Source organism: Oryzias latipes, chromosome 9 (genome assembly GCF_053564925.1).
Source record: "Oryzias latipes strain Hd-rR chromosome 9, Olatipes_Hd-rR_3.1".
In the NCBI taxonomy this organism is placed as follows: Eukaryota; Metazoa; Chordata; class Actinopteri; order Beloniformes; family Adrianichthyidae; genus Oryzias; species Oryzias latipes.
In genome coordinates, this window is record NC_136245.1 from 27,782,655 (window position 1) to 28,042,712 (window position 260,058).

Below are 260,058 nucleotides of genomic sequence, written 5' to 3' on the forward strand. Positions count from 1 at the left end.
TGACGGAAACCCATCTGGCTCTATTTACATAGTCACACCATTAATTTTTCTTTTAGGTGACATCAAATTCATATCCCACTGGGTTTGGAACCCAACTCCTCAGTCAGAGAGTGCTTTCTACCATGTTATGAGTGTGTTTGTGGGAATATTTGGTCATTTTCCCAGAAGTTCAACTCTGATGTTGGACAAAAAAAAATCCCCCTTGTAGTTTTTGTAGTAGATCATCCCGGAAGAGTTCCTTTAGGTTTAAGCTAGGACTTGTTGCAGGGCCAGTCATGTTCTTTCATACCAAAGTAATGATCTCCGTCTTTGTGGACCTGCTTGGAGCTCTGGTGCAGTCATGTTGGAACAGGAAGATACCATCGGAAAAAGTTTCCTACAAAGTTGTAAGGATGAAATTGCCCAAGATCTCAATATCAAGATCCCAAAGTATTCAGAGTTTCTCTCACTGAAACTAAAAATGATTCTTGTGAAAAACAACACCACACCACAATTCTCCCTCCACCAAACCTCTCACTTGACACAAAGCATTCAGTCATACATGGCTCTATCTGAATTTGTTTGTATGTAAAGTCTATTTCAAGTGTACAGCCACTATTTTTTCCAGATTTGCATGTTTCTAAATGAGCTATAACATATTTTGAATTAATTTTATAAATGTGGGAAGGAGGGTTTGCTGCCTCTCCATTTACCGCAATGGATGCGATATTTGCCATTTCATAAAATAATATCATTTGAGAATGAATCATCAAAATTACTCATAAATGTTAATACATCTGAAGCAAAAAAGGGGGAATGTAAAGTTTAAGATTAATCCAATTTCTAATGGGATATTGGCAGCAGAAAAACAAATGTCTCAAGGTTTCATCATTCAAATTACAAACAATGCAGGGCTCAATATTAAACGTAAATCTCCTTTTAGCCACCAGAGCTTTGGGTTACAGTGAAAGAGAAAAAAAAAGCATTACTTCGATTTTCCGAGGTGCACGTGAAGGCAGCACGCCTTATGCAGAGTGGAGGGTGGAGGAAGAAATGTCGGCTCACGCACAACTGCCCCTCCCTCCTCATTGTACGCAGTCAGAGAACCTCAACGGTGCATGTTTTCACTGGTAGGAAATACTTTCTAGGACTCTGACATCACGAGGCATCTCACGTTGGTTTTTATAAGAACAGATTTAATCAGGAAATAACACTGACAATGTAGAATGTGCTTATAGCAAATGGAAAAGTTTTGGATTTGTTGTTTTTTGGGGTTTTACATGATAGAAGAGACTAAATGGTAAATGGCGTATACTTGGCTCCACTGCCCAACACTATGCCAACCTGTGCATCAAGAGCAATACGGGGTTCAGAGTCTCGCCCAAATACCCTTTAAACATAGGCTGGGTGGGAACCAAACCAGTGATTTCTGATCAGAGGTCGACCGCTCTACTCTGCACCACGGCTGTCTATCAAGACAGAAAATGCGCTTTAGAGGAAACATTGTTTTCTAGTTTGACTTCCAGGAAGGGTTTTCCCCAAACCTGCCTATTTATTTTAAATTATAAGTTTCACTACATAATTAAAACACCAGTCATTTTGGAGTACAGCAGGTCACTCCAATCCTCAGTTCACTTCACTGGCGCCCTGTCAGTTTCAGACTTCAGTTTGAATGTTTACTGCTTGTTTTTAAAGGTCTTCATGGTTTTGCCTCAGTTAACTAGACAAAGCTTTGAACTTTTCACAGCCGTTCTAGAGTTTTAGGGTCTGCCAACCAGCATCTGCTTCATGTGGCCATGCAGGTCCCGACAGAAACACTGGGGTGACGGTGCTTTTCCCGTTGTCCGCCCTCAGTTATTGGATAACATTTCTGCAGAAGTGCAGATGACATCAGACCTGAACCGTTTTAAATGGCAACTAAAATAAGAGTTTATACTTAGTCATTTGATTTTATAATAAAGTTTTATAAAATGTTTTAGGAAGCATGTTAGATATTTATTATTCATTTTATTTTAAATTTTAAGAGATGTATGTGTGATGAGTACAGGACAACTGCATTTCTCCTAATGGGGATAAATAAAGTATTTTCTATTCTATTCTATTCTATTGTAACACCTTTTTAAAAATGATTTTTAATACTCTGTTGTTGGTGGCATCTTATTTTCTTTTAGTCATTTTATTGAATTCTCATCTGTCTTTTGTGTATTTTATTGTCTTTTGTAATTTTATGCTATTGTTAAATTTCTGTCCCTAATCTGTTCTATTTTAAATATCTTTTTATTGTGATGTACTTTGGTACCCTGATGGCGTTGTAAAGTACAACATAAATATGCATCTATTCATAAAGATTAAAGAGCACAACACTACTCGTGTTTTCATTTTTCTAATAATTTCTTTAATCTTTTTCTGATGACAAAAAGCAATCGGCCTATGGAGAAACAGAAAAAATATTGAGTTAGGTCAGAAGTTCTTTAGTAACTCTTTGTGTTGTGACAGCTTTCTGCATTCACGACTCGTCAGCATTGTTTTTAATTTAAGAAAAATGAGTTTTTAAGTTCAATACTCCTTTTTTAAATATCAAATAATAACAGTCATGATATTTTGCATAGAATACATGTATTGTCTCTACTCTCTTCCTAAATCTAATCTCAAAATCATCTGTTTCGATGGGGTCCTTTCTCCCGTCTGAAGTAGAGCTCTCCCAGCTGGCCGTGCGAAGCTTCATTCATGGCTTTCGTCTGCATGCACATCTTGAACTTGTCTGGAGGAAGCTCGTCCGCACAGCTCTTCTCATGCCACAAGTGGAAAAGGCTGCGGCTTGGCGAGCGGATCACCATCAGCTTGCTATGAAGGTATTTCCTGTAGAGGTGCACATCCTCCAGCCCCCAGCCTTTGATGCTGCGATCAAACCCCCCTGTGGGGAGACGTAAAGGAAAAATGGAGTCATACTATGTGTTTTCATACTTTTTTTGACCAGAGGAGTCAGATGATCCAAGATTCTGGATGAATCCACCTTTACCTATGTTGATGAAGTCCGACCTGTATTGGCATGTCATGCCAAACCCAAAGTCTCGCCAGAATCCAGTTTCCTGACTGATCACCTGAGATACAAACATAGAAATAAAAAAATCTTCTCCCAAGAAGACACAGGGATCATCAGATCCTTGTCTTGTTTTTGACCAACCAGTTGTTGTTGAAGGGGAGGTGAGTGTGTGCTGTTCCTGTAGATGACTGCCGGGTTGTACTGACTGAAAAGCACTGGGTAGAAGACTTTTTTCCCTGTGAGACACAGCAGTCCAGACACATAAACACCAAACATGTTGTGACATTACGGTTAATAAAAAGGCTTCACATTCTCTCTAAGCAGTTACTGACTATGAGATGACTGAAAACAACTTTATAAGTTTGTTATCTTTTTTAGAGCGACATCTAGTGGTCATTAGCGATGCTATTGAGAAACAAGAAAACCTGAGACAAAAAACCTGTTAATAAAATCTCTATAATTAATTTTCAAGCAATAAAACGACTATTATTTAAAAAAATTACCTTAATACATTAAATCTTTAAACCTCTCAACTGTTTTAATAAAAAAGCATGACATTTCCTAATGTGTAGCTCTTACGCCAAACATATATTAATAAAATGTTTTATACGGTACTTCCAGATCATGGTAGATTTTGTTTTTTTCCTCTTTAGCCAATACTTTTATATTATTTAGTTGTATTTTGTCTTATTGCATTTTATTTTGGTTTTTTACTGTTTGTATTTAATATTATTTTGTTTTAATTTTTTTATGTTTTGTTTTGTGGTTTGGTGGGGTTTGGGTTGGGGTTAGTTTTGTTTTAATTTTGTTATGCTTTGTTTTGTGTCTGGTTGGTGTGGTGGGGTGTGGTGTGGTGTGGTGTGGTTTGGTTTGGTTTGGTTTGGTTTGGTTTGGTTTGATTTGGTATGGTGTGGTGTGGTTTGGGTTGGCTTGGTGTGGTGTGGTTTGGGTTGGCTTGGTGTGGTGTGGTTTGGTGTGGGTTGGTGTGGGTTGGTGTGGTTTGGTGTGGTTTGGTTTGGTGTGGTTTGTTGTGGTTGGTGTGGTGTGGTTTGGTGTGGGTTGGTGTGGTTTAGTGTGGTTTGGTGTGGGTTGGTGTGGTGTAGTTTGGTGTGGTGTGGTTTGTTGTGCTTGGTGTGGTGTGGTGTGGTGTGGGTGAGTGTGGTGTGGGTTGGTGTCGTTTGGTGTGGTGTGGTTTGGGTTTTTTTGTTTTGTTTTGTCGAAATACATCAGGATATTACATAAAGGGTGTTTCTTCTGGGCCTATGAACAGTTTTTTTTCTGCTATACCTCTTTTAATCTAAATACTTTACTAGATAAATGAGTTTTTTTCTTCTTGGTTACTAAAAGTGAGGATCTCCAGAGAGAAGAGGCGATGTGACAAACCTGAACAGTTTGCTGGGCTTATTAAATAAGGACTTAAATGGCCAACAAATTGTGACCCATTTGTGAAGCTGTGACATTATTTCAAATTTCCTTCCAGACTTTTAAAAGATTTTGCATAATTTGAACAGTTTCTGTGCAAACTGTTATTTTAAAGTCATGCAATTGCTCCTACACTATTATTAAGTACAGTGAAATAGTACATTAACCTATAACAATAACATAAAGTTGGTCTTTCCTCCAATTTGTTTAGTGAAGGAAGACTGGATATGAAGTAGGTTAAAATCTTTCACAGAGCCTGCAGTAAAGCAGTTTTTCCTCACCAGGCTCGGCGTTTATCCGACAGGATGTTAAAAAATCAGCAGTGAAGACGATGTCCACATCACAGAAGAAGAGGAGAACGTTCTGCCGCCGCCTCCAAGCCCTGACTCCGACCTCAAGGCCTCGGCCACGAGAAAAGACCTCATTCAGCTGAATCAGAGTGAAGCTCCTGAACTGGGTTTCTCTGAGGTAACAGAAGGAGGAAAAAACATCTAAATCTAACATTCATAAAGTCTTAGTAGCATTTTTGCTTATGGAGGAGCAAAATTTGTGTTTATTTATAGCCTCTAAAAACCAACAGGTATTTTTTTCAGTCTCAAAGCAGCAAAGACAAACACATGAGAGCAGAAAGTTACAGATAGACTACATTTTGTCCCTCCACGTTTATAGAAGATGGAATTCATGGTGAAATCAGAACAAGGCAGGAAGCAATGCTTGGCAAATCAGAGTGATCATTATTTCATTAAAATACTGATTGCAAAGGTTAGTTAGTCCCAATAAAATCAAAAGAAGACCTTTCTGATTGTTCTCGCATGCAAAGACGTGTGTTTTTTATGAGGATTTGGGTGTTTAAGGTCAATGAAAGACACTGAAATTAATGACCTGGTGGTCTGATCCAGCACAGTTTTCACCTGGTCCACCTCATCTTTACCAAAATAGACGACGGTGAGATGAACTTTGCTGTTCTGCTGGATGCACACTTGTCTGAATCAAAACACAAAGACACAAACGTGAAGGAACCCGTGTGAAGACTCAGGACATCAGCCTCTATTTGTGGCCAAGCAGTACCGGAAGTTGCTCATGAACCGACTGAACGCCTCCATCCTTTTCGAGAGCGGGATGATGATGTTGATGACGGTGCTACGCGTGTTCACACTCTCACTCTTCACCTTCATGGGTGGGCCGAACGGCCGGAAGAGAAAGAGCTGCGTGAAGTCCTGTGGGCTGTCGCCTTTGAACACCAGCTCATAGGTGCTGCCCCGGGTTCGCTCTGTGCGGGTCAGCCCTGCAACCCAGAGACAACAGCTCTGCTATCACAGCAGATATAAAGGGAATAGAATAGAATAGAATAGAAGTACTTCCTGGTCCATGCAACAATACCTTAAACAACCAATGGACAAACCTTAAGAAATAATAATAAATAATACATAATAAATAAAAAGTGCATTATCCAGTAACAAAAAACAGCACATTCAAATAAATTTGTTGCTAAATAAAAGTACATTTGTAAAAAAACAAGATACCAAATGAATATGTGTTAAAATTGTTCAAACCAGAAAAATATGAAGGCACAATTTAAGCAGACTGATAGAAGTGTCCCAGGTTTAATGTTTCCTAGACATGCTTAAAATGTTAATTGTAGTTGGATAAAAATTGTTCTGGAGTCCATTCTTTGAATAGGTCAGTTAACCCTGTAAAGCCTATTCGTTAAAGAATTGAGAGAAAATTCAAAATTTCCAGAATCAAGATGTTTTTTAAAACCCTTTGACAAAATCCACAATAAATTGCTATATTATTGATCAATTATGAAATTTGGGGTTATTTGGTATGTTTTTGCTAACAACAATGTTAGTTTATGTTGCAAATTAACAATTAACAAGTGTTCAAGAAAAAAAAACACCTTATTAATCCACTATCTCAAATTTAATTAAAGCATTTTTGACATGGTGTAAGTGCATTATAAAAAATTAAGTATCAACATTTTTCATTTTTTCACTACACTACGTAGTCATTTAAAAAAGGGAATAACAACAGGTGAGTTATTCTCACCATAAAACGTTTTACAATTGGCTAAACCTTTCCTGCCAAAACTGTTAATGAGATTTCACGGTGGCAGCCTTTCTAAAATAAGTAGGAAAAGCCCTTTTACTGCCCCTAGTGGAATAGTGATGAACTACAGCCACATGGACTACGTTCTAAACAATGCGTTTTAAAGGAAGGTTTGGACCACACTAATGTGATGGGGGTCTCAGAAATGCGTGTATCAAATATGATACAACTATAGGGTTAATTTTGCTACAAAGACAAATTTAGTCTTTGCTTTGGTACTAAATGATACAACAATCCCTTTTTAAATGAAAACAAAAAAATAACAACATGGACACAAAAATATGTCTGGATAAGTTAGGAACCTTGTATGAAATCTGACGGGGAGTATGTGTGCTTTCTCCTGGTGTCTTCCTGATGTTGCTGGGGTCCATTCAGGATGTGCAGAGCTGTTTCCACAGTGCTGATCAGCTCATCCTTGCGGTCTTTCCTCACCGGCCTCTCGGCCGGGTGCTTCGACAGGCCTGTTTCCAGCTGGTAAACCCTATGAGACAAGCAAATATCTCGTTTACAAAGAATTGCAGGAGGCAAAACACACACCAGCTCTTCCTGACAGAGTGGGGCATCTTTGTCCCCCTTACGTCTGCAGGGTGAACATGTCAAAGGGTATCACTGCGTATTCACTGGGCAGACTCACACCTACAGTAACCTCCGCCTGGTTCAACTGTAAGCGGAAGAACTCCTGAAGAACACAAAACAACGTTCACTTCAGCATCTTTTATACCATATAAGATTTATCCAACATCTATAAAGAAGGTTTTCTCTTCTACCTTCAAATCGGACTGCATGGTTGCTTTGTGCAGACTCTCCAGACCCTGAGGCAGAATTCCCTTGGCTTTAGCTTTATCCAGGGACTCCTGGAGCTGCTGCGTCCTCTCCTGAAGAGCTTCCTTCAGCTCGGCGATCTGCTTCGTCAAACTGTTGATGTAATGCCTATGAGAATCCTCCCTTTCCTGCAGAAGAGCCATGTATCCCTCCTTACTGGTGGTCCCTTCAGGCCAAGGCAGACTCGGCTTCTTACTGTTAGAAGCAGGTTTACAGGCCAGTAGATACAAGAGCAGCAGGCAGCAGCAGAAGCCCACACCAATGAGGCCAAAGCGAGCTATCAGTGCCAGGAGCCAGCGTCGGAACATGACGAACTGTCTTCGAAGGGGCCTTTGTACACCTGAAGAGTATAACTAGCTCTTGTAGAAAACGTTCAAACACATCTATGATGACGTTCTTCTTAGCAAAAGTAAAAAAAAGAGTTGCTTTTCTCCTCTTTAATGAAATCTTCTGGCAACATATTTATAGCATCTCCACATAAAAACTCCAGGGGCAACTGTGTCAGGGCTGAGTTGAACTCCAGTGATCTCCCTAAAACAAGAAAAAGTAAGCTTTTGTTCATTTAGACCAACAGGTCTCAGCAGTATCCCATAGTTCTTTGGTAAAAAAAAGAAAAAAAACAAGTTTTAAGTTCTTTGCATGTTTTGACATGTTAAATGCCTCAAACATGATCACATTTGATTTCATCATATCCTTCCATAAGTGAGATAATACTAAAGACCCACCTTGATAAAAATGGCGTTTTTGGTGTTTTCAACATGTTCTTGTGGGATTTTTCTGGTGATGGAGGACATATATGGAAAATTAAGCTCAAAATCCCCTTTTAATGTTTTTTTAATTCAAAATGATGTGAATCAGGTGCAAACAAAAAATGCCGTTTGAAAAAGATGATCAAAACACACTGGGAGGGCCACAAGCTCCCTGCTCTGCTCCATTCTGATGCATCCACTAGTAGATGACTAGATCCATGTTGGTTTCCTGGTCTGAGCTGGCATCTGGCACTAAACTGTACAAAGTAGCCTCCAACATTGGTCGCCTTTTCTTGCTATGTTTGTTGCGGCGTTAATAATAGGTTGGGGGCGTGAGGGGCTGTTAGCTAGCGCCAGAGTGAGTAAACGGAGAGCTTTACGATTTAAGAACGATTTGGAATTACTGCTGCTCTTCAGTAACTGTCCCAGAAAACTACACAGGTTTTTTGATTTGGGCCGAAAAACAGCATCATCCAAATTTTTAGACAGTAGATCAAAAGATAATTGGAGTGGGACTTTAACCATTTTGTGTAAATTCACATTTTTCCAGGTAGTTTTCATCAAAGTGTCATATGTGTATGTTTATATGTATGTTCATATATTTGTGTATATGCACGTGTACATATGAACGTGAATTTGGTTAAATATTGTGATGTTAAGTCTTTTTTCTGTGTAAATTGTATCTTAAGCTTAAATTAAAACCCAGTCCCTTTTGGTTAATGTTGATAATCATTTAAAGGTAGTCACATGTGACGTTTGAAGAGCCAAACACACTTTAAAAACTTCTGGTTCTGTCCCAATCCAGCTGCTGATCCATCATGGCTGCTACGGCTGGGTTTGGCTGCACCTCACCTGACATTGAGGGAGTTTGTCCACCACAAAATGGAAAGTGCTGGGAAGTGACAGAAACAAGCATTTCTCTGTGTGTGTCTCCACCCTCGGAGCAAGCATGCGTTTCCACAACCAGTTTATTCACCGGACAGTCGACTCTACACAGCTCAGGTACAGGCTGAGTTCATGAAAGACCTGTTTATGCTTCACACAAGCAGAGTGTGTGTGTGAATAAAATGCACTTCTACAAACCTGTAAAATCAGGAAAATGTTGACAGGAGAGATTTTAATGGATACTATATGGTACTTTTGAAGGTTTTTATTTTATTTAAAAATGTAATTGTGGTTGGATCGTCTCTCCTGTAAGTCTTGTATACCTTTAAATTTGCTGTGATGCTTTGACCACAACGGAACAGCCCACAACTAGTAAATCTTACAGGATCAGTCGCTCACATGAGTGAAGCATGCAAACACAAACAGCAATGAAGGAGAAAGGGACACTCACCAGCTGATGCTCAACTCAGAGGAAATCCCTTTTCAGGGAGGAAACAATGCAGAACATAACCTTGTAACAGCGGAAAGCTGATGAAACTAAAGCACACCATCTCCGCTCGGTCACCACCTTCTCCCAGCACCTCCCTTCTCACCCCCCCTCCTTCCATCTCCTCACCACAAATCACTTCTCCATCCTTACAACACCTCACACCATCTGGAGTTATTTCTAATTACTTGACAAGTTGGGGCTCCTCTCTGTCCTTGAGCCAAATTAGAGGGTAAACCCAGTAAAGAACGTCCTTTAGGCTTCATTACCCCCAAACTGGCAACCTGTTTTGAGCTTTAAGGTCAATTAAAAAAAAAGGTAAATGGGACTAGTTTAAAAGTAAGAAAAACTTGTGGAAAATTACTAAAAATATGCTCAGGATAGAGATAGACAGCTTTGTTTGTCTATCACTCAAAAAAGTTACCTTAAAGTGCAACACAGATGAAAAAGAACAGTAAAGAGTAGATGTTTACAATTTTACTCATTAATAATACATTGACTGTAAGAATTTAAAATATTATTTGGTTGAATGTAATTTAAAAATAAAATTCTGTTATTTCTTTGCCTATTTAAGGCTTAAAGGTTGTGTCGAATGGATACAAAACTTCAAATTAAAAGCTTAAATGGTCTTTTTCAATGAAAATCATCTCATTTTTTTCTTATCTGGGATAAATCAGAGATTAAAAGTTAAAAATTAAATCTGTATTTTTTGTTTCATTCTCACTTTAGAAAAACTCAAAATTCAACATCAGATTAAAAACAATCCCTTTTTTTTTATCAACTCAAGGTCCCTAAATTTGACATTTGTTCAAAAAGGCTAACAGCTGGATGCAAAAAAAAAAAAAACTTTGGATTTTTGACAACTTCTTAAAACGCATTTATCAAAAGCAAATCGTTATATTACATTTTTTGTGTTAGGCTCTAAACTTCATTGATTTTAAATGAAATTCTCCCAGGTTAGAGTGGTTGAGTCATTTGCTTCATTCCGCCTGATGGTGGCGCTGCATACACGCTGTCAAAAATCAAGTGAGATGCTGAGCAAACAGAGAACTTTATTACCGTTTCAAGTTATGTACATCTGTTGGCTTACAAAACGTGGAATGTGGTCGGAGTCCGAGTAACACTTGTCTTTCCCGCGTGCAGGAAACGCGACAATATTGACCTTTTTTTCGTGGCTCATGAACATTTTTCTTTGTACAGTGCTCTGTCTGTCTGGACAATGTGCTCTGTGAGTTTTTGTGCTCAATTTAGGCAGTGTTTTGCTTCAAGAAAAATCCACCCCACGACTGAAAAAAAAAGGGAATTACATGCAATAATGCCACAAAAATGCTGCTCTGCTTCCAAAAACGAAGCCTTCAAGGCCTGCGAAGGGTTGCACGGGGGCCGTCTTTATCTCCCAGTTACTTCACTTCGCTGAATTGAAAACAGATGATCTGCTGTTCTGTGGTCTACCATTCAAAATTGACAACATCTCTCTTTTTTTCTCCTTTCAAAGTGCAACATTTAGGAAATAATGTTTTGCCAACAGAAAAGTTATGTTTCGATTAAGACAATAGCCTTTCTGCGTAAAAATAGATAACAAGAAACGTGAATTCACATAAAGTCAGAAGAAATTAGTTGATTTGACTTAATAACGACATTTGCTACATATGGAAAGAGGTCTAGCAATGGAAATAAGACATGATAAAAATGTCAAAAAGGCAAAAATCTACATTATTTTCATTTTTTTTTTGTTGTTTTTAAAAAGGTTTTAGGTCAAACCTGTAAATACTCTCACTGCAGTGTTATTTGCTTAGCTCTCTACGTTTACTTTTAAAAGTCTGAAAATCCGTCTTGGGCTTCTCACAGGAGCAAAGGAGGCTACATTTGTCCGTATGTAGTGTTTCCCAAATCCCCTCATCTGAAGGGTTTGTCAGAGTGTCTGCTGGTGTTTCCGCTGATATGGGCATCATTTCATGCCTGTGCCAACCGTGACATGCAAGACCCACGGTGCCTCTCGCTGACGCCTTTCATCCATCGCAGTGAAAGAACCTCCCCCGGCGGTGCCGCTAACCTCACAGACGGCAGCAACGGAGGGAGAAGAACGGGTGCAAAAGAGGGGGAACTTGAATGAAGATGTGGAGTAACGAGTGGGCGGCTGAAGATAATCTCTCAGACATTTGAAGGTGTTGTGTTGCGTTCACAGAGGTTGTTGCTAGGCAACTGCATCTCTTAAGAGTCTTTCTCCGGGTGGTAACTAGGTTACCCCAAATTGTGATCACAATGTTGGTGCTTTTTTTTTAACGGCAAAGAGGTGTTCCCTTCTCCTGGCGGGTGAGGCTGACCGCTGGCCTTAGGATCACACCAGTTCATCTAGTAGAGTCCCTATGCTGTGATGCTGCTCTGGAGGTCCAGCTATTGGCTTGTTGCACATGGGACAGACACAGCGCACCTCTAACCATTTTACCAGGCACCTGCAAAGAAACAAGAGACACGAACGCACTGAAATAGACCATTTTGAAACATACTGCAACCCATTGATGATCTCTGGGATCTGAGGCACAGTGATGAGGAAAACGTTTGTGTTTGTCTACTAATACATTTATCCAGACTTCATCCAACTGACACTGCACTTGTGATTCAATAGGGAGTTAAAATGACACCAAAAAAATGGATCACAGGAAAATTTAAAAAATAACTTGTTTCAAGAAAAAATGTCTTATTTTCAGTCTTTTCAATAAAAATTAAAACAATCTTTAGTTGAAGAACCAGAAGTGTTATAAATCAGACCCCTTTTTTAGTATTCTTTTTGGAAGGAATGAAACAATCATCCTTTATTTTGCCCCATTTTAGGCACATCTAGCACACTAAACCATGTATTTAAATAGAAAAGTTTTAATAAAAGGTGCTACCCTTCTGAAATCTTTTTGGCTTTCTGCTTCTGCCTAATGATGTCTGGGCGCCATAGTGTCTGCAGCCAGGACCCCCTCCATGTTTTTGCTTATTTAAAGAAATGTTTTCAAGTTTTAGGAATTTTTGACTGCATTCTAGGGGTGGTGGGGGCTGTTTTTGCAGCACTACTTTTAAAGGGTAACACAATAGGACAGTTGAAGGTGGACTCCACTCAGCCCAGATTTGAAAAATGAAAAAAAAGGGGGGGCCAGAGCTAGGGGAGGGAAGCAGAGCGGGGGAGGTGTGGTCTGGATCTGTGATTGACGGTGGGGTTAGCTTGAGGTAACTAGAGGATCTTATTATTATTATTGACCGATGAAAATAAAATCATAGGGTTCAGGAGGCCCGAGCAGTCTGGCTCCCCATTCCGCAGCGACTCTCTGTCCCAGGGGCTGGTTTAGCGAGCGGGAGAGCTCCCCGGCCCTCACGAGCGCTCAAAAATGGGAGCTTGCTCAATCACGAAATTCAACCACTTTCACTTTAACCGCTAGGGGGCAGCACACAGACCGTTTTAGACTGTAATTTCAGGAATTAAACTAGTTTATTTTATACCGTCAAACATTTGCTAATGACCAACAGACAGCAATTTGAAAGTGCCATTTGTACAAGTTAACAGCCAAAAAAAGGTTGATTTACTGTTAAGTTTCATTTTAATTTAAATATAGAAATATTTGTTGGTCATAAATAGGAAAAAACATGTACCTCAGTGGCCCAGCTGGGATAAAATCTGTATCATGATGTGTGATTTAAACACCCAATTATAATGTTAGTGATCTACAAAATCAGATTTTGTTTCATGTTTGTTTTCCACAGTAAAAATAAATTGTTTTAGGAGTTTCTAGATCAAATGTCTGCTGGCTTAAAGACCCACGCTGATGACAATAGTGTTTTTAGAGTTTTTAACACAATCTTGTGGCTTTTTTCTGATGATAGAGGACATATATCACAAAAATCAAGCTTAAAATTGCATTTCTGAGTATTTATTTATTCAAACTGTTCATCAGGAGCAGATTAAAAAAATGCTGTTTGGAAAAAAAACCTATTTGTGACGTAGAAAATACGCTGGGCGGACCACAAGCTCACCGCTCTGCTCTATTCTGATCATCAACTTGCAGACAAATAGATCTATGCACGTCTTTGTCTACCTCATCCGAGCTGGCATCTGGCTCAAACCTGTATGGCTACATAGTTCCAACATTGCTCAATATTTTTGTTGTACCGGTAATGTTAGGTTGAGGTGTGAGTGGCTGTAAGCTAGCAGGAGAGAATGTAAACAGTCTCAGTTTTGGGTGATGGGAAGGCAGGGGGTTGCTCCACAGGCTTTCGATTTTTGATTTTTTCATAAATGAAAGACCGTTGGGAAGATATGTTAAATTAGATTAAAAGAGTGGGACTTTAAATAAAGCTTTAAATACAACTTAACACACTGCAGAAAGCACTCTTGTTTCCAAATTGAGTCCATAGAAGTGGAGCTTCTATAAAAAACAGTGAGGCTCTGAGGAGTGTGGTAAGGACTGCAGAGAGGATTACTGGGCTTACACAGCCCTCTATTGAGGATCTGGCTCACAGATAAATAATCACGAGGGTGACCACTATTCTTGACCCAGTCAGACTCCGGAACTCGTCTGCAGCTCTATTAAGCTTTAAAAAGTTCTCATTCAGAAGCCCAAAAAGTTACATTTAGCTTCTTTTGAAACCATCTTGCAACAGTCTGTAAATCAGCAAACATTTGATTTAGTACATGTTCACATTTACATGAATTTATACGCATACATTAAAGTGACACAGTCTAATTAACAACCAAAATGTTTGATTTTAGACATTAAAAGACTTCAGGCTGACTTTTCTATCACTGATGAGAGATTGGCCCCGCCCTCGACCCTGAAAGCGGAAGCCAGAGGATGCGACTGAAAGATGAAGTTTAACCGACTTTGTGATCTCAGCTCCTCATTTTTAAAAAGTCTTGGCAGCTGTGAAGTGGCCAACAAGCACCAGGGAAGACTTCAGTACTCACTTCCTGTGAAAAGCATGTTGGCATGGTAACACTCCCAGCTCGTCTTTCACTTTAAAGTCCTCCAGACAGACGGCGCATGTTTGCTGTGCGAATGACAGACAGTCAGAAATGACATATGCTGGCAGGAAAGTCAGTTTAAAACCAAAACAGATTAAATGAATTAAAAAAGAACTCAAACATACCCCATGAAGACTTAATTTTTTGGGATCTCCTTTTAAAATTACCTGCAAAACAGTGATTTAAAAAAATTGGATGAAACAACCTGAAAGCAAAAAACTGGAATTTTAAAACCTATGTAGAATATAAATGAAAACAAGTAGTTGAGAAAGACAAATAAATTAAAATGCTGCTGAAACCTAGTTTTATGATTGTAATTATTTTAACAATTTAATGATTATCTTGTGTTATTGCTGTTTTATCCTTAATATTTCTGTCTATGTGTCTCCTGTAACTCATTTTATTCTCATCTTTTGCCAGGCCACAGTTAAAAAAAATGTTTTCCTAATCTGTCTTGCCTGAATAAATAAAGGTTAAATCAATAAGTTAAATAAAACATTTACAATTCATAATAAAAAACAATAAAATAAGCGAGTAATGATGCATTTTGATGAAAGTCCACTGGACAGTTGATGGAGTTATTATGTGCACTTTACCCAACAACCAAAACCTCTCTGAGGAAAAATATATAGAATAAAATAAAAATAAAAATTGTGTTATTCTTACTTTATTTTTAGGTTTTATGGTTCATGTAAAATGTTAGCAGTGGGTAGTTTAGCTGCACCACAAAGCCTCACTCCAGTTCAACATTTTTATAACTTTAAATTGGCTTGAATAATTTACCTTAATCTTTTCAGCACAATCCCAGATTTGTGGTTTTCCAAAAATGTTTTTATTATTTCACTAAATAATTCCAAAATGAACACCAAAACTTAACAAAAATTTCAATTCCGAGTAAATTCTTTTACTGCAAATATCACAAAACTTGTGATCAAACGTTTTTTTAATGAAAATATGTCTAAAGTATGTTTTTTAATCCAAAAATAAAGCACAGACAAGGTCAAAGCAATGTGAAGGATGTTTTAAAAACACAGACGGACCTTCAAGGAACCAAGACGCTCCAAGGGTTTATTCCAAAGGGTCTCACAATGTTATAACTGTTGTCATGTTTGTTTTAAAGCAAACATTTCAAAGTTTATAACTTTTTTTTAAAACCTTTACATTAAAATTAACGAAACTTTAAAACCTGCATGTTCCGTTAATATAGAATTATTTTTACATTTAATTTTTTTTTTACAAGTTCTAACGCATTTCAATAAAATTTAGATTAATCCCTTTTTGTCTTATTTTAAAATTTAAAGCATGAAGTCACATTACAGCTTTTTCATTTGCTTTGGTCTTTTTCAAATGAGAATTTGTGTCATAGAAATAAGCTGTTTCTGGATTTTTTTTTAGATTTCAACCTTTATTTAAACAGGATAATCCCATTGAGATTAGTAAGAACTTTTGTAAAGGGAGTCAAGACGCAGCCACAGTCAGTTTACAACTCACAGACACTTTAAAACATTAGAACATAAAAAAACAATAAGGTAACAATGAATACATTAAAAGATAACGTTAAAAAAATGTAAACACTGAACCATAAAATGGTGAATCATATAAATAGTTAAAGTATTCTATGAAATTCTTTGACTTACCTTGAAAAAACATTTTATGTTCAGTTATAACTTAATTTCATGACTAAAACCTGCATTTTTCTGCAGCCATTACAGGATGATGTTTGTTTTTCTAGTGGCAGAGCTGCCTGTGGCCACAAATATCTTGACTCTTAGCTTCCCAGTGTATTCAGAAGTTTCTAAAGATCCCTTAAGGATGTCATTGATGTCAATTACAGTAATTTGACAAATCTCTCGCTGACATGATTTTGCAATTTGCAACGGTGTTGCTAGATAACCTAATAAGAAGTAAAACAGTCCTTTTATTCTTAGTTTTGGCACTACTTTCTTCCGGAAATCGGATTTTTCTGAGATGCGTTTCTGCCATGAGCTTTAAAAAGAGCAATAAAAATAATAAAAAGTCATGTTCTGTTTATTCCAAATCCATGTCCAGTCATACGGTCAAACATGCAGGAAAGCATTCTTTGCAGTCTTACCTCTCTGTATCCAAAGCGTTCACTTTGAGCTTGGTGTCGTAGTTTGCTGTTAAAGAAGAGAAAAACAGATGTATTAACAAATTAAGCATTCATTTACAGCAAATTTGCAGCAAAAGGAATCTTTTTATTAAACGATTTCCTGTCAATTGCACTAAGATTTTCACATATTTTATGTTTGAAGTCGAACTGTGAGGAAAAGCAGCTTTTTGAACAAAACATGTATCAGCTTTAAAACTTTATTTTGTGCGCATTAAAAGTTTGCAGGGTGACCAAGTCTAAATCCTGTAATGAAAATAATTGAACTGAATTGCCAGATATTTAAATAAAAAAAATATATATATTTTTCTTAAGAAATCACATTAAACAAAGATCACTCGGTGGGTTTATCCCAAAAGAAAAATCAATCCTAGACAATCACAATCATTAAAATAAAATAAGTTTGAATAAGTTACAATAGATTTTTTGGTTTTCATAAAAGTAAGATACAAGTCATCCTTTTAAAACCATTTTATTTTAGTTTTGATCATGTAGTTTACTGACTTTAAATCTTAATTCTGCATGACTTACCGGTAATTAATTTATATATCAGTTTACCAGGAAACTGACATGTTGCTAAAGGGAGTGAATGATTGAAACAGAAAGGGCAGCTTTATTTGTTTTACACCTTTAATAAAAAAAAAAAAAAAGAATAAAGTTTAAAAAGTAAGCCTTCAAAAAATTGGGTAACGTTGTCTGATTTACTGTTCTTACTATAAAAATCTGTTTGAAAAAAGATACCGATAGTTTAGAAAATCCAGTTTGTCAAAAAACGGAAGAAAAAATAAAAATAACAATAATAATGCAATAAATTCCCAGGTGCCCAGATTACATTCTGTGTTGGTGTGTTCATGTTGACCTCAATCAGTCAATCAATCTTTATTTATATAACACTTTTCTGACAGAATGTAATGCAAAGTGTTGTCCCCAAAAATTAATAAAAGAAGTACAAAAAATTACAATAATATTCTCTATCTTCTACATAAAATCCGTTATTTGAAATAACTACTCACAGCCAGAATGGCCTGTAAAAGAGGAGAAAAGAAATGGAAGTACTAGAAGGTTTACTTTTTCCAGATGTTCCTTTTTTTTGCAGATTAAATCCAAAAACCAAGAACAAAAGAACAATTTGATGAAGCAGACAAAACAGGAAATCTCCTGGGTTTATTCTGTTTTTATGGAATTACCTTAAATTAAAAATAAGGACTGTGTGCACCATCAGTAAATCACAACTTTTTCAGACAGACTTATGTTGAATTGTACATAAACATCATTTAAAGTAAGAGTTCGATTTGAGCAGTTAAACTGTGAGGATTCTGTGCGACTAAATGTGCATAACGGAAGGGTTTTTCCAGGTTAATGACTGTCATCTGAACACGTACAGACAATAAGATGCTTGTCTACAGACACACACACACTTTGTTGCACACAAACACAGCTAATGAGTATGTTGGGTCTCCGTACCACCCCTGCAAGGCCAACAATGGAAAGGAGATCTTTATCAGTTGGCGAGCTTCGTCCGTTCAGGCGGTTATTTTTGGCTCTCTGTTTTCACACAACTAAACTTAGACTTAAATGTCCGCCGCTGTCTATGAATTAACCCTGAAGCTAAACACAACGGCAAAAGTGGCATGGGATGACACCCTATGAGCTAAAGACGTTTATCAAGAAGAAAAAGAGGAATGTTTTTGTACGGATTTAGCAGTTTCTCTCTGTTTTTGTCATTGAGTTGATTGTTTACAGGAGTTGTTGCAAACATTGCTTCGGTGAACAATGTGAGGATGCACGGTTTGCATGTGGCGAGCTTTTCCAAAGCTGGAAAATGAGGTTAAATGTTTAGAGGGTGGAGAATGTGACAAAGAATTCCGTGTTTGACTTCAATTAGTAAGTACGAAACGATCTGCAAAAACAAAAGAGATTCTCATCAAAGTTTGAAGCTTTTTACGAAATCTTCATTTGTACTTCTACTGGTTTTGAGATGACTTTGGAAGCTAGAATAAAATATATTGTGTTGATATTAAAACACAAAAAAGCCATAAATTGTGTAACTTTAAAATAGTAATTGGCTTTTCTGTAGATTTTTCTACAATCGCACTTGGATTTTGCCTGCAGTGTGCTTTATTTACCAGGATTAGGCAATAAAAAAGCTGATACATCCAAAATTGACAACAGAAAACTGACCTGTAAATTTCCTTTTACTTTAGCTCATTTCATCTTAAACTGGATGCATGGAAGAGATTTATTAACCTGAAAAAGGATCACAAACCAGCTTTTGCTTATAAGTCTGTCAACTGTCTGACATCCTCACATCTATATTAAAGTCAAAACTCACCAATTCAAACACAAAAAGGTCATCACTGATAATCTCCACTGATTGCACAGTTCTGATTTAAAATTAAATCACAATCAGAAACCTTTGCCTCTCTCAATTAAATAATTGTATTTATTAAAGTCAAAGGTCACTAACTTTTGTCTTATTCCTAAATGAAGGACACACAAATAAAACTTGGTAACCTTCATAAGCACCATTTAGTCTTTTCTTCCATCTAGTTTTTAAAATAAAGGTTTTGATAAAATTTCAATTATAAATTTAAATTTGAGCTTTGAGATAAGACTTTGTGTGCTGTAAAAGTAGACTCACAAATGATGACATCTAGCTAAGATGGTGCCGTTTAAGTTAGCCATCATCCAGACAGGAACCCAAATGGGTGAAAGTTTACCAAAAAGCTGTTCTGATACAGAAATCAGAGTTAAACCAGATTGAAACCACTTTAACAAGAACATTGCAAACTTATTCAAATATCCTTCCTGTTTATTATCTACAAATTTTAAATAATATATACATTTTTATAGCACCATTCTACAAATTTCAATAAGAAGAACAAAATGTGGTCATGTGACCCTCTGGCTTCTTTTGAAACAAACAGAAGTTCACAGTTTGATTTAGTTTCCCATTTGACAACATTCAATGAAATACCAATTTATTTCTGTTCCAATATAAATTTGGTTTGGCCATAAAATTCTTTCTTTCCATAACCTAAAAGGGAGCGACTTTCAAAAATAAAATTACCGGTACAAATGTTTTCAGTATGTAAAGTGACATAAAAGCAAATTTTGCTACCTCAAAAAATGATTTAAAAATGTTTTATAAGGAAAAATATAATAGATTTATTAACCGAGATGGCATTAAAGATTATTTCAATTTTGAATCAAATCAGCAGTAAAATGTGGTCGTTTCTGGAATTTCACTCCCAGCTGAACGTTACCTGTCAATCAAAGCACCACATCCTAACTTGAGTCCTAGTCTGGGATAAAATTCAAAACCATATGAGGATATATTTCATGCAAAATCAACTTTTGAGCTTATTGGTGTTATATAATTTTCATTCCTCACAAAAAACAACCCCAAAGCGGTATTTTGATCCATTAACGCATTTCTGAGTATTCCTCTAAAAACCTGCGCTCCAAGCACCAGCCCCTCCCAATCCACGAAAACGAGTGGGTTCTCACATTGTGACATCCCAAAGTGGGGAACAGCCCCTTCCAGGAAGAGTCTGCGATGCACACTATGCACATCCATCTTTGCAAAAGTTTGGATGTTGTTTGTTTTTGTGGGCGAAACAGACACACTGCAGAGGCCGGCTGTAGGCTGACGTCATGAAATGGGCGGCACCCATACTGAGCGAAAGGCGGAGCCTCAGAGATCGAGTCGTCTTACTTCCAGGTAGCAAAATGAACTGTGAAAATAACTAATATTTCATTTAAAAAATCCTTACTTAATGCACCAAAGGTAATGTGAAATTATATAGTTTACTCTGAAAGGCTTAGGCAAAGCATTAGAAAGGCCTCGGCTCTTTATAATTTTGACATCACGATTGTGTGTTAAAGTATGCTTTCTGGTTTGCTGTACAGTTTATTACAGTGAAACTAACTTACCGTGTCCCAAATCCCCAGTTTTAGTGGGTGAACTCTGGCTGGCTACTTAAGTTTGCAAATCTAGAGGCCAAATGGTTGCCAAATTATAAAAAAAATATGTTTAGATCATTTAGCAAAAAGGGTTTTTTAGTTTAAAAAATCATCTTTACTAAAAATTTATATTTCTCACAGCTTATTTGTCATTGTCTTTCCCCATCAGTTAGGGGGTGGGAGGTGTGAAAGGAGTGAGGGGCTAGGTATGGGGAGGGGGGCCCTATTTTTTATTTTTTGTGCTTGTTTATTTTAATCGTCATGTTTGTTTTTATATTTTGTTGTGTTTTAATGTAAAGCACTTTGTGTTATATTTTTATATGAAAAGTGCTTTATAAATAAAGTTTTGATTTGATTTGATTTGAAAAATAGATAAAAGAAGAAAATGATGAAGATGGAGCAACATTAAGCTCTTGAAAATCTTATTTTGTCTTTCTCCCCACATGAATAGCACATTGATATGACTTATATGTCAAAGTGTCAAAAGTCCTTGCTTTGCACCTTGAGTGAATATTAGTCTTCTTCTCTGCCGTGAAATCTGCACTCCTCAGCCCTGCAGCTCCTGCTGATTTGATTCAAAATTAAAATGATCTTTAATGCAATCTCAGTTAATCAAATCTATATTTTTCCTTCGAATAAAACATTTTTTATGATTTTTTTCAGGCCAAAAATGTCTTTTATGTCAGTTTTGACATGTAAACATGCAAGTTGCAGCCTTTTAACACGTGTGTGCATCAATAAATGGCATGTCAGTCACAATAAATGTGTTTGGATGCCTTATTTGTGTTTTTTTTTTTTTTACTATCCTAACATCACTTCAGTGGCACAAGCTTTCCAACTGAAGGTTTGAATCCACAATAATAAACGAACAGCTGACTGTGTTTATACGTTCACATGCGTCAGCCAGTGACCTCAACCATGCCCTTTCTGCTGAAGTATTTCTGATTTAACTGTCACTGCAGCTCTGAGGAATCTCGCAGCTGTCTCTCAGCATTCAAAGGACGCCAAAGAACGCTGCATTGTAGCGCCCAGTCAGTCTTCCTGTTTTTAAAAGCGGCTGCTGTTGTTGTTTGGAGCCTCTGGAGAATTTGCAGGTTTCTGTGAGAATGAGTGACTGGATAAAAGTACATGGAGGAGTCAAAATAAGATGCATGTCTCCATTTCAGCAGCATAAAATCAAAGCATCACATTGTTAGAACAAAATTCGTCAATAACCTACAGTGGACCTGAGGTTTAAATAAACACTAAGTGCAAACACACATTTAAGATCACAACTGCAATTAAAAAAGCAAAAACAAATCAAAAGGAAAAAATAGAAAAGGTAAGTTCTATGATCGCTGACTGTATGATGACATTTGAGTTTTGATGTTTGACTTTCTTCAAATGCCTTTTCAATGTCTGCATACTAAAAAAGCGTTATGATTAATATGGAGCACATCCAGTATGCTTCATGCCAAATAACTTTTGGTTGAAATGACGCACAAACATCCTCAGCAATGCCCCACAATACCCGACTTTTCTGGAGGTTTTTGTTTGTTTTTTCATTTTTCAACCTTTCATTTTAATTTTCGACAATTACTTTTGTTTTCTGAAAGGTTTTTCTTAACGTTTTGGTTTCTAGATTTATTTATTTTTTCATTTCTAAAATGTACTGTCTTTTTTTTTTTAATTCTTGCTTTTTTAACTGCCATCCTGCTGTTTAATTTTTTTCATGTGATTTGCACTTTCAGGTCCACCGTACTAAGCTGATCGGGATGACCTGAATCTTTACAGACACTTACTACAGATCCCAAAAACTGTCATCTACTTTTTTCTTCGCTTTGTGTGAGATTATTAAATTATTAAATAGAAACTGACATGTGAACTGTTTCCACCAAAAAATATCCTCTATAAGTTGTCCTACAGCTAATAAGAAATAAGTATAAAATCCAAACGATTTTGATTAACTTTATTTCTTTTGTGTATTTTTATTCAATTTGTGAATTCATAACTTCAAAAGATTTGATATACCTCTTTATTTCTGTGTTTTCCTTGTTTTTTTCTATTACTTGATTTGAAGGAATCAATTAATTAATGATGTGGCCTTTTCAGGACGTTAAAACTTGGTGATGAAAAGTCCAAAAGAATATACAGTGTATGGACAAATCTGTATATAAAAATGTATTATAAAATATGAGTGTTATCTTTGGAAGGGCCAACACATTGACTACAGGAAGAGTATATTTCAATAAAAGCATAAAATTAAGCTTGAGCAGCATGTTTACATGTGATGCAACCACAGAAATATTTCGGTTTCTGAGCTCTTTATGATTCAAAGTGGAAGACGATGTTTTTTCTCTTTCCTGCATGACACAACTGACATCCCAACAGGTAAAATAACCATTGTCTGGATCCCGCTGTGTATTTTTAGATAAACTGCATTCATGTACTAACAACAGTCACTCAAAAGCAGTTTATGTCCAGAAACACCAAAAGTGCTTTGGGAAAATAACATAAAATTATTATAAGGTATGGCTCGTGTTCCAGTTCAATAACTTGATTTTTTTAAAATGAGCTCTAAAAAAGCTTTTCCTATGTGTTTTATGGCCTTAAATGATTTATTCTTAATGTGACCTGATTTTAGAAAAGGCTAATTAGAAATTTTATTGAGATTTGGGGATTTTTGGGGGATGAAATTCAAATCTGGACATGAACATCAATGTATTCACTTCAATCCCCTTTCAGAATATCAGGAAACCCAGTCAGAACAATTATTATATCTTATTTATTTTCATCTTCAGATTTAAACTGTCCTCTACAGGTTCAATCCTTTCCTATTTTTTATTCAGATACATTTAAATTAAACGAAGTCACCGCATCCTTCCTCTAATCAACAAAAAGAACAAGATATTTTTTGCCTACCTCACAAAAACAGTTTTTTTCTAAAAAGGTTTAAAAAAAAGTCGACTTTCTAAAAGTGCCAACATTTTCCCCTTGAATTAATTAAAAACTCCATTAAATCAAAGAAAGGTTTTAGTATTTGTAAAGAATTAGGAGGGGAAAAAAAGATCTCATCAGTCTTTTACCAAGTTAAAAATAGCACAATTTTATGAATTCATAAAGATAAAATATTATGAGAGCATGTTTCAAGTCTAAAAATGCTAAATAACGAATTTTAGCATGGAAATGGATTTTTTGGGATCTCATCCCAAGGTTTAGACAGAGCTGTACTCCTCCACAAATTGCCAGAGCCAGACAAAGGGAAACCTGCCACCAACAGGGATTCATCACTCACTGTTTTGTCTAATGAAACACCCTTTCTATAAATGAATTCACCACCACACTCCTACCCAAAAGCCGCATTCAGTCTGTTAATGCAGCCAAAGGAAGTGACTCAGGTTGTGATTCAGAGGAAAGCACTTGGATAGAAGCAGGAGGGCTGTGATCCGTCCCTGAAAACCCGCTTGACACATCCTTGTCTTCTTTTTGTCCCTTTACTTGCTGTTAAATACTGTCGTTTTTAACACTGAACTCACTTTTTTTTTTATTTGTGACAAATCAATCCCAGCACAAATTTATCAAAAGGGTTTCTGTTTAGTTTGATGATATAGGAAGTCAAGTAAATGTCTGTCACTCAAGAAAAGGTACCATCAGAAATACGACACCTCTGGATGTTTGTCATATTTGGAAAACAACAGGCTCTTTCAGCATCTCTGACTCTCAAACATGATTAAAATTAGCTTCTTTCAGCGCTGAGCTTATGAGATTGTGTTGCAGTGCGCAGCGGAGTAACGCTCCTTCATCAGAACAAGTTTGTGCTCGCAAATGACACACTGCAACGTATTCCCAGAGATTTGATCTTTTAGAAATTCAAGATATTTGACCAGATTTAAAGTTGTTTTAGTTTCTCTACACTTTTCCAAGCTTCTCTCAAAATCAGCACAGTCAAGATTTTTTGTTTCATCAAAAGCAAGTATCTATAAAGAAGGAAATGAGTCCAAATCTTTTTTGCTCTATGCTCAGTAGAAAAACTTGATTTGAGACTGAAAAAACCTCAAACTGCAGTGTTATTTTGAAGTTTAATCAGAATAGAGGGAGACACTATTTACAATATCCAATCAAGTGCAAATTTCCACTGTTTTTAATGTGTAACAAGAAGTATATATTTATGAGGTTAAGAGGCCAAATTTCTTAAAACTGTGTTTTAATAACATGCTGTTTAAGAACACTTTTTAATTAAATTGCAAATATAAAACCAGCTTCTGAAATTCTGGGTAATTTGCCAAATATAGGTGCTGATTCATGAGCACAAAACCACAAATACTCCTCCTTCTCCAGGTGCTCATGTTTCCTGGACGAGTTTTTCTTTTTTTTCTTTTAATGCAGCCTTTTGTGTAAGACGGCTTTGCAGGCTCTTGCTGTGCAGTATTCAGGCTGGGTTTATTCTGAGCTCACTGCTGTCCACACGCATTGTGGTGAGCAGCTTCCTGTTGCCTCACATCCTGTCCTGCAGACACATGCTCCCTCAGCTCATCAGGGACTTCATGGTCTACAGTAGAAGAGGTCACCGTGTTTCCTCCTCTTTTGTCAGCCTCATTCTGTCTGCCGCCTGTCCGCATGTTAACTGTTGTTTAGATAATAATGGGCCACATTTAAAGACACTGCTGCCATAGTCTGTCTTTTGATTTCATCTTTTTTACCCTCACTGAAGTGTCAACTTCAGCGTTTTGAAATTGTTTGTCAAGAGATAAAACCAAAAAAATGTTTGAAATTCTTTTATATTCACAGCAAATTGCTTAGGGGACTTATAACACGTATATTCTACAGTGAAAAATCAAAAACTCTAAAACTATCCAAACGCAAAAAGGCTCTTCCTAGTCCAGTTTCGTCGACATGTGCACAGTGCAGAATGCTAAATATATTCAATAGTGTTTACAAGCTAAAGCCTAATATGCAGATTTTATCACTAAGTTTTGAAAAATTACAAAGACTTAAACACAATAAATGTTATTGTCCATCCTGAGTGATTGTCTTTTGCAAAAGAAAATAACTGCTGTTTTTGTAAATGTATTCATTATTAACACAGATTTTTTTTAAATTAGCAAAATAAAAAGTAAAAGATAATTCTGGAAAAGCTTAATCTATTGGACCTGGTTTTCCATTTGTTATTTAATGGGATGTTTTACCGGTACTTGCATTTGGTCATTTGGTACATTTCAGTAGAATTTTTTATTTATTTTTTTTTTAATGGAAGATTCTCCAACAACTGTTTTTTTAACGAGTACCAGGATGTTCAAAAAGTATTTTTTTAAATGTTCTTTTTAATTTTCATTCCTCCCTTTTCACCTAGACGCTTAAATCTTTTTATATACATTTATACCTTAAGTGGGTTCCCCTTTTTCTAATTTATTTTTCCTAAAGATTGTCTTTTATGACCAATCATATTTCAATCTCTTTTCATTTATGATATATATTTTTTAGATTATTTTCTAATCACTCTGAAAGTAGAGAGTGATCCACTAAAAAGGCCAAGGATGGAACAACATCTGTTATCTACAATGTGATAATACAGCAAAGGAGGAAATGTGCAAATCAAAAGAGTTAAAAATATTTGCAAATGTTCTCTAACAAAATTTAATTCCCAAACAAAACCAAAACAATCATTTTAGGAAACAAATCTATGTGTCTGCATTAGATATTTTACACTAATGAGTCTTGTGGGAAATTTGCCTTCATTAGAAAAGCTAAACCGGTCTCTTTAAGAATTTGCAGCAGTTTCCTAAATAATATAAAAATTCACTGATCTTTATCTTTGCATGTACAGATCATCTACCAAGCATCATCACACGTTATGCCAAAACATCACAAAGTGACAGAATACTCCTTTGCATTGCATGAAATACTGCTTATGAATACAAACGAAAGTTTGCAAACATGAAATGCAGAGAAGCACATCTGTAGAATGCCTTATTCTATAGGAAAAAAGCAGAAGTGACCGTCACTGGGGCTGCTTCATGTTGCAGTGGAAAATGCTGCAAAAACTGTGACTTGGATCAAAATGCAAGTACAAAATCATAGCTCAAAAACGAATTAAAAAACTGTTTCTGCTTCTGTGTGTGGATTCACATGTGCATGTTTTGACATGAGTAACAATAGAAAGATACATCTTTACAAATACCGGCTTAAATGTGCTGCAGGTAATGTTTTTCACAGTTTTTTAAAAGCACAAAAGTGTGTGTAAGAATCATTATATAGGAAGGTGGGCAACTTATGAAACTGTTTTTTAAACTGTTTTTTCAAGTCAGAACTGCCAGAAATCTTTATAAACTTAGAAAAGTTTGTTGGGGAATCTTTTAGAACCGCTTTATTGTTGCAGATCTGTTTGTTAAAGTCTAGATCGAGCTCCAAAACAAGAGCAAATGAACTACTAACTCGTACAATTTTATTAAATCAAACCCTCACCTGATGAAGTAACAGCAGAAGATGAGGCTCAGGATGAAGACAAAGATGCCTGTTCCAAATATGACCATGTAGATGTTGAGGGGCAGGTCCTGGAAGGTGATGGGCGGCATGGTGCACGACTTGTTGGAGTAAACCAATCCCAAACCACAGAAGCACCCTGAAGAATGAAAGACACCACAAGTAAATGTAGAGCCTCTTTCAAACTTTCGTCCTGTTTCCAATTGTTGTCAAATAAATCCAGGTCTAGAGGAGGTGGGACTTGTGTGATGAAATTTAGGATTGAGGTAAAGAACTGTCACCCTAAACACAGCCAAACTAATACCAACCCTCCCCAATTCATCTTCAGAAATGCTCAGATTTTAAACTTAACTGGTGAAGTTGGTGAAGATCAAACCAAAACGGCATTTTGAGACAGTAATCCAAGCCTTCATTAAAACTCAACTGGAGTATTGTAAGTCTCTTTATTTTGAAGTACCCCAGTCATCGAGGTTGGAGCTCGAATGTGGTCCCACATCACCCCAATCCTGGCTTCAACTCACTGGCCGCCTGTAAATTTTAGAGCTCATTTTAGATTCTATTACCAGGTTTTGGTGTGTTTTATTTTGCTCTTGTGCAATCGGAGGTATTATTTTAGTATGCAAGTTATTTTACATTTCACTGTTTAATTTTTTCCATTATTTTAACCTTTTAATTGTTGATTTACTGTTTTTTGAGCTTTATTAAATGGTGCCTTGTTCAACGGCTGCCATGTTAAGGCACCACATTAATAAAGGGATTTGATTTGGTTTGATTTCCCTTTCCGAGCCCTAATAAAGCAACATTTGCCGGATGTTTCCAACCCAAGCTGGAATCAGAGAAAGGTCTCAGCCCTGTGGACATCTTGCATCCTTACAGCACTTATTAATTAGTCACCTCTTGGTCCTAAAATGCTCCAGATCTGATGTCCCACATCACAATCATGAGTATACGAGAGACATATTTACTATCGCATCTTATTATACAACTAAGCTCTTTTAGATTCCATGTCCTGCTGTACAAAAAGCCCCAAGCATACAGTTGGATGCTTACACAAATGTTCATCTTATTGACCTCCTGATGAACAGATCACATACACCCTTCCCAGCAGACCATAGTTTGTGAGCATGAAAGCAAAATAAGCCTGATTTGGCTGCACAGGAGGCTGTTCTGTCATCGTCAGAAATGCTCTGACGAATCTGCAATTCCTGAGTGTATCCATGACGGTGAAGCTGAGAGCAAAGTAAAGGCAGACTATCTAATCTTTGATGCGAAGGGGGGAAGAAAAAACACATAGAGAAGAGAAGAGGTAGAGGTGATGGAGAACTACAGATACATGAATGTGAGCGTGCAGCTTAACAATAATGCAACACAGAGGGATTGAGCAAAAAAAAAAAGTACTTCTTGGGGAACCTTACAGGTCCTTTAGAGTTGACGAGTTTTTTCTTTGCAATCATCTGTTCGTGTGATGCTACATTCACACCGGGCTTGGAATCCCTCATTTGAGCGACCGCTTTCACTAAGACGTCTGTGTAGACACGTATATGCATGTTTTGGGCTCTGTATTCAAAACTCTCATGTTTTCGCGTCGCTTCGCACATTTTTAAGTTCATTTTCGGGCTTTACATTCAAAACGCACAGCCAAAGAAGGTGCGCTGAAACTAGCAGAACTTTGACCATCGGGAACTTGGATTCAGGGGTGACCTAGCATCTATTTCAAAACACGGAAGCATAAACCATTTGGAATTTTGATTTAATTGATTTGATTGATTGATTGATTGATTGATTTCAAGCACTGTTGTCAAAGCAATAAAGAATTTACATATATTAATCAAACTCATTACAGAAATGTTGAAATGCATAGTTTAAAAAGACATAAAAATAAAACAAACAAAAAAGTCACTTAAATCACATTTTGCTTAATTAAATATTAACTAAAGTCAAGTAGAGTTTGATTTCTTGCTTGAAAAGGAGTGGGAAGAAGCAAATTTATATAATCCTACCCCTACCGAGTTAATTCTTTTTATAGTTTTACAGTTTTTGTAATCTGGTTCTGATCCGATAGATTCTTTTCAAGTAACAAAATGATTGATTATCATCGGAAAACATTCATTCATGATTTCAGTAAACAGTATTGGTAACCAATATGTAATAATCATTGATTAATTTCAGAACACATTATCACAACAAACCAGTAATTACTGCTACACATTGCAGATCAAGTGAAGAAAATCAATAGCTTATTGATCTTCTTCTTCTGCCGTTTTATCCCTTTCGGGGTCACGGGGCTGCTGGAGCCTATCCCAGCCACTTGTGGGCGAAGGCAGGGGGCACTCTGGACAGTTCGCCAGTCCGTCGCAGGGCCACAATCACACACCTTACAAATTACAATGTAATACTCATTGATTGTAATTAAAAGAGCTTTGATTATTTCACCACAATCATGTTTTTACATTTTTGGCAATATTTTGTTATTATTCAAACACCTATTGATTCTTAACTCCTCTTATCTTCATATTGCAAAATCAGAGTTTCTTTATACCTTTTCTTGAATATTTAAACGTTTTTTGGAGCTCATTACTTAACCCTTTCCAAAGTTTAGTGCCACACACCGACACACAGAAACTTTTCTTTGTGGTTCTTATCAGTTTGATCTTGAAGTTTCTACATCCCCTCAGTTTGTAGCCTCCTTCATATCTAAGAACTGTTTTCGGATGTTGAATGGTAACGATTTCCCACAGACTCTGTATAAAAGTTGTGCAGTGTAAAAATCCACAAGGTCATACAGTTTTAAAAGTCTAGATTGATAAAATAGATTGTTTGTTTGATCAAGATATCCGGCTTTATGTACAATTCTGATGGCTCGTTTTTGAAGTAAAAAGAGAGGATGTAGTGAGCTCTTCTAATTATTCCCCCAAATTTCTATACAGTAGGTCAAATATGGTAATATTAAAGGAGCAGTACAATAAATATATACTGTTGTATTCTAATATATGTTTAGATTTATTTATGATTTAAATACTTTTTGAGACTTTAGTTTGTATGTGTCTGATGTGTTGCTTCTAATTTAGTTTGTCATCGATAATAACCCCTAAGAATTTGATTTCTGTAACACTTTCAATTAGAACATTATTTATTTCAATGGAGAGCTCGGTATTGGCTTTGTAGTTACCAAAAAAAACATCACTTTAGTTTTATCAAGGTTCAAAGATAATTGAAAATAAAGTGATCTCTCCAGCGATTCTCTTTTTCCCATATCCGTGAAGGTGGAGTTTGCTGCTCGCCGTTTTCCATCAACTACAGCCCGTCTTTCCAGGTCCGTTTGTCAGACATTATGTCAAAAATTAATCATGAAAGAGAAATTAATAATTGCGGTTTGTGCGTGGTTGGAATTCTATGACACCAAGTCTTTCATATATCAGAATAGAGCTGTGAAAGAAAGAGCCTGCAGCAAAATTCATGAGACTTGAACCGCTTCAACAATTGGCACTAAGGCTTTTCCAACTGTGAGTACACGCGCTAGTATCAGGTAGCAACAGTCCAGTGTGAACACCATATGCTAAAAGCGTGTTCACGTTTTCAGCAGGTTCGGTGTGTTCTTAAAAGCCACACACATGTACGTAGCTTTAACAGCATCAGGCCCTTGGATTCTGGCTTGAACCAGTGGATGAAAGAAGTTGATTCTGGATATTATGCAAAAAATGAAATCCTTTCTTGTCAGGATACTCTTGTGCTTAAAGAAACAAAACGGAATAGACACAAGCAGCCAAATCTAAATGTTTTTCTACAAATCTGTGAATGAAACAGATCCTTTTTTTGGAGCAGAATGATGATACACACATGCACAGAGGGTGTCCCTCCTGTCCATGTGTTTGCTCTACCATGAAATCAATCAGCACTGTAGTGTTTCTGTCTGCAGCCAAGGTCAGATGCAGACAGGCGGAAGAACAAATGCTGCATGGAGCTGGATAGGTACCATTAAAATAAAAATACAGTCTGCAGTGTTTCCGTACCACTTTTTGGCTTATCTTTAAAGCTCCAACTACAAGGATATTCAGTAAAGAATGTTGTAACTGAAGAAAGCTGGACCTTTGGATGTCAATTTGAGACAAATTACTATTTAGGATTTATCATAAATCTTCTACGAAACAATTTCCACTGTTATGCGAGTCCTTGACTTCTTCAATCTAATCACAGAATGTGCTGCAAATCAGACATTTATCCCCAAAAAAAGCATTTAAACGATTGTAATACATTATGCACCACTGTGAAAATAAGCATGACCAAGATAACAGAAAAAGGGCCCTGCTTGTGTTTTGAGTGTCTGTGGTGGTAATAATAAGTCAGTGTCTGCGTGGGAGAAAGGGGCTTTGTCAGATCAGGCTCACAAATTCAGAGAATCCGATGTGCCAATTCAAGACACAGTTCGCTGATAACCTTTTTAGCAGATTTTCATGGGAACAAAAATGTTGGGACAACCTGTACTTGTTTTTTTCTACCAAACACTAAAGCAGCACATCCTTTAATTAGAACACCTCCACCTCAATGCGTGATACTAATTAGCAGACAAACCAGCTGAATAGTTAAAGATCAATATCTTTAAAACCCAACAGAAACTTGCAGAATATCGTTCAATTTTTAAATGTTAAAGTGACTAACAAATAGAAAGACGGATGATGACGTATCGGTTTTCTTGCAGAGCCCCACTTCAATCAATTCTGCTATTTTCAGTCCCTCTCCCAAACTAAGTAACATTTCTACTTGACACTTCTCTTCACTTATGTGAGACGTTCTCAGTGGCTTCTCTGAAATGGTCCTGCTGGATTTAAACAAAAATTCATTTTGGAAATGTGAGGATGATGTTGATTAGTAGTTCATCAGCTAATAGAGAGTGTGTTTGTGATCATGATACAAGATAATAAAAGATTTTCATCTTTAGCATTAAGTATAAGCAGTACTTTGTGGTAATAAAAGTATTTCCTAGTCAGTTTAATCCACTTGGACCCCTGTTTTCTAACCTGAAAAAAATGTATTGGACTCTATCAGTTCAGTGATTTAGGACAGAATATTTGATGTTTGTGTCTTTTTACAAGATAGTTTTAATAAACAAACGTCCTATTGAGCATAGAGGTCTGAACATATGCTTTACAGCCTTCCCCAATACTTGGAGTTCAGCTCCAACATGATGCTGCTCCTTAACCTGCAATACAATATATAAAACTCAATCAGAGCATGTGTGCAAGATCTGGAACCAATAGCATAACATCACTTCTTCACATTTCATCACACCTGGATTATTGTAACAGTCTTTTTACTTGTCTAAACCAAAAGGAGCTTTACAGCTTGCAGCCTGTTCATCTTTAAACCCACACCACCAGAAAACCTCTCATCACTGCACTTTCAGCAGCACTCCACTGGCTCCCAGTTCATTTTAGAATCCATTTGGAAATTTTAGCTCTTACTTTTAGAGCTCAACATTATATATCTGAGCTTCTTAGATTCCACAAACCATCTGGTGCTCTTGGGTCCTTCGGTTTTATTGATTATATCTCATACAAACCTGGGGATTGAGCGTTCATTTTAGTCAAATGTGGGGTTTTATGTTGGTGTAATTTAGTACGTTCATGCTTTTTATCTTTAATCTGTTTTTTACTTCTGGTCTTTTTTGACCTGCATTGTAAAGCACTTTGTGATTATTACTGAGAAAACGGCAAAATAAATAAACTATATTAGCTAATTAAACTTACAAGATAAAAAAAGAGTATTGTATTGTTTCTAATAAAGTCTTAATACGCTTTGAACTTTAAAAGGGGTACATTAAACCACAAATTTGTATTCATAAAAAAGGTAAATAAATATAAAGGAGTCTAGCAGTTTTTATTGGTTACCACATAATTTTGAACCAGAAGCGAGACAATCCATCTTTTCGTCAACTGGAAAATGTTGAATGTTTTAATTAGCGTTTATTTAAAGGGACTATATCATGCAAAATTAACTTTTTTGAGCTTTTAAGTGCATTAAATTATTACTTTCTCACAATAAACAACCCCAGAGCTGTATTTTGATCCGTTCCTTTTCTGAGTACCGTATTCCTCTAAAACAAGTAGAGCACCAGCCCCTCCTAATCCACAAAAACGAGTGGGTTCTCACATTCACACTATGACAGTGAGAACAGCCCCTTCCAAGAAGAGTTCTGTGCTGCCAGCACTACCCCAAGGCTAACACACACACGCAATTTTCAGCGGAGCACATCCATCTTTGCCAAGTTGACGGCGTGAAGTGGGCGGCACCCACACTGGGGGGAAAGCCGGTGCCTCAGAAATCGAGATGACTTACTTAAAAATTGAGCTATCAAAAATAACTCCTATTTCATAAAACGTTCTTTCTTTACTGTGCCAAAGCATATAGTATACTCTGAAAGGCTTACGAATAGTGTGATATAGGCCCTTTGAAAGTGAAACTGGAGCCGGGTCAGTACCCGAAGTCACCACTAAGGGTCCCATTTCACAAAATTTTAAATTAAAATAATCCAACAACAATATTTAAAAAGACCATTTTTATTTGTTTGTATATTGGTTTCTAGATTTTATATATATTTTATATATATATTTATATATATATTTTTATATATATCTTCATTTAAAATGTTCACAAACACCATCACTTTAAATTCTACAATAAAAGGGCTGAATCCTTAATTAAAATCTTGCCAAAATGTTAACAACTAAAACACTGCCTTAACTCCTTCATGTCTGACATAATTTTCAGTTATATAAAACAATTATCTTCAGTGGGTTTTTTTTGTTTTGTTCAAGGTGATGCTAAATTGAGTGAAGTCTCAGATTAAATAGTTCATTGCGAGTTAACGACATGAAGGGGTTATATTGTTGCACCACAAAACCAAAGGATCACATGACTTCTTGGCCATCTTTATGTACAGATATTGAAACTGAGTGTTCCTATTGGGTCTGTTTAGCCAAACATAAAGCTAAACAGTCCGCATTTTTACAGCACGTTTCCAGTTCGTATTGTTTCCTCTTATTTTTGAACAAATTTGACCAAAAAGTAACAGATTTTAAGGTGAAAAAAATGCTTTCCACATTTTATTGTTATTTATCTGCTGCTACAAACTAATATAAGCAAACAGGAGTATTTTGAGAGCTTCTGTAAACTACCAAGCTTCAGGAATTTGTCCTAAAATTTAAAGTTAACAATGTTTATTTAACTGCTTTCTGACATTTGTCAAAAGATTGAAGCAGGTCATATTTGTTTTCTGTTTCTTTAAAAAGGCAAAAACATGAACAAGCTGATCAAGAAGGTGGGTTCTGTCATTGGCTGCAAACAGGAAACATTTGAAGCAGTGATGGAGAGGAGGTCACTGAACAAACTCCTTTCAATCATGGACAACCCAGACCATCCTCTCCACCCTGTTCTGGACAAACAGCGGAGCTCCTTCTCTAGGAGGCTCAGACAGCTCCGCTCCAAAACTGCCCGGTACCGGAAATCCTTCATACTCAATACAATAACCCTGAACAATAACTCACAATGCAACAGATAACCTTTGCACATTTTTTTTTCTTTTTTTCGCACATTTCTTTTGCACATCTTTTTACCTGAACTGTTCTGTAAATAGCTTTTTAAATTATACCACCTTGTTGTTTGCATTTATGCTACATTTTTTTATTCTTGTTTTTATATTATTCTTATTCTTTTTTTTTCTCTGCTGTCAGTTGGTAACAAACACATTTCCCACGTGTGGGATCAATAAAGTAATTCTCATTCTGATTCTGAAATATGTGTATTTTTGTTTTATTTCCCAGAATATCTATGAGGACATGACCTTAACCTCTGCAGTCACAGCTGGACACATGTGAGGATGTCAACCTGCAAACAAATAGACATCCTGACCTCCTTTACTCCATAATCGCTCCCTGACTCAAACAATCTGCCACACATCGGAAGACAGAGAGACACTCACAGGAAGTGATGAGGTTCTTTCTACCTTTCTGTAATCACATCAGTGCACAGCTGATGGCACAAATCACCTGCTGTAAGACTCACAAACCAAATCTGGGTCAGTTTGCTGCAACTGTCCGTACGGTCGGACAGACTTGTTTTCATTCCAGCACCTTTGCATGATTGAAAACCAGACAGTTAGAAGTGATGAGTTTTGCTTTGGGTGGGGCCTTGCATGACCACTGACCTACATATTGGCTTTCTCGTGAGACGCCGCGTTGCAATGCCTGCCAAAGGTAGCTCATGCGCAGAAGCGATAAAGAGGAACTTTTCAGATCCGTGTCAGATGGATTCTCGTGTTGTCAGAGGAGTCCCTCTGTGGTTTGAAGGAGCTGTGAAACACCTCGACTGTGAATGTTTTCTCTGAGACGGGATGCCAGGTGGAGGGGGGGGGGGGGTTGTCCTATATATGCCGATTTCACACAAAGCTGCTCCTGCTGCACCAAAGACAGAGCTTTTCCATCAAATATTCAGGAGTTCGGATGGGAGGAAACGCTCAAGAATGCCTGCATGGCGGCGGTAGTAAGAAAATAGGTTGAACCCAAACCCTTGCAGAAGCAAGATACGCTAACATGCAGGAGAGACACGAGCTGTGCCTGCTTGATACCCGCTTCATTTTCTAACCCAGGCTAACTGTGTGTGCCTTTTTGTGTGCGTATCCTATGAATAGAAGTGGAGTTGAGCTGCACAAAGGGGGTAATTGTTCTGGTCTGAACACCACCACAGAGGAGGCTGCTGCATTCAAACATCCAAAGTCAGAGGAAAAAAACAAAAAAGACCACCAATCCATCATCTTCACCAGGCCTCCCCGTCACGGCGAGGTACTGACACCATTCCACCGCCATGAAGAGGCCGCACTTGTCTGACCATTACAGGGGCTGGTGTGACAAAAAAGCTGCTGAAACGATAAACTGTGTAAAACAAGAGGGGGAAGTAATACATGAAGTAAACAAACACCCTAAACCTTCCACGGTTAGCCCAACGACAGGAGCTATGTGGCTCCACAGGCAAAAATAAAGAAACAATGGACTCATCAGAATCTCATTATCAATTTAAGTCCCACTCTGATCGTCATTTGATCTATTTTAAAAGCGTTCCCAGTGGTCTTTTAATAATGATTATGCTGTTTTTTAGCCTAAAATCTAAAACCTGTCATTTTCTAGGACATAGTTTCTGCAGAGCGGTTCATTAGAAATTCACCTCTGAGTTGTAGGTGGAACCCATCCCCTTGTTTGCAAGCTCTCCCGGTAGCTTATAGCCCCTCACAATGCCAACCTAACATTACCGGTGCAACAAAAATGGCGAGCAATATTGAAGCTATCTAACCGTAAAGTTTTGAGCCAGATGCCAGCTCAGACGAAGACGTACATGGATCTATTTGTTTGTAAGTGGATGCATCAGAATGGAGCGGAACAGGGAGCTTTAGGCCCTACCTTTTTTTTTCTCTGTTCCTGATTCACTACGATTTAAATAAAGAAAAACTCAGAAATGCAATTTTTAGCTGTCTGTATATATGTCCTCCATCAGGAGAAAAACGCTATTAGAACATGTAAAAAAACAATTTTTATCAGAGTAGGTCTTAAAAATAAAGCCTTTCAGCGATATTTTGTTTAAATTAAGTTGCAAAAGCCTCTATTGTTTCAGGAAAGCACACTTAACAGATCACTAACATTCAATAAAGAGCAGAACCTAAAATATTTCAGACATGCTTATGCTTTTATGGTAATGACATAATCACTGCCTCATAAAGTGTCCTGTTGAATGTCACAGTTTTTTTTTTTTTAAACAGCAGCAGGGCTGAGGACTTAAATTGTGCAATTCACTATTCTGGAAGCAACAGCTTTAAAAATTAATGAAGGAGATGGAGAAATAGGGAAGTTAGTTAGGCTCAGGATCTTTAAGCTCCTCATTTTTTGTGTTTGTATCAAAGCCGGATACAGACAAATAGATAGACATAGATAGAAAAATGAAGGATAAATGCAAGCGTTGTGCTTGTGCCCGTCCCAAGCCCGGTAAATGCAGGGGGCAGTGTCAGGAACATTGAACTTTCAGGACATATAAATTAGATCAAAGGAGAAGATAGGTAGACAATAAATGTAATGATGTCATGATATGCATTTTAGGGGCTATGACAAACTTGCCCCCCTGATACCTGCACCACCTAGTGGGGCTGGCTAAATCCAGGCCTGGTTCATTCATATATAGACTTGCAGCAATTTAAGGGAAGGTTGTTATGTTGTGTGTCTGAATAAACAAATGTGTGAATCATTTTCACATTATGATTCAATTGAGAGCGTTTCCGTTTAGTCAAAGGTAATTGGAAGTTGATTTTTTATTTTTTGGGGGGGGGACTTGTGAGATGAATAAAAACAGAATCAGCCCAGCTGATGACTGAATCGGTGGCCTCACAGATGTTAGAAAACAAATTCTCACCGTTACACCACTGGAACGGGTGCATCAATGCGCCAGGGAGTCCTCGCCGCCGGGATCCGTGTGTTTACCAACAAGCTCGGTCGCCTGCGCGGATGGATGACCGCAAACACGCGCGCCAGCCGAGGCAGAGCTCCGGCAGCCGAGCGGGGTAAAAGGTGAAGGAGACAAAAGCAGCCCGGAGGAGGCGGATGAACGCGTGGATGAGGGGCGTCTGGGTCTATCGGAAGTTGCGGCTTTGTTGTTCGGCGTGACGTGCGCGCGGGATCATCCTCGCAGCGGACTGGCGGATGCGGATTCCCTCGTTTCTTCTTCCTGCGTCTCCCCCTTTATTAATAGATGCCATGACAGTCACCCACTAGCGGCGGTGGCATCAGTGTTCGGCTCGAAAACTGGAGCACAGGGCTCGGCTTTCCTTGCCCCCGCCCCCGCAGACGCTACTGACACGCGCAGAGACCAATCCACGCGCTGCGTAACGGTGCGTGTTGTGACGCCCTCACGGTCACGGGCGATTCACCAAACAAAGGGCGCCGGGGCACAGATGTGGACCCCAACATGCCAAGGACACAGAAATGATGGAAGAGTCTGATATTTTGTTTATTCTGTTTATTTTTTCTGCATCATCATAGAAGTTTGTCTTTAATTTGTTTTCCCCCCCACTTTTGTTACTTTCCATTGGCTAAAAGTATTTCACCATCTTTTTTTTAATTTCACTTTCATATAAAACTGAATTTATTTCACGTATTTTAGCAGATTTGTGGCTCATTTTGTTTAATTTTGGTTCCTTTGACATCAAAGCAATTCAGCATTTTTTTCTGAATATTTGTTATTCTTAAATGGTCTTATCAAAATGTTTTGGATTTTCTATGGCAACATTTGATCCTAAAACGTCTTATTATTTTTCAAAATTATGAATACAATACTGCCAATTATTATTATTCAGGGTCACATGTGAAGCTATGTAAAGCTCCAAGTATTTTTGTTTGATCAAAATCCCCTTTGTGATGCTTGAAATCACTTATTTTGAGTCACCAAAGTTACTAAAGCAGTAGCAAAGACTTCCTGATTAAGAAAAGAGCACCTAGAAACAACAGGGGTGAGTCAGGCCTCCGTTCCAAGGCTTCTCTGTAATCAACACTAACATATTTGGATGTGGAGAGCAGCAGACATGGATCCAGTCAGCCCCTAATCTTAGAAGAAATAAACCTGCTCATACGCTGTGAAGTTTCCAGTGTAGAGGGGGGTGTTGGTGTAAATCAGCGATGACTCCTCTTCCTCCAGATTGTCAAAATGATGTGAACTTCTCCTTCCTAAACAGATCAGACGGGATTAAAGAGAGGCATAAAAAAATACAGTTCAGGCTATAATAAGACACAGTGAAGCTTTGGCAGTAGTCATTTTAAAATCTGTTCATGCTGAGGCCAAATCTACTATTGTGATCTAGTATCCTAAAAACCCATTAAATCAAAACAAAAGTCACAAAAATAAATATTTTTTCCACATGATGACAAATTTCAAAAGAACTATTGTTTCCACTAAAGCAAAACAACCTATTAACAGTAAAAAGTGATACTCAACAGCACTTATGGATAACTTGTAAATGTGCGGCACTTTTTTTGGCTTAGTATTCAAAAGCTAACACTTGGAGAAATAGAAATGGCAGAGGAAAAGAGTGGAATTTTTGGAGAATAATTTCTGCCTTTAAACATCAATATGAAAAAGTTAAGATTTGATTCTATATTTGCGGTTAATCAAAGGAAGTCATATCTCCCCATCGTACCTCGTCCATCAGTTTCAATACTGGTGGCGTTACCTTCATTGATGAAAAACTCAGCCAGCAGAGATGATAAATGAACAGCATGGGAGGAGTGAGGGAAATTCAGATTCCTGTTCCACTGAAAACGGTTGACCTCTGGATGCCACTGAACGCCGTAGATGGGATACCTTTTACCTGGGCAGACAGAAACGGTGATCCACAACAACGGCAAGTCATTCCTCATTTACATTCATGATCAGGTTACCTTCAAAGGTGGAGACGAAGTGAGCTCCGTTCTCTGCAATGTTGGTGGAAAGGAGGGAGAAGAAACTGCGCAGCTTCTCGTTTTCCTGAAAGCTCTGAAACATTTATGACAGTTAAGCAGTGATTTATTTTTTAAGGTTAACTATTGTTTGAGTCCAAAGTTGTGCTTTTGTTTGTGTCATTTTGATTCAGCTTCAGTTCTTATTTGTGATTATGCATTCTTACAGCAACGGTTTGATCAAAAGACATGGACAAAATAGAGTTAAATATCACGTAAAAAAAAAGACAAAAGACACATATAGAGGTCTTTAAAAAGAAAATGGAAATAACCTGTAAACTGAAGGCCCCTAAATCACTCTAGAAAAAAAAGAATAAAAAGAATTCTAAAATAAAACATGAATTTAAAAAAACACCTGCACTGAAAGGCCATAATGATGAAAATTGCCAGTTAGAGGTTCTTGTGTTATTGCTTTGACAAGATCTTCAGGGAAATCCTTGAGCATCCTGCTGGACTGAGCTTCTGCAGGAAGAAAGACAATATATCAAAAGGATTATTTTTCATAAGTTGTTTAGTGTTATTATGGTAAGCTGAACATCTAGAAATAACTAGGTGAAAGTTAAAAAAAAAAGACTTCTCTTTGTCTATACTGACACCAAGTGTTTAGATGAGGTTTGTACAGTTCCTCATAAACACTCACAGCCCTTCAAAGCCTTTTAACTGTTCTCGCATTTGGACAACAAATCCTAAATGTGCTTCAAATAAATCAAGCCTATCACAGACAGCTGTTACCTGTGCTAACCTGCTGGTTACCTGTGGTGAGGTTGAGCGGCAAAGCCACATTCTCTGCTGTTGTCCTTGACAGCAGGTTTTCGCCAGCCACCAGGACCGTGAGCAGCTGCATGCCCAAACACGTGCCCCAGATAGGAAAATAGTCCCCAGCATCATTGGCCTGGAGCCACAAACACACAAAAGACTGGTTAGGCAAATATTCCACGTACAAGTAGAAGAATAGAAATGCACATGATAAAGACCAAAACGCAACAGAACCATTTAAATGAGATGAAAATATACATTAAAATATCAGCCATTGTAGAAATATTTACACTAGAAGGCAAAGTAATGTACAAAGAAATTAAATATGTGACAAAAATAGTTGAAGAATTTTCAACAAACTGATTAAAATAATACAAAATTAAGCAAATTGAGCAAAACAATGAGATAATGTGTGTGCACATTTTTTGTTTCACTTTAAAAGTGTTTATGTCAATTTTATGAAAGTTTTTTCCCCAACATTTAAATAACGTTTCATTCTGTAATTTAGTAATGCAGTCCAATTCATTAATGTGATACCTGAGAGTTTGGGAAACTTTTTTTTCTTTCCTAAAATCTGCATTACTTTTTCAAAATGTATCATTACATAATGCAGAAAATGCTCCTGTTTTTGTTTAGTCTCTATAGGAGAGGTGTCAAACTCCAGGCCTCAAGGGCTGGCCTCCTGTTGGTTTTCCAGAAATCCTGCCTTATCTGCTGTTGATTACCTGACTCAGGCGTGTTTTAAGCCAATAAGGACATTGCCAGTTTGGTTGTTAAACATGTTTGACAATCTGTCACCCATGCTCTATAGGATCATGAACAGGGTAAACACCTGACACATACTGTAGCTCAGTCACTACCTTAAGGGTGTTTCCATGAACAGGGTGAACTTTCAGTAAGAGCACATCCAAATCTTGAAAAGAAGACCCAATGTGCTGTACAAACCTCCAGTGCTAGTTTATAGAAAATCCTGGCCACCCTGGCAAAATCGGAGGTTTCCAAATCCGTAGCTCCACCAATGAAAAGCAAGCTGGACAGGCAAACAGGAAAAACAGTTGGTGCATCTAAACCAAACCTTCTAATTTTCCCAAAGCCGGCTGTACCCACCCATTTATACTTTTGAAGATCTTTTCATATTCGGTGGTAGTAAGAGTTAATCTGTGTGGAAAAATGGTGTCAAATTGTTTGCTCAAACCATCCATAAAAAGTAATATTTGCAGAATAAATGGTTAAAATCATTTAAAGAATGTCATCAGATTTATATAACTTGAAAAATGCTTTTCTTTTCACAAGAACCCTTATTGTAAGTCGACGTCACACAGCCAGTATGTACATTTTGCACAAATGGCACTGATAAAAATTGGTCATACGTAAATATACTTGGAAAAAGTGAGAAAGTTGTGGTTTTTACGTGAAATTCTCACAGATGTATCACAAATAAAACATGTTAAAACGACGGAAGAAGTACTACTAAACCATGCAAAGAACACGTAAATCAACGGAGAACATGAACCGTGTATGATTATTGCGTTGTTTATAAGCAATTCATTAGGGATTTGTGCGACTTTGACGTAATTTAAATGTGATATGTGAATCTATACACAATATAAAAGTTATTCCAAAATTTTGAAGAGTTCAAAACCGAATTCACATCAAGACCCTTCGGTCAAAACCGTTGAAGGCCATCTGCTCACATCCATCACCGCAAGAAACACTTGTGAATTACATATATCACTAATGTATCATGAAAAAGGGAAATTTCCTCCATGGAAAATGCGCTAATGTACTTAGTGGCTGTGTGACAAAGCCTTTATGCTGAGATCAATTTAAACCAGGGCTCTGCAGCCTTTTATACTTGAAAAGCAATTTGGGGCTGTTTTGCATTGATAAAAAAAATGCGTTTTTCACCCTCTCGAAAATTCTAAAACTGCTTTGCATTGTCGTCACTTTGAAGTACATACAAATAAATAACAGAAACAGAAATATACAGAGAACAAGCATTTTCTCCAATTATAAAATTGTGTACTACTTTTGACAGGCGCTCATTTGGCTCCAGAGCCTCAGGTCACAGACCTCTGCACTAAACTCATAGTTCCAGGTTAATGTTATGCTAATACGGCTGGAATAAGCAATTTAACCAACCTGATTGGCATCACTCTGCCACCCGCAGACTCTATGTATTTCACATAGGAGGCAGGAATGTAAGTTTTTCCAAAAGGTTTCATGGTCTCATCTGAAACGATCATAGTCAAGATGCCTGTTGGGAGGGAAAAAATAATGACAAGACCTCAGAGAAAGTCGTCATTTACACATTAATTTCTCATTAAAACACCCTGGTGAAACTCCTGAGGAGAGACTGTACTCACCGATCACAGGTCTGTCATTCACAGCCTCCTGGTTGGGTTTTAGTGGCACAGCTCTGCTGCAGCCGAACCAACAGAGGAAAACTAAAAACATCTCAACTTTAAATCCCTTTTTGGACATTTTCTGGTTGCAAATCAGCCAGTCCGTCCTGAAAAGCTATCAGACGTGTCTGTTGAACAACGACAGACGTGCAGACTAAAATATGCTGTACAAGAAGAGGATATTAAAACTTTACAGAGGGAAGTGAGAATTTCCCAGATGTGCTGCACTGCTCCTACCGGTCAGGCAAGTTGGTTGCTGAGGTAAACTGTTTTTTTGGTGGATTTTTTGTAAAAAGTTTGGGCATCTGTGGTGGTGAAATACTGCAGGGCTTAGCAACAATGGCCACAAAGATTGCATGAGAACAATAAAAGAAAAGGCAATAGTGGCTGATATTTACACGGCTGTGAGACGAGTTTCTGTCAAATTGAAAGCAGCCGCGGCGAGCAAGCTCACTGCTGAGGCATGCAAAGACTGTCTCTACGCCTGCGCAACCCAGACATTTCATGTTAACTAAAACTTCTTTCATCACACACAACTTTGAATAAAACTGTTTTGGAAAAGGTAAAAAAAAAAATCAAATTAGAAGGTAACGTTAACTTATACATTTCCTTTTTGTGCAATGGAAGGAGAACAGAAGCTGACATTATTTTAGGAAAACAAATTAGGTTTAGTAACAAAAAATATACACAGTACAGGAAGATTTACAGTCACAGTAACACCAACAACAATTTGTGTTTCACAAAATATGGAACACCACTTTATTTACTGTATTAGACTCAGATTTAAACTAAATCCCTTTCAGACTGCAACTACAGGCTGTTTACTTTTGCAAGTTTATTTTTTATTGAGGTACTTCAAATAAATTTGGATGCTTTTCGAATTTAAAAAAGGGTCCAGAGTCCCCGTCTTTGCCCCACAGTAGCCAGGACAGGCTTTGGCGACCCCCGTGACCCCCAGAGGCATATATTTTGATTTTGACTGGATTTGAAATGGTTTATTTGAAGCAATCATATAAGAATAATGCACAAAACAATACAATCAGCATTCATACATTCATACAAAGATGCATAAAACTTTGGATAATTAGACATTAAATTAAAGATTCTTTGAAAGGGAGTGGAAGGAATAGAATTTATATAATCCCACCCCTGGTCTACCGTAACCATTTTCATTACATGATTTATCATTATCCAGTTCCTAACTTCTATCAGACAGAATTAAGAATACTGAAGTATCAATGAATCACATGACAAAGATGAATTACTTAATTCTTATGTAAAAATATACATAACTATTTTAGAACTCAACATAGGAAATGCAGATCAGTTATCTAAAATACGTGCAGAAAATATTCATTAGAAAAATCAAGACTATGTTTAAAATTAAATATTAAAATATTGGCTTTAAAAAATGGATGGATGGTCAAAGGGTTCTTACATTTCATTTTTTTCCAGTATCAGATGCACCATTTCTATTTTTTTGGATTCTCGGGCCTTTGCTCCTGCCATAATTCACATTTTCTACAAGTTTTATCCACTCCACATGACTAAGGACGAGGTGATCAGGAGGATCATGCCAGAGTTTACTAAAAATCTGTGGCTTCTCAACGTTGAAGTTTCCTGGTTTTCCTTCACTGACTGCAGAAATTTCATCAAGAATTACAAACATATACTATTTAAATCCCCTTTTTGGGTATACAAGTTGACTAATAAAAAAATTAGAGATGCAGAAGAAATACATCAAAGAGAAAATATGATATACACACACACAGGGTACTTAAGACTTAAAATAAGATTTCATTTTTTATAACCTTTATGATCTGCAACTAATGAAAATCTGATATAATCCTTGTAACCAAACTAAAAGCCTAACCTAATTAAAGATAAAGGGAAAACATAAGGATAATTCATGCAACATTTTTTTTTTTTAGTATTAAGGGATATTTTTTTCAAACAACACAGCCTCATTATTATCTATTTGAGCAATAGAAAGCAGTTTGTAAAGGTTGATGGTGCTTGTTCCCAATGTTTGGACATTGTTTGTGGTGTCCCTCAGGGGTCGGTTCTGGGACCAATATTGTTTATTATATATATAAATGATTTATTTCAGGTTTCTAACAAATTACGGCTAGTTCTATTTGCTGATGATACTAATGTGTTTTGTGATGGGGATGATTTGCAGCAACTCATTGAAATTGTTAAGAAGGAGATGGAAAAACTGAAGCTGTGGTTTGATGTAAATAAGCTTTCACTAAATTTAAGTAAAACAAAAATGATGTTATTTGGTCACCATAAGGGTAAAAATATTGACATTGACATGCACATAAATGGGGTGAAACTTGAAAGAATTTATGAAAATAAATTTCTTGGGGTCATAATTGATGACAAACTAACCTGGAAAGCACATATTAGCTACATACAAGCTAAACTATCCAGAAGTATTTCTGTCTTAAATAAAGCTAAACTGGTTCTGGACCACAAATCACTCCACATGTTATACTGTACATTAGTTTTACCATATTTTTCTTATTGTGTAGAGGTTTGGGGGAACAACTATAAAACAACGTTACATTCACTTTCAATACTTCAGAAGAGAGCAATACGAATCATACACAAAGTCAGTTACCTTGAGCACACAAATAAATTATTCATAGAATCAAAATTACTCAAATTTTACGATCTAGTAGAGTATTGTACCGCTCAAATAATATTCAAGGCCAAAAACAACTTATTACCCACAAATATCCAAAGGTTATTTATTACAAAAGAGGAAAAATACAATTTTAGGGAAAAAGATACATTTGTCATACATAAAGCACGTACAAATAAAAAGAGATTCTGTGTTTCAATTTGTGGAGTGAAGTTGTGGAACAGAACCAGTAAATGCTTGAAACAATGTCCAAACATAAAAGAATTTAAATATAGATACAGGAAGATGATCATGGATAAATATGTGCAAATACAAAAAAATACAGAATGTCAGCATTTATAAATCTGCATACTTTGACAATACGTTTTGTTATTCATTTGTATGTTGTTTGGAAATGAAAATTACATGTATATATGTACATATACACTTGGGTAGGGCACTGGACTCTGATGGTGGGAAAGTAAGGGCTTAGGGTAAAGGGGGGTGAGAGTTTATAAGATTTTTCTTCTTCTCACTCCCTTTTGGACTGGTGTTTATATCATTTTGTTTTGTTTTGTTTTGTATAATTTACTTGTCTTTTTCTTGTTTTTGTAAGTTTTGTCTCGTTCTTGTCTTATTCTGTTATTTTACATTTGTTTCACTAGTCCAAAATAAAAAAAGAAAAAAAAAAAAAAAAAAAAAAAAAAAAAAAAATTATCTATCAAAGTCTGCCGAGGCAAATATTGGTAAGCTTTAATCTCACTAAGTATTTGAGTCTCTAAAGTCTGGAAAGATTTTCTTTTAGAAAAAGAGTCTTTTAAAAGCCCTTAATTATAAAAAGGCTTGTTAAATATGGAAAATATCCTCACATTTGAGCTTTTTTCCTTGATGGGACCTTTCGTTTTGGATGTATCTTTTTATGTCAGGGAGGTAAAGAGCATTTTCTAACTTAGTAAACAAAATGATTTTTTTCTAATCTATTCAATTTAATGTGTGCAGTTCTATTCAACAGATGTGCAGTTTTCACAGACAGATTATATCTTTTTCACTTTTTTGTAATACTAATTCAGAGTCATACTTTTGTAAATTGTTGGCAAATGGATAATTCTTTGTATTGCTCCAGTTGGAGAACATATTTTAATTTGAAAGGCCATTGTTAATGGCTTCCTTTAAAAATCCAACCAATCACAGTAAACCAAGACACAGACCAACACAAAGGCTGTCTGGAATGTCAAATGCAAGTAACATAAACTTCAACCAAAGAAATGTACACAGAAAAATACTTTTTAGTGACAAAATGGTAGAAAATGAACTTTTTCAATCCAGCTTCTGTCTTCAGATACACATCCGACCCATCGTAGTCTTCCTCTGCAAACAAAACAAACATAAAATATTTAAATCTGAAGCCCCCCCCCCCCCCCCCCCCCCCAACACATTTAATGTTTGATATCTGCTGGAATCGACTTCATTATTTGTTTCCGTAAAAGTTTCTATTTTATTAATGCAGCAGCCTCAGTCTATAGTTAATCCATTAACATAGATATGAAACAAACATCCCACCATACCATCAAGACTTCCTGTCCTTCTTTGGATCACATGTAAGCAGCTGTGCATTGAAAAATAAAAAGATATGATTTGTAAGATTTAATGTAGAAAAAACATACTGCAATGTTTTAAACTGGAAACTTTCAATAAAGAGACCAGACACTATAAATATATCCAACATGCATATTAAAGCCTTACCTTTAAGTCTAGTTATTTCTTTACTAACTTCTTCAAACACAGTTGCCAGGAGTTCTTCTTTTGGCTTCAAACCATCCAAAAACACTAACGAAGATATTTTTTATTTAAAAAAAAAAGTTCATTTATTTTATATTTATATTCACTTTATTTTCTGCTTCAACTTTTGACTGGACCCTTACCGATTTCTGATGTAAGGGCTTCCATGTCTTGCCGATTTTTGAGGTACATTGGCCACACATATCCGTCGAAATAGCCAGGAGGATCAGGAGGTGTGTAGACCCTGAAACTAACAATCACAAGTTGTTTTTACATTTTTGTTTCCAGAGGAACATGCAAATCAATGGGAAAGACAAAAAAAGGTAGTGTAGTACCTTCTTCTCTTCTTACACACATCATAAGGTATTTCCAAAAAGTATTTTTTGTCAAACAGATCATTTAGAGGCCTGGAAGAAAGAAGATTTATATAAAAAATAAAATAAATGATCTGTTGAGTAAAAGTTATTCTTTTATATTACTGATTTGTTTAAGTAGGTTTGAAATCGTTGACTGTATATACAGAACTGGACAAAGCCGTCCCTCCCTCCTTCCTAACGTTCCAAACAGAAAGTATCCGCTAGCTCCGAGAATCCAATATCCCATAGACTTCTATAGAGAAATAAACAGCTATTACTCAGTCATTATTTTTGTCAGAATAACAAATCTTGCTCTGATACCTTATTATAACACGCTCTTGCTAATCCAAAAAAAAAAAATTCGAATGATATTTTTTTTTATCGCAAAATACTCAAGTTATAAAGTGACCAATCAGATGCCTCAATAAAAGCATGTGGTGCCCATCATTGACAGATTCTCCTGACCCCACTTTCAGTGGAAGGTCTGTGGACTTCGAACATGCTCACTCCTGATTGGCGATAGTAGTTGCCGTAGAAACGTCAACTTAAACTACTCCAACCAATCACTGCAGTCCAGCTCCAACACGACAACGCCCGTATTGGTAAAAAAATTGCAACTGACTTGGCTTCATGTTGCTGGAGCCAGAAGTGACGTCACACCCGCTCAGCCCAGTTTCCTCTAATACAGTCAATGAACAGAATTCCTGTCAAAAAGTTTTATAGATAAAAATCAATAAATAAGAAGATCTTTGTTTTGAATTCAAACTATTTAATATTAAAATATTTAAAGTCACAGAAAAGAGATTTTCTTTCAATGAAGGTAGGTGTAAAGCTTGCATAAACCTGTGTAATAACCTTTGCACAATAAACAGCTACTCATAAATATTTAAATGATTTCTTATTCATATTTCAAAGCCTTTCTCGCGGTAATAACGGTATTTCTAAAAAAATTAAAATAAAATAAATAATAATAATAAATAATAATAAACATCCAGGAAGTTGAATTTGACATCATAAATGTAATGAGGAAATTTTAAGATCAGGTCAGAGACTAGGACAAATGCATACCTGTAGTTAAAAATGAGGAAACCTTCCACTATCAAAACGAAGACCCCAGTATTAGCTGATGAAAGATTAAGGTCCAGGCCGGTTTTCTCTTTCTGGATGGAGACAGGATCTCTTCTCCACGAATTGACCTCGCTCATCATCTTGTCCATGTGGAGAGCATCAAGCGCTTCAACAAAACACACGGATGTGATTCTTCTGCACCCTTTGAATCCAACGATCAAAGTTTACACAAACTTTTAATAATTGCACTTCCAGAATTTCCTTGAAAATTGTCACCAAAATATATTTATCCAGATGATCAAAACTATAACAAGCTCTGGTTAAAATGACATTTCCAGCCTTTTTGAAAATAGTTACTAAACTATTAAACTAAACTAAACTAAACTAAGTAAATATAATGAACATTTTATTTTATGTAGATAGAGTGAACTACATTTATGACCGGTTTAGTCTTTAGTAAATTTAATTTACATCCACAGCACTTCTCTTAGACATTTATCACACAATCTCAAATAAAGAACAATCATAACAACACATTAGCTTATATTTTCTTGTGATTTTACTCAATAAGATTTGAAGCTGCTCTTAAAAAATAAATTCTGTGAAGAAGTTATCTTTTGTATGACATCTTTTGGATAGTTGGTGAATTTTGGCACATCAATCATTAGGGTTTGAGGTTCGCATTTATGTACAGCTTTTATGGCAACGCTGACTCTTTCCTTCTTTTTTTTTCTTCTACTCATTCAGTTATGGATTTGCTGCAATGCTTCTGATCGCCATGACATATGACATAGATTTAGTTTCAGCTGACATAGAAATTTTTTTGGAAAAGTTACTTCACCTTTAACCATAGAGTCTTGTAATAGACACAGGGACTCATAGCTGACTGGATGGTTGCAAAATATGAGGTGTTTGTGCTTATGGGATTTTTGGTTTCCGTTTAACTTAAAGCAAAGTATTTGGGAAAAAAGAAAAACTCCAGTCTTATCAGATTGGTACAGAACATCATGTTCCAGATGTGGTTTTATTCAAAAGCCACGTTTGAAACAGCCTGTACTCTTGTCTTGGTCATACATAGAACTAACAATCCCACTGTCAGCTTGAAAAAATGTTAGGTTCCACCAACTGTGGATAGAGAAATGCACTAATCCCTTGCGGCATTTAAAGGCCTTGTCTGCGTCTTCTCTATAAGATACTTCCAAAAGGTACTTTTTGTAAAACGGTCTATTATTGAAGATGATTTCTTAAATTATCTTAAAATTGAAATTATCTTAAATGTTAAACTTCTGTTGTTAGAATGTTGCCTTTCCTCAAATATAACATGAATGTTACTCAGGTACCAAATGAGGTTTCAGTCACTTGTTGTTGTTTTTTCTTCATTAATCCGGTCAAGAACCATCTGCAGGAGTTTATCGCAGCCATCATCAGCCAAAAGTGAGACTACTCCCTGAACAGGTTTATCACAGGGCTGCACACATCAGAACACACTGATAGGCTATTTAGACTGTGTGATAAACCCCACAAGCATGTTCTTACACAGGAAAAAAACTGTGTGTATAGGGGGAACATGCAACATCCAAATTCAACACATATTTTTAGGGAAAAATACGTAACAATTAAAAAAAATTAAAAATAATTTATTAACAGAACATTTAAAGATAAGCTGCCTATTTTGCAATAAAAAAACAAAGTTTAAAAATGTAAATTTTGCATCAACAGTTAGTTAGTTTACATTAACGTTTGTATAAAAATGTCTCTGCTGTAGTAAAGACTGATACAATTGAATAAAAAGCTCCAAGTTTAGTCTAAATGTTCAATTTGAAGACCAAAAATAACTGCACTTACTGTCAAATTGCTTAAAGCCATTCTGGTCCACCGGAACTATAGATTCATCCTAAAGTAAAAAGGACATAAAGGTCTGCTGAAACTGTCAATCACAGAATATATGATAGCGATAAGGTAAAACGTAGTACACTTTTTACACTATTTTATTAAGTATACTTCATTCTAAGCATACTATAGACCACATTTATGTGGGGTAGGAAATACTAACTGAAGACCTCTTCAGACTGAACTGGAAGATTTTAAGTTTCCAATTTATATAAAAGGTAAACTTTAGTATACTGCCTCACTTTTGATATAGACTATCAAAAGGCTACTTTTTGAAATTTGGGCCTTATTGCTAAATAAAAAAAAAAAACTTTTGGCTTACTTTAAAATATGAATCCTGTGCAATTAAACAGCTGTTTGGGATCCTCTGATGAAGACTTTTAGAAAGAGTAGTTTTTCCTCCATTGGTCATCCTGAAATAAGAAAACAAAAAGGTGCAAATGAGACCAATTAACACAGAGCGGATGCTTATGTTTAAAGAAAACTAGAAATTTTCTTTTGAAATTTTTATTTTTTTAATTGTACATCCTGAAAAAAGGTTGTTTTTTTCCTTTGTAAAGTCTAGTATATCTGGTTTTTGCGCTTATAATGCTTTATGATGCACCCAATGGTGTCTTTCTTAGAAATTGTGTTTTGTTGACCTGCACGTCTAAACAAAAGTATAGGTCAGAAAAGGTCTAAACTTTATCTAAAGTCCGTCCCCTGTATATGTGTCCAACAGACTGTGGAATCACAGCGCGTAAAGGTTGACACACATGGAACCACTTTACTGCCCTCCACGCTCACTCACCCACTTACCCACCAATTCCAACAATTAGTCTCTTCATTTCAACCCGTTCCTGCTGAATACTGCACAGCTAGTTCTCTACACACATCTGGCGAACACGAATAATTATTCCTAATTCGAGATTAAGAGAGAAACGTGGGCATTGTTCTCTCGCAGTTAAACTACCCCTCCTCTTGTTTTTCCGCAAAAGGTCGCTCCTGATTCGCTGAGACACTTGTTACGTCACCAACGACCTGCCCATTCGTTCAAAAAGTGTAAACATCCCCCCTAGAAGTGTAAGAACTTTTTACTTTATTTTATTCCTTTAAAAAATACACAAAAAAGCAAACCAAACCAATTAAAAAAGGCTTTAAAACCTATATTTTTCCGTATTGATTTTTTTATTTACTGTTTACGATTTGAAATAACTGAAAAAATTACCACACAATGACGTCCGTCAATTATATTAAAACTTTAAATGTTTTTATTTTCAAGTATTAAGAGGGAAGCTTTTATTTATTCATTATCAAATCATGCACCTTAACGTCATGTTTTACAGTTGAATAGTTTTAAGATAGCAAAGATTTATAAAAAATAAAAAAAACATTAAGAGAAAATGCATAAAGGAATATTTAATTAGCTAAAAAAGTGGTTATTGGATATCTATCTATCTATCTATCTATCTATCTATCTATCTATCTATCTATCTATCTATCTATCTATCTATCTATCTATCTATCTATCTATCTATCTATCTATCTATCTATCTATCTATCAGTTCATTTTCAGTCGCAGGTGCCACGCATGCGCAGAGTCACTTTTCCGCCTCAGGACTTCCTCATTGGGAGCTCTTGGTGCAAACTGTCTCACAGTTTGACGTTTCGGCTCAAGCCTCGTTCTTCTTTTCTTCTTCCTTTTTCGTTGAGCCCCACAGATGTCCAAGCCTCCTCCCAAGCCGGCCAAGCCAGGTAAAAACCGAACTTTTCACGAGGTTGATGTTAAACTTTGGTCTACACTTCTGCTCACTCACTCACTCACACTGGGCTCGTGGCCGGTTCGCTAGTATAAATGACGGGAAATGAAAGGTTACGTTATCGGTTTGCAAAGAGCAGCGAAATGACGGGCTATAAAAGTTGCTACTCATCCCCGTAGTCGTGGTCCAGGCCCGCGGCAGGAATGTGGTTTCTTTGAGGGATTTTTTTTTTGAAGTTTCCGTGCTGATTGACGGGGGGCGGCCACTAACTAAGGTTGCAGGCCTCGGCCACTTCCCTATTTCCATCACAGGACTGGAGATGCGAGTCAGCGCGTTTTTAGAGGTGAAAGGGGGATGATCCGGTTACCCACTCCCACTCTGTTTGTTTCCACCAGTCCCACGGACACGTGTCTGTTCATTGACACAAGCTCTTTTTTTCATGGTTTTGTTGTGTGCAAATCAAACAAAATACTGAGTTTTGTACAAAAGAACATGTTTCATTCAAATGTAAAGCACATGCATCCCTGGATTACTGTGTTTGAATTCCATCCTGACCATCCTATCAGTCTGTCCTAATAATGCTCCTTCAACAGCTCATGACCACACACGGCCAGGATTGCAGTCATTTTTAACAAGACCAGGCGTGTGGCTTCAATGTGCTCGATTGTCTTTTCATGTAACATGGATTTAAATTCCATGTTTAAAGACCCACTCCAATGAAAATGTGTTTTTGAGCAATGTTCTTGTGGCATTTTTTGCCTCATAATGGAGGACATACCGTATTTTTCAGACTATAAATCGCTGTGGAGTTTGAATTTCAGCAGCAAAAAAAATGAATAATAAAAAGAATGAATTTTATATGAATAAGTCCACTGGCACTTTTGAGAGGAATTTATTTAACTAAATACGAGATCAAAAGCGAACATTTCATCGGGAGAGGCAAATCATAATAATGGAGTAGATTACAATAAAAGGATGAATATCTGCACGCTTTACTATCCTAACACGTTGGTGCTTATTTAGCTTCATGAAACAGGGAGAATCTTGTATAAAGCACAACATAAAAAAATGTCATTAGATAACCTATAGCATAAAGAACATGCTAACAAGTCAACTAAACTCTTTACATCACTTCAAATGACTAAATCTGAATTCATCATCATTTGGGTCACTTTAGAACAGTTCTGCCACATCGGGGTTAATACTACGTTCACACTGGGCCTCGGAAACCTATGTTTGAGCAGCTACTTCCAACTTAAAGTGTATGTATTCGTGGACTTCAAAGGCCTGACGTTCGTGTGTCGCTACACACATTTTAAGTTTTACACATGTATAAAACGTGCAGCCGCTGAACGTGCATCGAAAGTTAAACCAGTTCAACTTTGACCAATCAGGGACTCGAATTTGGTAGTGACGGATGGCTGGAGTTCTTTTCAAAACGCAGAGGTAACTACTGCTTGAAAACTGCCCATGAAGAAGAAATTAATAGTTGTAGTTTGTGTCATATATCAGAAAAGAGCTGGGAAGGGAAAGGCGCCGACCAAGATTCGTGAGATTTGCACCGCCTCGACTATTTCTACTAAGCCTCTTGTGGTATAGGGTAGCGACAGTCCAGTGTGTTCAAAAACCTGCGTTCAGTATGTTCTTGAACGCACCACACATACCGGGTGTGTGCGTAGCATAAGACTGAGCGGTGCATCTTCCTCTGCGTTGCAGTTGGTAGCAAATAGTGATTCACACACCTGCAGTGCCCTCTAGTGGTTGTAAATTATTAAAAAAAAATCACATACAGTAAGTCGCACCCAAGCAAACTATGCAATTATTGACAATTTATACTCCAAAAAATACAGTAGATATGGAAAACGGAGCTGAATTTAGCTTTCATTTCTCACTATTTCTATATACAAATCCATATGGGGTAAGGAATTGTCAATAGACTAAGTTGTGTACAAATTAAATGCACTTCGCAAAAATATATTGATACAAAATTGAGTTTTACATTGAACATATGTTTTTAAATACGATTTGACCACTTTTGCAAGTCTTAAAAATGAAATTTCCCCTGTTAACAAGCTGTCAAAAATACGTTACGGGGTCTCAGGCATAAACATCCAGTCCCGAAACATCGATTCAACTGTGATGAGCATGCATTATTTATTAAACTATGATAGAATTAAACTTTTTAGAATGTTTTTGATCCCCTGGCAGAAAATTTATCTTGATACCAGAGCTCTGCTAAAACAATATCAGCGGCCATGTCCTGCTCTTGTTGCAGCTCTCAGCATTGGGGAGGGGAAGGGGGACGGGCTTGCTCCGTGCCAACAGTCAACAACTCCAAAGTTTATTGCTCCCGCCCTTCTGCAGAAACTGTCCTTGAAAACAGGTTTTTAAAAATGACTTGATTGTAATTAAAAGACCACTATTCAATTCAATTCAATTCAATTTTATTTGTATAGCCCAAAATCACAACAACAGTCGTCTCGATGGGCTTCGAAGTAAAACATGAAATCAAAAGGATCACGAATACAAAGAGTTCAATAGGAAAATACTAAAATGAAATAACAAACTGACTAAGCTATACTGGCATCCCTGCCCTTAGACCCCCCTTCGCGGTAAGGAAAAACTCCCAAAAAAACCGGATTCCGGAAAAAACGAAGAAACCTCAGGGGTGCCCATATGAAGGAGGGATCCTCCCCCAGGACGGACAGGCGATTTACCAGAAATCTTAGAGAAGAATTAACTTATCTAAATCTACAACTACATATATAAAAGTCCAGCAGACGAGCTTCATCCAGCCGTGGTTATCGGGACAGTCAAAGGCGCGAGTCGAGCCGGAGACAGGAACCACAGCCAGGTGTAGGAGCAGGAGCAGAGACGAGGTACTCGGTCAGGTACAGAGCAGAGACGAGCCAGAGATGAGCCAGAGGCAGGATCCACAGCCAGGTGTAGGAGCAGGAGCAAAGGCGAGGTAAACGGTCAGGAACTGGAGCACGGATGAGCCAACTGGAGTCTGGAAGCACTCCCACTCCCCAGGAGGGGAGAGGAAAAGAGGGACAATACATGAATCGCACTGCACCAAACAGAGGCATGGAGAACTAAATGATAAATTATGATCAAGAATAGAGGAGAGGAAGGGTAGAAGTAAAAAAGGAAAGAGGACAGAACCCCAGTGTACCATAGTTACCCCAGCTTCAACTTCTAGCAGCCTTTTAAGAGAAATAGTTATTATTAAGTTTAATTTAAACAAACTAACATTAAGTTAAATAATCTCTGAATAAGAGTGATGCTGAAAAACTCATCCATGCATTTGTTACGTCGAGGCTGGATTACTGTAACTCCTTGTTAGCAGCGTGTCCTAAGAGTTCCTTAAGAAGTCTCCAGCTTGTTCAGAACGCAGCTGCTAGATTGTTAGCTGGAACCAGCAGAAGAGATCACATCACTCCTGTGTTAGTTTCGCTCCATTGGCTCCCAGTTGATTCTAGAATTAAGTTCAAGATCCTCCTGTTAACCTATAAGGCCTTACATGGAATGGCCCCGTCCTATATTAAGGACCTCATAGTCCCTTACCATCCAATCAGAACACTTCGCTCGCAAAATGCAGGACTGCTTGTGGTTCCTAGAATTAGTAAAAGTACGGTTGGAGGTAGAGCGTTTAGCCACCAAGCCCCTGTCTTATGGAATAAACTCCCAGCTCATATAAGAGAGGCCGACTCAGTTTCTACATTCAAAGCTAGACTGAAAACATTCCTCTTTGGACAGGCTTATTGTCAGACTAGACTATGAGGTCCTTAATATAGGAACGATTTTACAATAGATCACAAGATGATCGGAGTGGGTCTTTAAGGTACCACAAATCCATCATGGATTCATCATGGAAGTGCATTTTTGTGTAAAGATCAGCTCCAGCAACATCTGACAGTTAAACACAATCATAGCTTTTTTTTTCTATCATTGGAGATGATGAATTCTTTTGTCTTTTAACTGTCTTGGTTTTGAACTGCTGCAGGAACCTGGGGGGTATTCCAGAAAGTGGAGAAAAAAAGAGTGCTATACTTCAGTGAGACAGAGTCGGAGATTTTAATGACAGCATATGAAGATTATACGTCCATCAAAAAAGTAATACGGCTGCATCATCAGCAAAAGAAATTGTTTCTGCTTGGAGAAAAAAAATGGAAGGGTTTCTGTCTCATTTCTATTTTCATTGTGACGCATATATATATATATATATCTTCTTCCACTTTCGGCTTCTCCCATCAGGGGTCGCCACAGCGAACAAGTCGCATGGTAAATTTGGCAATGTTTTACGCCGGATGCCCTTCCTGACGCAACCTTCTCAAACCGGGCTTTGAACCGGCAGAGGTAGAGAAGGGAACAGGGAGCAGCCCGGAGTCGAACCCTGGTTTCACGGACGGAAGGCGCCGCAAACCAGCACGAGCTAAACTGGCTCCATATATATATATATATATATATATATATATATATATATATATATATATATATATATATATATATATATATATATATATATATATATATATATATATATATATATATATATATATATATATATATATATATATATATATATATATATATATATATATATATATATATATATATATATATATATATATATATAACTTATCCAACTTAAATGAATTAATTCAATTGGTAACAAGTAATTGAGTTAAATTTATTCAACCTAATTTCTTTTATCTATCCAACAACTCAAATGTACATATTTATCTAAATAAATATCATATGACTCCAATTCAATTAAATGTTTTCCCATCTTAATTGTACTTCTTGAATTCTCATGTCTAAGTTTTAGCCTGTAGATATTCTCACTTTTATAACAATAAAATAAATGAAACAAAATGGATTCACAACATGAAACATGTCATGTAACATTTCTCTGACATTAGCATTACATCACTAAGCAGTAGGAGTTGCTAAATAAACTCATTATTCTCCCACTCACTCATGGTGCAGAAATAATTAAATATAACAAGACAAATAACTGGGCAAAACACAGTTAAACAACTAAACACATTTGGTCAAAAAGCCACACTTAAATCCAAATCCGTCCATACAGGCAAAGGGAATGGTATCCCACAATTCCTTTCGGTGCCGATCTAACAGCAGCATTAATTTGAATGAAAGTTCAAACTGTCTGAAACTGTCTGAAAACTACGTGTTATTTTTAAGCTGATTTAACTAAAAAATAAAAAAATGATCTTAACTGAAGCAAATAATTAAGTTAGATCAAAGTAAAAGGTTTATCTTTCCAATATCCATACATGGACTTATTACTCTCTCACGGTGGAAAAAGTATTATCTGAGCTTCTTCATCCACTAAATCATTTTCAAATGGACACGCCATGCTGCTTCACCTCTCTGAAACCAAACTAACCTTCAACTAAACCTGCTCCTGACCAGGTTATGTTCAGAGCATGAGTTGCTATGGCAACTTGACATACCCTGAAACGTACCTCCATTTTTGGAACCGAAAGCTGAGGTTATCCGCTTCCTTAGCCACAAACTTACCATGGTAACTCGCATAACCTGCTTTCTGGAATACCCTCCTGGTGCTGTTAGCACAGGCATGTGTGTGTTTTGAATGGCATGACCAGGCCTGTAGAGCCGACATGCTTGCTGCACAGACCAGACTTTGTGCAGCACCAAACCCCTCTGCCTCAGAGACAGTGATGCAGTGTTTGACTCAAAAAGAGAGCCTGTGCAGCAGCAGAAGGCAGACACAGCCTCAGGTCATGTGATTTGCTTTTATTTAAGCTTCAATTTAAAAAAAACAAAAAACCTCAACATTGCTCATTTTGAATTATCAGGATTCATGACTTCTAACATAGTTGGCCAGTCAAGGGTATAAATCTCAATTTGAATTTAGCATTTGTTATTTTAAAAAAAGTGGCATTAAAAGGTTCTGTTATCCTCTGATGCAAAGCGATGGTTCAAACATAGACTCGTGTGTAACCAGCTAGTTACTCTGTTTTGTAAAAACTGCACATATATGTTACAAATATGGCACCCTGCAAGAAGCAAATGGCGTGTTAAGCTTTTGTAGGGTCGCCAGGATAAAAGCCACAACCACTCCGGTAGCATTCAGGCAGCAGCTTCACAGACCCAGAGGGCAGCTGGTGTCCGACAGTGACTACACATCATATGTGCACTGGTGTATGCTGTCCTAGCCACAAAAGGAGCCACACCTCTGTCAGTGGACCACACTCGCTGCTGCAGAGCAGCTGCATTCAGATCCAATCTGACTGAAACTAAGCTGTTGGTATGTGATGCTGTGAAGGGGTAGCAGGGCTTATTTTTATGCTCAAATGTCATTTAATGCGTCTCTGCAAGCAGCAACACAAAAAAAGTATCATAACCAGCATTGGTCATGTTTTTGTTTTGTTTTTCTTTTGTTTAGGCCAAGTCAAGGTTTTCAGAGCCTTGTACAACTTTGATCCCAGAACAGTAAGAATATTTTCGTTTTAATTATGAATCAATGATTTAAAGTTGATTTATATTTGTATAAATAAAATCATGAAAACATCTGATGGTCATAAATGTTTGTTATATATTTTCCCAATACTTTATTCAGCCTAAAATGTTCATAAAAATATTTAAAATATTCTCAAAAATACTGTATAAATGACATATTTAGCTGCTAAAAGGAAATATTAAATCCGATGTCAAGTCAGTTTTAATAAATCACAGAAATGCAGATAAAAATAAAAAATAAAGATGACATTTACTCTGTAAATGGATTAACTGTGTTTCCCCTTTTCAGCCAGATGAGTTGTACTTTGAAGAAGGTGACATTTTGTACATCTCTGACACAGTGAGTAAAATATCTAAGTGAGCTGCAGTAATGTGTTATTTTTTTTCCAGTTTTCTGTGCCTCTTTAAACTCCTTTTCTCTCAGTTTGTCTCTTTTTCTTTTGTGTTAAATGTTTCGTCCTCAGTCATGTATTCTTTTTTCCTGAATTTTCCACATTTACTCTTCGGCATTGATGCACAGAACAAATCCCTGACTTTAGTTTTTAACTGCAGAGTGACAGTAATTGGTGGAAGGGGACATGCAGAGGAAGGACGGGGCTAATTCCAAGTAACTATGGTGAGTAAAAACGTTCATGAATGGAGGTCATGAAGTTTGCCTGTAGCATTTATTGATGCTCTGTATCTTTAGTGGCTGAGCAGGCAGAGTCCATCGACAATCCAATGCACGAAGCAGCTAAAAGAGGTAAGATGATCTAAATGTCAATCACTTTTCCAACACCTGTCACACCATTCAAATGATGTGAAAACCGTTTCCATGCTCATTTTTTGTTTTGCTTTTAGGTAATCTCAGCTGGCTGAGAGAATGTGTTGACAACAAGGTTGGAATTAACGGACTGGACAAGGCTGGAAACACTGCTCTCTACTGGGGATGCCACGGAGGACATAAAGGTAACACTGAAGACACCTGGAAGCTCCGTCTGGTACCTTCCTGTGCATTAGTGACTGCAGTTTAACTCACCATGACCACCTCGATTTGTATGAGAAGTGAGGCACTGGAAAGCAGGAAGTTTGTGTCTGGCTTTCATTGTTCCTGCCTGGTTGTTTTTCTAACATGTGCCATCATTATGTTTGTTTGTTTTTTGGTCAGATGTGGTGGAGTTGTTGTTAAGCCAGTCCAACGTGGAGCTCAACCAGCAGGTCAGACGCCCCTTCATTCCTCCCCAGTCATTTATCATGAATCTGTGCAGAATTTGCAGCAACAGCATAGCTGGGGTTTGTTCTAGTCACAGTCGTGGTTCATATGAAGACCGTTCATAAGAATCAAAATCATCCAAGCCATTAGCCCTCTACACACCGGAAGCATGTCTGGTAGAGACCAATGACAGAGAATATATCAATTCACAAAATTCAATTTAGTCGCCATTTTTTCCCGATATGGATGCCGCCGCCATGTTAGGAATCAGAAATCGTCAATAAGCAGTAATTGGTCGAGTCCATGGCAACCACTCTCACCAATCAGGAGGGAGCTTGTTGGAAGTCCACACCTCCACTACCTGAAAGCGGACTCTGGAGAATCTGTCAAACGTTTCAAACTTTCCACCTCCTATTATTATTGAGGCCTCTGATTGGTCAGTTTATAACTTGAATAAAAAATGATCAAGAACATTTTAAAAACAAAAGGTAACAGACAAAGAATGGGCATTCTGACAAGCATGAGGACTGAGTAACAGCCGTTTATGTCTCTATAGAAGTCTGTAGGATTTCAGATTCTTGGAACCAGCAAGTACTTCCTGTTTGGAATGTGAGGGGGGGAGGGGGTCGCTCAGTCCAGTTCGAAGACGTGACTAAAACACTAGTTCATTAAGATTGAGCATATCCGCATGACTGTTGGGGTCAAAAAGGAAGTTATGGTGTTTAAGACAAATGTACAAGTGTCTGGGGAAAAAAATAAATTTTGCCTAGACTAGACACACTTGATGAACCTGGAACACATAAAACCAACTTTTAAAATTCAGTTAAGATTAAAGAATATATTAGTGACACCCCCCCTATACATGTGATATTAACCTCCATTGCTCAGAATTGTTTAATTTTGATAGTGAAAAATTATTTTTACACCAATTTTATGTCACATTTATTAAAACATACTAGGGTTTACAATGCAAAGCTTTTGAAATTAATAGGTAGTAAACTAAAAAATGATTATGATTATGAAATGGTTTAAAGGTTCTGGAAAAACTAGCTGTTTTCCCAGCAAATCTATGTGTCCCTTTTGTAAGGAGAGCAGGTCTGTCAACCTGGAAAAGGGAAGATGGGGGGGAACCCTTCCTAATAAGTGATGTGGCATGCAAAAAGAAATTTAAAAACAAATGTTACCGTTTGTTTTGATCTAGACTGAGCAGATCTGTCATGTGTTGTATGTGACCTCATGGCTGTCAGAGAGCATGTCAGCTGCAGTTTGATGACAGTATTTGGAAGGGGAACCCCGTTGGACTTCATCAGCAGTTTTTTCTTCTCACTAGAAAATTGTTTTTAAATAGAAATCCTTAAAAATAAGAGAGCCTGATGGACTTTTTTTTTCCATCATTGTCAGCAGTTTGGTTAGCCAAGCCGTAGTCTTAAAGCTGGGGCACCGAAAAGTAGGGGGCCCAGACTGAGGGGAGGCCCACGTTGATGAATTGATAAAACTGAAAAAAGGTTATTAATATATAATCATAAATATTTTATTTATTATGTCATGGTAACCTTTCTTTTTGTTATGGAAACACTTTGGAGACGCCTGCAGGACCTCCACTCCACAACGCCATCTTTATTTTGGAAATGGTTCAGTCCAAAAACCGTGTCTGCACGGTTTTAAGGCGTGTGCTGCTGTGTAGGAAATCTAGAATTAGGAAGTTCTTACTTTGTGGAAGTATTTAATGCTATTGCCTTGTTTAAAGAGTACAAATGAGAAGACCTTTATTTGTTCCATTAAGGGGGAAAAGTTCACTTTACTAAATGTCCTGTGGAATCCGATAAGAGCTCTTTCAGGAAGCAGAAGTATCACAAGCTGACGTCAGATTTTCTGTCTGACTCATAAAACAAACTGTTTTTCTTGCAGTGAAGCCTGGCATTGGACAGTTTCACGCAAAATCGTAAAGAAATGAAGTGAAGTGAGTGTAATGAACACATCTTAAAGCAGCATTGTTATGTTGCAGAATAAACTTGGGGACACTCCGCTGCATGCTGCAGCTTGGAAGGGTTACTCTGACATTGTGGAAATGCTGCTCAACAAAGGTGAGGTTTTTTTGTTTTTTTATGTCTTCATGTTGATAGAAATCAAATAAAAGAATGACCAGGGAATCCCTCAAACTCTTAAAGCTTTGTAGTCGTAGTTCTGCATCTCCTTGTTTCAGATGCACGGACGGACATCAGGAACAATGAGAATAAACTGGCTCTGGACATGGCCACCAACGCCCAGTCTGCGTCACTCCTCAAAAGGAAGCAGGCCAGCAGTAAGTGAAGCCGACTGCGGGGTGGAGCCTTTTACACCCACAACCCTTTGATGAACACATTTTCTGTTTACTGTTAGTTTAAAAGGGGGATCGCTTTTTCTGTGTAATAACTACAAAATTAGATTTCTGATTATATAGAAATAATCAAATTACATCAGTCCGTGTCAAGTCAGTATTTTTACTTCAAAAAAGAGAGAATCACTGGCTGTGTTTCCATTACACAAATGCGCATAACTTTAGCGAAATTCTAGAAATGTTTAAAAAAAAACTCAATTTCGCATTTACACTGTTTCCGTTAAATCGTAATTATGCGAATAGATATAAACCAACTCGCGTGATAAGTCGTTCAAAAACATGTCGACGGATGTAAACAATGCTTTGATTGACAGAAGATACAGTCCTATCTCTGCCACGGCACTAGTGCTCATCATCATCTATCAAAGGAGACTTCAGCGTCTTATTAAGGCCATGGGGCGGCGAGCTCCGCACACGTGGGGGAAGCCAGTTTAGGAAATTTTGTTTGGCAATTTTACAGATCCAACAATTCCACACAACACCGTGCAGCGCTCAAAGCAGCGAGTGGTATCCGGTTGTTGGTCACGTGACTCATGTAATTTGAAAAAGGTGTTTCCGTTGTAGTTTTGAGAAATGACAATTTCGATACGCCTCAAAAACCACCTCCTCCGAGCGCGAAAACTTTTTTTTTCTCATTGTCGTGTTTCAGTTAAGCAAAATTGTTATCGCAAATCCAATTTGCACAATTTCCTAGTAAATGGAAATGCAGCTGTTGACAAAAAATGTTGTAGTCTTTCAGCTTTTTTCAGATTATTCAAGAAAGTCATCAAGGCTGCACACAGAGCCTGTAGGTTTAAGACCCACTCCAATCAAAATCACGTTTTTTATGTTCATGAGGCATTTTTCTGACTATGGAGGACTTATCAGGAAAAATACTCAAAATTGCATTTGAGTATGAGTATTTGAGTATTTATTCAAATCATTGTGAATCAGGGGCAGATGAAAAATTGCTGATTTAAAAAATAAAGGGCAGAAAGTATGCTGGGCCGCTGGGATGCTCTAATCCAAGAGTCCTGCCCACCATTCAGAGGCAAATTTCTGATGAACTACTGCCGCTCTGTAGAAACTATGTCCTTAAAAAAAAAAAGGTATTTTGATTTTGGCTAAAAACAGCATAATCATAATGGAAAGATGGATCAAAAGATCACCAGAGAGGGTCACCACCTTTTCAATTTCTCTCATTTCAGATGTTACCCGCACACTCAGCAACGCTGAAGAGTATTTGGACGATGAAGACTCGGACTGAGCCGGCGCCGTTGAAACCTTTTCAAGTGCCTTCCATTAATTCTGCAGGGAGGGTTGTGGACATTTGAGGGCTCTATTTAAGACCACAAACGGTTGTTTCTGTTGCTTTAACTCCATTGTAGTTCGGTAACTTTGTTCAAACACGCCCGTGTCTCTGAGTGGGAATTGCAAAGCCCCGAATTAATCATTTACAGTTATCCTGCTTTGCCAAGACCTCCTTCTGATGTGGAGAAGGTTCTTGGAGTATTGGGAGAAACCCGCTGTGAACAGAAATGTGACCAAAAGCTCTCAAGAGGACCAATTGTCAACATGCAGTTGGGAATAAACGTGTCCTTAAAGTTTAAAAATGGATCTGGTCTGTCAAGCTTTAAAGCTTTACTTCCTGAAGTGGAGGCTTGAGGCTTGTAATTGGGTTAACTTCCTGTCATAAATATAAGGGGGGCCACTGATGTGCATAGATTACTTTTGTGTGGTAAAGTGTACATAAACTGTTTTGTGGTTTATAACTTTTCCACCTGCAAAAAAAACAACCTACTTTAATATCACTGTTGCTACAGACCTCATGAAAATAACTTTATATTGATCGGCTTCACAAAGTTTGATTTTTGCGTCTGATTTCCACCTAATTAAAAAATGCTTTAAAATATCTGAAGTCTTTTTTTTTCCTTTTAAGGTGAGTTTCTATCTTTAGTCTGCAATAAAGAAAGTACTAGATATGACAAACAGCTGCATTCCTATTCATTTTATTTAAAATTGTGTAAAATTAAACTTCCACTTTTGGCCAATGTAAAAAAATAAAAAGACCCCCATTAATCAGACGTTTTTACAATGCTGAAATTTTATTGTATTTTATTACAAAGTCAGCATGTTGAAGACATTCTGAGAAGGCAAACGGGGCACAAATGCATGTGGAAACGGAAAATACAGCCACTCAGAAAATGAATTTGTCAACATTCCCCCAATTTGAAATGGACATGTCATTGCAGTTACAACAGCAGGAGTTTGTTCATTCTCAGAGTGCAAGTTCCCAAAGGAAATCAAAAGCTACTGTTTCTATCATTTCAATGAGATGCTAAAAAAAAGGGGCAGGTTAACATCTGAAATTAGGATTGCTACTAATAAAAACCTCCAAGAAGATGCTACTAATTAAAAAAAAATCTGTAGTAGCTCCTTAAGATAAATCTGTTCAAATATGCAATTGTATTAGAAATGTGGAGCAGAAAACAGCTGATGAACAGTGCAGAACATGCTTATTCTCAATACTTTCGTACTTTAATTTGTAGTTTGATCAATTTTATGGGTAAATAAAAAATATAAAGAAGCTTTAAATGAGCTTCTGGCTATAACAAGTTTGCAAAATGGTTGTCCACACATTTGTATTCAAGTATTCATTAACCTCTTATTTTGTAGAAGGAAAAAAAACAGCCTTTTGTGGATTAAAAACAATAAAAATGTCAGATCTATAAAGAGTTCAGGCAGTTTACCCTGCTGCTGTAGATGTTGGCCATAACCACAGGCAGAAATAACATTCGCTTTTAATTGAAATAGGCTTTAAACATTGCAGTTAGATCTGCAAACTGCATATTCTTAGTGTTTCAGCTGAGATAAACGGGGGAAAAAAACTGTTGAACAAGGGCAAATGATGTCTCATCAAACATGGCATTAGTGTGAACGTACTTCAACTCTGTGACGAGTTGTGGAATGAGAAAAGGACCACTGTCCATCTTTCCCCTCTTCTGATTGACCTCTCTGTGATCCATTTCTGTAAGTAAGAACAATAAACGCTGCCCTTTGCACAAGGCACATTAGCGTGCAAGAGTTCACCAAAATAAAGGTCCATCAAACACAAGCTGTGGTCGTCTTTGAGCTTTCAGGACTGAAAACGCTCTCTCCGAGCTACATTTGTACTTCAACTTTTGTCACTTTTACACCAAACTGGAAAGATCAGCACACAAAGGAAGACTTTTTCTGCAGGCCTGTTGAAAGTAAAGATATCAACGATCCCAATCAGAGAGATTTCACTGGACAGCGGAGACGTTTGGCCAATGTTTGCAGCACTTCGCCTCGCAAAAGGTCACAATATGCAAGCGGAACATTTCCTGTTATAAAAGAGAGATGCAGCGTTTCATAAAGGGAAGAAAGACATGTAAAGCATCAGAGCTGCAGATGAAAAAGAGTAAACCTGAAGTCATCCATTCAGTAAACTCAACCTTCAGTCAAGTCAACATTTACAGAAACAAACTCGGATATGAATAAAATGAAAGGTCTGATTTCAGTGGGGAAAAGCCCACTGAAATGAAGCAGGGAATGTCCTTCAACAGTAACACTGGCAGATAGGCTAGGCTGCACTCATTCTGAGCGCATCTCCAAAAAGTTCACGTCAAGTCGGACTGCAAGTCTTCAAGATGGAAATCCAGACCCTTTTCTGATCTTTTACGAGAACAAACCCAACATCTGATTTTTTGTTTTGTTTTATCCTCTGAACTCAAGTATTTGACATGAAAACATCATTTCTGATCTGAATTCCAGCAACTTTATGCAAAAAGCAGCTCCGACGGTGCAAGCTTGACGGGACTGAATTTGAGGCGTTTCAAACTCGTGGAAGGAATTTAAAAAGACATTAACAAAAAATTCAGTTGATTTTTATTTGCTAGGCACGAACCTCATATGCTTTGAGAATCAAGTTTTCTTTAGATCTTTAACCACATCCTGCAACACCCTCAAAAGAAGGCAGAGACAACTGGAAGCTCTGAAAAGGAGATTGTCAGCCTTCTTTTTTTGCCAAACATAGACACTAAATAAGCCGTATAAAGTTCATACTTGGCTTTGATATGTTCGTATAGGTCTTTTACAAGCTTTAACCCATTAAAATGACCAGATGCGACAGACGCATGCATCTTTTTTTTCCCATAAAGGGAGACACATTTGCATGCTTTTATCTTTCTAGCCTGGTAAAAATACAACAATTTTTTTTCCTTTGTATACTTAAAAAAACAACTTTTCATAGAAGATTTGCGTGTTTTTTTTTTTAGTGGGGCTGTTTCAGAAGATTAAAACAAGTGATTGAAACAAGATGACACTTTTATGCGTCTGCTCCTCCTCGTCATCTCGTTAAAAAACAAAAACAAAGAAAAAACAACCGATATGAGGACCAAATGTGCGGAAGAACAGTCACATTATAGACAGCTTCTCTAAACTGTAGAGCACACTACCAACTACATGACATGTATAAAAGATTGGAATTTTGTTTCAATAAATAAAACTAGTAGGATGATTAAAATAAAATAACATCATGAAATATTACCATCAAATGAATGACATTGAATATGAGCAGCTAATAAAAATTCCCTCCCCAAAAATAATTTCTTTCACAGATTTCCGTAGGGTTTTTTTTCTTCAGTTTTTTTTCTTTGAAAAAAGTAAAATATATACTATTTTCATTGTTCTTTGCAATTGTCCTTTTAAAAAAATCAAAGTACCAACAAGTTCTCTGAAATGTATCTACAGCTGTACAATAGCTCTTGCGATAGATCGACGTTGTCTTGCAAGTGAGTTTATGAAAGAGGAAAAAAAAGGAATAGCGCATCATTTTGACATTAAAAAAAAGCCTTTGTACAGATATGAGTTTAAAAAAAAAAGGATAATAAACAATATAAAAGGAGAAGGGGGGTAGAAAGACAGCTTCTTTTTTTTTTAGTGAGATTCTTGAAGGTTTGTCTTCTCTTCAATGGCCAGCTTGACGATTTCTGCCAACTTCAAACGATCAACTTTATCAGAAAAGGCCCGTCCTGCAATGAAAACACTGGTGGTCAAAGACTTGCTCAGTCCTTTGCTCTGATCTCCCTCAGTTTGGAAAAATATGGAGGAATTGGCTTTAAGGAAGACATTACAGAGTCTGCATTGAAAGAACCACTCAGATTACATTTTTTGGGGTTTTTTAACATGTTTTTGTGGCATTTGTCTCACGATAGACAACACATATCAAGAAAATGAAGCTTTAAATGGCATTTTTGAGTATTTATTTATTCAAATGTTGTGAATCAGAAGCAAAGGAAAAATGCTGTTGACATTCAAAAGAGCTAATTTCGAAAGAACTACTGCCGCTCTGTAGAAACTATGTCCTAGAAAACGACACAGATTTTTTATTTTTATTTTAGCTAAAATCGCAAAAAAAGATGATCGGAGTGGGTCTTTAAATCTTTATTTTGATATAAAAGTCTTCTGGAGATAAATGTGCAGAAACCCACAACATGGACGGCTGAGAAAACCTTTGAGTTTCTTTTAGGATTTCGTTTGGAGATCTCTCCCAGAGTCTCTGAACTAAAAGCACATAAAAAAACGAGGAATAAAATGTATTTTTAGGATGAACTACAACTACTGACCGTTCCAGCTGAGCCCCTGCAGGCTGTCTCTCAACAGCTTGCAGTCTCTGTTGAATCTCCAGGCTTCAAACATCACCTCATTCAGCTTTTCATCCTTGTTCTCTCCTGGAAAAGCAGAAGCTCTCACTTGCAACTGACTCACACTTGTATTTCATCATCTTTATTTGGGATTTTCTTCTGATACACAGCTTTGTTGTCTTTTAAATTCAGAAAAGTCTTCCTGCTTTTTCTTTTATTAAATAAAAACTAACTACCAAAAACTACTTAAACCAGCAGCACGTGATAGAAGGTGCAGAGGGTAAGACTGACCGGCTTGTGGTAGAATGCACTGTGCGATGACGTCTCGTAATTTTTCCAGCGCTACGTTGGAGTCTTCGCCTTCGATCTCTGGGTCGTGAATGAAAAAGGTGTCGCTGGGTTTGGGTCTGTAACACAGTCAATAAAACTAATTACAGATTCTAGTGTAAAACAACACATTTCCCATTACCAGCAGAGTAAAAACATCATCATTGCTAATATATTAAGACTCTCAGAAGAATTATGAAAGTAAGGGAGGTGGCGGCACCCGAGCAGTTTCCGCTTCCTGAGGATTGGATTGTTGACAGAATTCAGCGGCTTTAGGCTGACGTTCAGATCCTGGATTCTCATGTTGGCCAGCTGCTCAGCGTGGGCTTGCTGGATTCCTGCAACCACGGCCTGGAAACCAGAGAGCCAGAGAGCGTGACAACCGTTGCATGCAGAGGAACAAAACAGCCGGTCCTGCAGGATGTCTGTATTTTTCCTGATAGGTTTGTGATGTCAATATTAGGAAAAAGTCCTACAATCAAAATCTAAGAAAGATTATTCGGCTGATGCACTTTTCTCCTCTTCTTTTTCCAATTTATTTGTTTGAAAAAACAAATAAATGGAGGTTCTTTGTAAAGGTGAAGGAAAGAAAGCTTACCTTGTCCATCATCATCTGAGCAGACGGCAGCACATTGTCCAAGGCTTCGGTGCAGTTGAGCCACGGATGAGCTAAGACCTCCTCAATAGTGAGCCTCTCCTCTGGCTTCACCTTCAGCAGCCTAATGGGAGCATAAAAGCAGAAAAAAAAATGAGAAACGTGTTCTGGTTGAAGAACATCTGTTTGGGAACACAGGAAAATAACAACTCACTTGCGTACAATATCCTTAGCCATCTCAGAGATCTGGCTCCACTCATCTTCAGGAAAGTCAAAGCTGCCCGTCATTATCTTCTTCCTCATGTCTTTTGGGATGGTTCGACTGTGATGCTTGGAGTAGAACGGTGGATAGCCGCACAGCATTATGTAGATAATCACACCCAGAGACCACAAGTCACAGCTCTGCAGGGAGCCAATAAATATAGATTTAAACATCAGTTGAGCGCACAGCACTTTCTATCAATTTGCTCACTGAGAATGACTCATTTCTGGCTCGAGCCTCACTTTGTTATATGTATAGGGAGTTGGCGAGGTAGGTATAATTCCAGACTTTTCTTTCTGGTGTCTTCTTTGAGCCTCGAGTACCTGAAAGACAATAAAATGTGAGCTGATCCCCTGAAATAAAAAAAAAACAAGTCTGAGATTGACATGTCTGGATTTTGTACCTGAGGTGCTACGTAGTAAGGGGTAAACTGAGGAGTCATCAAGTCTCCTTGATCAATTTTGGCAAAGCCAAAGTCACACAACTTGACAGGAGCATCCTACAGAAAGAGACCAAAACAACTGCATGACAGAGAGAAAAATGTCAAAGTAAAACGAGCACAGAAACGTTATTTAACAAAATGAGAGGTCTACACAGATCCCTGCAGCTGGTGCTTCAAACTGTTTTTTAGCTTATGGCAGTAATTTCTGAATTTCTGTTACTTCTACCAGATGAACCCTCTATTATGGTAAACAAACACGGAGGGTGTGTGTCAATTCCCTCAATGCTCGCTACTTAGGGCGCTGTGGCATTTTGTCGGGCTGTCCGAATCTACAATTCCAAAATCAAGTGCCACCGAAATTTCCCCGAAGTCTCAGCAAAAAACTAGTGTGGATTAATGCTCATTCGATTAACTAATACAGACCACAATGCATTGTGTTTGAATGGTTTGTCATTTAAGAAAATGTCTGCACATTTATTTTTTTATAAAATCGTAAAAGTTGAAACGCTTTTTTGACGTAGAAAAGACACTGGACGGGCCACAAGCTCCGCGCTCTGCTTCATTCCGATGCATCCACTCGTAGACACCTAGATCCAAGTACGTCTTTGTTTTCTGGAATCTGGCTCTAAACTGAACGGCTGAATAGCTCCAACATTGCTCGCAATTTCTGCTGCACAGCTAATGTTAGGTTGGGGGTCTGAGGGACTGTAAGCTAGCGGGATAGAATGTAAACAGAGATCTCTCAGCAATGGGAAGGGGTGGGTGGGGGGCGGAGTGTGCTCCACGTCAGCTCACAACTCAGAGGTGAATTTCTAATGAACTCCTGCCGCTCTGCAGAAACTATGTCCTAGAAAACAACAGGTTTTGTTTTGAGCGAAAAGCACCACAATCATAATTACATAAAAATCCACTGGGAACATTTTTGGCTCAAAAGATGATCGGAGTGAGTCTTCAAAGTTTTAGTGCTGGCTTTCCTGGTGTGCTTGGAAAAATACACGTATATCAGTGTAAATCCGGGAACTTACTAAAGAGTTATCCTTGAAGAGCAGGTTTTCTGGCTTCAGATCACGATGTGCAATATTTAGGGAGTGACAGTGTGCTAATGCTTGACTAATCTGTAGGGGGGTAAAAAACAAAAAACAAGGTCAAACTGGAACAATTCTTTGTGTGTTTTATTGCTCACCTGATCAAAGTTTCTGTATGCAGAAGCAACCTGGAATGTTGGTGCCTTAAAACTGTTTTACTACAAACCCTAACAACTATGATGCATGTGTCTTCAGGTACCTGTTTGGTGACCTGACTCGCCATCTTCTCAGTAAAGTGCCTGTGTTGACTGATTCTGTGGAAGAGCTCACCCCCTTCCATCATTTCCATGACAATCAGGAGCCTTGCTCTTAAAGAAAAGAGAGGAAAATAAAATAATGGGTGAGTCAACATCAGTAAACGTAAAAACGAAATGCACTGATATGGAAATCTTTTGACTTCCAGAATGAAGCTCACCTAAAAAGCAAAGTAAGTGCAGTTCACCAAGTAACCACTAGGGGTGGGTTCCTATTGCAACTGAGCGCACATTCACTTCAATGCAAATGGTTCAACTTCACAAATGAAATGAGAAACACAATTTGGCCGTTGTGGCTACATTTAATATTCAAACCACTTTACAGGACAGTTTTATATTTATAACAAAATGTTGCCAATAAAAGTTATTTTTTCGATTGACTAAAAACTTTCAGATTCTCAGATCTATGGCCTTACTGGGCATGTTCCAACAAGTTGATTCTCCCACCCTTGAGCTTCTTGTCAGTCAAATTTGGGTTCAGTTATGAAATACTTTGAATAAATATAGACATCTACAGAGTTAAAAAACATAAATAAAAGAATGCATTCCTGCGAGTCATGTAATCACTCCAGCCGTCATCTCTTTTACTGGTACATGTGTGTATTGCATAGTGAGGTCTGGATTGTTTTTAACAGCGAGTGTTTTACATTGGCACATTAGGATCGTCGGAGGCAATTCTTCGCCTTCTATGGTTTTTCTAATCAATCAAAAGCAACCAGAACCACAAAGATCAACAGGAAAAGCAGTGACACATGAACTCCACAGGACACACAGTTGACGGCTTAAACTCTTGAAATAAATGATCTGGGTGGCTAGCTTCTGCATTTGCACAGTCATGCTGACTGATCTTTCAAAGATTTATTAAAAGTTGCATAAAAACCTCCACAAGATATCAAGAGATTGTCCCCAAAGCGAGTTTCTTACCTGGGGCTGGATTCATGAGGGAACTGGACACTGTTGGCATAAACATCCAAGATCTGCACTATGTTTGGGTGGTTGGCACACATCATATGGAGACGTACCTGTTTGGAAAGCAGTTCCATAAGTGTGGACAGGCCAGCACAGTTACTATGACCAACAGGTGGATCTGAAAATGACTATTTGACCATAAATAATAAATGAACTCGCACCATATTAGCTCGTTTGCAGTTTAAGGGGCAGCATATTTTCCAAATATAGCAATTTAGCACTGCAAGTTTATGAATTCTCAATTAAAATTGTTTATTATAAAAAACAAACAATTGTCAATAATGACAAATAATTGTGTTGAATGAAGACTGAAAGCAGAAGAAAGAAGAAGAACCAAAAACTATCAAACATGAGGATTCATTGAACCAAGACACGTCTAACCTCATTTCTGGCTTTGGGCCGATCAATGAGGATTTTCAGCGCCAGGCGTTCCTGAGATGACTTCTTCACACAAACTCTAGACGAGAAGAACACAAGGGGCAACAATGCGTTAAGCAACGCAACAACCCAAATGTTTATCAGCCACAAAGGTGGGTAAAGACTCTGAAAGGTCGTTTTTGGAGTCTAATCATCTGATCTAAATCCTGATCTGCAAAATGAATTCAAGGTCTGTTTATAAAATACAAAACCCAAAACAAAGTTGGACTGCCACAATATTCAGAGCTCAAAAGCTCAAATTTATCCTTAATAAGAAATATGCTAAAATATGAAGAGCAAACACATATGAAAAAAATAAAGCTTTACTTGGGGGCACATATCATTACAGTCCCAGTCAGAACAGACCTTGTGCAAGATGAGCGACAGTCCTGCATTGCTTTAACACTCCCTACAGAGTTTTATATCTATAATAATGGTGTTCCAAAAGTCAAAATTACCCGAGTTCACTGAGATTTTCAGCATTGATGTGGCAACATTTACTCCCCCTCCACTAAGCTAGAGGGGTCTTTTAAGGAAGCACCGGTATGCAAGTAGGTTTCCTCAGGAGGAGAAACTCTCACTCTCTGATGAGGCAAGAAAGCAACAAGGGGCGGGGACAGCACATCAAGGTTGGTTGCCTCATCATTCCACCTGATGAAATTCCTAAGTCTCTGCTGTGCTGTAAAGGAGTCACACAAATCCTTGGTTTTTCCCAGATATTTAGTTTTTGTACGTCGTTTCTGACTGTCAGAATGGTTACAGAAAGCAGCAGTGGATGCAGTTTATTTTGCTCAGACAAAAACACGGCAAACAGTTTTGCTGAGGAGCAATTTATGCAAGTTTCTGAACAAAACTCATTAAACAGCCTGATTTGGTGTCAAACGCTTCTTTAACCAGGTATTGTTTGACTGACAATGAGTCCTCTGTTTGTTGCAGTGCGATTCATGTACTGTCCCTCTTTTCCTCTCCCCTCCTGGGGAGTGGGAGTGCTTCCAGATCCCATTTGGCTGATCCGTGCTCCTGTACCTGACCGTGTATCTCATCTCTGGCTCGCCCCTACTACTCCTCCTACACCTGGCTGTGGATCCTGTCTCCAACTCGACTCGCGCCCCCGGCCGTCCCCCCAACTATGTCTGGATGAAGCTCGTCTGCTGGACTTTAAATATGTAGTTGTAGAGTTAGATAAGTTCATTCTTCTCTATGAGTTCTGGTAAATCGCCTTTCCGTCCTGGGGGAGGATCCCTCCTTTATGTGGGCACCAATGAGGTTTCTTTGTTTTTTTCCGGAATCCGTTTTTTTATGAGTTTTTCCTTACCGCGAAGGGGGGTCTAAGGGCAGGGATGTCCAGTTTAGTTTAGTCTGTTTAGTTAGCTCAAGTTAGTATTTTCCTATTGAACTCTATGTATTTATGATCCTTTTGATTTTATGTTTTATTTTTTCAATTACTGACATGAAGCCCATCGAGTCGACTGTTGTTGTGAATTTGGGCTACACAAATAAAATTGAATTGAATCTAAATTTGCAGGATTTGCTCCCTACAGTGCGTGCGTGGTTCTGTGTTTGTAATGAAAGCAGTTTGACATTCTATGACATGATGCTTGACTGACTTTAGACCGAAGATACAGGCATTACTACATAAGAATGTTGGATAGAAGATGCTTATTCTTAGAAAAAGTTCACTTTTCTTGTGTTACACACTTATTTGTTCACAGATTATTCTAACCGTACCTCACCACTGCTAACGTCTGATTAATAGTTTGTGTAGTTGGCTGAATAATTTTTATTTGAAATATGAAAACTGGATATAGTTTCATCTGAAGCTCCAGCTTTTCTTTCTGTTAATAAATCTGGTTCCAGTGTGTATTTATTTGCATTGAACGGATGATTAGTTCAACTAAATCAATAAAGTCAGCGAAGACAAACGTTTTGATAATCAGTCAGAACTTATCTGGATTCAATGCAAGAAAAAGTCTTTTACTATAAGCATTATCTATTTTTTTCTTTAAAAACAAAATAAATCATAAAAGTTCCCCTTAAACTTTAAGCAGAAGTACAGATTTATGAGCAGGTTCTGCTAAAATAATAATAATTTACCACCTAATTCTGTACTAAACACAGGCGCAGAGGGTTGGTGGGGCCGCTGTGGACCCAAAGTCCAATTTTGTGAAAATAATCAACCATAAAAGGCTGATCCACCTCCTGACTTAAGGAGGGAGTGTTTATTTTTTTTGTCATTTTCCTGGAAAGTGGAAGTTAAAACTTAAAAACATGGACACGAACACTTCCAAACTTTTACTTGCAAACAAACTTTGACAAAATACCAGACTAGGCTTTCCATGACAGGGTTCACAACTATTTCATTTTGTGCTTTAAAGAAACTTTTTATTCTCAAATTAAACCGTCTAAACATGCAGCCCCCTTAAACTCAAACTATTCCATTGAAGTCTCACCAACAGAAACATTCTGCTTTGGTGAAAGGTCCCTGGACTGTGTAGAAAGAAATGAGAATGAAATTTCCACTAAAAGCTGACTCAGATTGAGTTAGAGCATTATAAAAAATAAAAAAAAACATTAATCATAGGTTTTGTGACGAGGATGAAGGATTTCTCTGTCTTGCTGCCTGAAACCGACATCTGAAATCCGTTCTTGCCTCTTTCTGACAGGCTCAAAGATGCTGAACGAGCAGAAGTGAAGTGGTGGCAGCTATTGATATATGAGAGGCTTTATCTGGCTGAAATCAGCAGGTCGGTGGTTTAAAATGGACGGCAGCAAAGCAGTTTCCTTCTGTTTGAGACTCAGCTTTAACATGTCAGAAGTCTTTTAGGATATTTCGGACATCAACACACAATTTGGCATAAAAGAAATATCAAACACTGGGGGTTAAGGCGATTCCTGTTTTAGTTTATTTCCTTGTAGTCTCCACTCTGTTAGAATTGCAATAACAAAAAAGACTAAAAATGAGTTAAGCAGCAGATAAACAGGTTCAGCATTCCCGGAAAAGCATACCAGTAAAGCATACGCTCTACTGCAGTAATATGTTTAGATACAGTACCTTTTTTTTAATTATTATTTCTTTTCGCTCATTTTCATTCATTCATCTTTTAGACCCGTTTTGTCCCTTTCGGGGTGGGCGAAGGCAGGGGGGGGGGCATCCTGGACAGGTCGGCAGTCTGTCTGCAGGGCCACAAATCACACACCCATGCACACTCGCATACAAACCTAGGGATTCCACTGATTCAGCAAAGTCAGTTTTCTATCATAATTAATATTCTCCAACCTTAATGTTAGCAAAAAAAAAGTGTGAGGACTCCTTTCCATGAACAAAACAACAACAACACAGGATCACTTGTTCTGGTCATTTTTCAAAGAAAACATGTCTTGAACATAAAAAACGGTTAAATCGGTTGTTTCAAGACTTGAGATGATGAAGAAAATGGTCGTCGCTCACCTGACGGGACCACTGATTCCAGCTCCCAACTTCTGGGTCCAGTTTATGTTGTATTCATCCAGGATGGATGATTCCTGTTCGAATTGGAAAAAGGTTAGAATATTATAAAGGAAGCAGGTGCAGCTGTAATATCCGAATGTGTACTATATTATTATTTATGCAGAAATATCTACTTTGCGATCAAATGAAAAACATTAAGATTCAAAGTTCGTAGAGACATTTTACATCTCAGAAAACTGTCCAGTGTCATTCCTCCAATTTAGTTAAGGAGCGCTAGAAAATTGATGCCACAAACTGATCATCCAATACCTGCAATACGCAACTAAATCACAATACAAGGTATTAACATTAAATAAGCATTTTAAAGCCGCATATTGATCATCCTTTGAGTTATTTTCAAAGCGTTCCCAGTGTTTTTTTTTTTAAATTATGATTATGCTGTTTTTAGCCAAAATCTCGTTGTTTTCTAGGACATAGTTTCTGCAGAGCGGAAGGACTTGATTAGAAATGCGTTGTGGGTGGGACTGTTAGCGCGGAGCAGCACCGCCCCCCCAAACATTTTCAAACAACTTAAATGAAGAAATACTTAAAAAAAAAAAAATGCAATTCTAGGCCAGATTTTCTTTACATATGTCCTCCATCATCAAAACTGCCACAAAAACATGTTAAAAACACACATTTCATCTGAGTGGGACTTTATCAAGAGTTATTTGCATTCAGAGAAAGTTCGTACTTCCCTGTTATCACTACCTTTAGCAATGGCTAAACATGCATCATCAGGTGAATCATTTCACAACAGCGCCAGCCCAAACAGAAGTTACCTGAAGACAAACAACTCGGCTGCCATGATGCTACACCTGAGAAAGGTTAAGCACTGCAGTCTAAAGAAATGCCTTAGGATTACTTTAGTGCGACCGGGAGGAGTAGAAATCATTCACTTCTTCACATTGTTCTTTTCCAAATTTGATCACGAAATAAGAAAATGGTTGTTCTTCCCTTTTGTTTTGTAATTAAATCAAGATAGGATCATTGTGAGCAACTGCTGATTGCATAGTTCCTTCAAATTCTTGACAATTCAATCTGTTTAGTGTAAACAAATATGGATTTTAAGCTGCGTGTCTTGTTTTGTTTAAAGGTTTTAACAGTCAAATTGCTTTGTGGATTTAGGTTTTTCAACATAACAGCCGATTTTCGGTTTAATTTCTTGTAGTCAGTGATCCTAAGGGTTTTAAAGTCTATAAAGTTTAGGCAACAAACGCAACTCATGATGTTGTCTAAAGGACACTTTTTTTATGGTGTCATCAGTGTCACACCAAGATTTTATGATAGTGTGATGCAACCTCTTATCATTAGAAACAAAATAAAACTGTCAGAAATAGAAATTAAACTGGTAAATCATTAAAAAGCCCATAAGTAACTGCCAGACATGACATGTTCACTTACCTTGATGAACTTGTCTGCGTCCTCTGACATGCTGCTCTGTCTGTCAGGTGAACTATGTCACGGTCTCTCTCTGGGGTAGAAACGAGTCGTTCTTCCAGGACCTTTACCAAAGCTTTGGCCTTGTGACCCCGGGCTAGACCAAGGCTCGTTATAGCACTACTGAGGACAGGACAAGGCCATAACAGCACGGATCAGCCACAGCTGAAGGGGGTCCCCTTCGAAACCCGAAGCCCGCACGGCCGGTGCGGGGTGACGTCGGATCACAACCTCGGGGTCCTCCGACTAGCACTTCCAGTCGTCTCGCGTTAACCGTAGTGACCATGAGCCTCAGAGTCCAAACAGGGAAATGCAAATTCTAACGCGTGCTAGCACCCCAACACTGAGGGGGCACACACAACAGAGCACCGGAGCCGAAACGGTATTTTAGTCGGAGGTTGGCGAAGTCACTGAAACTGAACGTGACTGTGCCAAGACTGGTTGCTAACAAATCCACCGTACACATAACACTAAAACACGTCCGAGAGAGCTAATTCTAGCCGAAAATGGTATCTGTAAACCCTCCTTTCTCGAGCAGATCAACACTGATCTGACACACAGCGGGCACACGGCGTTCCCAACAGCGTCTTATGCTGTCGCGGTGTTAGCTAGCTAAGCTTAGCTAACTCAGACAACTTTAGTTGTCAAGCGACATGATAACTGTCTTTTGTAAGACATGATCGTAAAGACGCTAAAATGGTGGGGATCAATGACAGTATAGGCTGACAAAGTGCGTCTTCACTGTTGACCAAGATGATACCTGCATCTCTGCTCTATATTTTGCTAATCCCAACGCTACTTGTCAGAGAAATACACAAGCCGCCGAGTCGGTACGACGCAGTAGCTGTTCGTGCAGAACGCCTGATCAAAAACGGGAGCATATTATTATTATTATAAATTCAAGCAACTTTCTAACAATCCATCATAAAAAATAAACCTGCATGTTGTGTTGTTTTCCACGTGAAGTTGTGGGTGTTTTTCTATTTTTTATTTTGAAAGGCCAGTCAGTTCAAGAAACATTCACTCCATTGTGAATTGGATTTCCATGCTAATTTTAATTAGTCGATCCAGTTTAATGAGCATCTTTAAAATAGATTTATCTATTTTTGACGCTTTTCGCGTTTTAAAGTAAATTTGCAAAACAATTTAAAGAAAACCCCACAGATAGCAATTAAGGCAAAAACGCTTTTTACTAAACTAAACACATAAATACTTGTACAATTCAATTAAATCTAACATATTTGACAGTTGTCCAAACATGCATACCAACGAACAAAACTGGGTTATTTAAAAAACTACAAATTTAAAAAGAAAAGCACTTTAGAAAATGTATTTATTTGAATTTTGTGTTGTTGTAGTACTCACTTTTTGTTGCCTCTTTGAGAACTCCCATGTAATCTTTCACCTCACATTTTATTTATTAGTAGTGTCTGTTCACAATAATCATTGACTGTTGTTTAAAATCTTCTTTATTTTTTAATATCTTAAGAAATTTTGTCCAGTTGAGAGATGCAAAACTTGCACAAAGACGGCAAAATGCAGTGCCTAGTTTTACACTCCATCCAAATTGCCTTGATTTTTCATGTACTTTTTCTTTCTTTATTGCTTTTTTGGTTTGAATGTTGCCAATCAGTTTTATAATTTTCATGTTATACACGTTTTCTGTTGTTTAAGTTGTGTCTTTCAGTAAATTGTTGAATAAAGGTCACATACTACTGCATGGTATAGCGTGGGAACCAACTACTGACTAACCTTAACTGTTGTTCAATGCAGGTTTATAAGGATTTGAATCGGGTGACCATGTTTAAGAAATGGGAATCAAATCAAACTTTATTTAAAAAAGAAATTTAAACGCAAAAACAACACAAAGTGCCAGAAAGCTGACATCTGGCTCATAAACACAAACCCTGACCTCTAGTTTCTCTTTAAACCAGAATTGATATTAAAAAAGAAAAACCTGGGATTAAACAAGAAAATATTGCTTAATGCTTAGGTCTTGAAGTCATAGCAAGGGTTCAGTTGTCACAACCCAGTGCATGCTCGGATCCGCATCCCATTCTCTGAGCTGCAGTGCAGGGCCTCTAACCACAGCAACCATCCCTGATGTGGAATAATCTCACAGGGAAAGCATTGGGATGAAAGATAAAATAAATCAATAAAAAAATCAACTAAAACCAATAATTAATAAAAAATAGGAAACAACCAGAGTAAAAATATATTAAAAGTATACCGTAACAGAAAGACACACAATTGGCAAGATTTAAAAAAATAATATATATATATATAAAAAAGCGGATTGTTGGTAAGTAAAATGTATTTTTTTCTTATAGTATACAATTAAATAAAAATGTGCTAAAATAAGAAATCAGGCGTGAAAAAATAAATAAATGAATGGATCATGAGTTAGAAAATGTAGGGTTTTCTTTCCCACCCACAAAAATATGAATAAAAGTCGGACGTTTGCAGAAAATAGTAATTAACATTATAACCCATCCATCACTTATTGTGTCCAAGGTGTTGTTTGATTCCATACAGACAGAAACCAGCTCACGTGGATCCCATGAAACATCCATGTAAAACTAATGGACTTCCTGAAAATAGTGCCAATGTGCAGTTGTAAATTGAAAAAAAATAAATAAATAAAAAATAAACAGACAATTGTATGTTTATAATTTTCTTTTTTTTTTGTTGATAAATATTACATTTATATGTTTAGTTAAATGAATGCAGTCATGTACGTTTTTATAAATGATTGAAACTAATGTGATACGCCGTTACGCCTTTCCTATATCCCTCCGCCGGTTTTTGTCTCTCTCAGACTGTTTTGGTCTTTTCACTGTTAGCAACGGAAAGAGCCCAAGCTAGCTGTGAACGTATTTAGAAAAAAAAAAATTAAATCTTTTTTTAGGGTTTCATAAAAAATTGACAAGTGGCGTAACGTTTTTTGGGGGGATTTCAGGAGCGCGTCGTCTTTTTAAAACTTGTTTTTTTTTCCTGTTTTAAAAATATTTGTACAGATTGCTAATTTGAGGGAGCAACTGTGCACCGGAGTTAGTTAGCAAGCGTCTTAGCATAACATTCACGTTGACATTAGCCTGCTAGCACGTTGGCAAGCTGTCACCGAGGAAATTCACGTCTGAAAGTTGTCATTTTAAGACTTTGTTTTTTATGGGATCATTATGTCATTGAAGACCGGTGGAAATCGCAGCAAGCCCGGCGGTGGTAACACCGCTGGTGGTGGGGCCGCCTCCGGTGCCGGGGGAAGCGGCGGTGGAAGACAGAATCTGGGCAGGTCAGTAATAATATCAAAATTCATTGTAAAAATAAATTTTACTAAAGGTATCTGTGACCTCTATTCAGTAAATACATATAATCACTTTAGACGGTTTTAGTTTGAAGAGATGACATACATGCTAAATGGTAAAATTTGTGCGTGTCAGAGAATGAAATGCGGGCCTTGCGTCATGCTCTGGTCATCAGGTAAAACGTTTTGCAGCTCGGCTAGCGAGGCCTAACCGCTAATGTTCAGCAATGTTTCGACTTTTTCTAGTTATACACGGATTTAAAAAAAACAAACCATATGAATGTGCATATAAAATGTGCATCTAAACGTCCCTTTCACCTCGCATGCTCTATGTAACCCCGGCGGTTTAGAATGGCCCACCCAGAAATGTTTTTTTTTTTTTTTTGGATTGAAATGGGACATTTTATTGTGTCAACGATCATGGCATTTTCTTTCACGTACAGAGCTGTTTTGTAGAGTTTACCCAGTCAGAACATGCAATCTTTATTGTAGAATGCATCAATTGTAAGAAAGTTTGTCAGCAATATAGAAATATTTTTTTTCCTCAGGGGAAGACACGGTGGTAAAGGTCCTGCAGCTGTAAGTTACCAATAATTCTTTAAAAAAATCATATTAATATGTATGTATGCATGCTGGTTAACATGCATCTGTTACCTGCAAGTGTTTTGAATGTATTGGTGAAACACAAGTTTGTGTTTAAAAGTAGCCATGAGTCAGAAAAGCTCAGGTTAATAAAAGCATATTTTGTGCTTTATTCCAAAGTGAACTGATGTTTTGTGGATGTCATTCGGATGTGACCTACTGTTTATTTATCAGCAAATTGTGAGCAGCAGATTATGTGCATTTTCTTTCTTTCTTTCTTTCTTTCTTTCTTTCTTTCTTTCTTTCTTTCTTTCTTTCTTTCTTTCTTTCTTTCTTTCTTTCTTTCTTTCTTTTTTTAGGTCATTTTCAGTGGTGTTTATGCAAATATGAGGATGGTCCACGTTTTGACTTCAGTGGTGGTAAGTTGACCTTAATATCCTGAGTTAATTGCAATAACTGTCTTTCTATTTTGTTTCTAATATTTCCTACTAATAAAGCACAAGTCGAACATATTGTAAAGAAAATAACCACAAATATATTACTGTAGCTCACAGAGTAATAGTAGTGTTGGAGTTTTTTGTTTGGACTCATGCTGTGTTTTTAAACCTTAGGAATGTTTGTAAGGAAACAGTTGATTATATAAACAAAGATAAGATTGATCCTTTTTTTTTTGTTTATTCTGTGACAAATCCATTTGAAGTTCCTTTTTTGTTTTGTTTAAAATAATGAAATTAATTGAATAAACAGTTGCTGCATACATTAACAAAATTGCCTTTTGCAGGGGACAAAGTGTGAGCTGGAGGTGAAAAACGGTTCTGTGTACGAAGGCGTATTTAAGACGTACGGTCCAGAGGTAAGTAAAGAGCAGGAAACATGATAAAGTTCCATTGTAACTATTTTCTGCACATACCTAATAACAGATTAAGATACCAGAGTAGAGTGGGGGGGGGGGGGGCATTATTCCTTCCATAAATTCTGTGTGTATTACTCGTGAACTTTTGAAGGTCAATCTGTTTAAAAATGTCATGTTCAGATGAACAATTTTACCGCAGCAATGAAAAACTGCAGCTCATTTAGTAAAGCATGACGCTAAACAGAAAAGACTTTTCCGTACAATTATCAAAGACTTTTCCTTATTTTATGTTTCTTAAGTATGTTACTGCCTCTCTAAGGCCGCATGTGTGTTATGTCAATAAAAATAGCAGCTTTAAAAAAGAATCTGAATATTCTTTGCTTTTAGAAGCTAATGCCACTTTTCGCACGGGGTCAAAAGAATAAAGCTCGACTTTTTTCTGTTTTTTACTGCACTGGACATTTACATTTGCAGAAATGTTTAAATGTTGATGTTTTTGTTAGCTCTTTTTAGATGGTGAGTCAACCCTGCAAAGAATGGTTAGAGGGTAGGGGGGTACTTTGAGACTGCAACGATATGTTCAGTCATTTATATTATGTAACTGTTAGGCCAGGAAAGTTTATTTGTTTAGCACATTTCATGTGCAAAGACAACTCAAAGCGCTTAACATAAAACATTTAAAGAAGCAATCAAATACATATTTAGAAAGATCATTAAAATAAGATTTGAAGAAAGTTAAAAAATAACTTCATTTAACTGAAGCATGGATAAACAGTGTGGATGTCAACTTTTGAATACAAACTAATCAAATGCAGCAGAGATCTGGTGGGTCTTTATCTGGATCTAAATAAACTAAGTGTTTCAGCTGATCTAAGGCTTTCTGGAAATCTCTTCCAGATATGTGGAGCATAGAAGCTGAGTGCAGCTCCTCCATGTTTGGTTTTTGACTTTAGGAACTGAAAAAAAAAAAAAAATTGGAGCAATCTGAATGCTTCCTATCAATTTAAATTTATACCATTGCCAACTTTTGTGCTGCTCCTTTTTCAATTTATTTTTTGACAAAAAAGCCAATTTTCTACATAAAAAGTTAAATAAGATGCAGCAGTAAGTAGAAAATGTGATGAATTTAGTTGTTGTTGTTTTTTTTAATCCAAATGTATGCACTATAAAAAGGAATGGACTAATATCTTGCAGAAGCCGGTCTGTGGTTTAACATTACAGTTAGACTAAATCCTGTGTTATTGCTTAGATTAGGGTTATGTTCATGAAGGTCAATGTCATCATTTAAGGATATAAAATATATGGTGAAAGTTTGACTAATATCTTCTCCTGATGACACATTTTTGCTAGAAGTATTCCCATGAAAGCTACTTTTTAGGATTCACAGCATCACTGTTGACACAAAAAAAGAAAAGTCGGCAAACCAGATAAAGAAAAAAATAAATTGAGCTGAGGGTTGAAGAGTAATCCAGCTGGATTGATAGGCCACATTTGTTACACCTCGTTGATTGGACAAGATGTTTCAAGGTCAAATCTAAGTTTAGGAAAATGGAAGATTTTCAAAACGATAGGAGCTCAGATTAAATCTGAGCTGCTCTTTGTGTTTAAATCAGTAAGTCTTTCCAGGTTCCCTATATGACCAGATCCAAATTGTTTCATGAAAATAAGCATAAGTCAAATAGGAAAGAAATATTGATACTTGTCAGTGGCTGAACACAAGCAAGGATCCCAGAAACCATTGCAATATCAGATTTAGTTAAATGCTACCCCGCCACTGAACTGTGAAGCAGTGGAACATTTTTTTCCCAATTTAAAAATCATGCCTGTATTTCTAGTTGGCAGTCAGATGAACGAGTCTGAGTTTGGCTGATGTTTGTAAAATGCTACCAGCCTGACTGCACTGTGCACAATATCAAAGATGGTAGAGCAGATAATAGTGGAATGGACCTTTTTCTTTTTTAAAGTCTGAGTTTGTAATATAATAGATATTATATAATCCAGTCTTTGGTGTAAAAAACACCAAAGACTGGATAATCTGCAAGAATTTCAGATTTACCTTTTGGAATAACTACCCTGACCCAGGATATGTGCACACCAGTTTCCCTCAGCAAGTGTTCCGTGTTTAGTGCAAGAATTACATTTTAAAAATAATCCATTGTAGGTAAAATCTGCAAGTTAGGAATAAATATCTTTTGAGGTTGTAAACCCCCCCCCACTGCACACTTTGTGTCCATCTGAGAAAAGTGTACAAACATTTTTTTCGCACTTATCTCTCCTGTTTAATTCTGTACAAGAGACACTGCACAGAACACATTGATTGACAAGGTCAGCAGCCAATCAGGACAAAGAACACAGTGTGCCGTTTAAAAAACAAGGCATGTAAAACTACACAGAATAAATACGCTTTGATTTGAACAAATTTCTCAAATGAACTGGGGGGGCAGAAAAGCCTAACTTTATTAGATTTACATGTAATGACTTTTAGTGGCAAAGCCAGTAAGCATTTGGAGGCAGGACAAGTTGTGAGTTCAAATCCCTTGTTGGTTTATGGTCAGATGTCTCAGTCTTCCCTCAGTATGCAACTAGTTTAGTTTTTTATTTATTCTATCCTATATTAAAATGAAATAAAATGTACTCCACCCTGTCAGCACTGACCCATTAAAGACCCACTCCAATGAAAATGATGTTTTTGTTGTTTTTGGCATATTCTTGTGGCATTTCTCTCATGATGGAGGACGAAGAGATCCATCTACGTCTTTGTTTTCCTCGTCCGAGCTGGCATCTGTACATCTCGATAGCTCCAATATTGCTCGCCATTTTTGTGGCACAGCTAATGTTATCTTGGGGCTGTAAGCTAGAGGGAGATGGAGTTAAACAAAATGAATCATGGAAAATGAGCGCTGGCTTACTTCTTCAGCAGCAACCCCGCTCACAATTCAGAGGCGAATTTCTGATGAACTTCAGAAACTATGTCCTAGAAAATGACACTTTATTTTTTTAAATTTGAATTTCACCTTAAAACGGCATAATGATAATCAAAAGATGACCAGAAACGCTTTTACAATAGATCAAAAGATGATTGCAGTGACTGTGTGAGCATATTTACTGACTATCTTTTACCAAACTATTTGACAGTTTTTCCAGGCTTTTCTTTCATAATCTATCTGAATTCGACTGTTTGTTTTTCCCCACAGTGTGACCTGGTGTTGGATGCAGCCCACAGAAAAAGCCCAGAGCCCACCACCGGCCCCAGGAAAGAAGATATTGTAGAAAGCATCATTTTCAAAGCTTCGGATGTTGTAGTCGTGACTTTTAAAGACGTAGATCCCAATTTTGCTAGAAAAGGTATAACATGTTTTTCAGCGTTCAGTAAAGAGTAAATACGCTTATTTTATGTTGTTTATTGTAACATGTTTTGAAGAATGATAGACTAAAGTAGACCTTTTTAATACACCAATTATTTTTTGTTGTTGACAACACTGGGGGAGTCCATGCTCTTACGTCATTTGTCTTTTCTTTCCTCCGGTTTAGTGTCCACTGATACAGGTAATGTATCATTTTCTTTTTTATGGCTTTTCTCAAGTATTTTTATTTACAGTTAACTCTGATTCACTTTATTTTGGCTGTCTTGTAAACGTAAGCAAACATGTCAGCATGTCACCAAATGTGACTTTATTTTTATGCTTATTTTTGTAAAAGAAGAAGGGAAATTCTTTTTAGAGGCCTATATTTCCTTGTCACGTAATAGGCAGCTATAGGCTGCCTTCTGCTTTAAACGAAAAATGATATTGGATGAATTAGAATTTCTTGTTTTTATTTTTGCTGACCTTCATAATTGTATGTTTTCACTGATCTTCATTATTACTGGTGCTGAAGTTGGATTTCCTCTGCACCACTTTTAACCAAACTATTAAGGATTTAGGATTAATTTGATTTTTATTTACTTATTGATTTGTCTGAATTCTTTAAATTGAAGTTTAATCTTGGACCGATTAGTTGTGCTAGAGTAACTAGTAAGCTTGAAAGGAGCCCTGCTGTATGACTGTCGGTGTCAGGTCTAAGAATGACCCCAAAGATTCAGTCTCATTTCCTTGTAGATATTAGTTGGAGTTACCTCTGTCAATGCCAAAGCATTTTATACATATGCAAGTACAGATTCTTCATGAGACTTAATATGAAACAAGACAGTTTTTATTGACGCTCAAAACAAAACACTCTAAAGCCACAAACTAATCTGGGACTTCTCACTATTTGTTTTTATCTTGGATTGCACTTTAATCCGTTCTACATTAAATAAACCAATTTTAAGCAGCATTTTATATTATAGCGTCTGAGCAGATGTTTCTGTAGATTCAATATTTACCGATTATAGTACATTAGTTCAGTCCTAACTTACTGTTGGAATTCATCCATGTCTTAAATTACTCTGCCATGTATTATCTATTGATTTCCTTTTCTTTTAATTAGACAACTTCACAGATGCAGCCGTCACTGGAAGGATCAATGGAGAGCACAAAGAGAAGGACCTGGAGCCCTGGGATGGAGGTGATGGTCACAATTCGGACAGCCTCGAGTCTCTAGATACAGATGTGGTGAGAAAATGAACACAAGCATGACAGTAATGTTGATGCCTCCCATGTGGTACATCAAAAGTTATTATTTTAGCCACAATATTGACAAAAACACATCAGAGTTTTAGCAATTTATTTAGACCTTTCTGTGAAATTCTACTTTCTCCTCAAACCAGTCAAACGGATGGGATCCCAATGATATGTTCAAGTACAACGAGGAGAAGTATGGAGTCTTGTCCACGTATGACAGCAGCCTGTCCACATATACGTAAGCTCTGACCTGCTTCTTCATCTACATATTGCTAACACAAGGCGGGGAACACTGGAAACGCATGCTAGATAAGCCTGGCTGTCAACATTGTGCACCGTTCTCGACCAATTCGATCTTGTTTCCCAGACTCCCCTTGGAGCGTGACAACTCTGAAGAGTTCCTGAAGAGAGAAGCTCGTGCTGCTCAGCTGGCAGAGGAGATTGAGGCCAGCGCCTCGTACAAGGCCCGCGTGGCGTTGGAGAACGATGAACGCACTGAGGAGGAAAAGTACACTGCTGTGGTGCGAGGGGACAGGGAGACTCACACACTTGGCAGGTGAGAGCAAGACGCACGCCACAAACCATCATCATGTACAGATCTCTGCGTTGAGGTTTAGTAGGGGGTTAATAGCATGTTGGGATTTTATTATGTTAATCTTCTTCAGTAGTTCTATACTTCAAGTTCCATTGAAATTCAACAGTAGATTAAAAAAAAAGTACAATAGTTTTTAGTTCTTTTTATCTTTTTTTTACCCTTGCAGGAACAGTTTCTCAAAGTGAACTATGTGAGGTTGTGCAACTAGACCTGCCTGTTATCTAAATCTACACGCACTTCCATAAAGCTGTGTAGGCCCTGAATACATTGTTAGGAGGAAAAGTTCCTAAAAATTAAACTACACTGAACTGAACCAAGTCGTAATGAATCTGTTCCTTCACAGACAGGACTTCCAGCAGCTGCTTGTTGAACCACAAGTAATTAAAAAAATATGTGTGTGTGTATATATATCTATGGAGTTTCGTGTGCTTCTAGTTCAAAATAAAGTAAATACAGTTTTCTTTTTTCCTGAATATAAAAATAGCTGACCTGTTTTATAGTTTTGGTTTAGTTTTGGTTTAGTTTTCATATTTTTTGGGTTGTAATTAATACTTATATTTGTTTTCTGTTGTTTGTGCTAAAATGTAAAACAATTTAAAACACACTTTAAAATTTTAAATCAGTTTTTGTCAAAGTTATCTTTAAGATAGTTCACAACGCTGTAATTTTAAAACGGCTCTCTGTGTGCAGCTGAGAGGGTACTGCAGATCAACGCTTCTCCTGTTTATCTGAAACCTCTTGTTTTGTCTTTTTGTATCTAAATGCAGAGAGAACAAGTACGTTCCACCAGGTCAGAGGAACAGGGAGCCATTGTCATGGAGCACAGGGCGACAGAACTCTCCTCGTCTGGGTCAAGGTTCTGTTGGACCTTCAGCTCCTCGGCCGGGACCCCACGACTACAGTCCCAACTCTGGGACAGACCAGAGAGTGGTCAACGGAGGTATGTTTATTGCAGAACTTGCAGTTCAGGGGTTACTTTTTACACTATTAAAAAAAAAAACCTCTTAGTTGATGCTAAAAATGTTTTCTATGGAGTGACGTAAATGTGGCCACCTCTTATTTATTACATTGTCATTTTTCTATCCTTTTTTGTGTAGCCTTTGAAGAATAACAGTTATTATTTCAGATCTTTAATGTTTTAAGAAAAAACATTTCATGTTATTCTGCTTTAGTTGTGCCAACCCTCCCTTTTTCTATTACTGCTATACCTTTTTTGTTTCTTTCTCCGCCTCCACTTTTGCTAGTTCGTCATCCTTGATCATTTGTCCTTGCCTCTTTTAGGTTCATCCCATTGGCCCTCACCCTGTCCGTCTCCTTCCTCTCGTCCCCCCTCTCGTTACCAGTCTGGCCCCTCCTCTCTGCCTCCTCGGGCGACCACGCCCACAAGACCACCCTCCAGACCCCCCTCTCGACCTTCCAGGCCTTCCTCTCATTCGTCCCATCCCTCCTATTCTTCCTCTTCATCCTCCTTTTCTCACCATGGGCCCACGTCGCCAGCCTCCACTCTGCCCAAACGCATGTCTTCAGAAGGTATCCACATGATTGTGGAGCAGACCTGGGCAAAGACTCCATGAAAGTTGAGGGATTGAAGTTGTCACGCTCTAAAAAAACAACAGAACGGTTACAAAAAGGAATAAATACAGTGGAAAAACTACTTTCATAAACACATTTGCCCAGGTCTAATGTCAAACAGAAGTGGTGAAATTGCTTTCTCAGACTGATTTGGGGTCAGATTTTTGACAGATTAACCCAAAAAAAAGTGTTTACCTGTGTTTGCTTTACGCCCTACCGAATGAATCCAATTGGAAGTGCTTAAGGCTGACCCTTTGTCAGTCATACAGGCAGTTTCATCTTGGCATGTGGGTGCATCAAGGTGTTGTGCTGTTTCTGTGCTTTCTGCCTAACAAAGGTGCAAAATGCAAAGTCACCAGTTTCTCACCTTGTTTGCAGCAAAGCAGGGCTCACTTATCAGACTTTTAATCGATAAAACCCACTACTGTACAGCCTCGTGAGGTTGTCAGTGAGATATTTAACACTAAAATGATACTTTCAGAAGTTTGAAAGTCCATTATTAGTAGTTTTTGTTTACTTTGTTTCTGCATTTGCAGGTCACTGGATTGAAAATGTCTATGAAGATGGAAATTTAATAAGCTTTGGCATTACATTTTTATATTTAAAAAATATTTTTTCCATTCCCCCCCCCCCCCCCCCCCCCCCCCCCCCCCAAAAATGTCTCTACAAGACCATCACTAGCTACTCATTTGCACTCCTGGCGTACATTGGAAATGTGTCTGACTGTCAGACTAGTCAAAGTCAACATGTTCTTCTCAGACCTCAATATAGTTTTGGTTTGATCCAAATTTAACACTCTGTCGCACTTTTAAACTTTTCTTACCATCTTGGATCCAGTTTTTGAAAGATGTTCATAACCTTGAGAAGGAACCTCAATTGTCATTTATTTTACTAATAAATGGCCGATTTTCTATGTTTTCTTGAAAGCTGTGGAATAAGTCAGCAGGATACAGGCAGTAACTCACCATGGAAACCGAAGTAAACTGGGAAATATTTCAGTCCTTACATTGGTTCCACAGATGTAATCTGGTAACAGGACAGTGTTTGGACCAAATGACCTTGAGCAGCTGCATCTCATAATCACTGTTTAGAAATGGTGGGATGAATAATTTAGAGCTTGATGCTTCTAACTTCATAAATAATACATACAAATTTAAAAGAATACACAAAAGGCAATGGAGAACATGCACTCGATACAACAATGTATAACAGTTTAGACTTTCGTTTATTTGATACTGAATCCTGTGAGCTAAATAAAAAGATTTAAGTATAAAATTTGCCCCATTCTTAAAGCATTACTGTCTTTTTCTTTTTTTAGTCCAATATTTTGTCTCACTTTTTTTCCCCATTTTCTGTGTCTGTCCTCCTTTGATTTGAAGTGTCTTTTGGTTTTTCAATTATCACAAGATCAGTTTCTGTTTATTAACATCCATTTCACCACTTTAAAAGTGACACTGAAACGCATCCTTAAGATTCAAAAGCTGCATACCGTTGGGGTTTAACTGTTACTGTTATTGAAATAAACTTTTACAATGATCAAAATAACATTTATACTTCTCACTGTCTGCTTATGAAGGCATGCTTACTTTATCTGCAGGCCCTCCCAGGATGTCTCCAAAATCCCAGCGCACCCCTCGTTCTCACAGAGTGCCCCCCTCTCGAATCAGTGGAATGCCCCCCGGAGTGGACTTGATTTCCCACAATTCACCAGGAGAGGCGCCAAGCGGTCCACCCAACAGGAACAACTCTTCTGAAGGAACCTGGTCCTCGGTAGTCAGTGGAGGTAAATATTTTGTTTTTGAAATTGATTTTTAACTTTTAAATTAGCTGAAATATTTATTTTCTTTTGTTATCAAAGCAGATTTCCTTAATTGGGGACAAGGTTTAGACAAACATAAATTGCTTTATATGCTTTTTTTTCTTCTTCTTCTTTCTTTTGTCAGTAAATCAAGTAAAAATGAATATATTTAAATGCTAGGCATTAAAAATGGACTGGAGGTAATCAGTTGACACATCAGTTAACTTCCGATTAGCTGCCCTCAGCTTATCAGACCAAGACATTCATGACAGCTGCAGTTTATCTGTGGAGCTGCAGTTACGCAGCTGCAGTGTTTTTGTGGTCGACTCCACAAACCCTGATCAAACATTGCATTACACCACGAGAGACGACTGAAAGGCATGCTGGTCCTTCCTCTGACAGAACTCTATTAACCGACTTTATTTACCGACCCAATGAAGGTTTTCATTGTCCATATATGGAGTTTTGTGACGGGGCGTGTCGTGTTGAAACATGGGTGAATGAACCATTTTAGGTTACGGTAGATTAGATTAGATTAGATAGACTTTAATAATCCCACGATAGGGAAATTATTTTTTTTCTGCAGCAGCAAAAAAACAGACATCCAAAAACAGCAAAAGTGACATTCAAGCAAAAGTAAAGTGACTAATAAAGTGAAGTGACTAGTAGAGTGACCAGTATTTTTACAGGATTAAGAGTACAAACATTAAAAACAAACAGAATAATATCTGCACGACAAGGTGAAATTTAAATTAGACAAAATAAATAGATAAGTAAACGTACACACAAAAACAACCGTTGTAGTAATAAAACAACAAAAAAAAACACTAAAAAACAGTTTTAAACACTGTGCATAGATTTAGTACCACCATAAAGTAAACATTTTTTGATTTCTAGCTGTATGTAATATGATGGAGTTTAAAAAACCCTCAAACATTCGTAAAGACTTTGGTGCTCTTGGTTGTGGTTTGTAGGCGCAGGTTTGATTTCCAACAGAAACATTTGACGTTCCATCTCTTTCTAAGCTCACCGACCTCGTTCACCCCGACAAAACAGTATGGGGGGGAGCTCCCCCGGCTCCTCCTCCCTCCCCTCGCCCCAGACTGAAGCGCTGACATCCGCCTCTTCACCCACAACTGCTAGCCCCACCCCAAGTATGGTCACGTCTCCAACAGGAGATGGTAGGATCAAAGTTTCCCAACACTTTGAGCACAAATTCAAAAGACTTGCTCTTCTTTTTGGGCTTAAAAAATGTCAAATGTTTCTGCTCAGCTAAAGAATGTCGCGTCCAGGAGACGAGACAGACACCCCCGTCAGCAAACAAGGACATCATCAAGTCCCTGGACAGTTCACCTAGTATTAATAGAGGGGTCTGTAAAGGTATGTGTACATCTGCACTCTGTCAAAGCAGTCATTGGAATCAGGGCTTCCCAATCTCTTTCAGGCCACAGATCGATTTAATGTCAGACAATATTTTCATGTGCTGGTCTGTACGAGCCTGAAGTTGGTGTCTGATTTGATTTTTAGCTTTTGGTTCCCTTAACTTTTGAGGGAAAAGTTGATCTTTATCTTCTGTAAAGTATCTGCAGCTGATTTACGCAGCTTCATTTGTACACTAGGTTTTGCATTGGTCAATTCAAATGTAAAAAAATTATCCATTAACCGTCAAAGTGGAACCTTAAAACCGGGTTCCAACTTCACTCTCATCTGACTTTTGAGGTGCAACAAAAAATAAAACCACCCCAAATAAAACGAGACGACCGTCACGGACTGGTATTTTCTAAATATAATAATAGATGTGAATCAATAAAGTTTGCAACTTTATTAGCAACATCCTCGTAACATTAGAAAGTCTCTGCGTCTTTAGATATTATGTAAAGCAAACAGTCGCAATAAATCCACATTGTGAGTACAGTGTTACCTCATTTGTTGTGGCATTTACGTTATAGGTGAAATAGTAGTCGTCTTTATTTTATGTTTTTTTAAGGCTGTAAAACCCCTCACTACACATTTTATACTCTTGTCTCAGGCAGACCTTTTTCTCTCCAGTTTAAACTCTTAAAGTTTAAACCTTCATAAAACATTAGCCCAGCATTATAGAATAAAAACTTGTGAATGAAAATGTATGTAGATTTGGCAAGCTAAGCGCATTCTGTACAGGAGAGACGGCACGGGGAAGATTGATTAACAATGTCTACATTTAAAACTGCACAAAAGACGGTGAAAAGCGAACTGGTAAAAGGCGAGGGAGCACTGTCCGTCGAAGGCTGTTCTTCTGTTTCCTCACTGGCTCTTTTCTGTATTTGTTTTTTATTTGGTTAGCTTAGGTTTTTTTTAAATTTATTGTTCGGAGCAGCCTCTTTAGGAAGGTAGCAGATATATTTAAGACACGAGTGAGTCATTGACTAATTTGGTGGAAAAAATCTGATCATTTTTCAAAATAAAACGCCTTCAGATTCAGATCATAAATAAAAAGGTTAAAATGTAAGTTTCTCTGCGACCCAGTACCAAATAACCACTCATTGCAATCACGCTTAGCTTCTATTAGAATTCACATTAAGCCACCACAAACCATGATCTTGCATTGGTGACACGTTATAATTATTGTATATCTTAGTGTCAATAGATAAAAGTTTTCATTGGTTTTTCTACCTTCAATGCCAGGACCTCCTTCAATGCCATCAGACCACAGGAAACAAATAGATAATCTGAAGAAATTTAGTGTAGATTTTAAGGTAAGCCTGTCAATCATGACACAAAAATTAAAATTTTATTACATTTCTTGAGAACCCAAGAGTTTCTCCTTAACTAACGTCTTCATGTGTTTTCCAGCTTCAGTCTAGTTCAAACTCAGACACAAGTTTTGAAGTGAACACCAAACCTGTCAGAGATCCAGCCGAAAAGCCGAAAGATCTTCCTCTAGACAAAGCGTCCGCAGCGGGACGGGACGCTGCCGAGGATAATGGTGCAGGGAATTCTGCTCAAGCTTCGGAGGCTGCGCCGGTTCCCCCCACTACCAGTACAAACGCTAGTAAACCGGATAGCCCTGCTGCCCTTTCTCCATCTCCTTCAGCAGCAGACGCCAAGAGGACGGGCCTGGATGTGACGTCCCAAGGAGTTCAGACGTCTACACTGAGCGGATCCAAACACGAGGACAAGGAGGAGAAAAAGGAGGCAGTACAAGAGTGAGTTTAGAAGAATGGCTTATGTTCCTGTTGTAAAACATATTCTGTCATGTGGTAAACCTCAAGTTTCTCTACCGATTAGATCCTTTTTTAAAACCAAATGAAAAAAGTTTCCTTTAGATCTTGCAATACAGAACTGTATTTTTCTTCAAAATATGCTTGAAATTTAAGTTGCCAAATAAAAAAATAGTTTCTGGACTGGCCCTTTAATGGAAAAATGAAATTCTGCTCTTTTTATTTTTCTGCAGTCAAGTACGAAAATCAACTCTGAACCCAAATGCTAACGAGTTCAAGCCCAGGTTCAACAGTCAGGTCAGTGTCATCCTGCAGCAGCTCACAACCAGGAATTAGACGGATCCCACATAACCACCATCAATAACATCCAAATAGAAACAACCTGATGATGATGTTTAGAGATTTTGAAGAGATCCAGATAGTGTCAGATCACGTCTTTAATCGGGGTTGATGAGATCATTCAGAGACTCTCCCAGTACGGTGAGCCTCGCCATCTGAATGACGGCCGATTTTCAGCGGTACTTATTTCTCGCTGTGGCCCCAGTTTGACAACTTTCTGTCCGACGATTCGAAAATTAGAGGAAATTTTTTTTATCATCTTAATAAAAGTAAAAAAATATATCATAAAGTTCAGGAGAACAAGATTCTCTTCCATGTTTGGTTTAGACTCCACCCACTGATTGTGCTGCCAATGTAACGTCACGGGCCAAAGCGGAGTTCCTGTGGCGCCCCAAAAGGGCTGCTACTAGAACGGCGCGCCTGACGCTCAGAGCACGTCGCAGCACCTTTGAATGAGTCTTCATGGGCTTGACTGGAGGCAGCGTTCGGTGTGAACGCAGCTTCAGTTTGTTGCTATGGAGATCTACATCCGAACCGCTGCCTTAAATTCTTCGTGGTTACACAACATGGTCATAAAAAATGAGGAATATTTGATCATGTAGCATGAAAGAGAAAGGTAAAAGAAAACAACGATGGTTTCCTGACACTAAAGGTAAAAATTAGAGGTTTGTCACAACAAACCATGTCAGTCACTTGTCTGTGTGACGTTAAGTTTCAACACAGCTTGAGAGTGCAGAGATCTATAAACCTCCGCATCCACAGATGGATTCAAACGTTTAGACCAGGGGTCGGGAACCTTTTTGGCCAAGAGAGCCATAAATGCCACATATTTTGAAATGTAATTTCGAAAGAGCCATACAATAATGTAGTGTCCCTTCCCCACACTGAGGCACGGAGACTTAACCTCTTTTAAAGTTCTTTATTCTGGTTACTGCAGACCGCAACAAACGCCGTTCAATTAATTCAGCAACTCCTGAATCTCTCCCGCCGACACGAGAGCGCTTCTCCCAACTTTATATTCCCCTGCTCCCGCTCCAGCCCCTCCCATTTCCTTATTCGGCCCATAGCTGAACCCCATTGGTCCAAACTACCTAACAACAGGCTGAGCGACAGAACTGAGGGCCAATTAGATCTCTGCTTGACGCGTTCAATGAACTCCAGAACTTTTAACGCGGCCCAACAGCCATCCTACTCAGTCCGCGACAATTTGTTTAAAACTAAATACACAAATGAATGTGTGCATTTGATTTAATTTCAACATTTTTAAAGTACAATAAGTCTGTGGATTCTTTTTAATAACATTGTTATTCTGTTGCTAATAAATGCTGAGTATTTCTCGTGGTAGTTTTGCTGATGGTCTAGTCTGGTTGATACGTGGTGAGTTTCTGCTTCGTTCAGGCGTTGAGGCTTTAAACGTGATCGTAGGTCTGAATGTTCTGTAGATGTGAGACATTCTTATCACATGCAGACGCGGAGCCAAACACACACTCACACGCTGCAGTGAGTGACGGGAAGCGGGTTTTACGTTTTTACAATCCCTGCGCGATTCACCTGCTGCCTGTCCCCACAACACCTCAGCCCCACCCTCTGCTTTCTCCCTCACACATCCCGTCCCCGCATCTGCGCGCTCTTTCTCAGAGACGGGAGCGCGTAGTTTTAGGCGCGTCAATTCACAGGTTTCCAGCTGGTACAAACTCTGTGAAATAATAGATAATAGTAACTGATAGCGCTGGCGCAGATTTCTCTCTCCAAGCACCGCTACTACTGCGCGCCTCTTGCATCGCATCGCGCCCGAGAAGGACTGGTCTAATGAAAAAAAAAAAAAACTATAATTAAAGATTTGTCTGCGAGCCACATGTGACCATCAAAAGAGCCATATATGGCTCGCGAGCCATAGGTTCCCGACCCCTGGTTTAGACCCTTGATTTTTGCAGCTGCTGTTTCTTTTATTGAGCAGCTTGCAGTGCTGTGAGTCCTTAAACGGTTGTTTGGAGAAGGTCAGATCAAGGTCGCTGTTTCAATGGAATCTGATGATAATCTGAGGTTTCTGCTTATCGTTCTGTGTTCCTGTCTGCCTTTTATTAGCCCAAACCCGCCAACACCCCCACACCCCCCCGGCCCCAGGGCCAGCCCAGCCCCTCCATCGTGGTCCCTCCTCCTCAGACTGTGTACGGGCAGCCAGTCTGCTTCCCTCAGATGTATCCGCTCACACCTGTCAGTCCTGGAGTTCAGGTGAGACTCGCCCGCATTCTCAAATGATCCACCTGGGGGCGCTTTACTGCTGTTGAGTTCAGATCGCCATAAACCTAACACTGAGTTAGCATGAAAGGCAGGTTTAATGAAAGCTAACTTGTTTTCTTCCGTATGATGTGATGATTTTTTTTCACAAAGGTTCTGTGTTTGGATGCATGAGTCCTTTATCATCTGTTTTCACTCCTAAAAGTAAACTGAATATGAATTTATGGATGTTTTATGCTTTAAAAAGTGACAAACTGTGAAGACTTCTCATAGTGTTTTTACAACTTTGTTTTTTCATGAAAGTTTTTTAAATGTGTTGCTTTAAGAACAACTTGGTGATCCAACATCAGATTCAGACGATACATAACCAGAGTGGTTCTTCTTCCCTTTTCTCCCCCTCCTCCTGTCTCTCTCGCTCCATTAGAAAAGCATAATATGGAAGGTTTGTGCATTTTTCTAGATTTTTTTTTCTTTCTTTTTACCCCCCGTTTTTCTTTTGAACCCTAATCGACACTGAAATGTTTTGCTTGCTTGTTAAATATCCATCAGATGTTGGTTTGCCAACTTCTTATTGCAATTGAGTGGCCCTGAACGCCACGTTTTGTTTCTGTCGACCAAAGACGTGTCTGCAAGCTAAAGTGAATGTACGCCTGGTTGTTCCTGGTGCAGTATTTCTGTGATGGACTTGCATGATGTTATGGAGACGTTCTGAGCAGACTTTGGGTTCAAATCCATTATTTATACTCTGTGCATGTTCCCCCCAGTAAAGAAAAAAAAAAACGAGCTTTTTGCTTATTCTTTATGATTATTGTAATGTTTTATAAGAGGAGGGATTAGCTGGCAAAGCCACTCAAAGATAAATGTGTGAAATATCTGAACAGTAATGATTAGAATGATTAGAACGTGACCCATTTGAAGTCCAGAGAACATGATTGATCAATGCTCAGACTTGTGTCTTCACCTGCTGTCTTCCCTCCAGTCTCCAGCCATGTACCAGGTTCAGATGCCTCACATGACAGTCAGCCAGTCTAAACCCTACAGACCAGGTAAAGGTGAGAATGCCTGTTGCTTTTTGTCCTCTTTTTCTTCTTCTTCTATCCTTTTTCATGCTTTCAGCTCCTTCTGGCTGAGAAAGGCTCTTTTGTTTTGTTTTTTACCCCAAGATCAGATTTTTATATCAATTCCATTTCAGGGTTATGGTTTTGCATGGAAAAGAATGAGGTGTTTCTGCTGATTTGATGGACATGGTCACAGCATTGGTCTAAGATTTTACCCATCATCCCACTGCTTTACCCAAACCGGCACATCATTTTGACTAAGAGGATAGTAAAAAAAAATAACGAACAACAACGGCATAAATTAATCTTGCAATAACTTGGAAACCTAAAATCTGAAAATCTACTGAAAAATCAACTTTCCTGTCAGGAGCGACATAGCCGTTGCTGTTTTCTGCAGTTATTTAGTTAAAGTTCCACTCCAATTATCTTTTGTTAAGCGTTCCCAGATTGTCATTTTTAGTCATTTCGTTTTCTAGGACAGTTTCTGCAGAAGGTCATTGGATATTAGACTGAGTTGTGGGTGGGACCGTTGACCCCGCCCATGTTGTCATTGCTGAGAAGCTTGTAGCTCACCCAGCATATTTTCTACGTCCCAAATAAACTTTTTTTTTAAACGGCATTTATTTGTCTGCTCCTGATTCACAACGATTTGAATAAAGAAATACTCAAATGCAATTTTGTGCTTAATTTTCTTAATAAATGTCCTCCATCATCAGAGAAATGCTACAAAAAACCATTTTCATGGCAGTGGGTCTTTAAAGAACAATAGGTGACGGTGTTCTCTTTAGCACTCGCTGATGATGTCACATGTGCCTGTTGATTGATTTTCTCCCTTCAGTACCTAACATGGGCCAGCAGAGGTCAGACCAGCACCACCCGCCTGGTACCCCCACCATGATGCACCCAGCAACGGCACCGGGCCCCCAGATTGTAGCGCCGAGCCAAGCCTACTCTGCCCAGTACTTCACCTGCAGTCCACAGCAGTTCACCAGCCAGCCGCTGGTGCAGCAGATGCCCCACTACCAGTCACAGGCAAGACGAACCGCACAGCCGGCCGCGCTGTCTGCCCCTGCAGCTGCTCAGGACTGACGGCTGGACGGTTTCAGGCAAACTGTTTTGGATTGCAACGACCAAAAGATCTACACACACTCACTAGATTATAAAATCATAACTTGGAATGTTTATATTTATGTACTTGAAAAGCAGATTTGAAAGGGAATCAGACGGTTATTTTGAATTCAAGTGGTAAATTTAGATGAAAATGTCAGATTCCAACATGATAAAAGTTCCTCTGTCATTTCTCCTTCCACAGCGCCTTGAATTGGGCTCGTGTGCTTGTTGATGTCGTGTCAACAGAAACGTTCTGTTTGAATGACAGCTGACCTACCTTCTGAAGGTTAGGAGGTAGAAAAGCGAAGCGTGGCGCTCAGTCTACTGGGAACACGCATGTGCAGTGACTAATGCGTCAGAGGATATCCTATTGGCTGTTGTGCATGTCGATCAAGTGACCTACGATTTGCTGACTGCACATTTTCAAAGATATAGTTTTGGTTATTTTCAATATTTTTCTAGATTAGATTTATTTTAAACATGAAGAGTAATATAAAATAAAAAAGTCTTAGTTAAACCTATCCCTTGATCTACTTTTCACACACTTTTGATCCACTTCCTTCCACATATTGGGCCCTCCTGGGTTAGGGTTTCCTCTTTTTACAGATACCCTCGCCCCTGACGTGTTGCTGATTCTACGGCTCCATCCTGTGAAGCTGCTGTAATGTAGTTTGTCCTGCAGGCTCAGCACGTCTTCAGTCCAGTGATGCAGGGTGGAACTCGGATGATGGCGCCTCCGACACACGGCCAACCCAGCCTGGTATCTTCCTCAACTACTCAGTACCATGAGCAGACCCACACCATGTATGGTACGTCAGCCTGCAGCCACTCAGGATGAGGATGATGAGGATCAGATAGCCAGTGATGAATGCTCCTCTGCTTCCTGTGTCCCAGTGTCTGCAGGGCCAATGCCTCAGCAGTACCCTCACCCCAGTGCCACCTTACACCCACACCCACAGCATCCCCAGCCGTCTGCCACCCCCACAGGCCAAGCTCAGCAGGGCGGTCCTCCCCAGCACGGAGGTCCTCCGAACCACCCCGCCGCCAGCCCCGTGCAGCATCCTCAGCACCAACAGGCAGCAGCAGGTGATTTTTCGGCGTCTGAACCCTCCCTCCTAAACGTCTCAGGTCCGGCTTTGCATCAATGCTCCTGTGCGTTTGTGTGCGGCAGCGGCAGCGGCGGCAGCCCAGGCCCTCCACATGGCCAGCCAGCCCCCACAGCAGCAGATGTACTCCGCTTTGGCCGCCACGCCCCCCTCAATGACGCCCGGCCCGAACCCGCAGTCCCCTCAGGCGTCGTTCCCCTCTGCCCAGCAGGCTGTCTACATCCACCCTCAGCAGGTGCAGCACGGCTACAACCACAGCCACATCGCTCACGTGCAGCAGGTACGTCCGCCCGCCTGCAGGGATGTTCATCGCAGCCGCTTTGTGTGGAAGATGCAGGCGTGCAGCAGCGGCGAGTGTCGTGGCGGTCGGAGCGCCCGCTTTCAAACTCATTCATGTCCCTGTGCTCGTTTTCGTCTGCAGGCCCACATGCAGTCCGGGATGGTGCCGTCACACCACCCGGGGCCCACCCACCCTCCCATGATGCTCATGGCCACCCAAGGTCCTCCAGGGGGTCCGCAGGGACCCATGGCCCAGACCGCCCTGAACCCAATCCCCGTTTCTTCCACCACACATTTCTCTTACCTGGCACATCCACAAGGTAGAGTGAACAGCTACCATTTGACTGAAGTCCTCTGATGTTTTCCACTCAAAATACGACAAATCCTGGAGAGAGGGAGCTTTATGTTTTCAATGTTTTGGTTCTGAGCAGAGGTTCTAGCTCCGGCTCCTTTTCCCTCTGCCGCCGGAGCTTTGGCTTCAGTGTTTATATTCTTTTGACCACCATAATTCTTCAGCCGTTTACAGAATTAACGGTATTGGCATTGATTGCATAAACGGTTGAAAAATGGCAGCATGTCAGAGAGCCGGTGCTATTTAAAGAACGAGCTGCAGGACTTTCAAACTGCCGACTAAGGGAATAAGGGAATTCTCTAAATCTGGATTTTTACGTCCACATCACTCTCCTTCAACCGAGGAAAACCAGTTTTGAGTTATGGGGATTTAAACCTCGTTATGTAGCCTCATCATTTTTTCTGTTATATCGCCAATCATTGCATTGGATTTAGTGTGTATCTGCAGCAATTAGGTCAACAAGACGGCATCATTTCTTTGTATTTCCTAATCAATTCATAAATTCTTAGCTAGATTTGACATTTCTGTGTGTTTTTGTATTTTTGTTTTTATTGCCTGTGGATGAAAATATGCCTCAAAACTCAGCTTCATTTAGCTGGAAATTAACTGATGGTTTATTTTTCTAGGTTGAATCCAAATTCCCTTCACTGCTTTCTTAGAAATTTCCAAGAAGTCTCTGTAAAAAAAAAAAAAAAAAACATAACATAAGTGAATTCATAGTTAGTCTTCGTAAAATGTTCATATTTATTAGGTTTTTACTTTGGGAAATCGGTGACGTCATGTTCGGCATTTAAAATAAATCAATAATGAACTCCAGGACAGTGGACATCCCCACAGTGAGTGGATTCAGGCGTGGCCCCAGGCTTCATGCAGCAGCTTCTACAGGTTCTACAACATTTCTTTTCCATGCTATTCTCCTTTTCTTTTTTTCTTAAGCAGTGCACTGTCAACCTACTCTATTAAATTGATTGAAATGTCTTTTTTCTTTTTTAATATTATTTTTACATCCCGTTTGGTTTACTTGCAGTGCAACCTCATCAGCAGCAGCTGTAGATAGAGGGCGCCAGCGAGCCAAGGGACCTGCTCTGCATCATGCTTCTCAACCAGAGCCTTCATCAGCAGCCCATGAAGAGGAGACTGAGACACCCCCCCCCCCCCCCCGCCTCTTCTCTTTTATCATCTTTGCCAGATCAGCTTCACATCAGGAACCCCCCCCCCCCCCCCCCTCCTCCCAGACTAGGCAATAAGAGAATGTTAACAAGCTAATGCAGTAAAGTTCTAACAAGATAGTTTTACTGAAATGACGGCATCTGAGGAGAGCCTGCCCCCCCCCCACACACACACACGGTCAGGGCCACAGAATGCAGCTTTTCTGTTTGCCACGTAAGATGGAAAAGAGAGAGAACATCCAGAGTAAAGAGGATTTAACTGGAATTAGTATTTAGTCTGCACCTTGATTTGAAGAAAAGGAAATATTGCGACTTTTAGACAGTATTAATCCTACTGTTTGCTGCTGCTGCTGCCGCCGCCGCTGCTGCTACATGCTGCGTTTGTTTCCAGACCACACCACCAGTTTCTAACCAAACTAAAAGTGACCTGGAACTCCATGTGAAAGAAACAGACTTCAGCAGCCAAGTGGAAACGGAGAAACCTTATTTATGACAAAAATAAGAAATTCTAAAGGCTGAGGTGATCCCACTTCTCATCTGACCCATAAGTAACTTTTAAGTTAAAACTTTTACTTTGTAGATAATATAAATAATTTAAAAATGAGCAAAAAAATAAAAACAATAAAAAAAGTTTTAAAAACTGGATGGCTTATTGTGTTTTTGAGGGCCTCCTATGGAACAGCTGGCCTAAGACTGAAGGAGTCAGAGCTGCAGAATTTCAAAATAAAAGGTTTCGGAATTCACTAAACCACCAGATGACCCCACTCCCAATGTTAACCTGCCTCCAAGGCACAAGAGTTAAAGAGGAATCAGTTCCTTTGATAAATGTGAAGATTTAATGATCACCTGTTATCTGGGGCTAAAAGCTTCAATGGTTTCATCCTTAACCCTTGTGCTATCTCAGATGACCCCCACCCTTACATTGACGTGTTCTCCCTACCATGACAGAGGTGGATAAAGGTGGAAAGATTTCATGTAATCCATGGACACCAGTGAAGATCACAAATCATTGAAGAAAAAAGGTTCAGCGCACTGTCTAGTGGGTCTAGATGACCCAACTCCCAACGTTAAAATTCCTAAGATAGCACAAGGGTTAAAGTTGCTGAGGGCCATCAGTCCTCTCTGCTGACGGCCTCTTCGTCTCCTGGATTCTTGTTAATTATAAAGGCTGCAGTTTTATTGTTTATTGATATTTCAGTTTGTTAAAATATTCTGTTTTTAGTGAAGGGGCTGCTAAAGACTAACAGCCAGAACCATTTTTGCACTTTTTAAATCAATTTAATTTGTGCTAAACTCCTTCCATTTTCTTTATCCCATCTCCTTTAAAAGCGATTTTCTGTCTTTCATTACCACTAAATTGAATTGGGATTAAAAAAAAAAAAGTTTGCGAACAACAAATCAAAATCTTTTTGGTAAAGTTTATTTATGAAAGGTAAAATATACAGTTGATATATTTCATATAATTTAGATGCTTTTAACTGGGAGGGATGCAGACCCAATGAGAAGCTGTTGTGGTTCGGCTGAGGGGGCGGGGCTAACTGGAATGTTTACAGTGCGAAGGTAACAAACAGGATGAACAGTATTGAGAACATTTACATTCTTCAACTGGACAATATTTAGAAGTAAAAAAAACAAGGATGGGGAGGGGGTGCAGAGGTACGCAGCGATGATGTCTGGATGTTAGCCGGGGGGGTCAGTGGCAGCCCTGCTTTCTGGAACAGCGGTCTGGGTTTAGCTGAAGCAGGCGTGAAGCACGGGGGCGTCTCGTTTATTGCACAACAGTTACACCCTGAGCCTTTTGGAAAAAGGGGAAAGTCAACAGCAGCGTTCTGGCAAAAGCCCCACAAAAAAAAAAGTCCTGCACAGGAGAGGAGACGGGGGCGCACAACAGCTTTTGTTACCGTTTAGCTGAAATCAAAGACGAGCAAAATATGTGGTTAGATGGAGGATCAGCCGTACTTTTGCCAAAAACATTTAAAGACGGTAAAGAGAACAAAACAACCATTGTCCATAATAAAAACAACCAAAAAAAAGGAAACTTTAGTAGAAAAAGATGACTTTAAGGCAGCGGATTACTTTGATCGTGTTCAGGAGGAACTCAGGCTGCAGATTCCCCCCAAAAAACAAACAACACAAACTGCAACATCAGAATCAGGTTTGAGCGTGAACGGGACGTCTTCTGCTTACGTTAGTGTTAAAGCAAAGTTAGGAGATCATTTCATTTTGTTACCCGAACGCATCGAGCTGCTTCTGAAAGGGAAGCTTTCTCTGCTGGAAAACTGACGCCTGCCGACTAGAACATCCCATCATTTTTTTTGTCCAATTCAGACTCAGGCGACAGCGTGGAACTGCCGTCCTGAAGGGACTTTTGCAGCGTCAGACTTGTTAAAGGTACTTTTTCAGAATCGCTGAGCTCCAGGTCAGAGATTCAGGCCGTGTTGGGGTTACAAAAACATCAGATCAATGACAGACACGCATACATATAGTGTAAAAACATTATCTTCAAAGCCCTGTCTTTGTTCCCTGGAAACAAAAGGACTCGTGTGGTGAAGTCATAATAATAAAGAAATTAATGCTATGATTGTAAAACGTAAAGCCAGAAAGGTGTAGCGACTCCCGGCGGCGAGGAGCCTGCGGTGATCACAAGCCGGCTGCTGTTTGAAGCCCTTCTGCTCCAGATGTTCCTCAGTCCACGTCAGGTTCTGCTGTGCACAAAAGCATCACTTCGCTCAGTAATGAGGGAGGGGCCGTCCCACAGCCTCACAGTCTTCCTGAGCCCTCAGCTCCACACACACATCAACACACACCATGCAGCTGGTCAAAAGTAGAAAAGGGCTGTGCTTCTGTCACAATGCTTCTGCAGCTCCAAAGGCCTCCCACCTGACCTCACTACATCTTCTCCACTCCTCTTCAACCAAAGATGCGGTGCACTGACAAACGTACACCACACGTGTACACGTGCACTGAAAGCAGCGTGCACTTTAGGTGATAATGCATGAAGAGAAAGGTAATCAACCTCAAAGGGGGTTGCTGGTGGTTGTGTAGAAACGCGCACACTTTGTGTCAGAGTACTTTGTTTTGTTTTCTTCTGCACACCTCAGAGAAACCCTGCAGAACAGAAGGAGTTCTGGTTGCTCAGCTCCAGGCTCTGACAGTCTGACATCAGAAGCTCAACACAGCTGGAAACTGCAGCAATACATTCACTGTGGACACTCTTGTTGAGGTTGGGGGGGGGGGGGGGGGGGGGGTGACGTGCACACACTGCTTCAGACGGAGGCTGCTGGACTGGGCGGGTCACATCATGGTGTACTGGTTGTCTATTGCCCGCTTGCGGCCCCGGTCGGGCTCCAGCTCGTAGTCCGAGTCCCGCTGGGGAAGGATGGGATTGTGGGAGTTGGTGTTCCGGAGGAGGGGCCCCCTCCCCACGGATTCGCTCCGTCTCAGAGGCGGGGGCGCCGGTTCGGGAGGGAGCTGGCGATGCTCCGGCTGGCGGACGGAGCTGGGGGTGGAGTTGCTGGGGCGTGTGGTGGAGCGGGCGGCGGTGGGCTGGCTGGAGCTGCGGGTCAGGCTGCAGTGAGCCAGGCTGGGCTCCGAGCTCCAACGGTGGAGCGAGAACGGGACGAGCAGAGCGCCTGAAAGCTGACCTGAGGAGCAGAGAGCAGGATGTGAGGTGCGAGCGCAGCAGCCACAGATCTCACTGATGCTAGCAGACGACCACGAGGTCACCTCAACATCACCTGATCTCTGAAAGTCCCACTCCGATCATCCTTTGATGTATTGCAAAAGCGTTTCCAGCGGCCTTTTAATCTCGCTTATTCCATTTTGTCGTTCTCTAGTACAGTTTTTGCAGAGCGGCGGTAGTTTATCAAAAACTCCCCTCTGAGCCCATCCCATCATCCATCCTTTTACAAGCTCTCCCACTATCTTACAGCCCACCACACCCCCAAGCTAACATTACTGGTGCAACAACAGTGGCGAGCTATCCAGCCGTACAGTTTTGAGCCAGATTCCAGCCGGGACGAGGTAAACAAAGACGCTCATGGATCTAGTCGTCTACAAGTGAAAGCATCAGGGTGGAGTGGAGCACGCCGGTTGTAGGTCTGACATCACACCTACAAGCTTTTTCTAAAAGTATTTTTTCATCCGCTCGCTCCTGACTGAGAACAATTTGAATAAAGAAATATTCAGTAACGTCATTTTGAATTTAGTTCTCTTGATAAATGTCCATCAGAAAAACGCCACAACTACTTGTTGAAAGACCATTTTCATCGGAGTGGGCCTTTAACCAGTTAGACCGTTTTCAAACTTTGTTTTTTTTACTAAAGTAAGCTTAAATCTTCATGTGACGTCCGTTTGTTCAGTACTGTCTCACCCTGCGATGGGGGGCTGGTGCCCGCCACAACAAAGCTGGACAGCGTGACGGCACAGGCGGCGCCGCACTCCAGCGGGATCGGGAAGATGCGGAAATGGCTGAGCATGTCCATGACGGACGGGAAGCGCAGGTGCTGCACCCTGCACTGACCCCACTCAGACAGCGAGAGGCGCAGGTGCTGCAGGACACAAGCAGACGTGGACACGCTCAGTGGCGAGAACGCTCAACGGCGAGTCAACTGGGCGTTGGCGTACCTTCGCTTTTCCCTGGTAGTTAAACGTTAGGACGTAGTCTCCCCGTCGAGTCTCACTCTGTCGAACCAGGAACACCCCGTGACCCTGGGGGCCCCAGCTCTGGACCAGGTGGGCGGCCTTGACGCGGGAGATGGGTCCATGGAACCAGGGGTAAGAGAACAGGAAGTGGTCTGTCTTTTGGAGGGCTTGCTCTGGCAGAGTGAAGACAACAGGACCTGGAGAGAAGAGGAGCGTGCTTGGATTCGGATCCCCCCCTTTCATCAGAAAACAGAGAGAGCGTCTCAGGGTTGCAGAACTCACTCGGACTTCCTGATTCGGAGCTCCTCCGGTGGTTTGTGGGAGCAGAGCTTTCAGCTTGGGAGAGGGGGGGCTCCACGTTCACACTGGCTGGCCTGAAGATCAGAAACACACAGAAAAAAGTCAGCTCTGCTTGTATGCAGACATCAGCCGTTCCCGTTTGCTTCCTGGTGAGAGGATGTTGAGACGTCGTTTTGGGCTTGAGGTCCGTTCGTTTAGTGACGTCACAGGTTTTTAGCAGGGATGATCGGGATGTCCCGATCCAATCGCATCATAAGAAATCCCAGTTTCAGACTCAATCCAAATCAGATATTGAATGTATTTATTTTATTATCACGATCAGGGCTTTATATTTATATTTCCAGCTTATTATGACAGATAAATCCTCTACTAGAAGTCTGCATGTTAAATGTGTTTAATGAGAAAAGAAGGTCAATAAAATAGAATCCAGAAACAACCTGGATCTGTTTATTCCATTTTGTTTTCCTGAGCTTTTTCCCTACATGGACATAAGACGACTCCATCTCTGAGGCTCCGCCTTTCGCTCCATGTGGGTGCCGCCCATTTCATGCTGTCAGCCTGGACCTGTTTGTCACTGGTCTATGTCACAAAGTGGGCAGGGACAGAACCGGGTTTTATGGAAGGATCTGCTCTCCGTCTTTTTGCAGCTTTATTAGTTTACAAAAATTAACCGATTCTCGAGCTGGAATTAGACCATGAAACTGTTTACAACGTGTCCCATTGATAATGATGATGATGATGATGTGTGTGTGTGTGTGTGTGTGTGTGTTTGTGTGTAGTCCTGGAGGAATCAGGAAGCACAAAGACATGCAGAACAGACAGGAAATGAGTCCAGTTCATGAGTTCATGTCTGATCTAAGAGCCTCTGTTCTTCTGTTGTTCTTTAGTTTGGCTGCACACACGCAGTGACACACACAGGGACACACACAGGGACACACACAGGGACACACAAGCCCTGAAATCTGCTTCTCCTTACTGTGTGTGTTTGTGTTCTTGTGTCTGTTGCGATTAAAGTTCAGGCTTCCACATCCTCCAAGCTAAGTGGACCACATCTGAAGGAGGAGTGCTCCTGCCAGAGAACGGCCTCACGCTGAGCTCAGTCTTCATCATTAAAACCGTTTCATGTGTGGAGTCTGCCGGAGCTCCATAGTAACACACACCAGCGATGACATTTTGGCTTTTTGGGCCGGAACAGTTCCAGGGTATGGAGTCCTTTTGCAGTGGCTCCGTTCTTCTGAGGCTGTGGCGAGAACAGTATCAGCTTCCTGCGAGCTAAACAAACATTTCTCGTACAAATGTGGTCTGTTCCTGCATGGAACTGGCCAGAACGGAATGGAACCTCCTGAAAGTTACAGAACATCAAAGGGTCTTTGTTGTCTGTGGTTTTTCCGATTGTCTTTGAATTCACGCAGTTCCTAGAAAAAAACGTATGGAGCCGTGATGTTTGAAGAAAAAAATCTAAAGAGATCAGCTGGATCAGCGAGGCATTTAAAGGGTTAAGACACAAAACCCCACGACTCTGGAAACCGAGAGCTCTCACTTCACTGACCAGCAAAGCAGCTGGAACAAGAATGGGTCTTGATGGAACTTTAAAGTCCCACTCCGATCATCTTCCCAGCGGTCGTTTACTTATGATGATGCCGTTTTTAGCCACAATTTGAAAAAATCTAGGACATAGTTTCTGCAGAGCGGCAGTAGTTCATCATAGATGTGTGCGGGCCGAAAGAGCAACCCCGCACCCCATTCCCCTCACCACTGCTTGTGCCCCGGCATGCGTATTTTCTACATCACAAATGTGATCTTTTTCAGACTGAATCTTTTCGTCTGCTCCTGCTTCACAACAATTTGGATATAGAAATACTCAAAAGTGACATTTTGAGCTCAATCTTTTATGTCATCATCAGAAAAATGCCACAAGAACACGTTTTTACATCGTTGTGGGTCTTTTAAACAATCCGAAACATCTGCTGTTATCATCAAAGTTTAGAATCTGGGGGCGTGTCTCTCTAATGTTGTCAGAAAACACGTCTGCTTTGAGTTCAAGCTCTTTCCAGATCAATCAAATCTCGGTTTTGTTTTGAAGAGATTTGAATCAGTTTTCCCGTCAGATGCCAAGTGTTCTAATTTACAACAATTTATCTTTTTTCTTTTTAAAGATGAATTCTTTTATGGATCATTCCGTTTTTTTCCTTCATACATTTTTCACACATGAACGTGTTTTTTTTTGTGATAATTATTCTCTGAGTCGAGCCGGACCAGGAACAGGAAAGTCACCTGTTCTGCCACATTCACAGCCATAGACGGTGTTACTATAAAGACAAAAATGCTGCATTTAATAAACAAAAACTGCATATTGAAGCTGTTGTTGTAGTCCAACACAATATGGACTTTTGGAGGGAAATGTCTTTTCTGCAGGAAAAGCAGTGAGTTTGCTGAAGCCTGTATGGAACTGTCTTCACACGCCTACGTGCAGCTGAGAAGCTTCTCACCTGTTGCTGATACATTCTTTCAGCTCTGTGGTCCAGGAGCTGACCTGCTGGTCGTTGTCCGTCTCAAAAATCAGACTACCTCGATTAACCTGCAGAAGCAGAGACGCTTACATCACGCTTTGTTTGGGCAGTTCAGGTTCTGGTCTACGGCTCTCCGTGAAGACATTTGGTTCTGGTTTTGCAGTGCATTGAATTGAAGCTGGGAGAAAAACAAAGGCTGCAACAAACCTTTAAAACAAACGTGTTGATGTTGTCGGGCATCTCCAGCCGATTGCAGCGACGGACTTCTTGGATATCGTAGCAGTGAGTTGTCAGCTTTGGACTGGAGGCCTAAAAACACCATCAAGACATGTTTTAGGTGCTGCAGGTCACACATGCATGACATTAAGGCATCAAGCAAAACGCACCAGTTTTTAGCAGATTATATAGAACAGCAAGAACTTTATAGATTTATTTGAATTTAACTAGACTAAAAACGAAAAATGTTCTGCACAACGATCTCCTTCACACAGTCCCGTTTGTGTTTTTAACACGTTCTTGTAACATTTTCCTGAGGATGGAGGACATTTATAAAACTAATTGAGCTTAAAATTGCATTTCAAAGTATTCCTTTATTCAAATCGTTGTGAGTTAGGAGCAGATGCCGGCAGAAAAAGCCTGTAGGTGTGACGTAGTAGTTACTACGGCAACCACAAGCTGCATCCGCTTGGAGACAAGCGTCTTTGTTTTCCTCGTCTGAGCTGGAATCTGGATCTAAACTGAACGGCTGGATAGCTCTGATATTGCTCACCATTTTTGTTGAACCAGTAATGTTAGGTTGGGGTTGTGAAGGGCTGAAAGCTAGCAGCAGATTGTGTAAACAGATGGCTGATGGGAAAGGGAGGACTTACTTCATGCCCCTTGCTTACTACTTACTACTGCCGCTCTGCAGAAACTATGTCCTAGAGAACGTCGCACGGTTTTCAATGTTGGCTAAAAACTTCCTAATCATAATTAAAAGACCACCGGGAACGCTTTAAAATAGATCAAACGATGGTCAGAGTGAGACTTTCAAGAATAGAGATTCCTCTTTTGAACCACAAAACAAAACCACCAACAGAGAAGAGAAAACATTTGTCCAAATGACAGGTTTTATGTTTGTTAAAGCAAAAACTGTGTTTTTACAGGTCAGGATGACTGGTGACTCTACAGGAAGCTCCATTCTGCCAAATGTCACTATAAAATATCAAAGTACCAGTACTAGTGTTCGCATCGTAGTTCCTGAAGTTTTAGTGTATTTCAGATCCGGTGGTCAAATGCTGGAACACACGCACATAAATGCAAAGACATTTTCTTTTATATGCATTTTTACAGGTTGCGTGTGAGAGGAAGTAGACTTCATGAACAGAAAGCAGAGCCGTCACAAGAGGGCCTCCATGATCTTCTTGTTCTTTCATACAAGAAGCAGATCCCAACCCGCCTGTTAGGATGATGAGAGCTTTACATTTGCTCTGTTACTCACACAAACACACTTTTAATTTGACACATGCAGCAATAGACATGCTTCAGACACGTATGTTCAGTTTGTTGATGCTCAGTTTTAAGAGCAGCCTGTGGTATGGAACAGCAAAGTGGAGATTTTTGTAGAAAACAGGAAGACCACCCATTTTCAAATAATTACTCCACTATAACCTAGTATTAATTAAATGCCACTAAAGAGAGTTTTGGGATGAAATGTTTTAAGCTTAAATGTTGCTTATTATATAGTAAAAGTGTTAGAATATGACAGAAAAAGACATGGATATTATATTGTAACAATATTATAATTGAAAACTATATATTGACAATTATAACAAAACAAACTAATGTTATAAACAAGCGGAGCGACAAAAAAGTTGATATCATGCCTGATTTGTTTCCAATTATATATAAAAATATTCTTCCATGTTTGTTTTTCCTCTCAAGGTGATGTTAAATTGAGTGGAGCTCTGGATTACCGTAAATGGTTGGTTCCCCATTAGCAACATATAGTGTGAAAGGGTTAAAGACAAGCAGCAAAGCAGACCAGTAATAAAAAAAAGAAAAAAGTCAGCATGACAGAGCAGCAGAGAAGGAAACAGACGAGACAGAGCTGGGTGGGAGCGATGGAGGGCAGAGGGAGGAGCAGGGAGGACAGATTCCAGGGCTTTCAGGGCTTTGAGCACCGGATGAGTTTGAGTCTATGTGACAGTGTGAGAGCCTCAGGAATGTCTATGTTAGTCGCACACACACACACACACACACACACAACAGCTTCACAACCACAATCAACATTTGCAAAGCTTTGCTTTTTCAGCCCGATGTCTGATATTGTCAAGAAGAAAGCCTGATGCAGAAAGGCAGGAGATGTGACTCATTTAGTGATGTGAGTCAATGAATAGAAACCGAGAAAAAAAATGGTCAAAAATTGCTGCCAGATCTCAATTTTAGTCAGAGGAGTTCCTAGAAATCTGACTTGTTTTTCTGACTCTGATTCAAACTGAAGACTTCGCTGTATCTCAGCTTAGTTAAAAAAAATTAAACAAAGGGGCAAAACTCAAACTTTATTAGAATTTCACTAGGAACGTTTTGGTAGCTCTCTGATTTCAAAAACTTTGATCATATTTAAATGAAGATTTTTACTCGCATTTCTCCCAGTTTTGTGATTGTGTTTCTGTGAAGAAATGCGGTGTCTGCATTATGCACCTTATCTCAGCCCATATGTTGCTCCACAAAGGAGATGCATTCATACATGCAGGACTTCCCATCCCAGTGGAGTCAGAATAAACCAGAAATTCAGGCTTTTACAGGGAAAAGGTGTGTTTCTGAATCTTCTCTAACATCTACAGGTTCAAAAGCAGCACATGCACATCTGATTGAGTCCAGCTTCTAAAGTGTGAGTAGTGTAGTGTCTCAGCGGTTGTCAAAGCTGCACAGGAGGTGCAGCAGTCCTTGCAATGGAGGTGTGAGCACTTGTGTTGACTCATTCATTGAGGAGTGTGTTGTAAGAATGTGAATGAGTTTCAGACTGCACTCTGAGAGGAACTGTTGTGTAAAATACAGAGAGACACATTTCTGACTGCTTGAGCAAGAAGGAAAGCAAGAGAACAACAGACCTTATTTCTGTGAATGCTCTGCTCAAGTTTAAGGCAGGACTGCAGTTTGCAATCCTGCCTCAAGAGGTCACAATTCAGGCAGAAAGCAGGATCATGCAGCCGAAAGGGCGGCCCTGCACTCTTCTGTTCTGTCTCCACATGAAACTGGGCCAAGATTGGTTTGGCACCATTAAAAGTAAAGCTTGATGTTAATATTTATTTAAAGCACAAGGTGAAAATGTCCATCAAATATGTCCACTAACAGATTCTAATTCTCCCAATTGATGCAAAGAATAAAAAAATACCACAATCAATACAAACACACATTAACTCCAAAAAGAAAAAAGAACAACACAAATCAGTCCAAAAATGTAATGCAAACAAATTCCAAAACATGCCCAAAAAATAAAGTAAATCTAATAAAACAAGTTTATGTTGCAGAAATTTCTTCTTGTAAATGAGGGGTACACTGAATTTAAGAACAAGTATTGGATGTTACACCACATACATAATATAAAATGACCAATTTATGTTTTTTACTAATGTAAATAATGTACTTCCATTTCTTACCATGACTCCAAAACATACTTTAAAAGACACTCATTCATTCCATGCCAGTCTGTTGCAGGGTAGAATGTCCACAATCAAACACCCATTCACTTTCACACCTAGGGACAATTTAGAGTTGCCAATTAACCTAGGAAGCATGTTTTTGGACGGTGGGAGGGGAGAACATGCAAACTCCACACAGAAAGGTCCCCCACTGATGTTGTGTTTTTCATGTCCCCAAACTGGGGACATGAAACCGGGGGCCTTCTTGCTGTGAGGCAAGAGCGCTAACCACTGTGCCACCGTGCAGCCCCATGCAAAAAGAAACTAATAGTATTGATAAATATCTGGTATTTTACATGCAAAAGACCACCAATTATTATCTTTAGATTTTATGGCAAAGTTGTAACTAGACTAGAGTTTCTAACAGACAGGTGATAAATAGTTCACTTTTCAGACACCTACGTGTCTCAGATACAATCTAAAATGAAGTTTCGATAATTCCTTCTTCATTTATTCTTTCTAATGACATGTGGTCAATATTTTAACACATTTCCTTTTAGTAAGATTTTTCTTCTGAAGTAAATATTTTCATTATTTTGAGAGTTATATGATTAAAAATACTCTGAGATGGTTTTCCTGGATGCAGATGCGGAAGCACACAGTGATAACATGGCCACATATTGATTTTTCTGTTTTCACTCCACATCTTTTCAAACTGACTCAACTTTCACTACTTTGTTTCAACTTCAAACAAATCTTATAAATGTGAAACACAAACATGCAACTCAGTCTAAACCCGCGTTTCCTTTTGAATGGGAACTTTCACATCAATTCAAGTTTTTCAACTCAACCCAACTCATTCATGGGTTGTTTAGATTGGTTTAGTTAAGTACTTATTGAAGAATTTGCTCAAAGTAAACTGATTATTTTCTACACAATTAAACAACTTTGAGTGTTTTTTTGAGATGTGTTTGAATTTTATGTCGCCTGCCTGACTTTTAAAAATTCAACAACCCTTACAGCAAAACCATTTCACGTACAAATGACCAAGGAGCAGCAGTTACACAAAACCAGTGGGAGTAATGACTTATTTTGTGCAGGTTTACACACAGGGCAGCAGATGGTGTAAAAACACTTATTGACAGAGACACACAAACAGAAAAACGTCCTCGTACGCAACCATGCAACCTCTCGCCCACAGAGTCACAAACAGCTACAGTTTAAGTGCACACACCCACACGGGTGACACACAGGATGTTTGGAGTCCAAAGCGATCTTCCCAGGGTCCCTTTTTCAAGGCTGTTGCCGCGGCAACTGACTGACACTCGACATTCCTCTATCCCTCTGAGGGTCGCGGAAGCTAGCGCTGTCCGGGGTGCGTGTGTGCGTGCATGTGTGTCAGGGTGCTTGATTTATGTTGCACGCTGCAGGGAAATTAATGCCTAGAAAAGTGTTTATGTGTTTGCATTTATCCTGCGCAAAAACACACACTCACACACACGATTCAGAGGGTGGCACTCGTGAGAAAAGGCCGTGACCTCAATCACTGAAACCGACATATGAGACAGTGTTTGCACTTTTCCCGTGTTGAAATCGACTTTCCCAGCTGTGTGCAAGACAATCTGGACTGCTATGACATTTCCTCATGTCTGCTCGGTTTTATTGTGAAAAGCCTGCAAAGCACAATTCATGAGATTCCAGCAGGAACGTGAATTTGTCCACTTTGAGTAACATCAATAGCTCAGCAGGGATAAGTTTCTTCAGTAGAGTACATGTTCATGACCTCTAGCTGGAGATTTCTTATCATTTTAATCAGGAAGAACTAGAATAGAATGAATCAGCTGCTGAGGAAGCATCAAAAAAAAGTTGTAGATCATTTTCTATGTTAAAAGTTGGTTCCCATAGGTTGCATGAAACTCTGACTGACTGAACACAAATTCCTGGTATGTTTTTTGAGAAATCTATCTAAAGCTGCAGCTAAGAGCAATGGTCTGACACAGCTGGCATTGTTTTCACCTCAGCCCTCTGCTGCAGCTCCCAGCACCTGTTGTTTGTGCGGTGCAGACTGACTGGCTCATAGGTGGTAGGAAAGAAGTCGTTTTCTGCAGCTAGCCCGCTGCTGCTACACGTTTGTCTCTGCAGAAGATGATTTCAATAAAAACATTAAAATAAAACGATCCAAAAAGCTGCCCAGGAACAAAACATGTACTAGAATAATAAGACTTTCATCTCTTTACCCACATTGCATAGTGACAATATGACAGAGCTTACTATTTTATTAATATTTATACGTTTGATTTAAATACATATGTGATTTGTACTTTTTAAGTTAAATACATTCATTTAAAAACTTGCACACACTGATAGAAACGCTGATAGTGACTTTTGCTCACACTAGTCTTGGTTTGTGTGCATAGGTGGATTGTACGCAGCCCAGAGATCACTAGAGCTGATCACATTCAAAATAAGCTTTATCTGTGGCATCATGGAGGATGTGGGAAACACACACACACACCGAGCACTATGTGGGGTTACCGACACTGATAGAGATGAGTGTGTTCTTGGAAACATGTCAGACACTGTCAGAGATGTAGCCTATGAATAAATGTGTCACTGACTGCACTGTCCTCCTTGCATACTTCTTAGAAATACTGATATACAAGCCAAAATATGAGGAAGTTAAAGCAGCACGTACAGATTCACAGAACTGGAAGAGGTTCCTTGTAAAGAGTCCGATGCTGCACAAAAAGAGCAGATGAAAACTTGACAAAGCAGAAAAAATTGGAGCAAAGCGAAACATTGCAAAACTCAGTGTTTTTATGTACAATAACAGAGAGCAGAATAGGTGCATGCAATGCAAAAACCAAAATCTTTTTATTGTCCAAAAATCCACAACATTTTAGAAGACGAACAAAATTTGGGTTTCTGATAGAAGTTAAATGCTTAAACATAAACAAAAGAAGTATTTTCAAAGTTTCTATTTACCCGCACAGGCTTTTTTAGAACTATATGGCTGTCAAATCACAGATGTTAAATTGAAATACTTCATAAAGTAAGCGGAAGCCGCTCTGCCCTGCATGAGTTTGAACTTACACACTGCAATCTAGAGCGGATGGAATAGGCTGCAGCTCTGTTTCAAGTGTCGGTGTGTGTGCCTCACAGAAGTCACTGCCTCCTAGGAGGGTAGAGTGGTACAACAGAGGCGTTACAAAAGACTATTTTATTCTGAAGTTGTACTGGGAACTCAAATTAAGTAGTGATAAAAGGGGAAACATAAAAGGCTTTGTGAATGTGAATTGCTGTTTTCATGCTTTTGAGTTCAATGTTTTGCCTGATTGTTGAAAACATTTAACACAATTTAAAGACCCACTCGTGGTGGCTGTGACACAGCCTTAAATAAAATTCATGCAGATAAATAGCCTGAGTATTTCTTCATTCAAATCACTGTGAATCAAGAGCAGACTAAAAAATGTCAATTGAAAAAAAGCTTATTTGTGACATAAAATATGATGGTCAGGCCACAAGCCCCCTGCTCTCCTCCAGTCTGATTCAAATATTCAAGATTCAAAGCGGTTTATTGTCATACAATGAGATGCTTACTTTGCTGTCTGCTCTAAATGCTGAAAGGTTAAAGGTTAAATAAAATAAAATAAAAATTAAGGTAGGATATATACAGGATATCTAAAATAAATTCACACATAACATAAACTATAACTATGCATGTGTAAATGACTACACCTATATACAAATCAGTTGTTGTGCAAATTTGACTGGGGATAACTGTGCAAATATTGCATCAAATGTAGACAATTGGATCCGTATGTACGTCTTAGTTTTCCTAATCCAAGCTGGCATCTTGCTGAAAACTGTACAGCTGAATAGCTTCAATATTGCTCACCTCTTTTGATGCACTGGTAATGCTAGTTTGGGGGTGTAAGGGGCTGTAAGCTAGTGGGAGAGGGTGTAACTAGAGAGCTCTAAACAATGGGAAGGGGGCGGGGTTCCTCTAGTCTACGCCCACAACTCTGAGGTGAATTACTAATGAACTCTTGCTGCTTTGCAGGAAATGTGTACTAGAAAACTACACTTTTTGTTATTTTTTTTTGGCATAATCATGATTTAAAGATCACCAGGAACAATTTTACAATGGATCAAAAGATGATTTAAATGGGTCTTTAAACTTTGTTGCAGTTTAGTCAGCCAACAAATCTACTTATTTCTTTTTTTTACATTTCTTCCTGTATTAAGTTCAGTACTTGTGATGTCATAAATACTTAGGTTGTGATAAGCCAAACAAGCCAGAGGGGTGTTACAGTCACACACAGCCACCCACATCTGTGACACATAACAATTTCCTGTGTGTTGTTATGTAGGGAGCTTCGCTGGCATGAAAACACATGAAAGAAGTGTTTTTCACTGTGAGGGACAGTATATTTCAAGCTTCCTAAAGGACACTTACACGAGGAGAGTTTTTTTATTCATGTTTGTTGTTTCACAGAAGACTTCTTTCTGAGCAAAGCTTAGCAAAACAATATAATTACCACAAAGTTTAGCTTAAAGTGAGCAGCTTTCCAAATCTAACTGTTCTAAAATTGACACCACAGCCATCAGTAAACGTGATGTGTATTTGTCATCCCACACATGCAGTTGCCAAAGCAATATACATTGAAGAGATCCCTAAAACCAGGCTGTAAAGATGTTTACTTTAGTGTTAAACTTGGCTTGTTAACAAGGAAGTCGATGAGAAATTGCTCCCTCCTGCAGCTCACTTCTAGTGATCTTTAATGAAACCGCAACGTTTGGTTCCTCCTGGATTGGATTAAGTTTGGGAATGGAAGGTGGGGGGCCTGGTCAACATATGGAGCGTTAGCAGAGATATTTGAACAGATAAAGTTTGTTTTGGGGGATGTGTCTGTCTCATTTATTACTGACCTTTAGTAGTCCTGACTAGAAGGTAATGGGAATCTATTCTGAAGTTCTCCAAAGCAAACCTTTTTCTGAAGTCTGACAAAAATTAAGATTATTTGAGGAAACCTTCCATGTCTTTACATACCCACTCCTCATTCGGTAGATAAACATCAGCTGTAGCACAGCAAACTGTTGCTGTCATTGTTTAATTTGCAACACGAGTGGGATGGCTCCTTTCGTGCAAACATGTTTGCACATTCACAAACTGCCATGTCACCTTTCTCCACCTTTTGTGCATGCATGTGTGTGTTGTGTGTATGGTGATTTAGTGGCCTTGCACGCATCTGAGCTGCGTAAGTGACATGTTTAATATAAAATGACGGCCAGCTGTTAGCACACTAATCTGAACCCACTGGAGAAAAACAGACTCAAGAATTTACTGCAGCAAAGGAAAAGTAAACACTAGAAGGGCCAACAAGCCTGTCTACAAGAGAGTAAATGCACAGTCCAGTACTGTTCCTCACTAACTGCAAGTTAGTTTCAAAGAGCGAGGTTATATCAGAGGGAAGACATTGGAGAATCATTATACAGAGAAATATAAATAGCAAAATCTCCAATTTTGGCTGAAAAAACACCAACACTGTACTAAAAATCATCAAAGACATTCAGCAGTTGTGCATAGAAGTTGGAAGTTTCATACGCAGGAAAAATGTTCCCACTCCTGTTAGTTTAAAGGTGATTAGCAATTCTAAGTTTGTTTTTTTCAGAGACAAACACAGAACAAGTGTGTAGAGCTGGGATGCTCATTTCGTTGATCTGATCATCCATGTGGGTCGACCGCGGCCCATTAAATATAAATAACCAAAAATATACATTTTTAAAAATCCGTCAGCCAATCATCATCCTCACCGAGAAGTACGTGACTTGGTTAACATAATAAAATGCCTCATCTGTTACTACAAATATAACTTTATTGCTCCTTACAAAGATATGTGTAAATGTGTGTATTCTTACTGTGTGGTTTTTGAATTATTAGTACACAAACATAGTATTTTAGACTCAAAAATACTATATTTTTGGAGCTCCTCGTCTCGAAATTAGCATGCATGGCAACAAACTGTAGGCACCCCTGGTGTTCTAAGCAAATAGATGATATAGTTTCAAGAATACTATAAATCAAATGGATGTATATATGCATAAAAAAGAAAGAAAAACAGACAACTGTGAAACTGTAGCTTAATAAAATATGAAAATAAAATACTAAATATGAAACCCTTAGCAGTGCAGCATTTACCAAACATTCAGTCATTATAGCATAAAACTCCTTGAAAAGCACCCACTGACAGCAGTCGTCTCTACTGAAGTCATAGCGGAGTGATGGTTTGTAACGCAATGTCTGCAGGTACGGCACATGTAGGTAAACAGGTGTGACAGTGTATTGGTATGTGTGAGTACTGATGACTAAGAATCAAAGAGGTCAAATAAAACTTTTCAATAACTGTTGCATTGCTTTGGGGGCTTTCCGTATGCTATTCAGCAAGGTCGTGCACTGGCACTGTGGTTACATGCTGCACACAGACTCGCGCGCACACACAGAATACAGGCCGGCAACGCAGTTGCGTCAGAGATAAAAATGCAATTGCAATGCATTGCATTAACAATCAAATACTAGGAATCATAAAATTTAAAAAAATGTAGTTTGCTGAAGGCCAACACACAAGATGTACGAAACTGTTGTCAAACGCAGGATGGAAACCTGTTTAACAGAAGAAAACACTAAACTACAAAGAGACACAGCAAGAGATCTGACAAACATCTTGACCACATGACTCTAACCGCTTTACTTCCTTTAGATGTTTCTCTAGATTTTTGTCACTCTGAAGCACTCATGAGCAAACGCATGCATCTACAAAAAGTGAGATGACTTCACCTTGTTTGACAAAGTTTTCTGTTCCATCAGGCTTGATGCAAAAAGAGAGAAACACATGAAAGGGCAATAAACTAAATTTTTTTTGAAGTATTCTTTGTTGCATTGTTGTTCACCTTCAATTCTTTTTATGTTTTTTTTAAATATATATTGTCACAGATTATGTCAATTAGAGCAGCGGTCCCCAACCTTTATTGTGCCACGGAAACGTTTGATGTCTGGCAAAATTCTCACAAACCGGTATGTTAAATGTGGCGGACATGCGCTGCAGCAACGCTGCAATAAAGGCAGAGACACGTGATAAGACATACACTGCACTTTTAATTTGACACGCTAAACATTGTACATCGTACAGGTGTCAACATCCTCTCCCCTTCCCACACTCATGGTGCTAAAAAGAAGTAAACACAACAGGAAGAAACAACTAAGGGTGAAACAACATAACTGCCAGATGAAAGGACCCGTAGGCAATAAGAAACACCCGTGCTCAACCCTATTTTGACTAAAGCAGGCAAAGGGGATTGATTTAATTCCCTGTTGTTGGTCTGCGGAACTCCGACAGCAGACCAAACGGGCACGTGAGCGGCACTACAGTACAACAAAATAATATGACTTGCATAAAAACTGTGGTATTTTCTAAACATAACAATAAACACGAATTATGACATGAGCAACGTCCTCTCTGCCCGCAACACTCCCTGGTCGCTATCATTATAACATTTAAACATGCCTTCAAAATAAGTGCATGGAAAATCCAACTCACCACAATGCTGAACGGTTGGAGGGAATCTCCCGTTGGGATAAATCCGTATTTAAAGTAGGACTCCTGATGCTGTCTATTAAATGTAGCTTTCTTTTTTTGGAAGTTGAAAGCTCCTCTTCTGTCTCCTGTCTGGGCCTTTTCACTTGGCAAAGAAACTTTCCAAAGACGTTTGTTTTATTCATTTTGCTAGTTCCTGGGTTTTATTTTAGCGGTAACCTATCACGTGACCAACACGAGCGAATTAGCCTGCGTCAAGAGTAACATAGACGGATGGAACAGATTATCGGGCAATTTTTCAATATAAAACATCTTTCAGATTCTGAAATAAATAAAACGGAAGTCATGCAAGTTATTTTATTTTTCCTGTGCGGCCCGGTACCAAATGACCCACGGACCGGTAGCGGGGGCACATGGAGCGACCGGGGGTTGGGGACCACTGAATTAAAGTACTGCAGGTTTTTAGGACACCTTTCTCTATGAAGCAAGGGATCAAGGCTACGTGAACCAGATCCTAAATATTCATCACACTCTTATTTTTGTGATTAATCACACCACAGTTTTAAACATACACATTCAACTTTTTTTTTGTATCTGTTGACCACTTAGTTTTAACTAAAACACCATGGCTCTGAGGAAGGCAAGTAAATCTTTGCACCTAAACCCTTGAGGCAAGTTGGTACATGTCAACACAATGACTGAGATGGCCTCAATCTGTAAATCTGAGTTTATTTCACAGTTTAGGCTTTTCAATGAAGCCTGGCTCATAAACTACAGGTTACAGTGGGAGCTTTGAGACATGACATGAAGGATGTGATAACAAAAAAAAAAAGTCAGGGATGTTGTTTGGTCTGCTCTCCAGAAAAGATTCAACATGAGCAAAGGCGAGCAAAGGCGAGCTGAGGCAAGTTCCACAACAGTCAGCTATCAAGCGATTTAACAATAGCTAATTATATGAGAACAGCTTCAGTTCTTTGAAGCTGTTAAAGTGAATGCGTTCTTTAGAAAAACTAAGAGTTTAAAATCAGAAGACTTCCCATATGATTCACAATAAATAGAAAAATCATTACAAGGCTGTTTGGCTTCAATCCCTCCTCCCATCTTTCATGAAGGTCTTAACTTAAACTGACTGAAAGCATTATTTGTCCTAACATCATAATAATATGGACATTTTGAAAGTGGGATAAATTGCTTAAAACATTTTGAGACAAAAAGTACGAATATTTCTCCAATAAGTCAAACTTGTGGCTGAAATCCACCAGCTTTCAAATAAGCCACAAAACTCAAAAAAAAGAGAGAAAGATTTCAGAAAGAAAAGCCGCAGACCTTTTACACGTCTGTCAATATGACACATGAGCCGTCAGCAGGAGGCTTTTTTATTTTAACATTTCACAGGTGGAAAGGTTAACTACAATTAGGATATCACGTTATATAGGGTGTCACACTCTTTGAAAAAAGAAAAAAAAAGCGTAATTTTTAGACCTAAAAACCCATGAAGTTTTAAAACTAAATGTTTACATTTCTGTGGGCTTCACACAACATTGTGGAACACAATTTGGTGGGCTAGCTGAGGCCGTATGAACAAAATTAAATAAATAAAAGCAGAACTTTTGTGGTCAAAACAATCTTTTTAAGGAGTCTGGATCAATCAGCCGCTGAGGGCAAACATAAGAGTCTTTTCTTTTGCTCTGATTGCAACAAAAAGAGTTGTAATTTGATATTTCAAATCATGTACAAACAAGAACACGCATTTAGTGAATATGCTGCGAAAGAATGCGCAAGCACCCACACACTGTACATGACTCAATCACTTCAAGGCGTCATTTCTAGGTTTCAGGAACGTTTATCCCTAAAAAGAGAAGATTCAACACTGCGGTGAGATTTAAAGATGACTGTGATACAAAATGAAACTCAATAAACTCTGCATATTTGGAATGCTGCTGTGTGTGGCTTTAGAATACACATGCCCAAGGGAGAACAATCAGAATTTTTTATGTACAAAGAAAGGCATTTTGATCTCACTCCGATCTAATCAAAGTTTGAGTAAAGTTCTTTCATTTTCTCTTCACGTCATTTTACCTAATAATTGATAAAAAATGCAGGTTTGTTAAAGAAAAAAGATTTCTGTATTTGTGGCATTTTTCTGATGAACTTACAGTACAGACCAAAAGTTTGGACACATCTTTTCATTCAAAGAGTTTTCTTTATTTTCATGACTATGAAAATTGTAGAGTCACACTGAAGGCATCAAAACTATGAATTAACACATGGGGAATAATATACATAACAAAAAAGTGTGAAACAACTGAAAATATATCATATTCCAGATTTTTCATAGTAGCCACCTTTTGCTTTGATTACTGCTTTGCACACTCTTGGCATTCTCTTGATGAGCTTCAACCTGAAATATTCTTCCAACAGTCTTGAAGATGCTTAGCACTTGTTGGCCCTTTTGCCTTCACTCTGCAGTCCAGCTCACCCCAAACCATCTCAATTGGGTTCAGGTCCGGTGACTGTGGAGGCCAGGTCATCTGGCTCAGCATCCCATCACTCTCCTTCTTGGTCAAATAGCCCTTACACAGCCTGGAGTGGTTTCCTAGCAGATATTCTACCATGAAGGCCTGATTCACACAGTCTCCTTTTAACAGTTGTAGAGATGTGTCTGCTGATAGAACTCTGTGTGCCATTGACCTGCTCTCTAATCTGAGCTGCTGTTAACCTGCCATTTCTGAGGCTGGTGACTCGGATGAACTTATCCTCAGCAGCAGAGGTGACTCTTGGTCTTCCTTTCCTGGGGCGGTCCGCATGAGAGCCAGTTTCTTTGTAGTGCTTGATGGTTTTCGTGACTTCACTTGAGGTTTCACCCAGAAACCCTTAAAGTCTGAACACAGGACTAGCAGAAAAAGTAAATTATCAGCAAAGATGAATGTGTTTATTATAGTTACAATCACGCACCATATACAGAACTTTCCAAAAAAAAAAAGAAAAAAACTTAAAAAAAAAAAAAGTGCGGTGATGCGGTTATCATCACACCCCTATGACTGACCTTCGTTCCTTAAAGTAATGATGGCCACTCGTTTTTTTCTGTACTTAGCTGCTTTTTTTGCCATAATACAAATTCTAACAGTCTATTCAATAGGAATATCAGCTGTGTGTCTACCTGACTTCTGCACAACCCCATTTATGAGGCAAGAAATCCCACTTATTAAACCTAACAGGGCACACCCGTGAAGTGCAAAACATTTCAGGTGACTATCTCTTGAAGCTCATCATGAGAATGCCAAGATGTGCAAAGCAGTAATCAAATCAAGAGGTGGCTACTTTGAAGAACCAAGAATATTAAATATTTTCCGTTGTTTCACACTTTTTTGTTATGTATATAATTCCACATGTGTCAATTCATAGTTAGTGTAAAGCTACAATTTTTATAGACATGGAAATAAAGAAAACTCTTTGGAAGAGAAGCTGTGTCCAAACTTTTGGTCTGTACTGTATATAAACAAAATTGTATTTTAAAATTGTATTTGAGTACTTTTTTTGTTCAAATCACTGTGAATCAGGAGCAGGCAAAAAAAATTCAATTAAAAAAAGAAGACAGAAAATATGCTGGTTCCCTGCTCTGCTCCATTCTGGTGCATCTCCTTGCAGAGAAATTGATCCATGTAGGTCTTTGTTTTTCTTGGGCGAGCTGGCATTTGGCTCAGATATGGCTAAATAGCTCCAATATTGCTCACCATTTTTGTTCCACTGATAATGTTAGCTTGGGGGTGTGAGGGCTGTAAGCTAGTGGGAGAGTGTAAACTGAGATCTCTCAGTAATAGGGAGGGGAAAGGGGGTGGGTTGATGTTCAGAGGTGAATTTCTAATGAACTACTGCCGCTCTGCAGACACTAAAAAACGGCATAATCGTAACTGAAAGACAGCTGGGAACGCTTCTAAAACAGACCAAAAGATGATCGGAGGGGGACTTGACTTTAAACGGTCCCAAAATAAATGTAAATGTAACCCCGCAAGCCCAGGTGAAAATGCTTTGATTTTTTTTTTGCCTATGTTAACACATCTGGTGCGTTTAGACTTGTGGACTTCCTGGTGTGCCTTATTTTTCTGAACTTTTGTACTGTCAGTCTTGCTAATAATCTAAGCTGCTTCATCTCGCTCAGCTGAAGGAGCTCCATGTTTTTGGAGCTTTAGTTGCGGCATGCAGTGAGAACCGAATTGATGCTGCATGTTGCCATATAAGAGAGAACAGATGGACACAGAGGTTTAACTGTTGGAAAAGTATTTTCCACTGATGTTGCAAATGCATCTTACTGTCAGAGAAAGGGAGCCCGCACAAGACAGAAAAAACAAGAGAACACAACCTTTTTTCATATAATCTTGAATGGGTTTTAAATAACTTTGATTAAGACTTTGTTGATTTAACTAAATAGAACCTTTGTAAGAACTCTCATTATAAACTGCTGTTTTCTGCCTAAAGTGTAGAAACTTCAAATTTAAGTTTTATTAAAAGTACTTTTAGTTAGTAAACCTGCCTTTTCCATCTTGCACTAGTGTTTGAGGCTGAGCGAAGGATGAACCAAACTTATTTTTTGTCAACGTGCAAAAAGTGTGAAACGCAAAAGCAAGACCACAAACAAAAAGCAAAGAGCTTTAAAGGGACTCCAAGAGGAAGATGACACACCACTCAGATGCATGCACACACAGGCATGAAACAAAACCATGTGGGAAAGATTAGGACTGGGAGAGCTGGAACAAACACGAGCACATGCGAACACCCAAACACCCACACACACGCAGCTGAAATACAATGAAAAGGCTATGATTAAGATGAAGGCTCTGGGATGTCTTCAGAGGCATGTCAGACTTTTACAGCCTGTCGGAAGTCACCCTAAAAGACAGAGTTGCACACTTTTCCAGGCAATAAGATAAGTTTGTCTATAAAAAGATGAGTACTGGACACCAGAGGAAATAAAACGTGAAAGAAAGAGCTTTTGATGTTCCTCTGAAGCTGCTAAATTAACTTCACAAAACAGCAGGAATAATGTGTGTCAGCTGGTCCACATCAAAGCTTATATGAAAAACCAAAATAAGAATGACAAGAGCAGGTAGAAGTCTCGGACAGGTTTAAAGGGAACGGTGCAGACTTCTGATGTGTTGAGCTGACAAGACAGGATTCACTTCTGCAATGAGCCAACAGTCACGATAGCTCGTCATTTTAAGGTTACACTCAAAAGGTCAGCATATAGAAATAAAACTCCACAAAATTATAATGTTAAATGATTATATGGAAAAAGTAAGGCTTTAAGAAAAGGGTTACGTAAAAAAAAGTCAAATACCAGAACAAATTTCAATGCTAAAACATTAATAAACACTATTAAGAATTTAGACTTTATAATGAATTTATTTGGAAATCAATACAGTGGACAGCATGACCATAATCATCTTTATGTTAAAATGTTAAATACTGAAATATGTGATGATCCAACATTTGAGATGTGAAGCTGTTCACATGTTCAGATTACACAGAAGTGAAACCTCCCCTGCAGTGGCCCATGGTTACCAATTGCAGAATAAAACCTGCACATGACAAGATTTTTCCTTAAAAAAATAGCATCTTTCACAGAGGTGACCATGTGAGTGTGTTGCTACAAAACCTTTAATTAAATTAAGAGTCACAAGGATTTCAAAAATAGTAAATGATAATGCATGGTGCTTAATAGCTTGTATTGCGTTTCTAACACATACACTCAGGAACTTGCAGCTGCGCCCTGACTGCATCTTTCTCACGCAAAAGCATTATCAGTTTCCATGCAGCTTGCTCCTTTGTACTAAATGAGTTCACTGATATTAAACTTCTATTTCCCACACATGCAGACAAACCCAATAATATTTATAAATAGAAAGCGCACAGTGCAGCACTGCACATCCATTCTTATTTTAAGATACGTTTAGATTGCACACATATGTTAATTCACTGACACACATAAACTACATGAATTAAAACTATTTTTAGATTAATCCCAAGAAAAAGTACAACTGTTATATAAACTACAGTGTATGAATATCTTCTTTTAGGGTGTGAACGCTTTTTTTATGTGTATGCTTAAACATAAGCATGCAGCTCTAGCACTTTCCTTCCTTTTAAGGCCATTCCCAGGAGCCTTTGCATGTGTCCAAGGAAGATTAAGCACACACACACCAATGAGAGAAACCATTGGCCAACCAATGAGGTTGGCTAACAAAAGCACCACAGTATATATATATACAGGTGTATCTATGTGAGTTATGTTGCAGATGTCTGAGGAATTTATGAGACTGAAATAAAAATGTAAAAAAGCAATACAACTGTTTTTATAGGACTCTTTATGTGTTTACTAGATTTTAGCAATTCCTGCTGGTTTAAAGGCCAGATAACATTTGTTCAAAATTGTTATTGTGAAAATGCTATTTGGCCTAAAATTGTTTATCTTCTTTTTTTTTTTTTTTTTTTTTTTGGAGTGGATGTTCTAATTAAGAAGTAAATGTAGAGATGTGCAGCCTGGCTAAAGAAAACCCCAAACAAACAGGAAATTGTGTGGGAGGTATATCTAGACACCAAACTGTAAAAGAAGGCATGAATGCAACTGATTCTGTGATGCATCATAGTAGAAAGATGTTAAACCGGAAGAACACAAAATATATCAATTTTCAAAACATGCATTTTACATAACCAGTACTAACAAAATGAAAAAGAAAAAACTACATTGTACTCAAGCATTCCCAACCCGAGTTAAGAAGCCAATGATCTGAACATTTCTTCAGGGAAATCAGTGTATAAATCACTGAATCTCAACACTGCAACAAAGCAGCCATAACATTTGGATTTGTTTCTAATAAACTGCTTTTATGCATTAAACTGAACCAATAAGGTCTCAGAATGCTCATGAACTGCTGTTTTTAAATTAAAATCCTGCATGACAAGTAAACCACCTGAATAACCAGCAGTTTTAAGTGGACCCGAATGTCACAAAGCTTTTGTCTCGTTTTGTTATGCAGCACTCTGCACCTATACAGCCCGACAAAATACCATTTATGTCGTTACCATACAGAATAAAGAGGATTTAAAAAGAAAGTTGGGGAACCCCCCCCCCCCCCCCCCCCCATCAATTTAGCTGCTACAAAAAAAAGGTGGCGGCAACTTCAAGCTTTTATGCTTGTGTTCACTTGAATTCAGAGTTTGTAGCAATGTTTGGCAAACTGACAAAATCCTTCAAAGGCTTCTGTGGGCTGCCAGTCTCAGTGACACCAACAGATCTGCAGACTTATCTCACACAGATATGAAACACAAGAAGAGGAACCTGCCAGATGTTAAATGGCTCAGTGAAGTGCACAGTTCTGAGAAGTAAAAGAGCCTTTTGAGAACTGCAGATACCCAACCCCAAGAACACCCCTGTGAAACCAAGCTACACCTAAACTGAGAGGAGAATCGACACAAAAAATGATCACCTCAAAGAAGGAACAAAAACACCTCAGTCACACAAAAGAAAGATACTTTGGAGTTTTTTTTTAAAATATCATGCTTGCCATGCTGAAACCTTCTAAACAAAATCTACTTTTTTTTCCAACCAAAGCCTAAAAATATCATGCTGTTGGGTAAAAAACTGTTTTTAGAGATATTCCCATTTGAGATGTTTTCAAAAAGAGAAAATCACAGTGTCAGTTATGTGACTTTCTCCAACAAAAAAATTATGAGAATAACTTCCAATCTGACATTTCTGCTAATCTGCAAAGTCAATGCTTATATTCAGTTTTACTTTGATTTTCCCAGACACTACTATCACACATTACAAACATTTTACACCCTTGAGATTAGCGACAACTTCTGCAAACCTAGAAAACGCAACTTTTAACACCATTGAGAGAATTTTTAAGAAAATATGCTTAACCTATTGCTTTGCTACTGTGACTTAATGAATTAAATTGAGGACCAAGTCAAGGCCATGTGAACAACGGAAATCTCCAGAAATACAAGTCTTTTTAAATATTTTAGAAAAGGAATTGCAATCAAAATGATATGGCTGCATGTAGGACTAGGGTCTGTTTCCTATGGGGCTAATGAGCTTCTATGTAGCCCAGATAAAATACAGGGTTGTGTCAGGGAAGGGCATCAGGCATAAAACTCTCTGCCAAACCACCTTTACCAATCAAGAAAAGCTGATTTACTGCAGCAAAAAGGTGAAAACAACAAGAAGTGCAAATAAAATCCCACATCTTAAAAGAGTAACAGTATAAAAACAAAATCACCAATGCCTGTTTATAATTGTTATACAGTGTATGTAAAGACATGCTTTTACCTTTGGAGGATCATAGAGCTCCAACTGATATCTCTCGCCTCCTCTTACGCCTCCACTTGGAGAGTCCCTGATCCTCCTGACCAGCAGGCGGCACCGTTGCCAGTGGGGCTGAGAGTCTGAGATAGTGTCATCCACCACCAAGTACTTGAGCTGGCCCTCCTTACAGCAGCCCCTTACTTCTGACCTCCTTTGCCTCATGCTCCTGCTGCGTAACCAGCTCAATCCATCGAGGAACTGACAGAACACTCCGGCCCGTTGTGAGTTGGCTTGGGGTGTGACCTCAAAGTTCTGGCAGGAGGACGAGAGGGAAGAGGTGGATGAAGATGACACTCCCTCGGTAGCGGAGGAAATTCCACTAACTCTGTCACCAAGGATTGTGGGATTGTTGTTGTTGTTGGGGTTGCTAGGAGACAGGTCCTGAGAAGAGCGGGGGCTGAGAATTGGTCTTTTCTTAAAAAAATGTCTTACAGTCTGCTGGATTTGGGTGAAAGAGAAATGAGTGACGTTGGCACGTCCTGGGCTTGATGCCAATGAGTCAGAGGAGTAATGCTCAGACACCTGATGCCTATCAGTAGTGGAGATCTCTTCGTTGCTATGGCTACGGATCAGCGGTGTTGTGCTACTGATACTTCGTGATCCGGTGAAGGTGCTTCCTGCAGCACATCTCAACGGCTGTTCCTGCTCCCGACTCCACACCACTGACTCCACTTTTGGTGTGAGTGATAGCAGAGCCGTTCCTCCACTTGGGCGGCCTGCCTCTCGATAGTCCTGTGTTTCAGGTGAATTTGTGATACGAAATCGGCTGATCACGGTGTGTGATGGAAGAGCTGAGCCCAGAGAAGATGTGGAAGCAGCACTGCCCAAAATGGCAGAGCATTGTGTATTCGGGCTAAATGGAAGGCTATCCTTGTCAACTTCGCAGCAGAAGTGTTGCTGAAAAAGGTCGCTGAACTGCTTGGAAAAAGCTTCTGGTGGGACCACGTCATGTTGCGGACGTTCTCTAGCAAAACTCCGGTAATGTCCGGCCAGTTGCCGGGCCGTGGCAAAGGCATGTAGCTCGCAGAACTCCCTCCAGCCTCTCGGGGGCGCTGCTACACTTGGACCTTCCGCTAAAGTGGTGTTGACTGGATGGATAGTGTTACCATTCATTGCAGTAACCAAATTGGATGAGAGTCACTTCTGAAAAAACAAAAGAAAGAAACCAGGATAAATGAGTTTCTGAGAGTAGTTCTTTTTTGATAATAATAAAAAAAAGACACTAAAGCAAAAAAATAAACGACATGAAGAACAAATATCATACTGCTTTAAGGTCAATAAAATCTTGGTGTTGTGCAAAACCAAGATTTATGAAGCTAGAGAACTGTACAGATCGAGCTAGTTCTACGTTTAAAGAATTCAATCACTGAGACATAATAGTCAAAAGTTGAACTTTGATTAATTCAAAGTGTTCAAGTCCCACTCCAATCATCTTTTGATCTATTGTAAAATCGTTTCCTGTGACCTTTTAATTATGATTACCCTGTTTTAAACCTAAAATCAAAAAGCCTCTGTCATTTTCTAGGTCATAGTTTCTGCAGAGCAGCAGTAGTTTGTCCCAAACTTGCCTCTGAGTTGTGGGTGTGAGTGTTAATGCAGAGTGCCAACCTTTGCTGAGAGCTCTCCGTTTACACTCTCCCATTAGCTTACAGCCCCTCACACACTACCAACACAGCATTACCGGTGAAACAAAAATGGTGAGCAATACTGGAGATATTCCGTCGTACAGTTGTGAACCAGATTTCAGCTCGGACGAGGAAAACAGAGACGCATATGGATCTATTTGTCTACCAGTGGCCGCATCAGAGGCTCGTCTGCCCTTCATATTTTCTACATAACAAATACGATCTTTTTTAAATGGAATGTTTTCATCTGCTCCTGATTCACAACGATTTGAACAAAGAAATACGCAGAAATGCAATTTTTAACTTAATTTTCTCAATATGTGTACCCCATCATCAGAAAAATGTCAGAACATGTTAAAAACACAATTTTCTTCAGAGTGGGTCTTGAAATATCAGTTATAAATAACTCACTGCTGACAGAAAACAATAGGAAGTCAATGCATTCTAGATAATCTCCATGGATAAGAAAGTAGGATAAGAAAGTCAACATCTAACTCAAAAGAAAATATTTAGGAGACATTTTGGGGATTAAATCAAGCTAAAAACAAAGATTTTAAAGTAAGAAAATCGATTTAAAAATAAAAACAAAAGATTGTATTTGACTTTTTTCTTTAATTATTGCTCCAAATTAGGTTGGAAATGTTGACATGAATGTTAAAATTGTGATAGTAAGCTATAACAATTTTAACATTCATGTCAACATTTCCAACCTAATTTTCCTCTTTTTTTTGTATATTCAAGCATTGGCATTATAATGATGTTTTAAGGGGGTTTTGAAGTTAAGCTGAGGTTAGTTAAACCACAATATCAGACAGACCGAGTGAATGATGCACTAAAGAAACGATGGTTACCAAATTCTTCAATCAGACATATTTCATGCCTAGTCTGGTGTGCTTGTGACATCATTCTTAAACATACTACTTAATCTACTGAATGAAAACTACATTGTTATTTTCCAGCTTATCAAGTGTCCTTCTTAGTGCAGGACACTTTTATCTTAAGCTGAAAACCTTGTTGTTGGCTTTAAAATAATGGTAAAACTCATTTAAAACAAAACTAAATAAAATTCAGAGCTTGATAACTTTTATTTGAGTCAGCAGAATTAACTGAATATTTTAAAAGTGGTATTGGACCAAGGAAAGACCTGCTAAGGAGTTTCAACACAAGTACACAAAAGTCCAGTTTTCTGATGCAAGTCTGACATGTAGGTCATGTTGTCTGATTTGATTTAAATGTCAGCTTTTTATGTTACCAAACCAGTTCATATTAATCACTTTTCAAATTCATGTTAAATCATACTAAAGTTAGTCAAATTGTTCAAAATCTTGCTGTGTAAAATACGAAGCAGTTAACACAAACAGTTTTTTTTAAAGTTCCACTCCAATCATTATATGAGCTATTTTAGAAGTGTTCTCTATGCTCTTTTAATTATGATTATGCTATTTTTAGCTGAAATTTAAGAACGTGTCGTTTTCTAGGACAAAGTTTCTACAGAGTGGCATTAGTTTATTAGAAATTTGCCTTTAAAGTATGGGTAGGACTGTTGGAGCTGAGTAAGCCTGCTCTGACTTCCCATCATTCCTTTGTTTAGACTCTCTCAATTTTTTATAGCTCCTCACACCCCCAACCCAACATTAACAGAGAAAGAAAAATGGTGAGCAATGCTGGAGCAACCCAGCCATATAGGTTAAAGCCACATGCCGGCTCAGAAAAGGAAAACAAAGATGTGCATGGAGCTTTTTCTTGTGGCCCGCCCTCTGCATCAGCAAACCACTGCAACTGGCTTTTTCAAATGGCAAATCTGCTCCTGATTCACAACTATTTGAATAAAGACATACTCAGAAACACAATTATAAGCTTAATTTCCTTCATATATGTCCTCCTTCATGAGAAAAATGCTGAAAAGAACATATTAAAAGCACCAAAAACACTATTTTAATTAGACTAGGTCTGTAAAAACTTGATAAAAAAAATTTCAAACATTTTTTTTCTGAATACTCCTATTAATTCTAACACATAATTACTAAATGTCTTAAACTAGCTCTTGTCTACTAAGCGAGTGAACTACTGAAGTATAAGCAAAGATTGATTGTTGTTGATGCTCTTTATGGGCTGTAAGTACATACCATCTTCATCCATTGCAGCAGAAAGGTCTATTCTAAATGCAGGAAATTAAAATGTGCGTGCATACGGGTGTGTGTGCATCAGTAGGGAGGGGGGAGTGTAAGACTGTGGTCCAACAGTTCACAGTAAATACCAAAAATGGGGGGGGGGGGGGGGGGGGGCGTTGTGGTCTTGCCAAACAGGGACCTTATATGATTTCCTATCTAATAGATAGCTCAGACTTTTCTATGATCTGAGCTATAATGCATAGGGGAAAAAAGTTCCACTTGGGATCGACTCTTGCAACAAGGCTGAGTTTTCATCTGGAAGACCATCACACACGCAGGAAACACGTACATCAGAAAAGCCGTGAAAGTTGGCTTCACTAAATGTTGCGTCACCACAGTTCCTGCATGTGTCCTATCACAACAACTAATTCTCTTCCTGTGCTTTTCAGAGCATGCTCAGTGCACGCACCTTGTGTCCCCCCTTCCCCAGATGGCCCCCCCTAGAAGCTCTTTCTATCTGGCTGGCCAGCACAGCCATGACTCAGCACTGACTGACTTCAGAACATGCACATACGCGCACATACAGACGCGCTTCCTCCTGCCAGATCCCTCTGGGGGTTTGGTCATCTCTGTTCCCAGGGTTCTTTTCAGCATCCAACATCTTCCTCGTCTGCTGTGAAGATCTCCAGATGTACGTGGATTCACCCTTCCTTCTCTTTCACCTCGATTGACGGCCAAAGGGAAACACAAGAGCCCTAAAACTATGTTGTTTCTTCTTTCTCTACTCTTGTCTAGGAACTCTACTACCCTGAACTCTACACTGAACTTTTGTTACAATATTATTGTTTCACTATTATGGGAGTGAAACAATAATATTATACCTATTATAAACTATTGTTTCACTGCTTTTAGTTGGTGATGACATAGGAAAGCCTAAATCGGCTGTGCTGAAAATGGAGAATACTTCTGCGCTGAACAGAGCCAACACTCGTGTCTCTCCATTTCCTTCTCCTAGCTCATTTCTTTCTCCCTTCTCTTTATCTCCAGTGCCAACATTCTCTTAGAAGCATTTACCCTGCACACTGATTGCTTTCTTTGCTTATTTCGTCCACCCTAATGAAATTAAACATCACTGACTAACAACTATTTTCATAAGTCAAATGACAAAACACTCCTCAAAAAGGGCAAAGAAAAAAAAAACAGTCAAATGTTAAAAACTATATGTTTTGGATATATTCCATATTTTGGCACACACAAAAGAACAGAGTTAAAAAATGTACTTGTAGACTTCTGTGTTTGTTCTTATGACTTATTTGTTAAGCATAACAATCAGAAAGCACTACTTTAGTTGCATGTTACAGTGCTAAAGACTTTCTAAAATGAAAAAAAAAATTGTTTGAATTTAACTTACTGCATACGTTAAACACCAAATCCATAAACTCATACATTTTTCTTCTATTGTGAACTGTTCTACCTAAATCATGAAGAAATAAAGTGCTATCTGTGAATTTCAAGGGAATTTATATTGTGGGTTTAAATAACCTTATGGTAAACGTCATCACATTTAGCCTGTTTGTAGCAGAATCCAAATTTAACCTTAGGGAATGCTGTGGTATGCTATTCCCACCAAATGCCGAGACACAGAAATGGGACAGCTTGCAGAACGAGAGCAGCATGCTGGCTAAAGCCTACTGGGAGCAGAGCCAAATGTAGTTTCATTGTAACCACCACTGCCAACCCACACGTCACTGTTAAGAAAAAAAGTATTACATTAGAAAAAAAAAAGAGGAAGAGAGAGGGGATGGATTTTAGAACAAACCAATAAATTAAAATCTACAGACTAGGTCTTACATAACTCTTAGATACTTATCACACCAACTGGTAGAAGCCCAACTGCAGGGTGGTCCTATTTATATCTCCAAAGCCCAGTATCAGCTCTCACACACCAGCATGTGCTCCCTGTTGTCCCTAATTGGGAAATCTTGTTTGGTGCACTGGGCAAACACGCACCAGCATGTGGTCTTTAAGCTTTCAGGTCATGCATCCACAGCAGACAGCAACTGTCAAACGGCGTGATGAGTCTCATGCAAAGTTGATTTAGGCTCTTGGTGTGTCTAAGGTTAACTGCAGATGAGTTTTTTGATCAAAAGCTCTTGCCTGCAGACAATTATCAGCATTCACAGTTTTTATATTTTTATTTCAAAATCCAAGAATATAAACATATTTTTTGGTTTTAGTATCATTATAAAAGCACAACTAAGAGCAAACTAACAAGACTGTGTTGACACAAAGCAGTTTTGGTTTATTGCCAACACCAAGGAAAATGCTAAAGTGCAGTTCCCCTTATATGTTCTATTAGTTTATCTATGGAGGCTGCATATATTTATGCAACAGGCCAAACTAAAGATAATTGTAGCACTGCTTAGAATGAAAAGCACTTTTTTTGGCTAATATGCAAGTTTGTTTTGTTAACAGTTTAACTTGTTTGTTTTCCTGTGTGACTTGTGTTTCATTTAGCTACCAGTATCTGGGTTTGTATTTTTTTGGTACTTTACTAATCCTACTAAAAAATATTGACTTTTTAAGTGTTTTACAACCTGCACTGCCCTCATGAAAAAACTAATGATATGGTTTTCATCGGTTAGCTATAAAAAAAAAAAGCTAAAATTTGTGACTGGTTGGCCACTTGTCTAAGCCTTTGATTGTATATAAAAGCTGGACCGAGTGAGTGTGATGCCATGCATTGAAAATGGTTTACTTCCAGCTCCAGTGAAATGAACTCACGACCTTCCAGTCTCAGGGCAGTCACACCACCAAAAGGCCACTGAGCTGGAAAGCCTTACCCCTACCACTTAAAAGTGGTTTCGGGAGAATTGTCAAATGTTTTGAATGTTCAATGTGATACTACACACTTTTATTGAGGCATTTGATTGGTCAGTTTATAACTTGGATTACTTGCACTACAAAAAAAATTAGCGTTAGTAAGAACATGTGAAAAAAGTAGCAGAGCAAGAATGGTTATTCTGACCATATAATGAATGAGTATTAGCTGTTTATTTCTCAGTAAAAGTCAAAGGGATTTTGGCTTCTTGGAACCAGCGGGTACTTCCTATTTTGGAACATTGCAAAATCTGGTCCATAAAATGAAATGCAAACACCACCTTACTTGTTTCTTCATTTTCACATGGTAACCTTCTTGTTCTAGCATTCTCATGCCACAAAAGGTGTATATTTTAATTATTTCCATTTCCTGTACTGTGGCTGATTTTCTACACACATTACACCCCCATGCACTTTAGTGGTTCAAAACAGGACATGCTCCTAATTGAGATTACTCATTAAGTAAAATACAATTTACAACAAGCTCCATCCATCTGGGCTTTTTATAGCTCCGGCCTTGTTGCAGACATCAGTCGGATTCAATCCACTGCATATGACTCAATTAATTTGCACGGCATCAAGGCTCACTGAGACATCAAACACACCAGCTTTTCCTGTAATAACTGGAGTGGAAAAAATTAATGATTATAAAAACAAATGCAGAAACATGTGCATCACAGAGCCGGGCTTAAAACTGTTTTTATTACTACGTTTGAATTTTAATCCTCTGAATCACTGAATGAAACAGCAATGGATCATTTTATTGAGCATAGAGAGTTAGTGACTGTGCCAGTCTGGCCAGATTAAACAGAAAAAGAAATTAAGGCTGACGGGAAAAAGAAGAATGGGAGACAATCATTTATGAAAAGAACCAGGAGGAGACAGAAAAACAAGGATCACAGAGATTAAGAGAACAAGATAATGTCAGACCAGACGGGATGTGGGGAGGGGAGGTAAAAGGAGAGGAGATGGCGCCAGGTTTGCAGGCTGACAGTCCAGGTGGCAAAGCAAAAGAGACCAAAGGTTGCTCTGGCAGGGAAGCAATCACAGGGACAGGAAGCCCTGCCCTGGCAAGCAGCAACAAGCACACAAAACCAAATACACTTGTACATACATTCATACAAAGTGCACCAGTATGGGTTGCTGTCATTGGAATGAGCTTCTGAGATTGTGTTAAAAGCCCATTCCGATGAAAATTGTGCTTTTGGCGTTTTTACCATGTTCTTAGAGCATTTTTCAAATGATGGAGGATGTAGCTCAAAATTGCACTTTGGAGTATTTCTTTATTTAAATCATTGTGAATCAGCAGCAGACGGAAAACAAATGCATTTAGGAAAAAGCTTATTTGTGACGTGGAAACTACGTTGGGCGGGCTGCAAACTCCCTGATTCTAGCTTTCAGTCCTGCCCACAACACAGACGCAAATTTCTAATCAACTACAGCCGCTCTCAAGAAAGTTTGGCTAAAAACTGCATTACCATAATTAAAAGTCCAATGGAAACATGTTTAAAATACTGCAGATAAAAAAAATGGTTCCTCTGGAATTTCTGTCATAATGGATGACATATACAAAATAATTTAAGCTTCAAACTGTGTTTTTGTGTATTTCTTTATCGAAATTGTGGCGAATGAGGCGCAGATTAAAAACGCCATTCGAAAAACGTTCTCAGTTGTGACACAGCAACTGTAACGGGCTCTGCTTCATTCTGATGCATCCACTTGCAGACAAATTGATCCATTAATGTCTTTTTTTTTCCTCATCTGAGCTTCGAACTGATTCAAAACTGTACGGCTTGATAGCATCAATATTGCTCGCCATTTTTTTTCTTGCTACAGTAATGTTAGCTTGGGGTTGTGAGGGGCTGTAAGCTAGCAGGAAAGAGTAAACAAAGGAATAATGGGATATCAGCATAGGCTTACTTTGACACCAACTATCCCACCCACAACTCAGACGTGAATTTTTTATATTTATATAAGATTTATCATCATATATAATCATATATATCATCAATATATAAAAAATTTGATTTTATGTTTACTATACAATTACCAGTATGAAGGCCAGTGAGATGACTATTGTTGTCATATTGAGCTGTCTAAAAAAATTGAATTGAATTGAATTTCTGATAGATTCCTGCCGGTCTGCAAAAAATATGTCTTAAAAGACGACATAGGTTTTTTTTTTCTTTTCTTTTGGGCTAAAAACTGCACAATCAAAAAACCACTGGGAACGCTTTTACAATGGATAAAACTACATTTGTAGTAATCAAATTTTTAATTGGGCTGAATAAAATCATCTATCCAATTCTAGTTGTGAAAATTATGATATGCATTTTCCATATATAATATACCTTATCTAAATCATAAAAGGAAAACCATAACCCCACTGTTGATTCTGTTAATTCCATCTAATTCTTTAAAAAATAATCTAAATGTCTGTCTAAAGTGCAAACGTGCCTAAACTCATGCAAGCTTCAAAAAAATGGTTGGAAGATTCTAGAGATGTTTGACTATGATATGGGTCATTGAGAACATCATCTCTACAGCAGCAGGATCCCAGGGTTTGTCTGGGATTTCAATGTGTCCCTAAACATGATGTTGAACAGTTTTAGGTGTCGTGCCAGTGGAATATCAAGTACAGTTTGAAGACTATCAGCCTGGGCTACTAAATGACATGTGTGGTCCAGGCAGGAGAAAAAAGGGAGACGATAAAGAATTCCTACTAGTGGTCTAAAAGTTCTCCATTTCCTAAAGTAAAGCATATACCAGGGTGTTAGATAGGGCACTAATGTTGTGCCAAAGGTTTAAGAAAAAATAACCAGCTTTTCTTCATCTCTTTAATGCGTGGGAATCAAATCAAGAATGTTTGTGATGGGGTACAAGACAGTCACATGTGCATTTTTTGAAATTTGCTAAGTTTTGATTATGTTTAAAATTCAACAACAATAAAATGGTTAACAGATGGAGACTCCCTAGTGAGTCCAGTTTGCTGGGAGCTGCTGATCTTTTTCACATCTGGGATTAAAATACTGAAGGAGTTTGTAATTTGTTTTTATGCATCCCAGTGAAAAAGTTACAGTATTTGGGACATTTGGTAAAGACGCCCTCCAGTGAAGGTGTTTCCAGAATTATTCCTCCATTGACCTGTGAGTGACCCAAAGACGAGTTGGAGAGATTACATCTCGCAGCTGGACAGAGAATGCCTCTGACTTCCTCTGAAGGAGCTGGAAAACATGGCTGTGGAGCAGGAGGTCTGGAGATATAAACAAACTCATTCCTAACCACTTGGAAAAGAGGTTAAAAATGTTTCTAGGCGAGAAAACAGATTTTAGACTTCTATTCTCAGAAAACCTTTGATCGAAACATACGAATTGTGAAATTGTGGGTTGTTGTGAATTGTGAAATCTGCATCAGCATTTACAGAAAAGCAAGTCATTCTGAATTTTCCTTGGTTCCGAAATGATGACTCAACACACTCGTGTACATTTGTCACTTGTCAATTAAAACTTTGACACAATAATTAAAACCAAGAAAAAACTGTGGCAGACTGCCTGACTTGCTCTTACGAATAAATCTCAATCTTACACAAATATTATTTTAAAACTGTCTCAAGAAAAACACAAGTAAAAATATGAAAGTACGTTTTTATAATAATCCAATTCTATCACACTCTTTTTTAAAGCTATATCCAGCAACCTCCTTTACCACAGGCTAATAAGGTTACTCAGGTCCAACAGCTGACCCTGGAATAACCAGGACATCCGTGAACAGAGACTGACACCATGTGCCCCTCTTCTCATCCCTTCTATCACCTTTTTAACATTAGAGCATTATACTAAAGGAGAACACCCTGACAGAACAAATGTAAACTGGTTTGTCTTTTTATAACCCTGCTTCTTAACCCTTTCTTCTGTTATGAATGTGTATCCAGCATTTTGAAGACTCACTCCGATCCCCTTTTGATCTATTGTATAAGTGTTCCCAGTTGTCTTTTAATTAGCATTATGTCATTTTTAGCCAACATGAATTCAAATTGTAACCGGTTGATATCATGTATAAACAAGTAGAAAAAAACGTTATAACAAAAAGAGCAGAAGGTGAGACACACACAGGCTGAAATAAACCCTGACACCTGAGATTACTTTGCCATTTAATCCTGTGTCTTCAGAATGGCATCATTTAATCCAGGGAAAGAAGAGAAGGGGCAACGATGCATCTTGTAATTGTTTGAAAATTAAATGCCCACTTTAATTATTTTGAAGAAACACATGGAAATGCTTTTACAGTGGTGGACAAAATTGTTGATACCCCTCAGTTAAATAAAGAAAGTCCACAATGCTCTCTGAAATTACTTGAAACATTCAAAAGTAACATTCAATCATTCATTTTCTATTCCGTTTTGTCCCTTTCGGGGTCACGGGGCTGCCGGAGCCTATCCCGGCCACTTGTGGGCGAAGGCAGGGGATGCCCTGGACAGTTCGCCAGTCTGTTGCAGGGTAGAATGTCCACAATCACACACCCATTCACCCTCACACCTATGGACAATTTAGAGTTGCCAATTAACCTATGAAGCATGTTTTTGGACGGTGGGAGGAAGCCGGAGACCCCGGAGAAAACCCACGCATACACAGGGAGAACCGGCAAACTCCACACAGAAAGGTCCCCGATTGATGTTCTGTTTTTCAGGTCCCCCAGCCGGGACTTGAACCAGGGGCCTTCTTGCTGTGAGGCAAGAGCGCTAACCACTGCGCCACCGTGCAGCCCTCAAAAGTAAAAATATATTTATATATTTAAAAATATTTTTTTAAATTAGTCTTAGAAATCTCAGGTTGTTTCTGAAAAATACAAAATGAGGCAGCAACTTTGGTAAATAACCTGTCTTTGTGTCACACATGTTCTTTGTTGCATATATACACAAATACCGGTACATGGGATTTTTGTTTTGCCTCGAAAATATTTTAGCCGAGTCTCATGTTTCCACAACAATAACACAATGCAGCTTTTCTCGAGATGCACAAAAAACATTCTGTGGTCGTTTCCTGCAGTCTGGGAACGGACAGAGCGAAGGAATGTCTGCATCTGCGATAAAACAAAAGTCCCACTGCGTTAAAAAAAATGTGTTTGTGGCATTATTTACTTTCATTTGAGCACAAACTAAAAGTATGCATCCAGCATTTTAGAGACCCACTCCGCTAATGTTTTGAGCCATTTTAAAAGTGTCCCCAGTGGTCTTTTATTTATGCTTATGTTGTTTTTGGCCAAAATCGAAAACCTGTGTTGTTTTTTAGGACATAGTTTCTGCAGAGCAGCAGGAATCCATTAGGAATTTGCCTCCAACTCGTGAGCGGGACCATTGCCGCAGAGTCTTTCCCATCTCGTTGCTAAAAGCTCCCTGTTTATGCGCTCTCCTGCTGGCTTACAAACCTTCACAACTCCAACCTAACATTAGCAGTGCAGCCAAAGTGGTGAGCATTATTGGAGCTATCCATCCGTACAGTTTTGAGCCTGATGCCAGCTGGAACAAGGAAACATAGACATACATAGATCTAGGTGTCTACAAGTGGTTGTATCAGAATGGAACAGAGCAGGGAGCTTGCAGCCTGCACAGTGTATTTTCTATGTAACAAATACAATCTTTTTTAAACTGTATTTTTTTGTCTACACTTGATACACAAAAATTTGATTAAAAAAAATTAGAAATGCAATTGTGAGCTTAATTTTCTTTATGTATGTCCTCTCTATCGTGAGAAAAATTTCTCAAGAACACATAGAAACAACACAATTTTCATCAGTCTTTTGAAGTACCTAGTTAAAATTCCCGCTGGGTCTAAATGTCCCGCATCCCAACAATAGGTAGTCAAAATGGGAACGGGGTTGGATTAGGACCACAGAAAAAAATCACAAACGTTTTAATTTATGCAGAAGCAGAGATGAAGAATTTGAGACCTGTCGTTGGAACCTCGAGCAACCAAAGTCTTTGTCAATTTTTTGTTTGACAGAAATCTTAAATCAGGACTTAGATAAACGAGGCAGACGGTTTAAGTTCCATAAGTTTGAATGTCATCAAAATATAAAAGACCACACACTTTTTATTTTTGCCTCCACCTCCACAAATTTCATACATAACCATATCTATAAAACAAATTTGCCCTTTAGAATAAATGAGTAATACTAAAATGAAATTAATGAGAATAAAATAAAAAAAAGTTGTCAGTAAAAACGGGAAAAGAACCTCTAAATTTTAGTTGGGGAAAAATGCCTTTTGTTGAGCATCAAGTAAAAAGTGAAATACAAACAGTATAAAGGACATTTTCAGCATCAGAGTAACAAAAAGCTGAAAGGAACCCTTAACCAGCACTGCAGTTTCTAAATGGCAAACAGCTCTGTCATTTGCAACTAGGCTGAGTCAAATCAATACTATTCAGCAATTCAAGCATTCAAGTGTGACAAAAAAGTGTAACAGCCATCTTTGTCTGAAATCTGAAATCCACAAGCCCTTCATGAATGACTCATTACTTCTTTGGATTGCGTTTCAGATTCACTGTGAATTGAGAAGTCGGATGGTAATGTTTACGATGTGCAATAATACTACAGCGTGTGTGAATAACTGTTCCAGGGCTGTGAGAAAACAGGCCTCTTCAGTCACTGATCTGCTGTGAATCATCTGCAGCCATCTGACTTCCGGGAAGGCTATTTCAGTGATCCATTTCTCCACATTGGTACTAGCGAGGAATTTCTACAAAACACCCCTTTCTGATGGACAAATTTTACCCCATAAATGTGTTCTTCTGTGGCAGAAAGTTCTGTTTTAGTATTCACAACACATTTTTGCAGCCTGATGCAGAGGGTTCTGTGTGGGAATGGGACCCCGCTTTTACTTCAGCTAGGAAATAACTCCGGCTTTAAAACTGAGGAAAAATGTCACAAAAAAATAATTTGAACACATTTAATACAACATAAACTAACAAAGACCTCTAGTCTATTCCCTGTTATAGTTAAAATATTTAACTTTATCGTGCTGGTTGGTTCTGTATTTGTGGAACCTGGAAAAACGTGTTAATAATAGTTTGTTTTTTTAGTATGACTATAATTTTGTAGGAAAAAATGCAACTTAAACGCCTGCTCACATTATCTGTGACATACTGAAACCATACAAGGCCTATAATCAACATTCTTTGAGAACAACAACAGGGGTGCATTTGGGCAAACACACTCTGATCTTCTTAAGGTCTTTAATTAATACTCCCAGTAGAAACATGTTTATTCCACCTGAACATAAGCACAAACACTGTACAGGTAAGCTCTTCAACTTATTTGAAATCAAAACCTGTGTTTGTCTTTGATGACAATCCAGACTTAAAGCTGATATTTTAGGATATGGTAGCCAAATGTCCTTCAGTCCAGGTCCTACCAATAAACATTAGCTGCTCAAAAGTGTGTATACAGCTAAAGGCGGCCTCAACCCTCAACAAATTGAGGTTACGTTTCCGTCTATGCTCTGCACTGATCTGCTTGCTCTTTTTTTTTTTCTTATTCTCAAGAATCTGACCCCCATCCGTTATCTCCCACGGCTCCACTATCCCTTTGCCTCCTTCACCCTCCTCTGTCCTCCTCAGGGAGCATCGAAGGGTCAGACCTCTCTCGTGGTCTCATCAGTTGATTTCTTAGAACCCCTGGAGGAAACGGAAAAGCTGACGTCCGATAACATCTCTGGTAAAAGGACGTGAAGCCATGACATTGTCCGATACACAACTGATAGGCAAGGCTGCAAAGTCGGCGACTTCTTGGTTTTTGTGCGTCTGATATCATGTTTGCATGCATGCACAGCAATTCTACTAAAAAGTCACAATCGCTGCTTTCAAAGAAACCCTTCAAGATAATAGGTAAAGATTAAACTCACCAAGCATGTATTTGTATCAAATGGAGAAAATCTAGGTACAATCTCACTAAAGAAGTGTCATGCTGTTATCAGGGGAGAGTTCAATTTTTTTTTCCATGGTAATAAAACTTTACAGTAAAGTTTCTGTCATAAGAAATATTCTTCTAATGGGGTAATGTTTTAAAATAAATAGGGTTGTTAAATTATCAAAGTTAAACTGCATCATTTGTGATTTACAGTGTGGGTCTTTGGTTTTTTTTGTTTTTGTTTTTTTATGGCCTGAGTTTAACCCAACTAAATAGATAACACAATTTGACCAGCAAGGAGTTCCACAAGGAAAAAATACTTTAGAGAAAACTCTATGATTCTCTTGTTACTGAATAAATCATCTGGTAATTGGTCAGCAATGAACGTATTTTAAAGGCCTTTGAAAGGTGATAATACTGGCACAAATGTCTGTAACAAATCCTAAATTGCACAATCAGTGAGTTCCACATCTCGCAGACGTGTCTGTTTGATCACATTTAAAGTGCCTTGAGGTGTGACAGCGAGTGTCTCTAAATAATAGAATGCAAACTTCAGATGGGTGCAGAAAATAAATGTAATCCTCTCGATTTAGCAGAAAGGGATGTGTGAAAAGTTTAACATGCAATCTGTTAAATGTTATATATTGGGTTGTGTCCTTGACTGACCCTTATGATGATCACATCTGACCATTTTAATGGGAAATTATAGTGACTAAGAACCACACAAATAGTTTCAATAATAATCAAACAATTTAGTGATCTGTTTAGCAACAGGAGCCAAAATGCATTTGTTTTTAAAGTTTGAGTTTTATCACTAGTATCTCCCATCACCCAGTCAAAAAGTGAGACCTGTGAGATTCGAAGAAAGAAAATTACCCACTAACTGCCAAATAATAATATATGAACACAATTAGGAATGGATAAAACAAATATAGACAAGTACTTTCTACTCTTTTACAACAAAAAAGTGCACCAAACAGCAACTCTGTAACACACTTCCACATTTTATTACTAATTTAGGTCATCTTCAAAGTTTGTTTTGCATGAAAAAGTGTTGAAATTGACTCAAAATGGGAAAGAACAACAGGAAAAGTCAAATTCCCACTATAAATGTATTGAAATAATGGAAGTCAAGTTACTTTAAAGAATTAACATCTCTAATCTGAATCAACCTCAGCATGAAAAACTGAATAGTGTAATCCAGATTTCAAATTATACATGACCATAGAGTGATTTTTGCTAAACCAACATGATTGTAATTGATTCTAGATTAATAATTTCTTCCTAAACGTTTCATTTAGAGGGAGTTTTCCTCTCCACTGTTGCCTTTTGAATATGGGATTACACCAAAAATCCTTGACTGTAATCTTATTATACATTTAGAATAATATGGCCATTTTAAATGGACTGAATTGAATTAAAAGTTGTAACAAACAATGCTTGACGTTTTAGGCTTTTTGTGTAGCAACTTTGGGACAACCTGGTTTCTAAACTAAACTAAACCACACCACACCACAACAACGAAAGGCCAAACTGTAATCCTAAAGTACAAGCAGGTATCTGAAAATACACACAGCCAGCAGTCACAATTTGATGTAATACCCCACAACACATAACAAAACAAAGTACCTGCCTCACATGTTGCTGTAACGATAGATAGATAGATAGATAGATAGATAGATAGATAGATAGATAGATAGATAGATAGATAGATAGATAGATAGATAGATAGATAGATAGATAGATAGATAGATAGATAGATAGATAGATAGATAGATAGATAGATAGATAGATAGATAGATAGATAGATAGATAGATAGACCTTCCCACGAGGTTCAGGTGTTAAGACAATTTCCAAAATGTTACCATGGGTTTAGTATTGCGTCATCACCATGGTGACCGTCGATCATTTCTGCACCAAAAACTTGTTACCGTCTTCCAAAAAAAGTGTTCCATGATACCGTTTAGCACCACCGTGCACGTGCTCTCTAAAGTCCATTACACCAGGCAGAACAGATAGTACCACTAAATGTTTTCAAAGGACATAGAAAAAAGTTCGCTTTTCTGCACAAAAACTACCCTTTAAACTTTTCAAAGGCATGTTTTTTTTAAATATATAAAATATTTTTGGACAACCGCAGTTTCCGTTTTAGCTGAAACTTGAGAAGATTACTGCTTCACGATCAGGGGAATTAATCCACATACAACAATTTGCTAATGCACAACAAAGCTTTTCAAACAGGGAGAAACTTGTGTTGCACAGGATACTCACGTTCTCCTTTATCTCGGACGGGCACCCACCGCAGCACGTCGACTAACCACCAAGTTGGACTTCGCATAACGGAAATGTGTTGAGAAGTATCAAAAGTAAGTCTAAGCGACGTCGGAAGAGATGATATTATAAGTGGACATCCGAGCGAGAGCAGTACGCCGAAAAGGTCGCTGTTTTCTCGCTCATGTTGCCTGCATGCGACTGGACCTCGGCGAAAAAATAGGAAAAGAAACTTTCAGCCATGAACTTGACGCGGAAAAAAAGAGGCTACTGCTCATTTCCGCTGTCAAAAGGAGAAAAAAAAACTGCCGCGGTCCAAGCAAGTCTGTGGTAGCTTCGTAAAGATGGAGGGAGTAGTAAACACCATTTCCGGTTAATTTGTTTTCTTCAAAATAAGAGACACACTGACTACACGGTTTGGTCACATCGTCGCAGCCTTTTCAGTTAGAGTCACAGCTTTGGTCACAGCAGGGGCTGAAATAATTATTGTTTAACTAAAAGGGATCTAAAACTATGCAAAAATGAAATATTAACAGTACAAATCTCATTAAATGTACTGTAAAATCTTCAAACTCTCCATGGACTATCCTAACATCTCTGGATTCTAAATGTATGTATGCATTTTATCATTTTTTTTATTATGTACTGTTTCTACAGTAAAAAAAAGTCATGAAGACAAAAACCCTTTTTAAAATACTTAACTTAGTTCTCCTCAGCTTTTGAAACATACAACAAACAAGCAATGCCACATTAAAATGTATTCCAATGGGGGATGAAAACGTTTGGGATTTTGTATAGGATCTGCATTTGTAGGATTATAAATTTACCCCAAAAAATGCAGTCACTTGACGGTTTACAGAAAATGTAGTATAATTTTTTAGTCAGGACGTGAATATTTATTTTATTTTGAAACTACAGAACCGGACGTGTTTAAAAGGGCTGTTGGGAGCCTCGCGGACAAGTACGGAATGTGAAAGATGAAGAAAGCGGCCCATCTTTTAGTGCCAAGTCTTGCTGGAATAAACTTTTCAAAGCAAAAAGTGAACTTATATTGACCGGATACTATGGTAATATTAAAATTGCATCAAATTAATCCTTGTTAAATGTTCAAATACGCTTTAAACAATCCTAAACAACAGCAACAACCTACTAATAGCTATACACTTGTGTTGGTAGTTTCTTTCTTGCTCATTAGGAATAAATATGACACTTTATTTACCTTTTAATTTGTGTTAATATTGCAACAAAAGAAACCATGCATTTATAAGATAGGGAGCAGATGAGCTGCATTCATGATAAACTTGGCAAGTCATTTTGTAAACAACAAACAGCTTATATTACTGTTGCTTTTGACTCTTGATATGAGCTATGAATTATCCAGATGTGGCCAATCAGAAGCCTGATTGGTTGCACCTATGAGCTCTGACTCAGCTGCTCAGCTGGTGTCTATTCCAGGAGAGCCAAGTTGGATTGATCTGAATGTAAATGTAGCGGTATGTCAGGGGTCTGCTACTTGTGGCTCTTTGGCTTTGAAGCAAAACGCTAACAATTTACATAAAAAGTGTGTTTTTAGTTTTGTTAAATTTGTTTTAGTTAAGTTGTCATTTATGCTTTAGATTACTGAGCAAAATGCTGCACATACTGATGCACATGAAGCACGTATTCTGATTTTTTGCACCACAACAGTGTCTAGCTGCTGTTCAGAAGCAAAGTTCTTAAAGTATAGAAGGGCTTTTACATTAATAGATTTTTTTTTTAAATCTACAACAATTTTGTCATGTTTTAATATTTGATGGTAAAAGGAGAAAAAGAATGAAGGCGCACCATAGTCATTGATAGAAAATATCATGGATGTCTTGGCTTTATTGCAGTTTTAATTCTGTAAAACTGCAACAGCAACTCTGTCTTATTTGAAGTATTTTAGTAGAAGGAACTTCTGCCGCTGTCAAAAATAAAAGTTCACATTTTTATGAATAGAAAAAAAATGACTTCATCACTTTATCAATGTAAATTATTTAATGTAAACATTTAAAAGATTTTCTAAATGGTGAGGTCCTTTGCTCATGCTGGGTTTTTAGTAAGAAACTGGCTCAAATGGCCCTTTTAGCATTAAAAGTTGCAAACTCCTGCATTCTGCATACTATGTGATATGGAAAATATAGGCTGGTGTTCCACAAAATCAATTGGAACCAGCCTAAGAACCAATTCCAGAATTTAAGGCCAGGTTTCACACATCTAGTGGCGTTGCAGGCCACAAAATGAGTGTCCTGAGAAGACAATGCCCCAGGAGGACTGTTCAGTCCCTGTTCGCTGTAAAATAATTTTTAGACAGACCGCACACAACTAAATTAGCCAGGTGGCCTAAACTTCAGTCAGATCGCTTTGTGCTGGACTTAAGTTATCGACAGGATTCTGACTTCAGCCTCACTGGACACTGGTGGAATGAGCTTAAACATGAGACAGAGAGACCGGCACAACCATGTTGGCTGACTTGTGGAAAGAGTAGGACACCCTCTCACCACAGAATGTTTCTTTTGTAGTCTGGAACCATTTAAAGGGATAGTAAGAAGGATTTCAAATGGTATAAATTTATTGCAGAGAAGCAACTTTTGTTATGAAAAAATTAAACAAGTGTTTCTATTTGTTCATTGTTTATGTATGACTTATTTGTAAAGCAAAACAACGAAGATAATCTAGTCATCTAATTTTAAGTGTATGCATTATGAATACAAAGAAAGAGGTGAAACTACATTTCTCTTACCATATTTTAAATAATGAAAGCAATTCTCCTGCAAAATGAGTCGTTAAAAAACAAAATCTGTTGTACGGCGCCACCTGGTGAGAGTCAGACTGCAGAGCAGACGTGCAACCAAGCACAAACACTTATTCCAGATCCTATATGTCTGACAAATCTAGAAAACAACACAAATTACATTGGGAGCATTAAAAAAAATCCACATTTTTCTAAGTATTGCAACAAGGTTTATTGATGGGTTTGTAAAAATCTTTCAGTACAAAAGCGATTACTGACACTGGTTATTTATCACAACACATTAAGGAAAAAAACAAAAGATTGATGTAAAACAATTTTCTCATGCATTTCAAGAGAACAAACATTATTTACAGACATTCATTTCTTCTCTGTAAGTCAGTAACTATTGATGACTGTATTGGAAAAAGTAATACAACAGTTTTAAAGAATACATGTTGAAAGTACAAGGATTGCCATAAAAAAATCTCCCCTTTTGATCCATTTTCTTCAAGCCTTTGTTTTGTGCACGAGTCAAGTGTTTGGCAGAAATGGTTTCACTGTGAACCAATGCAGTCTGCTATTATCAAGATAAGATTGTACCGAGATTAGCAGGAAAAAAGTATAAGAAGGCACGCATATATTCATAATTATATGAACTCCATATAAAAGAAAACAACATATAATCTAGTATTAAAAAGCTGAGGAAAGTCAAACATTTGTTTATTTCAAACACACCAGTTAGTTTCTCTATTCAGTATAGACAGAGCTCCATCTTTCAGTAACCTTTAGATTACAGACACCAAAAGGAACTGTTTTTTTAATTGCATATATTTTTATTGCAGTGGTTGGTCTGTGAATTGACGGACAAACTGCCTTCTGTCTATGAACAGAAGAAGACGTTGGTCACGGGGGGCAATAACGACCAAACATCATGGCCGCTAACACAGGAGCTAAAAATAAAAAGTGTGTTGCTCGGAGCTTGACATCCAGCTTCCACCATGATCTCTGGGGACTGAAGAGAGGATGTTCCGACATTAGTCTTTGGAGAAAGATGAACTTCAAAACACTACAGCAAATATGTGTGAAGCTTTTGATAGGACTTGAAAACATTTGACTTCCTTATTTATGCCTTTGAAGCGGTTTTAATCACCAAGACGGCCACGTCTTAAGGAGCACCAAATAATAGGTAAAATGTCAAGCCACCTGGGCCACAGAAACATTTCAATTTCAAGCTCTCTGCCTTCAACACAGAGGGAATTCTCTTTTCAAGTTGTAAATGAAAAAATAAAAAATCTTCTCCCCACAAGCTAGAATGAGTGTATCTGGAGGCTAAACGCGTTCAAAAGGTGGGAACACGATCAAAAGGTTTCTCCAATGGACTATATTAATCATATGCAGGCCTGAGCAACTATTTTTCACACAGGTTTATCTTTAGTTACTTAGCAGCATGTTAGCAGAAGCTTTTCTTCCAGGTGAATTCCAAAAGAATCACAATAAACCTGCAGGGACCATCAGTTTTCATTCATTGTTAGATTGCAGACCTGCATAAAGGTGTTCAGGTACCCTGCAGGAAATGCCAGAAGGCGTTGAACCCCATGTGGGGACCCTTATGAAGCCAGTCCACGACTCTGAACACTGCTGTGATGTGTCCTATTTTTGGTAATTAAAAATCAGTCGTGCAGCAGTATGTTGGGTCGTATGTAGAGCTTTGAGTTCTGCAGGTTGACTCGTTATAAGGTCATTATCCTTATCAAGCCGACAGATGAGATGACAAGTGCCTGATAAAGTGTTAGGTGAGATAAAAGGCTCTAATTTTAAAGACCAACTCCGATGAAAAGCAGGTTTTGGGTGTTAACATGTTCTTGTGGCATTTTCCTAAAAATTGATATTTCCTAATAATGGACATTTATTAGGAAAATTAACCTCAAAATAGCCTTTTTTATCCAAATCATTGTGAATCAGGAGTAGACAAAAACGCTGTTTGAAATAAAAAAGCGTATTTGTGACGTAGAAGCTGTAATCGGCAGGACACACGCTCCTTGCTGTGCTCCATTAATTTAGCCTAAAAACAGCATGATCATAATTAAAAGCCCACTGCTAACGATATTAAAATAGCTCAAATGATGATCGGAGTAGGTCTTTACGTACATATTTAACTGTCAGTGTAAAGAAACTGTATAAAAGTGGAACAAATACTTTAATTGAGAAAAAGATTAGTGTTAAAATCGGGACACAACTGTTCTCTTGTGCCAGACAAGAATGCTAAAACGTGCTTTTATGCACATTATGATTGATTGAATGTTACTATAAGGTTCAAGCCATCTGATGAGAAAGTTTTGAAGGTTTTGAGACTTGAAAGAAATGGCAAACTGAGGCCTAAAAAACAATCAAATTTCCCGATAATCCACCCGTGTGACTTCACTGACTCTGGAGCCAAAGCTCTCTCAGTTCCATCACCTCTTTACCGTACCAATCATGAAGTTTGGAAAAGCAGCCAGTGCCAGGGGAGACTGGACTCTCCAGTGATGCTCCTCTCCTCCGAGGTGGCACTGGGGGAACCCCAGGATCTGCAGAGCCTTCCCAGACTGCACAGGATGGTGGTGCTCCCTCCCCAGAGCCGTTGGCCCAGGAGGCGGGAGGCTTACTCCATATAACTCCATTCTCCTTGGAACTCCTAGAGGTCAGCTGGACTTCTTCCTGGTGGCTTTTCTGGGCCATTTGAGGGGTTGTCATGGATGGGGTACTTGACGATGATGATAAGGAAGATGCAGAGGATGATAGAAAAGATGATGCAGACCTGGATTGTACCATTTGGTTAAGCAGGGCTGGTCTGGGCCTTCCCTGCTGTCCATCACCAACGCCAACCCCTGCAGCTTCTTGGATCTCCTCCAGCTGCCTCTCTAGCTCCTTCACGACCAGCCTCATGTAGTCAAAGCTGGCTCTTGACAGCGCCTTCACCCAAGACTCCATGGATGCCTGGTTCTCAGCCACCAACTTGTACACCTTAGATTTGGCACAATCAAACTTGATGGCAAAGGCGAACTCCTCCACGGACTCGCACAGCTCCACCGTACATCCCTCCAGAACGATGACCCCGATCGGCTCTCGACTGTCGCGATCCTCAAAGTAGAAAAGCATGTTCCCTTTAAGGACAAACCAGCGCCGATGGTAAGCGGTGTGCCGCTCTCCCTTTTTGAAGAGAAAGCCTGTTTTGTCTGGGGGTGAATCGCATGTGGCATAATGTGCCACACTGCGTTCATTCAGCTTCATCCTTTCCTTTATCTGTTCACCTAAAAAAAAAAAAAAAAAAAAGTCGCTGTTTAGTAAAATAAAAATATCTGAAGGTGTCACAATAGTATACTGCCTTATGAGGGAGCACATTCTATAAACGTTTAAGGCAATCTTTTTTGCTCGTCACTTCAAAAAATCCAACATATACCAAAGCCAAGGTGAGCCATGTTCCTCTGGAATATGATGTGTTTTTTATGCAGTCAAGATCAGATCAACATCTAAAGGGGCACTCAAACCAGAGTCCTTAACAGCCACTGCCTGCTTGTCTTCGGACCATCCCTGTTTCAAATTGCTGGTAAATCCAGATTCTTATCGACTGAACACACCTAATCCAGATAATCCAACATCTCAGCAAGTAGACAAAGAGGGCAGTAGTCCTCGAGGACCAGGGTTGAAGATCAATGGTTTGGACTACAACTGATTAAAACTGTCAAAATAAATAATGTATTCAAATTTGTTTTACAATTTCACATTTCAGATTGATTTTTTAATAAACATATTTTCATTTTCCACATTTATATTCCATAACCAGTGTTGTTTGGTTTTAAAAAAAAATCAAATTAATTCAACTACCAACTTAAACTAAATAAAGGTTTGAAGTTTATAATTTTTGTTTTACTTATATTTAAATAGTTCTGTACATTTTATGTGTTTTTATGGTTTTGACATTTGAAGTTTGTAATAAAAACTCTATACTATGTGTTTCACTAATAAAAAAAATATTCACAAAGCCTTTTTTTTTTACAAAAAAAAAAAGAACTAAACATATAAATGTGTTAAAGGCTTTTGCATTTTGAATCATTTCATTTTTAAACCCAGCACAAAAGTTATTCTGATCCTAGAGGGTTGCAAATATCACTGTTCGACTCAGTCGGGATGCCGACATCAGTTTTAAACTGATCTGTATGTTACACTACTGTACCGTTCCTGCTGCATACCAATATGCTTACATTGAAAGTGTCAGACATGTATAGTGATATATTATTTATTTATTTATTACACCAGGCTTAGTAAAAGCCAACAGAAAGGGTTTTCATCGTTCAACTCAAAGCATTTAGGAAAGTAGACACAGTCAAGGGAATCTGCTGCAGTTCAAACTGAGCATCAGAATGAGGAAGAAAGGTGACTGAAGTGACTTTGAACGTGGCAGGGTGGTTGGTGCCAGACGGGCTGGTCTGAGGATTTCACAAACTGCTGATCCACTGGGATTTTCACGAACAACCATCTCTAGACTTTACAGAGAATGGTCTGTGGGTGGAAATGCCTCGTTGATGCCAGAGGAAGAATTCCAGCTGATAATGAGGAAACAGGAACTCAAATAACCACTGGTTACTACCGAGGTCTGCAGAAGAGCATCTGTGAACGCACAACACGTCCCACCTTGAGGCAGATGAGCTACAGCAGCAGAAGACCAAAGCGGGTGTCACTCCTGTTATCTAAGAACAGGAAACTGAGGCTACAATTCACACAGGCTCAGCAAAACGGAACAATAGAAGATGGAAAAACGTCGTCTGGTCTGATGAGTCTCCATTTCTGCTGCGACACTCGGATGGTAAGGTCAGAACATGAAAGCATGGACCCATCCTGCATTGTATCAACGGTTCAGCTGGTGGTGGTGGTATAATGGTGTGGGGGATATTTTCTTGGCTCACTTTAGGCCCCTAAGTACCAATTGAGCATGGTTCCAACACCACGCCCTGCCTGAGAATTGTTGCTGACCATGTCCATCCCTTTATGACCACAGTGTACCATCTTCTGATAAGGCACCACGTCATAAAGCTGGAATCATCTCAGACGGGTTAATTGAACATGACGTGTTCACTATTTTACCCAATAGATCACCTTTGGGATGTGGTGGAACGGGAGATTGGCATCGTGGTTTGAACTGACTTGTGGGAAAAGTAAATTGTTGCAGCTAATAGTTACTGCTGATTACCTGGATTAGACGTGTTCAAACAATAATATACGATGAGAAAAGGAGTTATTGGAGGAAAAGAATATCATGAAAATACCTGGTAAAAGATGGAAAGCTCTGGTTTAAAGTTAAATAGTTGATTCACTTCAGATTCATGATTCGCCAACAATATAACATCTCTTGTCCGTCTGTTTTAGTGTTACTAATGTAAGTTTTTTGTTTGTTGGTACACCTGTTCCTTTAAAAAAAAAGCAAATGTAGGATTTGATAGTACTCACGTGCGTTTTACAGTGGAGTCCTCTCTCTCACTCATCCCACCTGGAATCTCAGCTCATCCTCTGTCTGCCTTCACATACAAGAAAGGCACCAATCAAAACAACGTTAACTTAGCTGGTTATCTATACGTTAATAATCCGAGAGGACGCTGACTGTCTGGTTTTAGAACTAAACGACACAATATTTTCCACATCATGATCAGTTGTTTCCCTCTCTCTCTCTCTGACCACTTCGTCGTGTGTTAGCTGATGATTCAGAGTCGACGAGAAGAAGAAACTCATAAATCGACTAAAGTGAGGAAAAAAGAGGAAATGTCCTAAGTTGCAGACATAGGTTTTAGTCACTCGGACAAAAAGAAACGTCAGGGAGCTAAACTGTGTGTAAATATACACCTATTGTGCCAGAACTCCTAGCTGCTACGCGTTCAGCTACTCTGCCGAAGCTGCAATTCAGCTGTTTAGCCTTTCCTCGTCTACAAGTTGTGACAAAAACGCGCAACTATCAGACAAGAAAAAAGAGATGTTACCTTCTAGAAAAGTTACAATATTTCTGTTGTTTATCATTTACGTGCTCTTCATATCTTTCCCCCCTTCTTTTCTTGCTCCATTGTCACGTGACCTTTTTTTTTCGCCTTCAACATGAGACTTGTATTTTACACCTGGTCATCTGTAGTGGGGGGTGTCTTCAAGATTGTAGTGCAACTCCGTTGGCGCATGGTGAAGAAGATGAAGCGGGACGCACGGCTACAAATAACACGCGGACCCCATCTTTGCCCTTGAGAAGTTGGCATTTTAGCAGCTAATTTGGCTGAAAAACAAACGCATATAAAACAAGAATGGATTTTCTTACATAAAAAATACTTTATTTGGGTGTGTGAGTCCTTCTTAATATTTCTGGATCTACTTTAACAGAGAAATAAGAACTAATATCCAATTTTAATCCCCACATTCACAAATCATCTCCACGTTTAGGCAAATGCCTGGTGATTATCCCCATGTCAAATCAGAAACACGCATTTGTGTAAAAATGAAGACCTGCTCTTTCGAAATGCATTCAGATAATCAGATCTGCATTTCATAGAATCAAACTATTTTTCCTGTGAGTACTCAGAATCTGAATTATCCCATTTTGTGATAGTTGGAGTAATAATAATAATAGCAAATATAAATAAATAAGGAAGTAAACATATTTTTGAGATTCATTCCAATTGAGGAAACAAATCCCAAACAGAATTTCTAAACTTTTAAAGCCCAGATTGTGTCTTTATACAGCGATTGCTTTGTGTGGCAGTGGGTGAACTTTGAGTCAATATTTGAATATTACAAGCTACTTGCAAAAAAGTTTACATAAAATATACTTTGTATGAAAATATTTGTCAAGTAAAGACAAAAAAAGGTCATTTGCACAGTTACGCTGTTAACCAGCCAAGCTCAGACAAGTGCCTTGTCCTTAACACTATATATTTTATATTTTATAACATAATTAATATATTTATGTGAAATCATAAATATGAATATGTCTGGAATGATGGTGTGCTATTTTAAAATTCATTAAGAACCATATTCGATCTACTTTTCCCCTCCTTTTTAAAAAATTAAAATAGATTTTTTTTCATATAACAAGAACAGAAATAAAGCATAACATTGTTAAGGGGTTTCAGGAAGTGATTTCAAATAATGGTTCATAGTATTCTCTTATAGCACAGGATTTATTAAGACAGCAGTTGCTTTTATGTCTGTGTTTTGGGGTATAGAATAGTTTATGCTAATGCACAGATGTCAAACCGCTGTCCTCAAGGGTGAGAATCCTGCTAGTTTTTTTTTTTAACTAACCCTGCCTTGCAGCTTTTTATTTTTTAAAGGACACCTGATGCAGCTAATCAGTGGCAGGCAAGACTGGAGTATCTGATAAATCACCTGCCCTCCAGTTCAACACCACTGAGCTAAATTGTTAAAAAACAGTTACAATAAGGCTGCTTATGTTTTTTTAAGGTGGAATATTAGTCCAGAACACTTAATGAAGATTAAGCTGGGTATTAGAATGGAGATAATAGGTGATTTCTTAATGTTAGAGATTAGAGGAAAACAGTGAAACTGGTCCTTGATGACAGAAAGAGGCATGAAATAATTAGCCTTTAGAGCCAAAGCATGCAGCAATCCACTTCTGAATGCGCAACACGTCTAACCTTAAGGCAGGTGGACTACAGCAGCAGAGGATAATGCTGAGTGTCAGTCCTGTCAGAGATAAGAACAGGAAACTGAGCCACCAGTTTCTGAGGACTCACTTAGATTGGACAGGAGAAGATTAGAAAATGTTGGGTCAGAATGATCCATAAAAACATAGTCCTTTCCAGGCTGAAGTAAAAAATGATCTCACTCGTTCAAATCCTCTTTCGCTCCAATTGTGATACTCACACTGAATCCTTGCAGGTCACCTTGACCATGTTTAAAAGTTAATGCCATCTGATTGGCTGATCAGGTTCCAACTTTATCGTAAATGTTGAGCAGGTTTAAGTGTTAAAATGGCTGGTAAATAGGCTTCAACAAATTCTATCTTCCTTGTATCTTGTACATTCCTAAAAATGACTTGGCTCACTTTAACGTTCTTAGGAAAAAACTCCAGTCCTCAATTTTTAAAACTAAAAATATCTCAGATGTGTCGCTTTTTCTGTTTGTAGGCCACTGCTGCCCTGCCCTGACCCTTACTTTAATTATGAGGCTGCAGAGCTGCTCGCCACAGTCAAAGCAGGAGTCTGTATGACCATGACAGATCCCAATGACCTCATTAAAACACATTTCGCCGACAGTTCATGACCTTAAGTACAGGCCCGCCTGCAATCTGATCACACTCCTTTAGAGCTAACAGATACAGCTAATGATGCCATGTTTTGTGTCTCTCTCTACTTAAAGGTTGTCCTCAAGTTGCTTTCTAGAAGTGCAGACTCATGCAGAACAGAGCCTGTGACCACATGGCTACAGTTTCTGACAGAAACAATCAATATATATATTTTTTAAATTACGCACATACACCAGCGATGAAGTGCAAAGATTTTACTTCTCACAAGTTAGAAGTTTGTGAACACAGCAAAACATCACAGACAGTTTTCAAGACATTCTGATTGTCATTTGAACCGATTTTTTATGGTTCAGAGGTCATGTATCCACATTTTTGGCAAATGAAAACAACAGGGATGACTTTTCAAGAGGGGTGCCTCTAATTTACATTATGTGGAACTATGAGTGTTGAAATAATTATACTGAACAATTAACTCTGTATTTTCCAGTATTGCAGATTTTTTCTTGATATAATTTAGTTATTATCCTGAATTTACAGTCTTTAAACAACAAATATTTGTAATATCATCTTTTTTCTATTTACCAATTGTAAAAAGCCTTCAGATTTACGGTAATTGCATGAATAATTTGTTGGGTATTATTTAAACAATTAAAAAAAATCACTCTACTACGGAGAGCAAAGCACCTTGCATGTTAGACCCACCAACAGACAGCCTTTTCACATAAACTGCATAGAAAAACATGTCGATGGCTAAACCAAGTGAAGAGTAAGCCGTGCATTCCTCAAAACCCCATTTTTTAACAAGGCATGGAAACTTCTTTTCACTTTCCTGGCTCTTTTAATCACAAAGGAGCTCATTCTGTAAAGTGTCAACACAAACGTTTTTCATCCAATCAACTCTATACAGAATATGTAAATGACTTCCACAAACTGTGAGGGAATGCCAGCTTTCATCAGTAAGGAAAAATAGAATAAACAAGCCAAACAAAAAAAATCTCTCACACATCCACTAACATATCAAAAATACTGCTTCTTAAATGTTAAAGTCTCTGTAGAAAAAGGCCTGAAATACATTAATATCAAACATGTACATGTATATTTGTATACAAATAAAATTTGATGCAAATTATTACTTTGTCAATAATCCTTTAAAGCTGTTACTACAGGACACGGCGCACCGTTTTCAAACCATGGACACTTGGAACCAGTGGACTGAACAATGAACAGAGCATCTGAACATGGAGCAATAACCACATTGCTTTAAAACACTGGTCTTCTGTGACTGTGATATGGCACGTACTGACATCATATCCTTTTCTGCAGTCCGGCAGTATTTTTTTCTCACAGTCAGACCTATTGGTCTCTTCAAACAAAGACAATTACAATCCTTAAAAGGAAAATATCATCGGTCGAGTGGAGCTATTGATTTCCATCTAAGTATGCGCGGTGCAAAAGTATGTGCGAGCATCAATCAAATTGTGGCTTACATCATTTCACCCCGTCTTGCACGGCTTCATTTAAACTCGCCTCATAACTTTTGATGATAAGGTCTTGCAGGATTTTAACCTTTTGGTTCAGACATCTGTCTAAGCAAACATATTATCACAGCTCTAAATTCATCTGTCTGCTTTGAAATACAGTGGCTGTCCTTTTATTTTGCCTTTTTTGTTTTTGCTTGGTTGACAGTAATCTTTTCCCAGCTTTCAAAATTGAAATATGAATTTCTTAGACTCTTGTCTGCTGTCTGTTGTGAGCAGTTAGCACTTTATTCATCTCAGAAATGATGTTTAATTTTTAGCTCCAGCTCCTCCAGGTTTGATCAGCCATGACCGATCAGTTGTCTCAGGCAATCAACCCATTTTCTTGTAACTCAAGTATCTCAATGGGCCCTGCAGATAGAAAAAAAAAGAAGAAACACATTAGTGCGAATATCTGTCTGCAGGGAGGAGAGCTACTTGACAGCCACAGCAGCAATATTTGCTTTTTTGTAAAGCAAAATGAAAGGACTCATCACCCAGAAGCAAGCACCCAATGACACGTGTTGAACTCACCAAAGTTAAGTGTCTGGCTTTAATGTCTTCTTTTAAAAAAAGGGCTTTTCATTTGGAGAAACATCAGAGACCTCACCATAGGTCATTTTATAAGCAGCTGTTGTTTCTTTTCACCGTTTCTTAATCAACCTGGAGTAGTCCAGGAAGCAGAGGGCCCCATCTGGGCTCCTACAAACCTGGTTCAGCGGTGGAGATATTGTTTTCTTCCCCAGAGTGTCGAGTGCAGCTGATGTCTCTAAATTTTAACAATAACCAAAGGGGCGTAAAATCCTCACATTAAGTTTGCTTCACAACCAAAGCTTTTTAAACTGCACTGAACCGTCAGCTGGCCTTTGACTCTCACACACATGCCTGCATGAGCGCGCATTGATGTACACATCAAACACATGTAACCCTTTAACATTACATTTTATGTAAACCAGCATGCCTCCACAGCTGGCACACTTGCTTTCCCATATCATGACTTTGTCTGAGTCACGGATAAAGGCACAAAGACCAGTCAGCATTCATTTCTAATTTTCTCTGGATTTGCTTCCAGGTTCTGGTATTTGCTAAAGTAGGTCATGCCTTTTTTGTGTGTGTTCCAGTGAAGCTTGCCTACTGTATCTCAATTAGATATATAATGCCACCGGCATGCAACACCATCTTTATTTGTTTCACTTAATTTAATTTAGCCTCATATTTTTTTCATCTGCATCTTATTAAAGAAACAAAAAAAGAAATGATGTATGCAGAAAAAGATAAGCAGACAGACGACATGTCTGTAAGCAGACTATCACTTCCAACAAACAGGCTGGAAAACAACAGTTCATTAATATTCGTTGTCAAAAAGTGTGCCTCATTTTGACACATGCAGTGAGTATCACTGCATGCCATGCATTTATGAGGTTTGAATATCATGGAAACAACACCGTTACTAGAACAGGTAATAGATACTGAGCAGGTTTACTCACTGTTACTTTATTCATTTATTTTAAGACCATATCAGATTTTAAAATTGACACACTACAAAGTAATATATAAGGAATTGAGTGAAAATAGGTTTGTTTACATCACAGCACCTTCAGAAGACTGGTTTTCATTTGTCGCCCTTTTGCATTTATGGTCAGATGCCAAACCTCAGTTTGTCACCTGTAATTGTACATCTCAGTAACAATAAAGTATAATCTATATTATACTTAATATAATCTAAATCTAATGCAGTCCGCTCCAGTCTGGTGCCGTCCAATCCAATGTAATGTAATGTAGTCTGCTCTATACTCTAATGTACTCTATTGTAATCCAGTCCAGTTTAGTCTAATCTAATCAATAACAAAAGTTATTTTGCTCTCTTTGCATATGATTTTGTTTGTGATTTGATGCCGTATAAATAAAATGATTTGAATTAAATGGAGCATCTGCTCTGCATAGAAATTTATCTGTGGAGGCATCACAGCCAGAAACACCTATTTTCATTCATGAAAGTTTGTTTATTATTCAAAGGCTCTTAAATTGCAGTGGATATACAGCTCTATGAAGACGAATAGAAAAAGTTTTTGATTTAGCTTGTGCTTGGTCCAAAAATGACTTTTTTTTCCCATAATAGCAACCCCGCCCTCATGTACATGCACATGCATAAACTCAGAGATATTATTCAGCATACAGATGCTGCTGAGTAGGAGTAAATGCATCAGCCAAGGGGAAAGGAAGAAAGAAATAAAGAAATAATGAGAGAGCAAGACCGCGAGAGGGGGAGGGAGGCAGAGCACTGGGCTATGAACCGGAGCGGTGAGCTGTGAGGAGTAAGTCAGTGCAGTTGACTCAGTCCTGACTCACGTTGGAGGCGGTGAAGATCCACCTCCTCCCTGCCCATGCAACCTTATCCTTCAGCCTAAAGCAGTAGAGCTCAGATGGCATAAACAAAGAAAGACTTCCACACTAATGGTCAGTGGTTTCTATTTCACAGGAACACTATATGATTGACAGTTATAGATTTGTGACAGATCGAAATATTTTCATGCCGTTGATCAACCTCCAGAAGATTCATCACATTTTTCATTTACCTTTCTATTAGTCTTGTGGTAATCTAGAGAGATAGTTTTAACAAAATCTGAAGTTTTAAAGACCCGTTCGGATCACCATTTGATCTATTTTAAAAGTGTTCCCAGTGGTCTTTCAATTATGATTATTTTAGCCAAAATCCATACAATCTATATCGTCTTTTAGAACATAGTTTCTGCAGAGTGGCAATTTTTCATTAGAATCACTCGTCTGAGTTGCGCCGTAGAGCAACCCTGCCCCCCTTCCCCTCCTTGTTGCTGAGAGCTCTGTGTTTACACTTTCTCCAGTTAGCTGACAGTCCCTCACATCTTTAACCTAACAATACCGGTGCAGTAAAAATGGTGAGCTCTCTGCCAGCCAGATGCCAGCTCTGACGGGGAAAACTAAAATGTAAATGGTTCTAGTCGTCTGCAAGTGGATGCATCAGACTGGAACGGAGCAGGGAGCTTGTGGCCCGCATTTTTTCTTCTGCTCCTGATTCGTAATGATTTGGATTGAGAAATACTCAGAATTGCAATTTTGAGCTTGATTTTCTTAATATATGTCCTCTATTATCAGAAAAAGGACACAAGAACATGTTAAAAACACAATTTTCATCAGAGTGGGTCCTTAAATGGATGTGCCTGCAGTAATATACATTTGCAGAGCTTGCCTGTGCACGTATTAGTGACCTTTAATTTGAGTTTTTTTATTTTTAGTCATGTTTTGTGCTCAGCTTTCACCTCGGTCACAACACACCGGGCTCCAGTTTCAAATTAGTCCAACATTTCAGATTCAGTTGATTACTTTTCCATTCTTTTATCATTTTATGTTTCTGCTTTTTGGTTTATCACGTTCTAGTTTGAGTTTTGTTTCTTGTTTGGCAATGCTTCAGTATTAAATTCAGTTTAGTTCCTTCCACCCAGCCATGTCTCTTATACTTAGCTCCTCCACAAACCTTAATCCCCGACAGCATGTTATTTTGGAAATGAGTGTTGAATTTTGTTGAATAGCATATAGTTTGCTCAAATGGAAGCACGTGTCTCCTATGCAGCCAAACCAGGACCTTTCATACTGCAGGTCAACAAACTTTCAGAGACTGAAAAAAGGTCACAGATTACTTCTGCGCCCTTCAACTAAAGTTCAGTACTGCAGCTTTTTTTTTAATCTGTTGCAGAGAGTACACAGAACACAAACAGGTTAATCGATTTAGTCTTAAAAAGGAGCTCCTAGCCTGAAAGCTTTTTCTTTGGTAATATTCCTAATTTTCTTTTGTCTATGCACAGCACATCCAGCATCTTGCCTTAACACAATATTTAACAAATGGAAGCTTCTCTGTGACATTAGCATCAACATTTTTGGCATACAGACAAGCTTTAGTGAATTCTACAGCAGTGTTCCCCACTGTCAGAAGTCAAAGGCAGTGGAAATCACATTTGAATGCTGAAAAGGGGACATTTGGGTGACTTTTGTACAATTTGTGCTTATGGTCATGCAAAAATGATCACATTTTACAAATTTTAAAAACATTTTTACAGCCTATTTTCCTTTAGTTTTAGAGACATCTGAAGTTTTGAATTTGACTGAAATAAAAAGATCAAATAAAATAAAGGGACAAATTCATAAATGATAGTTTTTAAAGTCTGCCTTACCTGTACCTCAGTCCATCAAAAATATCTATTCTGTTTAGTACTATACTCTGTCTCCAGACTAATCAGGATCCACTCATACAAGGTGAAAAGAGTAAAAGTGTTACACTGGGAGCAACCATCAAGTTGCAGCCTCATAGCAGCCAACGCTGTGCAGTCGAAACACCACCAGCCTCCACCCAATGCCAGTTTCATTCTTTTTCTCATTTCTCTAAGCCCCACATTTTTCTCCTTTCATCATCCCTCTTCCCCACTCTCTTACGCAATCTAATTTTCTCATTGCTTTATACTCACTGACCCCTAATAAAAAAAGCCAATTTGAGATTGCAGGGTCAGTCAGAGTATTAGATTTACTCATCAATGGATGCTATATCATACCACGATTCCCCAACCTTAACCTTCAAACAGTCCGCACCCAAAATCCCTGCACAAACACAGGAAACAAGCATTAAAATACACATCTCCCGAAGTGTTTTGCCCCTTCTGTACATTTCCATATTTAGTTGTCTTTTTTTGCTGTCTCTGTCTGTTTATCATAAATATTTGCAGCCTGGGTTACAAGTTTTGTCAAGGCCGATGCTGCAAAATTCGAGGCAGCGCTAGTGTCTTCTGTGGCCTGATCCAGCTAATTAAGGGCATTGCTGGGAGGAAAGAGCACTATTCTCATCTGACTGGAGGGGATGTTGTCTCCCCAAGTCTTACATGTCGACATGCAGTTTAACATGCATCTACAGACATTAAAAAACAAGCAGACCCCCACCCCTCCAACACACACACAAACATGGCTAAGAATTCCAACACCCCCCTTTTTTAAATAATTATCTGTAGTCGCGCACACATCAAACACCGGTTTTATAGGCCTTATTACCCTTTAATAGAGGCTGATAAAGTGGAGAATACCAACTGCTCAATATTGACTGGGAGGATGTGAGATTACTGCTGATTTATATTCCTTTGAGGAAATAAAGTGCTCCATTTATCCTGCTGCTTTATCTCTGTTCAAGAGCAGAACTGATCAGCTTACCGTCCATTTAGCCTAAAAGATATCATATAACTGATTTATAAAGTGAGGGTGTCTACCCAAAAAAAGAATTATTTCTACATGTAGAGAAAAGGTCGTAATAGTAAAGTGTTAACCCCTTTATAATATTTTCACAGTTTTGCAAAAAGACGGCCACGTCTTTTACCTTCTCTTTTAATCTAGTTTTTTCTTTGTGCTTTTAATTTGTCTTTTTCTATAAATTACTTTGAATTGCCTTTTGCATAACTTTAGCTTTAAAATAAAGATACCTCCCTGTTTTGGGGTATTATTTCCTGCAAATGCATCATACTGTATGCCACAGAAGGAATTGGTAAGAGATTTTCATGCATTTTCTTCCAAGAAGGTAGGAAATCAGCGCTGCAGGACTCTCCTGTACTTCTGCCCTTCCAAGCTCATGCATAATGCATACAAACGTGGTTTGGGAATCTGCAAAATGCTTGAATCTTCTAAGAAAATTAATTGTCTTCACATGGATTTTTTTTAGACTTTACCATACAAAGTACAGTCTGTCGACATAATTTGCACTGACTGTAAGCAGATTTGAGAACCTCATACTATCAAAGAGCCCTGCATTTTGAACTTGTTGCTAATAATATTCTGAGCGGTCTTTTACATTTTCAGTTCAGATCAGAGAGCATCAACTTGTTTAAAAAAAGAAAGACCTGAAATCATGACTCATTCAACCACACTGTGTTTTTACTGTGCGTTTTTTTTTTGTTGCTGTTGTTTTTTCTTTTGTGCTTTGTCTTTCTTTGCACCATTACATTTTAATTGCATTGGGGACTTTAACAGTTTTCTAGAGCTCCAAATAAAAATAAATAAAGATTTCCCAAAAATACTCCTTATCTCTTGTGTTATTCAAACAACAGACAGCCCTTAATGTATTAACTGCTGAGAGAATGAGGCTTATGGTCTGTCAATCTCTGAGCTACACTGCAGCCTTTGGGAGAAATGACTGTTCTATAGATTCCTTAAGTGGCTAAGACGGGTGGTTGCTGTTGCCAAAACACTGAGTCAATTTGATTTACTCGTCATGAGTTTCAAAGGAGCTTTAATTCAACGGAATTAGATAAATATTGATATATTTGACAAGTTTTTATCTGAAACTTACATCTTTGAAATGATGATTTCAAATGAATAAAGGTGGAACTTGCAGCATCAAAATAAAAAATTCTTACTATAAAAACTAAAAAAAAAACTAAGAGAAATCTATTTTTTCCCTGAAATTAACACAAAAAATGCTTTAAAATTGATTCATGAAGTTGATGAATCAACATTGCATTTTCTAAATGCAGATCGATTCAATTTAATTAATTGATTTTTTTAAGCCCAGCCCTTGTGGCTAATATATCATAAATGTTGAAGAAAAAATGTAAAAAAAAGTCACATTCACTGCATGTTTCAATCAATGATTTGGATTTTTTGTTGTATCCACAAACACATGAAAAATCAACACAACACAGTGGTTTAAAAAAGACATTTTTTTACAAATAAAATTGAATTGAATTAAACAAAACTAAAAACTTAAGTGTTGAACTAGACATAAATAGTTCTTTATGCCGTCCCTTTTTCTTCCCCTCATCTGAGGATAAGAAATGTGAAACCTTTGATCATGAGCTTCCTGTTTTTATGTAAAGCAGATGGTTGTCTATCAATGAAAACCCGTCTTGTCCATTAAGTATGTTATCTTTGATTTCCCTTTATTCTTTCATCAGAGAACTGAAACTTTGAGTCCATATTGTTTTGTCTTTTTTGACATAAAAATTGTGGATAAAAATACAATTACCTTCTGCACATTTCTGCGTGTCCACTTATGGGAGCATTTTAATGCCTGAGATGAAAACTCTAGGAAGCTGCTTCACTTGTTTTATCCAAAAGGATTTCAATTATTAAGCATCCTCTCAAAGAAACAACATCCTGACTTTCAGAGTTCAGAGAATGCTGTTGCTCATCCAGTAAACTCTAACAAGAACATCACACTTTGATTAAATGTCTACCGTCATGGATAACACAATAAACATGTAGGAGGACACATAGTCATGCATCAGTTTGCACACATAATTGCACATTACCTTGTTCCTCTTTACCCTATTGGAAAACACAGTCATACATGCACAAACACTTACCGTCTCATTTGGATTTCTCTGTTGTTGTTGTCGTCGGCCGTATGGCGCTGCCTTTCTTTCCTTTTCGACGCACTCTATCCCCCTTTTCCTGTCTGTTTCCCAAACATTCCTATTGTTGTCAGTATAATCCAAAGTTCAATTGGAGTGGAAGGCGCTGACGAGGTTAAAAAACAAATAATTATTCAAGACTTTAGATTACGACGTGACAAAGGGGGCTTGTTGTCAAACCGTTGTGGTGGTTGATTTGCGTAAGATTGTTTTATGGGGCTTCAGGGAAGGTGCGTGAGGAGGCACACAAGGTGGAAGAGTGTTTGTCGTTGGTGGAAAGCTGTGGCTGACAGGGAGCCCTCCATTTTCCAACAATAGTTCGTGAGAAAGAGGATGAGGAGGACGGGGTGAAGAGGAGCAGCAGTGCACAGGGCTGAGCCGCAGGTCGCTCAGCTCAGCCTGTAAGTGGAGTTCTGTCTCATCGACATCATATTGGAGGTCACAGTCTGGGCAGTAGCCGTGATACTGGACCTTCTCACTGAAACGGACACGCTCTCTCTCACGGGGCTCCCTGCCGGGGGCCTTTGGGCATTTGTTCTTGTCATGCCTCAGAAGCGGCATGGGCTTCGGCAATGTGGGAACAAGGCCTGATTCAGGAATCCCGCCATCATTGGAAATGAAGCATGGAGTAGAGGAGAATAAATCCTTGTTTGGTTTCAGTGGGAAAAGCCCGCCGTTCCTAAATAAAGACCCGTTAGCCTTTGATATATTCCCTGATAAAACTAAAGTCGGATGAGGCAGACTTTTGGCGTTGTGATCTTCAGCTCTCTGTGAGGTGAGTCTCGGCGGTGGCAGGGGTGGGTGTGGCTTCTTCAGGACAGTCAAGACTGCCAAGGGGTTGGCAGGAACCCGATTGAAGGGCACCTGTGTTTTAAAAAAGTATTCCTCTGGAAGAAGCTTCATCTTCTCCAGACTAGAAGCAGTTGTAGTGGTGGTGGTGGAGCTGGAGCTGGAGTTGAGCGTGTCAGTCTTTGAGCTGTCTGTCAGTCCTTCCTCCTCCAGTTGCAGGTCACAAGTCAGGGTGTCAATCTCATGAACAACCTGGTGACAAGCAGGAGAAGTGTCACTGTGACAGCTCAGGTCAAGGTTAATAAATTTATGTGACAACTTGGCATGAGACTAGGAAATATCACCAATAACAATCTCAGCTGCAAAGAAAATCAAGAGAAAAGAAAACAAGGCTGTGGAAGAGAACAAAACAAATTCTATCACAAAATCGTTTGATCTTCCCTAAGAAAACACTAAAAAGGTCTCTTTTTGGTTTCAGGTCCCCCAGTCGGGACTCGAACTGGGACTTTCTTGCTGTGAAGCAAAAACAACTTCCCAATAGAAAATGTCATTTAGCTTATTTAGCACTCAGAACCTACCAGACAAATGCTTAAATGATGTGTCAAAAAGGTTCATTTTTATATCTACCAGGAAGGCAAGACTTAAAAACCATTTTGTGTGATCACATAGGAATAAACACTGTTAAAGCGGATTACTTTTAATGTTTGAAAACTAACTTTTCTCTTTGGTGTGTGGGCACAACAAAATAAGAGGACAAAAGGACCTTAAATGTTTTGCAAAAAATGGTTCCATTTAATTAGTTCTTTTTTTTTTTTTTTTTTTTTTTAATTTATTCTGATGACCTAAAACAAGTTTGATCCAACCATATATGTGATCAGTAGAGCTGTCTGATATTTCATCATTTTCCTCTTGACGTGCAATGAAAATCACAAACTTGTGCATTCAAGAGTACATTTTTAGAGAAATCTCTGTGTGTACAAAAAGGAACAATGCCTTCAACTTGTGCAAAAAAGACTCCTTCAAATTCCTTTGAGACATGATGCCTGATTGAACTTTCTTCATCCATACATATGTCTATCCATCCAACCATCCATGCACCCTGTCAGTTTCTGCATCACTTTGTTAAAGCCTATGGAGGAGACTAGAGCCATCCCAGCTGAAAGTTGTCCTGAGGCTGGTACACAACTCCCCTCCAGTCTTCAAACACTAACCATCTAAAGGTATCTAAGGCCAAAAAGGAACTGACTACAAGAGGAACTTGTTGTACCAAGACACTGGAAAACTGTTGTAATGACTTTCAGATAAATGGTTTTAAACGGTAAAAACTGGAAATATAAAACATTTTCTTTATGGGTTTAAAGTTGATTTTTTTAAAATTGTCTGTGTTTCACCAATTTTATTTCTGTTAAACATAAATTCCTTCCTTGATTTGTTCCTTTTGATGAAATCGGCTTGGATGCTCAAAACTAAAGTTAATTATACGACTTAGAATTTGGAAAGTCTAACATACTGTGACTGATAATTCCAATATTCAACTCTTTAAACTCTGTTCTGTTTAAAACCCACAAAGGAAACTGACAAAAACTTCTATCAGTCTTATATTCCAGCTTTTCCTGTGCAGGGCATTGACTGTACATGAGGACTGGACTGAGTGAGTGTGATGTCACCCACTGAAAAGGGATAACTTCTTCTGGCTCCAGCAAAATGATGTCAATTGAGTCGCCATTTTCCACGATACGGATGCCGCCATATTGGAGCTGAACGTCCTGTGATTGGTATGATTGGTCCTAGTTGGTCTGGGTCAACATTTCTATGGCAACTACTCTTGCCAGTCAGGAGTGAGCTTGTTGGAAGGTCACGTTCCCTATTATTTGAAAGTGGACTTGGGAGAATCTGGCATTCAAATGTTTTGATACTTTTATTGTGGCATCTAATTGGTCAGTTATAAAATTGAAAAATGTCATGTAAAAATATTATTAGCAAGCATATGTAAAGGTTATGTTGACAAAAACATAGCTGCTTATTTCTCAGTAGAAGTCTATTGGATTTTGGCTTCCTGGAGCCCCTGGGTACTTCCTATTTGCCACTCCTCATATACAGTCAATGGTGTGTAGGGTCACGGGGTTGCTGACGCCTATCCCACTTCGGGGTAAAGGTGAGGTGCAATGCTTGTCTGTTGATTGCAGGGCCACCCAGTCCCAAACAAACCAAAGTGACAGTTTACAATCACCAAATTAATCCTACAAAACATGTTTTTGGCCTGTGGAAGGATGACAGAAAAAGTCCACACATGCACAGGGAGAACATGCAAACTCCACACAGACAGGACCCGGCTGGGATTTGGACCAGGGCCTTCTTGTTTCAAAGCAACAGCGCTGCGCAGCCTGTGACAAAACTTGTACTCACTTTTTGAAGTAGAGCTTCAGAAAACTACATGGGCCTAATTTAAAACACGATTGCATGTAAGGCTCTGAAATGCATGTCCAAATAGTGGCTTGAAAAGAAGCCGGGAGAAGAAGAAAAAGAGCTAGAGAAAGAAAACTGAAGAGAGAGATAGTCTGTTAGTGCAAATCAGGCAAAGAGCTAAACTCTCTATGCAGTCTTTAAATGGATAATTTGTTGGGACACACACAAGAGGTAACACCAGTATCCCATCGTGCAGCCCCTGCTGTAGGCCAGGCAGCCCAAGCGCCTGTGCCAAGCATCTGGGCAGGGTCCCCTTTCAGAGGCAGGCTGAGCTCCAGCCTGTGAGTTTTAACAGATAACTGCATTTCAGATGGATTATGCCCCAAACACTGGCTTTGATTGAAACACCCCCTTGAGGTATGTATTCAATGTCTGTGCAGTATCAGAATAAATGATCTTCTACACAATTTCCTGCAGGGAAAAAAAGAGGGTAAAAGAAACAGGGCACATTCGAAAAAGATCACGATAGACAGATAACAATGTCTTTTTTATTAACTGTGATGGCTGCCGATGTAAATGTTAAACATGTGGAAAATCTAAAAGGAGTCGTATTAATCTCAAGATGTAAAAAGAAAGCAGAGGAGCAGAAGGAGAGCCATTTATAATGTAAAAGAAGGTTTTATAATAATGACAGCTCTAGTTGAAAGTTTTAGCAAAACAGTCTGAATGCACGATTTACAAATTTATGTCAGCCTGAGAAGAAAATCTAGTGGATTTTTTTTAAAATTTGGATTTATTGGTTTTAGAATTAAGCTATATTGATAATAAAAAATGTGCTTTTCGTACCATGCAGCTCAAATCGCTTTACAGTTAAAAACAAGCAGACAAACAGAAGAAAAAAAGAAAATTAAAACAAACCAATTGATGTACAACCAACAACCCCCCACTCAATGAATGTAGGCATGACTGTAGTGACAACAGAAACGTATGCCTCGACTCTTCTGGGAGGAATCACTTTCATAGAAGGAGCTCTGTTTCAAAAACTTTACAGAAAACTTTATTGATCTTATACCATTCAGCAACACCGCTGCTTCTTTAACACTTTGAATTCAATTTCCAATTCTTTATTATTTAGCATGAATGAAAAAGAAAAGAGAGGGAAAGAAAAAAAAACAACAACCAACAAGCAGAATCCATCTCTCTTTTATACAAGGAGATAATTTGCAGCAAACAACAGCAACAGCATTTAGATGATGAAATAAAATGCAAAGGCGCCTTCATGGTTGAATCAACTTGTCCATTAAATATTAATTGTGATTACATTTTTCTCACTTTCATCATAGTTGGGAGTGAGTCAGAGCGAAGACTCTGTCCTGTCATTTCACTCCCCACATCCTCCCTGCCAAATGTCTTTCATGTTGGAGATGATGATCACATTAGTGGGCAAGAGGAGGAGTGCAGCCCTGTCTTTTTGTGCATGTGTGAACGCGTGATTGTGTGCCATTTCCAGGCCACCCAGAGGTGGATGTCAGCCTCCCATCTGGGTGCTTGGACCACGTTAAAGAAAGACATTCAGCTCACCTCTTTTAGTTCTTTTGCCACATCCTTGAGGTCTCCCAGGATAGTTTCCAAATTCTCCACGATTGTCTTAATCTCCCTTTTCACTTGTACTTTGGAGACTACTCCTTCAGCCTCCGCATTTGATGTTCCTGACATTCTTCAGTTTATGGCACAATCTGGGCTATTTGGTGAAGGAACACAACAAGACAAAATCCTTTGGTGTTGACGATGCCACTGTGCCAACGCATGCTCCCTCAGTTCTGCGCTCCTTCCACTTCTGCTCCCACATCGTGGTCAGGACGAGGCGAAGAAGTGACGTCGGACGGCATTCTATATCTACCGCTAGGCATGCGCACTGGAGCGGAACACATACCACAAAAATAACGGTATATCAAAATATTGGATCATGCTGTCTGACACAGGCGGCACATTCACGCGCGTCAATGTTGGGTGAAAATGTAGAAAAAAAAAGACATGCCAAACGAAATATGTCACGTCAACACGGGGTTTAACATTTCTGGGGGAAAGAAAATAGTCGAATTTATGATGAAAAATATTAGCAGAGAGGAACAAGTAGCATCTCTTTGCACGTTACTGGGTTCATCGCTGCTGTGACGGTCCATAATAATCCACAAATATCAAGCAAAATGGGATATATTCCTCCACTTTCCCCGAAATAGCCGTTTCTGACGATGACGCCCGAGTAACGACGCCACTTTCCGCTGAAAAACACATCGCAGGGTTCATCTTGTCTCCATCACAGCCTCCTTGGAGAGTGTGAGGAGAGCAGGCAGCGTCCGGGCGCAGAGCAGCCTGGTGCGCTCTGCCTGCCTCTCCTCCTTCCCTCGGATTATCCAGTCCGACTGCTGCTCACTGTTTTCTCCCTGTTATGATGATGCAAAAGCTCTTGGTTGTGCTTTCAAAAAGTTGCAGCACATGTTTCCTACTAAAACAGTCCAATCCAGCAATTTCCTGCTGCTTAAGGCTTTGTTTCTCACAAATTTCTTAAAATCCAGGTATAAGTATCATTTTAACAGAAAAAAATAGAAACAGAAAAGTTTAAATAGCAACAACTTCTCAATTACACATTGCTACATTGACTGAAATTTTCCAGTTTGCTGAGAAAGTAAGACATTTGAACAAATACATCAGAGTCTAATACTGTATACCAATTGGAACTTCATAGAAAAAAGCAATTTTCAGTTTCTAACTGACCAAAATCCAGGGAAAGCCACAAAGTCCCACCTCGCTGTTTTAAAAAGACACCCTTTCTTTATGTTTTTGTGGCCATTAAATATTTACAACAATTGAATTACAACAGGATAATATTTGTTTAACAAAAAACAACTTTGACATATTACTTTCCCCAGCAGCAGCCCATCCAAGTTGCTTTCAAAATAATATCAACCCTGTCTCAAACAAAGCCCTGCTGCAGCAGATTTACTTATTTACAATTTAAAATGCAAAAAAAAAAAAAAACTCAAAGTGAAACATGACATTTTCTATCATATTAATGGACGCATGCTGGACTGTAGATTAAACCTTTTACCATATTTTTGCTCAGTTATCGGATGTGTTAAAAGTCTAAACACAAATGATAAAGCTTAAAGAAATTGACCAAAACTAAAAACTCCTTATTTATTTAAATTATTAGCCTTTTTCTTTCAAAATCAAAGAGCCACAATAAAGGGAACATGTGGCTCCGGAGCCTCAGGTTGGAGACCCATGCCCCAGAGGCTTTACCTTTAAAATTTGAACATTTATGTTGCGCATATTGCCAATTTTGGCTGATAAAACACATCATTAATAAATATACAGTATGTTGTGTATGCTGACCACCAATATTAGTAATAAGAGCATATCACCCTGCTGTTAATATTGCTGCAAGAATAGCCTACATTTTGTAGCTATAGGGCAAAATTTTAAAATAATTTGTCATTTAATCAAATTAAAATGAATATTTTGTCACTAACAAAAACTACTACATCGATTTCTTGAATCCAAAAACTAGATTTTTTAAAAATAATTTTAATTTTAACACAAAAGAACTTTTGTAGGTTTTTAAGTACAAGAATTGAATGTTCTGATATAAAAATAATAAATAAAATTGCAACTAATATATTTCAGGACTTAAACATACTAAATACAGTATTTTAAATAAATAATAACAAAAAAAGAAAAAACAAACAAACAAGAAAACTGATGGAACTTAACATTTTTCTCTTTTAAAAAGTATTTGTCGCTAAGTCAGAAAAGGAGGAGTAACGTTCAACACGTTGAAAATACGTCACAGAATCCTGATCTCTGATTGGTCACAGCTGGGAACGACCCCCTTGTAAACACGGAAGTGGATTCTGCAGGAGTTCACCTCTGCTAACTCGGATCGTGCAGCCTCTGAGTTGGTGTTGACTTCGAACCCACATTGATTTAGTAAATTAGAGCAATGTCTCTGTCATTCGACGGAAGAGTCGTGCTTGTCACCGGTGCTGGAGGAGGTAAATCTCCCCTTTTCCGCGTTTGTGTTCGTTTTTAGCTTAATTATTGCTACAATAACAATGCTAATGTTGGTGGCGAATTTGTAAAAATACAGTTAAAGAAAAGTGTTCAATGTGCCTCCAGTCTGTGAAATAGCCAGTTGGGACAAAATACCGATTATACAAGATTCTTCAAGTCATCCCTTTAAAGTTTAACTGTTTAAGTAACGAAGTGGGGGAGCAAAGTACGACTTTTACAACAACCAGGCTGATGAAAGTGTGTGAAAGGGCATAAGTGACTGAGTGAGTGTCCATGGCAGAGTTTTATTCTCACAAATCAAGTGTTTCTTCCCAGGCCTTGGCAGAGAATATGCTTTGGCTTTTGCTGCAAGGGGAGCCTCAGTGGTCGGTGAGTAAAATATTCCTTTTTTAAAAGAGCATATTCCTTATATTATACTTAACATTAACCATGCTTCATAAGAATTTGCATTCTTTTGTATAGCAAAACAAAACACTGGTTAGTGGTGTACTATTTGCAATAATCCTTAGCAATGACACCGTGTGACCGTGTCACTAATGGCCACACTTACACAAAAAGGCAGAGATCTTCACATACAGTATTGCTGTGTCTGTGAGGCATGCTGTCAGTCTCTGTTTTATGTCCTTTCTCGACAGATGTGTGGATGCACATAATGATTTTTATTTTATTCACACTGGTTCAGATGAAGGCCAAATTTCTGCAGCACTGTTATTCTTTCAAGTGACTCTAGGCACACATGCAGCAATGTGGGGCCTCACGTATACCAAGGCAGAATGATCCTGATAGTGGTCTTAACTTGCACTGTTTAAAGTGTTTTACCTTTTAGCTTAAGCATAAGCAAACTTTTTTTTTCAAAGCAAGTTTTATTGCTGTCTTAAAATAATATATATAAAAATACATGGTATGATATATTTAAAAATATATATATATTTTAAAGAAAAACACACATTTGAACAAATAATCAATGTAAGTAATGGATGCTTGTAAAATCTCACTAAAAGAAGCTGGGAAGTCACTTTGCATTGTACAGAAATTCCTTTGAAAAACCAGAACAAAATGGTGCTGGGGAATACGTTTTTAAAACAATTCTGTTGCTAATTTATTAGAAGGGTAATAAGTATAATTGTTTTTTTTATTTTAGATTGCATTTTCTTATTATCTTTACTGTGTTACTTAAAAAAATAGAAAAAAATGACATCAGCATTATTTTCAGTGACTTTTTTCCCTTTTTTTTAACTGTTCATAGTTATGTTTTAAAATTTATTTTTTTGCTGTTGCATTGATCAGTCCGAGGTCATAGGATTTTAATTTAGACACTAAAATGCTTAATCACTTTATTTTAAATTCAGTTTTACTAAAAGATGCTCAACCTCTTATCTCTTCTTCAAAAGATCACACCAGTCTCTTTTTTATCAACTGGATTGATCCATTATCTTTTAAACTTTAAACTCTACTAAATAATTGTTGCCAAACAAGCCCACCTTTGATCCTACTGTGCCATCCATTTACAGATTGAAATCAAACATTGTCTGTATAATTTTGAAAATAAGCAACTAATGTTCTGACTACAGATCCACATTTTTTCATTCATTCACTCAATAAGTTATAAACCTGCTGATTCTTGTGCAGGGTCATGAGGATCATGTAGACGACAGTTAAAAGAATTTTAATCTGGATTTAGAGTAAATGCCATCTAAACCGGATTAATTGAAGTCACAAACAACCTTTTATTGGATCACAAGATTGTTTTTTTAAATGGTTCAGTTTATGAGTTTTTGATCCATTTATTACATTTCATGCAAATAACTATAAATTGTTTGTTCAACAGCTTGAAAATTTAGTATAAATTGTTACAATGTCCTCCACACAGACCACAGAGCTGGTGTTCCACTAGGTTCTGGATTGGGAGTTTCATTTTTTTCCTTTTGGAGTCCAAATTCATAAGAATTTGCCATTTACTATTCTGGGCTGCTCAATCCTTGTGTTGAGGTCTGATGATATGAAATCGTTTTTAGAAGCTGTAAGACACAACGGCTTGAATAACCAGCAATTTTATTCGATCTATCTAAACCATCATGTGTCACTTTAAAAAATGTTTGTCCTATCATGGTCTAGGAGCGGCGTCTGTAACCTTTACAGCTGAAAGAGCCATTTGGGTCAGTTTCTTACTGACAAAAACAGAAGTCATAAAGTCATAAAGTCCCTTTTAAATTGCTTATTTGTACCCTAATCTGATAGAAATATGCATCAAATCACTTCGGCTTCAAAATTACCTTAATTTAGCTTCTACTTGAAGGCAAAAACACAAGTTTTTTTTCTTTTTTTCTTCAGATGTTAAGAAAAAACCTCATTCATTTATAAAATGTAGCTTTTAAACATTTACAATAACTGAACCATAACAGTGTTATATTTTTCATTTGAAAACAATTTAAATTGTTTAACTTTTTCCAGCAGTGCACACAAGTTTCATTCTGTTTGCGTTCGGCTGCTGTTTTCACTACATCTCCCATGATGCACTGGGTTAAAGTAAAAGCGTCTCAGCACACAATGAGTCTTCCTTTGACGTCTTGAAACCACAACGAACACACATCAAAGAGTTTTTAAATCTCCTAACTTAACTTTTATTACATCCTTTAGAAAAAACAGCTGCAGCCTCCAGCTTTTTCTGCCACAATAATTATCACAAAAATGCATGTGAGATTGCGAAGGGGCTGTAGATCAATACAGACTATGAGTTTCTCCTTTTTTTTGGTTGCTGGTGTGCCGCGGGATTTTTGACAAGGTTAAAGTGTGCCGTCGCTCAAAAAAGGTTGAAAAACACTGATCTATTTGATCTGGAGCTCTAGGTCCTATACCCTTGGTTTAGTCTACTTTAGTAGAACTACCAAGACCTCAGGTTCTACTGGCAGGGGTGTCAGAATCCTGGCCTCGAGGGCTGGTGTCCAACATGTTTTTCAATCGTCCTTCCATTGAAGCTCCTTATTGGCTAAACACACCTGATCCAGGTAATCACCGGCAAATAAGGCAGGGTTTTTGGAAAACCAACAGGAGGCCAGCCCTTGAGGCCTGGGTGGTTTTGTTGCTTATATTGTTTTACTGTTGAACATCTCAGTCTTCTTTTATTCTGTAAAGCATTTTAAAGTTATGCTCGAGTTAGAAATTGTTGTGGAAACAAAATTAGCATCCACTGTGACAAGTAATCAGCATAGTTCAAACCTTAATGCAAGCTTATCACTTCCAAAAAATGACAGGCCTCCTGCTATTATTTCTGTTTTATCTTGTTGTAATGAAGTGAACGACCTTGGGGCTGACACAAAAGGCGGTGGGAAAAGTTCTGCTGCGGCTGATAAGGTGGTGGAGGAGATAAGAGCAAAAGGAGGCAAAGCCGTTGCAAACTATGGTGAGAAGTATGGATTACCCTTCCCTTCTTTTTCCCTCTCAATTCTCCCCTCTGTTACTTTCCCCACCCCGTTTTCCACAAGTTGGATAGTTTAAGTAATGACAGACTAAAAACTCTATTGATTTCTGTCAGTCTGTTGCCCAAGGATGAAACGGTGAGTATTGAAGATAAATGCATCACCTTTTGTTTCCACCATCTTCTTGGTTTCACGGAATAAATGTAGTTTTCAAGAATGTAAAAGGTCTTTGATGCGTGATTCATTGGCAATTTTGGCCACGCCACGCTTCTTCAAGTCAGACATGTTCTTGTTGTGAACAACAATGACCAAAGATCAATAAAAATGTTACCTCGCCCATCATCACGTTCTAAACAGAATTGAGATTTGAGTTTACTTTTTCATAATAAAAGTTTCCAATGTTCTTTCTGTTTGTGCATTTTAATTTTATGATAAAAGCTATTTACACTGATTTGATCTTATTAAGAGAACCAAGTAGCCAATATTTAGGAGTCGGCAAACAAAAACCAAGTTGTTTAATTAAAATGAGCTGAATTAAGTAAGGGGTGAAAATAAAAAAAACTTTGGTTTAATGTGCTCACAGATTCTGTTGAAGATGGGGAGAAGCTGATTCAGTCGGCCCTGGATGCATTTGGAAGAATAGGTACTTTTTAAAAAATTAAATGATTGTGTTCTTTTTATTGGTGGTAACAACATACATTTAAATACAAACTTTTATTATTTTAGATATTGTTGTGAACAATGCAGGGTGAGTTTTTTTTCATTAGCTTTCATAATTTCTAATTAAGCATTCTTACTGGTGTGATTAAAGCTATGATTTTCTAAAAGAAAAGCTTTGAGTTTTGACTAAAAGTTTGACTTTATAATGATTTTTTTTTAGAATACTACGTGACCGATCGTTTGTTAGGACCAGTGATTTGGACTGGGGTAAGAAAAAGATCCCTTTAATTAAATATTTAACTTGCTGATGGTAAATTGTGCTTTATAAAGATATTGCTAAATTTACTTTAAAAAAAGTTTTTTTTTGGTTGATTTTGTTTTCTTAGATTTAATTTTTAAAATGATGTTTTATATGTAGTTACGGTGTTGCATCTATTCTTCTTTTTTTTCTTTTTCAGACCTCATTCACAGAGTTCACTTAAGAGGCTCTTTCTTGGTCTCCCGAGCCGCCTGGAACCACATGAAAAATCAAAATTTTGGACGGTAAGAAGCACAAATGGCAGAAATGTAAAGATATTCTCAGTTATTAGAATGAGCCCTTTTGTTTAGTTTAAACCATTAGTTTTGTAGAAAATTATTTTTATAGACAAACAAAAGTAAGTTTAGACTGGAAGTTTAAAAAAAAAGATATTTAATGGAGTTTTGTTTAATCAAAAATAGTCAAAGTGTAAACTGTGAATTTAATCAGTTCTGTGGTTTGGTAGCTTCCAAATAAACATTTCCTTTAAAAATGCACAACTTTTCTTGAAGTTGCTACACTTAATGGTTCTATAATGCTCCTCCTTAAATATTTTATGGACGCCGGTGCCTTAAAGTGACTGATGTGAGGAACATTCAGTCATTGCCTGTCCTGTGGTATTTCTGTTCCGCCTTGCGAGTGGGCTGTGATATGGATCACTGCCTCCTCATGACCAGTCAGATGGCTTGTTACAGATGTTTCCTGCAGTTACTGTGGCATTGCTGGTTCAGCTCATTACTTCAGCTCAACTGAAGTGCAGTGTCAGCAGGAAGTTGTATTCATAAATTCACACACGGTTTTTTATTCCCACTATGCCATATTACACGCATCAAATGTTGTTTTTTAAAACTGCTAAAATAAAAAAAGAGGTGTAGGTGTTGTTAGGTTTTTATGCACTGGATGCTTGACTGTGTGCCTATGTCTGTCTCTGTAAGGTTTTGTGTGGGCTGTTGCAGTTTCCCATTACTCCACAGCGCTTCTTGTCACTTTGCATTAACACAGATAGGATTTCTCCGGGTTTTCTGTGTCCAGAATCATCATGACGGCCTCAGCTGCAGGCATCTACGGTAACTTTGGCCAGGCGAACTACAGCGCTGCCAAGCTGGGCATGCTGGGGCTGGCTAACACCTTAGCTATTGAGGGACGCAAGTACAACATCCACTGCAACACCATTGCTCCCATCGCAGGCTCACGCCTCACGGAGACTGTCATGCCGCCAGGTAAGCATAGATCAAACCTGATTTAGTCTCTCTCTTTTTTGTTTTTTGGATGCTCATCAGTTTTTAGAAAAACCTGCCACTTTTGTTTTTATCACATCAACACTGTCATTTGCATTAAAACACTTTTTTTTCTTCTTTGAAATGCCCTGGAAAACTGTTTGTTTACAAAATGCGAGGTAACTGCTCTGGCGTTAGACATGCAAATTATCCATCTAATTTTCAAAGGCGGTATGTCATTTTCTTTTTGTGCAACTAAAATAGGATCACAGAAACGCTCAGTACTTTGTCAGTTTTAATTTGTAAGATTATGAATAAAACCTGGCCTTTTAAAGCAAAGTTATAGCTACATCTTTAAACACGAATGAAAAGAAATATGCCCCAAAAAAGTTTCTTTTCCTCCCAACAATAGAATATTTTACTCTTGAAAAAAACTTTCAAAGACCCACTTTGATGAAAATTGTTTATTTGGTGTTTTTAACATTTTCTTTTGACCTTTTTGTGATTTTAGAGGACATACAGTACATTCCAAATACACTGTATATAAATTGTATTCAAGTGTCAAAAAGATCAAATTCTTAGTTTTTCAATTTAACTCATGTATGATATTGTGTCTCTTTGGAAACGCTTTTACAAAAGTCCAAAAGATGTTTTTAGTGGGTTTTAAACTGTGTGCTACTGTCTTTTATTAACGTTGATTTCTAAAAAGTATTTGAGGCATAAAAAATCCAGTCAGCAAAGTCGAGCTTTGGTAAAATCTCAGTTTCTACGACATATTCAGCGTTCCAGCTCTGCTGATGGTTTATTAAACGACAGAGCGGAGAAATGTTTTTGTTCCTACTTTGTGCCGGTCTGCACGAGCATCTGTCACTCTGGACTATGCCAACTGTCACAGGATGGCCTCATGCTGCTAAATGACTTGTTTCCATATGCTGGCTCTCTTTGACTTCAGCGAAAGACAAAAAAAGAACAGAAAGGAAAACAAAGCGACTGCATCTCAGCTGATCTCTTGTCACCCGAGTAAATATTTTATCTCTGATGTTTCACGTTTTATTTTTAAATGATTGCAATTAATGTGTTGTGCTGTTATACATTTAATTCCTAAGAAAATTGAAGTTATTTTATTTACATTATTTTCCTTTTTTTATATTAGAAGTATAAAAACTTTCAAATATGTGGACTGATATTAATTCTAAGGAGCTAAAATATATATATATATATATTTTTTTTCACAACAAAGTAGTATAACCCTTAAAGCATTTTTCCAATTTTTCAACTTCCTTCAAGGTTTGTTTTTCTTGTCTGAAAATTTTACAAACATCTATTTATTTATAGTTCATTTTTGTTTTCCGCTGTGGCAGGAGGGCAAGTGCGTGACTAAGCATGAACTTACAGGGCAAACAAACAGTCGGAGCTTTAAAAAGCAGTTTGTTGTTTTGATTTTTTTGCTCTATGTTTTATTTAGATCTTGTGGCCTCCCTGAAGCCGGAGTACGTCGCTCCTTTGGTCCTCTGGCTCTGTCATGACCAGTGCCAAGAAAATGGAGGCCTGTTTGAGGTATGTAGGAAAATGACACCTTACTCTTGCCATGGTATGGCCTGCAGCTTTGTGTCATTTTCCTCTTTCTGTCAGACAACAGTAATGCATTGGGCGTCATAGGAAAAGAACATCTCTTTGATGTTTGCACGGGTTAGCTCATCTTCTCAAATTTCATCTGCTTTCAGGTTGGTGCAGGCTGGATCGGTAAATGTGAGTACTTGGTAGTTTTTCAGAGGAAATGTCTGGATACATTTGTTTTACCGTTTTACTCCGGTACTGCACACGTGGGATTGTTTTGTGCAGTGACCCTCTTTTTATCTGTTTGTCTCTGTTAACGCAGTGCGCTGGGAACGATCACAGGGTCGGATTTTGAGACAGAAAAGCAAACCCATGACTCCCGAGGCTGTGAGGGACCAGTGGAAGGAAATTTGTGATTTCACAAATGCCACCAAGCCCACCACCATACAAGGTCAGGAAATTACACGAAGACCATATTGCTAGGAGAATAACAACAGAGAATTGTGGGGCAGAAACTTTATTACTAAAGTGGCAAGTATCAAAATAGCTTACATTTTGAGGCCGAGCTGTTATTTGTTGTTAGTTTTTTTACACATCACTTAACTGTAACAAGATATTTAGTCTTACTGTATGTGCCTTTTATTTCCATTGGCTAATTTGATGTTCAGCTGCACTCTTAACAGCCCAGAAAACTTTTTATTAGTGCGGGATCATCTATTGAACCCTTTTTGAGAAATAGTACTTCAATAGGCAATTAAAATATTACATTTTGTGGTAATTTATTTCATTTTAATTGGGAAAGATATTTTCATTTACTTATTATTTTTTGTTGTCTGAATTTCATGTATACATATTGCATCTATATTTGGGAATTGTATTATTATTATTTTTTAAATATTAAAAACCTTTTAAAAATGTACAAAAACCAAATGACAGTGCAATAAATACCATAAAAAAATAGGATGACTGGAGTTTCTGCTTTAACGTGCTGTTTAAAACAAAGGGCCAGCATTTTGTATGGGCTGTTTACAGCAGAAAGTAAGTCTGCAGAACTGTAGTGTCAAACCTTTGAGCAAAAATCTGTGAGAAAGGGGGAAAATTGTTTTATTCAATAAAGTTAAATAACAAAGTTGCTAGTACAAATTAAAAAAATATTGCTATAATTAAATAAACCAATTGTCTATTTTTTGAGCTATAGTATGACTTTATTATTTTACACTTAACTTATAATTCCAACAACGTATTTTTGATTAGTGATTTTGCCAAAGCAGTACATTTAAACTATGGTAAGCAGGCTTTAAAATGCAGTCTTTATCACTTTAGATTCTCAAGAAATGCAGGCGCTGTTTAGATAGACGTATTCTTGGACAACAGTGTATAAACAGACTCTGTGGTTTGTTGATGCATTAACACCTAAAGAGTGATGTTTGGCTCAACGTTTTCTGGAGTTAACCTGCCTGTGCAGCTGTCCAAGATTTTATGTAAAGAGGTGCCATTTGCCATTGGAGCTAAATGATTCACTCTATCCTTTTATAATCAGATCTCATAAAATGCAGCGAGTTTGGTAGCTAAAAGGAATGAGGAGCAGATGATGATGATGATACAGATGAAGCCAATGAGATAGAGAGACAAAAGTTAGGATGTTGAGCATGAATCAGTGCAGTGTTCCCTAAAGGTCTGATGCACACACGACTGTGGTTCATGTTAATTATTGTTCTGCCCTTTTACTATTCTTAGCGCGCTCAGAAGTAAAAACGGAAGGTGACGGTCCCACAGGGTGCTAGCTGTTCTGGTTTTTGTGCACCTATCATTTGTTGCTCAGTACAGAGACTTGTTGCTACATTCGTTTGGTGGCTGCCTGTTGCTGAGTGATGGGAATGACTGCGCTCTTTGTAGACTTGTGTAGCAAAAGTTTTATTTATTTTTAACAACGGTGTCTACATCTAAATCAAATTCTCTGGTTTTAAATTGGAATTATAATATTTTGTTGAGTTCCAAAATGAGGCAATTAGGACTAAAACAGTATAAGTAATGATTCATAAAGTCAAAGATTTAATCATTATTGTTTACTTTTCTTGCATTTTATTTCTTGAATTTTTCCAGTAAAATCTTTAAAGCAGTTAAAAATTCTTGATGTTTTTTCATTTTTGTTACTCTGCAAAAGTCATTAAAACTTTTTTTAAACAGTTTTTTCTTTACACCAATTTAAATGAATTGTCAAACGAACCTTTGAATTTTTCTTTTTAACTTTATGAATTGTATGTAAGCTACAATGTAAAGACGCACCTCCTTGATGCACATATTTTTAAAGGTAATGCATTGCAATTATATCTGCATTACTGCAAAGTATTTCAATCCACGCTTATTATACATGAATACATGACCAAAACAACAACTTAAAGGTTGAAAGAATTGAATGTAAAATAGTATAAATTTAAAATATAAAGGCAAAAACACACCAACAAAGCAGAGTCTCATGCAGTGTCAAAGCCTGGCTAAAAAATGGGTCTTGAGAATTTTTTCGTAATATACAAAAAATAAGAATAAAAAATATTTAAAATTGGTTTTCTGTTACGCAAAAGTCAATCCCATTACAGCCACCGTGTTTGAAAGCTCCTCTCACCTCTGCACAGAGTCCCTGGCATCATTTGTGACTGTGCTGTCTCAAGTGGAGTCGGGAGAAGTCGGTGCCAACCCAGCGGCGGCTGCTACCTCTGTGGCGTCAGACGCAGGGATTAATCCTGTGAGTACACACGGCTATTGATGCACATTTCTCTCTGAAAGTAAAATACAAGCTGTTTGCAGATCTGCTGAAGTGTTGAAAGTCATTATTTTGTTCCCCCAGATTGCTCTTTTGGTTGCTGTAGTCATTGAATATAAAACATGTATTTCTATCCAGTTGTGTGTTTATGATGAGCGCTTTTTTTTTTTATTGTGGATATTTTTTGGCAAAGCTTAAAATGAACTTAAATCCACATATCCCATTTCTTATCAGAGTATCAATCTTCTCTTCATCCACTCATCAGAGCCGAGGCCCTGTGATAACAAGCTCAAATGCTGTTAAAGTGGGAATTTTCCGGATATGTTCTTAAGATATTCCTTTTAGCAACACACCAAAAATGTAATTTGATTTGATTGATTGATTTCAAGCATTAAAAATAATGAAATACTGCATTAAAAAAATTACAAAACACAGATCTATCAAACCCAAATCAGATATCAAGAAATACATGAGAATATAAAGCAATGTTGGTAGAAGATGCCCATCTTCTTGACAGTGTAATAACTCAATCATAGACATTTTTTCAGTAATGCATACAGTACACACACAGATCACGTTAGATTCATGAAATATATGGATTATCGATTGAAGTGGGAAGAACAATTTTAGGAGGAGGAAGTGAATTTACACAATATCCCCCCATTGAATTATTACTTTTTACATACTTGGCATAATCTGGTCCTTATTAGATCAAGTGCAGATTATTTATCAAGTAACAAAATGGAGTTTATTGATTATCCTCAGAAAACATTCTTACATGAGTTCAGTAAACATAAATATGTATTACACTTCATGTAACAGATCTACTCATTATCATGAGAATACATTAGCACATTCATCTAGTAATAATTGCTACACATTGCTGACTAACTAGCTTATTGATTGAGTGAAATAAGCACTTTCAATGAAAAGATTGAATGTGTATTTTTCATTAAAGTTGCATTTCCAGTTCAACAAAAATTGTATACAGACCTAATTAATTTAAATAAAGTTTAGCTTTAAATACAAAAGGGGTTAATACAAGTATACACCTGACGTGTCAGAAGATTCATAATGCCCTATTGTACCAGTAAAATCTGTTCAGCACATTAGGCCTTCAGCTCTGATCTGTTTGCTGGACGGTTAAAAAAAAAAAAAAAGAAGCGTTTACTTTTTTTCTTGTAAACATCACTTTCCTTTTGTATCACCTGCAACTTGTCAGATTTGGCGTTCATGCAGAAACCTGGTTCATATCGATATATTTTTTCTTTTGCACTAAGCTTGATGCTATTTTGACCAAAAACCCTCTTTTACGTCTCGTCCATGATGTCAGCCTTGACTCTCGTTTATTGTGAATCTCGTTCCCTGATTTGTTTGGCTAATCTCATTATGATGAACGAAAGAAGGTGAGCCATGACAATCGCAGCATAAAACGAGTTGCTCAGAAATCTATAATAGGTATTTCTTTCTTAAAATGGAGATTTAAAGCTTGGTAAAAAAAATAATTAAAAACTATAAAATATAGTAATGTTTTACAGTATTTTCCTTCTTTCATTTTTAAACTTGTTGAATTAAATGGATTAAAAGTTTGAAAAATCAAGAGTCTTTATTAGACTGTGAATATATTGTTATATTCCCACATGATCTGAAGGTTTCTGCCCCAATGCACAGTTGAAAGTCCATATTAGATTACATTTGTACATCCAGCCCTTTTAAAATAAAAGCATTTATAAGCTGGAGCATGAATGGAAAAATGCCATGAATTATTAAATAAAAAATGTCCTCCTTTTGTCAGTTTGTAGATTTTTCTACACACTTGGCATCTCTGATTTAAGTCCTTGAATTGATTTATTTGATACTCTGAGACCATAAACTTGAGTGGGAGTGTTTTTTGGGATTCTCTCTAAGCTCTTGCTGGTATTTCACCTTAAACGTGCTAACGTGTTACTAATGTGAGGATCCATTCAGAACCTCTCGTCTGTTCACACAAAACATTTGACGAATAGCCTTCAAGCTTTCTCACAAAAGGCAGCTCCTTCATTGCGGTCTGCCATTATTGCTCAGTAACAAACCAAATGATGTTACAGATCAAGGGAAGGGGGTGGAGCCGCAGTGAGTATGGTGCGACGTTCCCGAAGGTGGGATACTAATAAGAAGGTGGTGAATGTTAATTACTACTTCCTTCATCCCTCTTCACCCTCCCAGAAAGGAGTGTGGCGGTGTTCATGCTCGCTGGATGGGGGTGGCAGTCCCACAGCGTGGCGGCTGCGCTCATTAGCATGGTTTTGGCCTCCTCATTTGCTGCTCATTAAAGAGACCTGTTGCTGAGTGATGGTAACGAGTGATTGTGCTTTTTCCCCAGTCTTCCTCTGATTCGGCTCCTCCTTTGTTGTAACTGTCCTTTTTGTTTTGTTCTCTTCTTATTTAAATATTTTGTATTTTCATTCAGACATTTTCCAGAGTGGAAACATTTGTGCTGTATGACAGGACTTTATTTCAGATTCACTTTGATCCTGCATCAGTGGTGTAAAAAAATAATCTGTATAGGGTTGAATTTCATAATAGGTGTCATAATTTAGTTTTTTTTAAAAATTGAATTGAATGTATTTATTCTGAGATCAAAGACATTTCAGATGAAGAAAAAATATTTTCCTAATAGAAAAGTTTGCAGTTATTGCAGTTTTTTCATGTTAAACCTCTCATATGAGGATAGCTTTGCATGTGTGCTAAACTTATTTAGATAAAAGCTTTGATATAGTTTTAAATTCCCTGAATAATAGGAACACTGACTGCTGGGAATTCAGGAACTACTGGTCACGAGATCAAAAGGAGGGTTTATTTTTTTGGAATAAGATGGAAAATATTTAAAAGGAAAAGCAACAAAAGTGCTACTTATCACACTCAAAAACAGGAAATAAACATTACGAAAATGTAACTTGTAATTTCACCCAGAAAATTATATGTCTGTAAATCATACGTAAATGAATAATGTCGATTGTACATAAAAAGATAATCAATTTAACAGTTTCTAATTTCAATCATGTTGATCCAACATGATACCATTAAATTGGATTACATTAGTAATGGCAAGGAATTGTGGGATACCATTTTCTTTGCTTATCTGGGCAGATTGGGATTTAAGTGTGAGTTTTTGTCCATGTGTTTTGTCTAGCTGTTTTACTCTGTTTTAACCAGTAATTTAAACTGTAATGTGTATTTTTTTTCTGCACCATGAGTTAGAGTTTGGGAGAGGATGATGACCAACCCCCTTGTGCGGTAAATTGTTGATGTCCCAATACTAAAGACAGAGTTCAAGGCACATGAGCTCCTGCCTTGTTATGGGAGACATTACTGGGTCATTCATGTCTTTGAGATGAAGATTGCAAGGCCCATTGGTAAAACATGAGAGAAGTGTGTCAAGTTCAGTTGCATAAACAAAATTGAAGAAAATAACAAATTTAAGCTAGATCAACATATTAAATTAAGTTGGATAGACGTACAAATTTAAGTTGAAGAAACTAATTCAATTACGTGTTACCAATTGAAGTGATTCATTTAAGTTGGATCAACTTTTTTTTTTTATATACAGCAATAATATTAAGTTAAAGTTGGGTCCAACTGTAGTATTTAAATTGAATCAACTTAAATTTATTAGGTTGAACCTAAATACATAATTTGACCCAACCTAGGTACATTAAGTAGGACCAATATGATTCATTTTTTGTTCAAGTAAAGCTATCTACTCAGGTGGAAATCCTTTCCATAATTTTTTTATGTTCATTCAATGTGAAAGTTTTTTGAGTGCACTAACACAATATCCCAAAACGATATTTTGTGGACGTTTAGAGGTTGTGGTAGTTTTTTTACATGTGTCATCTTTTGCCACCTTGGCGGGATTTTACTGATAAAACCCTGACGGAACCTAAACTGAAAAAAGACCTAAACTAAAAGCAAAAAACCTAGGTAGGTTCCTGTTTTTTTTACACTTTTTAGATCCTATATATTAAGTTTAGCTCTGTACAGTTGTAGTAAACCTATTTTGTAAACAAAAATGAATGTTTTCAACAGAATGCTTGTGTTTCTGAAAGAAAAAAAAAAAAAAACTCTTCAGAGGTCACCACCTCTGTATTTATCCGGGCTTGGGACCGACACAATGAGACCATGAATGGCATTCCTGGCTTTATTTAGTCCTGTTTTTTTGGTTTATTTTGGTCAAATCTTCAGTTTATAAAAAAAAGAAGTGTTTCAGTTTTTTTGCAGCAGTTTTCCTTCTTACTGATTTCTTAGGTTTGTGTTTTTGGGGTCTTCGAGTAAACCAGGAGATACACTGTAATGACTTCTGAAAGTGCACCGCTACAAGCTCCAGCTTTTTCAAACTTGACAACTCATGATTTTTTAATAACTCCACACAGTGTGAAGTCAGGGACAACAATAACCTTCTTAGCAAAGTTCCTCTAACACCCAGTTTTGATATCTCCTTTAAATGTTGGAAGTTGGCACCCCAAACAAGCATCTGCTCCGATTAGCTTTAGAATCAGTGGAGGCTCCCTTGGCAGGATCTCCTTCACGTTGCTCTGTTTGCCGTTGGAGTGAACTGCTGACAGCTCGCATAAGGCTGAGTTGCTTCAATAAAACATGGAGTTACGAGTGAACTCACGCTGCATGAAACTATTCACTCGGACGTTTCGATTCTCAAGAAGCTTCTGGTGGGATGCAATAGTCCGTTTACATGTAAGGGCATTTTATTTTGAAATGCTCGTATATCTGTTAATTTCTGAGGGTCGCTCAGAAGCCATTTCCCCACTTTAACTAGAAGAGATGAACAAAATACCCCAAAATGTCAAATTTAAGGTTTCATTTCTGCTATGCTACACTTTTACTGAGTGCTTTTGGGTAATGGAGCTTCTAGACTGTTGTCCTTGCTGTACTTTACCTATGTTTCTGTTTATGGGATTTAAACATGCTGTTTAATTGCATTTGTATATTTAACAATATATGCAACTACAATAAATATATTCTGTGCTACTTAATGTTTTACAATATGTGCCTTTTGAAAGGGAAAAACATAAAACACATGACACAATATTTGAATCCCTTATTAAATTAGAGGCTGTAGTTTTTAAAATCATGAAAAAAAAACATGATTTGCTTTTACAAAAGGGCAACAAAGATGTTAGAAAGAGGTTCAATCTTTGAGAAAGCAGAGAAACATCCATGTCTATTATGGGAAATAATAAATTGTGATGGTTTTTAAGAGAAAGTTGAAACATTTGGCACAGAATAGGATGTACAGAACGGCAGAAATGTGTGTAATAATCAAATCAAAGCAGCATGACTTCCAGTTGCTCAGCTTTTTCTACCTGTAGTTCTGTAGAAAAGCCGCCCACCTCTCTCACAGGTTGGAGTTGTCCCCTTTGTGCTCTGCAGTGCCACTTCCTTTTGTTTGGTTCTTGCACCACGAGAAAAGAGAAGTGAGCTCTCATGTGCAGGGCTGCAGGTAGAAAATGACACGCAATTTGTCTGGTTTGCTGGTTTTTTACCACATTTGTCTATTTAACTAGTTTTTTTTATTTTTTTATTTACATCCAGCAGAATCTTAACATGCTTCACAGTCACAGAGTTTTGGTGCAAAATTTAGAAGATTAAGAAACCTCAACGATGTCAGTTTCTGTTGGGATTTCAGATTTGTGTGATTTATTGTTAAGGTTTGTTTAAGTTTATAATTTAAAGAAGCTAAAGTTGATCCACATCCACAGATTCATTAACAACACGCTTAATGAGTAGTGATTCAACAGAGCCGCCTCGTCTCCTTATAAAAAGCTGCTTTTTTTTTTTATTTTACTCAAAGACTCATTTCCCTTTTGATAATGGGATCCTGTGTCAGTAATCTCTGTGGGAACATATAACGTGAAATCAAAAGGAATGTTGAAATTGTTCTGAAGCCACAGCATTTCCCACATCTGCATTTTAATGCAGTTTTAATTAATCGAATGTCTCCAGAGGCCCCACTTTAGGATGATTTCTGAGGGGTAATATCCTATCTAGAGTGGGATTCAAACCACATGCTTCTTCATGATCGACTGTGACTCCAGTTTTTATGTTCATGCTGGTCATGGATATGGAAAAAGCTCATAGTGTTTGACTTTTGACCTTTAATGTAATAGTTTCTATCATTTAACTTTAGTCTCTGCGCATATTTACTTTTTTCAAGCAAACATTTTTAATTGACTTTATTTCCTGAAAAAGGAAAAACCAAAATAGAATTTTTTTGTTTATGAATGTGTCAAAGTAAAATTATAAAGCCCATCTGAGAACAGAAAAAGAATAAAGTAAATGGGATTTTGTTGTTGTGTTTATTTTGTTTTACTGGTTGTTTTTACTTTCAGCTGACAGAAAGTTGTGACGTTCATTTCAGTGAATACTTTAGCTTACACGTGTTGTTGTGGGATCATTTTCTCTCATTTGCTTTAGTGTCGTCAAAAGGCTGATTTTTGAATGCTGGCACAGGCCAAACGCCCCCCTCCTCGTCCAAGTTCTTGACCGCCCGTCAAAATCAGAACCTGCTTTGGAGTTCTGCTGATCGCTCACAAACCTCTGCCTCGTGTCCTCCAGCTCTTTTCTGAATTGCTGATTTTGTTCCAACCCTGACACCCCCGCAGGTCCTTAAACTGTGAGGACTGCTGATAATCACAGATTAGATTTGATCTTCTTGACTCTTCTAAAGATGCATTTCATCAAATTTTGGAGTGTTCCACTTTAATTTATTATTTTATTGTAATTGCAGTGAAACTTCCAGCCTTAACTAAATAACAAAAAATGACTTAATGAATAGCTGAGCACCAACAATTTAACTCAAACAGGCTTGATTTTTTATTTTTTTTTGCATTCAGCCAAAAATAAATGAAGACCCTCCTACTTCATGGTCTTTAAAATCCTCTTTTATTGTCTTCACAGACCAATTTTCTGCTTATTGACAATGAAAGGAAAGTAGCAAGAAAAGGTGTTGGTGGATCAAACACGTTTTCAGATCTGTTGTTTTTTTAAAGACCCCTACTGATGAAAATTGTGTTTTCAGTGTTCTTAACATGTTCTTTTGACATTTTTCTGATGATGGAGCACATGTATTGAGAAAATTTAAGCATAAAATTGTATTTCTGGAGCAGACGAGAAATTTTGGTTAGAAAAAGATTGCATTAAATATGTAGAAAATATGCTTTTTCCTCATCTGAGCTGGAATCCGACTCAAAACTCTTCGGTTGGATAGCTCCACTATTGCTCGCCGTTTAGGTTTTACCAGTAATGTTAGGTTGGGGTTGTGAGGGGCTGTAAGCTAGGGGTAGAGTGCATAAATGATGAGATCTCAGTAAGAGGAAGGGGAAGGGGGGTGGGGTTGCTCTGCACCAATCCCGCCCACAACTCTGAGGCAGATTTCTAATGAACTCCTGCTGTTTCGTATAACAATGTCCTAGAAAATGACAGCTTTTTAAATTTTGGCTATAAACGTCATTAAAAGACCACGAGAACGCTTTTACAATAGATCAGAAGATGATCGGAGTGGGACTTTAATTAGTTTCTGACAAAGACTCATCTTCCTCACCACCAGAGTCATGCCACACCACCACCACTCCATGCCGTCTGGCTACACTTTACCGTCACAACTTTACGGTTGCAGATCTCATTTAGATATGACGTCCACACAAGATGTAATAAATTTGTCTACTTGTCCACAACTTGTCTCCTCCTCCTGCAATTTTCATCCTTTTCGTGAAGTCCACCACCATCTGTTCTTATGTATTCCTGTCATAAACACCAAACTTACCCATCTGCTCCTTTTTACTTCCTCAAAACAGGAAATGACTACCGGTAACTAGATTTTTACCTTAAATTACACCAAAACATATTTTTTTCCTTTAAGTTCTTGGAATGTTTTTTCTTTGACCATATTTTTGTAAAAAGAAGTTCCCTTTATTGAACTTTCTTTACACGTTTTAGTTAGTTTGATGGATCTAAATAGTCTTTTTCTTCTGTCTCATGTTCTTCTATCTCAGACAATGGCGGTTGGACAGAAACTTCCCACATCCTCCTTCAGCTACTCTCACACTCAGTGCATCCTGTATGCTCTGGGAGTGGGCATGTCCACCAAAGACCCCGACCACCTCAGGTATGCATCTGTGTGCGTTAGTGGCAGCCATCTCCTTTAGGACTCTGAAAAAGCAATTTGTTTGAATAAAAGAAGAAAAAAGAAAAGATAATTATTCTTACAGTGACCTGCAAGAAGAGCGGACTGAGTCACACGCCTGTGGCCATCTGTGCTGTTATTTTTGCCTTCGTCTTGCTTCAGCTGTCCATGTTTTTTTTCTCACTTCAGTAACGCTTGCATGTTGATGTAGGTTCCTGTATGAAGGGCATCCTGACTTTAGCTGCCTCCCCACCTTCGGGGTCATTCCGTCGCAGTCCTCCATGATGGATGGCGGGCTGAGCTCAGTCCCTGGACTCAACATCGACTTCACACGGGTAAGGCAGCCGTTTCTCCACTCCACAAGTGTTTCTTTTTTTTTAATTTAATGTATGTTTCTGCAGATTTTTCTCCATATGGAATATTTCACACACAAGAAAGTGTAGTAGGACACACTTGTGAGGCTTCTTTGTGAATGTGTGTCACAGCAGTTGTGTTTTGTCAGGTTTTGCATGGAGAGCAGTACCTGGAGCTTTACAAACCTCTGCCAACATCAGGTATCTTACTCTAAAAAAACAGTTTTTATTGTATGAAACTGTTGGGAATGAGAAAAAAAAATGAATGTAATAAAGTCTGATTTGTTTGTCATTACTAAAAATTCATGTCACTTTTTAAAACTTGTAAAGGTTTTGTTGCATGTAAAAATCTTTGTGTGGAAACATTTATTCCTAAATTGTAGAAATAAAAATACATTGGAATGGAAACCGTCTCATCGAAACTCCTAAAGTCCCACTCCAATTACATCTTTATCTATTGTCAAAGTGTTCCCGGTGGTCTTTTAATTATGATTATGCAGTTTTTAGCCAAAGTCGAAAACCTCTGTCGGTTTTTTAAGACAAATTTTCTGCAGAGCAGCAGGAATTCATCAGAAATTGGCTGGCGGGGGAGTAAGTGACCCTACGCTGATATCCCATCATTCCCTTGGTAACACTCTCCTGCTTCCAGCCCCTCACAACCCTAGTTAACATTAGCGGAGCAACAAAAATGGTGAACAATATGAAAGCTATCCAGCAGCAATGTTTTAAGTCAGATGGCAGCTCAGACGAGGAAGATAAAGACAATAATGGATCCATTTGTCTGCAAGCGGATGCATCAGAATAGAGCAGAGAAGGGAGATTTCGGCCAGTTGCATCACAAAGCTGAGCTTTTCTTTTAAATGGAGGGTTTTGTATCTGCCCCTGATCCATCATGGTTTGAATAAAGTTTAGATCTGAAATTCTTTAAATGTCCTCCATCATGAGAAAAATGCTACAAAAACACGCTTTTCATCATAGTGGTTCTTTTGGATTCCTGTTGCAATAACATACCTAACCATATTACAGATCTCAATGCAAAACCATCTTTTTATTCAAAACAAGAATAAATGAAAACTAATCTGATTCTGTGGTGGGGGAAAAAACTAAATCTGAAAACCGGACCGGAGACCATCATCACTGCATACATGCATATTGAGGAAAACAAACCCATGTTCTGATAAATTAATCAGTGTGATCTCAGCTTGTGCCTTCTGCATTAGCATGATGTTGAAGTCACACAGCTCGGGTTTTGTGTAGAAGATGAATCCCTGACGGTCTGCCTGCTCCCACCGGGGCGTTTAGCAGCACTTGGTGCTGCTTTGGATGTTATTTCTGGAATCTTGTGAAGCTGTGACTCCCGCTGCACAGCGAGAATCTGCTTTAACTCTGCTTTTATATTCTAAACGGGGAGTATAAGTGTCGGCGACGTGTCTTAGTACAGCAGGAAAAACACAAAAAAAACTTGGTGCTTCTTGTCGTACTTTAAATCTTTCATCTCTTTATTGAAGGGTTTTGCTCATCAGCTTTTAGTGTTATAAGCAGTTTGCACATAAAATTAAAAGTGACTCTCTGAACTGAAATCTGCAGGTGAGCTGATCTCTGAAGCCACTGTCGCAGACGTGCTGGACAAAGGTTCTGGAGCTGTCATTCTGTTGGATGGTGAGTTCAGATAAACGCCATCACTCGCCGTATTTATTGTTCTGCGCCGGTTTTAATGATCTACCTCACAGAGAATCAAATAATAATTAAAAGTCTGGAATTATGGACTTGGAAAAGCTCATGATTTTGTTCGACAATCCCTCAGAGATGGATGTTATGAGATTCACTCTGATCTATATTTGTTCCAATCTAACCCCCCCCCCCACCCAAACAACAAGGGGATGCTTTGCGGGAGCCCTGCTAAAGAAGCATTGCATGAAATTACAATTGATTTTAGTCATCTTCTGCTGGAATAAAGGTATAAAAAGGAAGATCTGTTGTCACGTTTGCCTCCTGTGGAAGCAGATTTGATTGTTTTTTTAAATGTACTATCACATGGAATTAAGCAGATGTGCAAAGTAAATCTGATAACTTTTGAATTTGAAACATTTGTCTTTTGTTTTAAGCTGCTCAGACTCCCATCAGCCTGGCTCTCTTCCCAGAGTTTATGTAGTAAATGATCCGTTTAAAGTAATCTGACTCGCCCTAAACTATGCTGAGCTGAGGAGCAGAGTTTCAATCGTCTCTCTGTCCTCCTGGAGGCAGAAAATACTGATAAAATCACACCATTACTTGTTGCATGAACTCTGCAAAGTATGTCAAGTTTCACAAACACACAAAAAGCATTTGTGTTTTTATGAATGGAGTGATACATCTGTAAAGCTGAAGTGTTGGCTCTGTCTTCCAGTGAACACCTACAGTGGGAAGGAGCTGGTGTGCTACAACCAGTTTTCTGTGTTTGTGGTCGGAGCTGGAGGCTTTGGAGTAAAGCGTAACTCGGACAAAGCCAAAGTATGTTTCTCATTTTTACCTTGCTTTTCACATTCACACAAATGTGACAAAATTTTTTTTAACTGCAAATCAGTTGGAGAGCCGCTCCAATGAAAATTGTGTTTTTTTTTTTTTTAAACATGTTCTTATGGCATTTTTTTCTGATGTTGGAGGACATCTATGAAGAAAATAAAACTCAAAATTGCTTTTCTGAGTATTTCTTTGTTCGAATCGTCGTGAATCAGGAACAGACGAAAAAATGCAGTTGGAAAAAGATCGTATTTGTGATGAAGAAAATACATTGGGGGGGGGGGGGCACAAGCTCCCTACTCCGCTCTACGTCTGAGACATCTTGATCAAACTGAACAGATGGATAGCTCCGATGTTGCTCGCCATTTTTGTAGCACCGGGAATGTTAGATTGAGGTTGTGAGGGGCTGTAAGCCAGCGGGAGAGCATCAGAATATGAGGTTAGGTACACTTGTAAGAATGATTGTTGGTAAATAGTTGTACTTCAGAATATTACAGCTTTATTTACAGATGAAACTCAAAATTTAAGAAATTTAGTTTTAATTAACATGCTTTTAATAATTTCTTTTTTCTTCCTGTGTTATCTTCCTGCAGCCTCCTCTGCCTCCTCCTAATCGTGCACCAGATGCTGTGGTGATTGATTCAACCACCAGAGACCAAGTGAGTGCGACTGTGTGGGTTTTGGTGCAGAATAAATCAGCTAAACTGATTATATGTGGGTGAAAATAGAACATAGTTGTTTTCCTCTGAAATAATCATGAAGTTTGAGACTAAATGTGAGCGTGGGACAGAAGTCTTGAGCGTGGTTTTTCGTTCTGTGTCAAAAAAAAAGAAAGGCTTGCCGACTACATGAAGCAGCATAAAAGTGAAGTAAGAGAATTAAAAAGAAACACACAACAGAGCCCCTGAAGCATTTCAAACCCTTGTATGACTTCAAAGATCTTTCCAAATTTAGACATTGCTGGGATGATTTAATTTCTAACCACCTCTGTGTACAAGAAGTTCAGGGGTTTATGAATTAGATATGGATCTAAACAATGCCTGCTCCCCTTGTGCTTTCAGGCTGCCTTGTACCGTCTGAGCGGGGATTGGAACCCTCTTCATATAGACCCCAGTTTTGCCGCCATGGGAGGTGAGTCTGTGTGGGTCAAACTTCCTTTTGGGTGAAGGGAAATGGATTTTTGCATCTTGTTGATTTTTGAAAACGCTCTTTGGTCAGGCTTTAAGAAACCCATCCTGCACGGCTTGTGCTCGTTCGGCTTCGCGGGGAGACACGTTCTCAAGCAGTTTGCAGACAACGACCCCTCCAGATTCAAGGCCATCAAGGTGAGTGATTTAGTCCTCGTTGTGCATCCTCAGCAAAAATCTACAACGTTTATTGACTTGACTCTACGGACTAGAGTCTGATCTGCCATTGAAATCATGCTCCGCTGCTCTGCCTGTCTCCTGGGGGGAAAACTGCATTTGCTGTGATTGTGCAGCCTTAATCTGAATTCATTTGGAAGCTTAATAATGTACAAAAATACAAGTTTTGCATAAAAATGAACTGACTTTTGGAGTTTATTCCTGATCTCCAACATTTAGATATGTGTTCCGTCTATTGAGCCTCCTCAGATTTGAGATTAGTTACACCATTTCAGCTACATAGATTATATTTAATGATTGATCAAACATTTTCTATAACGAACTCCCTTAAATCCAGCCTCCGGATCCAACAGTATTTGGATAATCAAATGATTTCGATTAAAGTTCTGCTTTAATCGTCTCTTTCCAGGTTCGCTTTGCAAAGCCGGTAACTCCAGGTCAGTCGCTTCAGACCGAGATGTGGAAGGAGGGCAACAGAATCCACATCCAGTGCAAAGTCAGTGTTTTACTGTGGATTTCAGCCAATCAACAGCTTCATAGGACAAATGAGCTTCTTTTCCTCACCTTTGCTCTTCTGATCATCTCTCACTCAGGTGAAGGAAACCGGGGAGGTTGTGCTGACCGGGGCTTACGTGGATTTGCACGGCACTTCAGAGGGTTCTCCTGAAAAGCTCTCTCAGGTAAAAATACTCCTGTCGACAAAACTCCTTTACTTTTATGATTCGGCCTAAAAGATGAATGCTCTACTGTTTTGGATGTAAACTGTGCAAAAACAGTTTCAGGAATTAGTTTATTATAATCAACTAGAACCGTTTGGGTGCATTTTTTTAATGCCTGATGGACATCTATGCTGAAACATCAGTGTGGCGGTACAATCTTCCTCTTTTGCAGATCTGATCTCTGCAAATGACTTGATTTAATTAACTCACAGAGAGAAAAGGCAGTTGGAAGTTGGTTTGCTAGAAATTAAGCAGCCGAACTCTGAGTTCAGATCAAGAGTTCGTGTCTCTGTCTCTGAGCAGGGGGGAGGCCTCCAGAGCGAGCTGGTGTTCGCAGAGATCGGCCGTCGAATCAAAGACTTGGGCTCCGAGTTGGTCAAGAAGGTGAACGCCGTGTTCGGCTGGGAGATCACGAAGGATGGGAAGAAGGCCGCGCAGTGGAGTGAGTGTTCAGCAACAAAAAAACAGCACTGCTCAATCACGAACAACGTGTCAGCTCAGTGCAGATCATTTGGAAAAATGCAGAGCTCTTTAAAATAGTAACGAATGTGTGGTGGTGTGACAGGACAGGACAGGAGGAGCTGAAACATACATGAGGCGTTCTCATGCTGTCTTTTTGTTGCCGTGTTGGAATCGGAGCACGGAGCAGACCTGGTCTGCAAAGAGGAGCAACATGGTCTCACTGTCTGTGTGCTTCTTGTCCTCCTTCTGGAGAGTCTGGCAGGGAGGGAGCATAAATCAGAGCTGCAGCAGCTGAGTTCATACTGCGTAAAACCTAAAGAAAAGATTCAGGAGATTCTGTGGTGCAGAGGTAGAGCGGTCGGCCTCTGATCAGAGGATTTGCGTTTTGTGTGCAACGGTAACAGCAGTTTCTCCAGTGACGAACCAGACAGATGGAAGCTTTTTGTCTTTCTGCAGCCATTGATCTGAAGAACGGCAGCGGCTCCCTTCACAAAGGCCCGTACAAGGGAAAGGCAGATGTGACCATCACCATATCGGATGAGGACTTCATGGAAGTGGTGAAGGGGAACCTGATGCCTCAGAAGGTGACACACAGGCGTTCTTTTAAACTCTTTCATCCGTTTTGGAAAAAGTATAAAAAAGAAAGTCTCTGCTAATGTCATTCCCTGATATTATGAAGTCCTTTCTGTACAGTGTGATCAAAGCGAAGGCGCCTTCCCACCTGTAAGGAAGTCCACTTTGATTTCATCACGTTAGATGAAAGATGGAAGGCGAGCCGCTTCAGGACGGCTCTGCGGAGACGATCAATGAGATGCACTTGTTGTCTGTTGCATCACATGTGTCCGCGGGGGGGGTGTCTCTGTGGCTATCTCATTTGCCTCCTGGGGAGTTTGCTATTGATGGGCAGGGTATTTACAAGGAGTCTGTGGGCTGACGGTCCCTCAGCTGGACTCTGGGATGATGAGGGAGAAGATGAGCAGAGATTACAGGTGGACTTGAAAGTGATGCTGCAGCCTGTCATCCAGGGTCACCCTGACCCGACCGACCACTATTGCAGCGGAGGCAGGTTTATTTCATGCCTCCTCTTGTTTCAGAGCGGGTTTGAGCCCGCTTGTGCATAATGAGTGGAGGCAGCCGCAAAGCAGAGGACACCTTGCGTCTTTGGAAAAAATGTAATTACTGACGTTTATCTTTTTTTTTCGTTTTCAGGCTTTTTTCTCTGGGAAGCTAAAAATGAGGGGGAACATCATGCTGAGTCAGAAGCTGGAGGTCATCCTGAAGGATTACGCCAAACTTTGAGCTCCTCGTCAAAACCGATGTTCTTGAGAACTAACCACACTTTTGATCGGTGTCTGTTCTTCTGTCAGAGGTTAACATTTCACCCACTGATCCACTTAAAACAGTTTTCTGAGCAGTTTATTAAGAACTTATGCAAATTAAAAAAATGTTTTTCTAACTTTTAATGTGCAGCTAGAATGGAATAAAAATAAATTGAAATTAAATAAAGTCCTTTATTTAGAATAAAATTAATTAAATGCTTTTAGTTTTTCTAACATGCTTATTTTTTTTTTGACTTGGTTCAACATTTTTTTGTTTGTACCAATAAACTGGGGAGAAATATGGAAGTGGCGAGCAGCGTTGTTAGCCCGCAGGGGCTACTACCCCCCCCCCCCCCCCCCTCGCTGGAACCCCCCGTTACCCGCCCTCATTGGGTGAGAGGCTGCTACAGGCCCTTCTGCTCTCTGCCACCTTGTTTTGAGCTGCGCGTGACCAATTCATGAAGAAGAAAAAAAAAAACACACTTCTCAAAAAGACAGCTTTTCTGTTGGTTTTATCTCCATAGCAACCATGTTTTTTTTTTTTTGGATGCCATGAGGGTGATGAACAGGTTTATGTAACTTTTAGATGATTTGGCAAAAGTAAATGTTGGATTTCCTTGGCAGCTGAGGTTATTTGTTTATTTTTTGTTAACCGCACCCACATTCCTTTTTTCGTTTTTCACAAGGCCTCTTGTGTTGGACATATTTTACTATTACAACAGGGGCTTCTGGATCTTCTTACACACAAGGTGTGTATTTCTATAAATCCCTTTTGTAATTTAGGTTAAACTTTTTTTATATAGATTACATTTGTATCCTGGGGATAAGAAGAAGGGAGGGGTGTTGGAGATGGGGGGGGTAAGAGCACAGAAGAAAGGGGGAAGTTTAGGAAATCTGCAGGATGTCCCGCCAGACTCTGAATCTGCCCGCCAATCCAGCCAGACGAGGGCCAGCAGGACCGCCACAGGGGCCTCCAACGCCAAAGAGCAGGGAGGTACAGGAGCACGGAAGGCACCCCCAGCCCCAGATTAGCCCACCCCCACTAACGTCACGTTACACCGGTTAATTAGTGTGCGCAAACCTTGACTTTTTGAGTCTGTAGTAGGGGCAGTAAGAATGTAAAATAGGGAAAACCATCTGGTCCCTTTGCTGTTCAGGACTGCTGCAGGACATGAACACACACGCTAACAGAAAAACACACTTTTTCCTAACCAGGAATGCTAGAAAAACTAAACATTTAAAACTTATCCTGCAGATGGTGAAGATATGATTTTTTTTTTTTAAACCTTGAAGGAAAACCTTTTCAGAAAATTCCCCACACACTGATAGTTTTACATAAATCTTTAATGGATTCAGCACATTTGTGTTTGTTGCAACAACTTACATTAGAAAATTAGAATCATCTGATTAAATTCACATTTGTTGATCGATGAGGGTAAAAGAGAATCCTTTAATAAAGCGGAAATGTTTATTCTTGTGCAACAGCTGCAATCCTACACATCGAGTCGTTTCAGTCCAGACTGTCAAGAAATACTCTGATAAATTCATATATTTATATATATATTAAAAAAAAAAAGTATTCTCCAGTGACTGAGCACATAAATCTGATAAAAACAGATTTTACTCTCCAGCTGCTGCAGGAGGACTGGGCTCTCCAACCACAAGGAAAAATATTCAAATAACTTCTTGATCTCCACTAAATATATGAACATGTTTCATAAGTACACTGGTCTGTACAGTCTTAAAGTGGCTTTTATTACTCACTATTCTGCTAGAACTAGCTGTGATTATGCAGTTAACTGTCTGATGTATTTACATAATTGCATTAAACCTGCTCGAAATTCAATGTGTGACTGCTTCAGCAGCACAGGAGCATTAGGTATCACTCGGATTATGTAATCCAAACATGTGCGGGAGCTGAATTACACAAGAACCATCATTAAATGAAAAAAAAAAAATACAGGTGATCATAAACGTGGCAAATTAAGTAAAGGTTGCTAGTTCAACTACGGGGCACAAATGTCGGGTGTTGGACGATGAGGGAGAGGTGCATTGTTACCAAAATAAAACAAAAGCTCAATTAAAATGTAAAATGTATCCACCTGCACCTGCTTTCATTGTCAACAGCAAAAGTACAAGGTCATCTGCGTGTCATCAGTCCCCGCCACACAAAAACACAAAAAAAAAAGTAGCCAGAAAAGATATAACTGCTGGTCTCTCATGTCAATGATAGCCTCGTTTAATTAAAGCTACTTTGTGCAAAGCAGTACCATACAAATCAGTATTAGTGCTCCTGTGTTGGCAGAAGTCAAGATTAAGGACACTTTAAGAGCTGCTTCTATGATCCAAACTGAGACAAAAACATTGCACGTGTTACCTCGTCTGTCTCCTATTGTTACCACTTTAACCCCGTGATTGAGCTCAACTAATGTGCAAATGGAAAATCAACTCCGACGACTCTGTAGGGAGCTACCACGTTTAGGATGGGCGGAGTCCCAACGCTCGTGTCTGTGAAAGACCAGAGCTGGTTTTAATTTGAGACAAATAAAAACCCTCTGCAGCTCACAGATTAGCCAGATCCCATCGGTGTCAAATTCATTTGCGACTTTATCCTCGACCATAAAGCTATTCCCCCGATGGATCCGGGCTGGCAGCGGTGGCGTTAAGAGCCGCTATCGTTTAGTTAGTTTAATTAAACAAACGAGACGTGTTAATTTATGAAGTCGAGCGGCGTTGGCAGGCTGCTTCTGCTGCACGCAGCCAGACTGGCTGTTTTCCAGTCTGTGAGCCGCGTCACGCTCAGCAGACAGCAGCGTGGCGCTCGCTGCAACATCTCCACCATGGATCCTGACATTTAGAGCGTTTACCCCAATACAGATGCTTTATTTACAACTATAGTACAGTTTGTTTGAGCCGGAAAGGAGCTCCGCAAAAGCTGCAACGGTCACAAAGAGTTTGATATGAAGACGACCTGCTGGGGGGGGGGGAAGCGCCTTGACAGTGACCAACGTCTGCTGCTCATCTTCTGGATGCTCCTCTGGCTGGATGATGTGCTCTGATGTCCACGATTGATACTTTGAAATCTTTTTTGAACTCTCACTTCATATAGACCAACATGAACCAAAGGAAAGGCGATTCTGTGTGAAAGATGGCTGCTGGAGCTCTTGGACCTCGCTTTCATCTGTGCAAATAAAAAGGCTCCATGTGCTGTTTTGATGGCAGTTGGACGCGCATCGATGTCAGACGAGGTGTTTGTCCTGTTTAATCCATCTATTCCAGCTTGAGCGTACTCAGTTTTTACCCTGTACTTGCTGTAGCTACACTTTTAAAAGGCTTGGAGAAGCTCCTGTGCGCGGTGCTCTGTGCGACCACCGTCTATATGAAGAACTTGACGTTGTTCCCGGCGTTGCTGTGGCTGCTGTTCACCACGCTGAAGCGGTTGGGAAGGCTCCTCATCTTCATGGTCCCGTCGGCGCCACAGGAGAAGACGTGGTTGGCTGGTCCCACCTCGATCTGCATCACGCCCGTCCCGAGGTTCCTGAACAGCGACTGGCGGGCGTGTTCGTTGGGGAAGGAGTAGAGGAGACTCTGCGAGGCCAGACTCCACACCTGAACACGTGTGATGAAAACACAGAAGAGGATTTTGGTGTGTAGGCGAAGATCTCAACACGAGTTTTTATATATATATACATATATGCGTTTAGTTATTTAATCTTCTATTTCTTCCTTAAACTTCCAAATGTGTGCAAAAATGATCTCAATGTTCTGATGACTTCAGTAATGCCTTAGTCACGACTGTCCTTACAGGTGGAAACCGTCTGCGGGTGAAAGCTTTTATTTTGTTCTGCTCACACGATAACGTGCATTACGCTCCATATTCCGAGCTTCCAGCCTGACTGTTGGGAGATGGGGGGTCGGATCAATCGGAGGGTAGTTTGTGTTGGCCTATACCATCCTCACTATAAGCCTTCGTGCTTTTAAAAAAATGACAGCGGGCCTTATAATTTAGAGCGCCTTATATATAGATTAACTCTGGTTGTGTTTGCTGATGTTCAAGTGCAATCTTGAGAGCTAAACGGCGCTAATAAAATCTCTGACTCTTTCGTCTCGCTTAATGTGGATTATATATGGTGTCTTATAATCCGGTTCCCCCAATAGTGTGGAACGTGTATCGCCTGCACACCTTGTGGCATTTGCACATAGTTTGTACGTGCACCTCATGGGCGTAAAGGTACGGCATAAGTGCGTGCAACTCACATTATCCTGTCAAGTACCTCACGATGCACTTAACACAGGCACGATAATGGTATTTTCCATTTTCACGACGTTCCTTAAGGAGGCCTCAAGGGAACTGCACGACACACCTGCGCTCCTCTAAAGATGCTTTGGACCAAAATGGGCCAGGACAAGCCAAAAACCTGCAGACGCCTGTACGGGTGCATGAGACTGAGGCATAACATCACAAGTGTTCTTCAAGGCTTCAATATCTTTACATCTAGATGACACGCAGACTTCCTCTTTGAGTGACAGCCTTGTGGTTTCCATCCAGATTAGAGACCTGCTCCCTCTGGATAACACACAAGGTGAACGCTATCAGAACTGCTTTCGGCCTGCCTCTCCTTTCCAAGACTCCATCCGTCTCCGTTGTCACCAGCAGGTGCTTGATCATCAACAGCCATTGATTTGTATTGACTTGGAAGGGCCCCCCCTTCCCCCGTGGATAAACACTACAGTCTGATGGTGGAGGAGAGCCAGAGACGTTAACACCTGGGCGCCTAACACCCCGCAGGATGGTTTTTTGTCAGGAGTGCCACTGCTTTATGAAGTAGAAATGAGTTACAACCCTTTGAATATCCACCGCCTCACTCTTGAAGCCATCATACAAAATTAATAATGTTTTAAAAGGTGCTCCAAAACTATTTATTGCAATAAATTCTCTAATAGATCAAAATTGTCTGCTCTCTGTTTTTCAGCGAGCAATGAAAACATCAACATATGCTCATAAATGTTCACATTAAATGTGATGAACCATCCTCCAGATGATCAATATACCTTAATGTTGCCCTCAGCCGATCCACTGATGAAGCAGTCCTCCACTGAATCCACAGCCAGAGCTTTGACCGGAGAGTCGTGGGCCTGGAAGCTCTGCCGCTGGTGTCTGTTGGGGAGCTCCAAGACGCTGATCCAGCCTTTCCGCCCGCCGGTGATGAGCAGCTGCCGCTTAGGGGCCACGGAGAGCACAGTGGCGCCGGAGTCGTGGCAGCAGAAAGCTACAGAACAGACGAGAGGAACAACCTGAATTCTGTTGTTTTTGTGTCTGCTGGAAACCAAAAGGCTTTTCTGGTCTACTAAAAAAACCAAAGAGCTATAACAAGACTTGATTCAAAATTCTATTCAGAGAACAAAATTGCTTTGTGAGGCGTCTTACCGTGTATGAGGCTGTTGGCAGGAGTCACTAGAGTGTCCCAAAGACACACATTTCTGTGGCCAAGAAAAAACAAAACACATCATTGTCCAGCCTTTTCAACACATCTTTGTGGTCAGTGTTTATGTGAAGCTAAATGAAAAAGAACCAGCTTTCAGCTGCTGGGCTGAGAATAACAGACACGTCTGATACCTGTTGTCTGTTGAAAGACCTGCAGTGGCGATGAGGGAAGAGGAGCCCACAAAGACAAAGTCATGCGCTGTCTTGTTGTGGCACTGCAAAGTCTGGCACAGAGAAACGTGCATGTGAAGAGTGATACATGGGAAATGAATATCAAACATCTTCTTTTTATTTTTTTTTTTTACCAGATATGGTTTGGGTGTATTTCCACTTGTGCTGGTCTGCCAGAGACTCAAAGCTCCATCAGCATCTACAATACCAAACTGAAGAAAAACATAAAACATATCAGGATTTGCTGAAACATTTTGAAGACATCACTATTTTGCATCCAAATGCATCTGCAGCATTTTTGAACATTGGTTGTATTATGTTTACATGGATCCTCTGCATATTTTAACTCATTTTATTTAAATGAATTTGTGGTTAGTTTTGAATGTGTTTGATCTTGTTTAGTGTGATGCTTTTCTCTGCATTTGCAGCCTTTTTTGAACAAAAAGGCATCTCATTTAAATGCATCTGTGGTTTGCTTTAGAACGATGCTTTTAAAACCGGTTGCAGCATGCTTTGAATGTGACCCTGCTGCATTTAAATGCATTAGTGGTTAGTTTTAAAAGTGACTGCTGGCGTTCAAACGCCGTAGCAGCATGTTTTAACATTACTCCATGGCATTTTAATGCATTTGCCAATTTATATTTGACTTTTACCCCAAATTATCTCACATGCCCATGTACTGTTTAAGCAAGTAAGTATGAGAGGTTTGTTTTTCCAGAAATTTTTGGCTTGATAAAGTAGATAAGATAGCACTGGCAGAAGCAACAATTGGCTTGAAACATCTTTATTTAGCCGAGTAACAATATGTGCTAAAGACCAAGTTCGAACAGGGATCCATGATTGAACAAAAGGCTTCTAAAATCCGCATAGATCATTGTACAGCCTAATTATAAGGCCTGAGGTCTGAAGGTGGTCGTTAACAGTAGAAAGTCGTCACTCTTGTGACTCTGTCACCTTGTTTCCCTGGTGGTTGAAGCGTATCCTGGTCACTCTGGAGTTGCCTGGACTCCTGAAGCAGGTGATCTGCTGGGAATGCCCCCACTCAAACATCCTCACACTGCCGTCCTGAGCTCCTGTCAGGTCTGACACACAGAATACAATGACTGAGACCGACAGCAGGGCTTACATTCTAATGCGCTTCAAATGATTCATCAGGATTTAGCACAAAAAAAAAAGGGCTGAAGGTAATTTTTACACAGTTCAAGAAGCATTTATCCTTAATATAGGAAGCAGCTGAAGAGCGCTGTAGTGATTTTTCAAAATAAAAGCATTTTATGAGGTCAAAAAAAAAAAAAAAATAGAACACCCAACAGAGGTAAATATTGCACAAAAATGGTTCAGTTGCTGAATCCATAAAGAGTGCTGTACTTACAGTAGGGCAGAGTGGGATGAGAGGTCATTCTTCTGACGTTGTTGATGTTTCTTTTGATCATCTAAAAAATGAAAAAAGGAAAAAGTTGTTGGTAATTAACAACAGTTTTCTTTTAAAAACATAACTCAACATCTAAAAAATGGTTCTCCAATAAACTGTAAGCTTTTAAATGACTGTAGATCAGCTGCCATTTTCCAAATATTTCCCATTTTACACAAGAAACACACAAATGGTAATGTCTATCTCTGCTTTATTATTTCAAAATAATCTTTTAGCTGTCTTCAACCTGTAAAACTTTGAACTCGCTGTTTCCTCTGTGTAACAGTAACAAACCAGAGAGCACAGATCCCTAAATAACTACTAAAGACCTCAATCACTGTTTTATAAATCAGGCAGCAAATTTTCTACAGGAAGTCAGAAAGTGAAGCTAAATTTATCAGCAATGATGTGTCTGGCAAACAAACAGAAACACTTTGTTTTTCTTTTTGGAGAAAGACGATGAGCATTCCCCCAACTGGTGGCATTTATCTTTAGTTAAGTTATGGATCACTTTTACTCACTTAGAAGTTTTTTTATTTGAAAACTTCTGACATATTAACATGTGATGAATGATCAGCTTTTAAGTGACTGAGCTTTTCAAAGCCCTGACGGATGCCCAGAATAAACAACAAAACCCTGATAGGTTTTACCACCAAACCCAGTCAGACAGCACAGCTAGCTTACCACAGCCGCACCCCTGCCTGTCTGCATGGCCCCCAGCCAGGGCACGTTGATAGGTGTCCCAGGGCTGCTGTGGGTGTACGGAGTGGTGCCGTGGAGGGCAGCAAAGTCATCCCGTGCGTGGACCACCAGGAAGTCATCACCTCCAACACTACAGAAAGAAAAGAAATGACACATTGATGACTTTGCACACTGGAAAGTTATCATCTAATTGATAATCAAAGTAGAAAACATTGGAACAACACAAATGACCCATAATTCAGTAATATTTGGAGCTTCTTTGGTGGGAGAGTGAGAAAGTACAGTGAGGAAATGCAAAGCCACAGGTTGCCTTCATACCCTTTGGCTTCAGGCTCCTCGTCATCGATCCACGTCAGGATCTGTGTGGCCAAGATGGAAGACACGTCCAGCTCCTGAATGTCGTGGGTCGAGGCCATGACTAAGCAATTACGGTTAGCCTAGGAAACAAACAAAGACAGGAAGTGAGGAATGGGAGAGACGGAGAACAGGGGGCACGGTGAAGCATGGAAAAGGTCGAGTCTCAGGGCTTCTCCACATCAGATATGATTAATCTGAAGTGTGCTCAAGGAGGACTCACCCTCCCCTCTAACTCCCCTGCTGGCCAGAGCCTGCGTTCACGTTCCATCTCCTAGTGCGTCATAATCAAGCTGTCACTTACAGTGATGGTGCAGAGCTGATGTTTGGATTTTAGGACCTAATGTTACTTTAAGGGTTTTTCAGCAGCGGCTATGAGAAAACACTGACGAGGCTTTGAAACGTTTATAAATACCGGTAAATTGTTGGTTCAGAGCGTCCATTTCTGTTTTTTTGTTTTATTTGATTGAAAATATTGATAAGAGAAGCTTGAAAACTTTTTAGCAAAAGGAAACCATTAAAAGTAAAGAATGTCATTGATGAACAAATATTGGTTCAACAGTTAAAAATAAGGATGATCAGATCTATTTCTTAGAAAATTTCCAGGAATTATAAGGGCTAAAAAAAAGCACAAGTACAGATTTATCCAAACTGATAACTGAATTTAAACAAGAGACCATCTTTGGAGACCACCAACAACATTTCACTTTTTTGGGAAATTTGAATGAGTTTACCTTGTTGATCGCAAAAGCGGTGATGATGTCCGATTCCTTGTGAATGATGCGTGCTTTCCCCCCGCCACTGTTCTGATCCGACTCGGTCTGTGGCAAAAATGAATAAATAAATGCATAAACAATACAAACATTTAAGCATTTCAACTAAAACTTTGACAAACACCTTTTTTATTGTAGTAACTGCTTTAAATCTGAAAATATATATACATATATACACAACTACATTACAAATTGAGAGGTGAGCAGAACACCGGTAACTGTTTTGCGCCTAAAGCATCGCTCTGCATTATTTCTGCTTCTTATTGGTTTGTGTGTTTCTGTGGCATTTTTCTGGTTATGGAGGACTTCAATTAGGAAATGTTGCTCAAAATTGCATTTCTGGGTATTTCTTTATTTAAATCAAATGAAAAAAATGCTCTTAGAGATCTTATTTGTAATGTAGAAAATACACTGGGAGGGCCACAAGCTCCCTGCTCTGCCTTATTCTGATGAATCCACGTGCAGACAAATATAAATATCAAAAATATATCTTTATTTTCCTCGTGTGAGCTGGCATCTGGATCAAAACTGTACGGCTGGATAGCTTCAATATGGCTCGCCAATTTTGTTGCAGCAATAATGTTAGATTGGGGGTTATGAGGGGCTGTAAGCTAGCAGGAGAGCGTGTAAACAAAGCACTGAGTAATAGGAAGGGGAAGGCGGGGTTACTTCATGCCAGGAGTCCCGCTCACAACTCAGAGGTGAATTTTCAATTAACTACTGCTGCTCTGCAGAAACTATGTTCTGGAAAACAACATTTTTATTTTTTCTATTTGAGATAAAATGTCATAATCATGAAAAAAAGACCACTGGGAATGCTTTTAAGATTGCTCAAAAGATAATTGGAGTGTGTCTTTAATGCCACCGACTGAATGACCGCAGAAACCTCAGAATAAATGTATAAGTACAGAATAAATGTAAAAGCTTAATCACACAGTGCAGCAATGAAGCCTGAACTGCAGTTCTGCATCTTATGTGGAGAAGTTTAAAGGTTTTGATGCAAGTGCTATTCAAGATTAGATCAAATCTTTACATTTAGTCAAGAAGAAAAGAGTCGAAAGCATTTACTGTTGACGTGAAATAAACCTGACTTGCAGGAATCTAAAAATGGTGTTTTGCCATTTTCACTGAGAACATAGTCCCTGTAGGAAGCAGATTCACAGCGACAGTTTTAGGCTCATTAATATGAAGCTGTTTAGCTTCATAGTTGTTCCTCTGAGAGTGCGGGTTAATTACCACTGAACCAAATGGAGTACCTCCAATGTGGCAGCTTGCACACTTAAGGCCGGAGAATAGAAACCGTCGACAAAGCAACGGCGTAGGGTAGAATTTAAGATTAATGCCTCACATTTCCATGAATATTTAGATAGTGGGATCTAAGATTAGGATCAAAACCTGACATTAGCATTTGGAGTTTGTGGCCCTAAAAATAAATCTTCTGTATTTCTGACAAGATCACACGTTCATCATTTATTATTAAATCTGCTGTCACATCTTCATTCCAAGTGGAACAGACAGAGTACGTGACACAGCGTGTGCATGCCTGTGTCTGTAGTAAGGTATAATTAGAGCCATGCAAACTGCAGCGTGATTTATGTCATATACAATATGGTCTTGTTCCATTAAAGATTACTCACACTAAACTGATTATTCTGCAAATGGGAACGCTCTTTTTACCCATGAAAGCTTTTAAAATGATATTTAACTGAGTTTTACTTGTGTTGGTATGTTGCTAAATTAATAACATTTCATAAAGGCAGGTCTATAAAGGACCTGTTTTTAATGGTTTGATCTCCCAGTATCTGCCAATCAAAGACCAGAGAATTTCTTGAAACACTAAACAAGGAGAACATTCTGTTAAATACACAGAGGGCCTGCCACTGATTCTGCAAGTTGTCCCACTTAAAAAGATGAGAGGTCTGTAATTTCCATCATAGAAAGATTTCAACACTAAGAGCCAGAATGTATAAAAAAAAGAATCCAAGAAATCACATTGATTTTTAAAGAACTTATTCGAATAATGGTGCAGAAAAGAAGTATTTAGCCGCGTTTGTAGGGAATTACATTCCAGGAATACCATCCCCATCATGAGGCATGGGGGTGGAAATATCATGCTTTGTGGCTGCTTTTCTTTAAAAGGGTGAGGATGACTGATCCGTGTGAAGGGAATTGATGAATGGAACCATGTATGGTGAGATGTTGGATAAAAACCTCCTTTCATCAGTGTGAGGATGAAACATGGATGGATCTTCCCGCTAACAATAATCCCAAGCACATCACCCGGACCCGGAGTAGCTATGGGGAAAACAATGCATTGGAGTCTGTGTTGCCCAGCAACAGCCCCAAAACTTCACAGCTCTAGAGAAGTTCCACATGGAAGAATGGACCAAAAAAGCAGCTACAGTGAATGGAAACCTGGTGAAGACCAACCTTTGACCTCTGTCATTGTTAATCAGGGTTACATTTTGTTATTGACCTTATTTTTTGCACCATTGTACAACTAAATCCTTTTAACAAAACGATTTAACTTTAGTTTTAGGCGCTGTTGGGGGAGGGGCTTAGACATCTCCATCCATGAGTATGTTAAAGATCACATTAAAGTGGTCTAACTGCACAACGTTGTCGTGACGCAACAAATGAAAGATTGCCACATAGATGAAGACAAAAACGGTCTTTACTCATTTGAATATGCTTCATCACACATTTATGCATATCAGTGATATTTTTTAACAAATTTATTTAAAATTAAATATACCAAAAACGTGACATTTATCTTACGTTTTACAAGAAGTATGTCCAAGTTGGATGTGATCCCAAAAAAGACAGTTTCACCCCGAATCAAATCAAACTTTATTTATAAAAAAAAACCTTTAACATTTAAAACAAAAACCCACCTCAAATTTTACTTGTTCACACACTTGTCATGAAACTACTAATGTTATGTTTTATGGTGGTGTGTGAGGCAAAATAATGGATGCGAGGGGGATCAGCATGCCATAGAGCAGGGGTGTCAAACTCATTTTCACCGAGGGCCACATCAACATAGTAGCGGTCCTCAAAGGGCCAAATATAACTGAAAAATAAATGTACCTACCCAAAATGTTAAATAACTCATTTTTTATTTATTCTAACTTTTTAAATTGACAACTGCAGTTGCACAGAAAACATGTTTACTTGTAACTCTATTATAAATCCTTTTTAAATTTGATTCTGTCAGGTTAGGTTATATGGACAGTGTTTAAGTCCTAATGTATAGTTGTCCAATCGGATATTTCAATTCCCCCTAGATATGAATAAATACACACCAATTTTTATTTTTTATTTTAAGAAATTTAACACTTTTATGCTCTCTCAGGCCTTGAGTTTGACACATGTGCCATAGAGGGTGGGAAATCAAAATGTGATATCCTGGATTATTTGTGTTACAGTTAATATTTTTTTATGATGAATATTACAGACCTCATAGCTTTTAAGTTGGACAACTTGAAGATACTGACAAACACTTTTTATCCCAATATAAAACCCAGGTGGACAGTTCAAAATAAAACAGCAAGCTATTAAAAAGATGCTCACTATACTGTTCTACTATAAGCAATAGCTGATCTGAAGCAGCGGTACCTGGTTGTTTCCTGTCTCGTCCATTCCTGAACATTTCATATTGTCAGCCTGGTCCGACTTTAGTGATTTGGGAAGCAGCACAAGGTAGACCAACACACAAGAAACACACAACAATGACATGCAGATACACAGATTCAATTACTGGAGGTGTTAATCACTCAGGGTGTAATTATTTAAAACACAAATGAAATTGTTGTCATGCAGGTGCAGTTGTCATGCAGATTCTCCCACACAAAAAACATCACCATTTTTAGCCAGGATATTAAAACAATCATGATAGAACACATCTGGGGCGATACTATCACAACAAAATATTGTGTTAATTAGTGTCGGTTAACACAGAGTGGGTCAAACCGTTGGGGAACTTTCACTTACCTGATTTGAACCATGTTTTTTGGTGAAAATGTTTCTAATGAACGTCTCCTGCAGTTCTTCCTGCTTCACCAAATACTGCCATAAACGTTTCACTGGCAGAGCAGAAGAGTGGCTAGCTCTGTGAAAAACAAGCACATTACAATTTTTTTTAAATGGGTGATAATAAATTAAAAGTGACTAACAGAAACTCTTAAAATAAAGAAAATGCCACTTTATGGCAGATAATGTAGAAATGTCATTTTCTATGGAAAAATTGGGGAAATTATCAGTGAGGTATTTTGCACTCATCTGTCTTTAGTTTAATGAATGGAAAACAGCCTGAAACAGTTGCAACAGCTTTTTTTGTTTCTGAATACTAATTATAGCCTATTATAGACTATAAATCAAACACTGATTTATTGGTTATGGTCAGAGTTTAAGGAAGTATTTTATTTTATTTGTTTTAATGTCTTTAAAACAATTTAAAACATTAGCAAAACCATTTTCAATTTTGCTGAAAAAAAAAAAGGCAAAAAGCTTTTTAAAGTGTTGGACAATGATTTTCACGTTTCCCCACACATACATGGAAGTAAGCAAACATGTTCCTAGAGAGATCCAATAACAACCGCCTAAAATCTGCATCACCTCAGAAGAAGCACCATCTTGTTTCGAAATGACAAAAAAAAGCAAAAAAAGCTCTTTTTGGTTCACACATAAATCTTCTCAAGTCTCGTCTAAATATTTTTTCTTTTTCATACAAAAACACCTGGAAAAAAGTTAAAATACATTTTTTTCTTTAAAACAATGCAGCCGTTTGAATCAAACAAACCTATAAGTGTGGAGAATGTAAAGTTGATTTTCCAATCACTTTAATTGAGGCAGCCGTTTAGAATGACATTTATTAGGAGTGGGCATCTTTCCCCCACATGATTCAATACGGATCTCCGTATATGGTCCACAAAGATAATTGACTTAAATGGATACAATTTAGATATTCATTAGTCATTTGGCGTTTTAAAACTATAAATGAAAATTCCTTTTATCAGAAAAAATATTTTTTTGCCAGAACTTTTTGTTTTAAGCAACAAAAACAAAAATGTCTGAAGGACATGCCGAATTCTAAAATAAAAACCTGAAATTTGGGGTCTTTTAGACCATTTTGCTCTTTGTGGTTCAAAAAAGCGTGTGATATTAATTAATTTGTTCAGATTTTGTTTGCAGTGCCGTGGAAAAAACAGGTTATTTTCGTGTTTAGTGAACACAACACATCCCTTGATGTGGTTCATCTTCAACCAATTGCAATGGACTCGTCTTGGTAAAAGGAAGCCTGTGATTGGACATTTTTGTTTGCATCACATTGACATAAAAAGGCAAAAACAGTAGAGACACAACAGGAAGAGAAACGGACAATGTTTGCCAGAAACCGATTATTCATTTCGATTTCATATCTCTTTACCAACAGATACTGCCGTTTCTCTCATGACTAGATCATTTTTTTTATACGCATCTGAATCTTTTACCTCCCTGACAAATACACATTTGCAACTATTTGAAAAAAAGGCAAACAGAAATGACTGTGTAATCAGCAGGTCTTTCCAATGTCAATGTTTGCCTTTGGGCTTCTGGGGGCATCAAGAAAAAAGAGACACAAATTTGGGGTAACAATGACACCATCACCTTTGCTCATGTCACCTCAATGGGGACGCCATGGTGACTCAGAGATAAAGCTCTTATGTAATCCAAGGTTAATGGTGATGTTACAGTGTGGCATCACAAAGCAGAGGGCTGAAGGCTGTGCAGCTGTGAATGGGAAAGGCTGCTTGGAGCTGGAAGTCTTTATTATTGAACAAGAATAGAGACAAATACAAGAAGAAAAAAAAAGGTCAAGAGGTTCTAAAGGAAAAGCGTGACGCTACCTGAACGGGGTGTTGCATGGTTCAAACAGGGCTTTGTGTCTCAGCAAAGCAGGGCCTGGTGTGATGCTCTCATCTTGAAGGTGGGTGGAGATGTATTTGGGTGGGGGGCCCCCGAAGATCTCTAGTCTCTTCTGCAGCACCTGCTCCCAGCGCTGCAGAGTCTTCAGCACAGCGTGACACAGAGGGGAGGCCACGGGCAAATCTGTGTCAGGAAAAAAAGCAATACACAGAAACGAGGAGACGGGAATGGTGAGGAAAAGTAGGGCAGCACTCATCTGGATTAAAGATGCTAGCGTGATGGGGGTATTTTTATTGTTTACCCAACAGATCGTATCCTGCCATTGGGTAAAAGGACTTGAGGTTGACCAAGACCAGCTGAACCATGGCCAGACGCATCAAGCACCAGCTTGGAGGGAAAGAAATCATCAGTTACATTTTCTGAAGAGAAACTGGGTTTTGTTTAAAGTTAAAGAATAACACGATTTTTAGCAGCACAAATTAAATCAATTATATTTAACTCTAACATCGGAGCTTTAGCTCCAGTGTTGATGTTCTTTGAGCTACTGTAACTCTTCAACCGTTTACGCAATTACGGTTAAATAGTTACAGTACTTGGAAGAGCGTCTATTATTTTACAGTCACTGGTGACAGCTCTGGTGTTAAAGGGTAAAACACAAAGAACCACAAGTATAGAAAGTTCGGCCTTTAGCAGTAATATTCACTCGGGGTGCCCGATCACGTTTGTTTGGCCCAGATTTCATTCAGATTAATTTGATTTTGAGAATCTGCTAATATCGAGTCCTCATCTAATACCTTTGTAAAAAATTAATGAATTCATCAACTAGAAACTGTAGTTAACTATTTACTATTACAAACGGGTGATAATAAGTCATTTGGGAAAGTTTGGTAACTGTAGCTTTTAGCCTTTTAGAAATAATAAACATTTTTGATCATTTGTGATTCATATCTATATGAAACATTATTAAAAATGAATGACTTTTTCTAAAATTGTTGTTGTAGCATGAATGATGATGAGTTTTCATGACTAGCTCATATCAGTGTAGCCATTTATTTGTTTTGATCGTTTCTGAGACGATTACAGATTTTTATTTAAATCACGTTTTACTGGAGATTGCACTTTGTAGACGGTCCCTTAGCAGCCGTCAGCAGCAGCTGAGCATCATTATCATTAAAAAGAAAGAGAAAAAAACAATCTTTCTTCTTTTAAAATACCTTTGTAGGTCAAAATGACAGAGACACTGGCTGTCTCTTGAACATTTATTAAGAGTTATCGAGCCCAGCAGTCTGAATCTGGGAATATTTTGCCAACTGTACCGATTATTGTAACTGTTCACTAAACATAAAACAACCTTTTTTTCACAGCATTGCAAACAGTTTCTGAATAAATTAAAACATGTGCCTCCAGCTCAAGCTGGAGCTGTATTCTGCTGCGTTTTACGGAAACAAAATGTTGTGGTCCGTTCATTATTCATTACATCTAGTACAGTACTTATCTGTTACAATAAGCTTGAAATATGTAGCGCTGTTCATAATGAGAATAAAACAAATATCCGATCCCTGATTGGGATGTAACATTTGATTTCGATCGAGTATAAAACGACGTAATCGGGCTCGATTTGCAATCATGTGATCGGATTGGGACCTCCCCCAATATCCCCTTACCTGTATGAATTGTTATTTGCATGCTCTTTCTGTGGAGAGCTGGGCTCAAACACGTCGTCACATTCATCATCATCATCATCCTCTTCTTCTTGGCTGCTCAGGCTTTCCTCAGAGTCGTATTCAACCCTGTTTTCTAATGGTGACAGCACAGGCTGAAAAGACAAGTGCAGAGCAACAAAGTCACATGAACGTAGTCTTCTTTCATTATTTATTCATCATATTTGAACCTGAAACACTCTAGAAATATATATGTGGTGAAAAAAAGAGACATGTTTCAACAGAAGAGTTTTTTCCTTTAATAAATTACCTTGGCAATAAAGTAATCCCAAATGCTGAGCTCTGGAGGAACAAACTGGTCCTTAAAGACAGAGGTGACTCCGTGTTCCACAACAGAACCAAATTTGGGACTGGATGGGCCTTCCCGCTCGATCCCAGACTCTTCTTTTGATCCACCGCGTGACGAAAGGAGCCGGAAACGCCTGGCTTTCTTCTCTGAGCCACTTGGAGAAGCTGTGGAGAAAAAGAAGTGGATGAAATGGTTTCACTCGCATTGGAGATTTATCACATTAGGATTGAAAGCAACTTTATCAGACTAGATTTAATTTAGCTGTTGAGCCATCTTTGTGATAAACAGGTCCGTACAGTTACCTGGTGGAGGGGTTCTTGTTGGACTGGTGGGTTTCCCCATGACTGGGACTCGGGCTCCTCCCCCAAAAACGCTCACCCACAGCTTGCCGTGGAGCGGATGGGTCACGATGCGAAATAACTCGTTGCTGGAGTGAGTCGCCATGCCGTGAATGAAAAGACTCAGGTAGACCGCAGTCAAAATCTCGCACAGGAGAACAGCCAAGCCTGGCTGGCTGTCCTCACCTGCCGAGTTCAGCAGACGAATGAGAGAAGCAATACCTGAAAAGCATGAGAAAGGGAGAGGAACATCAAAAAAACAGAAAGGAAAACAAAGCCGTTTTTAATTTTATTTGTTCACCAAAACACTTTAACACTAAAATATTTGTATTAGCAGAGATCCTGTTTGCTAAATCAAATCAAAAAAGTGATAAAGGTTACACTTTTTTTTTTAAAGAAAAAATAAAGAATGATAGACACACAAGCGATTATTAAATAAATCAAATTATCCATTGTGGTCATATCCATCAAAACTGCCTAAGGGAGTCTAAGTTTGCAGTGAAAAAAGTCGTGTTAGGGAACGTCCATATCGTTACGTCTGTATCCAGATTAACCTCCTGCACGTCTGTAGCAGAAGGAGTTTTTGTCTAAGAATCCTCAGCTGTTTGAAGCCTACATTTGTGCAGATGGTGCACTGTGCCCCCGACTGAATTTTTTATCATGCAGCATTCTCTATTCCACAATCAGCTCCAGGGGCCCTCAGCGCGACCCTGCGGATGGAGTCATCCTTTCTTATCGGCTTGTTACGTTTCTGAGTCACCGACTTTGATGCTGCTGTCCCAACAGATGACTGCATAGAACAATGTCCTCTCACTACCAATTTACAGAAAAGACGCAACAGTGCTGCAAACAATGTAGAGCCCAAGGTTTTTCACAAAACACTGATTTTTTTTCTGTTCATTTCTGTAGGCAGGGTCATTGTTGCGTTCATAGTTCAGTGGTCCAGTTTTTACAGGCTTGTGCTTACAGTTAGAGATCAACTTAGCATAACCACCATCAGCTCTTCTTAAAGCAGCCTGACTCTAAATTTCTATTGATACTTTCATCAGCCCTTAAAACGAGTTTCTCTAACGCCAATTCCTTCTGTTGATGTCAAAGTTGGGAGCTAAATTAATAATTACTGCCTGTAATTACTAATCGCTAAAATAACCTGCCTCCTGCTTTTACTTGAGCTTTATTTGATAAACTTTACTTAAGTTTTTATTTTAACATTTTTGAAAAAAAAGCCTGTCAAAAGACGCATCTTGTCCCTAAATGGTTGAAGAGTTACAGTACTTCAAAGAACATCACCTGCATGAATTTACATCTGAAAATGAAGAACTATTCACACAAAAACAGTAATAACCTACATTTATGAACATTATAGAAACATATATTCATCTAGATCAGAAGCAAATGTGCTGAGTTTTGACTGATGCAATCACAGACAGGAAATAAAGTCAGCGGCAGGGTGGAAGGTCTGTGTTCTTTGCTTTTTTCTTTTCAATCAAGCAAAAGATGCGTCTCGACTTACCTGGCCACTGAGCAGGAGAAGTGTTGGGTTGAGCAGACTCATCCGTGCTGACAGCTCTGAGCAGCTGCTTCTGAGACAGCAAAACGCTCTGATAAACAGTCCCGGTGAAGTGGTTCACATGGCTTTGGAAAAACAGAAAAAAGGACCCGTTCATAAATTAGCTTACATTTCTTTGAAATAAACAAAATACCTGAAGTATGTCATTTCCATAGTTATCTCAATGAAAGCGTTTATACGTTTATGTCTAAATTGAGGGATTTCTTAGACATGATGTCATGCTGTGATCTGTCCAAACGTGAGATAATAGAACACTTTGGAATTACTGCCTGTTGTGCTGCATGGAAACAGAAGAAGCACCTAATCATGAAGGAAACATCAGCAGACAAGCCGTCACATCAAGCTGCTTCTAAACCTCTGTATTTAAAAAAAAAAAAAACACAATGTTGGATGGGAACATTACACATGGCTTCAGCCACCAGGGAGTCTATTAGGTCTGTAGTTCTCCTTTCAATTCCTGTGGAAAAACCTTAATTGCTTTTTCTTGCAACGATTCCTACAGTTAAAAGGAAACGCTGCTCAGTCATTGTTCTTTGGGTAACTTTTTAATCCACCTCCTACAGAGATTGACACTTTATGTATGAACAGTTTTTGCTAGTAACATGATTTCAGCTATAATATGTACCGGCAGTGGATGTAAATAGATAGCAGTTCGACTACAGTTACAGAATTTAAGCCAAATTATTACCTTACGATAGTTTATGTAATTTACGTTTTTAATCAACGTTTAGATGAGCGATCACTTAGATGTAATTTAATTTCTTTTTTTTTACGTCTAAACAGATGAGTTATAAAAATAAAATATAAATATGAAAAGAATATATTTGTCTATGATTGTTTTTTTTTTAATCAAACAAAACATCTTTAACCTTATAAATGTATCAAGATCGCCATAATTAATAACATCACACCTAAAGCGAGACCGTAGTTTTCAACAAGGAGATGGACTTATAAGAAAACATTAAAAAAAAAAAAAAAATATATATATATATATATATATATATATATATATATATATATATATATATATATATATATATATATATATATATATATTAATACATTTATATTAAATAATGCAATTCAAGTATTCCAAAAACTTAAAAACAATACTCTGAGAAAGTAAACATAATATGTATTCTGTATTTTGAAAGTATTCTTCTTAATATTATGCACAGACACTGTATATTAAAGGCTTTTATTATTATATAAACAACCCTTATTTTCACATTTGACCTAATTAAAGTACGATTAATGTGGGTCCCATAGCTGTAGACTTGAAAGACCTTGTTTGAGATGATAATGGCTTTAGGGTTTAGAAGAGGGTGAAATGAAACAAAAGTTTATAATGTTTCATATCATAATTGCCAAAGTTAAAGAAATATAATAGGGAAGGGCTTTCTTAACCAAGAAACTCTCAGCAGCAGGTGGCAGATGGCCATTTTATCCCTTTGCTTTTTATGTGTGGGGCATTTTAGAATTGAGAATGCTCTCCTATCACATTTTAGGAATGGAGTTCTTAAACAGGGTTAAAAAAAAATCCTTTTATTTTTATTAAAAAAAAGAAAGTAACACAATCTGTTAAGTATTTTTTTGAAGCTACACCCTGGTGTCCTAATCCCAGTTTGGTAAAGCGAGAGTTCAAACAGCCCATCAAGAAGCAACATGGTACGACATGAACCCAGAGCTGCACAGCTGTATGCTGAAAGCTCAGGAATATAAATAAATAAACATGCACATTCCCTTCTCTGAAGTCTGAATCCTTCTGGGCTGTTGTCAAACTGATTGGGACTTATAAAACATTGGGGTCTTAAATAAACAATGCCCCCCCCCCCCCCCCCCCCCCCAAAAAAAATAAAAATCTGCAGGAACCAACAGTCTAATTAAGCATGTACAATCAGAATGACAAACTGCATCTTTGCCGCTTTCATAATTCATATTCCACATAATCAAAACGCAACTGCCGATTATTCTTTGTTATTAATTGGTAATTCTTTTTTAACACCTTAAACCACATTACAGCACTTAGGATTTAGCTAAAAGAGATATGTGGTAAAGTTAATAAAGGTTGTCATCAGTTTTAGGTAAGACTTCAGTGTTTTATTTGGGCATCATGTGTGAGTTCATCTCAATCTTAAACGAGTACCAGGAGTTGAATCCCAAATCCCAATGATCATACCATGATAATGATTCCATTTAGAATTTTTTTTCCTGCAAAATGACTACGATTTAATGCCAAGAGCAATAAGTTATAAGTTAAATTAAAATGCAATTTAGTAACAAGATACACCTATATACAGCAGTCCCTCATTTATTTAACAGACATCCGTAAAGTAAGATTATGAATGTTTTAAGGCTGTAAAAGCCCATACTACACACTATCCACTTTTCTTAGACATCTACAGTTACACAGATTTGTCTCTTGTTTAAACTCCGAAAGTTCAAGCCTTTGTAGAAACATAAGTGTAGAAATATAGAATAAAATCAAAGATCTGGTCGAGGTTGAAGATTTATGCAGATTTGGCAAACTAAACTATTTGTGTGCAGTCGACACGGCACTGGGGAGATTGATCAACAACAGCCTACAGCCAATTAGGATGCAGAACACAATGAGCAGGGAAATAAAAAATAAAAGCATGCAAAACTGCACGAAAAAAAAAAGCAAAAAGCAAAACAATATCGTGAAAGACCATTGCACGTGACTTTAAGTAGTTTATGCTTTTTAATAAAGTAAATTAAGCCTGAAACAAACCCCACAGAACCATAAATCATAGATGGGCAACCCCAGGACTCCCAGAATGAAGCAGGTTTGAGAAACAGAACTGTATACAGCTAGGGGAAGTTTAGGGCCCCTTTCACTCCCATATGAAGAACTCTAACATTGTAACACAAATATAATCACTACCTGGTTTCAAAAGCCTTTTTATATCCCTGTAGTTAGATTTCTTTATAAACTGTACCAAAGAGTGGATTTTTATGAACCTCGTTGTTCTATTTTATACTTAACTATGATGGATTAACATAAAAAGCTCTTTTAATGCCCTGTAACAAAAGGACTATCACATGTAGCAACAAAAGGACCCCAGTTACCCCTAACTGCAGTCATCAAAATCCTCTTTCAGCTTGACATTTTGCTGCTGTTGACTTATATTTCCACTGCTTGTTTAATGGAGATGTGTTGTTTAAAACAACAACAAAAACATCAGTGTAATCAGTGAGAATCAGTGTAATCATATTTGGCTGCTATACAGCTACTTTTTTTCCAATCACAACATTTCCACAGTCAAACAGGCTACAGGAAAATAGAGATTTACTGCAACACAGAGGAATGTTGACTCATTTAGCATCATTACAATTTCTTCCAATATTTGATAAAACAGATATAAAAACATGGAGTATTGCAAGTGATTGTAAATGTATTGATTAATTTTCTTTTTGCCTTTTCTTCCTTTACTCTTGATTCTTATTTTCAATGCATCATTTTTGTTGGAATTGCTTTGAGTGTTTTTAAATATTCGTTTTCAATCTTAATGTTTTTAAGTTTGGATTAAATAAAAGTTTATAGTAATAAAAAGAAGACAAAGTAGCTTTAGAATACAAGGTGCAGCCCAACAGGCGATGCATAGACATTTACCTGTATGTATGTCCATCACAAAGACACTGATATATGCAGGCGGACAAGGAAGCAGCCAGAGTGTGCATCACATAGATCTAAAATAAAGGCAAAAAAACTTACGTTTAAATTGAAAGACACCGTTTTCTTAAATGCACTGGACATACTATGGCGTTTTCTGTTTGCTCTGATTACACAGTTGTTCCTAAAATTCTACACTTTTTATCTGAGATTTTTTCCTCAGCATTACAAGATAGTTTATTAAAATTCGTATTTGAGATTCAAGTTCTGCAATGAAAAATATTAGAAAATCAAGATCTGCCTAACCTCATTGTTAACAATGTCAGGATGTGGAGGGGAGTCGAGCGCATTGATGGTCTGCAAGATGTCATGTGCCAGGTTGGTCAGGTACACAATAGGATTAGCCACCACTGTTTTTACACTGGCAGTACAAGCCATAAGAAGAGGAATGGACGTATGCTGAGAACCCAGTGGCTTCACGGACTTCACAGAGTCGTCCTGTGAGGGGACATCAAAAAAGGAACCGGTCAGATCATCTTCACAAAAAAACTTTACCACGTTAAAATCACATGCAAACTTTTACAGATATTTATTCAAAGATGTAAACAACTGTCACTCTAAAAGACCTTCATTTCTAATCCTAAAATAGTCAACTTGCAAAAGAAAAAAGAAAAAAAAAGAAAGGAAGGGGTTTGATCTGAACCCTTGAAAGAAGCACTTCGTTATCTGTAGATGAACAGAATGAACGGAACAGAAATGAGGCAACTGGCAGAAATGTCATCAAGGATTTAACTGACAAATGAGGAGCAGAAAAGCGAAATAGCGGCAGTGGAAGGAAAGCGAGTCTGTTTTGTAACTTACTGCTGAATAAAAAAATGTTTTCAGCCACGGTGAATCACTCAGTTGTCACTAACCTACCTAACAGAAACCTTTCACACAGTTTAAAGTCAGGATAAAGGTAACAGACACACAAAACTACTGCACAACCATCAAAACATTTGACAATGGTGAAACCTAGGAATGAAAATGTTCTTTTTTTTTTTAACAAAAGAAGGAGAGCAGGGAAGACCACCAGGGTCCACTTACTGCTAACTTTGAGCATATTCCCCTGTTGGACCTTTGGGTTGTTTACCTCTCAGAACAATTCTTTTTTTTATTCAGCCTAAAGCTAATCCTCCTGCTAGAGCTCCCAGCTTCAGCACAAGCTGCCAGCTCTCTGCTGGAGAGGCACACTCACTCACCAGAGTACAGTCCCGACTGTCTCGATGTCCATCTTGGGAAATTGTGACACTCAGATGGCCTAACTTTTGTCTTTCATGTGTGCTTTGCTGCTCAGCTGCTCACTTTCAAAGAGAATATTACATGTCATCACATGGAGGAGCTGTACCCACACCTGCAAATAAGCTGCCAACTAAAATGGTGTTGACCAAGATTTTGCAGATCATAACTATCAATGTACGTCCTTCTTTTTTATTAAGCTTCTCTCAACATTTGTCTAACTTTACAATTGGAAGTCACAAATATTACATTTGTCTAAATCCCTATAAATATTGTAGACTGGTATGGAAGAAAGGATCTGTTCTTTTTTTGGAAAACTGTTAAAGCCATTAACTCCTAACATAACATGTTTTTATGTTTGCAGGTGCACAAAATCAGAAAATATGCCACCAAGTGTGTCACATCTGCAGCTTCTTATCTGTATTTTCACCAACAATTTGAAATCATGCTACGTTCGCTTTCCTGTTTGAAGTCTGCAGCGCAGAACCGTAACACCAGTTTAAAAATAGATGTAGTGGAGGCTTAAAGCTGGCTGCTTTGAGCCCAGGTGCATAGAAATGACTGAAAACAGCACCAATACTCCAGCTCTGTGGTATTAAAAACAGCCAGACATTTTTAATAACCAGCAAGTTAATTCAGCTTTTCAAAATACACGTGAGACGCTCAAATAAACCTTTCCCTCTGTTTTTTAGCGGCCCGTGGTGAGTATCTGCACATGGTTTATTTACCTGGTGGGACTCCTGAAGCAGCAATATGAGCTCCATGCGTACCGAAGCCAGTCCTCCGCCATGAGAGCCGTGCAAGCTGCAGTAGCTCAGAAACATCCTCAATAAAGGCTGGTTACTCTGCAGCCACTGTCTTCTGCTCTTGTGGCTATCAGCATGAGGGCTCTGGGGCTGAAAAACATTACAAGCTTCATTACTTTTGTGGAAAAAAAAAAAAAAGTATATCTTTCTATAATCATGGTGCTGTCGTCCAGCTGGTTGGTATTCAACAAAAGCCCCTGAGTGGTGTGAAAGTAATTGTTTTAAAACTCATGGCAGTAGTTTGCACTGCAAAAAAATAAGATATATAAATGGAATGAAGGAGCAATGGAAGAAAGATATTTATCCCAACAAAAAAAACAAAAAAGAATGTTGCACAGGAACTTCAGGTTTTTTCTGATCCGTGCCACAAAATATTCTTGTGCTCTTCTACTTTATTTTTTTCTGCAGCAACAGGCCAGATATCAACACCCACCTGATCTTCCTCCACTAATCCAGAAACCGATTGATCATCCTGGAAAGACGCTTTCGGCAGGCGAGGCTTGTAGCTGCAGCAGCGCTGCAGAGCCAGCACCTGAGAAAAACACAGTATTTCACCTCACATTTGTATAATCTATCATTCCTGCCCTGGAAACAGAGCAAGACAAACACTGAAGGTAAAAAAAAAATAAAACAAACAAATGTAAATACTTAACCATAAACATAAAGTTTCATATTTAACTACACAAGTTAGAATAATCATATTAATTAAAAAAAATAATGATAAAATGTCACTTTTGTAGGTAACATTTGTACCTCTCTTTCCAACCACTGGCACAGCTGGTAACGCAGCTTCCCTCCTTCCAGTTCATACCCCGTTGACAGGGTGCGCAGCTCATTGGCCATTATCTTCAGGCAGGCGGTGAACTTAAGCTGACACACTAAAATGTCATCAGATGGAACGATGCAATTATCCTCGTCTTTGAGGTCGCCCTGCCTCGAGCTTTCCGTACCCGCAGGAAAAGCGTTTGGAATGTCTTGGAAAACGCTGTTCTCAGTTGTTTTGCAGTCTTTCTCTTCTTTTGTCATTTGTGGTTCTTCATCTTCATCTGCATCCTCGTCGTCTTTGTCACTGTCCCACTTCAGCTCCAGCGGCTCATCTGGAAGGTTCAGCGATGGCTGGCTCCAATCAAAACTTAACAAGGAGTCTGACTGGCTGTTGGACAAACTGTTTCCAGCTGAATCGAAGCCGTTCAGAGCCGACCGACTCCAGTCTGGGTCAGACGCTGGCCCATTCTTACTCCCGACACTGAGCTCAGCAGAAATGCTCGAGTCATCTTGGTTGGGGAGTTTGGAACGTTTGTGGACTTTGGGCATCTTCGACAGGACTTCAAGTGCCAGCATGGGACACCCAGTTTGGAGGTGAGCGTACGCAGTGGTGAAAAACAGCCTCCTTTCATCCAGACTGATGGAGTCAGCCCTGCGACCTTCAGTGGTCAGGCCAACTTTCGCCCTGTCACAAGAGGCAAAATGGCGGCGAAGGAGAAGTGGATGTGTACGCAGGTAGATGTAAAAATTAAAAACCTCTGGGTTACACAAAGGCTTTGAAGAGGAATCTGTAAGGGGAAAAAAAAGAGACAGATATTTGACTTCCTTTATTTTAGTGGAGCAAGTAAAAGCACAAATTTGAACTAATGGTTCAAAAACAGAGCAAAAAAATGGTCTAAATATAAAATGACTTAAATGAAAATTTAGGGCGGAGCTATGAGCTAAAAAGCTTAAGAGCGTAAGGTTTTTTGAGGAAAAACAACAAGATTTTTCTTATCTAATTATGTCAATGTCAATATAAAACTTTGTACTGAAGATCCAGGAGAAGAAGAGCAAATCTATCTTTGAACTCTTGAAGTTAATGGTATTTTGTCTGCAAACAAATTCGATTTGACAACATAATTTATGAAACATGTGGCAAAGGGATGTTTAGCTTGAGTTCAAATTAAGTTAGCATTTTCCAGTTTCTACAGTAACGCTTCACGCATTATTCTATTTACATACAGAAGATGAAGAAACAGCAGAGATGAACATACAGCTGCTTCAATCTGAACAGGACAGCTTTACAGTGCTGGATTTTTAGACATTAGACATTTACCCTGCCTAATATAGCCCATCAGAGCCTCTGTATTTAGATCTACCCCTTTATAGTGAGTGTTAGCTAGTGGGAATTTCTGTGTGAGAAAACCAGAAAGGAAGGTAGGAAAGAATAAGAAACAAAAAAAGAACTGGAAAAATAAACTAAAATAAAAATAGAGTAATGAAAGAGTGAAAGAAAAAGACAGAAAAGTGGAAAAAGACTTAAAGAAAGATGGAAAGACAAACACAAGACAGACGAAAGAAAGAAATACTGAACAAAATACAAACTTAAATAAAAGAAAGATTGTCAGACAGAAAGACCAAAATACAAAGAGAAAAATTAAAGAGAATAAAAAAAAACTTTATATTGATTTGGTAAAGTAAGACGTTTGCCTGCAAACCGCATTCCTTGAGCTGAACAGACCCTGTCACAGGTCTGCGTTCTCTAAAATAAGTGTAGCACAATTGGACTTTCTTTTAACATAAAAAATTCGAAAAACAATAGGAAATATTGTTTTCCTGTGTTTCACATGGTAGTCCTGTATGCTTTTGTAGTCTGTTCTACTGTGAAAGCAACCGTGAAAATGAAAAATACAGCTTCCTCTCTTTACTGAATAAGCATAGGTTGCTGTAACCTCTAAAGTGCAAAAAACTAAATAAGACCAGCAGCACACATACCAGTGTCACATTTGATCTGAGAGGTTCCAGAGCTTTTCAGGTTTGAAGGCTGCACAATCAGAGTGTCCAAGGCTCTGCTGTAGTCCTCCAAAACCCAGTAGGCTATGCTTCGCAAGAAAGGATCAGGATGGGTAGGAATCTGGGGAAAAAAGCATTTAATAAACAGCTTTTTTTCAGTTCTTCCTTAAATGAAGTATTGACGGGACATCAGTCAGTTAAATGAAAACAATTTTTTTTCTAAAAACCAAAATCGATAGCTCTTCAAGTCAGCAACATAAATCTTTAGAAACACAATCAAGTGCTCACCTGTTTGTCTTGGCCCAAAACGTGCCTCTGAAGGATCTTTTTGTAAGTGGACGAAGTTTCAAACTCAGACTCGTACAATCTGGAGATCACCAGGGCCAGCTGAAGATCTTGCATTTTCTCTAAACACACCTGAAAAAGGAAAAAAAATACTTTAGATACACAAAGCATAAGTTTGAGCATAGTGCAAAACAGAACATTTTTGTTTTCCGGAAAGGGACAAAAACAAAATTCCAAAAGCTATTAACATAACTGAATTTAAACAAACGCACAGTAAACTCCACTTGCTGAGGAGGCTCCGAGCGGATAAGGTGTGAGACGCATTTTAATGAGCAAACCTTCCAGCCAAAGAGTCTGAGCAAAGTCAATGATAGCCTTATGCCTGGCAATGTTCATTTCCATAAAATGCTAACAGACATTTGAGTTACTCATGCAGATTAATAATGAGAGTCTATGCCCCTGGGATTATCCAAGCAGAAATAACCTTTATAAAGAAATTATTAATCACAGGATTAGTGTTAGCCCCCTTTGAATATTGAGAAATATACTTTTATTAGCCTAATAAAACCCAAATAGATGGAAGTTATTTCAACTAACCTAAAAACTAAACCAGAAGAAATATTGCCAAAAAAATAAGTTTTAAGTGATCTTTCTCCCTCTCTTTTTATTTTTATTTAAACACCCACTTTGATTAAAATTGTGTTTTTGGTCCTTTTATCATGTTCTTGTGGCGTTTTTCTCATGATGGGAAATTATATTAGAAAATTAAGTTTAAAATTGCATTATTCTGATCCATCCCACTTGTAGACATCTAGATCCATGCAAGTCTTCGTTTTCCTCGTCTGAGCTGGCATCGGCCTCAAAACTGTACAGCTGGAAAACTCAAATATTGCTCGCCATTTTGTTGCAGCAGTAATTCTAGGTTGGGGGAGTGAGAGGCTGTAAGCTAGAGGGAGAGCGTGTAAACAGAAAGCTCAGTGATAGGTAACAGGAAAGGGGGCGTGGTTGTTGCTTCGTGCCAACAGTCCCACCCACAGGTCAAAAACAAATTTCTTATGAACTACTGCCAAAATGACACAGGTTCTCGGAATTTGGCTAAAAACAGAATAATCTTAATTAAAATAGTTTAAAAGATGATCAGAGTGGGTCTTTAAAGGTAGAGTGGAGAGGCTAATCTATAAACTTTACAGCTAAAGATAAAGTGAAAGACAAACCACTTGACACTCAGTAATATTTGAGAGAAGTTTCATAATGATAAAGAAGCTTCTGGAAATGAACTAAAATGGTTATCAAAGAAGTCAATAAAAGTGCTGCTAATGAAATTTGGATTTTAGATTAACCAACCCTTTTCTAAAGACATAAACAATATTTCATAATAGGAAATCCAAAATCTTAATAACAATTTGAGAGTTCACTTATGGTACTGTTCTCACTCCCACAACAGATCTGAGTTCTGCTGAAAACCAAACAGTAATGAAGGTGAATTATTTCCTTCTTAAACTACTTTTTACTTGCCTCCACAGCATCCTTCAGGGAGCCGGCCAATAGAAAAAAGGCTGCAGAATGCTGGAACCGCTGTTTCCCCAGCAGAGAGAAGGCATTTTTCAGTGCTGCTTTCCTCCACCTGTCCTCACTGAAGTTGTTTCGGAAAAACTCTGTCATCTTTGCATTCTTCTGAGACCTGCAAAGAACGACAGTCAAACAGCAACAATGTCTCAGGTGCATAGATATCTGACAGAACAAGGTTTGTCATTTATGCCTACCTATAGAGTCCCCAAACCACTGCCTTCTTTTTCAGAGCCAGATAAAAAATAGCTGCATCCAGAGGATCATTGCTTTTCTGAAAAGAAGCTTTGGCAACCTGACAGAAGAAAGCAGAAACGACACGGAAACATCACGTCCTGTGATGTTAATGCTTTTTAAAACAGCCTCATAAAAGTATTTTTGAAACACCTGAGCATATGATTTCTAAAAGTAGTAAATCAGTTTAAGTACAAAGTGTTTCACACACCAACAACCAATAAGCTGCGAGGTTGCAGTTAAACATTATGATGCACTTCTGTTTCAAACAAATTCAACAGTTTGGACTGGAAACAATTTAGTCCGTCACTGCTAGTAACACAGATAATCTTATTTACTCTAATAAATTCTATATTTGACAAAAATCTTACTGTAACATCAAAATCAATTCATTGGTTAAAACATTTTCAACTATAAATCTAAAAATATCATTAAAATATAGTAAATTTTAGAAAAGAAAACAGAAAAATACTTCCAGATAAGACTGTAATAAAAAAAAAAGTCTCAATACTACTCTTTTTTTTTAATTTACAATGTATTGTTTTAAATTTTCACGTTTTCTCCTTAAATTTACAATCTATTGTTTTTAAATTTTCTTTCATATTTAAAATCTGGTTTTATTTTTAGCTGATGACCCCATCTACCCAGCCCAGCTCTTTGGTTATGTCATGAACTGTCTTGCCTTTTCGATACACCTGCGCAGCTTGTCAGTGCTGCGCAGCCACCATCCCAGACCCATGGAGCGCAGCTCAGGCCAGGTGGGTTCTCCCTTCTGCATAGCAGGAAGCATGTTCAGTAATTCCTCCTCAGCCTCCGAGTGAAAGGCCCAGGCATAATGACATGTTGACAGGCCTGTAAATAAGTAAAAAAAAAGTAGAGAAAGAGATTAAAGTAAAAAAAATCTGACTAAAAAAATAATGTTAAAATAGAGATTAAGAGTTATTTTCACAACTAACAGCGTAAATAGATTTCACCGGAACTGCAGTATTTAAGGATGATTAATTACGCTGTGGCTCATTTAACTGTCATAAAAAGTCATACAATCAAGTATTCAAAGCTTGGACAGCATTTTGGCTTTAGGGATCCTGAAGCTAAACACTCTGATACCTCAGTAGGAACGCAGAACACATTCAGGAAGTGCAGGAAGATGCCACATTGTCCAAAAAAATAATTAATTCTGAATAAAATCTCTGTGTGGGCTAAGGAGCTTTAATGCATTACTTCACTAGAACATAAATATTAAGCTCAACAGTGGAAACAAATTAAAAAAAGCATATATTTACCCTGACAAAGCAGCTGTGCACGGTGTGCTGGAGGCAGGGATGTTGAAAGGAAGGTGTGGAGTCTGACAGCCAGCAAAAATTTAAGGCCACACTCATCCAGAGTCTCCCCTCCTGTTTAATTAGAATCAAGTCTTAGTACTAAAAATGACCAGATTAACCTTAGAATTATACATTAATTTACAACATTTCTTTGTTTTAAGAGCCAACATGAAAATTGGGGTTTGTACCTTTGCTCTTTGCCTGATTATCCTTGAGGTCTGTGCTTGTGGTAGCAATGGTGTCAGCGAGCGCCATGAGTGACATCTGCTCCATTCGAGTTAGTCCAGGTAAACTTGAGTGGAGGAGATGACTGGAGAGAACCTGAGCATGTTCTGGTCCAAAATATGTAGGACTGTACTTTGAAAGGTCTATAACCTACAGAAAGAGAAGACGCTTTAAGGAAAATAATCTTTTACAGACATAAACCTCATACTGCCCCTGCAAACGTTCATCTTTTTGGCCTTAGTCAAACGTTGCTGTCATTTTGCATAAAAGTGACAATTTCATCAGATCATTTAACTACCATGTTGAACTAAATCCAACCAATATTATTTAATATGTGCAGCAGTAACATACATTTCCCTCACGCTTCACACAAGTCTGTCTATTTTTTTTTTTTTTTTTTTTTTTTTTCTCTTAACTTGTTCTGTCCAACAGCTGAGCAAACAGATTAGAGCTGAAGGCTTTTTGTGTTGGACAGGTTTTACTATCACAAAAAGAGGTTATATAGCTTCAAGAAACTAGAGTGTAGATTTGTATAAACCCCTTTTTGTCGTATTATTTTTTATTTATTTGTTACATTTAGTGTGTGTGGGGAGGGAGAGGGGAAGAATGTGAGGGGAGGGTGGAAGAGAGTAAAAGGAAAAAAGGTGAAAAGGTGGGGGATACAAGCACTGATTTGACTAAGTTATTAATTTAAGCTGTAACAATTATACCAGATCTGCTGGAAAGACGAATGTTACATCAAAGGTGAAAATCTGACACTAAGATGAGCGAGAAAAAAAAACTGTCCATCAATACACTGTAGGTAAGGAGGAGGGATGAAGCAGACAGGGAGCAGTGTGGAGTGTGCACGTGCACGTGGGGGTGGAGATACATGCATGCTGCCGACGTGAACCGTGTGTTCATAAAGGGAGCTAGATCCTACCCAGCCAGACCAGCCAGACCAGGAGAGGGGAGGAGAGCCCCCCAGGCCAGAAGCCCCCCCAGCATCCGGACCCAGGCAGCCCGGGAGGGGAGGAGGAGGGGACCGCCCACCCCACCAGCCAGGCACAGAGAGGGCCCCCCTACAGGGGCCCCCCCAATGCCCAGAGGCACAAGCGAACCCAGTGTCCGGCCCCCAGGCCACAAGACAGGAGCGCTTAGCCGTACCAGGCGGCAGCCATGGGGGCCACCGGGCGCCGGACACCGAGACAAAGGCCAGGGACGAAGCCAGGGCCCCCGGAACCCAAGAGCCGGCCACCACCCGACCGGCGCCCCGTCCCCGCAAGCCAGCCCAGGCCCGCGACCTTAGCAACCCAGGGATCGCCACGCACCCACAGCCACAGCCACCCCCCTAAAACCCTACGCACTACCACCCCCCCCGCCATAATATCTGACCCCCCCTCCCCAACCCTCTCAGTGCCCTCCCCTCTCTGTGATGGGGAGGGAAAGCCCCAGAGGGTCCCAGCGAGCCAGCCCCCAGGTCGGTCCTACCCATGCACTCACACACACATACTCACAATCATCTGGTTACCCTCCCTACCCCCGCCGCCAAGCAGCAACCCCCCCCCCAGCCGGCCGCCCCCCAGCGCCGCATGCCTGACCCCTCCCGCAGCCGACAGGACACCCATAAGCCCGGTCGCCCTGAGAGGACCAGGCGGGTGAAGACCGGCCGCCCCCCCCCCGACCCCACCCATGTATGGAGGTGTGGGAGTGCTGTGTGTGTGCTGCAGGTAAAATAGGAGGTCACCAGTGTGGGGGGATCCACCGCTGCCAAGCCGCAAAGCCCCCCACTCCGGAGTCCCTCTGTGAGTGGTGTGTATTTGCTGTGTGTGTGCTGCTAGCATGCAGTGTGTGTGTCTACAGAGGAAGTTAAAATTGTGGGGGGGCCAGCAAAAGGTGAGCACGGATGTTTCACCGTGCCCCCCTCCACCAGACCCTCTCCACAAGGCCCTAGATGAATCAGAGTGTCTAATATGCAAGTAAAAAGCGGGGAGGAGGGCGGGTGCCAACGAGAACCCAGAGAGGGGCATCCCCAGTGAGCCCCGCCAGCATACCCCTCCCATCCAGATCCCGGGGCCCTATGTGCCTGTGTGCAATATTTGTTTGGGTGAGAGCGGGGAGGAGCGGGCGGATGGGCACAACCGGGGGAGAAGGCTCCCCCGAGCGACCGGCCCCCCAGCCGGCCGCGGTAGGCGCCCCCCCTCCCAGAGCGGCCGGGCAGCCAGAAACGCCAAGCCAGCCGCAGTCGGAGGCCAGAGCCTCGCGGCGCCGAGAGACAGCCAGCAAGGAAGGGTCCCGGTGCCAGAACGGGGGGGCAGGGGGTCCAGCCCCACCATTCATACCCTGGCCCCCCTAAGGACTAGCACACTGCCCCCCCAGGCCCCCCCCCCAAAAAAATAAATAAGTAATAATAATAATAATAATAATAATACTAATAATACTAATAATAATAATAATAATAATAAAATAATTAATATAATAATAATAATAATAATAATAATGAAATAAACCCACCCAAGTGAACCCATTAACCCCTGCTGTGACTGCGGCGCCGACCCCCGGGGGGCCAGGCCACGCGCCAACTACCGGCCACGGGCGAAACACCGGCCACGGGCAGACGACCCCAGGCCCCAGAGCCCCAAGCCCCCCCCCCAGCCCCCGCCACGGCGACCAGCCACCCAGCACGGCACCCGGCCGCCGTTCCCGGTCAGCCGCACTGCCTACCCTGCGCCCAGCAGGCACCCGCCCAGGAACCCCTGCCAAGTTGCCGGCAGAGTGTGCGCCCCCACCACCACCCCACCCAGGCAACCAGAGCCCCGAACCGGGAGAACGACAGGCCCGGCAGAGCCCACCCCCCCAAAACCACCCCGGCCCACCCAACCAGCCAGGACCCGGCTCAACCTATCACCATCCCACCCCCACTAGGTGATGTGACTAACCAGCTGGAGCCAGGGAGAGTCTGAAGCTGACAGGTTTTTTGTGGAGGACATTATCTCTGAACTAATATGCTCTGACATGAGGATTCTATAGTGGTTGATGCTAAGATTATTTTTAGATTTCCAGTTTAGGAGGATAGTTTTCTTTGCTATACATACAGCGGTGAGAACCATATAAGCCTTGTTAGATTCCATGTTGATGTTATTCAGGTCACCTAATAAGCAGAATTTGGGGCAAGCAGGAATCTTATGATTAAACCAGATTGATAAATCCTCACAAACCTTACGCCAGAATGATTGGACAGGTGGACAGACCCACAGGGCATGCAAATAGTCGTCTATGTTGTTACCTATGCACTGTGTGCATGTAGCAGACTGATTGAGACCCATTTTAAATAACCTCTGTCCGGTGTAGTGAGTTCTGTGGAGAATCTTGTATTGAATAAGTTGCAGATTAGGGCTTTTGGTCATATTAAAGGCATTCAAACAGATCTGTAGCCAAAATTGATCACTAGAATTCAATGATAGCTCAGACTCCCATTTTGTCATGGGTAAGTAAATGGTTTCATCTATGTCTGATAACATCTTATAAATTTTGGAGGTGAGTTTGGGATTTTTAAGGTCCATGAAATGTGTTACTGTAAGGGGAGGGTCTAGGTCTATTTGGGTCAGGCAGTATTTAGTGCTTATAGCTGATTTAAGCTGCTGATATTCTAGAAATTTGTTTATATTAATTCCATAGGTTGAGGATAACGTTGAGAGGGACATAAATTTTCTATTCTGAATTATATGCTGGAACTGCTCGATTCCTTTGTTCTTCCATGAAGCAAAATGAATCATGTTTTTGTTAATCAAAATGTCAGGGTTATTCCAAATGGGGGTAAGTTTACATGGAAATAGTGTGAGGTTGTTTTTTTTAAGAAAATCCCACCAGGCTGTTAAGGATGAGCTGATGTTTAAACTTCTGAAGCATTTGTGTTGTTTAATTTTAGAACTGAAGAAAGGTAAATTAGAAATATCTAGGTTATCACAGAGATTTTGTTCAATGTCTAGCCAGGATTCATCCAGCACACCAGGATTCAGCCATTTTTGTACATAACACAATCTTTTCGCGGAGTAGTAGTCCTGGAAGTCTGGAAGGCCTAGTCCTCCTCTATCTTTAGGTTTTTTAATAGTTTTTAAACTAATCCGTGGGGGTTTACCTTCCCAGAGGTATTGGGAAATGAATGAGTCTAATGATTTGAACCAAGTAGTTGGAGGTTTGGAAGGAATCATTGAAAATAGGTAGTTAATTTTTGGGAGAATCATCATTTTTATGGCTGCAACTCTCCCGATTAGAGAAATGGGTAGAGTTTTCCATCTAGTGAGATCAGCCTCGGTTGTTTTAAGTAGTTGGGTGTGGTTTAGCTTGAGTAGATCAGAAAGCCTAGAGGAGATATTTATACCTAAGTACTTTATGTTGCCTGTTTGTATTTTAATAGATGACGGATTTAGATAATTGCAATTAATTGGTAAAATTGTGCTTTTAGACCAGTTTATGGAGTATTCTGAAACTGAGGAAAATCTATTAATTAGGGAGATGATTTGGCAGATGGAAGATTGTGAATTAGGAGTAAATAGTAAAACATCATCTGCATAAAGACTTATTTTGTGTTCTAAATTTTTGGTTTGAATGCCTTCAATGTCTCGACTTTGCCTAATAGCAGCAGCTAGAGGTTCAATAAATAGTGCAAATAAAGACGGAGATAGTGGACAGCCTTGTCTGGTTCCTCTTTGTAAATTAAAGCTTGGAGATGTTTGATCATTTGTTCTGATACGAGCATTAGGAGAGGCATATAGTATTTTAATCCAGTTAATAAATGATTTTCCAAAGCCAAATTTGTTCAGGGTGGCTATTAAAAATTTCCAGTTGACCCGATCAAATGCCTTTTCTGCGTCCAGTGACAAAATGGTTGCTTCTCGGTTGTTGATGGTTGTATAATCTATGAGGTTGATTAATCTGCGCATGTTGGTAGATGAATGTCTACCCTTTATAAAACCTGTTTGGTCAGGATGTATTAGAGAGGGAACTACCTTCTCCAGCCTTCCCGCCAAAGCTTTGCAGATTATTTTAAGATCTGCATTAATCAGCGATATGGGTCGATAGCTGGATGGTGATGTGGGATCTTTCCCAGGTTTCAGAAGTAAGATTATATTAGCAGAATTCATATTTGGAGGTAGATAATTGTTGTCCTTAATTTCTATTGTCATTCTGAGAAAAATGGGAGCTAAGATTTGCCAAAACTCTTTATAAAATTCTGCTGGGAAGCCGTCTGGTCCTGGGGCTTTTTTACTAGGCATGTTGGTTAATGCTTTATGTAGCTCTTCTTTAGTAAAAGGGGACTCCAGGGCTGTGATTTGTTCCTCTGTTGGTCTAGGCAAATCTATGCTATTGAGAAAACTGTTGATGTCATTGTCAGAGGGATTAATTTGGGATGAGTAGAGAGATTGGTAAAAGTTTTTAAAAACTGAATTTATTGCAGCTGGATCATGTGTTGCATTTCCTGTTAGGTCTATGACTGATGAAATAGTTGTCTTCTCTTTGTTTATTTTGAGTTGATTTGCCAAATATTTCCCAGATTTATTACTGTGATCAAACCTCTCCAAGCGTAGTCTCTGTAATAAAAACTGTGTTCTTTGATTAGTTATTTCATTTAATTCGATTCTTACTTTCCTTATTTGTTGTAGAGTTTGTTCATCCGGAGAGTTGCTGTAGGTTTCCTCTAACAGTCTGATTTTTTGCTCTAAATCCACTAGTTTAGAGTTTTCTTTTCTTTTTTTGTGGGATGAGAAGGCGATTATTTTTCCTCTCATGACTGCTTTCCCGGCCTCCCATAAAAGGCACGAGGAAATACCTGGGTGGTCATTATTTTGAAGATATGAGGACCATTCTTTAGCAAGAAAATCTATAAAGTTAGGGTCTCTGAGCAACGATGTATTGAACCTCACACACAAGTCTGTCTAGATGAGAAACTGGCTGTGAACTGTGCATGTACACAAACATAAACTACCAATTCTGAGGCATTTCTTCAAGCACATGACGCTACAGAAACTTACTTTACTCCCAGTTTCTTCCTGTTCCTCATTCAGTAGGTTCAGGTCCACAGTATTGGGTGTATGAAAGAGTTCATCATAAGCATCAGTCTGACTGGAACCATGCCCACTATCTCCACTCACACTGCCACCCTTTTCTGTCAGGATATTAAAAGACAAAAAATATCGGGTATTTCATTATTGATGCTTTTGAAAAGGCATTTGATTTACATATGCAAAGAGTAATGCATTAGGCTACAGGCATATCCATAATACAATTACCTAAAAAATATCTAATTTAAATAAGTTAATTGGCAAAGACAACACAGACAACATAGTTTGAGGCGTAAACCCCAAAACCGTAAAGAACCAGAAGAGTCCTTCTCCCATGAAGATGTAAACCAAACAAATAGATAACAGCGTAAAAACATTACTCATTTTTCCTTTCTTTAAATGGATTTTATAGTCCACAAAAGATCTAAGATCTAAGATCTAAGAGCACCTGGAATTCGGTTTTCTTTGAGTCAGTAAGAACATGAATGTCACTTGACATCTTTTCAAGGCTGACTCGTTTTACACAATGGAAATTCGTTCTCTGAAACAACTGAAATCTGCCTGAAAATCCGTAATAAATGATCAACCAAAACACAAAGTACTTAGGAAACGGAAGATTAGTTTTTAGCCTGTGAAATAATGTCAGTCTTCATCAGAAAAGTTTGGTCCAACTTCTAAATGAGCTGATGAGAAACAAAGAGGGAAACGTTTAATGTGAGTGTTGTAAAAAATAAAGAAAATCCATTAATCGTGCAGTAAAACTGTATTTGACTTTTTTCACTTAACGGTAGACTGCATTGTTTCAATGTAAAATTCAAAAACTGCACACGCACCGAGTTGTGGCGTGTCCTCATCAGCGGCCAGAAGAGCATACAAAGGCAGGGGGGGCACAGAGCTTATTTCGGTATAGTCGGGGCTGGAGCTTTCCGATTTGCTGAAGATCTTCTCATCTCTGGCGGTGCTGCCTCCAACGCTGATTGTTCGAGAGCGTATGCGCTTCTCTTGGTTGGTGGTACTCTCTTTCAGCGTGACAATTTCCCCAGCAATGCATTTCACCAGGTGGGAGAGGATCGCTTTGGCACGGTGGACCTAATAAATAACAAATTATATTTTCACAAGTTTATTGCTTTTACCCTGTAAAAATTTGAATTTAATCATCATAATCATACAAGACAAACTTCAAATCATCTGATATCTACTAATGAAAAACGTTTTCAAATATTCAAATAATCTTCTATGTTTTTAGAACAATTAATTGAAATGTAACAACATTTTTCCTGCCAACTTATCCTATTTTTGCTGGTTGCTTCATCTGCAAAAATATCAAGAGCACATGTTGGGTAAAACTTTCTTTAAATAAATATCTCAAACAATGACTTTTAAAGTCAAAGGAGCCCATTTTTCAGCTGCACTGCTAAGACTGCAAACAAACTGACAGCATCCCTCAAAGAACTTTATTTTTAATAGAAATAAAATAACGTTTTTATGGAGCTGCAGAGGTTTATAAAAAATGGCTGCAGCTGAACCAGATAATGCTGGCATGTCATTCACTTAACTTTAAGAAATTGTAAAATCACATTTCCAAGATTTAATTGAATCAATATTTTGATGCGCTGATAGATCTACAAAACAGGAAAAGTTGTCATAAACTAAAGGTAAGCTTTGAGAAACTCTGTCCTGCTTTGCATTTGTGTTTTCTGAAGGGCAAAAGAAGGACTAAAAGTATTTATTGTCATTTACCTTCCCTAGATCCATGAGTTCCAGTAATTGTACAGGATGGTACTGAGGTAAAGTGGGAAAAAGCTGGTGAGCTGCTTCAAAAAGCCCAGAATCCTCCATCTCTACAGGCAGGTCATAAACCGTTTTCTTCCCACTGAGCTTCTGCGCCAGACTCATCATTGATCTCGTCAAGGCCTTCTTGGGAGGGGCCAGGAGAGGTGTAGGTGCCGCAGAAGTGACGCCATCCTCCTGGAACTGTCTGACAGCTGACACTATGGAGGAGACGCTGCTGCTCGTGTCTGTGTCTTGGAAAGTTGTGAAAGCAGGTTTTGGAGGTACTGGCGGCTGCCACTGGGAGTAGACGTGCATCTCACAGTCCATACCCACCACAAGGATACCATCTCGGACCCAGGAGAGGGAAACTGGGATTGGTAATGAACCGTCAACAGAGGAGACCAGACTGACGGAGCGCAGCAGAACTAAGCGAGACAAACTGTGGTCTCTTTTAGCATCAGAAGACAGAACCAGTTCTGGAGGCTTCCCAGACAGGCGGCCATACATGTAGATCCTTGTCCCAATACCAACCGTCAGAATGTGTGACCCATCTTCTTGCGAAACCCAGTCCAAATGAACCATTGCCCTATTTGCAGAGCCAGGACAGTTGTCATTAGGCATAGATAGGTCAATATTACTGGAAAGATTAACACCTTTAACAGCAGAACTGCCAGCTGTGGGATCAGTGCTGTCCAAAAATATGGTCTGCTCTAGAATCCACTGCGAACCACCGGTGGAGTCACACTGGAAGATGCTGATGTAGACCAGTGGTTCTCTTGCTTTTGCTGGGTTGGGGCTGACACTAAGACTTGGAACTGGTTGTATATTGGGAGTTTGGTTTGGGTGTGTGTAGTTCCTGAATCCGTATGGGGAGGATGCCAAGGTGGGAGGAAAAGCTGGCAGTCCATCGGAGCTTGAATGAGGTGTTGAGTTCAAGGGCGCGTTTGGCGCCTGCCGGTAGGCGACAGCGATCCGTCCGGTGTGGCAGCAGCTCACGTTGATGGGGCGACCAGGCACGCTCACGGCACTGCAGTTTGGAAGCCTTTCATCCACCAGGAGAGTCCACTCCTCCCATTGGTAAACAAAGTCATCTGTGCTAGTGGGCTCTGGTGCTGAAACACTGCACTGCCAGAAACGCACTTTTCCATCAGAGCAGGAAGAAGCAAGAAGATACGGCACACGGCCAGCTGGTAAAGAGCACGATGCACTCAAATGACCTGAGAAGAGAGTTGATAAAAATGATAAGTAAACAAATGAGGTGACATATTTTAATATGTGCGTTTATCTGATGTTTTGGTTAGTGCAGGCATGTCCAAAGTCTGGCCCATGGGCCAAATGCTGCCCACATTTAGATTTCCTCTGCTTGAAGGATCCTTTCATAGAATCAATAATATGCACCCCCAGCATTTTCTTAAAATTGTGTGTAGGATTTTTTAAATTGTTGTTGGCTAAATTACGTTGCAAATTATTGTAAACCTGTGGCAACTCTGTCTGTGACACTCGACTTTTTCGGAACTGAATTATTTAACACAATAAATAAAAAGAAAAGTTAAATAGTGAGGGCCACCTCTTCAGGCAACATAGCGACTAACAGTTAATAGTAACGATAAAAATTAATACATTTTATCAAAAGGATTAATTCAAAAATTTACTTTTGTATTTAGTTGGTCAGTTTCATACCTGCAGAAGGAGTAAAACTAATCGCTTCAACTCCAGGAGGAAGGGAAAGTTCTTGGCTGAACAGCTTTCGTGTTGTGAGGCTGAGGCGACATGCAGTCTGAAGGTTGGTGGTGGAAGGTTTACGCCTGGGAATTACTGGAGAACTGGGGATGTCAAAGAGAAACTGGGAGTTGTACATCGGAGAAGGTGTGGTGAGATCCTTTGGAGTTGGTGTTTCTTCTGTGGAAAACAAATACAAAGAAAAACTGTTAAAAAAAAAGTTTCATTCATTTTTGTCTCAACAACCTAAAGTAGTTTTTTAAAGTAATCCTATCATTTCCAGAAGTATTTTGAATTACCACTTTTTGAAGTTGATATCTGCAAAATTAGTTTTAATTCATTATTTATAGGTAGATCATGGTCCAATAGTAATGGTGCAGCTGTGTAAAATTGTCCAAATGTTATAAACTGGTTATGATGGAGTCTCTGTTGCTGCTCTTTATAAACCTTGAATATGTGAAATACTTCTGTGTTTGTATTGATTTAAAAAAATCTGCAAGCAGACATTATTTACATCATTTCATTTATTTATTAACATTTAAAGAAAAAGTTTGTATAAACTTAATTACAAATGATCGAAAAGCTCATGCAGCTTTGTAAAAGCAGAGAGCCTCCAAAATGTGTTAATTGTCAAATCAGAGGTAAGCATAATAGAAACAAAGAAAACAACTTTCTAAGATGTCTTTACTTTATCAAAGCTAAAAGATTTTTCTGATTCAACCTAGAGAGTTAAAAAAAAAAGAGAAGTGAGGGATCTTGTGCCGCACATAACCACCTAGTATGACGGGTAAAGCGGCGAGATGCAGTTGCCACATGTGCAGGAGTGATCGGCCCGTTTGAGTCAGTTCCACCACCACCAGAAAAAAGCGCGCTGAGAAGGCCGACTCACTGAAAACTGAAGAAAAGAAAAGTCAATGAAACTGTTCCTTTTGTAAGAGATGAAAATCTTGCAATTAAATGAGAACTTTTTTTATTTCATGAAAACTAAAATTGACTATTACAAATGGAATCAGGAGTTTCTTGTGGGCCTTCTGCTCTCAAACTGCCAAGGATCAGGTTTTCTTCAAAGACATGTAGAAGTTGGGTCTCCTTCCGCTGCTATAGAGAACAAAAGAAAGTGTAATGAGAAATGTGATGCATCACAACACGCTGCTGTGCCAACACCCATGCTACATCTTGTAGGAGGATTTACACGTCAGATAAACAGATATTCATCCAGCTACACACAAAAAACTCCAGAAAATGTAGAGGAATTCCTTTTGGATCCATTTATGTTTTAGACAGGTTGACCTTTCAGAAACTCATGTCTGCTGCCCAGTATATCAGGCTATGGTGACGTGTTAATTAGGCAAGGAGGAGAAAGGGGAAGAGTGAGTTGAAGGGCAAAAAATAGTGAATAAAAATCCATTTTTGGCGGGTTTTTAAGAATACTTACAAAGTCGGTAATGGCATCCAGCTCTATGATACAGCCTGGTTTAGCTGTGGACTGCTGACTGATAATGTTGAAAACTTCCCCAACATATCTCTACAGCAGTGGGGAGAAAAACAAAGATTCAAAGTGTAAGAATACATTTAAAATAAAAACAAATATTATTGGCACTAACTCATCATCTGCAAATCATAAAATAATTGAAAATCTAATGAAAAAATAAACTTTTTTAAGCACTACGATCATATTTATAAATATTACTCAACAAGTGCTTTAAAAATTGTATAAAAAAATAAAAAGTACAGTGGTCTCTTGTTTATGGCAGAAGATACATTCTAAAAATAACCCATGATACGTAAAATCCACAGTGAGTAGGATTATAGATGTTTTTAACTACACACTCGGTCTGTGCAATATGGCCCAAAAACAGTTTTCACAAAAAAATGTGATTTGATTTTGATCATTCTTTTTTTCTACCACCCGTTACTTTCGTAAACTTCTTCTTTCTCTTTCGGCTTTTCCCATCAGGTGTCGCCACAGCGAATCATCCTTTTCCACCTCACTATCATGAACATCTTCTACCCTAACATTAGCCAACTTCATGTCCTCTGTTAAGACGCAAACCAAAATTAAAATTAAACAAAAGCTGTAAAAATGCTTGTCAACAAGGCGGCAGGCGTTTGGCGTGAGCTCCCACTCCACAGAGTCCCTCTGTTTCAGCCTTTGAAACAAATTCGTCGTACTGCTGCTTTTGGTATTAACAGCCTTCAAACAGATTTTTCAGCGTGTTGTTTGTTGCTCAAAGTCTGAAGTTGCAAAACAGAAGAAACTGTTGGGCTTTTTTTGGGGAACAAGCTCCTTTTAGTTGCCATTTTAACGTCGGAGCGTTGCAAGAGACGGGAGGGCTGACCTCACACCAAACAACAGAAGCCCTAAGATTTTCCCTAAGATAAATCTTCTTAAACGGCAAATTCGAATGAATCAATAAAACTAAATTAATAGCCAAAGCTAATTACCAATTTTATACTCTTTTCTTAGATGAACATTAACTTTTTTAAACTTTTGTAGAAAATTAAGCCTAGAATTATACAATAAAATCAACAATCTTTTTACTATCAAAGATTTTTGTAAAGTTTGCAAACTGAATGCATACTGTACAGAAGGCACAGCATGGAGGAGATTGACTGACAAGTTCACCAGCCAATCGGGACCCAGAACACAAGTGTGTAAAAACATACAAAATTGCACTTAAAAAAAACTGCGAAACAGCGAGACCATGAAAAGTTACAGCGAGGGACCACTTTTTAATGAAAGTGATCCTTCGTCAATCAAACTACAAAATAAGAGCCCGTGATTTAATGTTCAGACGGCAAACTACATCACATACTTCCAGATAAAGAACATTTTAAGAAATACTTTGGCTCTCAAAACAACTTTTGGTTCCACCACACTCCTTCTTAAGCGTTTGGTTAGTACACTATGTGACTCACAGAAATCTCCGGATTGGAGAGCTCGCTCAGGAGTTTCTTCGCTTCAATGACAGCTTGATACAGTCGTAGAGACTGACCATCACTCGCCACAAAGCAGGCACTGGGTGAGTTACAATACACACCTGCAGAGAGGAGATAAAAAATGTAATACAGCTTAGTACAACTAATGACTTCTGACACACTCAACAAATCTGAAACACTTCAGCTGAAAAGTTAAACAAAAATCTAAAATTAGAAATCAGTGGCTTCCATGAAGAATCATTTCTCTGAAAGTTAATCAGGATAAAACAGATTAGGACACTTTAAGTGTTCAGAAAAAAGAAATACCGTTTGCAAAGTGCAAAAATACAGTTTAACAAAATAAAAAAAGCTGGAGTTTATGATGGGCAGACATTTAAATAAAAAGAACAACAATATTAACATTTCTCACCAAGGCAGCTGCTGGGAATGAGTGTGGGCAGCCAGGCTACATTAGCGAACGCTGATGCATGAAGAGAATTTATTCTAGCGAGCTCTGAAACCCCGCCTGACAGAGACAGTGGGCCGACAGGGTCCACTCTCCATAAAATCAGTTCGCTGTAGATTGCGTTAGGATCCTGAGAAACCCCACCAAGGGACACTCGACTGGGTCGAGACCCACAATTCAGAGACGTGGAATGGGAAACACTAATCCGATGCCCCTCGGCAGGAGTCAGGATGCTCTCTGCCTCTGGTGTCCTCAAGGCATTGTGGTGTGAAGTGGTGAGGAGGAGTGGGAGTAAGGAGTGACAGGCCAGCTCGTTGAGGTGGAAACGGTGACCACAGTAGCGGGATTTGTGGGAGACACTGAGCACAGTGGAGAAAGCAGAGTCTTCTGCAAAGCTGACAGCCCACTGATTCAGAGAGCCATCATCATGTTTGGAGATCATGAGGACATTGGGGGTGAAAATACTCAATCGAAGACTATTGTTGCTTGCAGCTTTTACTTGGCATCCGTAGCTTATCAGAGTAGACTTTGTTTGGGATAATAAGGTACCCGGCGGTCGCTGTCTTCCGTGCTGGATCGCCAAATCCACGTTTTTGTTGCAGGCATACATAACCACACTGTGACTCAGGGAGATGGCATCACCTGTAGGAAATGCTACAGGGATACGAGACACAAATGACACCTAAGAAGGAAACAGAGATATTAGTATACTCCAAAATTATAAAATGTAAGACACTTCTCATTTATTTTACTTTATACTCAAGATATTAACAGTTACATTTGATGTGCAAATTATTTAAAGACCAACTCTAATCATCTTGTGAGCCATTTTAAAAGTGCTTCCAGTGGTTTTTTATTTATGATTATGCCCTTTTTAGCCAAAATCAAAAACCTGTGTCATTTTGTAGGACATAGTTTCTGCAGAGGTACAATTGAAATTCGCCTCTGTGTTGCGAGTGAGACTGTAGGCGCGGAGCAACCCCGCCCCTCTTCTCCTCGCCGTTGCTGAGACTAATGGAGACCAATTTTCTCTTTATGTCTTCCATCATCAGAAAAATGTCACAAAAGTATGTCAAAAACACTAAAAACACAATTTTCACATCAGTGAGTCTTTAAATAATACAGAACCGTAACACAAAAAAAACCTCAGTAACAGAAAAATCTATCTGACTTGCATTCAAACTAAGATGAATCTTAATCAAAACTAGTAAATTGTCTTATTTATATATAAAGAAGTAACAATCAACAAAATCTAAGCACATCAGATAACTGAGATCACATGCTTTTTAAAAGAGCATTATAGGTTGTTTACCTGAGTTTGCCTGAACATCCCTGGTTGGTATTCATCTAACCAGTCCACGTGCCAGACTAACAATGAGCCATCCATGGGATGTATACTGAACAGCATGTCCGCCCCTTTATTCCACTCCTCCAACAAAACGTTCACTTGGTGCTCCAAAGCTGCTACAGGAAGCTCCACACCTTCATCCCCTTTGGGGTCGTTTGGACTGCTATGGTTGTCTTCTTCATCATAGGTATCTTCATCTTCAGGTTCTGGAAAATTATGCAAGCATAGAGACAACAAAACATGTTTAAGTCAACTTTTTATAGTAAGTTTGTTTAACAACACAGCTGGGAACGTCATTTTAAGTAGCATGATGTTTGAAAAAGATGAACCGAAGGTTTCTCCTGTACCTTCATTTGAGCATTCGTTTTCCTCATCCAAAGTGCTTCTGAGCTGCTGCAGGAAGACCTCCATGGATAAAGTGAAATGAAGCTCCTTGTTATTGAGCCAGTGGACAGTAAAGAGACCGCCTGGCTCCTCATCATTCACAGCACCCAGAGAGGATATGGAGGGCAGTAAAGGAATGTCTACAAAAGATTTGAAAAGCTGTGTGAATAAACATTTTTAAAAACGACAAGAACAAAAACACACAATTACACTGAGAAACAGAAATGTAAAACTAAAACAAAAGCTGTCTGCACTAAAATGCAACTGTACTAGAAATGTTCAGCCTAAAGGCAGAAAATGTCTACAAAACTTTGCCCTGCTTCAGGTCAACTTAAGCTGTGACAAAAAAAAAACAAGAAAACAAAATGCCAACAGTTATCCGAGCAGCTCTGAGCACAAAAGTTCATTGGTACGTTGCAAATACAACTTTACACAAAGCAACCGGGGGGAAAAAACATGAAATTTACTTTCTGCAGTAAAGAAGAGCAGAGGTGAAGCCCTCTGACATGAATAAGATTTTATTAAACCACAGCGTGAATAATGTTTATATAATGTACTGTGTTCTATTCATTTCCTCTCTTGAGAAGAACTTGTGATCCTGCAGCTCAAAGATGATCCAAATGGTAGCTAAACAAGATGCTGGGGAGTAGGATCAATAGAGAAACAACTGCTGGAGTCTGACCTGTTGCAGGGTTGATGCTGGCAGCAATGTGGAAGTGGCAGAGAGCGTTAGCATGAGGCATTTCATTGCTGCTCGTCTTGTGGGTAAAGTGTTGGCTCTGGTGGTTTGGCAGGCAGCCAGTCAGGGAGGGAACAGGGATATCCCGATAGGAGCCGGAATGCCACGATTCTTGAAAATTAAACTGTGGGGAAATATGTTCAATTCATTTCCACATTTGCAGAGGTAGTGATTAACAATACAGTACTCTATGTTCACAGTCATGCATGAGAGGAACAATAAATCATTTTAAGATGAAGTCATTGTACCACTATAGTTGGTTGTTCAGGATGATTAGTACAGGTCACAAGTTTTCAATACTTTGAGCGTGCCTAATCTCTGAACAGCAAGTTACCCTGCATGAACTAAACATCACACAAGAGTTTTATTAGTGTACCTTTATCTTTTGATAAACATAGATACATACATACTTTTTTTATAATTTGTCATTGTCACCTGTCAACTAATAAAAAAGTCCATCATTTAGTCATTAAAAGCCATAAATTACAACTAATTAATTTATAACTACTAAAAGGTGCACCAGTCATAAAAATCAAAAATTTACAATTAGAAAAGAGTGATAAAATTGCTAAAACAAGTTTTAAGATTCATTTATTTGTCATTGTCATTAAAACAACAAAATTGCAAACAAGCGTAACGGTGCTAAAAATCTCCAGACTACAATGTAGCAAATTTTTTAAATCACCCAACATTTCAAAGTTTCAGCAGCTGCAGTTTTGAATTTTAATGTTTGTTTTTTTAATCAAAGCTTAAATTTTTAATTATGGTTGGATACAAACTGTGCTTGAGACAATTTGGCCATGTTTTACTAAACTTGTACATAGTTTTAAATGGGTGTAGAAAAAGGGGCACAAGTCAAATGCGAAATTCCTTTAACATTCATATAATAAAGACCCACTATGATCAACTTTTGATTTATTTTCAAAAGCATTCTTAGTGGTCCTTTGATCATGATTATGCCGCTTTTATCCTAAACCAAGAAACGGTGTCATTTTCCAGTCCAGTTTCTGCAAAGTGGCAGTAATTCAATAGAAATTCACCTCTGAGTTGTAGTTGGGACCGTTGGCAAGTAGCAACCCCGCCACTCTTCCCATCACCCATAACAGAGAGCTGCTCTGTTTACACGCTCTCCTGCTAGCTTACAACCCCTCACACCCCCAACCTAACATTACTGGTGCAGCAAAAATATTGAGCAATAATGGAGATATCCAGCCATACAGTTTTTAGCCAGGTGCCAGCTTGTACGAGGCAAACAAAGATCTAATCCATGAAACACTCAAAAACAAAATTTTAAGCTTAATTTTCTTTATACATGCTCTCCATAATTACTAAAATGCCACAACAACATGGTAAAAACACCAAAACTACTATTTTCATCAGAGCTGGGATTTAAAGCCTGTCTGGACTTTTACAGCATATGACAAAAATGGTACTGCGGTTCAAAGTCTCAGCTCAATTGAATTCTTCTAAACTCCCTCGTCAGATCGAGTAAAAGTAATCTAAGCCAAAGGGTAAAAAAAAGCTCTACTTCTGTGATGAAAGGATAAACAAAGATAGTACTTCTGGGGGCTAAACTTAAGAAGACAACTTTACTACAAAAAGTACAAATGTGAGATAACCGATAACAGATAAGATTCCCCTTTTTCTGCAAGAACAGCACTTACTTCTTGTGAGGTGATTCCTTGTGTCTTCCCATTGAAGTTGTTTTTTTCGGGGCGGTCAGCACATTTGACGGTTTCCCCATCATAACCAGAAACGGGGCTGTTGAAGTGACCATAGAGGAAGCTATCGCCTGGTAACATCGTCTCTGCCCAGAGCCGACAAACGTTGTCCTTGCAGCAGGTGAGCAGAACATTACACACTGCAGCTCTTTAAGGACACAGGAGGGGGGAAAGAACACAGCAGAGGTTATGCTGAGGGCTGCAGGGGAGAGGGGAACTCTTCACTGATTTTAAATGATCATTGCTTCAAGTATAAATCAACAAAAGAAAAAAACACATTAAAAATGTAGTAGTTTTTAGAGATTAAAGGTATTCTAAGCAGTCTTTTAAAGTTATGTCACCCTACGCCTAGTTGTTGTTAATGTAAAGTGAACGACAATATTTGAAAATGTCGGGTATACTGCGAGGCATAAACTGTGGTCATTTTTATTTGCATCTAACTGCTGACAAATCTACAATCCAGATCACACAGAACTCTGCAGATGAGAGAAGATATAATTGTGTCTAAAAGGTATATTGTTTCTCTCTCATTAATAATTCTGTTGGAAATGTTTTAATAAAACCCTTCAGTGTTGTATTAAATGTAGGAAAGTACAACTAAGGGCCATTTACATGTCATAATATTTTTGCACAGCACAGCATTTAACCTGCTATTTAATAACATGGTTTTATAGTTTAATTAACACCAAGAGATCCAATCAGGCAATGAAAAAGAGTCATGCTGGAATAAAGCTTTCAGTGCTGTGCAACCCTACCAGGAACCTCTGAAGGGGTTTTTGTTACAGAATGAACAGAAACGGCAAAGGTTTACATTTCAGTGTTAAAATGGAGAAAAATGATCGCTGCCATTTTTTGCAGCTGTGAAAATGATCCTTGAGAGAGTTCATACCGTGGCATGTATTTGCTGGTCTTCCTCCAAGAGAAACCAGTGACAGAGCGAGGATGGGCCAGGTACACAAAGGAAAAAGCCAAATCCCCCTGCACACTCACACTGGCATCTGGGGGGGTGAAGAGTGTGGGAACACCAGACTTCCACTTGTTGGTGCTGTACCAAACCTTCACCAAACAATCATCCTGAAGAAAGGAGACAGGAGGAAAAACATACTTGGTGTCACGACAGATCCCTCATTCTAAATTGCAGCACTGGATAATTACCTTTAAATACTTTATATTTATACTGGAAAACAAGTGTGTTATGTACACACACCCTTATCCTGAAACGGTTAGCAGAACTAAGTCACTTACCTGCCCTGCAGTGGCAAAGAATTCCCCATCTGGAGAGAACTTCATAAAACAAACTGGAGAGGCCGTCCTTCAGAGAATAAAAATGTCAAGATTTTTGCATCAATATCTTATATTTACTATAGTGTGAATTTGCAACTAACATTTAATGTTATCAAAATGAAATAAATCATTTTACCAGGAACATTCACACAGAAAAAAAAATAATTGAAAAAGGCTTTTTTTCCGATTTGAAGTACAATTGTGGGGAAAAAACAGAACTAAAAGAAGCAAAACGCAATCATTTAGAACTTTTCCGTTCTTACCTGTTCTGCCAAATACACCTCCAAGCAGAGGAAGAGCCTTGTATGGTCATTTGATTCTTCTTTTTCCTATTTTCAACTTCATCTTTAACACCGTCCACATCAGACCAGAGCTGGAGGCTGTTGGAACCCGTTAAGAGGGATTTTCCTTTAAAAAATAAAAAAACGAAAATTCAATTCAATGACTCTTTAAAGACAGTTACCAGTGAATATTTGTGTGAAAACACTAGTGTAGTGAAGGAAATTTATTTAGAATAATACAACTACCAACTTACAGTTGCTGTAAACATTGACATGCTTATGTGAGTTTGGGACAAAGTAGTGAGTTCAAGTACCTGTGGGGTGCCAAGCCAGGTTTCGTACCATTGTCTCCAACACAAACTGACCAGCTTTCTGCCACTGGCAGTTCCCCTTCTGTGCACAGAAAATACATCAAAAGAAAACATTAAAAAGGACTAAGATATTAACTGGAATTATTAATAGAATAATTCATTTCCTTTTGTAAAAAGTTGAGTTCAAGTGGCAACATCTGCATACTAAGAAGAACTAAGAGATGGCTTAATACAAGTCATGTGAATAGAAACTTCTGCAATTACGGACAGAACCGCAGACAGAGCTAACGTAGTAAATTCTTAACATTTTCACGACTACTTCTCTAACAGAGAGGAGCAGCTCAACTCTGCTTCCCCAGATTTGAGTTAGAGCTGAAACAGTCCTACAGCTGACTTGAGAAAAAGAAAAAAATCTAAGAACCACTCTGAAAATGTAGACAGCCTTATCAAAGCATGAATTTCTCTTTAGTGACTGCAGCTTTGACCTTCAAACCGATCTGAACTACTTACAGACAGCGGTGCATCTTTTCTGTCTGGAGGCTGTACAGGCTCAAAGACGCATACAGTGCTTCCATAGGAAGCTGCAATCTAAAGGTACAAAAAGAAGAAAGAAACAGTAAATAATTATGCAGGACATGTAAACATGCAGGAAAACATAACAGTGGTTAGGTTGAGGAGAAAAGGACATGTACGAAGAAATTTGATGACGTTGAAAAAGCTTGGATGACTCACATATCAACAATGATTGGCAAAGTTTCCTAACAAATACCCAAAGCCAGCAAAACATAATAATAATTTTTTAAGCGATAATATTTATAGCTCAAAAACATTTTTCTGTTCCCTGCAACAAGACTAAGGTAATGAACCAAAAAAAGAAGTCTGGCTTTTAAATGACAAATGTCTGATAAAAGCTGTCTAGAAATATCACTAAGTGCAGGATTTCAAGATATTCTCTACTATTTGCAAGACCTCTGATGATATCTATTAATGGATATGTCTTAGCGTGACAAAAGAATGCAGTGACTTTCAACAAACCAAACCAGAGATGAAGTGGGTCAGAAGTAAAAAACGCTCACTCATGAAGGCAGAGAAGAGCACAACCACCATCACATGATAGAAGCGAGGAGAGTTTCAACAAAGACTGTTCTTTTCCCTAAAAGTCATCTGAATTATCGTTCAAATCCTTTTATGAATAACCGAAACCTATTGGATATCATGCATTTCAAATGCAAAAGAACTGCAGATGACCCACAATTACTCAAGGATGTATGATAACAAATGGCAAAGGAGGAAAAGGAGGGCAGAAAAAATGGAAGTGGGGCAAAAATGTGTTTAGTCAACCACTAATTCTAAAATGACTTTTTATAGGTATGATCTCCATATATCATCAAATACAGGTACATTAAGAAAAAGAAAACTGTGAGAGTCCTAAAGAAAGCTCAGGTTGCTTTGACAGATTCCTTCAGGTCATCTGCATTGTTGGCTTTGGTGGTGTCTCTCAACTTCCTCTTGACAACAGCCCATAGATTGTTGAGTTCAGGTGACTTTGCTGGACAGCTGAGAACAATAACAGTGTGGTCACCGAACCAGCTTTTGGAACCTGAAGCAGTGTGGACAAATGCCAAGTCCTGCAGCAAAATAAAACAGGGTCTCCAAACAGCTCGTCAGCATGAAGTGCTCTAGAATCTTCTGGCAGAAGGTTGATTTTGAAAAACAAAGTAGACTAACACCAGCAGATGACATGGCTCCCTGAATCTTACTGACAGAAAAAAAATTCACACTGAACTTCAAGGAACATGGATTCTGTGTCTCTCCACACGTTCTCCAGACTTGATGTCTAAATGAAACTCAGAATGAACTTTCATCTAAAAAGAAAACTCTGGACCATTAGGCAGCAGTCCAATTATTTTCTCCTTTGTCCCGGTAAGAACCCTTCTGATGCTGTCTCTAGTACAAGAGTGGCTTGACACGAGGAACACAACAACCCATCTCTAGTACTTATGTTTGTGTAGTGATTTTTGATGCATTGACTTCAGGCTCAGTCAATCCTTGTGTTCTCCAAACGTTTTTGAATGGTTGTTGCTCAACAACCCTCAAGGTTATGATTCTTCCCATTTCTGATGAACTTTGTCTACCATACCTTTTATTTCCGCTCATTTCCAGTTATTATGCTTGGAGAGAGAACTCTGAACATCTAGCATCTTTAGCAACAACTTTTTGTGACTTTCCCTCTTGACTCTGGAAATGTAAATGAACACAGTTCATTTTCTAATGAATGTACTTCTTTTGCACTGAACTGATGAAATAAAACATACCTGTGCTTAGGGGTGTGACGATAAACGCATCACAGCAGTTTTTTTTTTTTAAAGTTTTTTTTGTTGTTGTTGAAAGTTCTGCATATGGTGTGTGATTGGAACTATAATAAACACATTAAACACATTCATCTTTGCAGATAATTTACTTTTTCTGCTAGTCCTGTGTTCAGACTTTAAGGGTTTCTGGGGGAAACCTTTTGTTAATGTTCTCCTTCACTCGCCTCTTGCGCTGCGCGCGGCTCTCAATACCTCTTAGAGCCGGGCGCAGCACGCGGCTCACTCTACTTACACACACAAGCGCGGTTTCAGCAGCACATACACATCCTCATTCTACAACAGAATTTTCCGTCTCGTGAGGAAATACAACAAATTTACTGCATTCTAATTCTTAATGTCCATTGTATTCATTTCCATTACAAGCTGCGTGCGTTCTTGAGTGCGCGACACGGCTGCCCGCCGGAGGATTTTGTGTTGAGGGGGTTATTACTGTTCTCCTTCACTATGTACACCAAACATGAACGCGCACTGTTAGATTTCGATGAATATCACTACATGTTTTGTTTGGGAACTATTTTGTGCAGTGCAACGTTACGTGTCTTTATAAACAAAGGCGGAGCCTCCTGCCCCGCGTTCTTCATGGGTGTCAGGCTTCACGGCTACCGGAAAGGTGACAAAGTGTCTGCAGTCTGTTTATTACTGGGTAATATATAATTTTCTGAGAATATGTCTCTACCAGCGAGCACAGGTGAAACTCGCGTGCAGCTAGAGAGCGGGCCACTGCAGAAGAATCAACACCGCACCCCCAACACACTTGTGTGCGCTCCTTCCTTCTACTTCCACACACGCAGCGCATTCACACATACACACAGTCATTCTACAACACCTATATAGTTAGTTCATTAGTTAGATAGGTAGCAGTTAGTTGTTACTGTTATTTGTTAATAAAGAATACTCCGTTGTAATTGTATTCATTTGTCCCCTGCTGGTTTATCACCGAGGTGATCAAAAATCCCACACCGTCACAGCTCTACCTGTGCTAATCTGTTGTCAAGATCTTAAGGTTTCAAAATATTTTTTTGTTTTGCCAAAAAGGACTGGAATACTTTTTTATAATTATTTTTCATGTCAATATTTTTGCATTAATTAAACTAAAAAGAATATGATTTTCAAGATTAAGAATCAGCCAATCAATTTATATATATATATATATATATATTTTTTTTTTATTTAACCTTTATTTACCCAGGAAATGTCCCATTAAGATTAAAATATATATATACAAATATTTATATATACGTGTGTGTGTGTGTGTGTGTGTGTATGTATTAAAAAAAGGAATAAAATATCAATTTTTATTAATTCTTTTGGGTTATTTTTTCTCTAAAATGAAACTAAAAACTAATATTGATATTATTATTGTATTTGGACAGAAAACAAACTTTGCAGTAATATAACAGAAAGAAAACAAATATTTTTTAAGGCTTGCAAGTTGCTGTAAAAGACAAAATCATCAGCTCAAAATGTTAAACCATGATTTGGAATGACAAATGAAGTAACAGTTTGGTTTTTTGCTAAATTATTATTTTTAAATAAAATGTGCATTTGTGTTTTTTTTAGACTGGTGGGATATTTAAACATTCTTTATATTGTGGATATAAGAAAAATGTGAAAGTCTGCATTTTGAGAAGATTACAAAAAGCAGAGCATCTTCTGATTCTCACCTGCCCCCCCTGCAATGAGCAGTCAACACATCCAACCTGGATGTTGCCATGTTTGGCCCCTGGGATGATCTGCAGCCGCTCAAAATTACTGCCCAAAATCACCACATCGCAGCCTGATGCATAAGCCTATAAAAAGACAGACAGCAGAAGGTGATGAGAGGCAGAGATGACTCACAACCACACACAAAAAAATTGCATTTGTGAGTGTGTCTGCATGCATGGGTATGTGTGTGTGAGAAAGAAGGTCATTTGACCTGACCTTGCCCTACAGCAAGTATTGTAAATCAGACATACCATCACATGACAGCTCTGGAGTGCAGGAGAATAAGATTACATTTATTGACTATTTCTGTGGTTCTGGAAAGGAAGTCGTCACATGGACTGTGAATCACAATGACCGAGTCTCCTTCAACCTTTTTTTCTTACATTTTTTGGGTTTTAAAAGCAAAGTGCAAAGTCCCAAAACAAGCTAAGACACAAGTTGGAAACTCATAGTTCCCCTATGCCGAGTCAAAAACATCCTACAAAGAACACACGTTTGATTTGCTACTGACATCATTAGAGTAGAAAAGAAACAATCACTCAGCTTATTAAATAAAAATCCCCGGCAACAAAACATTTGGCATAGATAGATAGATGTTCTTGCTGCGTTTTTGTGATGATACAGAAAAATTAAGCTTAAAATTGCATTTCTATTCAAATAGTTGTAAATCAGGAGCAGATGAAAAAATGCCCTCGGAAAAAGCTTGTAGGTGTGATGTAGAAAATATTCCCTGCTCTGCTCATTTTTAAAGCATGCAGATGTAGACAAAAAGATCTATGCAAGTCTTTTTTTCATTTTCCAAACTGGCATTTGGCTCAGAACCATATGGCTGGATAACTTCTATATTGCCCGCCATTTATGTTACACTGGTAATTTTAGGTTGGGGGTGTGAGGGGCTGTAAGCTAGCGGGAGAGTGCGTAGTCCTGTCCACAACTCTGAGATACATTTCTAATGAACTACTGCCACTCTTCATAAACTATGTCCTAAAAGCCACACTGGTTTTTCGAATTTGGGCTAAAAACTGCATAATTAAAAGAGCACTGGGAATGATTTTCAAATACATCAAAACATAATTATATTTGGTCTTTAGGCTATCTTACCGTAAAAGGCATATTGTTGATACTTCCAACTGAGAAGCAGTTGTCTCCAGGGTTGACAGCCCCCGTAAGGACTTGATGAAGATTCATTGTTGATCTTTATAGTCCACTGAAGATGCTTGAAATCTCTTTATGTTATGTGAGATTCAATGGGCAACATGGGATGAAGTCCGTCATCTTCCCTTGCATCAACGGATTATGTGCTGAAGGGAAAAGAAGCAAACACAGAATAAATATATAAATGCCATCTTTCAAATGACAGATGTGCGTTTTCGAAGATTTTGACTCTGTCATGAGGAAATTACAAATGGTGATGATAACCAAGAAATAAATTTGATCATCATAACCAAACATTACCAACAAACATTATTGCCGGTACACCAAAGCATGCTTGTCGTATGTTTCCTATATGTACAATTTCCATGAGCAATACCTTCTCAATAAAGAAAAAAGGCATTAAGAGCTCATAAAAGCTCATTTTACAGCATTAATTTTTCAACTAGTGGATGACAATCAAAACAACTATAGTTGAAGACGCCTAGATAGCCAAACACATGGAAAATTGTCCAAAAATCTTCCCAAAAAGAATTTATGGTTGCATCAAGCTCTTTTGAGCCTGCAGATCAAGCTGCATGCCACGGCCGTGTCACATCTATTTAGAGGTAAGACGTGGGAGCTCTTTTGCATAAAAGTGAAACACCAGGTTTCTCAGAAACTGGTCAGGATGCATTGAAAGCTAGGCAACACCCAGGATAGGGAGAGAACAGACTGGTAAACAACACAAAAGGAGGCTTTCAAAGGAATAATAATACAAGGAAGGTGGTGTTGGTAAAAAAAAAAAAAAAAGCCTTCTACTTTAGATCTACTGTTGGGGAACATTATACACATTTACAGAGTTTTACTTCTGTAGCAGCAAAACAAAAAGGTTTTTAGCGTATGTTATCAAAAGGGGGCAGGCAGTAGGTATGGATGAGTCTGTGGGTTAATCAGGAATAGCAATGAATGTTACTTAGCAAGTTGCTAAGTAACAGCCAAAAAAGACATGTTGCTAAGCAACATGTCTTTTTTTTTTGCGCCAGAAAACATCTTTAATACTCTTTGTCCAGCCAGCTCCTTTTAGTCTCCAACAGAAAAACCGTTTAGATCCATATCACATGTCTGAAGCACAATAGCACAAATAGCGTTAGGCATATTTGTGTTAACAGCTACCATGACAAGAAGTAACTTTTTTTAAATAAATAAAGTAAATATTATTTAAAACAATAAAAAATAAATAAATAAAAACACCCGAGTACCAACACCTAGAAAATGAGCTCAAGCCGCTGATTTCTACCTGACTTTTGTAATAGAAGACTTCTGTTTCCTGTGTTGTGGCCACTCACTCACGTGATAACATTTCACACTCGAGCTCGTTAAAACACAACCAACGCCACGTATTATGACAAAAGTTGGCAGCGCTCGAAACAACAAGCGCCACCGTTTTAAAAACAAATGTTTAAACATCATCATGTACCCGGTGTGACACCAACTTACGATTCAAGTTTAGCTAGCCATGATTTGTTACTTACTACAACACGATCTGACACAAGGAAAACCTTGACGAACAGATTAGCTACTTACTTTGTAGTGTTTCTCCGAGACATATCATAAGTGTTACTCCTGTCAGCTGCTCTTCTTGAATTTATCGTCCCACCTTTTGCTGATTCGTTGTCCTCTCTGTTAGGTTAGCTAGTGAATAGCTCTAACTAGGGCGCTCAAATTAGCCTCAAAGCTAGCTGTAATAGATAGAAGGAATGCATTTAAAAGCGGAAAGTCAATATTTATCAAAGCAATAAACTCTTTACTTAAAAAAATTCAAGGAAGGGGTTACCTCCTCGACAAGGTTAAATAAAACGCCTTTAAAGAGGAAGCTTTCCCCTAGGTTGAAGATGTGTCCTGATAACGACTGTGTCGCCGCAATGCATTGTGGTCTTTGAAGTATGTGTGCAGAGGAGTCGAGAGAAGAAAGCTCAACAACTACAACGAAAGGTCAATGGATTGGCAACAACTTTTGGTAAACTTTGTTCTGTTTATTTGGGGGTTTATTTACTAGTTCCGTAATATAACGTTAGCAAATTAATCAACAGTGCTCAAGTAAATATTTTGTTAACGATGATATAACTATTAATAACGTATCCTATTTATGTTTTCAGGTTGTTGTTTACCTGAACATATTAGCTTTGCAGCAGCTTGGTCCACCAAATTATCTCTGATTAATTTTCTTTTAACATATATTGCAGTAACAGGCATATTGGAAATTAATCAAAGCAATCAATCTTCACATAAATGAATAAATAAATAGATGGATAGATAGATGGACCGATAGAATTAATTTGGACAGATAGATAGAATTAATTTAATTTTTCTTGAAGCAGTTTATTTTCTTCTTTAGTTTTTGTAAAAAATAAAATAAAATAAAATAAACCCTTCTTTTTTATTGTTTAGCCATCCAAAAACTATTTTTTGTACAAGAATTGTTTTGGAATTGAACATTTAAAAAGTAAGTAAAAAAATATAGCTGTGAAACAAATCCTTTTTAAAATTATACTTTCTAGAATAGGCAACATATTTTATGCTTTTATTTACATCACTGACCGCTTTATTTTTATATTTTATTTAACTATTCTATTAATTGCTTGGATGATAAAAATCAATTATTTACTTTAGCTGATTAGCTGCACAATAAATACTATTATGTTTATTTTCAGGCAAAATAACTAGAATAAAGCAGAAACAGAACTTTAAAAAATGATTCTTTACGCTGCAGTATCTGGCAGAGACTATGATCCAAATGAGAGAAAAGGTAAGGGCATTGCTTACTATGTTGCCCAAATAACCTTTGATCCTTAAAGAGACAAAGTCATGAACAACCACTGTCTCTCAGTCCCGAATGCTGTCAATGCTTTATCAGCATGCAACATGAAAATACAAAACAAAAACTGACTGGGTTTTGGCTGGGAAAAATATTTATGGGCCACTAAACATCCACTTAGGATGTCTTTGTCCTTATTTGTGAATTTTCTCATAAACGCTAAATGTTTCCTTCCCTGACCAGTTTGAAACTTTTCTTTAAAGACTGTTTAATATGTAGCTTTAGTTTTACACTTCAAGCTTTAAAAAGCTAAAAAGTTTTTTTTATTATTGTTGTCATTTTAGAAAGAAACTGTGTATTGGTACTGTTTTGTGAAACGCTGACAATGCCACATTCCATTTTAACATTGTTTGACTTTGCTTCCTTGTCTTTCTGCACAATATCCAATTTCAGGAGTTCAGCAGCTCTGATCTTCAACCCACTAGATCTGTAAAAAAGACAATAAATTATGAGAACAGATTGTGAATCCTTTAAATACATTATCTTTTTTTTTTTACTAATTTCATTCGTGAATTTAAATGCAGATTTTGTATTTGAAGTAGGTGTATATCAGTCGTAACCACTGGGTGTCGCTGTTGTACAGTGGCTTTGACTTGTCTCTGACCAAGTGGACTGGCTTTTATTAACAGTTTAGTGTATATTGTGCTCCTTTGGACATTCCTTCATAAATATATGTTAGTTTTACCACTTTTTAAACATTGTAAAACGGTGATAATAAAGAAATATTGAACATTTGCTAAGATTCTTGGAAGATAAACATCAGAATGTTACTGTCAAACTTTATTGTTGAACAACCTAATTTACATAAATGTATCAGCTCAATATCCACTACAATAGCTTAAATGTTAGTCTATGTAAAGTCGACTAAGGGGTTAAGGGCATCAAACTTCATTGAAGGCGTGCAGAGATAAATAGGAAAGACACTCTTCATGACTAATTAAAATGGCTGACATGTCAGTGGCAATGGGGATGGTTGTCGACATGAAGTGATGCTGAAAACTGTTGATATCTGAGTCAGGAAGTAGGTCACGGCGGTAATAAGGACTGTGCTTTACAACTTAACCGTGCAAACCTCCGTATTTGTTGTTTTCACGCACCTGGATTTTGAACACAGGTAAGTGCACTGACATGCGTGAAAGGTGTCAAAGAAAGCAAAGCATATTTTCTCACACACCCACACACACCTGCACACGGGCAGACACAACTGTCACTCCATCGCCCTGTCTGGTTTCAGATCTCTGGCTGTGCAGTAAAATGCAGAGTGTAATTTGTGTTGTACAGGAAATACTTACACAATTGTTCCTTAAAAACACAATACATCAGGTGATGATTGCTTGTGTTTTACTGTTGAATCTTGAAGTGAAATTTACTGATCAGAATCACCAAAAATCAAAAAAATATTTAATAAATGTTTTCCTTTTACAATATAAGATTCTATTAGTCTGCAGTATTTGTCATGCTGGTGACTTCTTTTATTTATTTATTCAGAATTGACTTGGTAGATTTTGTTTTAAATACAGCAAAATTGCAATTTTTTAGGAATTTATAAAACAACATTTAAGTTAAATAATGGTAATAATAATATTCATCAATTAATGTACAAACTTATAAATTTATTTTGTTTTATCTTTTTCTTTTGTTCTGTTTGTTATCTTATAGTCTTGTCTTTGTTGTGTACTTGTCTCGTTTTGTATAAAAATGAATATAAAAAAATTATAGTGTCAAAAATAAATGAGGGACCCCTTCTGAATTTTAACAAACCATTGAAAGAGTGTGTTCATTTTAGTTGAACTTTAAGAAAGAGCAGCAGTGAGATGTTTTCTATGGTTTCCATGCCACTCAGTGTCTTTGTGTGCAGGATTTCACAGGTTTGGTTTCTCTCACAGTCTAAAAAACAAGAATGTTCTGATGAGTTTGGACTAAATTTTTGATTGACTGCGTGTGAATCTACTTTGGCTTCATAACCTGTTAAAGGTGTACCTTTCCTCTCAGCTCTCACTGCCAATAACAACCTCTTTGTTGCTTTACCAAGATAAGACTGCAACCAAAAAGGAATGCAGTGAGACAATGAGCCACCAGAGGGCAGTGTTGAAGCATACTTTGGAGGAGAATCTTTCCCTTTTACATCTGCTCCTCTGTGAACTGTTAGTGCTTGTAAATTTAACCTCACTGTAAATTTGGTCCATAGCCCCGTTCCTACATGAGAAAGAGGTAAAGCGTTTTAATTGCAAAATACCTGGTGATGCAAACACCACTGGTCTTATCAGTCCTTACACTCATGTCAAAATAATTGCCAAATAAACATAAATCTTGATAGTCCAGTTTTGAGTTGTTTTTTTTTAGCTTAAAGTGAGCTCCAGCTGTTATGAAGGGATGATTCAGTCCCTCCTCTTAGTAACCCAAGATTTATTTAAATTTTTTCCTTCCAATGTGAGTTGTCTTTGAAAGGCTTTGTGGTATTATTGTATGGTGGTTTGACGGGTTATAATGTTGATGTCTTGTATAAGCTGTAATTATTGGATCTGGTGGTAGGAGGGCAATTCCAAACTGAGTCCAACGTTTCAGTGTGGCCTTGCTTTGATGGTTCTTGGGTACTGTGAGGCACGGCAACTTTTCCACAGAGAAAAATACCCACAAGCTGGTGAGCTTTAGCGTGCAGATATGCAGGGACACATGTAAGTAACCCCAATGATGCATAATGTTAAAAAAGCTGCTGGCATTCAAAGCCTTGCAATCACAGATGAATATTTTGCTTCAGGTGCATGTTTTTATTTGGATTAATATGGATTCACATGGTTTTGTTTGTGTTCTGCAAACCAAACAGCCTTGCGCTGCATGATAACATTGTTTTTTTCTCTGTTGCCAAGGCTGGCAGACTTTCTGTGTTCAGCGTATGACCTCTGTACTACAGTTTCAACACCGTCCCATTCTGCGTGATACAGTGACCTTAGTGAAAGCGCCCTTCACTGTGAATGTAAAATAAGTTTGTGTGCAAATAAGTTTTGTGGCTGTCAGCATGAGCATAACTTTGCTGCATCCATCTGTGTGTACGTTTGTTTTTTATCTGCATGTCCAGGAACGTGTGCGTGTCACTGCGCCTAAGTGTTTTTCCTTTTGTGCTTAACCTGCTTTTGAGTACAGCTTCCTGCGAAGGTGACTGTAATGATGGGAACAGACGGGGCAGTCAGAGGAAGAGGGGTTAGCAGGCAGGATATCCCATCACATTAGGGCTGCTGCTGCACCCACTACCCTCCCCAGCAGCTGGATCCAGAAAGAGGTCTCCAAAAGGTCAAGGAAATCCTCCCTACGTCATTATCCCTCCATCACCTGCCGTTTTCTCTTTTCTCCCATTGCCGTCTCTTCAATCTTTACCCTTGACACCCTCTTCTACTTTTTGTGCCCTAAAAACCCCCTTCTCTTTAAGTCCACTCATGATTTTCACATCTTTTTTCTATCCATCTGTTCCCTGATACCCCCCCAATTTAGCCTTTTATTCCAATCTTTCTTGCTCTCTTCATCAGCGACCGTTTCCTCACGGCACTTTTATTTTCCTCAAGCGGCGAGATCCCTCCCGCAGAGTGTTTTTGTTGAGTCTGCAGCAGATCTTTAGATTGCATCAGAGATACCGCACACGCTCAGTGTCCACAACAACATTCTGAGAGTGAACCAGCATCTCTCAGGGAAGGAGCTCCACTGAGATTTTGGCTAAAAAAAACAAAAGGTCCTGCCACACACCGTGAGCCCAACGCCGCCCAAAGTGTGTCAGAAATTCAACCAAAATCTGGGGCATCAATGCAATATAGATGTAATGTTGCAGTGAATATTTTATGATACACAACAATGTACTATGATGGAATAATGTATTGTTCTCAGCAGAAATGACCAACAGATGTAAAAGGTTTGTCTTCATTTCTTGTGTTTCAAGAAAGATCTTTACATTTTAAATCCATTCGATACAATGTCTTTCAAAATTTTGAGCTTTGTTTTGCAAGAAAGTATCCCTGTCAAAAGAAATAATAGCAATTTTTTTCAAACTTATTAGTTTAAGTTCACAAAGTTGTTTAGATCCATAAATTGTAGATTCCTTTTCCAGAGCTAAGACAGCACTGCTCTTCTCCTGGTGTTTTTGAGCTCCATTTGCCTTGATGTGCTCTGACTTTCTTTGAAGCTGAACTCTCTTTAGCGTCTGATACTTTGGCTCCATTCTTTCTTTGGCATCGTTCTCCTGTCTCTGGAAACGTGGCAGGAACTTGCTTAATGAGGAGAGGAGAATATTTTTACATGATTTAGGCAGAAATCACTGAGCAGGCGTCCGCAGCACATCGCTCTCAAACAATGTCTGATAACAAATCACATTCAGTGCAAAAGTACTGCTGATGAGAGACAATTACCCCAGGAATATCTTCAGTCTCCTGTCGTAACAAACTGCTCTCACAGTTATTCAAATTCAGCAAAGTTCAAAGATATTTTAACAAGACGCCTAAACTTTCTATCAAACTGATCCGTGATCACTAACTAAGAGGGAACCTGATTCTATAACTGCATTTTTGAAAGAGGATTCGGTGCATATAACCTCTAATCATTAAACATTTAAAACCACTAAACTCATTATAATCTGTTTTGATAAAATATGCAACACAATATTATCAGATTTACGAGTTATAGTTATAGAATTCACTTGGAGAGGCAGCGGTTAGACCATTCATTTCTGGTTATTATCTCAGTCTGATTCTGCTGACCATCACCCACAGTGACCTACATTTACTTTTGTCTTTACCCAGCAGTCATTTACTGGTTCAAAGAGAGGATCCGTGTGTTCTTGTCCTGCATCGCTGCAGACAAGAATGGCATCTAAAAACACATTAAAGATGGGAAACACAGAGGGAACGAATGAGAGGTTGTTAGCAAGGTGTCACATTAAGTGTTGATC

At 38.6% G+C, this 260,058-nt stretch overlaps 12 protein-coding genes across 40 annotated transcripts; 3 read left to right on the plus strand and 9 right to left on the minus strand.

Annotated features, from left to right (window-relative positions):
- Positions 1-2,372: 2,372 nt before the first annotated feature.
- On the minus strand, positions 2,373-9,585 carry LOC101159591 (chondroitin sulfate N-acetylgalactosaminyltransferase 1-like). The gene is made up of 10 exons (XM_011478950.4): positions 9,461-9,585; positions 7,321-7,906; positions 7,132-7,232; positions 6,856-7,034; positions 5,513-5,729; positions 5,327-5,428; positions 4,726-4,907; positions 3,164-3,258; positions 2,999-3,080; positions 2,373-2,893 (listed from the first exon to the last, which is right to left on the minus strand). Exons 2-10 carry the CDS (start codon positions 7,681-7,683, stop codon positions 2,634-2,636), a joined length of 1,581 nt encoding a protein of 526 aa, XP_011477252.1. The 5' UTR covers positions 7,684-7,906; positions 9,461-9,585; the 3' UTR covers positions 2,373-2,633.
- Positions 9,586-10,528: 943 nt separating this feature from the next.
- On the minus strand, positions 10,529-37,992 carry rnf122 (ring finger protein 122). Its single transcript, XM_004072203.5, has 6 exons — positions 37,498-37,992; positions 27,034-27,190; positions 16,591-16,636; positions 14,624-14,665; positions 14,442-14,524; positions 10,529-11,949 (listed from the first exon to the last, which is right to left on the minus strand). Exons 1-6 carry the CDS (start codon positions 37,520-37,522, stop codon positions 11,835-11,837), a joined length of 468 nt encoding a protein of 155 aa, XP_004072251.1. The 5' UTR covers positions 37,523-37,992; the 3' UTR covers positions 10,529-11,834.
- A 93-nt stretch (positions 37,993-38,085) lies between these two features.
- LOC101161409 (gamma-glutamyl hydrolase) lies at positions 38,086-42,955 on the minus strand. The gene is made up of 9 exons (XM_004072295.4): positions 42,695-42,955; positions 42,471-42,585; positions 41,436-41,486; positions 41,274-41,358; positions 40,326-40,464; positions 39,928-40,034; positions 39,516-39,609; positions 39,308-39,445; positions 38,086-38,804 (listed from the first exon to the last, which is right to left on the minus strand). Exons 1-9 carry the CDS (start codon positions 42,810-42,812, stop codon positions 38,686-38,688), a joined length of 966 nt encoding a protein of 321 aa, XP_004072343.2. The 5' UTR covers positions 42,813-42,955; the 3' UTR covers positions 38,086-38,685.
- Positions 42,956-45,475: 2,520 nt separating this feature from the next.
- On the minus strand, positions 45,476-51,446 carry nmrk1 (nicotinamide riboside kinase 1). Of its 4 annotated transcripts, none has more exons than XM_023958316.2 (9): positions 51,254-51,446; positions 50,778-50,868; positions 50,411-50,459; positions 48,566-48,731; positions 47,477-47,548; positions 47,285-47,391; positions 47,106-47,189; positions 46,928-46,968; positions 45,476-46,730 (listed from the first exon to the last, which is right to left on the minus strand). In XM_023958316.2, the coding sequence occupies exons 1-8, from the start codon at positions 51,280-51,282 to the stop codon at positions 46,955-46,957; spliced, it is 612 nt and encodes a 203-aa protein (XP_023814084.1). In that variant the 5' UTR covers positions 51,283-51,446; the 3' UTR covers positions 45,476-46,730; positions 46,928-46,954. The 4 variants fall into 4 exon arrangements, with proteins under 4 accessions (XP_023814084.1, XP_023814086.1, XP_023814085.1 ...); XM_023958318.2 differs by having other exon boundaries at positions 51,246-51,409; XM_023958317.2 differs by having other exon boundaries at positions 51,258-51,398.
- A 544-nt stretch (positions 51,447-51,990) lies between these two features.
- ostf1 (osteoclast stimulating factor 1) lies at positions 51,991-64,164 on the plus strand. Its single transcript, XM_004072202.5, has 10 exons — positions 51,991-52,189; positions 58,631-58,677; positions 58,994-59,044; positions 59,257-59,320; positions 59,393-59,446; positions 59,545-59,652; positions 59,852-59,901; positions 61,902-61,980; positions 62,100-62,198; positions 63,461-64,164. Exons 1-10 carry the CDS (start codon positions 52,156-52,158, stop codon positions 63,517-63,519), a joined length of 645 nt encoding a protein of 214 aa, XP_004072250.1. The 5' UTR covers positions 51,991-52,155; the 3' UTR covers positions 63,520-64,164.
- A 174-nt stretch (positions 64,165-64,338) lies between these two features.
- mapkapk5 (MAPK activated protein kinase 5) lies at positions 64,339-78,912 on the minus strand. Its single transcript, XM_004072293.5, has 14 exons — positions 77,161-78,912; positions 75,718-75,791; positions 72,234-72,309; positions 71,808-71,905; positions 70,829-70,937; positions 70,570-70,659; positions 69,506-69,601; positions 69,345-69,425; positions 69,055-69,242; positions 68,844-68,964; positions 68,466-68,596; positions 68,210-68,325; positions 67,901-68,005; positions 64,339-67,306 (listed from the first exon to the last, which is right to left on the minus strand). The coding sequence occupies exons 1-14, from the start codon at positions 77,188-77,190 to the stop codon at positions 67,212-67,214; spliced, it is 1,410 nt and encodes a 469-aa protein (XP_004072341.1). The 5' UTR covers positions 77,191-78,912; the 3' UTR covers positions 64,339-67,211.
- A 1,099-nt stretch (positions 78,913-80,011) lies between these two features.
- Positions 80,012-101,995, plus strand: atxn2 (ataxin 2). 22 transcript variants are annotated; one of them, XM_023958311.2, is made up of 27 exons: positions 80,012-80,488; positions 81,049-81,079; positions 81,442-81,501; positions 81,864-81,935; positions 85,130-85,280; positions 85,467-85,481; positions 86,403-86,527; positions 86,683-86,774; positions 86,904-87,092; positions 87,899-88,071; positions 88,413-88,661; positions 90,301-90,486; positions 91,527-91,682; positions 91,774-91,881; positions 93,166-93,236; positions 93,334-93,686; positions 93,935-93,998; positions 96,126-96,272; positions 96,703-96,720; positions 97,258-97,330; positions 98,175-98,368; positions 99,129-99,255; positions 99,341-99,532; positions 99,618-99,832; positions 99,974-100,151; positions 101,001-101,068; positions 101,211-101,995. In XM_023958311.2, exons 1-26 carry the CDS (start codon positions 80,376-80,378, stop codon positions 101,021-101,023), a joined length of 3,375 nt encoding a protein of 1,124 aa, XP_023814079.1. In that variant the 5' UTR covers positions 80,012-80,375; the 3' UTR covers positions 101,024-101,068; positions 101,211-101,995. The 22 variants fall into 22 exon arrangements, with proteins under 22 accessions (XP_023814079.1, XP_023814077.1, XP_078809295.1 ...); XM_023958309.2 differs by lacking the exon at positions 101,001-101,068; XM_078953169.1 differs by lacking the exon at positions 101,001-101,068 and having other exon boundaries at positions 97,258-97,324.
- A 761-nt stretch (positions 101,996-102,756) lies between these two features.
- Positions 102,757-145,581, minus strand: sh2b3 (SH2B adaptor protein 3). Of its 3 annotated transcripts, none has more exons than XM_004072291.5 (8): positions 145,186-145,581; positions 128,357-129,535; positions 109,014-109,115; positions 108,786-108,874; positions 106,279-106,370; positions 105,979-106,193; positions 105,725-105,902; positions 102,757-104,996 (listed from the first exon to the last, which is right to left on the minus strand). In XM_004072291.5, exons 2-8 carry the CDS (start codon positions 129,503-129,505, stop codon positions 104,647-104,649), a joined length of 2,175 nt encoding a protein of 724 aa, XP_004072339.2. In that variant the 5' UTR covers positions 129,506-129,535; positions 145,186-145,581; the 3' UTR covers positions 102,757-104,646. The 3 variants fall into 3 exon arrangements, with proteins under 3 accessions (XP_004072339.2, XP_020561445.1, XP_078809310.1); XM_020705786.3 differs by having other exon boundaries at positions 128,357-129,532; positions 145,186-145,502; XM_078953184.1 differs by lacking the exon at positions 128,357-129,535 and having other exon boundaries at positions 145,186-145,317.
- A 2,563-nt stretch (positions 145,582-148,144) lies between these two features.
- On the minus strand, positions 148,145-154,082 carry pheta1 (PH domain containing endocytic trafficking adaptor 1). 2 transcript variants are annotated; one of them, XM_020705785.3, is made up of 4 exons: positions 153,946-154,082; positions 153,422-153,489; positions 150,408-151,227; positions 148,145-148,949 (listed from the first exon to the last, which is right to left on the minus strand). In XM_020705785.3, exons 3-4 carry the CDS (start codon positions 151,205-151,207, stop codon positions 148,841-148,843), a joined length of 909 nt encoding a protein of 302 aa, XP_020561444.1. In that variant the 5' UTR covers positions 151,208-151,227; positions 153,422-153,489; positions 153,946-154,082; the 3' UTR covers positions 148,145-148,840. The 2 variants fall into 2 exon arrangements, with proteins under 2 accessions (XP_020561444.1, XP_004072338.1); XM_004072290.5 differs by lacking the exon at positions 148,145-148,949 and having other exon boundaries at positions 149,903-151,227.
- A 2,372-nt stretch (positions 154,083-156,454) lies between these two features.
- On the minus strand, positions 156,455-170,739 carry prr16 (proline rich 16). Its single transcript, XM_023958303.2, has 3 exons — positions 169,927-170,739; positions 165,103-166,191; positions 156,455-158,104 (listed from the first exon to the last, which is right to left on the minus strand). The coding sequence occupies exons 1-2, from the start codon at positions 170,059-170,061 to the stop codon at positions 165,325-165,327; spliced, it is 1,002 nt and encodes a 333-aa protein (XP_023814071.1). The 5' UTR covers positions 170,062-170,739; the 3' UTR covers positions 156,455-158,104; positions 165,103-165,324.
- Positions 170,740-172,231: 1,492 nt separating this feature from the next.
- Positions 172,232-197,410, plus strand: hsd17b4 (hydroxysteroid (17-beta) dehydrogenase 4). Its single transcript, XM_023958302.2, has 25 exons — positions 172,232-172,400; positions 172,735-172,788; positions 175,712-175,819; positions 176,419-176,478; positions 176,562-176,583; positions 176,716-176,762; positions 176,954-177,038; positions 177,826-178,013; positions 179,476-179,567; positions 179,735-179,759; positions 179,890-180,018; positions 182,201-182,310; positions 190,377-190,489; positions 190,719-190,842; positions 191,010-191,061; positions 192,448-192,519; positions 193,247-193,350; positions 193,953-194,018; positions 194,421-194,490; positions 194,578-194,684; positions 195,133-195,219; positions 195,317-195,403; positions 195,746-195,884; positions 196,361-196,488; positions 197,114-197,410. Exons 1-25 carry the CDS (start codon positions 172,349-172,351, stop codon positions 197,201-197,203), a joined length of 2,211 nt encoding a protein of 736 aa, XP_023814070.1. The 5' UTR covers positions 172,232-172,348; the 3' UTR covers positions 197,204-197,410.
- A 1,139-nt stretch (positions 197,411-198,549) lies between these two features.
- Positions 198,550-254,202, minus strand: dmxl1 (Dmx like 1). 2 transcript variants are annotated; one of them, XM_011478944.4, is made up of 52 exons: positions 254,088-254,202; positions 253,838-253,992; positions 252,221-252,420; positions 251,077-251,202; positions 247,551-247,628; positions 247,044-247,122; positions 246,712-246,856; positions 246,410-246,476; positions 246,054-246,238; positions 245,108-245,312; positions 243,387-243,567; positions 242,668-242,844; positions 242,285-242,526; positions 240,937-241,654; positions 240,507-240,628; positions 239,023-239,112; positions 238,589-238,685; positions 238,363-238,482; positions 237,549-237,767; positions 235,836-237,085; positions 234,929-235,184; positions 234,066-234,199; positions 228,018-228,204; positions 227,791-227,901; positions 227,190-227,359; positions 226,471-226,568; positions 226,223-226,388; positions 224,711-224,839; positions 224,405-224,543; positions 222,416-223,215; positions 222,096-222,194; positions 221,585-221,752; positions 219,885-220,076; positions 219,579-219,655; positions 215,888-216,009; positions 214,339-214,596; positions 213,998-214,200; positions 213,691-213,842; positions 212,328-212,413; positions 212,008-212,209; positions 210,113-210,230; positions 209,738-209,794; positions 206,081-206,167; positions 205,311-205,429; positions 204,975-205,122; positions 204,252-204,312; positions 203,834-203,961; positions 203,014-203,091; positions 202,841-202,932; positions 202,652-202,704; positions 202,276-202,493; positions 198,550-200,832 (listed from the first exon to the last, which is right to left on the minus strand). In XM_011478944.4, exons 3-52 carry the CDS (start codon positions 252,305-252,307, stop codon positions 200,599-200,601), a joined length of 9,330 nt encoding a protein of 3,109 aa, XP_011477246.1. In that variant the 5' UTR covers positions 252,308-252,420; positions 253,838-253,992; positions 254,088-254,202; the 3' UTR covers positions 198,550-200,598. The 2 variants fall into 2 exon arrangements, with proteins under 2 accessions (XP_011477246.1, XP_011477247.1); XM_011478945.4 differs by lacking the exon at positions 209,738-209,794.
- Positions 254,203-260,058: the final 5,856 nt, after the last annotated feature.

Coding starts and splice junctions, on each gene's coding strand:
- sh2b3 (XM_004072291.5), bottom strand. CDS start 129,505: ATGAATGGTAACACTATCCATCCAGTCAACACCACTTTAGCGGAAGGT. Junction 108,875..109,013: donor TCAACACGTTTGTTTTAAAG/GTTTGTTGCAGC, acceptor CTGCTTCTGCAG/GTTAATCGAGGTAGTCTGAT. Junction 105,903..105,978: donor ACTACCAGGGAAAAGCGAAG/GTACGCCAACGC, acceptor TGTGTCCTGCAG/CACCTGCGCCTCTCGCTGTC.
- prr16 (XM_023958303.2), bottom strand. CDS start 170,061: ATGTCAGGAACATCAAATGCGGAGGCTGAAGGAGTAGTCTCCAAAGTA. Junction 166,192..169,926: donor TGGCAAAAGAACTAAAAGAG/GTGAGCTGAATG, acceptor GCTTGTCACCAG/GTTGTTCATGAGATTGACAC.
- nmrk1 (XM_023958316.2), bottom strand. CDS start 51,282: ATGAAGAGACTAATTGTTGGAATTGGTGG. Junction 50,460..50,777: donor CACAGGATTCATATTTTAAA/GTAAGCCAAAAG, acceptor TTTTTACTTTAG/GATGAATCTATAGTTCCGGT. Junction 48,732..50,410: donor TGGCTTTAAGCAATTTGACA/GTAAGTGCAGTT, acceptor GTTTTGTTGAAG/CGCTTGATGCTCTCCACATG.
- rnf122 (XM_004072203.5), bottom strand. CDS start 37,522: ATGCACCCGTTCCAGTGGTGTAACG. Junction 14,666..16,590: donor AACGCTTTGGATACAGAGAG/GTAAGACTGCAA, acceptor ACTGTTTTGCAG/GTAATTTTAAAAGGAGATCC. Junction 14,525..14,623: donor AAAAATTAAGTCTTCATGGG/GTATGTTTGAGT, acceptor TCATTCGCACAG/CAAACATGCGCCGTCTGTCT.
- mapkapk5 (XM_004072293.5), bottom strand. CDS start 77,190: ATGTCAGAGGACGCAGACAAGTTCATCAAG. Junction 71,906..72,233: donor GGCCCAAAGCCAGAAATGAG/GTTAGACGTGTC, acceptor CTTTCCAAACAG/GTACGTCTCCATATGATGTG. Junction 69,426..69,505: donor CTTACTACGTAGCACCTCAG/GTACAAAATCCA, acceptor ATTGTCTTTCAG/GTACTCGAGGCTCAAAGAAG.
- hsd17b4 (XM_023958302.2), top strand. CDS start 172,349: ATGTCTCTGTCATTCGACGGAAGAGTCGTGCTTGTCACCGGTGCTGGA. Junction 182,311..190,376: donor CAGACGCAGGGATTAATCCT/GTGAGTACACAC, acceptor CTTCTATCTCAG/ACAATGGCGGTTGGACAGAA. Junction 196,489..197,113: donor GGAACCTGATGCCTCAGAAG/GTGACACACAGG, acceptor TTTCGTTTTCAG/GCTTTTTTCTCTGGGAAGCT.
- atxn2 (XM_023958305.2), top strand. CDS start 80,376: ATGTCATTGAAGACCGGTGGAAATCGCAGCAAGCCCGGCGGTGGTAAC. Junction 93,237..93,333: donor AATTTAGTGTAGATTTTAAG/GTAAGCCTGTCA, acceptor TGTGTTTTCCAG/CTTCAGTCTAGTTCAAACTC. Junction 98,369..99,128: donor TGCCCCACTACCAGTCACAG/GCAAGACGAACC, acceptor TTTGTCCTGCAG/GCTCAGCACGTCTTCAGTCC.
- LOC101159591 (XM_011478950.4), bottom strand. CDS start 7,683: ATGTTCCGACGCTGGCTCCTGGCACTGATAGCTCGCTTTGGCCTCATT. Junction 5,429..5,512: donor CGGTTCATGAGCAACTTCCG/GTACTGCTTGGC, acceptor GTTTTGATTCAG/ACAAGTGTGCATCCAGCAGA. Junction 3,259..4,725: donor TCGGATAAACGCCGAGCCTG/GTGAGGAAAAAC, acceptor TGTGTCTCACAG/GGAAAAAAGTCTTCTACCCA.
- dmxl1 (XM_011478944.4), bottom strand. CDS start 252,307: ATGAATCTTCATCAAGTCCTTACGGGGGCTGTCAACCCTGGAGACAAC. Junction 228,205..234,065: donor AGGAAGAAACTGGGAGTAAA/GTAAGTTTCTGT, acceptor CTCTTTCTGTAG/GTTATAGACCTTTCAAAGTA. Junction 210,231..212,007: donor CCATGCAACACCCCGTTCAG/GTAGCGTCACGC, acceptor TGTTTTTCACAG/AGCTAGCCACTCTTCTGCTC.
- pheta1 (XM_020705785.3), bottom strand. CDS start 151,207: ATGAAGCTGAATGAACGCAGTGTGGCACATTATGCCACATGCGATTCA. Junction 148,950..150,407: donor TTTTCCAAACTTCATGATTG/GTACGGTAAAGA, acceptor TCCTCTCTTCAG/TCCCCAGAGATCATGGTGGA.
- ostf1 (XM_004072202.5), top strand. CDS start 52,156: ATGTCCAAGCCTCCTCCCAAGCCGGCCAAGCCAG. Junction 59,447..59,544: donor GCACGAAGCAGCTAAAAGAG/GTAAGATGATCT, acceptor TTTTGCTTTTAG/GTAATCTCAGCTGGCTGAGA. Junction 59,902..61,901: donor ACGTGGAGCTCAACCAGCAG/GTCAGACGCCCC, acceptor GTTATGTTGCAG/AATAAACTTGGGGACACTCC.
- LOC101161409 (XM_004072295.4), bottom strand. CDS start 42,812: ATGTCCAAAAAGGGATTTAAAGTTGAGATGTTTTTAGTTTTCCTCTGT. Junction 42,586..42,694: donor GAATGACAGACCTGTGATCG/GTGAGTACAGTC, acceptor CCCTCCCAACAG/GCATCTTGACTATGATCGTT. Junction 39,446..39,515: donor CTTCGTCTCCACCTTTGAAG/GTAACCTGATCA, acceptor CTGTCTGCCCAG/GTAAAAGGTATCCCATCTAC.